This window comes from Odontesthes bonariensis, chromosome 7 (genome assembly GCF_027942865.1).
Source record: "Odontesthes bonariensis isolate fOdoBon6 chromosome 7, fOdoBon6.hap1, whole genome shotgun sequence".
Classification (NCBI taxonomy): domain Eukaryota; kingdom Metazoa; phylum Chordata; class Actinopteri; order Atheriniformes; family Atherinopsidae; genus Odontesthes; species Odontesthes bonariensis.
The window spans coordinates 33,382,463-33,620,010 of NC_134512.1; the positions used below are offsets into that span (position 1 = coordinate 33,382,463).

Sequence of the window (237,548 nt, forward strand, 5' to 3'; positions counted from 1 at the left end):
CTAATTTCTTTCAATGATTACATTTCAAATGTCACTGCTAAGTGTTCTGCGTTACGGCAGATTTCAGTGCTAGCAGCTGAAAAACGGATCATCATTCTTTAGTTTCTTTAACGTTTGTAGGACTTTGTTTCCCATCAACACTTCATGACTTCACCTCTTTCAGTCCTTGAACCTAAGCTGCCTCGTGTCGGCTGGCTCCACTTTGCAGAACCACAACAGCAAGTCATCACTTCTTCAGCGTTGGCGTATTTGAACAGTTTTTTAATGTTTTCAGCCGCTGCATGCACACCCTCCTGTTGTTGTTGGAATATTCACACACTTGTTTAGGTTTTTCTAATTGCTGAATCGCCTACATTCAGGTACTGAAGCCTGTACTTCTTGGGGCCTTTCTGGGTGAACACTTATTTCTTTTGAATTTGTTGCTCTGTGCACATAAGACCCAGTTCCCTGGTGGAAGATTAGGCTGTGGCTACCAAGATTATTCTTACACACATTTATAATTCTTTAAATACCAAACAAAGCTCACAACCACAAGGAGTGTCGCAATCAAAGAGTCGCATCGCCAAATTTCTGGAATTCGCTCGGTTGGACTGATGAGACGCTTGAGTCGTCAGTGAGGTCTTGAGGGAGCGTGCAGATAGTTGGACGGCTGACAAAAGTGCGTGTCGGTGTAAATACATACATGAAAAGCATAGACTATAAGCACAGATGAGAATTTCTAAGTCAAACCCTTTGAAATTAGGACTTTGCTGTAAAAACCTTTTTTGAAAGCTTTGATCGTGTCACATGATCTCCGTCAGCAGACGTAGTTTGCCCTGCTCTTGTTGATTTATCGTTTGTTATTGCTGCGAACGCCACAAATTAAATTCTGTTCGTCTCCGCTGATCTGGATGGACGCAGTAAACCTGAAACCAAAGCATGGAGTTCAACAAAGGGTGTAAGCGATAAAGCAGAGTTCTTTTAAAGTGGGTGAAATGACCCTTTAAGATGCCCCCCTGATGAATGCGTGAAGCGATGTGTAACTTGAGATGTGCGGCTGTGTTTTCTCCCTTTCATCCTCCTCATGATTAATGCAGAAATTTGTGCAAGAGTGATCAGGAAGCGGCGATTAAGCACAAGTATGCATGACCAGCATAACAGGAGGGGCAGCGTGCGTTTGCAAACACAGACACATTTTTCAATGTCAAGCTCTGCAGCCTTGAGGTTAGCAAACTGTTTTTCCATCCAAAAGCCACGCAGATGAACCCGATCGTGCGTACTGAAAAGATGTTAAGCCGAGGGGAGGAAATCGTCTCTCAGCCGAGGTGTGAAAAACGCCCAACTGCTCACACATACAAATGCTTTCAGACCTGTCAGTCACACTGAATGATGTCACACACAAATCCAGATTTTGCTGTTTATTTCAACACTAACACTCGTGTGATAATGTGCTGAGTGCGTTATGCTGCTGCCACAGTGCACGAGTTCTCCTGCCGTAGCCTTAGAATTAGTGATCTAGAGCCGTTTATCTAGAAAAAGCAGGCTGAAAGTCACAGACTGAGAAGCCCAAACCGTCCCTGATCAAGTGACATAAATGAGCTACACACAGTTCATTTGAGCATTTGGGTACAGCTAACTCCACAGGAACAGTATCTTCAGCTTCTTTTAGGTGTCACAAAGATTTTTCTCACAATTTACAGTTGGACAAAGTCAGACATGTAAGATTTGACATCACAACATCCTGACAAAATACACAGTAAATACTTTCACTGAAGGTATATTTTAAAATAATGAATGCTATCTGCTTCTATCTTGGTTTTTTTTGCCTCTTGTTTGTGCAGGTCTCAGAGGAGCCCGGTTCGACCAGGAAGCACAGCAAAAAACTTCTTTGCAGCAACTATTCTGAGGATAAAAAGTGAGCTGAGCCTTAAAATAGTTCCCCTTAATGTCACAGTGTTGGGAGATGCAGGGACTGCGGGGATACTAAATGGGTTGTTTCTCCCAAAAGCATCTCAAACTCCCATCTCACAGCCGTTTGCACTCACAGGAGGATCCACAAGTCCAGATACAAGGTCACTTTTTAGATTTATATCTGCGTGTAGCAGTTTCTGTTACACCTGTCTGCACTGGGAATGAAAAATATGCTACAAGGACCAAAGGAGCCCAAAAATACCCAGGTGTCCATAGTATGTTTGCATAAATTTGCTCATCAGACACGAAGCATAATCTGAGTCGTATTCTCTGGCGATGCAGGCTCGCATATCTACTCCTGTTTCATTAGACAATGGCATGTACCATCCCTCTGATATAGGAAGTTATTCCTTGGCCTAAGCCTCTATATAAGCACAAGGCTTTTCTTCTCTGTTCACGTTGATTACGGTTGAGTAAGAAGCTTTTCGCGGAAACAAAGTCCTTTTAGAGCAGCCCAACTCATGTTATAACAATAAGCCATACACAGATTTAAAGGGGCACTCCACCAGTTTCCTTCAGGAGAAGTTAATTTCATCCTGGGAAAATATCCATCAGAAAATCATCGCGCTTGTCTAATATTTATCTAACAAACCGTGACGTCTGCGATTTAAAAGCAGCGGGCAGTTAGGCGCCAGAAGCGTTCATTTCAAGACTTTATCTCGTAAGGTTGTAGCAAATGTGGTTTATGGATGTTGCTCCATGCTGGGGACTAAAAGTCAGGATATCTCAGCCTCTGGTGCTTCCATTTGTTTTCAACTCTTTCTCTTTTGTTTCTGGACTATATTCCCACATTGCCGGCCTAACCCTTAAAACAAGGGCCAGGCCAGAATTGAATTTGTTTTGACTTGATTATCTTTGTGGCCACACTTTAATCAAACTTCTCATGCCGCGACCCACCCCAGTGATCAAATAACTAAATGCACTTCATACAGTTATTTTCAGCTCTTTTTTTTCTTTTCTTGGCTTCTTCAGGACTCTATAAAGATCAGAATTGATTAAAACAGAGCACATATAACTGTGCTTGCTTGAAATGATCGTACATCACAGAAATGTGGTAATAATCTCACAAAGTTACGAGCCACAGCTTTAAACAATGCTAAAAGTCGCAGATAAACTGTGAAGACATAAAAGCTGCTGTGTGGGAGCTGCTTTACCTCCATTCAGCTCCAGAACATGTTGATATCGGTTACATTTTGTGACAGATGCCACAGATATTAAGTGATCTAACATCTATGTTTAGCATCCCAGATGAGGATCAGTGTTTCTACTCTTAATTTACAAAGTCTAAAGATTTATTTATCCAAAAACACTCAGGATACAAAGCGGCCTGTGGTCACCTCTAGTAGTTTTGACTTTAAATTTCAGTCCCGTTTGGTGGAAGCTGCTGTGAATGATCCCACTTTTTACGGTGCATTTATTTGAGATGGCTTCTACGTGTGTTTGTAGCTGACTTGTCTACTTATTTCATTTGCTGTGCATTAAGGTACTCAACACTTTAAAGACACCCTGCTGATTACGGCTATGAGGCCTACTTGCAGCGCTCTTTTCAAACACTTAGCCTTGCTTTTTAGATGCTTAGCCAGGTTCTCAGAGTATACAGACGAAAGCAAGCTGTTATCTGGGATCAAGTTTAGCTTTAAGCTAGTCTGAGGACTACAAATCATAAGTGGATTGTTATAATACTCTTCTAGGCTCCAAATAAGTGGTGCTTTGTTGACTTTCCTCATGGAGGTCAAAGGTCATCTATGGAGCAGCATTCACATGTCAAACCTCTATCTATGCATGCTGTCCTGTCTAGCTTATTGTGCAATGACTACTTGTAGGAATTATTGCTATAGAATCGCAGTGTTCATACCGAGGTGCATTTGGAGTTGGGAAGAACGTCTCCCACTCCTGCCAACACTGATTTCTCTGCCCTGAGCTTGTGGCGCTGAATTGCATAAAAGTCCAACATGCTTCCAAACCAAGCGAGTCTACACCAGCGACTCGCACACAGGTGGGTTGTCAGAGTCCTGGCTGTGCATGGAGCTCAGGCCCGTGTCCGAGTCCTCATCGTTCGTGTTACAGTCCTTCGACAGACCTCGAGCCTGCTCCACCCAACCACTGCTCTTCTCTGCTGACCCTGGATCAGCTTCGGCACCCGCTGCACCCAGCTCTCCCTTTGCATCGTCACTCAGTGTTTTGTTCACTTGCTCTATCTCCATGGTTTCGACTTTGGCCAGCAGGTCCAACAGTTCACTCTCTTTGGTTTCCCAAAGAGCCAGGCTAAGGTCCAAGTCGCCCCTGATGGCGTCCAGGTCTGTCTTCAGCCTCAGGCCGACGTACAGGCTGGTGTCCAGCTGGGTTTTGATCCGCTCCTCTTCCAGCACCAGCTCGTTCTCAGACAGATGCTCCACCTCTGGCTCCACAGCTGGAGACGCGGCCGCGGTGGGACACATCTCCTCCGCGGCACCGCCCGCGTCCTGCGCCGCCTCCGCTCCTCTCTCCTCTCGCCGCCTCTTCATCCACCTCCGGTTGAGCTCCTCCTGAATCTCCCCGGTGATGCTCTCCACCAGAGCCTCGCGCTCCGTCAGCTCCTCCTGCAGCTTCACCACCTCCTCGCAGCAGCGCGCGTATTCCTCGAACTGCGCGAGCGCCTCCGCCGTGCAGCGCGCGTCCTGGCGCTCCGCTTTCCGCTGGCACTCTGAGGGAACCTCCGCGGAGGAGTCCACCATGTAGGTGTCCTGCACGTAGTTCACCCCGTGTCTCTTAATGCGGTCGAAGTGCACTTTGGCCTCGTAGCGCTCGATCTCCCGGTCCAGCTCCTTGATCCTCTGGATCTGCTGGCGGATGGTGTGATCCTGAGAGATCACCAGGTGAACCAGCGTCTCCATCTTCTCCACCGAGCTTTTATCCTTAGAAACCGGCGTCTGCTCTTTCTTTTTGTTGATTTTATCCAGTTTCCTGAAGGCCTTCCGGACGATGCGCCGCTGCTTCTCCTGGGACAGGTTGGCTGCGGCGGCCGCGGCGGTCCAGCAGGTCCTGGCGGTGCCCTTGAGCAGCCCGCCCGGACCGCCGCTCTCCCGGCTCTGGACGACACGCGCCTCCGCGCTCCGAGGCCCGTTGTTGGGCAGCGAAGCTTCGTTCTTGACCAGGACGAAGCGGACGTTCTCCTGCTCGTCTCCCCAGGCGCTCCACAGCCGGAGGATTTTGGTCTTGTTGGGCAGAATCCTCTCGAAGCCTCTCCACTTCTCCACCACGCAGTAGGACTGAGGGGAACCGGACAGCATCGCTGCTGAGACGCCCTGCTGCAGGTTCTGGTCCTCCAGCAGGACTTTGACCACATCGGCGCAGGTGGTTCGCTTCGTGAGCCCAGAAACCAGTTTCTCCTCCCGGCAGACCCATACCGATAGTTTCCCCTCCTCCGGCTCCATATCTGGATCAACTGGATCAAGGGAAAAAAAAAGTTTCTTGAGTGATTCCTCACAGTTCCTCCAAAAAAAAAATAAAGAAGAGGGGGCAATATTCAAAACTCAAATGGACGGGGAGCAATGAAATAAAACAATTTTCCAAAAACAAAATTCTCTCCGGATCAGGATCGGGTTCCCCTTTAAATGCGCTCAGAAGTCCGACCAGATAACCGAGTTGCGTCTTAATTTTCTACCAAACTCGTCCTTGGAAAATGGCATCCTTGAATAGTTCCCCAGCGGTCTGTCTGCGGGCTGCCTGCCGGGACCTCACACCTCTCTGCCCGGCAGGTTGGTGTCAGCCCTCCGCTCTGCTCCAGAGAGGAGATGATGAGGAAAGCGTCCTTTGGTCGGGACAGGTTGCAGCTCTGGTGCTCAGGACGGAGAAGGAGGCTGCTGTGGCGGCGGGGACACGCCTCCCCTCCCGCCTGTCTCACAAACACCCTCCCCCCTCCTCCCACGCAGGGAAACCTGCGGCTGACACAATGAAAGTGTCTTTTCAGAAGGACGTGAAGTAAAAGTTTCCTCCTACAACTGATTCTCTGCAAGATTTGCAAAGGCCTTGTGAGCTTTTTAGGTGATAAGACGGAGATGACGTTTTATTCTTTTATAGAAATGGCACAAGATAAATGTGTCTGAAGGCTGTTTTTCTTGATCTGACACAAGTTTGACAATTACCGTAAGTGTGAAAGCTAGTTTTCAGCATTTTTAACTTAAACTTAGTTTAAATATAACATTTTCTCTAGTCTTTAACTTGGATACTTGTAGTTTTTCTCTAATTTTATGATATTTTAAAGAATATTTGCAAGTAAAAGTTATTTTTTAAAAATCACATTGAAATTAGCTCATTTTATTGTGACTATTTTGTGTTGTCGACTGCGTTTTTGCCTAATTTCAAGAGGAAGCAGCTCGTACAAGAATATCAGTAGGCCTATATCAGTAAAAGTATCGGTGTCTCATTGAAAGTTTTAACGGTTGAATTGAGCTGGGTTAATACAGAAACTTTGACATGTTTTATGATGTAATGTGTTTAAGAATTACGGCCTTAATGTAAAACATGAACTTTCTTAGTGGGCTAGTTTCAACTTTAAACTGCTGAATGTTTGATAGTAAAGCGTTGCACCACATAAAGACTTCAGTTGCTTATCTTTGCAGTTTTGAAGTTGCTTTGCTTTGTTTTTAAAGGCTCAGTGTTGTAATCGACAGACTTATTGGCTTGAAATGAGCAGCTTTGACTCGTTAACAGAGTTTTTGCAGAGTCCAGGTTAGAAGAACCCAGACTGAAGCAGAAACCCAGATGACGCTCCAACTCGGCAGTGGCGCACTGCAGTATGCGTTGTTGCACACTTTTATCTGTGTAATCTCCACTGGGCTGAATGTTTTAGAGCTCAGCTGGACTGAGCAGAAAGCAGAAAGAAATCCATCTATTACACCCTGCAGAGTCCTCACATAATGTCTGACCCCGTAAGCTGCTCGTTCAACTAGTTCAGCGCACAACATGGTCGCTGGAACTCCAGAGGCTTTTTTCTGCATTAAGAGTTTGCTGTGTGTGTGTGTGTGTGTGTGTGTGTTGTATATCAGCTGCAAGCCTTCATCCTCACCACACACTATCTGTGTGTTTGTGTGCTGGAACTTTTGTTCAGGCCACATTTGTTGGTAAAATAACTGCTTAGAAAACCATCTGGGAATGGGAGCGCACACACTAAGATGTGAGCCCGCATGTCAGACACAAACATTCAGTATTACTCTCACAAGCTGTGGTAATGTATTACAAACTCCAGATTTGGATTAAGAGGATTGTCCATGTCTGGGATGGGGGTAACGCCAATTGGTTTGTCTCATCTGTGATCTCATTTCCCGTGAAGTTTGTCTGACCTGCAGACTTATTGGCTGCCAGGTTTGGTTCTTTTGTTGTGGTATTTTTTTAAAAAAGAGGCTTGATTTCTTATAGATAACATCTGTAAACTGTTGGTTTACAACAAATTCTTCTGGTGGCAAGTGGTGAAGATGTCTTAATGATGTGAAATAATGCCAAATGGAGTTGTTGTTGTGGAGCTTTGACTTCTTTGGATCTGGCGCCTTCTGCTGTTGAAAGAGTAAACTGAAGGGACAGACGTGATCTTGATCTCGACCCATAAAATAAATGTAAAGACAGGAATTAGAAGGTAGGGTTTTTCCATCTGGTGGAATTCTGTTTTCGGGAATATACAGTTTCTGGTGAGCCGGCTCTGGCCCAGTAATGCAGGCCAGATATTCTCTTGGTGTCGGCGAATTGAATTGTGTCATTTTTCACAAGAATTAGGAAACATCTCTGCATTCAGACCAGCTAATGAACATGTGTGATAACTTGGATTTTGGCTTGCAAAGACCAGATTTAGTTTCAGCATCCAGAATCGGACCGCTGCAGCTGGCTAGGTGCCGTTCAGTGTGCAGCAGATGGACGAGAGTTGAGAAGTGATGGGGCCAGAACATTTTGGTGACGAGGTAACCGTTGGTTTATCCACCATTTTGATAAAAGGGAGTGTTTTGGTTTGTTTTAATCAAGGTCATCAAAAAATGTCACAAAGTGTCTACATCATCAGAAAAGTACATTTCAAACTTTGATGATGAAGACTTTTTATCGGGACCAGTTGTTCCCTGTTCCAAAATCTAATGAAACGTTATGGAGATAATTTTGATTTTTTTTTTTTTTTTCAGGGACCTGATGAAGACTGAACAAGGGGAGAGGATCTGGACAGAAAAGCTCCACACCTTTTCAAAGTTTGGAGATTTTGAATGCACCCAGAAATGCACGAGGTTGGTGAACACTGTCTTTATTATTCCATTTTTAAAAACAGCAATGCCACTTCATGTCAGATTTGATGCACAAATGTGTTTAGTTCTGTTGAATTTTCCCTGATCCTCTATGTGAAATTAGAACAGAGATACTTCTTCTGGGTTTCTGGTTGCTCTAAAAACAAAAGGTTTAAACTTTGTTTTGGATTAATGCAAAATCAAAACAATGCAATTCGTAGCTAAAGCTGTCAGAAACTCAAAGTCTTCCACCGTTACTGTTGTCATAGTTAAAAGCCTTTGCTCCTCGTGAGAAGAAAGAGCTGAAGCACAGCAGAGAGGGACGTCAGTTTACGTCTAACATGGCCTCCACTCATCTTGATTTTCATGACATCGCTGTAATCTTTTGAAACTGAGACAAATGCGAAGCGGTGCCTCGGATACGTCTGTCATCAATGGGCTAATTCTTAATGCCCCTACAGCACTCATCGGCTTAGATTCTCTTAAAACTGAGAATCCACTGTTTGATGTAACAATTCCAGGCAAATCAGTCGTCTTAGTGTATCAACTAAGACAAAAAGAGAGATCTCGACAAAGACGAGCAAGGACCTGCAGGCTGCATTGACTGAAATGTTAATGGTTAAACCCATGTTCGTGCTTCGTTCTGCTTTAAAGGGACATTTTGATGTTTTTTTAAATGGGCTTGTGTGAAGTTTCACAGAGTGCTCACCCCCCACTTAAAAACATGTGCCTTTAATACATTCAAGTTAAAAAGAATAAACATCAAACTGAGGTCGAGTCATTGAATTTAAGAAAGAAGAAAAAGCAAACGGCACAATTTAGAACTGACCATTTATTTAAACTGAATAGCATATGCGTACAAAGTCTCTACAAAGCTAGAAAATATCTAACATACTTTTAGCCATGAAGGGGGGAGGGGAGGGGTTTAAAAAGCAAAGATCAGACCCTGTGCAGTACCAATACACACACTTTACTAACTTCTTGATTTTTCTAAATGTACTCTCTTCTTCACAAAATAGGATAAACATTAGAATATCAAAGATATACACAACATCTGTAATAAACGTTATTGTCACTTTTATACAAAGCACCTTATCAAAACCCTCAGTGCGCGCACACAGATGTGCTGCAGGTGCACCGGAGCGAAAAGATTCAAGGCCATTTTGGAATTGATTACAGACAGGATCTCTGTGCCACATGTGGTCTGGAATAGAAGATAAATATCCACCGTACACGTACAAGACGACATTAAGCACACAGACGACTGAGAAACTCTACGCTTCACTGGACTCTGAAACCTTCAGGCACGGAGAATACACAGAGGATGCCTTTAGTGGGAGGACATTCCCCATCGATTATAACGCGTTGACATTTAACAGTAAGCTTTAGCGGTTGTAATGGTGAACTGACATTTTCACGAGGGGCTTTTTTTTCAGTCTGCCAACCAAGATGATAAGAGGTGTCCATGTTTCTTTTGCAGCAGCGTCCGGGCCCGCCTAGCTTGTACCACGTCACTTTTTCTCAGTATTTTGCGTCACATGATGACTGTCTTTGGTAAGCAGGTGGTAGACGGTGTCCAGACAGAGTTATTATTGCAATCTCAGCTCCTTTAAGGCCGTCTGTTAGGTTATCGCCTGCATGTTACGTGTCGACGCTCCGGCGTGAGCGCTGTCTGCAAACAAATTACTGCAGTGCGAGAGCAAACTCACGGCGGGTCTAAAGCTCATTTGGGTCAAAAGGTCAGGTCAACATATGATGGCAGCTGTCATCCAACGCAGGTAGTTTTCAACACAACGGTTTGACTTTCTGAAAATCAAGTCGTTCTGACTGAGAGCGTCACGTTTCAGGTCCGAGGTTCCTCGCGTTTCTGGATCTTCTGGACACCACAAAGCATCACAGCTGGTCACACCGGAAACAAAACCCTGTGAGTCAACGTCTGGTGTTCTTTCATTATAAACTGCAAGAAAAGCTCTTTCATTTACATCCATGTAACTGTTTCTAATGGTGACAGCGGTGGGGGGGAGTGTTGATGTCATCTGGATACCTCAGAAAATGTGCTCAGTTCAGTAAGCTGGGCTCTTCTAACTATGACACTGTTGTCCTCAGCTGCATTTTAAACCCAATAGTTTCAGGAATTAACATTTTCCTCTTTAGTAGAATGAGAAACTAAGACCACCGACATGTCTTAACATTAAAAATGTCTCAGTTGGAAACAGGAAAGGTAAACAAAACACAATTTAAAGTAAAAATCTGCCAATTGTGTTTGTAATAAACCATTAGTCCGGTCATTTTGAGTTCATTCATTGTGGAATTGTTTTATGAAACAAAGATTTCGTGCACTGTCGGTGGCTTTTTGTGTTGACATTTCTTTGTGGAAAAGGGCTTTTTTTTTCAATGGTTAATGAGAGCTCTGCAGACAGAGTAAAAAGTTAATAAATAAAATAAAACCATTAGAAACTCCACCATTGTACAGATTAAAGAAAGAGAACTTTTCTCTCTGCATGGGTGAAAAATGTAGGAGAGTCCAATTCTGTGTCTCAGTGCACAGTCTAAGGAAGATTGTAGGTTTTCCCTTAAAGTCTGGCAGTGTGAGCTGCACTTAAGGTATCGATGCTCTATTAGAAGAAGTCCAAAGAGTTGCATCTTATGAACGAGGCACCAGATGGCGTCAACCGTGCAAGCACGTGTGAGAACGTACGTATTATGGGGAATAAACGGCTTTTAAGGATTTTCTTTTGGTTCTGACAATCAACAGAAGACATTAAAAACAACCGTCTGATATGAATTTCGTAAAAAGCAGCTCAAGGACACTGAAAACTGAGAGACCAAAACTATGTGTTATTGATGCACACTAAAATGCCTTTATTTCTACACACCATGTACAACACCAAACCATCGGGACTTGAGTGAAACAAACAGAATAGAAATGTCCACTGCCGTTTCCAGCCAAAGGCACTTCATGCTGCCGAGCATGACACAGACAAAACCACCAGACGACACCTGCAACGGTACACTCCATCAACGGTTTTTGGTTTCTGATTCATAAACGACTTTCACGCGGACGTAATGTTACAGAACAGCAGGAGACTAAGTGTCCGCTGGAGTTAGAACTATCCCGACACTGAGGTGCTAAGGCTTCTGGTCAGGGCAATCGATCAAAACGTGAGTGTATGAACATTTCGGTGCCGTGTCGACACGTTAAGGCTCCGCTTTGCTGGTACAAATCCTTAACTAACCCAGGTGAATTTTGCTAAGTGAAACCACACTGAAATATTTAACCCGAGTGAAACGTTTCTCTCCATCGGACACCACGAATGATGTGTTTAGTGTTTAAAATTCACAGTGCTTTTTAAAGGACTCACAACAGTATGTTTAAAATTAGAATCCTTAGATCTCCATATTTCTAATCTTTTTTTATTTTTCCCCAGTGGAAGCCATTCACTCTTGTTAAATAAATACAGTAAGGCTTGTTTACACACAGGAATGGTGAACTGGTCGGGTAAAAATGAGTTAAATGTGTTAACTAGTCACCGCTGATGCCAACGCTACAGTAACACCAGCAGCCGTCGCCAAATCAAACCAGCTGAAATCTAAAGGATTGTAATTTCGTTTAAATCTAGATGATGAGTCACCTGTTGCTCAAAAAAGGTACCTGAATTTTTTTTCAATTATACTTTCTTATTAACATAAATTTCAGATAGTGATCGTGGAATTAAAATATAGTCTATATGCTACCATCAATAAACAATTTCCCAAAGTTTAAAGTTGTTGTTTTTTTTCTTCTTTTTAAAGAAAACATACATAGAAAAAGGTAAAAATTGGATTCTTTTCTTTGGGACAACCTCTTCTTTTGTGCAAGAACTCAACTCACACAATTTGCAGTGTCTATATGTACAAATCCACCTCTATAATTCTACTATATGATAATGCAGAAGTGTTATTTCCTCCAACAGCCACCTCATGTGGTCACTGATGATGCACAGGGTCTGACCTTCAGTGTGCTCCGCCGTAGTGGCTGATAACGCACACTTTTGTCACGGTGAGGGGTGAGAAAAACTTAGATTTTCTTTTCTTCTCTTCTCCCAGGGTGGATTTTCCCAAAAGCAAATGACAGAAATTTCCATCATCACAGCAGCAATAATTCAAATGTACTGAGAGAAAGAGAGAGAGAGACGGGGGAAGAAACCAATTAGCGGGAGACATGACATCTCCCGGTGATACCAGAGTCAGGATGTTCTTGGGAAAAGCACCCGGGTTGATTCTGATGGGTTTCCATGGCTGCACTGCCACTGTGCTTTTTACAGCTAATAAGCTACTGGTAGTCAGTCAGTGTGTAGTTAATATTTTGTGTTGAAACGCTCCTGTAGAGGAGGATTCACTGCCACATCTGGTGCTAATTAACAATTCTCCCATTATCATTGTTGTAATGTCTTTTTTTGTTTGTCCATGAGTAGCAGTGAAAATGCAGCCATTTTCCTTTCTTCAAGTCGTTCGGCTGACAGACAGACAGTTGTGTCGAATTCAGCTTTTTAGACATTTTTCCTCCAATGTCACCATTAAATCGCCAAGCAAAGGCCTTTTGTGTGTGTGTGCTATTCCTTGATGAGTCGATAGATGTGGTGCTGTGCTCCGTGCTCATTGTTGGAAACCTCGAACACGCACGCCATACACAGCAAGGTCTCCTGAGTGTCTCTGTTGCTCACCACCTGCACACAAAGCAACAGATTCTCAGGTTAAAGACACTTCAAACTGCTTTGATATAAATACACAGTAGCAACAATCCATTTTCACACGTTAGATTTGTAACAGTTATGAGTCACTTTTCCGTTACGGTTCCTCATGCCCACAGAGAAGTGCAGAGGTGTGACAGAGAGGCTCTCTCTGTCTGAGTTTCTTTGCCAGCTTTGTGAGTCGGAGGACTGCGGTCCAGTTGTAGGCCAATGTCAGAAAATGGGAATAGTTCGGATCTTCATATCACCAAGGAGCATTATGGGACAATCATGCTGAGGGATGGAAGAGAACAAGGTGTTGTAGTTCCATTTGTTGGAACTTCGCAGTCCTGTTCCAACACCCTGCCCAGATGTATGACAGTGGTTGGTTGGTCGAATGTCCAGCTGGGGTAAGGCTCTTGCATGGTTGCCGCGTCTGCTAGCACGAGCGGTGTTGATGACGTCACGATTTCGTGCCCGCCATGTATAGTGGCGCAAGTCGATGCGCCAGTAGTTGCAATTTTCTCCGTCATAGAGGTGGCGCTGCTACGTGAAGGTTACCGCTACTCTACAACCACGAAAGTGGAGAAGAAAACAATGACGCTGTCAAGAGCAGGAATACTGTAATTAATGATACTGCTGCAGTTTTCGGATCATTTTAAGTTTTTAATTCAGTTACTAGAGGTGAAGGTTTAAAGCCCCCGGCATCAACAGAGTCTCTGCCCTCTTCTTTGCCTTCACGTATCTGTCCCGTAGCTTCTTCCACACATTCTTACAGAACTTTCCCTCTTTCCCCAAAGTTCTGCCAATCTCTGTGCACCAGTTTTGGGAGTTTACGTGCTCCCTGTGCTGTTTCACTGCAGTTTCATACAGCTGTCTGTACAAACACACCTCCTCACTGAGCCGGTCTCACATTGGTCCATCCGGTTCGTTGTTCTCGGCGCAGCCAAGTTACAAAAATCGACTGGTGCACGACAACGCGCTGCGCCGTCTTTTCAAGGCAAGCGCCATGCCTGAAACGTCATTTTGACGTCACGGTCCGCCACCGCCGTGACAGACGCGGCAACCATGCTAGCGCCTTTAGCGTTGCTTTCAGGCAATATCATTTATGAACATCTTCTTACCCCCTGCTGCGTCCTGTGAGCCAAGTTCCAGCCTCATTTTGGCGTTGACGAAGGTAGTCCGGCTAGTTGGCTGGGGTCCCGAAAATAAAGCGTTTTGCTTCTCAAAACAATATGCGTTCAAAAGAGTAATACATTTGCATCACAAAATTGTTAGCCAGAAAAAGTCAGACCTCACAATCGTTTGGCGCTATTTCTCGTCAACACCAAAACGAGGCTGGAACTCGGCTCACAGGACGCAGCAGGGGGTAAGTCGATGTTCATAAATGATATTGCTAATATGGGATGTCATACAGCTTCATGTCAAAAGGCGAACTATCCCTTTAATCCAGGTTGCAGTGAGAGCCAGGATGGCAAGTGACAGGTGGTCGGCGTAAGCAGCGATGAAGTCTGCGTTGTTTCCTGCCGATTGGCAGTTTCACAAGTCCACACACAGGGGAGTGTGACAGAGTGAAGTGTGTTTTAGAGAGTGCAGGTCATTAAGGGTGCGGTGCTATTTGGTTGTGTAGATTCTACCTTCTATGCGAGCCGGAGAAAACAGGAATGGGATGCAGGCAGCTTTTACCAACAGGTGGTGAGGCCAGAGCGACAGGGTCCCGGGCTCCGGTCTCCCTGCTCGGTGGACATGCAGGTCTTTACCTCAAAGGGCTGAACACGAGTGCTGGCGCTCCAGGTCTAACCCTTACTTTATACCGCCCTCAATACTGGACGCGGCACTTCACACGTTGGCTGATTGCACTTGGCCGTGACCGCCCAATGAGGGTTGGCCAAGAAGACGTGGTTTCAGAGAAGGGAGTGAACACTCATTCAAAGACCCTCATTAGTCTGATTGATTTCTGTTGGCCCAAACGAGGCTAATACACAACGGGTTTCAGTCGATTCCTCAACGGCAGACATTGGCTGTGTTCGAAACCGCATACTACATACTACATACTTCCATTCTGCATACTCATACTCATCGATCAGACAGTATGCAGAGTGTTTACCCACAATGCATTTCGCTCCTGCCCGAGCCGAAATCAGCCGGCCTGAAGCGGATTTAACTTAAGCTCTAAACTCTGTAAACTTTAGCAACATTTGAAAATTTTTCAGGCCAGAAAGTAGTCGTTTAGATCCCCAACGTGTTGAAAACCTGACAAAATACCGGCTATTTACAATTTTGTTCCCACGAATTCGGCGCTACTAAAGCTAGCCGTAGTGAGCAACACACTTCCGGTTATTTTCACAAAATAAAATACCCGTTGCCTTTTATCATAAGGAAAGCCATTACGATACAATTGGTGCTTTTGTTTTGAAAACAGGAAGTGAACCTACCCTCGTTGTAGCTAGCTTGAAACAGGAAATGACGATCGGCGACGTAACGTTACGTTGCATCTTGGGTAGTTTCAGTATGAGTAGTAACCTCATGATGCATACCCAATATTTCGGCGAATCTAGTATGCATCCGGGAACTTCTCGCTTACTCAAATTCGCATACTAACTCAAAAAGTTAGTATGAGTAGTAGGAGAAGTATGCGGTTTCGAACACAGCCATTGAATTTAGCAAAAAAGTTTAGAAAAACGTTTAGAAAAACTTACACTAGCTGACACACAAGGCTCTCTCCTTGTTCCACATCACAATGCAAAGCACACAGTAGTTGTGTAAAACGATGTTAAAACTAACCAAGTAATGCTGGGTTTACTTGTACAGTAACAGTGTAGGTGTTGTACAATCTGTTTGTTTTGCATTAAAGATTCATATAAAGCCAACAAACTCACAGCAGTGTGTTTGTTTAAATAAAAAACTGAACGGGAGTAGTTCCAAATCTTCAAATATGATCAGACGGAGAGCAAAATCTTCAGCTCAAAATGTTTTCTCATTCATTTGGCAGAAAACAGGTGAAACACCACTCAGTGCTGGAGCTAATTACCCTCCGTAAAACCACGACACTTTGAGCTGACTTCACAGCTCAACCACACACACAGTAACTGATGCTCTCACCAGCAGAATAGTGAAGTTCTCCAGTACGCTGTTCATCATATATTTCTCAGGCAAGTGTTTCAGCTTGTGGATGAAGTTGATCATGTATTCACACATCGGAGAACGACTGATTCTGTAGACGAATCGCCCGTTCTCAAACCTCGCGTACTCCGTCTGCCAAAGAAGGAGAGAAAAGGAAGGTTACGAACTATAAAACAAACTAAATGTGTGACAGGAAACTGCACCACTTTCACACAACGGAGCTTTATAATTAAGTGCAGAATAGGACCACTGCTCAGCTTTCAGAGGCAAACACAGTCCTACAAGCTGTGCAAGATCACACATCCATCTTGTTAGGCTTCCAGCTATGAGTTTGTGTCCTTTACTGGCAGCTACTACGTCTTATAGAGTGACTCCTACATCATAGCAAATAAGATATCGGCTGTTTCCAAAGCTCACGCTGGGCTCTAAAAGTTAGAGCGTAGTACAGTTATTCCAAACACCAATCAACCATAAATGACTGTGTATCATTGCTTTTAGGGTTGGTCTGAGCTAATAGAGAACTAATTTAACAGCTCATCTCACTGAGAAAGTGTTGTTGCCCCGTCTTTAGTTTAACTTTCTTCTTGCTGTGGTGTTATGATGTTGGCTACATCAATCAGCCTATCACAGAACTAAAGTCTTTCTGTATTAGTTTAACTAAAATAACTGAAGTTAACAGCTGCCTACCCAGTTACTCCAAACCTCACTTGTTTAGAGAAGAATATGACAGTAAAATAACTTCCAGAACATGGGTTTAGTTTAATCCTTTGCTTGATTTTCTTTAAAATATCACAACTAGCACCATGAGACTCTGCATCCATCCATCCATCCATCCTCACCTCCACCTTCTCGACCACCTGCTTGCCGAAGGAGCAGACCTTGGTGGAGCAGGTGATGGTCATGTTCTCTGAGCTCTCGTACTGGCTGGTGACACCGTAGAAAGCCGCAGGGTCATCCTGCACGTTATAATTCAGGTCCGCCTGGAAACCACAGAGCAACATCATCAGTAGGAAAATATTAAAGATCAAGTCAGCCATCACAACCTGAAACATGAAAACTCATGTGGCGGTAAGGTTGACCAACACTGCCCTCTGCTGGCCACTCTGGCCACTACACCACTGATCCTCTTATGACTCAAGTGGAAAACAATCAAATAAAGCAGGAACAGAAGCTTCATTTCATCTAATAAGATGTCAAAAATAACCTGAAACTCAAAGGTTTCACTGTCACTTTTGAATTATTTCTTAATTTCTGCTCTATTTGATGTTTTTGTTCATTGTCTCAAAGATTTTCAGCTACACTCTTATAAATAAATTTTAAAAATCACATCTATTCTGAACTTAGATTAGATCATTTTTTTAGGTTCAAAACATGACTTGGAATACGTCTGAAATCCAAATCATTCCTATTCTTCCAAATAATACAGACATTTTGTCCAGTGTCTCTGCAACTACAGCTACAATATAACAGTGACTTTTTCTGGGGGTTTATCTGCACGTCACAACATGTTTAAGGTCATTTCTCATGGCTGTGAATGCTTGGAAATTGTTAGCATTTTCCTTACCAAAACGGGGACAAATAACTACATTTCTAAAGAAAATGTTTTGGTTGGGATTTGGATAAACAGTTTGTACAGACGATCTTTATCTGCAAAAAGCGAGCGGATACTGTTGTAATTTTGTATCACTGAAGCCGGAAAATGTTTAATCAGAGCAGACGGGACGTGCTGTACCTGGATTACAGGAGAAGTGGGAAAAGAAGGGTGTGTACTATTTGTAATGAGTTCTCTAAGGAGCGCCGTGTCTCTCAGGGCTGAGAACAAACACACAAAACACCATATGCTAAGCCACCCACATGTGCAACACCCACACCAAACTGGGCTCGATTAAAAGCAGCAGATTACCATAAACATGCCCCGTTCTGGTAGATCTGAGAGCGTTTGAATTACATTCAGAGGGGAGGCTCTCTACATGATGCACAAACACACTCTTTGTTGTTGTGCTGCGAGTGCACCTCATCACTTCTGCAATTACAGCTTACCGAAGCCACTTCAGTGCATGATTTCTACTGTCTGACAGTCACTTTTATCTTGACAAACTCCGCCCCCAAAGAGGGATTCTCCAATCATAGATAAGCACCTGTAACCAGGCGCATCGAGTCTGCCAGCTTTGGATTTCTCTGCTTGTTGGTGCAGTGCATGAGCAACAACAAAGTTTTGGAGGACTGTCTGTCTGTCACCTTTCCAAAATCAATTATCACTATGAAAACACACAAGGAAAGTATAAGAGATGCACAAGAGACTTTGCTTACAACTATAAGGTCGCTTCCAAAGGCAAGATGGTTCAGATTTGCTACAAATATAAACTTTTATGAAGTAAAAATGTCCACCGGGTGACTGACAACAGGCTACTATTTCTGAGACAACAGTTAGAATATCATTAGCTTCTTCACAAGACGGAAGAAGACAGGCGTAGTCATGCTGTGGGCTCCGTTTAAAGGGTTAAAGCTCATCTTTTCTCATGTGTCTATGCATGAAATCTGCACGGTATCTTTTAACTTATCTAGACTGTTGCTTGTTTTTAAATTCATTTAAATTATTTTATTTGTTTCTCTTTATATTCTTTTATGTATTTTTAATGCTTCTTCCACTCCCTGTTGCAATGCTTTTATTTTATGTAAAGCACTTTGAATTGTTTGTACATGAAATGTGCTATACAAATAAATTTGATTTGATCTTTTCCAGTCTAAATATTATGAGAGATACTCTTGTCCAATACTTAAGCGGAGTCAGAGTCTTACTTGCTGTAGAAATGACTCAGTTTGGAAAATCGGAGGAATTCTGACAGGGGAGCTAAGCTAAAAGCAACGTACAAGGGTGACAGGCAGGGGAATGTTTCAACAAACCTCTAAAGTTTCAGAATGATAGGAGCAAACGCTACGTTTGGATTTTTAACACCATGTCGCTTTGGACCGGGTCCACCGGTTAACACGCTGTGGGGAAAAAGCCTCGGCAAAGGAAGTAACTGATGCTAACGTAACGCTGTGTAGGGATCAACAATCAAGCATTCCTTCAAACCGCTGACATTTTTTAGATTTCGGTTGTTTTAGATTGCTAAATGAGGTAATTCCTCCCCGATTCACCCACTTTAAATACTGACTACTCAGAAATACTCCACCCATCAAAAATAATAAAGATAATCTTCAATGGCACCAAACGCTAAATGCAATTATTTCACCTTGTTTCATGACATGTTTAACCCAGAGAGCTGAGAAAAATCTCATGTTATGATATGGCTTTAATCACTTTAGCCTCAAACCAATCATCAGTTTTAGTTGTTTCAGTTTCAGTTGTTCACTCACTAAAAGTTAATCATTTGTTTTCCAGCTTGATATGTTGTAAATAAGTTATTTTAAGAGCAAAATTCTTAAAATGTTTTATGGAAATAGCCTCGAGCAGTTCTGAGGAAGAACAGTGAAGTATACACTTTGCTCACACACACACACACACACACACACACACACAAAAAGGTGGAAACCTGTGAGTCAAGAGGTGAGCAGGTGTTCAAACAAAGCGACTGAGCTTTCATCAACCCACCACCTCTACATCCCAGGTGGAAAGACAGAACGTACACACACACACACACACACACACACACCTGGAAGTGCAGACAAAGACGTGGCGCTGCGTGGAAAAATACAGGGAATACACGCCAGGTCCGTGCTTACTCTGCTTACTGATGACCAGAATTTCACCAAAAAAAACAAAACTTTGACAATTCTCTGATTAAACCTGTTAGAATGAAAGAAAACATGGAATGAGCTGGAGCACAGGCCAAGCCGCTGAAGCGTTTACGCACCCAGAACTTGATCAGGTAGAAAGCGTTTTGCGGGCCCTTGCTGAACAGCTCTTTGAGGCCGCCCTTCTTCTCCGGGAACTTGTCGTAGATTTGCCTGATGTCCACGCACTCCAGCAGCGGGTCGCTGTAGCTCGGGCTGCTCTGGCTGATGTGCACGAACAGGTGCTTGTTGTACTGACGGGAGGAGAGGAGGGGCAATCAGATGAAGGTGGAAAACATCTCAGCGGGTGGAATACAGCCCATTCCACACCGGAGGAGACGACATCAAACGTACACTCTGCTCTGTAGCTACAACACTGATCTGCTTTTGATAAATCAAAGACACTTTTTCACTCTTTAGTTTAGGAAAAGTCAGTTTCGGTAGATATCAGAAGTTAAAGCTTCCAAATGAAGTCTGATTACTTGGATAAGCTGGTGTGTGTTTAGGAATGAAGCAACCTAATTTATGTAAATACTGCCAGTATTAACATTTTTTGATGGGAAGGAAGTATACTCAGTGTGGTTGTTAGGTCTAAATAACACACACATACCCTGTACATCAACCCCTCCATGTCAAAAAGTGAATCTAATGAGAAAAAGCTTTAATCTGCAACACCACCAACAACCACTAGGTGCTTCTCCCACGAGTCGTTCCCGTGTCAGATACACTCCTGATCCGCGTGCTGGTTCAGATTAGCCCTTGAAGATGTGTATTTTTGACCAATCGTGTTCTTAACTGAAAGCCGAACTCCGGGCTTCAGGACAGGAGTTCACAAACCGATTAGTTGCCATGGTTGCATCTGCTTCTCATCTACAGTCGTGCATGTGCACGCTTTGTGTTTATGGAGGAAACACTAACAGTCTGCTAACTCGGGGATTAAAGTGTTTTCATTCATGATAGAAACGGAGGTGAAAATGATAGATTTATGCACTAATGGTTAATCGTTTAAATACAACTGTTTGTTAGAGTTATCTCCAACAAACTCTTGGTGAAGATCAGATTTAGTCAGAATGCGTTGTGCCTGATGCAAAACTGATGCAGATGAGGGAAATTAAGAGGCAAAATCCTCAGTCTGAATTTGTGCTTAAGGCTCAATCCCAGTTCTTTCCTACTTAGCGGCCATATTGCAATCCAAATGACCTCCACCAGTCTGGTTAAAGGAACAGTTCACTATTTAAAACCTTGAGTCCCAGTTCCAGCTTGTTTATCAAGAATAAGAAATGAGGAGACCATTTTCACAACAATAGCTCATTTCTATCCATTTTGGCTGTTTTCGCTGGTCCATCCTGCTGCTACAGACAGGGTTCCATTGGGCACTCTGTTCAATGTCCTTAAAACAATACTCATGTTAATTTTAAAGAAAAGGTCAACTCACCGGGTGGTTCGTGGTATTAAAAAGAAAATGTCGGCGCATTTTATGGTTTTCCATCCGTGTAATCCGTGTTCAGGAACTATTTTTCATGCTAAATCACGACGCACGTAAACATCCACTCTATATTTGAGTCTGAGGCTCTAGCCCTGGCGCAGTGATCTGACAGTGAAAGTGAAAGTGAAAAGTCTTCCAAACGGAATACAATTGGATTACAAAATGCTAAATAAAGCAAGAAATAACTTTTATTTCGCAACGCAATTTTTTTTGGGACACACAGGAACATCCACGAACCACCCGGTGAGTTGACCTTTTCTTTAAAATTAACATTAGTATTGTTTTAAGGACATTGAACAGAGTGCCCAATGGAACCCTGTCTGTAGCAGCAGGATGGACCAGCCAAAACAGCCAAAATGGATAGAAATGAGCTATTGTTGTGAAAATGGTCTCCTCATTTCTTATTCTTGATAAACAAGCTGGAACTGGGACTCAAGGTCTTAAATAGTGAACTGTTCCTTTAAAGGGTGCGATGACTTCTGTATCCCCAAAAGAAAACAGGCACATTACCTCTGCTAAACAGAGGAGGAGTGCCCACAGGAGGCTTTGGGATTGGGCCCTTATCTAGTCTCCTAATGCAGCAAGTTGGTGGTGAAAACTACACGACACAGACGCAGGAAATTAATCTGGAGCAGGACAGAAAAGCTGTTCTTATAGACTCAAGAGTCCTAATATTTTTTACAACAAATACAGGACTGGAACAGGTGGAAAAAAGAATGATTTACTGTATCTAACGATGACGACCTTTAAGGGCCGTTGTAGCTGTGGTGTAAATAATGCAGGACGTGTGGCGCTGTCTCACAGAACCACCTTCAAAGTCATTGTAGAAGATTTTTATGTACTGTCCAAACAGAAAGCAACAAGATGAATGCCAGCTGTCTGTGAGCCCAAGGTAGAAAAATGACAAGGAGTCCACAGTGCGACAGGATGACAGATAGAGCGAGCAGATGCAGAGATAGAGCTTTACAAAGGTTATTCATACGAGGAGACACACAAAGGACTTTAATGCTGTTCTGCACTGTGGGGTTATCTGTCATCTCTGTTTATGAGACAATAGGGAGTGCTTATTGTACACTGTGTGTGTGATGGTGTACTCACTGCCTCCTGCTCCCTCTGTGTCTCCAGAAAAGACGAAAACTCCACCAGTCGTAGTTTGGTGGTGCCGATGGAGCGACCCTGCCATGCCGGCTCTCTGTGTGTTTGGGCTGCAGCAGGAGGCTCGTAGGCTGGACAACACACACACACACACACACACACATTTATATAGATTTTAACCCAAATGACCACTGTCATCATGTACAATCATGCAGGGTAAGCACTAATACAAGCATTACATGTCAAATTTAAGCCATTACTGGAAAAAGCCAGACTGAAAAATCCTATTTAATTGTAAAAAAACCCAAAAAAAACATCTGTATTAGCATTTAGTATTAAGTTATTTTAACTAGCAGCGACCATCTTCCACACGGAAACCTCACAGGGACCTCAGTGGGGTGTTTAAAGTATATAAAAAGGATGTGTTGCCTTCTTAAAATCCAGACAATTAGCTTTTGTTGACCCCTCACTGTGGTGCGGTGCAGGTTATACCGATTATATCCATTTATTTCTCAGTTAGCAATGAGTCCAACCATTTCTAAATCTCCTCTCATGAGCCTCGTGTTCCACCAAGTGTTTCTGCGAAGGATGGCAACGCCATGTCCTGCCCACCTCTGCTTCTGATTGGCTTATAGTCGCAATAAAAAAACAATCATGAACCTACAGATAATCAGCCGTTCATGGACACAGTTTACAAAAGAGACCACAGGCCCACGAGTAGCAACATGGAAGGAAATGTGTTCCATTTTCATGAGAAATAAAGTGTAGTCACTCAAAATGTCACAACAGTACCGGCTAATAATGTTTGCTAAATCTGCACCTCCTCTGTGGCTAATCTCAGTTTCATCATCACTTTTCCTGCCAGAAATCAAGCTAAATTTCTACTGAACACAAAGCTGCAGTCTCTGCGTCCTTTCACCGGCTGCTTGAACATCTCCAGATGGACTTAAAGATTGTATTGCTTACTTTTAAAGATTTTAAATGGATCGGCATCGTCCTATTTATCACATCCACACCTCTGCAGGAGCACTGCAGCCAGCCTGCCAGTTGCTCTTACATGTTCCAGGATGATAACGCAGAGGTGATCGAGCTCTCGTTGTGACCGAATAGTTTACTTCTCCATAAACCTTCAAATCGCTCCTAAAGGCTTTCCTCTTCACTACAGCTTTCCACTCGAGTATGACAAATAAATGAATTACTCTGTGCGGTTGCTAGATTTTATTTTTCATTTATTCCTATTTTTTTATTGTGATTTTATATTTTGCGTCTTATTTGAGATGTAAATCTCAAACATTAAACAAATGTACTATATGCATGCCGTAGGCAGCCTTTAGCACTGTTAATGGTGCCTTTTAATGGTTTAATGGTGCCTTCTCTTTGTTGTGCATCTCCATCCCGTTTGAAAGCTATGGATGTGCACTTGGGGGAAGACATGAAGTTGAGACATCAGTGGAAGTACAGTAGTCACAGAACCGAATCAACGTGTCTGAATAATAGTTTTACACCAAAAGTTGCGCACGGGCACGCTCACTAAACAACATGATTAAATCCCTCCATATTGCCAGCAGTAGCGCGTTTGCTTTCAGCGCTCTGAAGACAACAATTTACTGGTCCAGTAACTACCACTGCCTCCCAGGGACCAGCCTGTAACTATGACAACATGAGGGGATGGCATGTATCCTGCAGGAGCACCATGTTGGACCACAGTTTCTGATAAGCTAAACTCTGGCAGTTTGTTTGTTTTTTTTTTAGCGGGAACATGGATGTCTGCCCCACGCAGCAGGACAAAGAGTGAGCTGCCGGCTTTTGAAGGTTTCAGAGGTAAATGTGCGATTCTGTCAGGAAAAAGCGAGCCGTTCTCACTCTGGTAGCCCCAAACGCAGCAAAATTGGCATAAAAAAATAATAAAAATCACTGGATGGTGAACAAATACTGATGTTATCAGGTGTTAAAGGGTGTTCCGACCGGTGTAAAAAGGGTTCACAGGAAGGAAACCATTCAAGAAGTCGGATCTATTCGGCATTTGACTGCTGGAATGATGCATTCAGTTCAGTTTGGAAGTTGGATAATGGAGCTGTTAAAGGGGAACTCCGGGGCATTTGAAGCGTGTTTCCATTGCTAGAGGTTGTCAAATAATGATAGTATGACACAGAGAGGTGCGTATCTGCGCTCCCTGTGTGGAGATCGCTCTGTTCGCTCAGCCTGTCATGCGAGGCTAATACGTGGTGGCTAAGGGGCAAGCGCTAACCCTTCCACGTAAAACAACAACTTGCACACTGCAGAAACGTCACACCACTTTATAACCCATCCGACAATAAAGTCACAAGCCTTACCATCAAAACCATATGCATGGTTCTCACATTACTGGCATGGGGACGTTACAAAACAACTTTATAAACAGCATGGCACTCACCGGCTGGTTGTAGGCTCGCGCATGTGAAAGCCCAGAAGAGTCGATGGAGAATAATCCCATATACAAAACAATTATCTTCTCTAGAAAAACTGCGTTCAAGTATTTAAAACATTACAACAATATTACTGGGCAAGTATTGTTGTAATGTTTTAAATACTTGAACGCAGTTTTTCTAGAGAAGATAATTGTTTTGTATATGGGATTATCGTCCATCGACTCTTTTGGGCTTTCACATGCGCGAGCCTACAACCAGCCGGTGAGTGACATGCTGTTTATAAAGTTGTTTTGTAACGTCCCCATGCCAGTAATGTGAGAACCATGCATATGGTTTTGATGGTAAGGCTTGTGACTTTATTGTCGGATGGTTTATAAAGCGGTGTGACGTTTCTGCAGTGTGCAAGTTGTTGTTTTACGTGGAAGGGTTAGCGCTTGCCCCTTAGCCACCACGTATTAGCCTCGCATGACAGGCTGAGCGAACAGCGCGATCTCCACACAGGGAGCGCAGATGTGCACCTCTCTGTGTCATACTATCATTATTTGACAACCTCTAGCAATGGAAACACGCTTCAAATGCCCCGGAGTTCCCCTTTAAAGACAGAAATTCCCAATTGAAATGGTGAGTTGAGCTATGGTTGTAGCTGGTCTAAACCTTTGAGTTGAACATTCGTCCTTGTAACGTTTTACTCGCCAAGGAGGGGAAACCAGTTACTGACTTGTAGTGTGTCTGACGTCACAAAGCTGCGGACTGTATGAGAAGATGTTGAAGACATTCTGCAGCTTCTAACTCTATCTCTTTGGGAGATAGCTGTACATGTAGGTATAGCTGTCTTAACTTCAACCCTGATTTTGTCGGATGTTGCTGCCACGAACATTTTAAGCGAGTCGCCACGTTTTCACAACTTCTGACGTTTAGCCGTCAGCTTTATCGGGAAGCCAGCTGCAAGAATATACACTTACACTTTACTGTTTTTACTAAACATATGGAACTTTGGCGCATGTACAGAGCATCTAAGTCCATCTGACTTTCGCTGAGCATATATATGCAGCAGTAAATCGAGTTACAACTGCATTAACTTGGCGTTTTAGTCCGATTTCAGATTATTTTGGTTGCTCTAACATGTCGTTTAAAAGTCCAGTTTTGATCAAAATATCAATAATTAGTTCTTTCGAGTGCCATCTAAACATGAAAATTCAATCTAATCGGCTAAATTTCTTCAGATTCAACACCAATTTCTTAAAGTATGTTCTAATTTCTGTTTAAATGTCATGTTTTAAAGGAAGATTCTGCAAGAACCGAGACAAACTTATTGGCCGTAGATAAGAAAAGTCACACTGACACAGTTTCTGTCTTTTTGACCTCTTCACAAGACAAAGGGTGAAGTGCAGGAGACCCAGGTGCCCCAACAGAGTCAAAAACCACCCTGTGGTGTGGAAGCAGCATAAATGGCAGGAGAAAGAAGCGCCAGTCCGCTTTTCAGAAAAAAGATAATTGTCCCGCAGCCCCTCTCACCTGAGATTGTGGTGGTCCCTGCTGTCTGCACAGAGTAGGCTTGCTGGGAGAACGGCTTGATGCTGAGAGAGAGCCAGAGAAACAGAAAGAAGACCATTACATACAGAAAAGGCTGAAAGAAGAGACTCACAGTGGGAGCAGTCTCACTGTGCCCACATTATACAAAAAGAATTCTGCTCTGCGTCTCGTATGAACAGAAGCAGGAGCTCAGAGGTCAAGAGCAGCTCCGAGTTCAGCGCGAGCCGCACAGTCCCATTTACTACCATCACCGTCATGCACGTGTTCCAGCAGCTGGCGGTGAAACACTGAGCCATGCGACACACACCGATGTAAGACAAGGAAACGGCGGGAGGCAGGGTCTAAGATCTACGTTTACTTCATTTTTAACTCTACAGGTGGTCTCTGTACAGCGGCAGCATGAGGACAAACAGCCTGGCTGTGAGTTTAACCGCAGTAACGGTTTCTCAATCATCAGCTGAGATAATCATGCATGTGCAGATTCAGCCTGTCGGAACATTTTAATGTTTATGACGGAGTCCTTCTGATGTTTGGCTCCTACAAAGAAAAAGATGCAACTGCTGTATCTTTAGGAAAAAACAGATACCGCAAATTCTGGACTATAAGCCGCTACTTTTTCCCAGGCTTTGAGCACCGCGGCTTATAATACGGTGCGGCTAATATGTGCTTTTTTTTCTTTTGTTTTCATGCCGCCAAAACCATTTTGCACCGTAACATTAGACCAATACAATTAAGGAATAGTTCAGTGGTCCAATGAAATTGTACGATAAATCAAACACACTTACACTACTAAATTATTGTAAATCGGTCATTTGTACTCACTCTCAACATGTAAACAAACAAAGAAATGCATATGATGCAGCTTTTAAATTGAAGGCGATCAATGACTTTTCCTGGTAGGCTACTAAAAAAAAAAGCATTTACACCACGTATTTGTGTGTCACCGATAGGTATTTAAGTTAAAACCAGCCGTGTTACAGGCACTGTTCGGAAAAAAAAAAGCATTTGCAGTTTCTATTTGTTTCTGTTACCATATGCATTTAATTAAAAGTTTAAAAATCCTCATGTGTAACATCTTTCTGTGTAAATATCTCATATTACTATGTGGCCACCCGTGGCTTATAATCCGGTGCGGCGTATACAAGTACAAAATGGATTTTCTTTTTAAAATGAGAGGGTGCGGCTTATATTCAGGTGCGCTCTATAGTCCGGGATTGACGGTTATTGAACCGACTCCACTTCTTCACCTGAAAGCACCAACGATGCCGAATGAAAAGCTTCTTTTTCAGAAGATGACGTCACAGATGCCGTTTGTTTGTTTGTTTGTTTGTCAGTGAGGATCACATCGATGGTTAAACTTCCCCTGCCTGGCTCTTATACAGAGTGCAGATACAGGTATTCACTTTTGGTTTACGATCATCTTCTTTCCATCCTTGACCAAAGTGCCCAATTCAAAACCAAGAAATTAAAACCAAGAAACGAAAATTTGGTGGAATACAAACAAATCTTGAGAAGCGCACGATCCCCTGAAGAATCAAATGTTAAAGCAACACTGGAGGAGTTTGTGACTCGTTTTTAAGTCTGTTCCTGTGATAAGCGCATGCAGAGTTGCTGCTATCGGTAAGTAATCATGGATTAGCTCTTGTGACTTTATTGTCGGATCGGTTATAAAGTGGTGTGACGTTTCTGCAGTGTGCAAGTTGTTGTTTTACATGGAAGGGTTAGCGCTTGCCCCTTAGCCACCACGTATTAGCCTCGCATGACATGCTGTGCGGACAGAGCGATCTTCACACAGGGAGCGCAGATGTGCACCTCTCTGTGTCCTACTATCATTATTTGACAACCTCTAGCAATGGAAACACGCTTCAAATGCCCCGGAGTTCCCCTTAAATAATCATTAAAAAAAAATGCTATCACGATCATTTCTCTCTCTGCTCTGATTAGGCTGTAAATCAGAGGAGACTGAAGCTGGTTGAACCTTCTTTATTTACTCCAGATATTGACCATAATGCCCTGGATCATGACTAAGCGAAACAACAGCAGCGTGTTCATCCCCAGTTATGTTGTTTATCGGAGATTAAAATCTCATTTATAACCTTATCGTTACTCCTTCACAGATGAAGCTCAGTTAGCTTTCTCACGTGAAACAGTTTGATCAGTTTGATGGAATTGTTGTTTCCCATGTGCTTTCTGTTGCACACGTATTGATTTCACACTGGAAAAAATCTAAATCTTACCAAGTATATTTTTCTCATTGAGTATCTCATTACACTTGATATAAGACACAACTGCCTAACAAGTACCATTTCAGCAAGATATACTGTAGGGACTTGTTTGAATACAATACATCTTGAATATCTTGTTAAGTGAAAAAGTCTTGAAAACATCTTGTTTTGAGTCATATTTCACATGAAACAAGCTATTTTTTTTCTCATTTGAAGAGGTTTTTAAGCTAATTTCAAGATCACTTTTATCTCAAAAGTCCTATATATCACATTTTATTTCAAGAAATCTTGACAAGCCGATTTTCACTAGTTCCATTGGCAGATTTTTTTTGCTTATTTTAAGCAAACACGTCTTGTATTTGTTGTTTTTTTTACTTATTTTTGGAGGGGCATTTTTTCCAGTGCACATTCACACATTCAGATCTTTCAACAATATGAATCAGAGAAATTAATATGAAGTCTCGTCAGGTCCTGGAACATCACACCACATTGTCTCTTGGCATTTTTCGATGGCTGCTTTGTGTCAGCCTCTAAAGCATGACGGCAGGTTCACGTGCTCACAACTGTGTGTGTGCACGGCCCATCATTTTATAACATCTTCTGTTCTGTTGCGCAGCCGTCATTTACTTATTTTTTTCTACTTTTGAGCAGCACAAAGCCGTTCTAAATACACATTTTAATTTATTTGTAGACCTCCGAGCAGCTGTTTCTACATACGTTAACTTCCTTATTGCTTCAGGAATAACTTCCTTCAAATGAAAACCGTCTCAACACCACTGTGAACAGCGACTGGGAGAATTTACCGGAAAGGGTTAAAGCCTTTTTACTGTGGATGAATGAAGCATGTTTGCTGTGTTTAAGACACAAAATAATAAATGTGAAATAATTTGTTTTTATTATATATTTTAAAGGAAAAGTGTGTAGAATGTAGTGACCTCTAGTGGCACATATTGCAAATTGCAGCCAATTGAATAACCGCAATTTAGCCAGTGTTTGGTTGGTCTAAGATAAAGACAAAAATTCTTATTTTTTCATGATTTCACACTAAAGAAAATATTCTTTTTATACGTACAGATGCCTAAAAATGATTGGTTGCTAGTTCAGAAGAATGAATTGAACAAGCAACTACCCACCGATCACAAATAAAGGCTGACATCAAAGCAGTGAGTCAGTCATGAGTGAGTAATTTGAGCATTTGACTCACTCTTCTGTGGTGGAGCTGGACTGTCCTCCAGGAATCATCCCCTGCCACAGCTGAAAACAGACATTAATACACCGACGTGAAAATGCAATCCATTAACGCAAAGCAATTCTTCTGGGCACGAGCACTTTGAACTGTGCAAATGTGGCCAGCAGATTCCACAACAAAACAGTTTGAGTAATTATTCGTGGAGAATAAATGCCTGCTGTCGAGGGCACGTGTGCGAGTTACCTGCGCGTTGCCGGGGAAGCTGGCTCGGACTATTCCAGGCAGCAGCTTGCTGTGGATGGCGGTGGCCGAGACGATCTGAGCCGAAGACATGGACGAGATGCTCTGCAGAGCTTTCTCCTTGGCACTCTGGTCCTGCACGTGAACGCTCAACATTAACCCCGTCATCATTACGGGTGCGCTTAACGCACGGCAGCGCGGTTACACATGAAATACAGCAGCTGTTTTGGGCAAAGGAATCTAAAATCCCAATAAAAACCAAGGCCACATCAAAGGTGTGCAGCAGAGCTGAATGTGGTTTGTACAACACGGTGAACATCAGCGGCTGGAGCTGCCTCGAGGCAAACAATTAAACCCTGCAGATTTATAGAGACATCAAATTTGTGGGCTCATTTATAGAATCTGAACAAAAGGCAACATGGAGCACAAAACAGTTGAAAGAAATAGAATTAGAGGGACTGTGATAGCTGGAGAATCACTAATTGGCAGCTTCACTCAAGTTAATTGGCACTGAGAGAAATCTCCCCTCCTGGGAGAGGTAATAACATTATAGGAGGTACTGAGAGGGGAATCATGCTGGATTTTCATATTAAATACCAGGAGCCATATGGGTTTGATAACATCATTGACCTGAACAAGCAGCCCATGTGTTTTACTTTAAGCTCCCATGTAATGTTCAAATCAAAAGAAAGAACATGCAGAATATTTAGTAAGATCTTACATCTTATTTTCTTTTTAAACAGTAGAAAAAATATGTTTTTAGCCCCTCAAATTGCATTTTTCAGATGCAGATCAATACATATTTCCAGCAGCACGAGGATAAAAGTTGGATCCCATAAACTTGAGTGGTTTAATATGTCTTCCTGCTTTATAGGAACCAATGAAGCGCAGTAGGAATTATAGACTGTATATTTAACACTGGACACATCATTTAGCCATATTACAATATTGCCACACTTGAGGATCTACTTCTTTTCTGTTTTATCTGGAACATGAAATATAATAACTTGGGATATTGAACCATTTATCAGACAAAAAGGAGGGGAAAAAAAACAAAAATGTTTTCTTGGATCGTAGAAACTGTTTTAAAAAATGTCTTTATGCATTTCTTAATTAAAAAGGTTTCCTTTTCCAAGGAAATCATTTTAAGCATTTTTACCATTTCAGTAATATGAACAATAACCAATTTACGTGAGATCTATACTGATAATCTTTGCTCTCGACTACAATTAGATACGTGTCATTTATTTTATGACGGCCAACATCAATTCAGAGTTCTGACTCGTCTTCTCGGAGAACAAGAGCTCCTTTGTTGCTTTACACAAAGTTAATTACAACCAACAGTGAGGAAGACAGAGAAAGTGAGACGCCAAAAGAGAGGACGAGACAAGGAGGGAAGGAGATTAATAGACTGGAAGGGTGGACAGAGAGTAAGGAGAAGGGAGGGAAGAGGGGAGGAACAAATGAATGAATGTATGCATAGAGGAGAAAGGCTAGAAGAAGAGGAGGGGGGGGGCTGTGGAAAACCTAAACAGGCCTAATTAGACACCTAGGATACTGCAGATACTGTGACAGGCATCCTTCCAGTCACAGCAAGGGACTAACACTGAATTCAGATTGTTCTCGTGCATTATGTGCCACCTGTGGGTGGTGCTTTTTCAGCCTGTTCTTCCGCTGCAGTCATGAGGTCTAATCTGCACTAATCAGCTGTGTTTGTTCCAAACAAACCCGGATTGTAAAACACGGCACTTCCTGCGCGCCGGTGGATTTTTCCACAGGAAATTAAATCGTGGAGCAGAAATGTTGTGGATTTCTACTGCTGCTTACCTTTAGTTTGGACTGGAACTCCCTGGATTTCCTTCTAGCCAAGACCTGGATATGACTGGATACCTGGAGAGGAGAAGGGGGGCGAGGAGGGGGGCGAGGAGAGGAGAGGAGAGGGTAAAAGGAAGGGGAGGGGGGGTTGGAGGATAGAGAAGAGAGGAGGAAGGACCAAACAGTGCGTTGCCATGGTTATGAAAGGATTGTTGCCATACTGGAAGTACACACAGACACACATACACTACTCCCCTGACAACAGTGAATAGACCATCTATGCACATCTTTTGAGAGAGCAAAAAAAACACCTGGGAACACAGGCCAAGAACTACACTTTACTACCATCTTATGTACCGTTTGAAAAAATCTAAACTGTTTTTACTTTTGTTATTTCCTTTTTTAATTTAGTGTGGTTGCTGAAGTAGCGGGAATAATGTCCCTACTAAAAGAAAAAAAATTGTTTAATTACGAGGCACCATTGTAAGCCATCGGGTTTGGTGCCTGTGTACACAAAGATTCACACGACAAACATTTCTACTTCCTGTTTTATTGCTGAAAGAGCAGTTTAAAGGGACATCAGTGGGTCAGAAGAGGCCTTTCAGTTCATTAGTGGCATGTTTCACACTTCAGGTTGTGCTGTATTAATGAGTGGTATGAAAAAAAGAAAAAGGTCTGAAAAATTAGGCCAATGCAGAGATGACTTAAACCTGCTGTATCGCTAATGGCCAGCAGGAGGCGCCTCTAAAGGCTGTACAGAAATGTATGGGGAAAGGACTCCAGTCCTGCATCTGTGAGCACAGTAAATCTTTTTTTTTTATATGAGTTTATGGTTTCAATCTATAGTTTCATGTCTTATCTAATAGACATGATAGATATATGATAAAAGAGCAGGGCTATATTTTGATTTAAAAAAGCCATGACTAAATAGGTCGTTTTCTGTGGCACAAAATACAAACTGAGGGCGGGAAGTGATTTCTTACTATGAAAGTACAATTTTTTAAACTTGCTGTAGTTTTAAAGAGGGGAATCCAAGCAAAACTACCCTCAAAACACTTGAAAACACTTGTCTATGGTCAGGAAAAGTAGAGTTACATAATGCGCTTGTATGCACTGAAACACTTATTTAGCTTAACTTTTTCCTGACTTTATAATATTCAAGCTGCTGCCATTTATTTTACTTTTATTGGAAATTATTGCACGAAATTGCTGAAAACAAAACGTTTTATGGAGGCAAGTGTGTCACTTCAGTTCAAAATATTCCTCTTCGTAACACGCAGATCGCGTCCGACTCATCCTGTGATGTTTTCTTGTCATCTTTCTCCTTTAACTCTCTACTTCCTCCCCTGCATCTGGCATCGACACCTTTATGAATCATGTGACAGTGAACAAGTTATCGGGGTTCATCATTTCAGTGGTTCGCATGTCAGATCCTCCACTCACTTCTAAGGCTACCTTTACACGGAAACGATCTGAAACCAAAACGCAAAAGTGGCGTTTCGTTTTCACTTTTAAATCTGCGTTTAGACGAGCGTTTTAGGGTGAAACTCTGCGTGCATACGGAAACGCAAAAGTGTGTGACGTTTCATTATCAATGCAGTAAACACGCCAGATGGCTCGGTGGCAACACTACCAAGACCAAGTCTTTCTACCACTCCATTCATGAAGTTATCCCACCACTGAGAAGTCCTCCCAGGTCTCACCCACAGCTGTCTACGTCGCCTGCTCCCTCTATCAACTTCAAGAATTTCGAGAACGTAGTTCATATTTTTGGTCTGTTCTTTACTACTCTCGCTCATCATTGCTGTTATCTGATGAAATGACTCTTGAACGTCAATTACCGCGCCTAAGGCGAGTTGAAAGTCCGCAGGGACGGACATGTTGATAGCCTACTGATGTGTTTCCCACGGTTTCCTGGCGCTTTATTATGCTTGTCACGTTATTTCTATGTGACGAGAAACGCAGTTTTGCGTTTTTCATCCTTTACACGGTGGCGCGACAGTGGAGCGTTTTCAAGAATTCCACTCTGGAGGGCGGTTTCACTTTTTTGCGTTTTCATGCCCCCAAAACACTGTTTCCATCTAAACGATATAATGCATCTGCAAAAAGGTTTTGCGTTTTTAACCCGTTTTCGTTTCCGTGTAAACGGCCCCTAAGTCCTAATTACAAAAGCCCAGGATGGTGCCAACAAAAATGTTGAACTGAATCCAGACAGTAATTCATCTCTGTCATACAGTCCACAGGTGTATCTGTACAAAAGTACATAAGAGTTAAGTCCATTGAATATGTGTTTTTCTTGATGTCATTAGCTAAATCCAACCCTTCAGAAAATAGATCCATACTTAAGTAGACTTTTATCCTTCTCCAGCTTCACCTTGTTGTCCAAATATGGTCACTTCCATCAACAGACAACCTGAGCTAATTTCCAGGATTCAAAGGGATTACCCAGAAACAACGGCTGACATCTTTGTGCTGATGTTCACTTATTCTATACAAATTTATTCTTCAGGAAGAAACTGACTTGTTGTATACTTACTCCAGAGGGCATTTCTTCAGCTTCTTGTGCTACAGTGAGGAACCTTGGAGTTTTTTTTTTTTTAACAGAATCTGTTCTTTGACTCGCATATAAAATAGGTTTCTTTCACCTCGTAATAAATATTGTTAAAATTAGGAACATCCCGTCTCAGAGGGATGCAGAAAAACTGCTCCATGCATTTGTTTCTTCCAGACTGGACTATGGTCACTCTTTGCTGTCGAGCTGCCAAAGAACTCTCTGAAAAGCCTCCAGCTGATCCAAAATGGTGCAGCCACAGTTCTGATGAGAACCAACAGCAGAGGCCATATTTTCCAGTTTTAGCTTCTCTTCATTGGCTCCCTGTTAGATTCAGAATAGAATTTAAGATTCTTCTCCTCACATACAAAGCTTCTAATGACCGAGCTCCATCATATCTTAAAGATCTAATAGTTGGATATTTTCCCAACAGAGCACTTTGCTCTCAGACTGCAGGTTTACTTGAGGTTCCCAGAGTTTCTGAAAGCAGAATGGGAGGCAGAGCCTTCAGTTATCAGGCCCCTCTCTGTGGAACCAGCTGGCAGTTTGGGAGGCAGAGCCTTCAGTTATCAGGCCCCTCTCTGTGGAACCAGCTGCCAGTTTGGCTTCAGGAAGCAGACACCCTCTCTCAGGCTTAAACTTTCCTTTTTGACAAAGGGATGGCTCAGATGACCCTGAAACATCCCATAGTTATGCTGCTATAAGCTTTGGCTGCTGGGGGAGCTCCCATGATGCACCTCTCCTCACTCTGCTCTCTTTACTCTCCACGTACACATGACATTATTGTTGAGCGTATGAAAAGAGGCAGCAGTGTCCTTCACTCAATCACAATGAAGAGTAAACTTATAAATTCAATCTTTTCACCGCTTCAGTTCGTGCTTTTTCCCTCATGGTGTGAGTGTAATGCAGTAAACTGGGATATACACACTGTGGACAGTGCGATTGGGTTTAAAACACTCCCATTATTACCTGTTTCCTTGTCCGCGTCTTGCCTGTTCGGAGTTTGATGTATCTGGCTATCAGTTCATTTCGACCTGCAAAGAAAAGACATGGGACACATTCAGCTGGGTTACGTGCACAGGTGAGTCGAGGCATGGTACAGCTTAAATTGGCCATTTCAGAGGACCACCATCCATCTTATTCAATATGCACAGGAGCAGAATCGAGTTATTTACTCACACTGTGAAATGTGTGAGAAAACGTTTGAGGCATTCTGCAGCTTCTAACTTTTTCTGTGGGAGATCATGACACATGCAAAGATGTGCTTACAAGTTATTTCAACAGATGCTGCTATAAAAATCAGGACTTTATGAGAGCAGAGCAACAGTCTGGAGGCTTTCCGAGCGAGTTGGCACGTTGCCTTAATGAGCTGATTTCTGACACAAAACAGAAACATATGTGAATGACTGCAGCTTTACTGGGAATTCAGCTGGATTAATATACACTGATAGTTCACTGCTTTCATAAGATGGGAAAAAAAAAAAACTGGTCAATTTGGGTCCAGTTGAGCATCTTTTTGCAGGAGTTATCTGGGAGGTTTCATTCCGGGGTTGGGAAGCTTGATTTTGTACGATTTCAGTCAGACTCACATGTTTACATGCGTTTTTAAAGTCTGGTTCTGGTCAGACCAACACAATAAATTCAGTTTTTTCTTGTGACATGTGAACATGCCAACTCGTGGAACACCTTTTTCCTCTGCAACACACACACACACACGTTAAACCACATTTTGATTTTATTTGCTTCTCGGGGACAATCGCAGGCAGACATCACATGACCCTGACAAACAACTTAGTGGCTGATTTAGAGCTGTTGACCCAGTGATCCTGTGACGTGCAGTTTCACATAGAAACGCTGTAATCACCGATACCCCTGTTGAGCCCTCCACACACACACACACACAAAATCACACACACGCCACGGCCCTGAATACACATGACCCAACAATGCAGGCATTCATGTGGACCGGCCGTCCCCTGATTAAAGGAACCAGCAGGCCAGCTGTACCCATGCTTGCGTGCGTGCACGCGCACGCTCACAATGCTGAATAATTCAGCCCATTCAATAGGGAGCACAGCAGACTCAGCATGACCTGGCTAGTATAGATTAGTGAGGGAGAGGGGGACACAGAGGGGAGAAAGAAAAAAAAAACAGCAGAAAACTACAACTTTAAATCCTGAAAACCTGCAACAGAACGATGTGTGTATGCATGTGCATATGTGTGTGTGAGTGTGAGAGCAGGTGTGTGTGTGTGTGTGTGTGTTTACACGTTACATTGCAGAGGTCTCCACAGCCTGGCCACATTACAGCTTTACGGTGACTGAAAGCTAAATACATCAGATAGATTTAGATAATCAGTGAAATGAGGTTATTTGACTGCTGCTGTATTTGCTAACAAGCTAATTTGGTCCTCAGTGGCTCGGTTTGGTTTGGTTTGGTTTGGTTTCTCTCTTGGCCCCTTTTTCTGTTGCAGCCGAGTGGAAAACCAAAGTCCGGCCAGCTGGCCAACCGATGGTCAAGATCTGCACAAAGCCAAACCTCTACACACTACCCAAATGGCTCGCAACAATAGCCCTAACTAACTAGCAGATGGTGTTTGTGCATGTGTGTGTGTGCATGTGTGTGTGAGAGAGTGTTCTGACCAGTCCCGCTGACACTGAGATAGGGAGCTTAGACTGATAAAATCTCCAGCTCCCCATGCAGGTGTTTTCCTTCTAGCAGTCAAAAGCTGTGACTGACGACAGCACGCACGCACGCACGCACACACACACACACACACACACACAGCGATGTATATACATGCATGAGTGCCAGCACGCACACACACTTCCACACACAAACAGAATGAGGCCTGGCTGCGGAGGCTGACATCTGACTCCAGAGGGGCCAGCTGGTCTTTCTAGGAGGCTTAACGGTGAATTATCATCCTTCACTAACCCTGCGGCACACATCCCTCGCTCTCACCCTCCCTTTTTCTCAAAAACTCTCCAACAAACATACACACACACACACACACACACACACACAACCACCCCTCCCTCCTTTCATCCACCCATCCTCTCTTCTGGCTGCCCCCTCCCCTCCCTCTGTCCCTCTTCTAGTGAATGGGCTTCCCTCCTGCTCCCTCCTTCTTCAGCCAGTGAAAGACTTCAAGGCCAAAGTCAGATGGTCATTAACCGTGACGAACAGAAGCAACCCTGGCTCTCTGTCTCCAGGCTGAGGCCCCTCTGTGTGCACGGCCGTCGCACTCAAAACAGAAATGACACGTTTGTAATGTGATTTTGGATCATTTACTGAAGGTTTGAGAATTTCGACAGAAGCTGAACGAAAAGCTCAAAACGATGTGAAAATTAAATCCATTTCAGATGACACATATGAAATAGCTCAATTAAAAAGAAACAAATCTACAGCTTCCTGTATTTATTGTTTAACATGTTCCTATGTTTTCTGTAAACGCCGCTGCAGCCGTGTTCGGTTGGTCCCGTCGCTCCGTTAGCAGAGTGATTAAGAGCTTCGGCTGCTTTATGGAACAGCTCAAAAGAGCCGTTTCAGAATAAGGTCAAAGCCTCACTGACCGCACTTACTGCAGTTGAGTGGTTTGTATTGTTGTGTACCCTGAGAGGACCCCGGTGACCACAGGGGCCAAACTCTGGCCCAGAGCCTGGATTTACCACCGGCCATGGAGGAGTGTGCTTGTTACAACAGCATTTTAAGTGCAGAGATTTGAGATCTCACTTCATCTTTCCAGGCAGGATTTCTGAAATTATCACAGCTACTGTTACAAGTTAATATGCTGTCGGGTTCCCTGCTGACAGTTAATGTCACCTGCACAGCACGACAGGTGGCAACATCACAGGTACAGACTAAAAAGCAGTACAGGAGAACAGCAGCTGCGTATCCCACCTGCTTTCAGGAAACTAAGAGGCAGACCCTGCCTGAATAAAATGTAATTGTTCAAGGTAAAGCTCTGATAACATTTTTAAATGATCACGGAGGTCCTAACACAATATGATGGACTATTATCCATGTGTTTTTACAATCTCCACCCTGATAAAAACACCATAAAACTGAAACCCGTATGCAACTTTAACCATTAACTATGATTAAAATAAGGCCCCAGTATGCCTTGTCTGCCTTAATATGTCCCTTAAGCTAAACAATATCCCGCCAACAGCTTCAGGAGTGGAGTATGACATGTTGGTCAGATCAGATACAGTTCAACAGTCATCAAAAGAAATAAATACATAACTAATCATATTGGCAGGCAGGCGTAAGGAAAAAAAATATTATCAATAAGGGCGTTGCATCTTTTACAGTTACAGTACAATAGTTCTTGAATATGTGCAAACATTAACAAAAATACAGCATGTTAGGCAAAAAAAGAGTTTAGGTATGACGACTTAAATTCCCCAACGTAGCCTGAACCCTCTCACTCTTACTTTTTCTTGTAAATTTCTCCCTGTTTCCCTTCCTTAAGAACGGCTTCCTGACAGCCACCCTTCCATGGAGCCCATTTCTGATGAGGCTTGGGCCAACAGCAGATGGATCAGCTGAAGGTCCAGATGCATCTCTCAGCTCCTGTGTCAGGTCTTTGCTGGATTTTTTCCTCTTTAAGGACGTCACTTTCAGATCCAGTTCATCTGCTGTAGATAGTTCTTTAGGCCTGACACTTCTTCTTTTGTCCTCCACTTGTCCAGTTTCCTCAAATGTTTTAAGGACACACTGCACACCATGCTGAGATATGCCAAGTTTTCAGCTAACAGCTCTTTGGGAATCACCTTGTTGCTGCAGAAATCCTGTTTTCTGTCTGTCGAACTGTGTGATCTTTGCTGTTTTTCACAGATGCAGCTAAAGAAACGGGAACAAATGATGTGTCTTGGTGAAAATGAGTGAAAGGGCGGCCAATGTCCAAACAAAAAAAAAAACTTTAGAAGACCTTCAAAAAGCCTGGAGAACTGTTGCCCAAGACCACTTTAAAAGACCACAAGAAAGTCTGAAAGCATATAAGAAAGCATATAAAGAAGTGAGAGGGGACTTTTTGACAATGCTGTAAATTACAGCCCAACTGGGAGAGATAACCACAGGTGATAATGGAGCTAAAGAAATAAAACATATCACCCATCAAAGTGAGGCACAGCAGGGGAAAGACACATGCTTTCTTGAGATGTGGTCGAGTCAAAAACGGAGCTTAAAGAGGAGCAAATGTGACACGAGACACGAGGAGACAGAAGCTGGTGTTTCAATCAGAAATCACAGAAAGAGCTGGTCTTCACCGACTTCCCGTGGTGGTCGGTGATGCTGTAATGAGTCGAGTTTGTAATATTTCTGGCACATTTTCAGTAAACAAACAAGTCTGTTCAGCTCTGATGACAGACATGAAGAAGCATCCCTAGTAAGACAGCATCATATTGTTCACTGATAGGAAACGTAAGCTTAGTTTACACAGTAGTCTGTCCCTGCCACCACCTACACGGCCTCTATTGGCATTGTAAATTTGTAGTTTCCTTCACAAACACCTACTTTAACGTGCCCTTAATCCTCAGCTTAAAAAGGTAGAAAAGGAAAATAAATGCTTATGTTCCATATTTGTCCAGCAGCTCTGTACATGATGTGTCTGTAGGGGACAAAGCCACCAGCCTTCACACTGTACCTTTGCCAGGGAAAATAGCGCTATTATTCACCTGTTTGCAATTTCCTCCTTTTATGCATGCACAATATCACAGCACTTTTAGTACATTTTCCTTCTTTTCTATTAAAATCCATTTCCTTGCGGCCCACGGGAGGTATTTTAGACCCTCGTAGGTCCCCTAACCTTCTGATATTTTTCTTCTTTGTGGGATTATTCACCCGCCACTCATTTTGCTTTAATGCAACACTCAAGAAAACCACAAAACCCCTGTTAATCATAGTGGGGCTTGCTTTGAACTGCAAAGAAATGAATGCTTTTCAAGTGACCTAAAGATTGTATGTATACACTTTGTAGCTCCTGTGCAAGCAGAAGAAAACGGTTTTAAAAAAAACAAACAGCACAGACTTCATGCTCTCAAGAGTCCAATGACACAGCATGCATGAACTGAAATATGAGCCTGTCCTCTTCTGTGGGAACCAGGAGCCAAAAATTAGAACAAACTGGAAGCTGTTTCGTGAGTCTGGTTTGCACAGATGTTCCAGGTAACGATTAAAACCCCCTCAGTCTGGAGGCCAAATGCTGCTCATCCCCTTTTTTTTTTGCCATTTACGCCCTCTCCTGCTCTGCCGCTGAAAACAGACACTGTCTAACTTGATTAGGTCACTATGATAAACGTGTCAACAACCTGGACTCAGAGTCAACATGATAAACAAACAGCGCTGATCATGCCACCAAGGCAGAGAACAGAGTGAGACTGATTGATTGAAGGCTGATCAATAACACGAAAGGAGCTTGAGCAGGAGTTTTAGTATCAGCGGGACTTGTGCATGTCAACATTTCAGGTCTCATTGCTCTAGACAGCCACATACGTCCGTTATGTTTTGATCTCAGGTTGTTTTTCCTGAAATCTTAATGCTAAAAGTGCACCATCACATTTGCTATTTCACTCAATACTCTGCTTGCGGTTTCCCGTTTTATTTTTCCAAATTCATTCGTAAACATTCTTAAATCTGCGTTAATGTGGCCCCAGTCGTCAATGAGGGGAAAAAAGAGGAGGAATTAAAGAAGAAGACACGCTAAGATCTGAAAATAAAAGCAAGCATGACAAGACTAAACCTAATACTTCAAAAGAAGAAGAAACAATTGGCATAAAGTGGTATTACATGTTTTGCTGAGGAGCATAAAGTGGGACGATGCGGCTCTAAACAGTCAGACAAATCATTAACCGGCTGATGGTTGAATCTATATTGTAAAATCAATTGAAGAGCTCATCGTTAAGGAAATCCAGCTGGGTAACTATTCTGAGGACGGTTTCGTTTCCCTTCTTCCGTCACCATAAACTCAGCAATGTAGCATTTAAATTCAAATTTAAAGTCAGTATTTTGTTCAACGCTGTAAATAACTTTAAGGGAATCCTTAACCGTAAGAGGAAGAACAAAACAAAACCTTAAATATACAAAATGTCAGAGTAAATTCAAAGTTTTGCATGGAAACAAGTTATGTGTGTTAGACAGTAGTGTTAAGACAAAAAGGCTGAGAACTGTGTTTTACCGAATTATAGATTTAGGCTATTAAACTGTAGCTGCACGGTAAACATTACAAATCCTGTGCCATGGATTTGTAATTTAAGACCTGCCTTGAAAATCCTGGGATTGAGTAAATAAGGTCAGCAAAAACCAGACCAGGAATAAAACTGGCCTACTAAGATGCATTAGGCTCAGACTAGAAGCTGGCAAGCTAACTATTCTTCCATCATCATGGAAATGCATCATTCCAGGGTGCCAGAACACGGGCTGTTCACTTAAACTGCAGGTGAATAATGAAAACACGGAAAGATGGATTGTTTTTGTGAAAGGTGAAGCTGAAATGTGGCACCGCCACAGACTTAAAGATAAAACCCCAGCAGCGCTTCGCAAAGGTTCGTGGAGCAGCACTTACTGACGGAACTGAAGTTTCAGGAGTAACGACGGGTGGTGGACGTTCTGTGATCTGGGAGTTCTGGATCACCCCCGACACCCGCCTTATTTTTCACTGGGAACTTTTAAAACTTTAACTGGCAATAGCTGTGATTAACAGATACACAGATGTACTTCTGTGACCGCCACACCTATTCTCTCCCCCGCTGGCAGCTAAGACATACCTCCCCCCTGAGAATGCAAGCTATTTTATATCCGCAGTGTGCGTTTGGGCTTTTACATCTAAGCAGTTTGTTTTTGGTTCAAATTAAATCTGCTTTGTTTGCCCCGTGTGCTTCACTTGCTCTGATCTGGGATCTGTAAATTGAGGCCAGCGCATCTCATGTTCCTGTGAGTTTGAGACCTTGTCCTATTTACTTGATGATTCTTCTTTGACTCGGTGGTTAATGTCGCATCTGCCTGTGATGTGACAAACCAGGAAGTAGTTTTATGTAATCTTTACTCAAATTTTTGGGGGAAACAAGACATTTTAAAGAGACGATAAAAAGGTGCCACAGTCAAATAGGGACAAAATTACCTCCTGTTTATTTTTAATGTGACCTTGATGCAACAAACAGATTAAAATAGCACTTATACTTGTGTATTTTTAATGCTCATTTTTATACTCAGTCACAAAGTTCGGCGTCGCATGCACACCACCACAGAGTGGCTAACTGGACCCTAGTGGACCTACACAAGCGAATGCTGAAACCATAAATTAGGTCTGGAATAACATTACATTTTTTTAATTAATCTGAATGTTGCTCTGAACTCAAATAGTTTACGGGACTCCAGTGTGCTGCAGATGCCTTCTGCAACATGACCGCTCCTCAGTACAAAGGACTTACAGTAACTGTATCATAGCCCTGACTCCATCAAAAGTTCCCCAAACCTCTGTCCTGAAACAACACACATAGATGCATATCTTTGCTATAAATCTTTGCAATCTTGTCAATGGCAAAGGTCTCACTCTAGCTAACTGTGCTGATTGGCTGGCAGTCAGATGACGGTAAACACCCAACATTTACTCGCTTATATGTTGCACTCCTGCTGCAACAAGCTAGCAGGTGAGTCTGTAGATTTGTTGTTGTAAAGAAAGACGGCCGCTTTGTTTAAAGCTGCCTCATTTTTGCTCGTTACTTTACTATTTATGGTGTAAATCTAAAATTAACTCCAAAATATCACGTTTCCCTTGCTAGTTTTCTCCATTTTTGTTGCAACTAAGCGAATACACAACATTAACTTATTTTACTGATGGCTGGTATGCATCTGGTTGAGCTAATACACACTACTTCTAACGGCCCGCTGACTCCTTTGATTTTGAAGCACCTATAGACTGTTATCTTTATATATGAACATGTTAAGAATATTTTCAGTTTCCCCACATTAAAATGTATCTTCGAACTTTGAGGAAGATGCAACGGCCCTAGATGCTTCCAGATCATTTCCCTAAGGAACCTTCCAAATTAAAACAAAACCATTAAATGAATTTAATTTGGCTTAATTGCTTCGTTGCCATTTTTAGTCCACTGAGCTGCAAAAACTAAAATAACACTGTTGTTCGTGGATTCTCTGGTTTCAGTTTGTCCCTTTAAGGAGCCTCTTTGTTGGTCTAAAGTCCAATCCTGCCCGTTGTTAAAACACAAATATAATTGTGTAAACATTGTAACGTGTTAAATCCATCAAGGTACAGACCTTACGGGGTATGAATCTGTTAAAAAAAAAAACAAAGATTTGAACAACTCACTTTTCATAAAGAAATCAGTGGAGTGCACTCGACAAACGGACAGAAAGCAAAGCAAAGAAAAAAGAGTGAAATGGAGTCGGAGGGGGGCGCAGCTGGTGGCAGCCAGAGGACCATCTGTTCATCACTCTATTAGTTCACACACACACAAATACGCGCCCTCCTCTGTCACGCTCACATACTCATTCACACACACATAATGCACCTACAGCCTGCTTCCACGTCCTCCGTTTTACAGCTCATCTTTCTTTCCTGTGTCTCTGACACTTGATGCGCAGCGAGACATCCCTCCATCACAGCCGTCTGTGTCGTTATTCACACCGTCTAACAGAAGCGCCTCAACAGCTCGGCCAATCGCAGGATGCGGTTAAACCGCCGCTCGGAGAGATTCAACGTTCCAGCACAGTGCCCGACGTGAACAACACGAACCGTTGGCGCTGGTCACAGTACAGGTACACCAACAAGTGCAACCAATATTCATCCGTCTGTAGGAAAAGTTAGAGCCCAGAGATCCGCATGAACTTCATCACACCTGTGTTAAAACACCTTTAAATGAGCTAATTGGGAAAAAAAATCTCTTAAGGAGGTATTTTATAATGTTTGGGGTCGCTTCTTTAACTATATGAAGGACAATGACTTGTCACATCTGATGGACGGGCCTAGAACGGAATAGCAACTTCTGCATGACTCAGTTCTTTCTTCCCCTGCCCCCCTTGGACTACACAATATGATAATATATCTTCTGTGGACTCATGATTATGTGCCTTCATAGAGGAGGCTCTCCGACCGCCATGTTAGTGTTTCAGTCTGTTGGTGCTGTTGTATGGACCAGGTATGTTGGTACACTTCTGCATTATTTTACACTCTTGTCCGTTGTTTTTTGTTCTTGTATGTCTTTTTTTTTTTTTTTTTTTTACAAAGAAAATTCAATAAAGATATTGTAAAAAAAAAAAAAAAAAAAAAAAAAAAAAAAAAAGAAGAAGAAGAGCTAATTGCTCATATATTTCACACTGAGTAAAGCTGGAGTCACTCACCATACATCTTTCCTTCATCTGAGAGTATAATCTTCCTCCTCCCACAGGGCGGATAGATGGCCAGAGCCTCCTGGAAGCTCTGCTCGATGTCCGGGCTCCAGACCCCCTCAGGGTCCCCGTCCATGGTCTTGTCCCCTCCTGAATCACTCAGTCTGTCCATGTCCTCCCCCGGACTCTCGCTGCCGCTCCAGCTACTGCGCTCCATGCTGGCAGCTAACGTTAACTAGCGGGTGTGAGTTCAGTGCTAGTGGCGGGGGTTGTGTTGGAAAAACTAATGCTGAGCTCAAGCTTTAATTCGTAATAATGGTTATAACTGTAGAAACTGAAGGCTAATGCTAACTTCGATAATGGTACCTCCACCAGAAATGGCAATCCAGCGCCACACAGCAGGAAGCCTGCAGAGAGGAAGACAAAAAGAAACGTTGTGTTGGTTCGTGTAGTCGTTTAACATCAGGGCAGCAACAAAACTAAACTTCAGAATACACGCGTTCTGATAAACTCTTTTGTGTAATTTTTGTGCTTTTCATCTCAGGCCCACTGTGCTCATTTTTTATTATTTAATGCCATATGTGTCAAAGTTATTTTTGCATTTCATAAAATGAGTTTTCTGCTGCGTCAGCACATTCTTCTGAAAGTTCGCAGTCGTTTTGGTTTGCAACGAGTCCGTGTTTTTCATCGTTTTAACCCTCAGTGTTGCTAAAAAGTTGTTTTGTGTCCTCTTGCAACATTTTCTAAACTTTTAGAGAAACTTCGGTTTAATTTTTGTGTTTCTCACCAGAGGGGAAACCACACATAACCCTTACATCGTTTCCAAAGTCCTGCAGCCGACACACACTGTAAAACTATAAGTAAAAACATTAAAGTTGATTCGCTGCATTACTTCAAAACAACAAGAAAAACTAAGAGACTTTTACTAAAACAACAGAACTCAGAGCATTTCATATCTTAAAATGATGAGCTTGTTCTTTTTTAATTTCAAACTTCCCTAAACCTGCTCTAAGTTTTATCTGAATATTGTCTCATTCCTCAAGATTTGAGGGGATAACAACCTGAATCCTTAAAGAACTGATCATGCAGCTGCTGTGATTTAAATTAACCCAGGATTAAAAAGAAAAGAAAGAAAAAGCCATTAATCTCTCTATGCTATGATTCATGCCGATATATAGAGTGTGAAATTCACTAAAAGATGTATTCCACTGCAGCTTTAAGTGCTGAGCAACATGTCTTAAGACTGTATCCAGGCTACTACGAGGAAATTATTGCTTCTTTTCAGGAAGGAAATTGCCTATTTTGTTAAACCGCTGCGGTACATCAAATCCACATGCACGTAAGTGGAGCAAGTGAGTGGGGGACAAACGGAGTCCAACTACACACCAGTAAAAGCAGATTTCAAGGGAGGGAAAAAAAAGAAACATAAAGAAAGGAACTGAAGGGGCTTGCCAGCTGCCTACAATTCTTCTAAAATCCCCCACGGCAAACAGCAGGGTTGGCGCAGTAACCGCTACACTCACACGTAACCATATGCACACACATGCACAGTGACACACACAATTACAGTGCCAGCCCCTTGGGCGAACACATGTCATTTTGTCTGGTCTTCTACTGTTCACACTTCCCATGCACTGTCCCCTGCCACAGCCTGAACAAGCCTGCAGTGTGAAATCTCCGTGTGTGTGTCAGCCGGGCTAATTTTAACACAATTACACTTGACAGTGCGCATGCATGCAAGTGAAGCATGCAAAGCAGCAGGGAACATTTTGGACACATTTTAACTTTATCTGTACACTTGAGCTCAGCTCAAGGCTTTTTTTTCTTTTTTTTTTTTCTAAACACCAGAGGGAAAACACTGCAAGTCGGCACGAAAACATCCGCTGGCCTGGACTCACAGGCATGAGTAATGAAGGGGATCTAGTAGCTTTTCCAGAGTTTGTCCTCTGCTGCTCTCTCCATGCTTATTCTATTCACCCTCATATCCGTTTCCTCTCAGGCTTCCCACCCTCGCCGTCTTCCATGCTTCCCTCCTGACCCTCTGCAGCATTTTTCCATTCAAACAAGGATTCATTCATCCAGCTGGCTGTATGGTTGAGCCACAGCAGCATTTGTTTCCTTTACAGAGTTTGTGTGCATTTGTCGAAATTCTTTTTTTTTTTTCCTGTGTGTGTGTTGAAGTCAAGTATCCCTCTTCACTCATCGCACACATTTTCTCATCTTACAAAAGATGAGAGTGACATCAAATTCTATGCCATCTATTCGTATGCGCCGTGTTCTCGACCTTTAACACTTAAGAGAAATAGAAAATATGCAGCTTCAATTCGTCTCTGGTGGCTCAAAGCAGGTTAAGACTTGACAGGTTTGTAGGGGCAAACAGTTCAACATTTTCATTGCAAACTTCACCAACTTTTGCAGTAGAGGCTTAAAGGGGTATTTATATTGTTTTTAAATATGATTTTCTTTCTTTTTAAGGGTTACAACTGACTGGATTTACATGTGGATGTCCACATGTTCGGACAACTACTTCTTCTACTGAATTACAACCACAAGCAGCACAGCTTATACCGCCACCCTGTGGTGAGACGGCACAGCCTGGAGTTTCCACTTTAAACCGATCAATAGACACACGTCTGATCCAAATGCAAAACGTTTTTTTTGCAGCTTTTAAAAGGATCCATTTATATTGGATTTACTAGTGAACGGAAATCTCACCACTGGCATTCGGACAAGAAATCTTAAGTTTTACCTCAGTGGGAACCTCAACTATTTGTTCATAAATAAACCTTCTTAGACTGATTCAGATCAGACTGTACAACTGAGAATAGATAATAATATATCCAATTTTATCCCATTTCTTTGTAGACTTTTGTGCTCGTCTCACAGCCAACTGTACAGACAGAGCAGCATTACTAGTTTAGTGAGGCGGCTTATTTTGCTGCCAAGTTAATTGGACTATGGTGCCTACCTCATTACAGATGAAAAGAAGCATTTCTCTTATGGAGGAATGGATTCAGGAAGCGGTAATATGTGAAAATGCTACGGCTTTCTGTGTGTATGCACTTGTTATCTCAATCGGTGATGATTTCAATCTGCATGAGCTCGACATTATGGAAAAAGGGAATATTAAAAGATAAAGTAATGTAACTGGGCTGTTATAAAATCACAATGAAACCATTATAAAGGAGTAGGAAGCTCATCTGTTATGTAATCAAGGATGGAAGATATTTCGTCCAAATGTGTTGATGGAGTAAACAAACAGAATTGTAAGTTGTATGGGTATAAATGTAAATTCATAGTGCTTTTGAACAGCTTTACTTAATGGTAACCCTACCAAATTAAGACGTTAGATTAAAGGAGCCATGGCATGAAATTTTCACTTTTTAAGGTTGTTTAACATTAATATGAGTTCCTCTAGCCTGCCTGCGGTCCCCCAGTGGCTAAAAATGACGATAGACCTAAACCATGCACTGGAAATTATTCTCCGCCTTTGGTAATGTGACAATGCAGATGGCCTGATCGGGAAAGCTGCCTCATATGACGTAGCGCCTCATATGACGTCGAGGTAATTTCCCCCCAGAGCCCATATATGGCTATGCCAAAACTGCCTTGCCCCCCCCCCACAGCTCTTTGGCCAGCTCATTGCTCTGTACATGGATGTAAAAAATCTGTTTAGAGCTCCTGCATCAGAACCTCTAAAGAGCCAGTGGATAGATTTGTTTTTTTTTCTGTGAAAGTGACGACAGAACCGAAGAGATTTGTGTATGTGTGCACCAAACATTTCACCGACGAATGTTTCCAGAACTTGGGCCAATACCGAGCTGGCCTTGCCAAACGTCTGAAAATTAACCCTGGATCAGTACCAACTCCCTTTGGCCCAACTACAGACCTCGGACAAGTAAGTAATTTAACGCTCTATAATTGTGTTGCTTTCCTGTATGTACAGTATAGCTACATAGCTTGTTACCAGTGTTGCCACTTAGCGACTTTTGGCCATCTCTGGCGACAAAAAAATAATCTAGCGACTTAGCGACTTTCGGGCTCAATCTGGCTGAATCTAGCGACAATTTAACTTGTTTTGTGAGTGAAAAATCAGTTGCCCCGCGACACCATACAAGCCGAGACAGAAACACTGCAGGAAGGCGGCAACCCGGCATACCGTCATTTCCTGTCAAAACGGCAGTTTCAAGCTAGCTACAACGAGGGTAGGTTCACTTCCTGTTTTCAAAACAAAAGCACCTTTTTATCATAATGGCTTTCCCTATGATAAAAGGCAACGGGTATTTTATTTTGTCAAAATAACCGGAAGTGCGTTGCTCACTGCGGCTAGCTTTAGTAGCGCCGAATTCGTCGGAACAAAATTGTAAATAGCCGGTATTTTGGCAGGTTTTTAACACATTGGGGATCTAAACGACTACTTTCTGGCCTGAAAAGTTTCAAATGTTGCTAAAGTTTACAGAGTTTAGAGCTGAAATCAGCTTCAGGCCGGCTGATTTCGGCTCGGGTAGGAGCGAAAATATATAATATGGGCGTGGTTACGTCACTTATGACGTCATGACGCAATCTAGCGACTTCTAGCGACTTTTCAGAGAGCCAATAGTGACTTCTTGTGATTTTTTTTTGGCAACACTGTTTGTTACCACAAGAAAGGGTTTGTATCGTTAGCTATGCAGCTAATAGCATCAACTGTGCTGTTGGAGGTGTTTGCATGCCCATGAGATGGTTAGCTCGCTCATTTTAGACCAAAACCCCCTACTTCAAGCTTCCTGAAGAACAATGAATCTGCAAATTCAGTGCATTTCATCAGGATAATGATTCATTCATGGTTCCAGAGTCAAAACGGTCAGTCTGTCTGTGTCGTTAGCTCTGCAGCTAATAGCTCAGTCACTGTCGCTGATGTAACAGTAAATAGGATGAGGTATGCGACTGGACACCTCATTTACTGTAACACCAGTGTTGTGTACTTATTTGTTGTTTTGATAGCCGTCCTGCTGTTGGTGTTATGGCGCGCACGATATCTGCCTTTCCCCTGATTGAAATGACTCGCGCTACGTGCATCTTTGCAAACCAGAGCAATCTTTGCCCCGCCTTTCTCCTCCTAATTTGCATTGAAAGCTGCAGACCCTAAACAGCTCATTCTGAGGATCCTAAGGAAAGCTCATTTTTGTGACTGGCTGTAATTCTGCACCAAGGCAGAATTTTGGGGGGAAAAAACTCAGATACAGTATAAGGGGACCACTAATGCCTATAAAAATAAATAAAAGCCTCCATTTATTTTCATGCCATGGCACCTTTAAAACCAAGGGGCCAACTGTATCAAAGCTGCAGTAAAATTTAGAAGAAGTTTGGCAGCAGCTGCTGGTGAAATATTATGAAGAGCTAGAAGAAGTGTTTTCCCTGTGTTTGGGCTCATTCTAAAATGTTATTAAAATTCAACAAAAGGACTTCAGTAGAGTCGCTGAGGTCTTTTTCATCAAGACCTTGACAGTAAAGTGAAGTTTGGATAATAACGTAGGTTTAAAAGCGTTCCTGCATTCAGCTCATCTTTTAAGGCGTCCTTCATAAAAAGATGAAGATACCAGCCTGTAGCTTAAGACACAAAGTCATACAAACGCAGTAACTTCCTTCTACAGTAAAATACAGACATTTTCAGACCAAGAACTACTCACAAAGCATTCAATATCTAAAGGCCCATTGCTGAAGTGCTGACAAAGGGCTTTATACTTCCATAACGACATTTCTACAAAAAAACACTCAAAAGCTCCTTTTAAAAATTGTCCAACAGTCTTCAAACATCAAACAGTCCTACACTGCATTTAGGGGTAATGAACCTTCAACAAAGGTCTCCGTCAATATTACTGCAAAGTTAAACGCGCACTTGCATAAAGTGGATCAGCTCAAACTTCTAAAGTTCAAAGGTTTAAATGGTTCAAACAAATTATGTTGTCAAATTATGTTGTCAAATTATGACAGCGAGTGGATTTCACTCCTCATAAATGTTCTTACAGAGAGATTACATATGAGAACCTTTAAAGCTACAGGTAGAGCGACCATGCTAACGTTAGCATGTTAGCACACAAGTTTTTTTTGAGAAAAGCCAAAGTCAAAATATCTGAAAGCTGAATAAAATACTATGTTTGATGTAAACTGGAGTCACACATTGGCCTGATAAACTTATTCATGGGCTTAAATGCCAGTAGTCAATATCATATAAACTGTGTCTCGATTCAGGGGCTGCATCTTTCAAAAGTAGAGGTCCACGAAGGCGTGTCTTTCAAAGGGCCAAGCCGAGCAATGGTGGCATCGACCTGGCATCTACAAGCGATTCTGCTCAGGTGAAAACAGCACCGCACGCAACGTAAAATAAGTTTGTACGTTATGATCGTTTCTTATTCAGATGAAATAGTGGAAATTAATCAAATTCACCCAAGTATTGTACTTAAGGACAAGCTTTACACATGGGACAGCTATGGTACTAATAAACACGAACAGCCGCCTGACGTCAGCCAAGAACAGTTGTAAGATCTTTAAAAAGTTCCGTGTCAGAGGAGCGAGTTGAAAAGGGTCTCTCGATGCAGTTCATAGTGTAATAAATCACTGATTTCGGCATGTCAGACATTCTGCCTTCGAACAACATACAACTGTTTTGTTTTCATTGAGATGGCTCAGGGGCCACTTCTGGCCCTCAGGTCATATTCAGCCTCTGTGCCGTTTACACCTTCGAAGCGTACGTGGCACAGCGCCACACATCATGCCGTTATCAACCAATTCATGTTTCCGGCCAATCAATAAATATGAATCCAATATTCATTGTCTTTTAGCTAAATTTTTTTGGTGGCAGCTACTGAGAAATAAAGCTATGTTGATTTCAGCCACCAAATGCCCCACTGTTTTTTCCCAGCAAGCTGCTAACTACGTCTGAAGAGTACAGTGGTGTTATAGTGCTCTTTTAATGGAACAGCTGTCTGCTTCTGAAAGACACTATGAAAGAGGAGGGAGTGGGCCTCAACAGTAAAGTTGGGAGCCAGACAGCAAAACAATGAGCTCGAACTCGCCGTTAAGCTCTGTGAAGCTGAGGAAAGTTGTAAATTCAGGTAATAACTCGTCAGGTTTGTCACAACAAACAACGCCTTTCACACTGCTAATCCCCCCCCCCCGCCCAGAGCAGTGGTGGGCTGAGCAGCAAATCTGACAAAGTGGCCTAACTGTATGACTGCGCTGCCAGCAGTACACCTTAATACACCGTCACTGGCCCAACAAGCCTTCCTCCACACACAACTTTCATCCCATTTGTCTCAATCGTGCCGACTCGTCTCGTTTCTTCTTCCTCCACATGCCCGCAACACAGAAACATTTCACAGCCCAATATTTTGAAAAACACCTCTAATGTCTAAATTGCACCCAGAGGACAAATAGATATATATTTCATGAAGTTGGGGACACTGGTGACCCTTCCCCCATTTTTAAAACTATAGATAAATAAAATGGACAACAACCCAACGCCAGAGCATACGAAGCCAATTAACATGCAGGTGCATCGATGGGCAGCACAATGCTGTCACCATGGAAACGTAAAACAGTCAAATGTGACAATGCCTCCAATCAATCAAAGGGCCGAGCTACAAGCAGACTCCAGTGGATTTTGACAAGCTTATGTCTACATTTTTTAATAAAAACGGTGACTTCTTATCAAACCCATATGCTTAACTGGTTAGATGTGAAAATCTGATCAATCCTATGCTACTGTGGAACTGAACAGCCTGAGCTAACATTGTACTTTCATATTCTATCAGAGGGAGGGAAAAAGAAGACCGGCCAAATAGATAAAACAGCATCATAGAATCAGCCATCAGCTGCCCTGATTACTAAAGAAACAGCATCAACAATTGAAAAACCATATAAACAATAAAAGAACAGTGAAAGCAATAAAATACAACAAAATCGAATAAGATAAAATAAGATAAAAGTGTCATCATACTACTGGGTATTAAAAGCATGATGTGGAAGTTTTAAAGAGTTAGTGAAATGTCTCAAAGTGCAGCGAATAGCAACCGTGGCCCATCTAATTTTATAAAGATCAGAGGAGAAGAGACGAGATGTTAACTACAGAGGAGATGTTAGTGTGAGAGGGGCCCAGCAGCAGATGGACGCTGGAGAAAGACATTAGTCACACAACAATCAACTGTGACTACTGGGCGACTCCTCTGCACCCTGGATCCCCCTCTGTGTGCCTCTCTGTCACCAGGCAGGCCCAGGCCACTCCAGCCAGGACAGCAGGCTCCATGGTGTCAGTGCCAGCCCTCGGGAGAACACACACAGGGCATGCAGCCACAATCCTGCAGCTGCCTTGCACTCTCATGTTCTCCCTCTGCCCCTTCTTTCTTACAGCACTTGTTTCCACCAGAAGCCAGCTCAATGCAAGCATGCATGGCTTGAATCCTCCATATGTTCGAAAGCAGGCCAGTTAGGTGGTAAAACCTGAGTGTGCCAGCACAGGGTCCCGCCGCCTTACAAATCGTGTTACCGCAGCCGAGGTCCCTCACCCACTCCAAAGCATCTGTTTGGCTGCTTCTTTTACTTTTAATACAAAAGGATTTTCTCGTAAACCTCAAGGCGAACGTTCCAATTTTCAGCGTTACTTCATGTTTTAATGTTGTCGGCCTTAAAGCACACGGACCTATTCAGGTCCAAGGTGATATTTCTTGTTTTCTGCTTTTACAATGAATTTATATTACACCAAGGACCGCATGGCACCGCATTCATGTTTTTACACGAGTGTAAATGCGACTCAAGCATTCAGTATCTGAACAGACGGGGGGTACTTCATTTATCTTGCCATGTTAACAGCCTCCACAGCAGACATTCACAAGGTGAGCTCATTCAAGAGCACCTCATGTTATTCAAGCAGTCAGAATGTATTTAAGTTTATGATTTCAGCCTGAGCTGATGTACTGCCTGTCCCTGAACGCCATGCTGGACTTTATAGGAACCGATCGAACAAAACGCAGTTATTTTGTCTCTTTTGAAATACATTTGTATAGTTCTGTTTTGAGTGAAATACAATCCATCCAATAGGGATATTCAGCAAAATAATAAAGCAGGATTTTGCACAATTAATACCCGTTTGACCCCATTTAAGAAAAATATGTCCCATTTGAGAGTGAAAACCTATAGATGTTACGATACAAAAATTTCCACTTAACTGAGAATCAGCCGCTTCTCAGGGTAGCGCTAAAGGTTGTAGTTTAATCAATGCATGCAAATCATTTAGAGGAAAGTTTCCAACGAGCGAAAACAAAATCACCTGTTTCTCCTCAAAAGACTTTAGTTTTTATTTTGATTTGATTGGTGCTCTTTTGTAGTGAATTAAGATTGAGGTTTGAATTGTTACCCCAAGAATCCAAATCAAGCCAACTTGTGTTCGAACAATCTAACATTTCACGTAGTTACAGTCGATTATCTGTCGAGTATGAGCTGCAGACGTATAGCTTGGTGCTGACATAAAAGAGATCTTTTCATATAACCGTTTCAAACCAAAATGACCAAGTATATTACGTACGTTAAGTATTAAACACAGGTGAGCTGCACCGATTCCAATTATTGCTCCCAGGATCAACCCTGCAGACGGCTATTGGCATTTCACTATCCTGCAGGCTGTGGATCACAACTTCTGAAGACTTCCTGGGAAAATGTGTATTTATTGTTTCTGGTCAGGACTTTGTGTCGAGCATGTGCAAAACAAATCAAGTTCACTCACTGACAACAAACTGCCAGGAACACAGTCGCTATCCAACCTCTTTCTGTAGATCCCAGCGCATTGGTTCAACAAGAAAAAGTCTCCGAGGGGCACCAAAGTTAGCAGCTCGTGCATCCAAAAGCGAGTCGAATCGGCCCGTAATAGCTCTGTGAGACTGTAAGCTGCCAGCTGTTACGCATGCCGATGAAGGATGAATATATATATATATATATATTTTCATCGGCACGTTGGTGCCTGCATGCACAGAGTTTTATCACTGAACGTGTGCTTTTTATAACTTAATTCGGGTCTGTGGTCATGCAGTTCAGAGCACAACACACTCCGGTGTCAGGTCACTACGGATTGGAGCTGGAGCAGATAAATACCTGCAGAATTTGATCTGGAAATGAATGCTTATTATATCAGCTAGATGTTAGTGGGGCCAAGTGAGGTCTGTTCGTCTCGTGTAACAGGTGCACTGTAGTGACACTAGTGGTCCAAAGTTTCACGTCTACAGTAAAAATGAACATTTTCAAAGCTTAAACTTTAAGGTTTTTCCTTATGAGAACATTTAAAGGCCAGACTGATCTAGAATCGGTGGAGGAGAGAGTAATGAACTATGCTTCAATACAAATTTGAGATATTTGTACTCATATTTGTACTTCCCTGGAGCATTACCGGAACCTTTTAATGCAACTTTCCAATTCTTCTGCACTACATTTCACAGGTAAACGTAGTTACGTCCCTTCCTTTATCCCACAGCTTCAGTTGCTTAACAAATCGAGATATTTCCAACATAACACATGAAACAAACAGTTGACAGAAAGAACCGTTTGGATTATCATTTGGAGCACAGAACTTCTGCAAATCAAACAAATGAGCAATCAAGAAAATAATCAGCAGCACCACATGGCCACAAAATGAAGTCCATCTAAACCAACTGCAACAGTATCTGAGCTTCGATTGTATTGAGTGGCATGAGAGCTAATTAAATACTGAGGATGAATATTTTCAGTGCAGGAATTTTATTTCAAAACGGACTATTTTTCAGACGTTTTATTGAAGTTGAGGATGTGAATACTTCCCGTCCACAACTGTCAGCTCTTTCAACTGACCGCAGCCAGCATTACAGCTTAAAGGGATAGTTCGCCTCTTTTGGCATGAAGCTGTATGACATCCCATATTAGCAATATCATTATGAACATTTTCTTACCCCCTGCTGCGTCCTGTGAGCCTCGTTTTGGCGTTGACGAAAGTAGTCCAGCTAGATGTCTGGGGCTACAAAAATAAATCGTTTTGCTTCTCAAAACAATATGCGTTCAACAGAGTAATACAATTGCAGCAGGGGGTAAGAAAATGTTCATGCACGATATTGCTAGTATGGGATGTCATACAGCTTCATGTCAAAAGAGGCGAACTATCCCTTTAAAATGAGAACCGTCACACATGCTGGCTTCAAAACTTTATGCAACATGTTTGGCCAGAGCTAAACGGAAGATTAGCTCTGCTTTGTGCACATTAGAGTCATTGAACTTCCTGCAGATGTGTCAGGTGGTCAACTAAACATGAGTTCCCGTGAGGACGCGCATCCTTGACTGCTTCTGAATGTGCTTTCAGCACATCCTCAGTACATTCCAGGCACATTCCCTTCTCTATGTGGCGGCTGCTACTTATGGACCACTCGCACATGATGGCATTTTGTGTGAAGTGAATTCAGGGCAAGGCTGTAAACAAAAGGTCAACGAGCAGGAAAAAGGCTGCTCCACAAACATCGGCCATGTGACAGCTTCCACCAGCTGTGGGCAAGTGCAGCACCGACACAATGTAGGGTAGCTGAAAGGTTTCAAGGAACTGCAGTACCAGTGACTGAAAAACAGTCAACAATCAGCAGCGTTTTTCCTTTGGATCACCCGTATGAACACTGCACCTCCGCAGAAACCAACATTTCAAACGTAGAAATGAATCAGCTCAGTTCTCCATCGCTCATTTTTATCCTGGCGCTGACGCACGTCTCTGCATTCACATTTCAGACTTCAGATGGACACAGTTTCAATGAATCCACCACTGATCAATTCATCTTACACAATGCAGAGGGGTGGTGGTGGGGTGGTGGGGGGCACCTTTATCAGAGTCATGAGTTGGTTGGATTAGTTCTGACCTGATTTCATGTTTAAACTCACAAAGCCTAATATTCAATAAGCCGAATGAAAAAGCATCAGTGAAAAGGAACCAGTAAAGCTTCTTTTATTCTTCCTCGGCGCTAATACACTCTTGAAAAAGACGGACAGAGACTTGCTTTATGAGCGGCGAAGAGTCTGCGATTCACAGCGTGCGCTCCTCATTATTTCACCATCTCTTCTCACGGCGGCATTAACATTTATGCACACACACAGTAATTGGTCACAGATTGGACGCTGATACAGTGAAGTGCTTATTTCCTCCTGGAAATGTGATGGTAAAAGGTTTAGCCAGCAGCTCTCCTCTCTGTCATTCTTCTTCTACTGTTTTTTTTTTTTTTTTTGCTGAGTCAGCCTGAGCCATTATCCGGCCTCTTCCTGGGGATTGGGAGGTTTGTTGTCACATGTACACTGTCACACACACACACACACACACACACACACACACACACACACACACACACACGGCAATATCCTCCACCAGTGGAAAGAGAGGCCTGGGGAGGTTACAGCAATACCAACACCATTTAATAAGTGTGAACACGGGAGCAATGTGCCGAGACAGACACCACGTGCGCTACGTGTGTGTGTCTGCATGTATGAATCTTATCCAACACCTTGCAAAGGAGCATTGTGCGGCTCCGTGAACATGAAAAAGAGTACAGTGACCTCCATCTCCCCATCTCTGTGCCACAATTACATCCTCCACAGCTAAAACAGGCTCCACTCTTCTACCCACTCCTCCAAACACACACGCACACAAAATGAATTAGCCCCTGAACTGTGTTTTCCATCTGTGGTCCATTAAAACTCGGGTACTGCTTTATTTAGACAGAAGCAGGTTAGGAGGCAGGGAGTTCAGCATCCCGTAAACATGTCGGCAGCTTATTTAAAGGAAGTAACTGCCTTCATCCTCATTGTCTGGTTATTTCTTACTACTTATTCTCTACATGTGAGCTTCGCCAGAGGCCAGAATCAAGCGAATCCCCTATTGTAAAGGAGTCTGAGGTCTTCCATAAATCAACAGAGGGATAATCAAACTAATAATTATTATTATAAGGATCAAAGTGGCTTCATTTCATTTTTCTTTTAAATATTTTTCAGTGATCTGTCCTGCTACATTTTAACTCCTCCCTTGAGGATTTATATGTATGATTGTTATCGCTTTGCCCATCATTTATCCAGATAATTCAGAATATTCAAGGTAAAATGTCCCCTTCCTGTGAAAAAGAGTTTAGTCAGCTGAATATCTGTAAGTAGTTACTGTTTTAAAGGTTAATTTACAAAGATTCTAAACAGCATTATTTATTCAATTATTAGAAGAAAAGACTTTGTTTTCACTCCATTAACTCACAGCTGGCTCTGAGCCGAGGTGGTTGAAATGCAGTTAAAATCATCATAACTCCCTGGATCTCAATTTATTTTCAGGCTGTTTGGTGTATTAAAAATGCTAAATGTGTGTTTATGATAAGCTATTTAGTTTAAAGTGAGGTTTTAACAAAAAATTCTAATCTTTTATTTAATTTAATCACTTTTTAAATCTTTTTTTCTTTAATTGCAGCCAACAAAAATGATACTGAATGCAGATTTTAGCCCAAAGTTTCATGTCTTACATGAAGGAATCTGGATAAAATCCACAATGTGAATATCAGAACCATCTAAACAGGTTCTATAAAGAATTGATCAGCGTTTTCTATTAAACTGCAACAATAACATATATTAACATATTGTTTAATGGCATCCTGCACTAGAATCAACTGTCGGATTCCTCAGAATAATTTCAGAAACTCAGCTGTTTGCTGGTAAATTCAACAAAAGTATTTAATGTTGCAGATTTTTAACTGAATACACAGGTGAAAAATTTAAAAGAAAAACTAAATTACCAGACTGATAATCACCCCTTTCTCTCACCATCAGTTTGTTTATCCTCTTGAAAAGTTTCTGTCAGTTTCACACCTTTAATATTTTCACTCTTCAGTTTTTTTAGTCCCTTATTACATCTTCCTATATTCCAGTTTTTAACTGCCACATTAAAACTACTGAGCATTCACAAGTGTAGCCAGTGAAATGTAAAAATGTTAAGATTAAGAGGCATAATGATTGTAAAGTAGCCTTTGCTTCCAGCTGGAATAACGGCCCAACTCTTAAGTGTCCCCCGTCACCAAGGAATTCTCTCGAAGCTCCGATATTCAATTCAATTCAGTTTATATCGTGCAAAATTACAAATGTCATCTCAAGACACTTAAATAATATAGTCCAACTCAAGCCAATTGGAGCTCAATCCATTGTAATTATAATCCAAACAAAATATTAGCTGAGGAACTAAAAATACTGAATTTTGTGACACAAAGATCCTTATTTCTCACCCTCGCCCTTACTTCCAAATCTGTAGTCATGCACAAAAGCAAGCTAGTGCTAAAAGACTGAATGGTAGAAATATCTATGTTACACTGTGTAAAAATGACTTTTTTTCCACAGACCCATTTTCAGAGAACAAGCCAATCAGCTCGGTGCTTCAGGCCCATCAAGGCTGCAGCCACAAAAAGTGCATTCAATTGATAAGAGCTCCATTTTATTAATGAAGAACAATTTAACTTTCAATATTCAAGATGAAAGCCTGTTATTTGATCTTTTAGGAGTTAAACAGTCTCACTGACTGATGGAAGATCAGGTTTCTTTTTCTTCGTTTCGCTTCCTGCTGCCATCCGCAGCTGCTAATAGCATCTCAGCTGCTCCAATGTCCAAAAGAAGCCCCGGGAAAGGTAAACGCTGCTTAAACGCTCAGGCAGAGTAAACTCGCCCGGTTTTAATGAAACAATTATTCATCCATCTTATTAATAATTGATCGGCCCTCGAACAGAGTGAAATATTTGAACAGCAGAACCGAGAAGAGTTAATGATCAGCGCCCGCCTGCACAACAGCAGGGAAACTTCTTTCCGCTGTGGGAGTAACGGCGAGCAGAGTCTGCTGCGTGTTTATCATGTCAAGTCCTCCAACCGGGAAAGTACACAAGAAGTAGTTGAAATCTAGACTTCCTGCTTGCTTCCTGCTGAGCTCAGGAAGCATGAGGGTTGATTCAGGCTTCCCGTGGAGGGTTAGTTTGTGTCATCCATTCATCTGCTTGGAGCCGAGGCCCCGAAAGGCTGAGATCATTTCCACGCTGAGGCGGAGTCACCTGGAAATGTTTCTGGTCCACAGTGAAGATTTTATTATTGGGTTACCAGCAAAGACGAAAGAAATAAACCCCAATCTCTTCCTTTCTTTTAAAGATTTATCTGACTTCTATGCTTAGCCCGTGACTCACCATCTCTCCCACATTATCATTATCATTATAAGGCTTTCTGTTAGTAAATGACCATATAAAAGACAACAATTTTACTTCCATTTTACATTAAAAGGCCCCACATAAGAAAGTAAAAGCTCCTCTCATGAACATTTCCATCCTCTTATTAAGCATTTTCTTTTCTTACATTCAAACTTTCTTCTATTGGCCTCCGTGGGATCTTAACCAATCCGATCTATTTCTTTAAAAGTTTGTTTGCCAAACACATTCTGTCAGTCAAATATAAAGAAGCTTAAACATTTACGTGTGTGAGACGAGAGATTTGATTGGAACTGATCCACAAACTGCAACGAGAGCTTATTTGGATGACTGAGAGAAACAAAGAGATGAGTTGATCGTGTAAAATCAGTGTTCAGTCTCGGGCTTCATCTTATACTGCTGCTCTGCAATGTTTACACACATCCACCGTGTGCACAGTATAATTTAGCGCGGCTTATAAAAAAGGGGCACATAATCTGCATCTCTTGTAGAGCCCAACAATCAGATGTAGCAGCGTCAGTAAATACGCTTTTCCATATATGTGTAATCCCACAGTTTGACTCTTTTCTTTACGATACTTTCAGCTCTGTGCAGAGACGAGCGATATCTTCATGATAAGCTGCTAGAATCTTAATAAAAACCTATTATTTTCCTGTATTGATAATATCCGACTGCAACCCGGTCTTTTACCAGGCAAAGTGATTATTTTACTGCGGGATGCACTCTGTTCAGATCTCATTTAACATTTTAAGAAACTTTAGATGTTCACAGTGGAGAGACGTAAAAGAACACAAGGCAGATCCTTCTGTTGTTGCCTTACATTGAGTTCTTGTCATCCAGAAAATATAAAATCATAGTTGTGCAGCTTATAAGGGATAACCAGTGCAGATGAGAATAAATTAAAACATACATTTTCACATTCTGCATTAGCATGAAAGATGAGAGAGGAGACGGGGAGCCTGAGCAGTCAGACAAGCCAGCACAGGATCGACTGGCCTCCTGCAGCCAGAAACCAGCTTCACCCCCAATCCCACCCCACCCAGGAGGATGCCTATTGTTCCCACCATCCTCTAAACAAAGCCTGGCCCCCCCACCACACCCTCCCTTTGCCCAATTTGCCCCCCGACAAACTCCCACTCAGCATTGTTGCTCTAACAAACCAGCTCCGCTCCCCAAATTTCATTACAAATGAGCCGGGACTCCCACCCCAGCCCAACACGCCCTCTTTTACAGTTTTCATCCAATTAACTGGATTTGTCCTCCTGTATCCTGCTGTATGCTGAAGAATGCAGGAAAATCCTGGAAAAACAGTCAGTCAAAAGCTCTTTCATCAGGATTAAACAGAAGCTGTTTTTAAGGAAGCGATCGTTTGCATCTTTAAAGCCAGAAGCAGCAGCTCAGAGCCAGGATTCACTGGGTCACCTGTTGATTCATCTGAACATTACACCGACTGCATCCACCACGCACAATCTGCGACAAATTCTGCCAAAAAATGTGCAGAACTTAGAAAAGAGTGGAGCATCGCAAGACTTCGCTTCATACCAGGAAGATTTCCCCTCCGAATCCCAGTCCCATGAAATTCTGTGTGCCGGATTTTGTCCTCCTGCCTCGAAAATGAGACGACAGATGAGGCAACAAGGAGGACGGCTGCGAGCTGCCCGGCGCTCCGAACTCCACCATATTGCTGCAGCATTGATGAAGACGATGAACACACACAAACACGAGCACATACACAGCGGTTGTGACTAAAGCACACAGAGGCCATATGGTGCGTCCTCATCCACCGACGCCTGTTGCTGCTGCAACAATAGGCCTGCCTGCCTGGCCTGGACAGCAAGAGGCAAACACACACACATAAATGTGTACACACACACACACACACACACACACCAAATGGTCGTTAGTCAGTCGGTCTGCGTTGCTTAGGCCCAGAACAAACGCCTGGATTTGCATTCTGCACCTCCCTTCGCCCTCCTCTTTCTTTCCGTAGCACACACACACACACACACACTTCCCCGGTCTCTACAGGTGCATGGAGCACTCAAAACAGATGTCAACGGACTGGAGAGGGAGAGGCATGGGGGGAGTGCGGGGGAGAGGGGAGGAAAGTGGAGGCAGTTTGCACAGAGTGACTGACAAAGCTTTGTACACTCAAAGGCCTAGACCCAGCAAAGACAATGACACACACACACACACACACACACACACACACACACACACACACACACACACACACACACACATCTCAATCCACTGTGACACTTCCAGGACGGCCTGACTTAACATTTTCAGAAACTTTGTGAATGGACACCACTTTTCCAATAGATTTTTAAAAATTCTAACTAATTTGTGGCACTTTTCCTGAGTGATGACAACAGCAGTCAGTCGCAGGAGCGGAGCGTCGCCATGTCTCATTTATTCAGCATTTTTAACTCCAGCAGTTACCAGACCAAAACCAACTCTGCAGACACCGATTTAAACGCATAAGCAGATTTAACAGAGATATTCTCTTTTGCTCTCCTTTACTGGCATTTAAAAGCAATAATACAATAAATCTGTTTTCAGATTGTTCTGTAACTGTGGAGCTCAAATCAGTTGATCGACAGACAATCAGCAACCAGGTTAGACAATCGATCAATCGAGTCATTTTTAATAGCAGAAATCCCTGTTTTACCTGGTTTCAGCAACTAATATATGGAAGTTTAATAACTTTGGATGGCTGGACTAAGAAAAGATGGATTATTCACTAGTTGTTTTAGCTTTTTTTTTGGAAGTAAATTAATTATCTGCAAAGATAATCTGCAGATTAAATTCCTAAAAAATAAATAAATAAATAAATAAGGTTAATTTTATGCCCCTCAACATTTTACACGGTCCACATCAAGTCACGAACAAAAACAAATGACTGTCTCATTTAGCCTGTAAAGCCCCTCCAAACAGAAGCTACTTTTCTCTGAGTTATAATCCTTTTATCCAACATACCTCCCAACATCTGAGGATTACTGTTACAGAATAAATGCATCTACTGTGTTTCATCCTACAGGCTGTAATTTTCTCCAATGATTACATTGTGGTTTGGCTTGCGTTACCACACAACTGAGGCTATAAAGGACAAGAGCAGTCCTTTAATCAATTTTTAAAAGGAAGTACAAAACACAACTATCAGCTCAAATATCGGCTGGTTTAAAAAGCTGTTGGGCTTCTCAGAAAGTCTCAAAATAGTGGCTGAAATCACCCGAAAGAAGCCAAATGACTCATTTAAAGCATTGTGTCAAAAAACTAAGCTGTCATCATCAGTGAAGACAGCTTCAGCCTACAAACATGAAACATGGAATTAAAGTGTGGAAGATGTCAGCGTCACCAGATCAGATAACTCCAATTGATAAGAATTAGTTTCAACTCCGGATTGAGTGTTTTCGGTCCTCCAGAGATGGAGGGAAGGAGAAAACGCGTTGACCAACCCGCCGGCTGCCTGTATGATCGCGCTCTCATTGAGCATATGATGCGCTCTGTCCACTGGGTAAACACTGGCTGTTATCAGCCTGTGGCCTGTTTCCCTGACTGGGGCCTGCCTGTGTAGGAAAAGAGAAAAACCCCGCCGATGCAACAAGTCCCCCATTCACTCCCAGCTTTGTTAAGCTGCCTCCCAGCGCCGCAGCGAAAATGTTTTCATGCTTTTCGCCCCACACGCTGCTCAATTTACGAACACGACACCGCAGGGCAAAAAAATCTCACATGTGTAATGTAATATAAGAGAGACGCAAGTGGGAGTAAACAAGGTTTGTTCTTTGGTATCGACAGCAAGGGGGATAAAACTGGAGTGAAAGCGACATCTCTCGCTGTGAGGCTCAACACGGCAAAGGATTAATCAGCTTGTTAGACTTGTTTAACATCTTTACGTTGTGTACGCGTGCGGATTTAGCTCGCGATGCTGCCAAAACTGTTTTAATTTTCGGCTTCAGTGATGACTTTAGGGTTTTAGAAACAAGCGAAACGTCCGGGGGCTTTCAGACGCGCAGGCTACAAGCTGAAGGAGGGAGGGAGGGGGGGGGGGACTCCTCTTCGGGAACTTACCTCGATCCAAACGCCTCTTTATGGATTAATTCCCACACTTTTCCACGGATCTGAGTCGCTACAACACCACGAAGCCCTCCGCGAACTCCACAGCCTCCTCTCGCTTTTGCTTTGATGAAGGATCGGGCGCGCGGAGTGCGTAAAACGCGCAGCGTCTCTCCAAGGATGCGAAATATGCGCGGAATGGGAGCAGGAATGAAATGAACGCAGCGGACTGAGTTGAACGGGGCGGGGTGAGGGACTGGCGTCACCCTGGATGAAACAGTGAGTGAGCGATGGGAGGATGGGTGGAAAAGAAAAAAGGAAAAGAAGGAGGACGAGGGGGAAGGGACCGGACTGTAAGGGCTGCGTTCAACAACAAAAGAAAACAGTGGAGCACCCAAACTCCATTCAGCGGAGGAGGAGGGTCGAGATAAAACACGGCCTGTTGTGCTTGGCTGACAACGGATCAGAAAAGGTGAAGCTCAAGAAAACACTCTTGACAGCAGCTTTGAACGAGTTCATTATAAAACTTTTTGGCACACTTTATACAAGAAAGAAAGGAAATACACACATTCAAAACACAACACATAAAACATTCAGCTTTCTTACAGGAAGTAGAATATAAGAAATAATTAACTACCCCATTCAGGACACCCAGAGGTTTTGATGCTACGTCCTTCCTTGTTGGCTGAGTTAATATAAAGGACATAATGGTAAAAATGTAAAGCACGACTTTAAAGAAGGTTAAAGATTCTCTACAACGTCACAGTTCAGCTAAGTGATTCAGTCTTTGTGACAATGTTTGCAAAAAAACATGATTCAAAATATAAACTTAATTCCCAGAAAGGTTTGGACAGTTTCTACAAAAAGAACTTTAAAATCTACATGTTTGATCATTTGTTTACAGACACAAGAACACGAGACATCATTTTCTGTCTTCACTGAACAACTTCATCGTGTTCAGAAATGATCGACAAATCTAAAATTCAGTGCTGCAGCACACGCGAGTAAAAAGTTGTGCAAGAGTCAAAGAAAGACAAAGGTTTGTTGAATAGATAAGAAACAACTTCTGGAAGATTCTGCTCCCAGGGGATCAACATGTGACAGGTGAGGGTGTCAGGATTGGGTGTAAAAGGAGATTTCACCACAGGTTTAGTCTGTCCAAGCAAGGATGGGTGGCTCATAACTGTCAAAGAATCAACAATAACTTAAAAAAACGGGAGAATTGGACAACAACAACCACAGACTGTTGAGCGGCTGAAATCTTGTGTTCAGCAAATATTCATCTGAAAAACTGTGACAGGCCCTGAATGATTAAAAGAGTGACTAAAAAGGAAGGAAGATGCAACACAATGTTTTTTTTAGATATGTTCTATCTAAATAGAATTAGTAAAGACACTCAAAAATCATTTGGTCTGTAAAAAAATGTTCAAATTCATTCACAAACCAAATCTAAAAGTTTTCATTGCCTTACAGAAAATGCACAAACGTACCTTAAAATAGAGTTTGTTGTTTAGTTGTTGGGTCTGCCTTACATTCAGCTTATTATGTAGCTCAATGAACCGGTTAATCGTCTGATTATTTGACATTGATAGGCATTACGCAACTCTTCTGCAGGAATAAACACCAATTATTTTCCAAGGCTGGTCAAACTGGTTTCTGAACATCTGCATTAAAAGACGTTTCAACAGAGCAGCAGCTGTGATTCATGCAGAATGGATTTATGTAGGCAAACAGAGACAATTCAGACACAGCAGTGTCGAATGTTCATCCAAGTTCATCCTTTTTGTGTTGCTTTTTACTAAATGTCAGGATTAATCAACTGTTGGCCAACCAGCCTTGTTAATGATTGACATTAGTTAACAATGGCCATTAAAACCTTTACTCCATTAATCCAACAACAAACAGCTGGTTTCATGTAAATTTGACTTTCAGTTGACTTATTATCACAGACAGAATGGGTGCAGTGTTTATGTAAACCAATCAGTCTAAATCATCATAACTTTAAATGAACAAACAATGAGATTAAGCTGTTTCAGCCCCCCCACTCAACACAGACCGCCCTGAAGCCCCCCCCCCCCCCGGGCTGCTCGGGACTCTTTAGGAACCACTTCCCTTCAAGCAAAAAAAAAAAAATAAAAATCTTTGTCTCTCAGATCTCTGAATGCAGCAGGCAGCCGCCTCGGCCTCATAAAGGAGTTGTTGTTTACTACTAAGCTCTGCTGATCTCAGGTTTCATCCCCTCAGGCTCTGCTGGACTGTCATCTCCCAGGAGGGAGGGGCTGTGACATACAACAAACACAGATACGCCAGAGTCACAGACCGGAACACCTACTGCAACCCGACACCGCAGCCGAGCCAGGCCGGCCAGCAGAAGCACATTCCACATGGCAGCGTGTCTGGGTTTGTGTACGGAAGGAAAATTCTCCCAGACGCATGCAAACATACCCACACACAGCTGATCCACATGTGGACTGTACAGCGTGCGTTTCTGTGACATCGCTGCGGAGGCATGTGTGTCTTATTCCCAGACTCTGAGCAATGCAAACGCAGAGAAGCGTTCAGCTCCGTGACCTTAAGGTCAACAAGCTGACCTCAGACCTGACCTCACCTGGTTCCCTGATGTTTTATTAACGCCGCCTGTGCCTGCGCTCTTACATCTTCCTCATGGTGGAGGCTTTGAAACAGGGACAGGAGTCCATCAGACTTTTATCTTTTCAGAAACCGATCATTTTATTTTATTTTAGAAATAATAGACTTTAAAATACTCCCATTAAATTTATAGACCACCGAACGGCTTTGTACTTAGTATAGTAAAGATTTGTTAGCATTCCTTATATCAACCGTTCTGTTATTAGCTATATTTTTAAATGCCTCCTCTTAGAGGAAAGTTTATCCATGTTTGTGAGTTTTTGTTACTCAAATTACCTGTTATAGTTATACCAATCCTACTGTTAGCTAAAATTACCAGATTTTTCTGTATCTGTATTTCTGTGTTTGATTTTTTGATGTTTTTATTTCTGTATTTCTGTACCTGATTGTTGTTTCTGTGTTGTAAAGCACTTTGGATCGCATTGTTGCTGAAAAGTGCTATATAAATAAATTTCACTTCACTTCACTAGAAACCGATCAAGTCGGTGATGGCCTGCTGAGATTTACACATGCACGTTAGAGTAGTACAACTAGTAAATCCAAACAGATTTCACAGACGCGCCCCTTGAAACTCTTGGAGGGGCTAAAAATAATTTTGCGGAGAGGAAGCGGTACTTTAGGCTTCACAGTTTAAAGCAGAACCTTCTAATCTGTGTATCCAGCCCAATCTGTCTGTAATTTGATATTTTGGTCTTCTCCCTGCTTGAAATGACAGAGTAGAAGAAGAAGAAAGACAGACTACACTATTTTAGTGTCAACTGGTGTGAAATATCTGCAAGAGCGACCTTGTGGGACTTGCCCAAATAAACAACATGTCAATTTATGTGTGTGTGTGTGATTAAGACAGCAAACTTCACTGATCACCCACTCCTGGATTATGAAGCCATTTGAGACACTTACACGCGAGTGGCATCTGGAACTGGAGTCTTAGCCGTAGCTCTCGTGAAAATATACAATCGCTTTCCAAAGAATTAACCCGAGAGAAAATAGATGAGTACCTGGTTTGGCCCTCTGAGATTTCAGCACTGAAAATCCTAACAGTGTGGAACCCTGTACCTGTTAAAGTGCCAACATGTTCTAGTTCTATGGTTCCACATTGTTCCATTTTGTCCTGAAAGTACGGAAAGATGCACAAGCTTGTGCCCTGAGGTCACAAGTGTGGCACAACACTGAAACAGTCAGTTCACACACGGGAGGGAAGGAAGGTGAAGAAACTGAGGGTTAAATCATTTCATTGTTCCATTAATGGCATCAAGCAAAACTACTGATTCCAGAGCAGAATAAACCATGAGGAGCACCGCGAAGGGAAGAGGTTTGAATCATAGACTGACTCTGAAGTGCTGGGACATAAAAAGAGCTGATGCAGGTTATTGTAGGAAAAGACAATCCAGAAGTCACAGGTGCAGGAAATAAAACGAGACAAGATGCACAAGGAAACAAGCCCTTCAAAATAAAACAGGAAGTAACTAAAGAAAACAGAGGACGAAAGAACATGCGAGGGCAGAACTTCCAAAACATGACAAAAGGCAAACCTGTAGCAAACAAAGTGGATGCAATCAGTGCAGCATTTAACATCAAAGATTATAAACTATTCAAGATGCTTTTTGCTGAAAAGAAATGAACATAAAAGCAGAAAGATTCATTTATTTTCTCCTTGTTGGGAGCCCCGTCATGCTTAAATAAGGTAATTTAGGACATTTTCCTTCAATACATCTGTAAATACTGCACGTTTAAACTGCTAAAAAGCCATTTAGAGGACATAACATTAAAAAAAAAATCAAAAACAAATCAAAAGGATCTTTTGTTGTGCCAAATTAAGCTACTGCTCAGCCTGTTTTAGGTGATTTTTAAAGGTGCAGTTTGTACAAACTGGTGATAATCGGTCATGTCTACTTGACTGGCACTAAAGCCATGTTCACGATGTTTTCATACAGATTAGAAATGTCCTTAAATCAGTGTAGAGGCCACCTAAAGACACTATAAGCTGTCGTCAGGGAGTGCTGTTGCCATGGGAGCGACTGCTTGATGTGCAACAATGCAGAAGTAGGTGGAACAGTCAAAGTAACATCGCCAAGAATGCAAGAACCCGGCGGTTCCCAGCGGTTCCCAGCGGTTCCCAGCAGAACATTGGATTGTCACAAAGTGATCAGTCTTATTCACCTCACCTGTCAGTGGTTTTGATGCCGGGGGTCGAACAGTTTGGAAATATCTCACGTAGCTGCAAAAAAGCTCAAATTCTACAACTTCAAGTTAAATTCACACAAAATAAGTCGAAATAACATAGAAAGTCAAAAATAATTTATGAAAAATTACTTGAATATATTTAATATATATTTGTATGAATGAAATAAACATTATATACACATATATATATGTGTGTGTGTGTGTGTGTGTGTGTGTGTGTAGAATCTGATCAAAACTAACAATAAAAGTAATAAAAAGCAGGTGTGGCAATCAGTGAAAGAAACCAGGTGTGACTCAAAGGCAGGAAGCAAAGTTAACCGCAACGAACAGAGGAAAGCAGGGGCTACAAAATAAAAACAGGAAGTGGAGTTTACCAGAATATTTAAGGAATAATATAATATAATATAAATAATAATAATAATAATAATATTTAAGGAAGTAAAGGTCAAATCTTATTTATATAGCACCTTTCAAAATAAAAATCAGAAAGTGATTCAAATCAAATCAAATAAAAATCAAATCAAATTTATTTGTACAGCACATTTCATGTACAAACAATTCAAAGTGCTTTACATAAAATAAAAGCATTGCTGCAGCAGGGAGTGGAAGAAGCACTGAAATACATAAAAGAATATAAAGAGAAACAAATAAAATAATTTAAATTCATTTAAAAACAAGCAACAGTCTGGATAAGTTCAAAGATATCGTGCAGATTTCATGCATAGACACATGAGAACAGAAATGTTTTTAACCTGGATTTAAAAATGTCTCCATTTGGTGAAAGTTTAATCTCCACTGGCAGTTTGTTCCACTTGTTGGCAGCATAACAGCTAAATGCTGCTTCTCCATGTTTAGTCTGGACTCTGGACTGGACCAGCTGACCTGAGTCCTTGGATCTAAGAGCTCTGCTGGGTTTATATTCTCTGAACATATCACAGATGCATTCTGGGCCTAAACCATTCTGGGATTTGTAAACCATCAGCAGACTTTTAAGATCTATTCTGTGACTGACTGGAAGCCAGAGTAAAGATTTTAAAACTGGTGTGATGTGTTCAGATCTCTTAGTCCGGGTTAAAACTCTAGCAGATTCACAATAAAATATATAAAAATATAACAACAAAAGTTCAAAAGGTTTTCAGCTGCTTTTTAAAAGAGATCTCAGGCTCAGAGGAGAGTGGGAGCCACTGTTGCAAAGGCTCTGTCACCTTTAGTTTTCAGCCGTGTTTTCAGACCCTGATCACAAAACTTTAAAGGATAACTGCGGTATTTTCAACATTAAGCCTCTTTTCTGAGTCGTCTGCAATGTTTTAGAACCCCCTTCACCGCTTTTTTGATGTTTACTGCTGTCTCCAGTATTTGCCTAATTTTGATTCATCTCAACCTGCTTCAGAACGGCAAGTCATGCGCATGTCCAAAAAGGTCCGTAAAAGCACCATAAACGTCCGTTTTCAAAATCATCAACTCACCGGAGTGGTTACTGGTGTGCACTGGTAATCCATATCAAATTTCGTTGCGAAAAGTTGCTTCTGTCGTGTTTTATTTGGAAGCTCGTTCATGCTCAAACTATTTTCTTAGTGGTGGCGGAGTAATATCAACGAACATCCAGTACAAAATGTCAAATAAAAAAAATACCTCCATGCTAGCGTCGCCAATCGAAATATTACTCCGCTCAACCACTGTTTCGAACACAGATGGGACAGTGGGGGTGGGGATTCCCAATGACGTAGCGGGGAGTGTGCGTCGGCTGTGTTGTCCGCACCGGAAACTAGACATGAGCAAACCAAGCCTTCCGTGTAGATTTACACAGTCATTTGCACTCGATGTGAAAGTACACCACTCACACAGTAATTAGAAGGTAAATCAAGTAAATTAATTCACGTTGGGCGAAATATTTCGATTGGCGACGCTAGCATGTATGTATTACGCGCAACCAAGCAGTGGTCAGTGCTGTGAGATTTGCACAATGCCTGGGTCGCCAGGAAAACGCTCCCACACACTTATTTATGTCTCGGGAATGCGGGGATACACTTAATTTGGCCTGGGGGTGGCGTATCCCTTTAATGTTGAAAATACCGCAGTTCCCCTTTAAGGACTGCTGGTGGGGACACATGGCTGCAAAAGTTCTCCCATGTCAGTCGGTGCTTCTCCATGTAGAGCTCTAAATGTTATAACCAACATTTTGAAATGTTCAAATGTTCGGGACAGATTTCACAGAGAATAATCTCGACCGTGTCCAGAGGTCTTGAGTGGTCAGAGAACTCCACAGTATGTGTTTTTCACAATTTCCTGATAATATAAAAGAGCTCCGGCTCCGGCCGTGTGTCCAGCTGGGCATCAGGTGCAGAACTCAAAAATCTGTTTACGGGCAGAAAAAAGTGGCACACCATCAAAGCAGTTAGTGCCTGGAGCTTCACATTTTATTTGTGTTTTCCTCAGAGCACATTGGGGAGTCATGTTACGGTTTTCCTTTGAGGGCCAGAGAATCAAGGGGAGGCTGGATATGCAGGGTTGATAATCCTCTTTTCATGTGTTTTGGAGATCTGGAACCATTTCATAAATGTATATGTTCCCTGCTGGATGCCACTCTGCACCCAGATCCAGAGCTTAGTTTACATTTTTTACATTAAGTTTTTTTTGTTTCCTCTGCTGTTTATGGTTTTCGTGGAAAGCGTTATCAGGGAGGGAGGGAATATCAAAGGCTCAGTGTGCCATTAACGCGAGTATAGAAAGCGATTTAAAAAGAAAAGAAGAGCTGAACTTAAGCCTTGATGCTTTGCTGTTCCAGCAGCGTGCCACTCTGAATGGATAATTAATTAGAAACAAATTCTTGAGTGGGAAGATTAAACCAGCGCTCACCTGATGGAATTCATTCTATTACACAAGATGAGCCTGGAACATGAAAATCCTGAAACACAGCAGCATTCAGCTGCTTTGTGACGACGTGCTCCTGCACTGCGCTGCAGCCTCCAGCTTTATTACTCCAACTCACCTGTGTCCCTCCACATGTAGTAACTATAACCTGGAGAGATTGTGTAAATTTATGTTTAACCTTCAGTAAATTAGCCTTCATAGACATGGGCTTCATAGCCTTCGTACACAAAGACCTATTCAAGCCGCTACATTCTCAATGTAGCTCTGGTAGCAAAATAATTCAATGAATGTCTGATGTAAATCGGTTATTTTCCTGTACGAATGCATTTGTTGCCCTTTAAATGTCTTATTTCCTCAGCAGTGAAACTTTCTGATTATCCAAAGCACTCAGAACATCGTCACTGGTTTAATGTACTTTATCAGTTTTTACTCTTACCTGCACCATTCACCAGAATGCAGACATCATACTTTATACATTCAAAAAGAGACAATTTTCCTCCTAATAGCAATATTTTTCTGTGTTTTTAGAATGACTGAAGTAGAAGAAATATTTCCCAGACGGTGATCATATCAAAGAGTCATTATTTGAGATGTGTTGAGGTGTAAACATGTTTCACCTCACCGATGCACCACTTTATCTCAACAAGAAAAATCAGCCTAATCGGCCCGAGAGTAACGATATAATGAAGACCTTTGAAATGACAAACTGGTCCGGCTGATTGCCTCATCGAGCTCTGCTCAGTCTGCAGGAACACAGCAGATGTACAGAATTCGAGCCTGCTGCTTGAGGTTTTCCCCCCACTGTAGCAGGAAATGATGAGCATGTTTATATGATACTCTGGGAATTAAAAACTAATGGTGTCAGTCTAACCAGAACTGAGCCTCTCAAAACCAGGCGAACACACCCAGATAATGTGGTTGGGGTTTGAAGCACTCCTGCATGTATGTACACTCAAATGAGCCAAAAGGAGCTCCGCACATGTTACAAAGTTCTATCTTTTTGCATCTTTTTGCAAAAGCAGTAAAAAATGTAAGTGTATATCATTTCAGCCAAACTCCCAATAAAGCTGCTCTCCTTTACGTTCTCTGACTGAAAATCAGCCCATTAAGACTTCGTGTAAACTCAAGGTCGCTTAAAGCATTTCCAGACTGTCGCTCTGCTCTAATAAAATCCTGATTTCAGCTGTACTCACATGTGCGAAAGTCTCCCCCAGAGGAAGTTAGAAGCAGCAGAACGTCCCGAACACGGTCCAAATTGTTAACTCAATTAAAGGATAAGACCGTTTTTTTGACATTGGGCCCTTGATTTCACATTATAACATGATGTTCTACTCACCCCTGCTTGTTGTTGGTCATTTGGAGCTGTTCCGAAGATTTTCGTGAGGCGTCTGGCTGCTCTCTTGAGATATTCGGCCATGAAACGGTTTCCTATGGGCAAGCTTATACAGGCACAAACTATGATGTTTATAATTTATTAACTACTGTACACTAGCACTGATAACGTGGAGGTGCGTCGCTTAATTAAAAAAATCCGGGTTACTAATTTTGAATTTTAGCCGAATGAATAAATAGGCAGCAGGTCTGTGGGCTGTCTGTGGCAGTAGCACCACGATGACGTCAGTAACACCCACTTTACGACAAAAATTCAAAATTACAGTAACCCGGATTTTTTTAATTAAGCGACGCACCTCCACGTTATCAGTGATAGTGTACAGTAATTAATAAATTATAAACAGCATAGTTTGTGCCTGTATAAACTTGCCCATAGGAAACCGTTTCATGGCCGAATATCTCAAGAGAGCAGCCAGACGCCTCGCGAATATCTTCGGAACAGCTCCAAATGACCAACAACAAGCAGGGGTGAGTAGAACATCATGCTATAATGTGAAATCAAGGGCCCAATGTCAAAAAAACGGTCTTATCCTTTAAGTGGTGAAGTTCAGCTTTAACCATAGCTTGACTGTGATAAACATAGTTTCTTCCTCGTGGTTTTCAGCTAAGAATGAACTGATGTAAGTTTGACAGAATAGGTTTTCTTTTCAAACTTACAGCCAGGATCCTGTTTCCCTAACCTGTCGAACTCGCCTCATTCTTAATTCTGTCTTGTCCACCTTTTCAGGCCACTCAGTCTGACCCTATTCTTTAGAACTCTCTTCTGCCCTGTCATTATCCCACCAGAAAGTATTTTGTGCAGCCCACCTCCTCCCATTTCTTCACTTTCTTCTGATGCCTGAGGAGCCTCATCAGAAGCTTCGGCCACCTCTTAACTAAATTTCAGAGGGGGGGTTATATTGTATCCCCTTTGTTCATTCTTGTCACCACCCCACTGAGATGATTTATCAGTTTAAATGCCAGGAAAATGGTTTTAAATCCTTCTTGCACATTAATAAATGTTGTTTCATCCTTTTAATTGATCTCTCCTTAATGAAATACTGTGTAGAGATATATTCTTATTCAAAAAAAGTATTTTTGGTGTTTTTATAGCCTTAATTTAAGTAATTTATATCCTAGGATCGTGCAGGGTGCTTTCTTGTGACTTGATGTTGCGCAGCCATGTTACTACAGTAGGCCAGAAGGGACAAATTGGAAGCCTTTTTCCTCTTTTTCAGAGCTACAGTAGTTTTTCTTAAATGCTTAGACATGCAATGGACATTAAACATGTATGAAAGTCACTAAGCTTCATGTAGAGGATGTGCTAAACATCAATAGAACAATTTAAGGCAATAAATATGAGCTTTGGACGTTGATATCAGGGTTTTTGGAAGCATGTTTTGGAAGATGTCTTAACCTTTTTGCAGAAATGTAAACTTTTAAACTAGAAAGGAAGTAAAAGAGAGTGAGCAGGCCTGGCTCATGGTTTACAAATGACAGGGTAGGCAGTTCTCTGCCTGGACCTTTAACATGCAGCTGAAACACTGAAGCGCTTTTTGATAACCACTATCACAGAAATGCCCAGTTTAAGTGCAGCGCTGTTGTTTTTAACTTGAAGATGCCACTTTAGGTGTCTTGTAAACAAATTGTACTCACAGTAAGGACAATGCACTGTGGGCACGATTATAGCACATTGCTGTGAGAATTTTGCCGATTGCTTCCGTTTAGTCTGCAGGGTTCGGTTTTAATCACCGCTACTTTATGAGGGCCGAGGTGACTGACTTGTTTGGAGTCCACTTTTTAACGTGAACACAAAACAGTTCCAATGAACCCTCAGTGAGATGTGCTGCAGAGGAAAATGGGAGCCCAACTGTGTCAGTGGAACACAGGGCTTCAGGTGCACCAAGCCTCCTCTTCTTTTGTGTTTTTGAACGCTCCATTTTATTGTAAAAGGGAGTAGGACGGGCTCCTTTTGAAATGTTGACATTTGGCATGCAGGCATGAAAGATAGCAGCTACAGGACTGGGCAGTGATCAGGCTGCTTCTCTTGTCTAAAGAGGCTCCGTGCACTTTTACTCGCCTGGTGCCTCCTGAGTAAGGAGCGTTGTTATCAATTTTACCCTTTTCTCTCAGTAAATGCGTGAGAAGTGGTCCATGGCAACGTTGAAATCAGGAACCAGATTGCACTCTACCACTCAGACTGTAGGAGAAACGTTCTGGGGATGAATAACTAAAAGCTCATGTTTCTGTAAAGCAAATCAAATCTGAAGCTTTTCTTTTTAGATTCCCCTGAAGAGGTGCAACTCAGCAACCTGAAAAAGTGGTGAAAACCAGTGGTAAGTTCACTCAAATCACAGTTATCACACAGGATGTGAAGCTGGTGGAACAACAAGGACCATGACCGAGTTGAGGCCTGTAAAATCCCACCTCAATCCTCTTCTGGTCAACATGACTGCTAAACTAACCTGCCCAATTCACGTATAAAGTAAATATATCCGATCATTTATATGAAAGGCCTTTGTAAAACCCTTGTGCAAAATGTTGCAGTTTTACAGGAAAAGCTAAAAAATTACTTCTTAATGGCATTTACTTGGCTACTTTACCACAGTTGCATATAAGGTAATTAGGGCTGGGCGAGTTCACTCGTTAGTTTTTTTAATGCCGATAAATATTTTATCACGCATTAAGGCAGGTTTTTTTAAATTTATTTATTTTTTAATGTCATTTTTTGGGGCTTTTGTGCCTTTAATGGATAGGAAAGTTCAGAGAGACAGGAAGCAGGGGGCAGAGAGAGGGGGAACAACATGCAGCACAGGGCCGTCCGATGCGGAATTTGAACCGGGACCAGCTGCAGCGAGGACTGTAGCCTCTGTACATGGGGCGCCTGCTCAACCCACTATGCCATGAACCACCCCTGTTTTATTATATGTTTTATTTTGTAAAAGTCTGTTGCTTACAGGCTTTTATTTTGTAAAAGTCTGTTGCTGTCTGCTGCGGAACCGGAAAAGAAAGTAATCGGCGGATCCACCAAACATGGAGAAGGGTACGGAACTTTTACTCGGCCATTTTCATTTTAAAGTTCTTCCAGACGGCGGAGTCGACAGAACCAAAGTCATCTGTAAACACTGCCTAGTTGAATTGTCTTCTCAGCGTAGTAGTTCCAGTCTAAAATATCACTTAAAGGCAAAACACACAACTGATAGCAGCAAGTCATTCAAGGAAACAGACAGTGGAGTGAGGGTTCTACATAAAAACTACATAAAAATGCTGATGTTAAAAGTGTGTTTGCACAACAAATGTTATGGCACTTTCATTCATATGGCAGCACATTTAAAATAAAACTAAATGCTCAAAGCTATACACTACTTTTGAATTCATTTTTGGATTTTGCGTACAAATGCGATTAATCGTAAAAATTAAAATTTTTAATCGTTGCCCAGCCCTAAAGGTAATATAAGTCACTTTTTCGACTGGATAGTGTCGTGGTAAGATTGCTGCCCTTCATGCGGGTGACTGGAGTTTGAATCCTGACCTCCTTCCCTGCATCAAAGGTTCTACCTCCAGTAGGGGTCCTTCGGCAAGACCCCCTTGTTATACCTGCCTACCTGGAATATGAGTGTAAGTTGCTTTGGATAAAAGCGTCTGCCCAATGCATAAAAAAACAAACAAACATAAGGAGATTGGGTTAGTCGTTAGTCATTAGTTACTAAGTCGAAATCGTTAGTTTAAGACCCATCCTGCACAATCATTTCATTTGAGCTGTCGCTTCCCTCCCTCTTCATGGCCAGATACATGCTACAGAATACATGCTTAGATATCTACAATAATCTGGTTTATCAGTGTTTACACATTTTTCTATGCATGCCTCACCATTTCCATCATGTCATGTGAAATCTGTCGTGTCAATAACAACAGCTTATGTCATCATCTCATGGTTTGCAATCATGTGACACTGCTATGTTTTGGAAAGAGTAGAAAAATGAGCATAAGATTTCTGGTGAGACTGGGATGAAGGAACACATGCCTGCGTCTGTCACTTTTATAACTGGTTTGTCATCGAGTTAAAACGGAGGTCAGATTCTCAAGGTAGCGCACGTAGACCAACGACTCTCGTGTTCAGGGAGGACTTAAAACTAAACTTCACGTGTCCTTTGACTAAATGATAAACATACAAATTACAATGTACAACTGTGGAATTGGAACAAAGTGCTCTGAATGCAGAGTGGTGGGTTTCAACAGGACAAAGTCTGTCAAACCTCAGACAGACGCATCCATGTTTGGTTGCTTTTTCCAGCAACTCTGTATTTTTTTAGCCAAAAATCAGCAAAACCTCATTTGCAATAACAGCTAAGATACTGTGACAATCAGCTCTGTGCCAAGAAATGATTACTTGGACGGACTCCTCTGTTTGGCTGGCATAAAAGGACTCTTCTTCTGGCAATAACTGAGGTGGTGAAACCTTCTCTGCACAGAAGGGAAGCTGAGATGCTCAGACCTGCACAGAAATGTGCTCACTGCTGTTGGGAAAATATTCCAGAAGCACACGATAACACAGTTTTTTGTTAGCTCGTTGATATCCTGTTCATGATCAAATTCAGGGCTAAACACATTTTTGCTCACTGGATTACAGTAAAACCGCTTCTTTTACAACAATATAGCTCATTTATTCTGACCCTCTTATGATACATAATTGCTCGTATCAAATTGTTTCATGTACAAAAACAAGCTTCTCTATCTGCTGGCCTTTATCGTGACATCCAAGAGCTCTTTCTGTAAGAGTACTTTACAACTAACTGCAGAGAGAGGATGCACACACACACTCATAATGGGATATACAGTACTGTTGTGCCTCATTTGATAATACCTCCTCCTCATGTCTCTGTTTCTGTGGATGCGTCTGTCTCTTCTCAAAACAACAATGTGAGATTGTCAAGCAGCTGTAGCCGAGACACTGAGGACCGAGTGTGAGCTTTGAAAAAGCAGCAGAAAAGAAAGACAGGTCAACACATTAACATACAACATCGACATGACTAATGAAGGCATCCTGCTCCGCTTTGTAACATTACCTCAGTGGAGTGCCAGCGAAGCATCGCTGGGCTATACGGCCAAACCTTTCATCTTATGCCACATAATATAATAATGTGATTCTTTATTGATCACCAAAAAGAACAGGCTTTTGGATCTCGTTTATTAAGAGGTCAAAGGTCAATCCCAGCGGATGCAGAGCTCCGAGTAATCAAGTAAACACTGATGCCACCGTCCATTTTCCTCCTTTCTCCGATTCTAGGGACCGCTAATAGCGACGTATCGAAGAGGCCGTGAAGTGCTAACCCAGAACTCACGAGGTGGTTATTCCAAATAAAGCTTTAAAGGAAAAATCTCGGGCCATACAGTCCCAAGTATACAGCTCTAAATTAATGGTAGGAAGGAATTAATTAATTAATTAGAAGATATGAAGAATCCAGTCTTAACAGCAGCAACCAGAAGCCTCAAAACAGCTGCAGAGGAAACTAAAACTGCTGGAATTAACAACTGAAAACCCGCTTTTTGTTACTATCAATTTCTACTCAAGTCTTCCCTTGAACGACCAAGGGGAGCGTCATCACGTTGCAGAATTTGCATTCCAACAAGGCAGAATGAGTAAAATTGAAAGTAAAAATGTACGAAAGCAAAGCATCCTACAATGATGCTTACAGAGAAACAGCCACACATGAGCAGAGTATCTGAAATAACTGCAGACCGAGTTAATGTCTCCATTACCACGGTGTCTTCCATCAGAGGAATGCGGTTGTGTGTCCATGTGACCCCAGACACGGATCGGCAATGTAACGATAATGTAATAACAATAATCTAAATAGGTAATAACTACAGTACAGCTGGTGAATTGTTCCCTGGGCAATGCAGCTGAGAGGAAATGATCATAACATGCTTTCAGATCCCCGAGGATCTGTTGAGACGGACATGAGAGCATCTGACACGGCGGTCGCCACTGGATACTGTCGCAGTAGACGGTACATTTAGCTTCGGGCGTTTAGTCGACACACAGATAAGGTACAAGTGCTTTTTAAAGAGCTTCATGAGGGGGAAATTTCCAGAAATCCAGATACTGAAACGCTTGGATAATAGGATGATTTCCAAAATCGTGTATGTTGTAAATGTAGTTAAACATAGAATCAAAGTAAAAGAAAACATGCTTCTTTTACAGTTGGCTGTAGTTTAACATTTACTGAGCTCGCTTTTCAGATATTTAGTGAAACTTCTCATCAGAAAGGTCATTTAACACACCCACCATCCACTTTACTGCCGGGAGAATTTGCAATTAAAGATAGAAGAAAGAAGTTTGATTCTACAAATACAAACTTGGGCTGTGAAAGATATCTAAAAGTCCCTAAAAAGTTCCTTTTAACATTTATTTACCAGACTTTGCTTTATCTGTATTTCAATTCTTCCCCGACAAAAGGAGCATTTCAGAAGCTGGTCGTGTGCATTTGGCTTCATGTGATATTTAGAGAGAAAATTCTTCTAAAATTTGTACGATTGAAAAACAAACCAAACATTACTCCTGTTTTTAGCTTCTTTGCACTGGTTCCCAGTACGTTTTGGAACAGATTTTAAGGTCTTTATATTGACTTTTAAAGCCCTTCGTAGCCTTATCTATCAGACCTTTTTTCAGTTAAATATGAGCCTGTATATAGATTGAGATCCTCTAACAGTGGACTTTTACTTGGAATGAGCTAAATGAGCTCTTTAAATCATCAACTTAAAACATAGAGCTGATTTTACCTACTTTTTCTGATTTTTTTTTTCTTTATTAATTGATCAGTAAACTGACTTAATTACATTTTATACTGTTGTTTTTGCTTGATTTTATTTAAATTTGTACTTTGTAACATTACTTCTATAAATAAAGTTTGTTATAGAAGTTATGTAGCGCAGCTGCATTAGTGTCCGAACTGCATCAGCAGCTGGTTTACCGTATCCTCTAAAGCAGGGATGTCCAAAGTCGGTCCTCGAGGGCTGCTGTCCTGCAGGTTTTAGATGCATCCCTGCTTCAGCACACCTGATTCAGATCAATGCATCATTAGCAGGCTTGTGCAGAACTTCCCAATCTTTTGAAGAGATCCATTTCATCTGAATCAGGCGTGTTGAAGCAGGGAAACATCTAAAACCTGCAGGACAGTGCATGAGTGTAAATCCCAAACGCAGACTCAGATAGATGCATGTTACACTTTTCAGCAACACACGCTTTGAGGAAACTACAGCAATGAACTGTCTTCATGAATTTTAAGCTGAGAAATGTTAAATTAAAACAGCTGAACCACGAGTGTGGCGAACTCTTCCCCGTCTTACCATCAGAAGACTCAGACTCTCTTTAAGTAAAGTCCCGTTACAGGTCTGGCTTCAAATCATTTGCAAATAATAGCATTCGGTTTTTAAAATTACATTTAACACAGTGCGTCAACTTTTATTTTGGGTGCAGAGCTGTACACTGAAGGCTTTCAAACCTTTCTCGGCAGAAAATTAAATTACAACCCGCACAATGCGATCGCTCTGAAATATGTTGCAGTCCAAAATCATTCTGCCTTTCATAATTTTAGGGACCGCACACACAAGAGACGCCAATTTAATTGAAAAAGCAACACGGAATCAAAAGCATCTCACTCCAAATGCCTGTGCTGCGTGCGGGGGAATCAGCAGAGAACATTATCAATAATACATCAACACACATGCAGCATTTACACACCCATTCCCCCCCTTCCGTTTCAAAGGCTATTGTGGAATGTGTGAGGAGAAATGAACCTTTTCATCCATTCAGTTAGTGTCCTATCTATTTCGGTCTATGCTGGGGTCAGCTCCAATTCAGAAAGCTTTTACACCACCTTTCCAACAGACCGTCTCAATTTGGTGAAAAGAAAATTGTTGTGGAGGTTCACTTGTCTTTCTGTGCTGACAAAATTGGGACCATTCTGACCCCAATTTTTGTATTGTTGTAAAAACATTCCTCTTTGCTTCACCTGAGGGGGGGGAGAAAGAAAAATGCAGCTGCATTCAGGTATGAACTATTTATTGAATGTAATGCATTAAAACATAAACGGATGCATTACAGGGAGCTCGAAATAGTCGAAAGTAGAACACAACATAGCTTAAATATCAATTTAACTGGTACCACCGTGAAATCTAACGTGTCTTAAAAAAATCTGATATATGTGAATGCATCAGGAAGAGCTGGTGTGGTTGATGCACCTATATTAAAAATAAAATTCAAGGAAAGCAGGTAAAGCTTTGGTCTAACATTTTAAGTGTTCCTCTACACCTGCAAAGGATATCCGGAGCATTAAGACAACTGGGACGTGTCCCAGTACAAAGTGTTAAGAACCGACGCTAACATGTTTAAATAAAAGCACTTACGCACTGAAATGATGAACCAGCTGGGAAATGAAGGAGGAGGCGTATCAAAATGTACAATAAATACAGTTAAACATTTTAGAGTTGATCTGAAATCTCTTGGTCATGATACCGAGCCGCAGAATTACCTCCACGACCGGAATAAACACCGACAGTGGCGGCGGAATCGTTTTCAGTTCAGTTACAGCAAAAAGTCAAACAAGAAATACGTATTTTTTTTTAAGAGTACAAAGAATACAGATCTGTGTGATTCATGCGTTCAGTTAAGAAAAGAAGAAGCTTCCTACGACAACCTGAAGGAAAAACAGATGGATGAGCTTCAGCGCGCGGACCCTCCTGCGACGCGTGGCGCTCAGTCCACGCTCCTGTACGTGGAGAAGAGGTTATACAGGACGCGCAGGGTTGATTTAAGGTCGCAGTTCACAATATCTACAGAGAAGAAGAAAAAAAGACTTATCATCAACTTATCTGCACAACAAAGTCCACTCAACAGCCTGCTTCCTGCCTCTCTGCACCACAAGCTAAACCTTTTCCTTCACTAAACAAAGCTCAGAGACTCCTGGGCTAAACTTTGGCTGTTGAAATGTGATTAAAGCAAATCCATTTGACTCACACCGAAAGAAATACTTTTAGAGACTTGTAGTTTATTCAACAACTCTGTTTGACCCTGACGTGAAGTTCTTTTCTTCTTTCTTCCAGTTCAAAATTGTTAAATTAGAGCTTTAACATTTTTTTTCTAAATCGCCTGGTGAGATCAAACTGAACCGAAAGGCTTTTGATTTAAAAGAAATGTATCGAGTGTGTTGAGGCTTATGGTTTTTATTGTCCCGTGCCTCCTTTAACTCTACCTTAAACAAAGGCTTAACCTTGTAACTTTAGAAAACCTGAGATCAAACACACACACACAGACACACACACATATATATAACACTGCATTGCTCCGGAAGAATGTTTTACATCATTTTGTTTCATGTTTCAGTCCCTGATAATACACATGTGCACAACACAAATATCCGCAGATAGAACACGAAGGAGAGGGATTTTTTATCTATTTATCCTAAAACGCATCATGTCAAGTTGAATCACCCCCAAAAAAACACAGGAGAACCAGTTTAAAACAAGCAGAAGGGGGTGTTTCTGCAGAGAAATACACCACCGCACGCTTTTAGTGGGTCATGAAGCACGACTGAGTTGTGTTTAAGAATATTTTCACAGCTGCATCACCTGATGGAACAATCTCGAATTATCACCTTCCAGTTGAATGTTTTGGCAAACTTTTCACAGTAATATAGTTGATATTGTTATAGAATTGATAGCATGGGATGGACTGTGAACATGGCGCGACTTTGTTCCGTAACATCTTGGTTAGTTTGAGGTTTGTGACGTGGAAACCCTACACACCTGGACTAATTACGTGTGTCCCATTCATTAGCGTCCGGCTATTTTGGCACATTGACTTTAGTGTTTTACCTGTTATACGTTTGACTGAAGAAAGAACTATCGGATCTGCCAATTTGCACATTTAATGTGCAAACTGGCAGATGTTGGTGTTGTGCGATTAATCAAGAGGTTCCGTACCGTGGGAACAAAATCCTGAAATGTTTGTGTTTATATTAGGGCTGGGAAACTATTACAATTGTTAATCTAATTAATCACGATTAATCGCATTTGTACGCAAAATCCAAAAATGAATTCAAAAGTAGTGTATAGCTTTTAGCATTTAGTTTTATTTTAAATGTGCTGCCATATGAATGAAAGTGCCATAACATTTGTTGTGCAAACACACTTTTAACATCAGCATCTTTCTGTAGTTTTTATGTAGAAGCCTCGCTCCACTGTCTGTTTCCTTGAATGACTTGCTGCTATCAGTTGTGTGTTTTGCCTTTAAGTGATATTTTAGACTGGAACTACTACGCTGAGAAGACAATTCAACAAGTTTTTTTTAAAATTTATTTTGAAATACGTGCTTTTATGTTGAAACAAGTAAAACAGGAAGTAGCGCCGGTTAGCTCTGTGAGCTTCACACAGAGGCCGAGGAGCACCTGTAGCGGTGATGTTACCTGCTAGTTTATTTTTATTTTATTAGTCCATGCTTCATGGTGTTTGCTGTAACTGTGTGAATGTGATGCATTCAACAGACTTTTACAATAATAGAACCTGCGTTGATGCGCGATAAAATATTTATCGGCGTTAAATAATTAACAAGTTAACGCGATAATAACGAGTTAACTCGCCCAGCCCTAGTTTATATATCTTTAATGCAGTTTTCACGGTGCTGTAACAATATAAGGGAATAAAGTTGCTGATCAAAGGCATTCTGCTACCTGGTGGATTTTATTCCAAGAAACTTTACACATCAGTCGAGACTCTCAGCCGTTTTAGTCCAAGGGCTGCTACATACACATAACATCACTGTATGATGACCTTTAACCTGCATATAAAATGTCATCACATTCTTTATAATTTCCAAGTAAAGGTCGTTTTTCTGGTGTCAACCGAAAACCTTTGCCCTAATATTCATCAATTAGCGAGGCTCAAAAATGATGAGACACGAGCAACGTTGCTCCAGGTCTGAAAGGGCAACAGACGAGTCTGCTGCATGCAGTCTGAGCACCTCACTGCTGCTGTCGGAAACAAGGTCGACGACACGAGCTGGAGGACGACCACGTGGTCATATCTCACTGTGAACAAGTCCTTTGACCGATTTCTAATGTGAAAACGCCGATGAATGAAGCTTAAGAAACTTATTGTTACATTCATAGGCGACAGTATGGATTAAAGATGCAGAGCTCGAATGTGATAAATGCACATCCTACCCTCTGGTCGGGGCTTTGGCCGCTCCAGACCTCCGTCCTGCATCAGTTCAAAGGAGAACGACACGTTGTGAACCTGCAGACACAAAACGAAGCCATTACATACATACATCGACCCTTTAAGCTCTCATATGTACGAATCACACAACTCCCACACAGCGCTGAGCTGAGAAGAGAACATACATTCCAGGTGGATTCATCTGTGCAACCACGGCTTCATGTGTCGGCAAACAGCGCAGCTCTGTTGAGCCTTCAGCAGCTGCACAAACACTCTGCACCCTCATCTATCATAAGGACAGATGTCACCGGCATCACGCAAAGAAAGGGATGCTCTCACTTAAAGCCAGCTGATTCGTGTCATTAGAGGCCAATGAGTAACATGTGATTATCAAATATTTATTACAGCTCACATGGGACAAACCGAGTTTGGACGTGCAGGCGAACGACGGCAGCGAACAGAACTGCCGTTTATTCAAACCACGGCACTAGAATTTTCTTCCTTTAGACTTTTTGAAGGTTTTGTCTTTCAGTTCTACAGAGCTGACTTCTGAGGGAAAAAAAATACTGTAAGTGAGGAGGGAAACCAATCGGAGAGAAGAGATCGAGTAGGAGAAAGATGTTTTTCTAGTCTCTGCCCATTGTATATACACGTGTGTGTGTGTGTGTGCTCACGCTGCTGTGAAGTACTAAAAGCTTTGCCCAACAAGGGCTTATTGTGTGAAAAGCGTGACCTTAGCCCATCAAATACAAAAAAAAAAAAAAAAAGAGGAAGAATCTGAAGAAGAGATCTACTGAGCAGAAGCAGGAGTGCTTTTTAGATGCCTTGAGCTACTTTTCTCAGCCCACCCCCGGTGTATCGCTGATAGGTCTCTAGGCCCTCAAACCCCCCCAACACACACACACACACATAGAGAGAAAGAGCTGAGCCCCTAAGCCACTCCAGTGTTTCCCTGTGCAATAGGAGATTACAGATGCTGTGGGGCTGGTGCCTGTTCTTCCGGGCCAGGAGTGTGTTAGTGTGTGTGTGTGCGCGCGCGTTTGTGAGCAGTTGTGTACATTGTAGCACTGATGCCCATTTTGCTTCGCAGCTTGGCAGGGGCCGCTGGCCAAAACCCAAACAAAAGGCTACTGTGGTGTCTCCGCAGATTGCCTGTTCAGAATACCGTAGTACCACAGAGGCCAATAGAGGAGAGGTGGGCGGCTCTGTGCTGAAAGGAAAACGGACAACATTTGTCAAGCCATCGAGTGGAGAATCTTGGCTCCAAAGTGCACAGGTCTGCTCAGAAATGGAGTATTGATTTAGGAGTGTTCCTTAAACTGTGGGCGAGGACCAAAGATGAGTCACAACCACGTTTTCCGTGGATCTAAAAAATAAATAAAAATAAAAAATGGGTTAATCAATGTGCTGGAGCGCATTCGAGGTTTATGCACCTGCTAATCCAAAAATATGGAAGGAAGAAGGTTGCATTTGTGTATTGTGAGTTTTCGTATGAATTGATTTTATTATGCAAAACACTTTGCGCTGCTTTTGTATAAAAAGTGCTCCATAAATAAAGTTTGATTCATTTTGGTCAGTTCGGGCTGATGTCTTGAATCAATATCAAAAGTCATCATGGATCCTTTACTGATGAAATAGATGTCGGAATTAGCTAAATAAAGTACAAAATAACAGAACGGTGTTGATTTAATGAGAAAAAGCTGAATTTATTCATCGATGTCATGGCAGCAACACTAAAACTGGAAGAAAATAAGAATGAAGATTAAATGTGTTACATCTTCTGCAGATAACAAAACAAAGCAGAGCGCAGACAGAACAACAACACTGAGGCTTGTACTGAGGAGAGACCTGTTCAAGGTGCTGCACACCATCTACCACCACTTCTGCACAGTTGGCCTAAAGTGTAGTATGAATGGGACGATTATTTTTCATGTCACAGGCAGCATAATTAAGCACAGTTACAGGTGCACAAGGCTTCGACTCCACTTGCACGTTAAATGAAACTGTGGCATATTTTCTGGATCATCAAAAGTCAGTGTGAGGATAAAGTGCTTAAAACACTCTTACTGTGCACCCACTGCTGCATGAATGAGCGCTTGTGCTTTTTTTTTTTTAAATGGAATTATAGGAAATTAAAGAATTATATTATCTGAAATTTTCACAGAGAAGTGATTCATGACATTCGTCACGGACTCATTCGCCCTCTGATGTGAGACCTGCCGGACCCTGGATCTGTCACCGCGCAATGCAACGATTGTCACTACACTTGCTCACAAAGAGCAACAATAACTCCCACTGCAGATATGAATACGCTTTGACAGGAAATAAAGTCCAATCCGACACGTGCTTATCATCATGTGTGATGGACGTCTATAATTCAGCCCTAAAGACGTCTTATTTTGGAAGAACGGATACACAAATTGTTTGATTGTCACACGCGGTTGCACTGTTATTCCAACATACAGGACCTGTCGGATCACACCCTTGTATAAATAATGAAAAAAGGGGAGTGGCTTAGCTCTCTGCAGGTGACAGAAGAGGGGCAGGGCTCCAAGGAAAAAAGGCTGGGAGACTCTGCTGAAGGAAAATCTTAGTGACTGCTCTGGAGAGTAGTGAGAAGCTACAGACTAAACCTTTACAACAGACGGGAGCAGCAGCTAAATTAGCATTTTATTGTCATGGCGATTCACCAAACTGTGTCCGACACAAACTAAAGGTCATCACATATCTGGAAAACGCATGACTGAACTAATATGCTGTGTCAGCAGCCCTGTGCTTTACTTAAATAGCGACCTGAGAATATTTCTGCCTACATTTTGATACCTTTTTAACGCTAACATTACAGCGCCTGTCCTCCATCAGGAAGGCAGCGAGAAGCCACACAGGAATGTTTCCCCGACAGGAAACGCTTTTCAGAGCTGGAAAAATAATCCCACTTTACCTTCTGGTCAAAAATCTCTGGTGTGAGAAAGAAGTTGTAGAGTGGCACGAAGTATCCCTCCAGCAGCCCCATCAGCAACACCAGATAAACCCCATCTGCAAACTGAAGAGCAGCACGATCAGAAACACTCTGAGGAGCTGAACACCCGATGCCTGAAAGGGTTACAGGAGATAAATCCTGTTTCAGCTGGCTGTGAGACTTACCTGTGTGTCCAATTCAGACACCTCTAAGTTGAGCTTGTTCAGGTGTTTGTTCACAAATGTGATCAACGTCTGGAAAACAACAAAGAAGTGTCAGATATAGAAGCTGTTCACACAAAGATCTGCACAAGTTGATGGCCTCACAGCGGACTGCCTGAGTCTTTCAGCAGGAAAGATGGAGAGGAGTTCAGGGTTGAGGATTTTACCGTCTCTGACTCACAGAGGCAGTTCAGACAATCAAAACAAAAAGTAACAGGCAGATCTTTAGGCTCTCAGGCCGCTCTGCATACAAGGATCTCATGAGTCAGTGTGGAAATCAATAAATGGACTTAATATGGACTGAGTTTGGGTGGAAAACCATTCTCTGGTCTCCTTTTTGGAAATCATAGAAGCACACAGTTCAGACACCACATGAAGCTCCACAAACTCCAACAGCTCGGCTCTACAAATGAAACCGGGTACTAAACTGACCTGCCTGCAGTCCGGACCTTTTACCCACTTTAAATCATCATAAAACGAAGAAACAAGAAGAAAAGCTAAAGTCACAGCTAAAATCACGCAGAAATGTGGAAAGATTTTGCTTTGGACAACTCCTCAGCTCCCAAACACTTAGTTTGTCCATAAATGGTAAACATGCCCCTCTCCCAACATCCCAAACTCAAATCAGTGCATATTTATGATTAAAAATGAAACATTTCTCTGTTCCCACACCATCCAAGTTTATCAGTGGCTACAAACACATTAAAAATGTCTATATTTGCATTTTTGATTACCATTTAGACTAAAACCTGAAGTACAGGTTGAGGTAAAAATTTAATTTCCTATGCTGGTATGAAAGTTCCCACTTCTTCATGACGGTGTTAGACATGGTCGATGAACCCGTGACACCACGTTTTAAACTCGGTACTGTACCTTTTTGACAACATTCAGCTTATCTGGAGCGTGGTCAAACAGGGTGTCGAAAGCGTCGCGCTCTGTGGAAAGTAAACACAGAAAGTCTTTAAATAAGAAAAAACGTGCACTTCATCATGAAAACCTTGGTTCGATAATTCCTCTTTTTGATGAAAACGTACCGTGTCGACCGGAGAAAGCCCTGAAGAAAACAAAAAGAGGAAGAAAATGTGTCAGATACAGAAATCAGAGACAGTTTCTGCTTATTAACAGTTTCCCATTTGAATAGTCACAGAAAACAAGAGAAAATAAAAGACGTTTCCAGTTCAATCGCAGAGGAATGCAGAGAATGGAGCCGGGTCTCATTGTTAATGATTTGATTAACAATAGACGCATGCACACCTTGAGTATTCAAATACCGAGGTTTCATCAGTGGGATGGTCACAGCGACCACATACTACAGCTCAATGCAATAATCTCAACAGGGCCACAGTGCTGCAGGGTATTAAAACAATGACTGAATACTCTCTGAACACGCAGGTTTTCTATGGGAATGGAGGGCCTCTCGTCTGTTATCACAGTGTTAGCACTTCGGAGGATGTTGTTGGAAAGGGTCAGGTGGTTCTGGAGGGTAGAAATCGCTGCAGCACCAGCGTCCAAGTGGAAGAGATATCGCAGTGGACAGGCCAGCAAGAAATGGCAGGCGCACACACACACAAAAGCACGCGTTCACGGTGTAATCTCTGATGGCAAACGCAGGCAGGTCTGGGCACCGATCCTGGCCGTGTGGTAATAGCCGCATTTCCACTGTGACCATGCGAGTGTGTGTGAGCCTCTGTGAGCGTTATTAGCAGTCTACCAGTCTACCATGACAAAGTGTGTGTGTTGGCCTGGTGTTATCTCCCCCGTTGCGGCTGTCAGGCTGCAGGACTGCCTCACAGGGGGACAAAAAAGTGCGTCTGCGATTTAAATGGTCTAATTCTTCAGCTAAGGGTGCCATCACACCGACTGCACGGATACAATGGTCGTCTCTTCACCGGCGCACAATATTAGGATAAAACTAAACTGTGAAAGGATGAACACCAAGCTTCAAAACTCTTTGAGATCAAGATCAAATTGTGTTTGCCTGTTGCAACAAATATCAGAAAAGGCAGAGACCAGTACTCAGTCAGCTTCACAGCAGTGTGTTAAACATCCCTGATCTCTTTACACTCTCAGAGAATAAAGTACAGAATTGTACCTTTAGGGGTTCAATGGCTTGTCACTGGGGCAGTACCCTCAGAAGGAACAGTTTTGTACCTTTGTGGTTTGTACCTTACAGAGACCAATCTTGTACCTCTGGTGGTAGTTTTGTACCCTTATACTGAAGTAGCCTAACACCACGTCCTGACTGAAAGCGAGCGAAACTGACGTGAAACAACGACGGAATTTGGTGAGGGTGTCCTCATATGCAGCGTGACGATTTTGTCACGAGTGATTCTATTGGTTCACTTGAAACACCGAGTTCTCTGGCTCCCTTGGGTTCAGATCTTTGTGGTACGGGTGTTTGGGGTCATAAACCATCGGGTGCTGTTCCAAGGTAAAGATCAGCTTCTCCTCGTCCATTATTCCCTGAGTGCTGCTGACCTGTTGCTAACTAGCTTGTCAACAGGAAGCAGCGTGTTCCTTTCAACCAATAAGCGTTTAGGGGCGGGACGGCGCCGCCAAATAGAGACAGCACAAGCGATTTTATAAGGGGTCGGCGTCATCGCTGGACGGAGCGACATCGCTCGCGGCAAGTCAGGACAGGCTGGTTGAAAAGTACGCATTCTAATCACTTTTTAAATCGCTCGCTTTCAGTCAGGATGAGGTGTAACACAGACTGTCTGTACCCCAGCATGTAGAAAAAAAAAGGTATATATATATATCTTTTGGACCCTCAAAAAAGGTACATATAGGTACCTTTAGATCCAATAATTAACCCTACGGGGTACGTTAGTATAGATCGTACCTCAGGGCACAAAAAGGACTCGTACTGTACCCCTATTTCTGAGAGTGTATCTTAGTTCCTCCACAACTGCTTTGTTCAGACGTTTAACATCACTCCGACTTCTTCTGCTGAACGATGCTCAATGCTACATCGTGTTAGGTGTTGGCAGACATTCCTCCAAATCCCAGGGTTGCTGTGGCGACAGCCGGGAAACATCTTAAATGCAGAAACTGACATATTTCGTGTGGTAGGCACTTCGTTTTGGTCTCTGTGACAGTGAGCGTGCAAACCTGCGATGATGCCGAGGTAAAAGCCTCTACTGAGGTCTCAAAGGAACAGATGAGCAGATAATGTGGCTTTCAGGCTGACTGCACTAATTTCTTTTAATCTGTTTGCAACTGAATAACCCTCATGGTGCTGTGGAAATCTGCCCACATCGGGCCCAGTCTCACACACACACACACACACACCACTTTAACCTGTCACATTAACTGACAGAAACACACAGCAGTTAAGGGTTAATCGTATAATCAGCCATTGGGAGGAATCAGCTTTTGCTTTAGATGCGCGTCGCCGGTGAAACAAACAAAGAAAGGTGTGCTCTACGAGTGAGGAGAAGTAAAAACACTGGCACGGCTTAAGCAGTGTTATCAGAGGTCATACCTTCAGTCATATTACACCTGTACTGCAGCAGCTCCATTTAAACTCTGCATCATTTATAAATGCCATCAACCACCTCGCCACCTCTGGATCTCTCTGAGCTCCTCAGCACCAACACACCCAGCTGTGCTGTTAGGTCGTCCTCCTCCGTCCAACTCCCCCTCTCACCTGCTCGCTTGTCCATCCTGGGAGGCATCCTCCCTCCCGGGAGCCTGCAGCCCCCCCCGGCGTAAAACATTTAGATTCTTTCACCCCCAAAAACTCCCCTTTTCAGACAGGCATATTCTCCTTAAAGGGATAGTTCGCCTCTTTGGACATGAAGCTGTATGACATCCCATATCAGCAACATCATTTATGAACATCGACTTACCCCGTGATGCGTCCTGTGAGCCGAGTTCCAGCCTCATTTTGGCGTTGACAACGGTAGTCCGGCTAGTTTGCTAGGGTCCCTAATATAAAGTGTCTTGCTTTTTAAAACAATATGCGTTCAAAAGAGTAATACATTTGCATCACAAAATCGTCCCTCCAGAAAAAGTCAGATGTCAAAAGTCAAATGTATTACTCTTTTGAACGCATATTGTTTTGAGAAGCAAGACGCTTTATTTTCGGGACCCTAGCAAACTAGCCGGACTACCTTCGTCAACGCCAAAACGAGGCGGACCTCTTTTCATGTCAAAAGAGGCGAACTATCCCTTTAATCCTGGGACTGAACTGACCTCACTGTTGCATTTTATTGTCGTTTTATTATGTTTTCTTTTTACTATTTTGACGGTTTTGTGTTGCACATTATTGAGTCTTGACCTCGAGTGTCCCGAAAGGCTCCCATAAATAAAATGTATTACTGTCAGGAGGACATCATCGCTTACCTTTCTATAGTTGCACACAGGCTTATTCAAAACTTAAAACTAAAGCTCCGTTGCTCGTTTGCGCGGCCGCCTCCAGTAAATCTGCTCCAAGGCCTAAGAAACGTGCAGAATCCCTGCATATCCACATGCATAGTTCTGCTTTTAGGCATCTTCTCGCTATCATTTTGCTCTTGAGGCCGTCAGCTTTCTGTTCTTTGAGAATTTTCGCCGATCCAGTTCTTGCAAAATTCAACAAACTTTATCATAGATTCTGACTCTGTAGCCAAGATGAATCAGTAAACTTCATAGAGATACTCGTGGTAACCAGACTGGGTGCTTTTATGCGTCTCTTTGGCTTCTTTGTGGCGCCATCAGTCGTGATCCTGAGCACATCGTGTGTTGTGTGGTGTAAGAATGAGTCACACAGTGGAGGGTACTCACTCCGTGTTGCCAGTGATTTCCTCTTGAATCTGCCTGGACTGAAGGATGCCCTCTCTTTTCTGAAAGACATAAAGGGAGGACACAGCGCTCATGTTGTGCAGCTGAATACGACCGCACAATAAAGAACAAGGTGGCGACTAATGAGGGGATAAAAACTCAAGGCTGGAAACCACATAAAAGCTAAAGTTTCAAAAAAAGAAGGCGACACTTGAAATCAAATTCATTTTCCACCCACCTGGACGACCACGATTTGAATGGAGACGTGGTCTGGCAATCTGATTGGTGCTCTGAAGTGTTGTGACAGCGCCACCAGCAGGTGAAGGATGGCAACAATGCTCTTAGCATGAACCGCTGATATGAGAAGAAAAAATGCATCTTAAAATACAACCGCAAGCAGGTAAATTCCTGTTACATTATAACAGTTATTTAGATCACAAACTGTCTCAGTCAGCATTAAAAGGGCTCCGGAATAACTTCTCCCATTCGTAGCACCGGTGCTCCAAACAAAACGTCAACTTTTTCACAGCTTTTCCTTCCTGAATACATTACTGACAAATAAAACAGAACAATTTCCTTCAGCTGAATCTCTTTCTTTAGAATAAAACATGAACTGTCGGCTAAATCGTGAGTTCATTATCAAAGCAGTTATGATGGTGAAGTCGAAACTGAAGTCACATTCAGTTTAATTCTGTTCAGAAGATAAACGACACCCATGAACGTGAGTGGCAGCTCTTCTTTTATAAGCTGTGCTGAATGTGGCTGGCAGGGGTGTCGCACTTCCATCTGTCTACGCTCCTCATCTTTGTCTTATGAACAGCGCAGAAGTGTTGGGTCACTGTTGGCCTCTCCTTTCCACACTGAGACCATCTGCTCAGAACATAGGCCGCCTAATGTGAGGTTACAAACCGCAGAGATTTGACCCAACCGAGGGGAGCCCACAAGTTTGCATCATGCTTTGTTTGTGCTCGCCGTTGTCACCCTCGTGCATGACGTAGTTCCTCTATTTCGACACCACAATAGCTGGAGCTCAGGGCGCTTTTGTTTTGTCTTGGCTGGTCGTGAGACCCTCGGTTTTTTTGTAAGCTGCACAGAGCGAAGGGCATCAAAAACTCCTTAAAAGTGAAACCGAGAAGTTATAACTGTGCAGTTCTGAATATTATTCCTGCTGTGCGCCTTCCTCTAAAACTTTCCTGAGGTGTTGGGGCCTCATTAGGGGTCTCAGTAGCGACCCCTACTGTTTAGGAAGAAACCTGCAGTGAGTCCATAGCACCCGAAGCGTTGGTATGAATCCTGAGGTAGGATTCCCACAGACGCCATGCTGTCACGCTCAACAGGGGGCGGGGCCTGATGCCTTCAACTGTAGCGACAGTCAGTTACGATATCTGACACCCAATTAGTTTGAATGGTTGCTGCCTCTCTGCTGTCGCTTGAAAGAGTTCAATTCTTCCGGCAAAGCGAAGCAGTGACCCTAGAATTCAAATCGGAAACATGAGGCGTGTCGTAAATGTGTGCCGCAATCTGAGCTGTGTTGGTGCTGTTGCTTCAGCTGTGGTCAAAGTGGACAAACCTGCTTTTAGTGAGGTGAAACTAAGTGTTGAGTAATAAGATTAAGATCAGATTTATTGTCATGAAACACATGGAATTTTGTCCTCTGACACACAGGGTCACCCACTCATAAGCCGCATTCGGACAGAGCAGTTCTAAGAACGCCGTTCTAAGAACGGTCCTCCTTGAATTTCGGTCTAATAACTGTCCTCCAGGGGAACTGTTTCAGTTTGCATTCGCACATGAGTCGGGACCTGACAGAGACTGATGCGACGCAACCGTCTGCGACAGTGATGTGTTACTTTAGCGCCACATTCAACAACAAAACAAAACCCGCAAAAAGTAAGGAGAGAAGAAAAAAAACACTTTAGCTAACATGGAGAGCGGGGAGGCCACCGTGTTCATGGTCTGCATGACGGTGATAATAATCATGGACGATCACATCAGGCGTCTAACATCGAGGCTGGAAGAGCTCACAGAGAGAGTCAGGATCAAAAGAGCTGCAGACAAAGGAGACAACTTTTAAGTTTAACTTATTAAACACGCGCAGGTTGTGTCCGTGTCGTATGAGGAAACATTTCAGCCTGACAACATGACAAGGGGCGGAGCTACCGACCACCAAAAACCTCCGTCAGATGTGTTGCTATGGAACCCAGAACAGGCCCAGCTGAGGAGAAGGAGCTAAAATGGTTCCAGGAACTGAGGGCGATGGTCCCGAGTTCCTTAGAAGGTTATAGGAACTGCAAAAGGTTCCTACAGTGTGAATGCGGCTATTGAGCCTGGGGCGGTGGGCAGCCATTCACGGTGCCTTACTCAAGGGCTGTCAGTTTCCCTGATCTTTGAGTGGTGAGAGTGGGAATAGAATGACCAATCCTCCGGTTATTGCACGACCCACTCTAACCACCTTAATAAAGACTGTTCAGTGCAGCCGCTGTCTGAACTTTTCACCTGTGCTTCTGTGCTATCAATGGTAGTTGGCACTTGGATCTCTTTGTTAGGTAATTGGTAGCTGTACGCCCTTCCTGGCTCTGGCTGGCTTGAGCCAACATGCAACCTATCAGTATTCGATCATAGAGCGATCACCGGAGGACTGCATTTCTGTCCCTCAGCAGAGGCTGAGAGCACCTACGACTGACACCTTAGAGCAGGCACAACGCCCAGCACGCTTTCTACAAGTCCTGATTCAGCTCTTCGGCTCTTTAAGCTCTGCAGAGACGGACTGATGAAGACTCTTTCATTTGAATCAGGTGAGCAGGAGCAGGGAAACATGGAAAACACACGGGGCAGCGCGCCTCGAGGACAAGTGTTGGACAACACTGCCTCAGAGGTATAAAGTGGTCCTATGTGGGAATCCAGCCTGATGGCGCTGTGCTGACGTCATAAGCTAAACTGCAGCTTTAGCTCTCTAATCTCGCTCATACAAGACACACATAGACGAACATGGTTACAGCCTGGAGACCTGCTATGTTGGCTGTTTATAGGCAATCCACCCCTGCTGCGTTCATGCACAGTCGAGGACTGCATTGGGACTGGGACCACACGTGTCCCGTAGGGCCCAACACGATTTTAACATGCAACACCGGCTTCAGTGTCACTAGCTTTAACCACAATGATGGAGTCAACAAATCAAGTTGACATGAAGTTTAAAGCAGACAGCTCAAATCTGCGCAGGTTTCTCTGTTGCAAACATGTTTAACACATTAAATAGAAGACAGAAGAAATAGAAAAAAAAATTAAATAAGTAGAACTAGCATGTAAGCAGGATTTGAAGGAGGCAGAATTAAGAAACACTCCCAGGGCTCTGTATTCTGTTCTAGTGATTTAGCCAATCTTTTCTTAATGTCTAATCTTTTTTATATCTCCAAGACACGACCATCTACAAGCAACGTGCATCTCAACATTTTTTTTAAAATCCTTTGTATTCTTTTAATGAACTGACATTGGGATGCCAAATAACAATAAAAATATTTCCTCAAATATTTTTATCTTTAAAGGAATTTACAATTAAGGGCTTTACATGGCAAGGACGCCCTGCTTCAACAGTAAATACAAACAAGAGATAACAAAAGTTGCCTTGAAATGATATTAAAAAAAAAAAAAAAACACAACACCACAAAAATACAAGCTTCAGCCGGTAAAACGGACAGAAAACTCTGCAGTGAGGTGAGCCGTGAAGAGCCTGTTCAGTCAGACGCACCGAGTCACATGTCATTACTCATCCAAACAGAGAGGATTTACAAAAACAAAGCAATCAGGATCAATTAAGAGCCTGAAGTCTTTGATTGCGCCCTGTGGTAATGGAGCGTCGCAGAAAGATGCTAAGAGCCGTCATAAAAGCTCAGATCCTCACTGCACACGAGGATCCCAATAGGTCATACCAGGGATGAGGGTATTTCTCTGGCATCTGGAGGCGGGATGAAAGTCCGGGCAAACAAAAGTGAATTGATTAAGAGAAAGGCTTCAAATAAAAGGACAGCAAAATCAATTACATTCCATGTTATCGACTGTGCTCTTTAGCATTTTTGGGGACATCTTGCTCCAATAGCTTTTCAAGGACGAAGCTCCCATCGGAGGAACATTTAAGAATGTCAGATTATTTGGTCTGAAAGAAATTAATTTGATCTGGCCTTTGTGTGGGTCACTTCACTCACTAAATCAATTCTGTTTCTCTGTGTGTGCGCCATCTATTTTCATGGCTTCCTCATACAGTAAATCTGCTCTTTATTCATCCTCCCACCCCCCCGGCTCATGTTATGTTAGCTAATGTATGCAATTATTTTCAGCACTTCTTGTTTTTAAACACTCTTATCCATCAAGCAACGTCACCGGACAGGAAGCCCGACAACCTCGACATACTGTAAGACGACAACAGAACTATCTTTAAGTTATGAGAGAAAACAGGAAGTCACTGAAGTCACTGAAGTCACTGACATGGAGTCAGTCTGAAGAAGAAACTCAGAGACGGTTTCAATTTCAAGGGAAAGTTATTGGATGACACGACTGGTCAAGCACCCTGTTAAACTACATGATGTCATACAAAGGGGGACACACACACCCCAATTATCATTATTAGAACCTTTCAGTAAGATCAAAGACCGTTTGGAAGCAGCATCAGCACAGATGCACCAAACTGAACTCAGATATGTGGCAAAAGCCTCAAGAAAATGTTTAAAAGACATTTATTTAAAAGAAATCAATGATAAAAAACTGTCCATGCTTCTGCCTCTAAGTCCCATAAGAATGTAATGAATTCATCTCGTGAGGTCACCTTCTTTAAATTTGAAGTGATTGTGAAATTCATTTCATGCACAGGCAGCAGCGTAGTTAAATGCCCTTTTCCCCCCAGTTCAGCGTGGGCTCTGGAAACAGACGACAGGAATAAATCCTGATCTCCAAGAGAAGCACTTCCTGAGTTCCCCCCCCCCTTTTAAATGTTGGTCTGCAAATAAGGAGGAAGCAGACCAAGAATAGCTTTGGAGATTGGAACATACCAATGACTAATTGTAGAGAAATCGGACAGCGAAACACGAGCATACAACACGCAGTGGTGGGTTAGAGATTAAGAGTTCATTAGAACCCTCAGAGCTCCATGATAGACTAATCTAATGCATTTAATACATGTGAACAGCATCATCATAATCCAGCACAGGCATGAAGTAGCTTTTTTTAGTCTTAAATGCCAGACACAACTTGTTTCTGAAGTAAAAACCTAACTTCATCCCAAGTTTTTGTTCCAGTTGCTGGAAACGAGGCATAAAAGATAAAAGGATCATCTATTACAATTTGTAAATATTTGTAACGAGATATAGACTAAATAACAGAGCCCCGAAAAGTAGCTTTAAAGGCTAAAAAAGGATTCAGCATCACAGATGTGAACGTTAACCGCGCCCCAACGCATCATAACGGATGCTCACTGTTCAACTTCTTCCTCCTCCTGCAGATGCAGATCTATTGAAACACGGCTCTTCATACAGGAACTACAGTAAGAACAGTGCGTTTTAATTGGCCGATGAGCCTGTGCATTGTATTTGTTTACCTACTGGGAGGCCTGATTTTAACAGAAAATTCTCCAGATTCTCTGAAACCATTTGTCCTCAAAGCATTTCATGGAACAGTGAACCGTCTCCACCTTCAAGTCTTCATTATCTGTCTTTATTTCACCAATACTTTAAGACAATTGAATGAATGAATGAACGAACTATTGCCCTGTTTTTTCAGAGCTGCCGTGTTGTTGTTGTTACTGGGAGCTATCAGGGGGGCTTATAGGAAGCGTTCTACACACGCGTCTAGTGGGATTACGTCATCGCCGCGCGCCGCTGCAGCACAGCGGTCGGCTAAATTCACACAAAGTTTGCTACTGCTAGTTTTGTGCAACAGAATATTTATCAGATTTTGTAGCTGAACGTATTTTATGCCAGAAATAAGCTCCAGGTTTAAAAAAAACTAACTTTCTCTTTAAGCTTTTACAGTTAATATGTAGTTTTTGCTCTATTTATGGGTTTAAGTGATCTGCAAATCCTTTTACTTTTACCTGCATAAAGGCGACTGATAAATTGATTCATTATTTTTTATCTTTATTTCTTTCTTTACGCAGTAATTATGTTGCACCTGGTGGCAAAAGGAAAAGGAAGTGCGCTGGGACCTTGACAATAATTAATGTTATTCACCATGTCAGATAAAAGAGAGATGAAGCCGTCAATGTCAAGAGAGCTCTTCATTTGCCTTCTTCACAACCTGAACCTCACAGCTCAATAGAGAAAGCGAATTATTCCACTAAAGAGACAAGAACGTTCAAACATAAACACTTCACGCAGAAAGGAGACAATGAAGGTCAGGCTAAGAGTGCGATGCTTCATCATTGAGAACAGACCTTTCTAAATTTACTTTCTGGTAAATAAAAGAAATCATAAGTAATAAAGAATAGCAACAAGGAGAACTGAACTAAAGGAAAGTCTATGTGGATATGATGTCTGGTAGCTGATCTCATGGAGAAGTTAAGAAGCACAAGAACCAGAGTGACTATTTCTATAGGAGACAGAAATTGTTTTAGCTGCTAAATTTGATCAGTTTGGACAAAAACTGTCATAATTTTACAGATCAGAACAGAGTTATCATCACTAGCAGCTCAAACTAACTTCATTTCACTCCCAATGAGCATCCCCGTATGAGAAAGGGATCATTTTGGGGTTTAAGTGTGTAAAGTGCTTTAAAAGTGTTCACATATAACTTAAAAGAAAGACTCCAGTCCTGTGCATTGCTTCAGGAAATTCAAACGTATGCACGCTCATTAGCCCTCGTTCTCCAACCTTGTTAAGTGTATACAAGACCAAAACTGGATGCTCACTGCACACAGACTGGGTTATTATGAGTGTATCATCAGAGTAGTTCCTTACAGTCGACATTCCAGCGAATGTTCCGGGTGGAGAGTTTCAGCGAGTCGTTGATGCGCTCCAAAACAGTCTGCAGCTTCTGTTTCTGGGCGATCTCCGACTGGGTCACCTCGGCCACGTTCAGTTTCTCACCCTCCAGCTTTTCTAAGAACACACACGAACGCGAGGACAGACAGCGATGAGTTTACAGCCACTGTGGATGAGTTTTCTGTGCTAGTTTTATGCTCATTAAAAAGAGGCACACAGCACAAGAGATATTGAAAATGTTAAAAGCTCATCTTCATCTGCTGTTCCTGGGCAGAACAGAGGTTTTTTTTTCAGAAAGAAACAGAAAATAGAACAGCTCATGAGCAACACAAAGAACAATAACACTGACATCCAATCAACCATCATCAGTCCTGAGAGAGCGGATACTTCTCTGGTTAAAAGCATACGACCCAACGCTCTCCATATGCCCCACACATGTCCAAATACAGCTTTAACTACATTACAATGATAAGAATGAGTTTTTTTTTATCCAACAGTTGCATTAATGATCAGATCACAGATCAGAGTGTAATACAGTAAGAAAAATGTAAAAACTTCCTGCATGTGTGCATGATATTTAACATGTTGAACATCCTGCATCCTTAGCCCTTCTACAATTATATCAGTTTCCTCTAATACATGCTTACATTTTTTTTTACTAATTCAGTTTCAAACGTTAATGAGTCACCCTATCTATATCTGCATGCATCTGAAGATTCGTTTGTGGATAAATAACTTGGTAAATCATGAACAGAAATGGTCAAAACTGACCTAAAACTTTACTTAAATAAAGCTCAAATTGGGAAATCTGGGAGCACAAACTCTATAGAGTACATAAACATCACATATACATAAAATAACCCCCATCATCCTCTCATTAACTAACTTATCAACTAACCTATTAGTGCTGAATTTCCCCAAAGTCAGCCTCAGCCATGCCAGATTAAGTCACAATGAAGATAAAAAGATGCTAATTTCTGTGATAATCTGAGTTTTGATGAGGAGAATTGCCTCCTGGGACTAGATTGCAGCCATTCACCATTGCTGTGCTGTTGGGTTCTTACTCTTCTCGAGGACAGATTCCAAAGATTTAGTCTTTTAATAATATGGTCCAAAAGATGGGGAAAAACTACGGGACGCTAGGTTTAATATCCTGACAATTAAAGGGATTTTCCTGATTTGTTAAACTAAAATAATACAATGATGCTGCGAAATGTCAGCGGGTTCAACCCCTTACCAAATAGTTTCTGCAGAACTTGTCCGTCGTACAGATCTTCAGCCAGATCCTTCACAATAATCCTCTCCCCCACCAGAACATCATTTATCCAGTCGATCAACACCTGCGCAGAAGAATATGAAAAAGAACAGAACAGTCTCAACAACTTTGGAGGGAATCCTTGAGCCTGACATCTACAAGGTGACAAATGTCATCTCAGGTCACTTCCAAGACGCAGTCCAATTAGATTAGAACTCCATTCAACCATAATCCAATTAAATCAAATCCAAATTAGTTCAACTCAACACAAAAACAGTTGCCAACAGACGTCTGACAAACAAAACATCTGTTCTGAGCATGAACATGTGTATTTCTTGTTAGTCGGGATGTATTTCATTAGATTTATCATCAATCGACCGCTTTGTCCGCCCTCTCAGCTGTGATTATAAACCTGAACAGCAGCAACTTTACCAACAGATTCAAGCAAATTAAAGACAACACAAAACAACAGCCGCTCAGTTAATACCAGCTAACAGCAGCAACGAAGCTAAATCTGCATCTGTCTGTTATCCAGCTGTTGCTCTGAGCTCTGTCCAGCAGTCTAATCCGATCTGATCTTTATTGTTGCTCACACAGTTCATCTCTTCTTCCTCACTTCCTCTGATCACGTTGTCTCGGGTCTCCTCACTGCATCCGTCACAGTGTTTTCTCTCTTTTATCCATTATGGCAAAATTGTGTTGTTATCTAAGCTGCCGACGTGCTATTGTGAAGCAAAATGCTGCGAACTGCTGTGTCTCAGCTCCCGGGCGCTCCAGTGCAATATCAGACCCAGGAATGTGCACGTTAAGGGGTTAGAGTGCTTCAAAACGAGTCAGAAGCACGTAGGTTCACCACTTTATCTAGTGTTGCTTTCTCAACTCAACTCAACTTTATTTATAAAGCCCTTTAAAACACCCGTGGCTGAAACAAAGTGCTGTACATGAGTAACAACACGAAATATAAGGCATAAAACATAAGAACAATGTAAAAACAATAAACAATAACAATAAAAACAATAACAGAAACAGAGTGTCATTCTGGGTTAAAAGCCAGGGAATAAAAATGGGTTTTAAAAATGGGCAGTGATAAATTTTCAGAGATAATTTTTTTTTTTTTTACATTTATTTTTCATTGTGGCCAAAGGATTCTCACATCATCACCTCTCCATCTCCCCTTTCCTTCCCTCCCACATGAGCTGTACATCACCAATACAGAAGAAGAAAACAAAAATGTTTCCATTATGGTGAGAGAGTCCTTGGTAGTTTGTTATATCAGAAACAATTTTCTATTATGGCCATAAATTTGAAACATTTCAGCATTCTTATTCTTATAACTAGAACAATTTAAACATGGGGATTCTACACTTTTATCAAGAGTGAAAGTAAACATACAAAAGTACACAGTACAAAATAAAGATATTGATCAGCAAAAATCTGATCTTATGCGTTTAACATAACCAGTCCATTTAGACCACATCCTAAAGGATTGACTGCTGTCTCAATCCTGCTCCACCAACACTCACTCAAAAACTCTTTTGTTCCTCTGGCCATCAGGCTGTACAACAGCTCTCAGGGATGGCACTTCTGAATTTCACTGGTCACTTTATAGGTTTAAACTGTTTTTTAAATTCTTAGATTGTTTTTAAAGTGTTTATAATTGTATAAACATTCTTATTGCTTTATTATATCTGCTACTGGATGCTTGAATTTTCTTCGGGATCAATAAAGTATCTATCCATCTATCTATAAAAATTCTCAGTTTGTAGTTTAAGAGAGTAGGAGAGTTTTTCCACAGCATATATATCCCGAGTCACATCTAACCATTCGATGTGGCTTTAACCACCTTCTTGAAATAGCCTTTTTGCTTGCAGCCAAAAATATAAGCAGCACTTTTTTTTATCTCTATGTCCCATCTGTCAAAAGTAATATTCCCTAAATACAAAGTGTCAAATCTATAGGGTATGTTAACCCCAAAGACAGCTTCTAGGTGACAGTGTATTTCTCTCCAGTATACAGTTAAGACTGGGCAACCCCAAAAGATGCGGAAGTGATTGGCCTCGCTTTTTCCACAAGCTGTGTTTGGTATCAGTGTTCGTTGTTGCAAAGGCATAATGAAAATACTTGACAAGTTTTTCCAACTATTTTCTGGCCATATATTAGAGCATGTTGTCTGCCACTGTAATATGCATAAACCTTTCCACTCATCTGAAGACCAGTGAGAGACCACATTCTTCAGAGATGAATTAAAGTTAAAAGAATTCACACCTTCATGAGCTCCTGCAGTTTACGGTCGTTTTTGGAGTTGGGGTCCACCATGGTGCGCACCTCATTCTCCTCTGGAAAAATAGAAGTTAACATCCCAAAAATGAGTGAGTAACAGTAGCAAAATCCCCACCTAACCTGTGCAACATCTAAACTCATTACTTTATCTGCCTACGTGTGACAGGGAGTGTAGCTGGTTACCTAGCATGGTGTCCTCCGGGTCCAGCTCATAGTGTGAAGGACTGAGTGGAAGGTTGATGGCATTTATGCCCTCCTCCTGAAGCTCAGAAACTACAAGAAACAGGTTAAAAAAGAATATATTAGAACAATCAAAGTCAACCATGATAAGAATTTTGTGCATGTTAGGAGGACAAACGTGGACATTTCTGCTATTTCTCATCAGCAATTCCCACAAGAAGAATCAAAATGAAAACCTAATTGGATTTGTTGTGCGCAGAAACGACAGAAAAAGAGTAACAGACTGTGTTTGAAATGCTGGAACGAGTGAATATTTGGATTCATTATCTGAAAGGCCAGAAGCAGAACTAAATCACAAGCAATGAAACACAAAAATGATCAATAAAAAGGAAATCAACCATGTGCAAAAGTACACAGAACAAGGCGGCATGACGTCCTTCTGCCAATCGGGAAGATCACCGCTGCATTCAGGCCGGATCAGTCGATACAAACTAGTAGTTTGGACAACTCCCTAAATGTTCGCTTGATTCCACAAACAACCATTAGCAGCCCTCCACTGAGAGCCATTTGACGTCAGACAAACAGAGCGGTGCTGCTTCCTGCTTCTCAGCGGGCTTTACAGAAGCCCAGCGTGTCTTTCTCCTCAGAGTGTCAGATACCTGAGGAGGCTGCCGATCCGTGTACGGGGAGCATGAAGTGAACATCCTGTGCATTTCTCTGTCTTCACTGGGAAGACATCCTCTTAATCAACACCATCTACGAGTGCCTGCATGTGCAACATATGTCTGCATGAGCACACATCACATCACACAGAGAAGTACGAGAATATTCCTGCAGAGTGATGCGTGCCTCACCCACTTCATTTCTGCAAATTACCAGCCACTTAGCCGGCAACACGACCACACTCGATGAGCAGATACTATATCTATCGATGCCAAAGTACAACAAGTACTTGTTTGGAATTCTATCTAGGCATGCATTAACTGGCACGCACTGAGCAAAATAATTCAGCTTGTTGAAGTCATTTTGTTTGAGTTTGGCAGACGAAACATGACGGATCCATAAAAAATAAGCAACGGTAAGAATGAGCACTTACAGTCAATAATACAACTTATATGAAAACTACTGTAAATAACTCGGATTATTGACTGTAACTGCTAAACAATGACTCCCCAAACATATAAACCCCATTTCCAGATACGGTGCATGTCTCTTTAAGTAAAACAAAATTCAAATCTGTCATTTATTTGTTTGTTTGAATCTTTATTTAGACGTTTTCACTGAACAAGTTTTGAATTTAATACAGCGACATACTCAAAAGTTTGTAGAGAGGCAAAGAAATAGAATACAAGGATGGAAAAAAAAAAAGAGAGGAAAATATACAAGTCAGAGGGTTTTTGGAAGATTCTCCAATCAGCAGATTACCTGGTGACAGGTGAGGGTGTTTTAGGGTGGCCGACATGCGCAAAGGGCAGAACAAATCCAACAGTAAAACGCTGCAAGTTCACTCAAAACAACGGAAGTTCGCCAGGCCACGAGGGGGGTCTCGACCTTTGGGATAGGGGGTCAACTATGGGAGATCGGAGGAGTAACGAAGGAGAAGAAAATCATGACTCAGTGGGGTCACATGGCACTGAAAGGATCAGATTATTGGCTAAATTACAATAAGAATGAGTTGCTCCTTATTTGGGCGAGGGTAATTATCCTTGGATATATGGCGGTGAATGATTCGAATCATAGGCACAAAGCGTGTCATACCCCGGTATGATAGGTGGCGCTGTACCCATTTCAACGATTGCTAATAGAGCCACTTCCTGTTGACCTCTTCACCACCACCAACAACACCAAACTCAGGCATTCGAGAAAGATGGCGAATGAAGAGCCAGATGAAGCTACGTCCCTCTACATTTGGTCTGTGATGAGCTGCTTGTTGCACAAACGCGATGCACAACGGAGCATTCTCCATCGCGTTGTTTGTTTCTTTCCGACGGCGACAACAGTAATATCGTCTCTTCCGATTACCGACCCCGGTAAAAAAATCTTGAGCATGCGCAGAACGCAAAGTCTAATTCACCACGTGCTTCAGCGTCTACAAACAGGTTTAATTTGACTTTATCTCGGGGTCGCGGGTAATCCGATCCCATTCAATTTCTGGTCCGATTAAGGTGTCTACATGTACTTAATAACTCAGTCTTATTGTAATTGAGCCAATAATCCGATCCTTTCAGTGCCATGTAACCCCACTGACTTTCTTCTCCTTTGTTACTATGGTCGATCTCCCACAGTCGATCCCCTATTGGAGAGGGCCTAACCCACACACCCCTCGTGGCCAGGCGAACTTCCGTTGTGTTTTTTCTCTCTTGCAGTCATTTTACTGTTGGATTTTTTTGCCGTTTGCACGTGTCGGCCACCGTACAGGACTGGGTATAAAAGGAGCATCCACCAAAGGTTTAGTGTTTCCAACGAGGTTGGGTCATATTTCACCACTTTGTGCCCAACTTTGTCAGAGAATCATGGCCCAGCTCAAAAGGTACTTTAATCCTTTAACATCTACAGAGCAGAATATTGTGAAAAGATTCAGAGAATCAAGCGAAATAAAAATTGTTAGTAAAATAATAAATAAATACAGTTTTGCTCCAGGACATACATACATACATTTTGTTTTTTAGACCACAGGGAAGTATTAATTCCTCCGCTATTGTGTGCGGCTTTTTACACTGATTCACTCGGTAGGCAACTTTATATGATGCGAGTTGAGAAGCTTTAGTAAAATGACTGTTTACCACGGCAGTTCACGAGTTTTTGTCAACTGGCTTGTCTTCTTCGCGCTTTAAGACAGACAACACACCGCGGTCTCTCCTCATTACCCACCGTTGTGCAGGTGAAGCCAAAGGCAAGACACGTGTCATCATATCTTCTTTTCTTTGCCATAGATGGAAATTGCTTTGGAAGCACATTGGGGAGCCCCATCAAAAACGTGTCCATGTTATGCTAGCAGTGTCATTTATTGATTGATTGATTCATTCATTCATTCATGTGTCAGATGAGGTTAAAGTCTCATTTTATTGGTGCAGGTCGGATCCGTCTGTCCAATACCTCAATGGGCGTTCGCTGAAAATAAGACTTTCTCGTACTGTCTTTAAATGATATCAATCATTTATACATATATAAATCATAATAAACCAGCGTGCTGCTGCAGAAGTTCTCCTTGTTGGTGCCATTTTTGGTTCATCACATTTGGATCAGGTCTATAATACAGTATATATATATATATGTATGTATATATATTATATTATCTAATATTATTTGTGCTCTGGTCCTCTTCTGCTGAGGACTGAAACAAACATAATTAAAAAATATAAGTAAATCAATAAAGAAAATAGATTAATTGAGACACTACACCGAGTTAAGTGAATACAGCTAGAAATTGATGCAGAATTATTGATTTATTTCAAACTCTGTAGATTAACTATTGCATATTATAGTAATGTTTTGCTATACTTTAGTAGCTCAAAGCTGATCAATGCCGCCTCTGCTTAGAAAACAAATGTATAACCATTAGGTTTGGTTTGATTTCGTTACCTAAGCCAAATACATGCATAAAAAGGGAAACTGCTCCACGAAGTGGGTCTTTTCCCAGCTAATCAGATTACCGCTTCGGTGTCCGACTCTAAAAAAAAAAGTTCCTATTTGCTGATCCAAGGTGTAATTTTTTTTAAATTTAATGAGTTTAAGAAGCACAACTGAAACAAAGAAAACGGGTTGAAAAATCATCTGGAGATTCTGTCAGAGTTCATCTGCCTTTCAAAAACTTCTGAGGAGGACTGGCTTTCTGTGTGCCCAATTATTGGTGGCTCTGACAATAAACAACTTCTAGCAACACCGTTCTTATCAATCTCACACCCTCTTGCCATATGAAAACATAACACACTTTGGGTGATTATATGATCGACTATAAGTGTGAACAAATGTGAACAAAAACCCACCCAGCGGCTAGAACTTCACAGGCTCACATGGTGATGTAGTTGCAGTACAGTGACACCATACCAATTAGCACAGTCGGATACTACTGTAACTATCACTTGTGCTATTTAAGGTTGAACCAGCATGCGGAGGAAGTTCGGTAGATTCATATGCGATCTGAATGTGAGATATCCACAGCTTTAACCATATCACCAGCTTCTACGTCACACTCGTCTATACGCGTTTATCTAGTCTTGAAAAGCCCCTTTTCTTCACTTTTCTTAAACGCAAAGTGCATGTGTCGTGCAGATTTAATTTAAGAACAGACTGGAGGGGATTAAAAGGCGTCCTGAGTGCCCTCACAACACATCACTCCTCCCCCTTCAGTCAATCATAAAACGAGGATACGTGGCCGTACACTTGATTGAATAACAATAGAAAGCCACATGAATCCCGTACGGTGCCACACGAGGAAAGATTAGAAGCAGATGTAGTGTCCTACCTGGAGGGCAGAGCGCTCCACAGCCCATGTCTGTCTGTCTCCGTCCCCCAGTGTCGAGCATCCTCTCCTGGCTAGCAGGACCAGCTTTCTCCCCTCCAGTTCATCTTCCACAGGCTGATCTCTAAACAGCCTCTAATTTCAAACCTGACCCCAGGACTACTTTTCTAAATGAGCTCTATTTTCAGAGATGATATGGATTATATTTAAGTGCTGTATGTACTGTTTGCGTTAAATTCACTGTGCACAGTTCGTTTCTGCTCTAAAACCTCCTGACCTTCTCTCTTTTCATACCCGCTCATCCCCATCTTATAGCTTCTCCCGTCTTTCTCATCCTCTACCTCCCATCTAACCCTTTTTCCTTTTCATCCGGTCATTACTGCCTCGCCTCGCCTCCCCACGCGCAGCCACTGCCATAAACGTGGCATGGACTCAAATTTATTCAATGACACAAGAGTGGCCAGCCCACGTTTTCCATCAAATCATTGGGACGCTCTGCACACATCCTGCACACCTACGTGTGTGTGTGTGTAATGAGCACGAGCGAGCTGGACTATAATGTGATTGCACGCATGTCTTACGGAAAAAGGCTTCATAAAATGGGGCTCAGCTGTGCAACAGTATCCTGACTGATGCAAAGTAATCATCCAGCTGAAAGAGACCTTTCTCATTCCATGATAAAACCTGGCCTTCAGCTGTGAATGTCATCTGAATCCTGTTGTATATTCAAAGCAACCGCTCGCTGCAATAACTGAGCGGAGCATTACAAAAGAGGCCGTCGGAATATTCTTATTTATGGGATATTCTTCGCAGTTAAGGTCCAACACAGCAAGGTTTATGAATGAGCACAAATGGAGGTGAGGAAAAGTGCACGTCCATGAGCACAACAGTGAATCACGATGAACTACAGGGCTGCAGTTTTCTATATGAACCCTGATGGTTCTCTACAGCAAGAAACAAGCGCCAACATTAAAGCAATTCGAGCAACTCATCGTAAACAAAGCCGACGAGTCGTACGAGTCTTCGGCTTCTTCTGTGAAAAATTAGTCTTAAAAAGAGACAAAGAATCGAATCATACCAACGCAGCACGGCTACTCCATTTAAAAGAAAGTATCAAATTGAAGATTTGATATAATCTGATGGTTTCTTACGCATTTTAGAAATAACTAAAATACTGAATTGGATTTAAATCATTTGGACTTTAATATGCTCAATTTGAACTGAGCTTGTTTTGGACAAAGGTCCTGAAAGTCATACCATCACGGTTATGATCCGCCTCCAGCAGGATGCTGGTTAAATGTTTTAAATGTAAACATCTTATCCTGCTTTTAGAAAGCCAACCTTTGGATATGAAGCAGTATTAATCTCGACTTTTTTTTTTTTTTTTAAAGAGTTTTAAACTTAAAGACCAGATAAACCGTCTCATCTTCTTCATGTTCACCTCATACAATTTAAAAGGTAATGTTACTTTTTTTCCTTTACTAAAAGTCACAGAAATGTGCAATGCTAAAACATAATCATAACCTTTTTATCTGCAGTTTTGCATATGAAAGAATACGATTAAAACCGTCTTACCCGCCTCAAAAATAAACCGGCAACACGTCAATTCAATGAAATTCACTATGGCAACCGGCCTTCAAGCTACTCTTGCTTTAATGATAAAGCAGTAAAAATCTTATTAATTATTTGCTTTGTTCCTGGCTTTGGCTGCACAACTTGTGTTGCATCTAACTGGAAATATATATGGCTCTAGTCAAAGGTTTGGACACACTAACCAACTCGTTGTCAAGGAGACAAGTCCAGACTTTTGACCGGTGCTGTCCATTTAAATTCCTTCTTATTGGTTTAGGATTATAGTTTGTTTCCCTTGTGAAAAATATGTTTGTTATTGGTGATCTAGAGTCATCATCCATCTATTTTCTATATCCAAGCTGGAGCCAATCCCATTGGGCGAGAGGCGAGGTGTACACCTTGGACAGGTCGTCAGTCCATCACAGGGCCACACAGAGACACGCTAAACCCACACTTCTGCTTTTACATGGAAGACCAGACATATTATCGCCATAAAAACAAACGCATAAGGAGACGATGAAGAAAACAGTGGAGTAATCAGTGGGTGTTAAGAAATAGAGGATCATACTTATTACCTAATCCAAGAACAAGCAACAGCATGTGAATCAACCTCATCAAGGAAGCAAAAACATAAAGAGGCAACGTCAGAAAGCTCTAACAAACATTAGCTTGGCTTTTCCTCGAAGGAAATCACCAACGAAGAACAAATGTCTTCAGACTGGCGTCAAAGCTGGTTCTCTTCCCCTCAGCTGGTAATTTAGCCTGCAGATATAGATGCAATTAAATGGTAGATAGTGGGTGGGTATTTAATGTGGTTACTATCTCCAACCATATTGTCAGCAGTTGATACGCATTGTTCCTTTAATGCCCCTGGGTAAGGTCATGTGCTCCAAAAGATACCAATAACATCCAATCTGAAAACCTTATCAAGAAGCACCACATCAGAAAACCTGGAGACCTAAAAGGCAATAAATGCAGGATACTAATAGTAAGGTTTCTGGCACATGATCAAAATCTGAATAAGGATCAAAACTGGGATGCTACTGCGCATGTAAACACACTCATTATGAACCGTTTCTATCTAGGGGCTAAGCTCCCCAACGGTATCAAATGTATGTGCGGATGTGTCTGTAAAAACTGTTAAAAGAAAATTAAATGAGCTCCCAAAGGTTGGAGACTAAAAGGAGCTGTGCACGAAATCTCAAATTTGATCAATTTTTCCTCATGTTAAGGTCATTTAAAGCAGTGTATTTAGTTCAACCTCTGGCAGTGTGTGCGTGTTCTTTCCAAGAAACAGTAAATAAACACAAACACATGTGAGCCATGATCTCACTGGCACCAAACATTCATACCAGCGCAGGTTGGAGAGATGAACTCAAACAGACTTAAATCTCTTCTAACTAATCTTGGTGTGCATTTCCTTTTTATTTGGGTTACAAATGCATTCTCAAACACATTTGATATTTGAGATATTTCATTACACCACCCTGCACCGCATAGAGGGTGCCTGCAGGGAGGGTGATGGTGGTGTACTCAAGCCTGCTGTGGGAGTGTGACGGGCCCGTGTTTACGCATACCTCATTCCTCACTTTTTACAGTAATGGTGGATTCAATACCTTACATGGATATAGACGAAGCCCGCGGTTATGACAACACATACAAGACACTACACGTTGTAGCTTCAGGTCCTACTTTTCCGCTGAATTAAAAGTCATAAAGTGCTCAATGTGGTGGCTCTCTCTCTAACTTTAACTGCGTAGTTGTGATAAGTTTGTGGGCGTTTAAAACCTGAGCCTGAGCAGTTTAAAAGTGGGAAAAAGTGTTCAAAACTCAAATGACTTCCCTAAAAGATGTTGTAAAATAAGCCGAATAACTCCCAGCTCGTTGTTTGTGTTAGATGTTTACCTTCTTTAGCTTTTTTCCTTCTAGCCAAAGTACCACCAAGTTTTCCCAGAAAAGAGTCATCTTTCTTGCGGGAGGACGGAGATTTGGGCGTCGGAGATTTCGGGGAGGACGGAGACTTCTGAGGCGAAGAAGCCATCGTTGAGAGAGTAATTTAATCCGGGACAGTTGACGCAAAACTGTCCGAGTTGACGTGGAAATTAAAGTTGATTAAGAAGTTAGAAGAAAAAAAAAAATCAGCGTCCACTCCCTAAAGCGGAAACGGAATTCCAGACATTTTCTCCCGAGGTTGGCTGGAGTCTGAAGCCCCTCCTCTGTGGAGGAGGTCCGGGAGCGGGCGGGCGGGAGGGAGGCTGCTGACCGCGGGAACAGAGTGGGAGCTCCACGGATCAACAGCTGCTGGATGAGGGTTAAGAAGGGGGACACAATAAGAAGAAATCAATTATTAACGACTTTTGGGATGGTTTCTGGATAGCCTACTAAACGTTTAATAGGAACGCCACTATAAAATTAGACTCTTCCTTTATTTTTCATCCGCGTTTGTCAGCTTTCAGATTTTACGCATTTGTGATCAAATTGGCCAAAATCTTACCTGAAATCCACTATTCCACTACAGCCATTTTATTTATTTATTTTAGCATTTATGTGACTGTGTCCTTCATTCATTTTGATTGTTTTTAATATCTTAAACTTTAATTCCCATTAATATTGTTCCTTTATTCCCTGTTTTTTGTTTCTTGTCTTTGATCCATGTTGTTTCCTTATCTTTTACTTGTTTGAATCACAGTTTTTAAAAGACACATCTGTGGCTCATTTACTAACCCTCCACTTCATGTCAAAAATGTATGTTGAATTTTCACTGGACCAGTTTAAAATTTTGCTGAACATTGATGACACCTAAAGCCTAGATGTAGAATGAATGGCTATGAATCATTTTCTAATCTAAAAAGGAAGAACTAGCTTTTTTTATTCATATTTTGCTTCTAGTTTTAATTTTCTTACAAAAAACAAAAACATTTCGACCGGCATTAATCTAGCTCCAAAGCTGAAAAAGTAGATTTTTTAATGACAGGTTATATTAACTTCAAATAGTATTTTAAAGCTCTTTTTTAACCAAATGTTTGGTATGGTAAAGTACAACTACATAATACAGAAAGATGTCATTTACTCCATTATCTGATTAATATCTTAAAATAACAAACATCAACAAGTGGTTTAGATATAACATTCATTGTCATCTTTTTGACTGTGCAGACAAAAATTAAACCGAGGAAGCTTCATAGAGTAGAATTGATGGTTTGCTGTTGGATTGACTTAGGTTTATAGATGTAATGAAATGCCCAATGAGTGTATAACACGGACACAAAGAACCGTAAAGGAAACATAATAGTAACACATAATTGAATAAAACCACAGAATACAATATTAATGCCAGTGAAGATTTTAAAAAACCATGCTGCCTTTTTATTAAATGAGAGTAATAAAACATCAAGTAACTTCAAGATATGACTCATTAATTCTGCAGAAAATTCAGATTCTGCTGCAAGAAAATGAAAGTAGAGAAGAAATGCTTTTTTCATAATTCTTAGTTTTCCCTTTTAGACAGTTTGTGCTCTTTCATTGACTGTAAAGCCCCCAGAAACAACAATTCAGTTTAGTTTTAGTACTTAAGATTGAACAAAACCTTTAGAAAATTCACTAAATATGTGAAGAGCTACTGTTTTACACCAGTGAAATGCAGTAAGAAGCTTTACTAAGCTCAGACTAATAAGTTGGGCTCATGTTACAGTAACACCTACCCAAAAACAACATGACAACAATATTCAAAGATGTAAATACATTTTTATTAAAGATTATTTTCTATTTCAAAGACTCAAAGCAGCATAAAACATCGAGAATCAAAACACACAACTTGAATACATATTTCTAGTCATGAAAAACAACTTTCTATGAGATTTATGTTTTTTTTGTTGGTTTCTTTTTAATTCACATCATAAACAAGGATGACACTTAAAGCCCAGGACGGGGAGAGGAAATGAGCAGTGCCGTGACTCGTCCTGGGACTAAAACATATGTAAACACATCATTCATCTTCTCATGAGGGAAACAAGCCTTCACATAGACTCGAAGCCCTTTACAGTGTGTTAAAGCCATTGAAACGGAAAGATTAGAGTTTAAGAGGCAGTGGCAACAAAAGGCTAAACCCACACTGAAGTGGAAAGAGGAGAAAATGATTCAAATTTCAGGCCGGGCACATATCCAGTCACTGTAGACTGCGGCTGTGGCATGTGATTGGGGCCAGATTCACGACATGCCTGAATGTTTCAGCTTGTGCAGCATCAGTTTTCTGCCCTGAGTTTCATTCTTACAGGTTACGGGAGTAAAAGGTCTCAGCCTCTCTACTATCCCTCTTGTTTTAGTGTGTGAGTGCAAATACAACTCAACTCTATTTACAGTGTTCAGGACCAAGTGAACAAGTATCAAATACACACAAGAAATTACAGTCACACACAAGACTGCATACAAAGAGAACAACGGTGGTTAAAATAGCACTAAAAGTGTTGAGTCGTGTCATGTGCACTCAAGCAAAGCTATACAGTAATAAACGGGTCCAGTATTGAGGATGGAAACCACCGAAAGTAGTCACTTATTCGTCAGTCAGTTTGGTTTATAAGGAGTGCAAAGAATTGACAAGGCAGCCGGTCACATTAAGCGTCTTGTACGTCCAGTTTCAAGTCAGTGTCCATCTATGAGAAATCCTAAAGCTCAAATAACCTTAATGGCAGAGGTGTTCATTAGCTCAAGCTCCATTTCTGTTCTCCTTTAGTCTTCAAACTCATCTTACCAGTGCAGACGGGACTCTTCTTTGGGGTGAATGAATTGCTTAAACTTTCAGTAAATTTCCATACATATCACATTCTTCAGATTTGCAGCTTTAATCAGCCAAATGCAAACTAGATCGTACAAATTCATCCTCCTCCGAGGTCCTCAGCATCCAGCCCTCACCTCGGCTTCTTCTCCGCCCCATCTGTCATTCTCCTGAGCCCAGTGGAACTCGTAGCCCTTCGACAACACGAGGCTCTCCAAATCCTTGTCCTCAGCCCGCTCCTTCAGCCTCTGCTCCTCCAGTATATAGACCAGCATGTCCCGCTTCTCCACCGTCTTCATGATCTCCTCCAGGATCCCCTGCTCCTCCTGGAGCTCAGTGGCGCTTTTATTTGTATCTGGCATGAAAGAGGACATAAATAAGTGTATGCTCATTGCATCTAATCATAATTCTGCTTATTGGAGGGTCTTACCCTCTACCGCCATTCGGTGTCGCAGGTCTTGCTGCAGCCGGCTCTGGGTGTCCTCCAGCTCGAGCTCCTGGGCACTAAGATGGAACAGAAAATGGTGTGACCTCTACTGGTGTGAAATGGGAATTGCAATTAACATAATTTGAGTTTCGCCCATCCCCATAAGATGGAATACAGTCACTCACAAGATCATGAGTTCAGATTCATAGCGCGCCAATCGGTTCTTTTCCAGAACAAGTTTGAACCAGGACTGATACAGCTGGGCCTCATCACTGTCCTCCAACTGAGGCGAGTCTGGGAGGAGAGGAGTGAAACAAAGCAAGGAAGGAAGGCGAGAGGGAGAGAGACACCCAAGTCATACTCAGGGACTCTGAGTGACAGGATTTACCATTCACTAGTACACAAACAAAGCCCAGTACTGTACAAAGATGAAGCAACAATGAAGTCTCTGTGTCTATTCTGAGAGCAGCCATTAACTGCTTACAGAAGCTTTTAACCAGACCGGGATTACAAGGCAATGTTTTCTCTAAATGCTCTGAGAAATATGGGGAATGCAGTTTAACAACAGGAGAAAAGAAAGACTGAAGCTTTCACTTGAATTCCACTGAGCTGCATCGAGGTGCCGTGGCTCAGACTTCTGTCATTAAAAGAAACAGCTTTGTTAGTCACTGGCCTAAATATGTGCATGCACTGTTGAGTACCTGTTTCTCCTCTTATAATCTTTTCTATCGCCACTCCTCTCTCTTCTATATCACGCTGTTTCTCTCCGACTTCCTCCAGTTGTCTCTGGATCACCTGCACAGAGGAAACACGTCACGATATGACACATGTAAAATAGACTCGCCGTGAGATTCATCACAGAGGAAATCTGTCTCTGAAATCTCTGCTTTCACTTCTAACCCACTAATGAAAGCTTTTCTTTTTATGAAGCATCCTTGGAATTCAATTCGGAGAGTTGAAAAGGCCCCATTTCTTTTGGTACTATCAATTATTCAGTAACCCAAAAACAGTCTCAGTTTGGTTTTCAAATGTAATTTGTCAACACTACAAACAAGATTCCCACTGACGTTGAAGGGATTATGATGGAAATCATCCCTCCAGCATTAAACATTCGATAAATATGGGGTTCACATTTTTCATGCCAATCAGTGAATTCTCTTGCTCTTCTTTATGACTTGCAACAGAAAATAGTTCTGATTTTAGCTCAAGCCGAGCAGTGCTTAGTGCTCAAGTGAATTTCCAAACGCTTTGACAGAGCAATAAAAGAACCACACATTCATTTATTCTTATTTCTTGCACTAGAGCCCTCACTGTTCCCTCTAAGTTTGAATATCAGTTTTAAAGTGGGGAATCTTAGTCATCATTAACCTTTTTTTAATTTAAAAAGCACAGTCTGCATGCGTTTTAGACTATGGACTGTATAGACCAATGCAGACTGATAGAAGTAGTTTGCCTTGTGATGCAGCAGAGAGCTCTCAACTATCAACTTGAACCAACGCATGCCCTCAGATAAATAAGCTAATGTTATGTTTGCTACTTTGCTTTGAAAATGGAGGAAACTAGCCAGCAAAGCCATCCAAATTGGACAATTAAGACATCAAAATGACCAGAGAAGTGGTGTTCAGAAGCATTCTGGATTAAATACCACAAAGAAGCCATTTGCTTAACAAAGCTTTAAAAAACTTTAAACAAAGCAACTGTCAAACAGTAAATCTCCAGACTCACCAACGAACTCGCCGCGCATGTGAGGCAGCAGAGGCACCACAGATTAAAGAGTCTATGCAGCATCGGGTGTTATGTGTCATTTGACTGCCTGCTGTTCAGTACAGTCAGCTACAGCAGGCTCTTTGCTCATATAATGTAATTTATGTAAAGATGCAGCCAGCCTGTTTTCTGAATGCTTTTATAGAGGCCTTTTAAGCTCATGATGGAGCCGATAGAAAATAGAAAATTTCAAATCAAACAGCTGCATGACAACAAACAGGAAATCATCGGGGCAAGACTAAAAGATTAGAAACTTGCTTTAACCACAGTGGGATGGACACTGATGAGCTCACATGCTTATAGGTCATGGTACTTTAGACTCGTGGGAAAGTGACAGTTGTGTCCTGTTTATAAAGAGCTGAGAGGAAACCCTACAGCTGTTCCAGCAGATTGCTAGAGTTTGTGAGCACAGGGAAAGGTGGGATTTAAATTCAAACACTTTGAAAGACTCATGTGGTTCTTTCAAATTGTTTGAACTTGAATTCTGGAAAAAGTGACAGTCCTCGTATGCACAGGGTCACTGCTGAGCTATAGGTCTGCTGGGTGTTGGACAAACAGAGAAGAACCGTAGTCAAGTGAAGAAATATCAGTTCCTCTACTATAGATGGTGTAATGCTACCGGGATGCAACACGCGACTCCTGCTCAGAATGAGCAACAAATGCACCTCGTCAACCTTTCAGCAGCATAACAAACAGCTGCACAACAGAACTGTGAAGAACTGTTTACATCAGAGATACTCATTGCTCGGCTCCTCAAGCTGTAATTGGTGGCTCGCACTCGCATAGTAGCTTATAACAATATGGTAATATTGTATATTAAGTTTGCGTTTTTGTAGTATCATGTATTTTTATTATAAGTATTAATTAAGGCTTAATAGTGTTTCCTAAAGGGGGCTCTGTTAAACCTGGCAACGCAGCCCGCTTAAACCACCGTCACACTTGACCGCAGTGCACGCTAGCTCCTTTAGCCAGCGCGACATGCAGGCACAATGAATCGGTTTTTAATTAAAAAAGGGCAAAAACCAGCACAAAAACCATGCTCATCTTGAATGTCTCACTATGATTACAACAACAAACTACAAATACAACATGAAGAAAGTCAAGGACATGCATGCCAGCTTCCGCTCATCCCAGTATTAAGGAAAATGTGGTCTTAATTGAAAATGTATTGGCTGTGTTGGTTTTTTTTTTGTGGGATGTTTTATATGTAGAAATGCATAAGGAGATCATTTGCAAAAGGGGATTTTTAGTATGTTGTCGTAAAAGTGGCTCTTCCCTTGATTTTGCTCTGCCAATGTGGCTCTTTTGTGAAAAAAATAGTGAGTATCACTGGTTTGCAGGGTAAGGTGCGCATATCGGTGAGAGCTGCAGCTTTATTTTCCTTTCTGCTGATCTGTGTGCTGCTTTCCCATTGTGCATGTTCAGATACAAGTGATACAGCGATTTTCAAAGTGTCGCATGCATCCCCCAACTTGAATTCCCTGCTGTGAAATGCTTGTGCAAACAGCAACTGCGGAGAAAGACCGGACCAAACTGTGCACACATTTTTCTGAACATCTTCAGAGCTCGTGTGAAATTGGCGACAGTGTGTCGAGGCCATCTTCGGCTACTTGGAACAAGAATTTCTATCAAAAACAACAAAAATGTAGCACCTGAGCCCTGTGCAGCCTCTTCAGCTGTTCTCGTTTATTCTGCTGGGGGACCATCTTTTCCTGCTTCTTCTTTAGTCTCCCTGAATACTGCTGGAACAAGAAGAACAGAACATGTCAGACATACAACCTCAATGCAATTTGATGCCAGTCGGTGTGTAGAAAGAGTCCACACGAACCTGGTGATTAGATGTCAGAGTCTCACTTTCATCAGCACTTGAGGACGTCGCCTCCAGATTCTGCTGACTGGAGGCTGCAAATAAAATGATTAAAAAGAGAGATCAGCCGAGAAAAGTTTGTATGAAAGGACAGAGCTGTAGTTTTCATGAGCAACATGGATTCATTTATAGACTGAGTCAACGTATAAAACCACAATGATATTAAAAACTGTGATGGAAAAGACTTTTACATTTTTATACATTAAAGACGGATATTTGGCCTGTATGAATTTTCCCTTAAATCCACAACACCTGTGGCTCTCACTCTAAAAGCTGAGGTCCCTTAAGGTGCCCTTAAAACAAAATTCCTGAATATTGGTAAAGAGAACTCAGACAAACAAATGAGACGTGACATTTTATATCCAGTCATTACAGACTACAAACAGGGGAAAGATTTATGAAAGTCAGAATTTCACTACATATTTTTGTTGAAGTGCATCAGTCCCTAAAGCCCTCCCTCGTCAAACAAAAGCACTGGTTGGTTATAAAGGCCACAGCCAAGCCTCACATCTGATGGTGATCAAAAATAAATAAATCACACTCCACTACGAGGGTAAATAAGTGAATAATACATTTTTAAAATCAGAGTAGCTGATCATGGAACTGCTGAACATTAGAGGAGGGGCTACTTAGATGCTTTACTTTCCAGGTGAGATCATCATTGGATTCATCATCTGAATATAGACTTTGATAAGTACCTCTGCCTTCAATTATCAGTTTTGTATAAACGTTGCATGAGTGTTTTTGTATTTTTGACTAGACTGTAAATACATTGCTTTTAAAGCCTTTTCTACTATATTGAAGAAAGGAAAACAATATCCCATATGTGAAACATGGTGGTGGTGGTATCATGGTATGGGTCTGTTTTATTACAGCTTGGCCAGAACGTCATAATTGGATCAACGAATTCTGAATTATACCAGAAAACTCTAAAGATGGCCTTCACCCTTCGTTAAAGAACCTGCAGTGAGACGTTTATGTGAGGAAACCCACCTACATCCCAGTGTTGAAGTTGTTCTATCCTGAGATATGGGGTAAAGTTCCTCCATGCTAAAGCATTCTTGCAACCAATTCATGCAACTTCAAAGGATTACAAGGCAAAAACCTCAGAGGCCACTTCACCAACCTTTGTTTCTGAGGTTGGAGAGGATTGTTCTGATTTCCTTTTGGTCCTCGTGGTCCTTCCCTTCACTGTCAGACAGCTGCCTCTTCCTCAGCTTCAGGGATGAAAACAAGTCAACCCTTTTGCGGGAACGCGACGCGATGCCATCAGAGAACCCTCCCTCGGAGTCTCGCTGGCTCTTCAGGGACACCTGCTGCAGCAAGGAGGGAAGGTCGCGGCCCTCCCCCCATGGATCTGCCTCTATAGACGCCCACTGGGGATCCCACATGCTGGCCCTCCTTTCCTCTACGGTAGACTTTGGTGCTACGGGTTTGAACAGTGAGCTAAAGCTAAACGCCCCTTCAGACATGGGCCTCTGTTTGCGGCAGCCATCGTGTTTGGGCCTCCTGGGTAATTAAGACAAAACATGACATTTAGAGACAACTATTTTGCCATCAGCTGCTGAACTATGAAGAAAGTATGTGATACAAACATTATGACTGCAGTTTTGGAGCTGCTGGAGTGACTGCTCCCATTAAAAGTCCTCCTGAAGGCATTGGCTATAACCTGGAAGGCTGAGGTTTGGCTCTGGGATGCTGTTCCATTCTGGCTCGAGTGCATCTGAGGCTTATCTGCTTCTGTTTGTACCTGATAAAAGATCAGAGGGAAAGGAAAAACGCAGTCAACGCAATGTGGTATTAATTCCTCTCATCTCCCTCACGTTAATGCGTTTGGATCGCTGCAGTGTTTCGTCAATGAAAAGAGTAGAGAAGACAAAGAGGAGAGAAATCTCATATACCCACGCTCAATCTTCACTTTACTGACTTGATAAATTCACAAAGACTCCCCCCTGGTCTGTATGCTGGTATGTGTTTGTGGTGGTGCCAGTTTCTTCTGATTTAATCCTCACCTCCAAGTTCAGAAGCTTCTCACTTCCCACTGAAGGATTCTGGGTATCTGCTGATGTTTTGGAGCTGCCTTTGGAGTCCTGAGAAAACCAGAATACATTCAAATAGACAAAAAAGTATCTGTACATATAAGAAAATCTATAACAGGTCAATAAACTGCACAACAACCTACTAAAAAGGGAACTCTCTATGCAATATGCACTCTTTCACAGCTTAAAGAAAGCAATCTGGATTCCAACATCTCCACTATGTTTTCGGTAATGCAGCTCAGTAGTTTTTGCCATTTATGTTACCCAAAAACAGACAGAAGGCAGTGATTACATGTGACATACAGAGTGTTTTCCAGCAGAAGCAATTTCCTCAAAGTCAGCTTCAGGAACAGTCTCCACTCCCTCCTCGTCCAGTGGCAAGCGTCTCTGGAAGTGCTTGATTATGATCAGAGGGAAGGCTGCACACAAACACAACAGGAAGCACGTTTTATCGGAAATACTGCAAATGCTCAGGCTGTTCTTTTGTCCTTCATCAGTTACAGAAGTTTTAACTGAACACTTTTTGTCTCGGTGTGTTAAACATTAGGCTCAGCGTGTAAATGTGAAACACAAATCACTCAGCCGAAGAAGACTCAGAATAGGACAAAAGGGCATCAGAGGGCTGCAGAAAGAAAATGTTGGTGTGATAAATACAAACGAAAACTGAAGAAATAAAAGCAGACAGGCAAACAAGAAGTGACAAAGTCAGAAGTGATAAATTCATCTCTCAGCTCCTGTGTCAGGTCTTTGCTGGATTTTTTCCTCTTTCTTAAGGACATCACTTTCAGATCCTGTTCATCTGCTGTAGATAGTTCTTTAGGCCTGACACTTCTTCTTTTGTCCTCCACTTGTCCAGTTTCCTCAAATGTTTTAAGGACACACTGCACACCATGCTGAGATAAGCCAAGTTTTCAGCTAACAGCTCTTTGGGAATCACCTTGTTGCTGCAGAAATCCTGTTTTCTGTCTGTCAGACTGTGTTATCTTTGCTGTTTTTCATAGATGCAGCTAAAGAAATGGGAACAAATGATGCGTCTCTGTGACAGGCTGCTGGTAACAAAGTGCCTGAAGATACAATTTAAAATCTGTTGCTTTGCCAAGTTGTTTGTTACAGACACAACACTGGTCCCCCCTCCTGAGTTTGGTGCCTTTTCTATGCTTGAATAATTCCTAGGTGTTTGTCATTTGGCTTAACAAACAAAAACAACACATACCTCTGAAAAATGCTCAGGTACATTAGGACTGAAAAAGCAGCCAAAGTCCAAAGAAAAACTTTGACAGACCTTCAGAAAGGCTGCTTTAAAAGATTACAAGGAAAGACTGCTTGGAAGAGAAATGTAAAGAAATGAGGGCTGGATCAGGACTTTTGCACAGTGCTGTAAGTAAATATTGATCCCTGAAAATTCCACTTTTGTACACATTTTTCTTGACAACTTGACGACTTTCACCTGCTACATTTTAACGCCTGTTCTTTCTATGTCTTACATTCACAAACAAAGGCTTGTTACTTCAGTTTTTATATATTTGAAGTGATTTATCGATAATCTTAATTATGAATTATTGTGAGCCTTCCCAGCCGGATCGAGATCAATTTCAACCTGCGTGCATGGGCCGCATCCATCAGCACACAACTGTACTGCCATGAGCAGAGTTTTTCTGTGTTATTCCTCATATTTGACCTTATTTCAATGAACAGTTTGAAGCTGTTGACTGTTTAAAAGTCATTCTTGGTAAATGTGTTGAGTCCTTATCATTTTCAGTAAATTACGTAATTACATGTGATGTTCTTAAAAAAAAAAAAAAAACAACAACATAATTATGTCATTTTCAGATAGCTTTGCATTTTCTTAGCTGGTGGAATGGTAAAAGCACATTTCAGAGGTTGTACCTTTCCACTTTTGCTTGAGTAAATCATTTGAATATGTACTTCTACTTGAGTAAAACTGCATGTTTTATTGGAACCTCTGCTGCAGCCACTGTGTAGAAGTAACCAAAAAAAACAATAGAAAACAGAAATGAAGAAATTAAGTTCGGTTGAAGCTAAATAGCAAAAAAAATGAAAGCCATCAAAGTTGAGCAACATCAACATCTAGTGTCGTATACGTCACATGACACCACAGCAACGTAATGCACAAGCTGACTACACACAGCACACGTTTATGAAAATACATGTGAGAATATAGTGTTATACTGGGCACCAGAAGGTTCTTACATCTATGTTTTTATCCCTGAAGAGGTGCAATCAGAACGGAATCGGAGCCATATTACAATCACTCTACAGCCTGACAACAAGCCCGAGCACACAGCCAGAGGTTAAGAACAAGAGAAGCAAACAGAACCGTGCAGAATAGACAGAGTTCAGCATACAAAACCAATCTCCCAGAACTCTCTGCATGAAAATGTGCTTGTGAAGCGGTTAGTAAAGACACAGCACAGGCCAGGCACAGGCAGGACAAGCAGGGAAGACACGTTAAAAATCTGAGACACTCACTTGCCCGGATCTTCCGTTTCCATCGATTTTTATTTTTTGTGTTACATTGATCTGCGGAGAACAGAGTTAATGAGACAGGCCGGCTTAATATTGTGGGAGAGTGTTGAACAGCATGTTCACCATCTATCCATTTATTATACATCTATTTATTCTGTATCCCAGATTTCTACACACATACAACACGGTTTACAATTGAGTTGGATGGTGTGTAAAATGTAAAATTAAAGGCCGAGTTTAACTGGAAATAAGCATCATAAAGAATGTGAAAACTGAAAATAATCATCGTTTTCTTCTTCTTCTTCATTTTGAATTGGATGCCAGAAGCAACATCAACAACAGCTGCATCAAAAGGAAACCAAAACACTGTTTCTGTAGGAACACGGAGAAATGTTTCATCAAGGTGAAAGACTGTGTGGGCAAAGGAATATGGAGAATTTCTAAAGAAGACCTACAGCAAATTTATAAAATAATCTCAAACGAAGCTTTGGACACAATTAGTTGCTGCGTCCACAAATGCAGGTTAAAGCTCTTCCAAACAAAGACAAATATAAATAAATAAATATAAATAAGAACCCAAATGATTTGGTCTTCTTTCAAGTGGTACTTCAGAGACATGGAAAACCGTCCCGTGGACCGATGAATGGAAATCATAAAAAGTAACTATAAAAAGATGGTTGTACTGTTTATGTTGTTCCTTTTTACGTGGATCCACATCACAAACTGCAGCATTACAGCAACGAGCGTCGCTGGGATCACTTTCAGAGCAACTTGACGAACAATAAAACTCTGACAGCCAATTAAAAAACAGCCAGGATCACATTCTCTCTCTGTGGTGCTTCACACTCTGATATCATCCATATTCAGTTATGTTTATTCTTTATGACCAACATGTAACAAATTATGTTAAACCTCTGCTAACAGAGTAGGGGATTCTCTTTCTTCTGCATACAAGTCACACACTTCTGGTTTCCTCTTTACTGGCCATGCTGGGTAGAGTTTGTCTGTGCATGCATGGCATCACCATTTACAGAACACAGTCGCTCATTAGTGTGGATGCTCACGTTATCGTTTCCGTTCTGGGTTTGGACGACCCGTTACAGACGTGTTCCTGTCCCGACTGTCATTGATTTTTGTCAAATGCAGGGTCGGGATTGGTTGCGGAGGGTTCGGGTCAGAGGCAGTAAAGTAATTACAACAGTTCCATCTCAGTTTACGTCGCTCCGGTATGAGCAGAAGTGTGTTTGGACAGACCGCTAAGTCCAGGAAATCTCCACTGCACAGATAAAATAAACATTTTGCTAAGTGTGGGGGAAAAAGCTATTATATGTCAGCCTCACCCTCATTTCCCACATATAATCGAGGGGAAGGACTCCAACACAAACAATGCGGCAGAGTCACTAGTTAAAGTTCAGCCAGTTTAAGATTCTCCCTCTGGGAATATCATGTTTTCAAGTAATAACTGGGGTTGGAAACTCATTTCAGCAGCACTCGATCGGTTAATACCTTAAAGGAAAACAAAGGAAACGCCAATTCTGGGTTGCACCACACTGAGCACTGAAGGAGCTGAACTGACCTTTGGTACTGGGCTGGCTTTGGCCTTGGGTCACGGCGTCGTCTTCCTTTGTTGGTCTGACAAGGCAGGAAGCATTCAGAGCATCGACGGCCATCTCTGTGTCCTCGAGATCTCTGTTCTGACCTTTATCACGCTGCTCTGCCTGCAAGCCAGATGCCCCATCTGTAGAAAAAAAAAAAAAAAAACAGTGTGTGGGCATTACAGTCTGACTCATCTTGAACTGATGTCATTCTAGGTTTCGGGAATATTAACACAGACATATTTCATGCACGTCGTCTCAACAGAAAGCTACAACGGGTCAGCAAATTCTCTATAAAGTTGCTCCTCTACAACTGATGTTTAAGTATAAACACATCCCAGGTACTTCAAAATTAAGCTATACACATTCTATACAACAAAATTAACCCAGTACCTGGTTCAGAATATGACACATGCTGGTTAAGCAACTGTAAAAAGAACTATACACCGTCTATCTTCAGAGCCATGCTGATCTTCATTCACATACAAACACCAACAAATCACATGTTCATGTGTACTCACAGAGTAACGAAGCCAAAAATATACAGAATCTTTCCAGAGCTGATTCCACTTGATCACAGCAAAGAAATGAAAATATGTTGGCATCACTTGTGGCATCAGATTCAACTTTTCCCTAAATGTGCTCACTGTCGGTGTTTAATTTACAGGACATTTAAGAGAAATGAGACACCAAACACAGAGGAAAGGACAGAGAAGACCCGCGAGCAGAGCCCATGAGGAAGCTGGAAGAAAGAACCGAGGAGATTCACTTCAATTCTGTTCAGGTTGGCTGGACTCTCGGACTGTTTCTCAGGAGCTGAACAGTATTCAGTCATCGTTAGGCTTTTGCACAAGGCCCGTTCTCCCTTTTCTGCCAATATATTTAAACAAAGCTTCTCTCTTTATTATTTAGCTGCACTTAAAGCCACGAAATACAAGGCAAGCCGTGTAACTGCTTAGAATTGGCTTAAGATTGAACTTCTCCAGATCCGATATTACAAAGAAAGTGTTAATTGTTAACAAAAGCTGTGATCCAGAAGAGGATTCGTGGGGGTGATGTTAGGTCAACTTAGCATTGAGGTGGCTTTTGACAAGTTTTTGGAAATGTTCAAACTAAATTATGAAAAATACCCCACATGCAAATTGTCAGATTATTTTTTCCAAGCGTTTTAAAAATTATTTTTAAAAAAAGACGTGATTCAACTGATTGGCAACAAACGACAACGCAGATAAATTATGTAATCAAACTGATTTATTTCTGAATATATTTACAGCTTCTAAATATCATAAATTAAGCATTTTTACAGAGTTAATCAATGAGGAAAACAAAGAAGGCTCAAAAGCTGCATTGAGAATTAATATAAACACAACTAAAAAAAAAACATAAACAGTACAGCCAACACAATGTATCTGTGCAAAAAAAAAAAAAAAAAAAAAAAAAAAAAGCTGCTATTGGGCTGCTTATCTCCTGAACAAAGACTAGGAGGTACATGAGAGAGATCTGGAGAGGGGCGCAGAGGTGGGGAGGCCTCCTGAAACAGAGGGAACCACAGACAGACCACAGACACGTGGACACAGGTTACTGTCAAAAGGGGCCTGAGGGGGGGGATGCTGTTGCTGCCGATACATCAGAGAAAGCAAATAAATTCAGGGCCCGCCGAGATGGCTGGATATTCGGTGTTAAAGAGGTTAGGGACCAGCACAGCACAACATGAGTTAGAGAGGTTAACACTGAAGCAAAAACAATGGAAAGATTGTGTTAAAAATTAACTAAAAAAGGTGCCATGTGTGCATCGATGCTTTATCGACTTCCTCTGCATTAAACTTTAAGCTGTTTGTGCAATCTCACAAACTTAACCATTTACTGTCGACAAAACCCGGGAGGAGACCTGACCCAGTAATGATCTAAAACATCCGGCAAATAAGCCTTTTCTGTCCATCCAAAGCCTGATTAACTGCATGTTTAGCTCTTAGCTCATCAGTCATTCTCCAAACTGAGAGCACTCTGACAGCTGCCCATTGCAGGTAAGGTGCTAACTGCTTAGAAGTATGTTACCCAACCCCACTAGTTAAAAAAAAAGCAAAAAAAATATAAAATATCCCAATAAATCTACATGCTAGCAGTAAGAATGTTTACATGCTAATCAGGACGAAAGACGAAGACTATCAGACGCTGGTGGAAGTGTCCCAACTTTTGCAAGAATTTCTCAATGAACCAAAGTTTTAGGTTCAAATACAAAGTTTGACCAGATAGTGATGCTATTTAAATCAGAAAATCACCTGGGGAGGACCAAGCCTGACACAAAATTTACAGCAATTCAATAGCTGTGGGGATGTTTCTCGAAAAAGGGCGAAGGTTAACGTCAAGGTGGAGCAACAGGAAAGATTTAAGTAGTCAAACGTCGCCACTAACCTTCCCCCGAATAAAAGGGGGAATCACCCAAAGTGATGAACAAACTGTTTTCCTGATAAACACACAGCTAGCATGACCAAAAAAAACAAAGCTAGATTTCAGCCTTTTCCTTGTTTAGTCTCATAGAGTTACACAGTAATGGTGGCTACCTCCTGGAACCGTTGAGAAGCACAGCATTCTATTCACCAACACACAGTGCTACACATAACACCTTTAATCTCTACAGCATGCCACACAGTGGCACGTGCTGGTTTGTGATTGGTTAATCGGGGTTAGGTTAAAAAATAGAAATAAAAATAAAAAAGGCAGGCGGAGCTATAAAGGCAGCCAATGCAAAAGCAACACAACAAGATCTTTATGACCAAAGCTGGCCAATCGTCACCTTCCTCGCTGGCAGGAATCAGCCAATCAGAGGGTGCAGCATTGGAAACTTGAAACAGACTGAACAAAATGAAGTGAACGAGACAGAAGAAGTAAAAGAAATAAGATGTGAGTAGAAGAGGGAAAATGGAAGACTGAAAGAAACTGTACGAATAATAATTATAGGAAAGACGTGACAAAAAAAAAAAAAAAAAAAAATGTAACCAAACAGCGCTGAATTCAATTTAGCCAACAGAATACATCACTGAATGGATTACAGATTACAAAAGAAATACTTTAAAAGAAAAAAACAAAACAAAACAACGCAAACTATGTTTTAACGGAGTCAAAAAGAATAAACAGTCTTCTCAGATTTTGCTTTCATTGGTGTGGAATGACTCTAGATAAAGCTCGCTGTTGGCATTAAAACAAAAGGCTTCGAGCATTTTTTTTTAATATTCTGAATAAATTTCACAAAATAAAAACCAGAAATAACGAGCCTTCAATACACAAGGTCACATGACCTGTAACAGCATACATGAAGTTTATACTGAAACTTATAATAATAGAGAATAAAATACACTGTTTTGGCATTTCCATTGCACATCTGTGTCGTGCAGCAGGCAGGTCAGTGTAACATCTCACATCATCATCACTGACATCATTTTAGTTCACCGTGAAGAAACCACACAGTCCACATGGCTTTAAGGTTAGAGTCAGAGCGTGTTCCAGGGCACTTTGCAGCAACAAAACAGAACTTTTCGTGCATTTCGAATCCGACTGGAGTGCAAAACTGGGAGGCTGTAACATTTTTGTGATAATCCACCATAAATGGAGCGCCAAGACCTCAACGCTGAACTGTGTGTGTGTTCAACGTCTGAGGTCACAGCAGCCTGGAACAAGCCTGTGTGGGTCAGACATTAATTCAGAAACACCAGGACAATCTGAAAGTGAGAAAACAAGGTACCAGGCAGCTGCTCGTACCCGGCAGCGTCAGGAAGGGCTCGATAAACTGCACGTTCACCGTACCTATGCGATAGTGCGCTTAACCTCGACTTTTAGAACGAGCTTTCGGGTGGAAATAAAAGGCAAAACTAAGCGATTCAAGTCCATAAGCTATTAAAGCTGCTTCATTGAATACTTTTTGTTTTAATAATACTAAAACAGAAAAAACAAACACGTAGAATATAGGAAGTGCAGTTATTATTTGGCGTCAAAACTTATAATGAACACCTAATTAACCCTTTTTGGGCAGTTCAAGAGAAAAAAAAAAAAAAAAAAAAAAACCAATTTGGATGCCCATGAGGCCACTTGGCCCAAACTAGCACCTTGTCAGTCCCCTTCCTATGAGTGCTGGTGGCCGAGGGTCTGCAGCGGGGCCAGCTGGGTTTCCTGGTACATCTGTCCCAGCACCTCATGCATCATGCAGAGCAGAGGACAGCCCAGGCTCAGCAGCTCAAACAGGAACATATAGTCATGTGAGTAGCTCCAGACGTGGGACCCCACAGCTGCGACACACTCGCACACACTTCCAAACAGCCGTCCTGGCAACACACACACAGCCCGACTGGCACGCCTCGGCCAGCTCAGGCCTCGCCTAAGCAAGGAAACCAGGGTACCTGGGGACTGCATCTGGATGCTGCCTGTGGTGGCGCAGATCCCGACGTCCAGCGCTGAGGTTCTGACACGGCTTTGGTCGTCCTACAAAAACCAGGATAAAGAGAAAAAAAGAGAAAAAAAGAGAAAGAAAATGACAAATAATCTTTTTTAAGCTCTACAGATAGGGGCAGACATTCATGATGGCTGACAGGTGATAATCAGCCATTTTAGTGAAAAATACATCCTGCTTTTAACAACTAGTGGAGATTAAACTTTCACCAAATGGAGACATTTTTAAATCCAGATTAAAAACATTTCTGTTCTCATGTGTCTATGCATGAAATCTGCACGATATCTTTTAACTTATCTGGACTGTCGCTTGTTTTTAAATTCATTTAAATGATTTTATTTGTTTCTCTTTATGTTCTTTTATACATTTTTAATGCTTATTCCACTCCCTGCTGCAATGCTTTTATTTTATGTAAAGCACTTTGAATTGTTTGTATATGAAATGTGCTATACAAATAAATTTGATTTGAACTGCAGAGCCATAAGAGACACTTAATTCTCACAAATACACCGATAATATGTCGTATTTTTAAAGACAACACATTGAATTCTACTAAAGCAATCCCCCAGAATCATGTCTTACCACCCACTAAAGTGTATTTCTCCACAGAACCACAGCCCTCTGCTCGTTTCTTTCTTTATCGCTGCGTTCAAGATGTTTTTGGCTGCAACCTTTGGGTCGATGATGTGTCAATATCAGCCAACATTACATTTTTTTTGCAATTAGTACAACTTATGGTCTCATTCCTCCTGCCCGTTGTCTGCATCGACAATCGGAATTATTTTTGTCCGATTTATGCAAATGTCCGTGTGCAGGTCCCGAGCAATGATTGGGTAAAACTACAAGAGCTCACAGAGGATTGGCTATGGGGGAAAAGCTCTGGGATGATGACAGCGACTCACTCATCTCACTCCCCTCCCAAGCAGCCACACCGTTTGTCACACAACTTTAGACACTCAGGAGTTGGAGTTTGTAGGGGTGGGCTCCCGTGTGACTTTCATTCATTTTCTCCTGTTTTGTTAGACCAGGGAGGAAAGTGATTCTCTTCTCTTTTGCTCTGCTTTGTTGAGGTCATTTTCCTCGCCGATGTAGATAGTTTTGTTTGTCGTTTTGGCCTTGGCCCATCCTGAAGCTCATCTTTTAACTCCAAGAAGACAAACCTTCATGTTTTTTCTCTGGTTGGCAGTTATATTTTGGTGTGTGGAGTAATTAAGGATTTTTATCTGGATACCTTTATGGCCTCTCCCACAAGTTAGAACAAGTTATGATATCCCAGTGTCTTACAGTGCCTGAAAAGCAGAATTTAAGCAAACTGTTTGTGAAGTGCTGATTGACAAGGGTGTGTTACCCTCAACTTCTACTGTAAATGTGTTTTAATGTTTTCTATGTGTGTAGGTTTTGTTCTGCAACTAAATACTCTTTATTTTCCAATATTTGTCATTTTTCTGTCAAAACTTTGTCATTAGTCTTCACAAGTCGGTCGGTGCCTGGCAGGCAGTACTGAGGGAGAGACTGTATAAGACTGACAGCAGAATTTCTTACCAGTCTCCTCCTGAACCGGCCCAGGTGAGAGCCGTTTTGGCGCTGGGCATAATGCATCTTACAGTAGAATTTTGCTGTGAGGGACACACAAAAATCACACATTCAGTCAGCTGAAGCCAACACATTTCAAAGTAGGAATTATATCTCTTGAACAAAAAATAAGGGCTAAAAAAGGTCCGAGTGGACAAAGGTTTCTAACTGTTTTTGCAGATTAAAGACCAAAGGCTCCCCTCCTGAAGGACTTCCAGAGTTATAATCAAAGGATCAATAGTTACGGTGAAATCAAACGTACCCTCCTGTGAGTCAAATGTGTGTCCTCCCAGGCGGAGGGTGCAGTTACAGACGTCACAACGGAAACACTCCCGATGGAAGAAGTAGCCCTCAGCACTGAGCCTCTCCATCACGTACACCCGCTTGGTGCAGAAGTGGCAGATGTCACTGCCGCCGAGCCCAGCAGGGAGTTCCCTCCGGGCCACACACTGAGGGGAAGAAGACCAGGAGAGAGTTACAGATCTCATATAAAGCTTTCCTGGCTCGTTTTAAGGGCCATTTACCTCCAGAAGAACCCTGAGAAAAGAACAAACAAACAGCAAAAACACACAGAACACATCTGGCTGATGTGTGAACACAAAGCTGGATTTTGAGCGCAGGAACCTTTTCCACAGACTGCCATCTTTAAGGGCTCTTTTGTCCACATCTTTAATTTCCAACACAGGAACCAGGAGCCAAACACAGAACTTTGGGGGAAAAAAACATTAGTTTCTGAGTGCTTCAAAGCAGTTATACTCAAAGCCACAATTATTAAACAGCCAAAACTTCGTAGAAAACTGTTAAATTAACACTGTTTCAATTAGTACAACTGACGAGCGCATTGGCCGTGGTTAGCCAGCGCGCCACAACCCCATTTATGCATTCTGCCCTTTAAAGCAGATGTCAGAGGAAATAAAGACGACCCAGAGTCAAAATGATCTTTAAGCTCCCTAAATAAAACGCTGTGGCATTTACATTGATGTATTTTTTGGTTAAAATGTGCTTAAATTTTCAAAATCTGTCAAAATCATTTAAAATGTAGACAAAAATCATTTCCAGTTACTGAATCAAATTTATTTTTAACTACCAGTAAAAGAGCAAAAATAATTCCTCCTGAAATGTTCATCAAGCTCACTTTGTACATAAACCTTACTTCTGGAAATGTGAAATGCCCAGTTTAATTTCCTTCAGATTTGTCCGGTTACATCACTGATGCTCTGCAAGGAGCTTCTCGTTTTTAATAACCGCGCTTTGCATCAAACCATGAAACATCAAACATTTACCCAAGTTGTTTTTGTGAAACTCAAAAGGAACGTGGAAAACAAAAGAACAATGTCGTCACAAGATGGTTTACATGAAATTAAAAACCAGCATCCACTATGAAACAACACTGGTCTCCCAGATTTGCACCGCCGGCATCCCTCAGAGCTTCGAATGCATGTACGTTTGTTGATTAAAGGTTTTTCTTGTGCACACAAAGATCCCCTAAGACATAAACATTAAAAACGCAGCTCTGGTTTCAAAAAGCCAAAAATGGCGTTTATCTCTGGAAACAGGGCTGGAGCGTAGAGCCAAGTATGATACATGTACACTGCAAAGTGTTAGCAGTAATGTTATACACACACACTACTAAGATACAGCCAGTGCTCTTAATGTCTTTCCTGTTCGTCTGCAGTGTGGAGCCACACCACCTCTCAGCCACAGAGCTGAAACCTGACAAGTCCAACAGCCCATAGTCAAACCTGGGTTAAACACACGCCACGTTACACACAGCAAACTTCTTAGAAAGTATGCTGGTAGTTTCACACACAAGCCGCGTTACGGTTTGGGGTTAGAAGCTCTCTTAAGCCTCCACATGCGTCTTACCGGCGCCGCTTTGGGCCTGTGGTCCGTCTCGTAGAGGATGGCCAGCATCTGAGCTTTAGCATCTATGGCTGACGATACCTTTCCAACTGTACGCTAACGTTAATGTCAGGTGCAAAAGAAAAAGAAGAGGAAGGAGTTGGGAAATCACAGAAATAAGACAGATGGTGAAGAAGAAAATTCAGTTGAACCGGGGTATTGTCTTGTACCTCTTTACTGTAACTAGGAGCTCCAGTGGGACAACTCTCAGAGCGAACAACTGATTTGGGGGCCGTTCTTCTCGGGCTTTCAGAATCCCTGCTCTCTGGGCTCTGAATAAACACCAGAATGAATATCGCTCGTATGACGAGTCACAGTTTATAGGTGATCATTTTACTGATTTTACTGTAGTTAGATGGCGTTTTAAGGCTGGAACATGTTAAATCAGAGGCGACCTTTTTCATACATCAGCTTACAAATCAAACAGATGAATCTGGATGCTTTCAATTTGCACAATCTGTACTTTTGTGTACAGATGTGTGTGTGTGTGTGTGTGTATATATATATATATATATATTTTCACACATACACACTAAGAGATCCCAGAAAGGCCTGCTACAAAGCTGTTTATTTTGTGTGAATTTAGACTAATTTACAAGCTGAAAAACCGACCAATAAAGCCATTCTGCTCCCATAACACATACAGGAAATGCTCGCCTATAACTGGTTAAATTCAGTTAAATGAGAAGCAAAGATATCCCCGCATATAATCACAGGTCAGCGCAGAGCTATGGTTTAATAACACTAAACTCAAATGGCTTCTCGGTGTGTTGCAACGTAACCTTACTTAAGAACAGGTTAGACCTTTAGCTTTAATACTGATTTATTGACATTGATGTCATGTTTATCTAAATTTGTCTGCAAGCAAGCACTGATGTAATCAATGCTCATGCTGTGTCCAGTCTGAATGGCCCAAGTTTGATTTAACATTTCATCTTTATTCTGAATTAAACTTAGATCTCACTTACTTTGTTGTTCTGAGTTTGGTTTACAGTTTATTAATCGGTTTAGTGCGTCGACCACAAACTGAAGGTGTAAATTGTGCAGGACTCAAACTTGATTGCAAGTCATGAGCTACAAAAACATTAAACTTTTTCGATCTCCTACATTTTTAGACAACCAGTTTCATAATGAATGATTACAAACAGAACGGATTTTTAAATGATTGAAAAATGCAGATGCCTGTTACCTGGTTGTGACCATTTTTAATGAATTCTCTATCATCAAATGCCCCCCGAGCAGATTTGTGGACCCTTTCTTTCTCATTTTCCACATTTCTCCAGGAACTCTCATTTATCCTCTCAAGATCACAGTTAGTGGGGATCTTCAGACTCTCATGCACTAAAATGGGAGACGTTTCGCAGCTGGACGAGGAGAATTGTTCCGTTTTTTTCTTTTCAGAGTCAGCGTAAGACAGTGGAGTGGAAGAGCGAATCTTTGGTTTGTTTTCATCTCCGGGAGAGTGGGGGGGAGCAGAGGAGAAACCGGACTGGACTGCGGGGTCAGAGACGGGGTGGACCACGGGGTAGGAGCTTTTAGATAAAGACAAAGGAGGAGCAGGAGGAGGTGGAGAAGAAGAGGTAGAAAAGTCCACCTAAAGAGGAGGAGCCAGACAAATGTTAGAGGATGAAATCGAATCTTAAATCAAAGGCTTTGTGACTCAACAAAAAAGGTGTGAAAAGGGTCCAAACTTATCAAAAAAGCTGCACAGTATATAAGACATAATAATCCTTTTTAAGCTCTACAGGTTAGATATGCTAAACCATCTATTGTAGGAATTTATCCACTGCAGGATGAGTTAAGAGCCAATAAAACTCCTCCTTGGTGCAGTATTAAGTGATGAATAAAACAATCTAAAGCATCTGCAGTACAATTGCACAGGACTGTAAAGGAGAGACTCGTCTTTTCTGTATTTTTTAGATAGTTAACTGTTAAATATAAAAAATCTGAGATTTTCCTGAGTGCAGCTGGTGAGAGTTAATAAGATAAATAAATTTACACATTATAGCTGTTAAAGAACATGCATCACTGTTGTAAAGCTCTGAAGGTTATAAGAAGCTTATTGCCTTTTCCTCTTCACTGAATATTTAATCTCCCATCAGGTCAAAACTATCAGATATATAATGATATTATTCAGAGACACAAACAAACCTAAATGTGAAGATTCGTCCTGTAATGAGCAAAATATTTGATAAATGTAGACCCACTTCTCTTCCAGTTCAGGCGTCATTTTTCCCAAAATTAAATTAAACGCATAAACAAGTCGGTTAATTATGATTTCTGGATTAGCACGCTATCCACACTTCAAACTCTTTCTGCATAAAAAGCAGAAACAGCTAATTCAAACACAGCCAATTTCATTAGCAAATAAACCTCCAAGATGATGAAATATCAGAAGGCTCATTTCTATGCAACTGAAGGTGTCAAACAAAAGCAAAACGCATCACAAATTAGGGCCGAGCAACTGACTTCTTTAGTCGTTACGAGTGATATTCTCTCTTTATCAACACACCCATCAGCCCCTGATTTTAAAAAGCAGTTATCATCATCATGCAGCAGCAACATTCACAGCGATACGTTTAAGTCCGTAACTGCAGAGATACACAACCTGCGACACAGAGAGAGCAGCAGACGGTTTGTTGGACCCATGAAACATGGAGGAGAGGTGCACAGCTCTCTCCTGTATACTCTTCTTTGCAAACTCTCTAGATGACAACCTCTGGTTTTTACTCTAAAGGGAAAGCGGGAAGTGGTTAAAGTTGGAGAAAACGTGATGAGAACTGTGATGAAACGATGTTCAGGAGTGGGATGAGATTCACCTGCTGCACAGACTCCTCTGACCTCTCAGAAGACTGATCAGGAGAGGTGCATTCTGGGTGATAACGTTCAGCGACACTAGGGCTGAGAGAGCGGGGAGAACTTAATGGGCTCTTAGAGCAGGAGGGTGATGGAGAGCGACAGGGGAAGCTGGTTTTCTGAGCAAAAGCACTGGGATTCTCCAGTAACTGAAGGTAAACAGAAGGCTGGAAACCAGAGGAGGAGCAAGAGGAAACAACAAAGTATGAGTTTACAGAATTTACACAGATACTCCACATTTTATGTGCTGCTTATTTTTCAAGATTAAAAACAGAGGAACTACTCTAACAGATAAGAATACCTGCCACTTGGGGCGAGGAGGAGGCAGACGAGGAAGAGAGCGGGTGTCTTTGGGTTTGGCAAAACGGGGGTTTTCCCTCTCTTCCTCATCCTCCTCATCCGAGAGAGGAGGTGGGGTGGCGGAAGGGGAAACAGGAGGAGAAAAGGAGGGACTGGATGGGTCCCCAGACTGTTGCAAGGGTGGGATGATAAAAGAAGGGAAAGGAAAGGAAATATCTTCATTTTCTAGAATAAGGAACCCTGTAACTGATCATCTAAGAAATTATAAGTAAAAAGAAAATGCATTATCACAAAGAAGAGGGTCAGATTATTTCCCCTTGGTCAAAAAAAAAAAAAAAAAAAAATGTATTAATTAAAACATCAACACAGCAACAAAGCTCCATCTCAATGACCAGCTACTGCACTATTCAAGTGGTCCGGTTTTCACCTTGGTGCGGATCTTCACCGTCGAGGAATTCTCCTCGAATTTGGCCAGCAGTTGAGTCGCCATGGAGCGGACCTTGTTGGCACGCAGCTCCCCGTCTTCACCAGCAGGAGGCGCACTGTGGCAGGACAACTGTGGAGAATTCAGGACACAGACAGGATTACACAGGGCCCGAATGGTGGTTTAAACCCATAAACTGTCACCACAGAACCAAGGGTGCCTTATATTTTCATCGGAATGATGATACAGACTGAAACGCACTTCTTTCAACTTTATTTGTGTTTTCAGAAGAAAAATTAAAGGAGTTTTGATTTGACGCGGAACCTACCTCTGAGAGGTAACTGCTGCCCTTCCTCCGTCTCTTGTTGACAGAGTCGTCTTCCAGCTTCTTGTCGTCCTGTGAAAGTGGATGTAACAACACAAATCCAATCACACAGACTTTAGACTGATGCTATTAGCTGATTGCATCAAGATGTGAAGAATCTCTCTGATCACGGTGCAGACTAACAACTGGGATCGATGATTCAAATGAAAAACAGTGTTTTACAAATAAAGCCTTGATTTATGTTTGCTTTAGTTCATCTAATCTAAAGCCAAAATGTCAACGAGCGAACAGTGTTCGTGATGAATGGAGCATGGACTAAACTTTGATTAAAAGAATGCCACAGACACAGAAGAGAGGAGAAAAGAAAAGTCGACTGTGTTGTACTTTACCCTGGGTGTCCTTTTTCGGGGCTGAGGCGGGTTCTGCAGTTTGTGGTTGGTTTTAGATGGATATTCCTCAGCATTTTCATCTGCTTCTTTGGAAACTAGAAGATTTAAGCATACAAATAGCAAAAATAAAGATTAAGTATTCAGTTTTAGGAAATTCAATTAAGTCGGTTTGATTTCACGAGACATGGGAAGACTCATCCAGAATGAAATCCCCATTAATTAGATTTCTCAGTTTTTAATGTGACAAAACAACAATTAATAACATCAGATTTTATGTTTAGGGGCTTTTTTTTTTTTAAAGCTCTGAAAAGATTTTACTCAGATCAGATTTGCAGAATTATGCTACTCCAGAAATGTGAAGTTTGAACTATTTTGCTGTTGCATTGCCATTATTAACAGTAACAGATATCTCATCATCACTTCTACAATTCACTTATTAAAGAAATTAGTCAACAATGTTGTACAAATACTTGATATTTATGTGTTGGAGTGGAGTCGAGCAGCTCACTGCGGCCTATAAAACCAGTTCCTGTGAACAGAGCTGTTGTATTATTTCTGTGGTATGTTACAGATATTTAATTATTTATTTAATTATCGCGGGGGGGGGGGGGGCTGTCATTGGGTGAGAGGCGGGGTACACACCCTGGAGATGTCGCCAGTCCATCACAGGGTCACACAGAGACAAACAACCATCCACGCCAACACTCGCTTTCAGGGTCAATTTAGAGTCGCCAATTAACCTAACCTGCTTGTTTTTGGTCGGTGGGAGGAACCCACGCATACATATACAAAGTAAAAGGCCTTGTTAACTGAAAATTAAACGGTGATGGTGAAATTTGGTGCCTGTCTTCTTCAAGTGGAAGCCTAAAATGGAAGTCCTGAGTCCTCCACAGTGAGACAATGAGTTATCATCCACTACAACATAAGCAGGGCTCATCCTTGAAACAAAAGTTGAAAAATTATTAGAAATTCATCAAAACCACAAATGCAGCTTCTTGAAATAACCATAGGCTATTATAGTAGTGCAAAATCCCCACAGTGTTCCCTCGTTACTGCATAAATATAATCAAACCCCCCAACCTGAAAGGTCCATGAGCAGATTCCCACCAAAAGAGACTGAAATTGGGTCATTTTCCTAACATTTCAGAGGTGTGGATGGTTGGGTGCGAGCTCTCCTTGGCACATTAGCATACAAAGCACTGCTTTGAGAAGAGGCTGAGGCGGCAGCTTGCAGTGGTGGTGTAACCACTGATGAAGGCCTCTGCAGCTACGCAGAGAGACTGGATACGTTTCCACACACATAGCACGCATACCAGTCAGGTCTCTGGCAGCGACTAACCTGACCGCAGTTGTGCAACAAGCAACTTTAGCTCATGTCGCAGATCCAGGCTCTATAATTTCACAGAACCTCCGCCGAGTTTGACAGAATTTAAAAATAAAACGAGAATGTGTCCACAGCAGCAACACGCAGCGTCCGTTGTCTCATTACACAGAAAAACTCCAAACAGAGAGTTTAAATTGTTAGGCAGGGCATCTCACATGTTTGGTGGTTAACAGCACATCTCCTTCTGTTTGTTCCGTACAACAAGATTAATTTCTCATATGCTGGATCGACTTTAGAAAATAATCATTTCCTCATGTCAGACGGGTTGGGAAGTCAGAGGGGCGTTGCCTCTCTTAACTCTGTGGAAATTTATGAGACGGTTTGCAGTGCAATCCATCTAAGTTCAGTAAGTTTGGCTTCAGGGATTAAATGAAAACATGCCCTGATATTCAAAAATAAGTTGATTTAATTGCCTCTGGCAAACTTGGTTGTTTATTCAGTAATAATACGTAGATTAACCTTCTAAAAACACAATGCTGCTCATGGTTTCTACCACTAAGAAACAATCGAATACAGATAAGAAAGCAAACACCTTTGCTAAATACATAGCCTAATAAAACTGAAGTGATAAGTAGAGAATGAGAAGTTTTATTGAGAGTCTGTGAGTCTAAAACAGTTAGGACTCTGACCATTGTTGTTTCTGGGCGAGTTCCTGAAGGCCTCGTAGAACTTGGACAGGTAGAGGACCATCAGCAGCTTGTCCGGTTCTGCTTCCGCAGCCATCTCCTTTCCTGTCGTCACCGGCTGGATGCCGAACTCCCGCTCAGCCACGTCAAACGCCAGCTGGTTGTTCGCCGCCACATCCTCCTCATTCAGAGAGTCAAAGTCACTGAAATCGAAAGAAGAACAGTGTGATGATGGGATGTGTGAAAAAGTTTCTTGGCACGTCCTCTGTATTCTCTGCACTGCCAGAATAAGACTCTTAAAGACTCTGAGGTCAGATGGACGGGGAGGAACAGGACAGACGAAGAGGGGATCTAAAGACATTTTCCCTTTAATCTTTTTTCAACTTAAGTTAACTGCACTGACACGAGCACCTCCTTATGTGGGATGTTGACAACAACAAGGTCAGACAGGGAGATGCACACAGCTGCAAAGAAGAGAGAGAAAACTCCTACATTGTGAACCGGTGACGGAAACTAGACTCGGCCTTGCTGGTCTAATGTGGGCTGGTTATGCACGTGTGTGGCAGACAAGGAAGTATAGCAATTAATCAATTAAAAGAGGGAAAAAAGAAAGTCTGCTAGTAAAGAAATTAATGCAATTTGATGAAGTTGATTTAGATTTATTAGGAGATCAGAGGCAGAAGCTCATTATTGCCAATTTCTGAATTTTATTAGTAAGACTGCACAAAAACTAACAACTGAGGAGAGTTCTGAAACTACTGAAATTCGGTGAAGAACTGTCCATCAAAGCCTGGAAGGATAGTGGTGAGCTATAATCTTTGCGGAGGGAATATTGTTGGGGCGAAAGTCTTGATTCATTCAGATCCTTTAATTTAACAACTGTGAAAGTAAGAGAATTTTAAAATGTGAGGACAACTCAAGGTATTGGGACTAAAGAAGAAGAAAAGCACTCATCAGTGAGGCGAATCGGGACGAAATGAGATTCCGTTCGCCCGGGAGCAAAAAGATCAGATTTTAGAGCAGACGATAAAAGGTCATGTGGTTTCTGATGAATCCAAATCTATTTAATTTCCAAAGTGATGAGCATACTCGAGTAAGAATCGTATCGGCCTCATGTCTACTATACAACACTGAGGGCAGAATCCATCGGGCTCAAACTGTGGGTCAGGGTGCATGAGACCACAGAGACCAGACCTCAACCCCATTAAGAATCTTCAGGAGGTCCAACTCTTTTGTACAGTTAGAGTTTGTACAGTTACTGCATGTGTTTTTATGTTGGATTGAGTATTTATCTCCAGGTTATTCTATACATCTTTTGCATCCATCTGCACAGAGATGTGCTACTAGCTTATTTTTTTGCATAAGGTATGATGTAATTTTGTACCTTTGTCTCTGAAAAATAATAAACTAACTAAAAACAATAACTAAACTAAACGTCAGCATGTTAACATGAACACTTACAACACATTAAGTTTGTTTGCATGCATGAATTATATAGATATATACACTGCTAATATTTAGGATGCTAACAGCTTTGCAGCAGAGAGGATTTATGAATTAAGGGAAATTCAGGCACGACAGGAGACTTCAGAGAATCCCCAAACAATTAAGATCTCTACTAAAAGGTACAAACTTTAGTCAATAATAGTTTAAATGTTGGACCGACAGAGCCACACTGCTATGATGTCATCATCTCCCATTTAAAAACTGATAAGTATAGAATCGTAGCTCGTTGCTATGACAGGAACTGAGATGACATGAGTGCATTAGTCTACAAAATCCCTGAAGAGATAATGTCATTCCAAGTTATCAGTGTGGCATTTAGATTGGTTTTCTCAGTTGTGTGTTTGCAGTCAGTAAGCAACAGACCAAACAAACGTAGGTCAAACGTGTTTAGGAGCGAGAGCTAACGCCACAATCACTCGGATGGAGCGTCTGCAAAGTGACCGCTCGACTTCAAAGTTGATTATCACTCAAGAAAATCAATTAATCTGCTCCAGAGAAGAGTCAAAGTGAGAGATGTTAGCAAAAACAGAACATTTTCACAGTACTGCAGTGCCTTTCGGCAGGGTGCAGGTTCAGCTTGAGCAGCAGGGGTTTAAGGCGCTTGTTTAAGAATCACTTGGTTTACAGAAGAAGAACATTTCTGGGCTCACGGCTGTCTGTTTTCCTACCATTTCCAAAGATGAGTTTTTAAAGTTACACCTGAGTAACCATAAACATTTCCCGCTTTTATAGAATAGAATAGAAGTACTTTATTCATCCCAGCTGGGAAATTACTTTGCAGTTGCAGCATACAGACAAGGTTATAAATAAAATGAAATAGAATATAAAAATGCTATAAAATGTAAAAATGCCATAAAATATAAATGCAACTTAAAAGCAGTACTAGCAGAGATTAAGTTTGGAATGTATATAAATATGTAGATATGTATATGTAAAATATGTACAGCAAAATGTGCAACAAATGCAGTTGTGCGAAATTGAAATGACCATAATTTGTGCGTGTTCTTACATGAGCTCGGGCCTCTGGCGGTGGACGAGGGCGCAGAGGGCCAGGCCGTTCCTCCAGGAAGACGCGAGGTTGGTAACTTCCACTCCTCTGTACCCCTGAGTTTGCTTCTGACACCAGGTCAGCAGCCGGCCAGGACGCACCTCCGACTCTGCAGAAGAGGAAGCGCATGTCAGAGAGGCCCAGGCATGATGGACACACAGCATCAAAGGAAGGACCTTTTTCATGCCAGAAAGGATATAATCCTCCCCCTTAACTCCTCCCAGAGTGCTACATTTTTCTCAAGACTGGAAAGTTTCTGAAGTGGAGTTAAAACTGTTGGTTCTTTAAAAAATGTGATCCACTTCCCAGGGCTGACCCAGACCAACACTGGCAGCAGAGCACAGATTCAGCCAAGGGCATAAAGTGACCCACTTAGAAATTCTCCAGATCTTGCACACTTTGATGTGCCTCAAATTGCGTAACATGGTTTCCTTCACACATCGGGATTTATCTGCAAGGTCAGACCTCTGGGAGTCGGCGGTTGCGTTACACAAAGCTTGTTTTGATGTCTCGTGGGAAAAAAAAGATGCAAGTATGATCTAATTAAAAAGACCTCTGGTGACAATTGCCCATCAGAAAGTTTAAACATGACTGCTTTCAGGTAAAGTAGTTCATAAGTGTGAGTGGAAAATAGTCTTTTTTGGTGTCTTGTTTTATTTTATGGCCCATTAACATGAGGTTTAGTTACACATTACCCTAATTTCCAGGAGCAAGACACATCTAATAATAGCATAATGAATAAGAAAAGTAGATAAATAAAATAGAATGAATAATGAATGATTTAAAAAACAGTTTTCTACATGTTCAGCACTAGAAAACAACAAGAATTTAGCAAACAGATGCTCTTCTCAGGAGTCAAAGGAGACAAATACAGAATAGCTCTCCAAATAACTCCAAATAAGCTCTTATGCTGCTTTCAGTGTGTAAATAAGCCAACTGTTGTGTACCGTCACCAGGACTACTTCATTACCTTCAGACTAAAGAATGAGAACCTTCAGCTGGACCAGCTGAGATAACACTTATCAGTACAAGCCCCCCCCCCAGTGCTGTTTTTAAACCGGTATGATACGAGCATATCGGGTCGCACGTGACTCAGAGGCATCGTGTCTGACCTGCATACGAGCGCAATGTAATCCAGCTTTATTGTTCGGCTGGTTAAGCGCTCGCTGTGATGTCAGTCTTCTTTCTTGGTGAACTCCATTAGCAGCCGGGTCAGATTTATTAAAGTGAGTTAAGTTACGGCTGTCTTTGTGGAAGCTCTCACATCTCAGTGATGAATCATTGGATGATCAGATAACAAGCCCCATGTTGTCACCGTCACTAATTTGTCTAATGATATTTGTCTGCTTTTTATAGCAGCATGAGCACCCTGCAGATGTAAAGTAATCTCATGGCTGAGTGCGGAGCTGATATATATATATATATATAAATAAAAAACCTGGATGTTTCCAATGGTTACAGCATAATAGAATAATTTAGAAGGGTTTTTATGACTGGAGGGGAGTTTGGGGAAACATTCACCTCTCCTGGACAGGTTGACTGATCTTCGCTTTGGCCCTCCTTTTCCCACCTGACCCAAGTCCTGCTGACCATCAATGAACAGGTGACGCACCTGAGGGGACAAAAATAAGAGGAATTAATTAATTAAAAAAGGCTTTTTGAGAGCTTCTCAATCCAAATGAACAGCCGTTCTTAAAGATCCTTCCAGCCGAAGGATGAAGGGAGACCACACCTTTTTTCACATCTCTTCTTGGCAATAACATCACCAAAATTTCATAGTTAAAGCCAATTTGTACTCAGATTTGTTCTAACCACATGAGTGGATGGATTGGCCAGTTAAACATGAGTAAATTTAAATTGACGAGCTTCCCGGTTAGTTTGATTTGTAGCCGAGGCAGCCTGTAGCACAATCCTCTGTCACATTTTCCATTTTTGCCTTTTTTTGTAACCAACTACTGACACCTAGAAGAGTGGGATTCAGAAGAATTGCAGTTTACATAAATATCCTGGCAGCAACATTTGAGAACTGAACGAAAAAAATGACAAAAACAGAAAGAAAAAAGCCCGACCCTGTTCAGTGGTGGTGCTGGCAAATGTTTGCATGCTTCGTATCAGGATAAATATCTTCAGCTCAAACGTTTGCATGCTGGAACACAGTTTGCAGAGCTACTTTAACCCTCACAGTGGGAGAGGAGATCTGATCTCACAACACACTGACTGCAGTCATACTTCTTCAAAACTAGTCCGTGCTTGCAGGTAAACACGACAGAGGAATTTGGTTCTTTTTTCCAAATACAATTTGACAACATTTATGCGCAATAACTGGTGAAATTACCCTTTTACATGGTGCTTTAAAGGGATTTAGAGGAGACAATATTTTAATTTACAGTTGATGTTATAAAAGGTGACCCACGCTTTCTTTGGTCTGAAGCTACGATGTGTTCTGATGCACGTTGCTGAGAGCTGGACTGACCTGATGTGGGCGCACGCAGCTGGAGTTCAGGTTGGGGTAGCGGGTAGAAGGGTCAATACTGTACTGTTGAAAGTTTTTACTGATGTTCTCTGTGGTGGTCTGAGGCAGCAGACGGTAAAGGCTCTCCCTGAGGAAGATAAAACAAAGATCCAAGTGAGATTTTAGTTAAACTCAGTGGGGTCACATGGCACTGAAAGGATCAGATTATTGGCTAAATTACAATAAGACTGAGTTGTTCCTTATTTGAGCGAGGGTAATTATCCTTGGATATATGGCGGTTAATAAATCGTAACAGAGGCACAAAGCATGTCATGTCAATGATAGGTGGCGCTGTACCCATTCCAACTATTGCTAATAGAACCACTTCCTGTTGACCTCTTCACCACCAACAACAACAAACTCAGGTATTCGAGAAAATGGCAAACAAAGAGCAAGATGAAGCTACGCCCCTCTACATTTGGTCTGTGATGAGCTGCTTGTTGTACAAACGCGATGCACAACGGAGCATTCTTCATCACGGTGTTTGTTTCTTTCCGACGGTGGCGACAACAGTAATATCGTCTCTTCCGACTTCCGGTTCACGACCCCGGGAAAAAATCTTGAGCATGCGCAGAACACAAAGTCTAATTCACTACGTGCTTCAGCGTCTACAAGCAGGTTTATTTTGACTTTCAATCGAGTTATCTCGGGTCTTAATCCGATCCAATTTCTTGTCAGATTAAGGTGTCTACATGAACTGAATAACTCAGTCTTATTGCAATTTAGCCAATAATCTGATCCTTTCAGTGCCATGTAACCCCACTGAGTGACTGCACGGCATCCACCTGATAAGGACAAGTGGAGAGTTGGGGAATTACATCTTAATTTACTGTGCAGGACACCTCAGCTCAGCACGACTGTGTTTGTAGTCTTTAAACTGTTAGATTTCTTCATGAGGTATCAAACAAACACAGAAGAATTATCAGAAGTACGAACATATGTAAGAGCAGGAAGAAGGGTCCAGTAGCGGTCACACAAGGCTAAAATTTACATGACAGCCAATTATATGAAAACAGATACATGCATCCATAATTTTGTTGCATTTTGAGCCTTACGGGCAAACACATCTTTTGTTTTTGTTCATTGTAAGTCGCCCAAACATTAGAAATGTTTGAACTTCCAAAGGTCAGCATGTGACCAAACTCCTTAAAAGCTTTCATCAGGAGATGTACACATGCCGTAGGAATCTGCTCCATAGTTGCTTTGGACTGTTCAACAAACAAGGTACGTTTTTGTCTGAATTAAAAATTAATTACAGAACATGTATAAGACTGCTCCAATCTTGGATTACAGGAAGAGCAGCAGAAACACACACACCTTTCTGCCAGTATCTCCAGGGGGCTCTTTCCCTGCGACCAGCTCCTCACCATCCAAGCAGTGTCGAAGGCGGCCAGAAAACCCCGAGCACAACCTGTTCCCATCGGCCAGAAGGGCTGAAAGCGCAGAACATGCCGTCAGCCTCAACGCACTGTGAACCGAAGACACATCAACAACTCAGGCCGTCATACCTCGAGCAGACTGTCTCCCACCAGCGCCACCAGTAACTGGCGTCCATGCTTCTCCCTGATCAAGGCGGCGTTCTCCGACGCGTACATGCTGGTGAAGTCAAACATGGCTACGTCTGGCTGGCCGTAGTGGTTGATGGCGTAGTCCAGCGATGGCAGCTCGTAGTTTGTGCCAAAGTCAGCAGCCTCACGAGCGTAGGAGAGCAACGCTTCCTGGTTGACGTTGTCAGCACTCAGTAGTCTCTCTGTTTCCATGTAGTCCTGTATTCAAAAGAAGGGTCGGGGTTAGATGAAGCAAAGCAAGAACATTAATATGCTGGAACCAAATATTTAAGAACACACAAATCTAAAGTATGAGCTTTCTGTAGTATGTCATTAGCCTGTTTAATATGTTTGGGTACTACCAACACTAAATACTTTGAGTTAAATTCCCTCTTCCTCTAAGCTGCGCATTCAAAGACAAAACAGAGAAGAAAACCGTCTTAATTGAACTATTTTTTAACCTACAAAAGCATGCAAAGTTCAGGACAGGTCAGCATGTCAGCCAGTAGGCCACAATGTGACGGTAACTGTGCTGAACGATCAGTCTTAACATGTCTGATGTTCCCACGAGTGATACAATCTTCCTCAGACTCATCCAGGATTCGTCATCCCTTCATCTTTGTCAAAAACAAAAACTTCCCGAGAACCAGCACTCAGGGCACTTTAGGCAAAATAATAATGGCAATGGTTCAGAAACAAGTTCCATAAAAGAAATGGAGTTATGTCTCACTGTGTGAGGGTCTGGAAACAGATTTCAGGTGGGTTTTAAACAATACTGAGTGTTTACAACAGTTTTTAATGACCTAAGAACCAAGGATTCGTTTCAGCCTTGGTGGGACTGTTTAGATGACAAACAATGGATTCATTGAAACCTTAATGATAGCAAAGCTGAGATCGTTTCATTTGGACAACTCTTCTTTGTAGAAGAGTCTGAGCATTTTCTTGGGCCTTTGACTTCATATAATCAATCATATGTGGGAAAAAACAACATCTTGATCAATTCAGATAGACGATGTGGGTATAGATGAGTGGTTTCTTCAGTCTGCAGCTGGTACAATATGCAGCCAAGCGTCTTTTAACTGGAACAAAAATTGGCTTCTTGTTTGTCACAGGATTGATTTTCATGCTTAGTTTTTACGTCTCTTGATGCTCTGGCTCTGCCCTAACTTCATAATTACCCTCCAGCTGAGACGCTGTGCTTGTACATGCACAAGTGGAGCAGATGGTGTCCTACATAAGAACTGCTGTTATATGGGACACCATATAACTGGTGTTTTGAATGCGTTTTAGAAATAAAACTGGTACCGACGTGATGAGTGCACCATGAGGCCTCGGACGTTTTGACCACATGTGTGCAGGCTGTGATCCAGCTGACGCAGGGAGAAATCACTCAGCAGCAACGGGCAATGTAAGCTGAGATGGAGACCACTGAGGGCAGGGCAGGGTTTCAACAACTGTGTGCATGTGTGGACGCTTATAGAACATGATGGGGAGAGTGAAATGAGGACTTGGTCTCTCTTTTAGGGGTAGAAAGGCAGACAACATCCCGGAATTCTTTGTTCTTCATGGTTAGGTTCAAGACTTTAAAAGTCAACGTTAAACAAAGAGAAGTTATGGTTAGATTTAGGGTGAGTCTAACTATTCAATGCAAGTTGAGTCATTGTTCACATGCATTTCTTTCTTTTTTTTTTAAACATATTTATTGGTTATTCATGTTAATATAACAACATCCAACAATTTAAACATCCAAAACATATGGCAGAAAAGAAAATAAGAATTAAATGATTAAAAAAGATACAATAAACTGCAGTAATTAGACAGCAAATTACTGTGCAATGAATATGAAATAATTAAAATAAAAAATAAACGCATATAAATAAAAATAATAATAAATTTAAAAAAAAATACAGCTTGCACTCCCAACAACCAATTAAATAATTATCTCATTCTCCCTCCCTCAACAGTTCCAGAAATATCCTCCAAATGTCAAAAAATTCAGAAGCCCTCTTTCTAATAATATAGGTCAGTTTCTCAAGAGCCAAACTTGATGTTAAGTTATTTAACCAGTGGGTAAAAGAGGGGCAACCAACATTCTTCCAGCATAATGCAATACAGCGTTTGGCCTGCAATAAACAAAGGTCAACCATTTTTCTTTCCTTACAAGATGAAGTACAGTCATCTGGATAAATGCCTAAAATACATACCTTAGGATAAAGGTATAGGGGAAGTGTTCACATGGGTTTCTGTGTGGGTGAGACAACCCCACACGGTGCATCTTGCACAACTTGTGGGTTTGTATTTTCAGAAAATTGGCGTGTGAAGATTAAAAGCAGTCTTTCTAATATGATTTAGTCTCATTTCTACCGTCTAATCTCTGCTACATATGGGAGTGTGTGTTTCTGTGGGTGTGTGTGAGATATTTTAGAAAGGTGTGAGAGAGCAAGCCTTTAATTAGAGCCCCCGTTTATCATCATCATCATCCTCCATGGTGACCCATCGCTCACTGCTCTGGCAACCACTTAGACTCTCTGCTCTGGGATCCAGCTTTAAATACTGCGTGTGCATTTCTGGCCCGTCAGTGCATGTTTCAGTCCTAATTTTGTCAAGAAAACCCATTACATAACTTACCAGTTGGAGCAACTTTCCTAAAAAATAAAAAAAAGATTTGAAAATAACTTATAAATGCAGTCTTACACAATAACCTGCATGTGTGTGTAGTTCCACAGCTATAGGGTATAGAGTGTGACCTGTTACGATAATAAACAGCTGTTGTCTTCCTTGTTGTCCTACTACTTTACTGAGAACAGTAATTACAAATAAAAAACAGTCTGTAACCATTTAGTCACCGATTAAGTATCTGATTAAGTCACCAAAGCAGCAAGTAACAAATCTGAACTTACATTTATGATGACCCCTTTGTCCAGCAGACTCTGCTTTTTTGCCGTCATCACAAAGTAGTGGGTGTTGTCTTTGTAGTAAACAATGTTCTCCAAGTCAATTCCTGAAAGCATGACCGTATTCTTTAAACAGGAACCTTACTTTTAAAAACACTGGTACACAAGTTAGTCAGACTGAAATAAAAAAATAAAAAAAAACTGAATCAGTTTTTACTAGGGATGCAGCAATACCACTTTTTTTCAAACCGATACGATACTGATACTTTGATCTGAGTACCTGCCGATACTTCTACCACAAAAAAAATGCAATGAATTGGAAGACAGGTTTTGGTCTCACTAGCCTAACCATACTGTTCCTGATTAGCTCGACATCTCCCCTAGCTGCCAATCTAAGAGAAATACAACAAAAATGACAAGCCTCTGACCTCTGACCATGCAATAAATTGGTATCGGTTCATGGTATCGGTTAACTTTAACGAGTATATTAGAATAGTATCAGCCCGATACCAGTATCTGTGCCTCCCTAGATTTTACTCTTGCATCTGTACATTTTATTGAGCTCAGACTGGCCAAGAGGTAACAGAAGAAGAAGTTGGTAGCAAAAGAGACTTCAAAGAAAGGATAACATCAATCTCTTTTGTAATATGTCGGCCTAGATTCTCATTGGCCCAGGTCATGGAAATCCTAAGAGCTTGAATAAGGGCGACTGAACTTCTTTTTATTGATTCTTGAAGTCATTTCACCTGCATTTCAACCTTCGGGCAGCACGGTGGTGTGCAGCTCCTAAACATGCATGTTAGGAGCCCCGGGGAAGGAAAACCTCAGAGAAACAAACCAGGGTAGGGGATGCTCTTCAGCCTTTGCTGACAAGTCGCTTAAGAGACAGAAAACCAACAACGAAGACTGTTTGACCTCACAGTCAAACAGCTTCTTCTGTTCTAAAACCTACTGGACCAACTGGTTTTAGAACTGAAGAAGCCTTTCGGCTTTGAGGTGAAACGTCTTCAAGAACCAAGGGAAAGAAGTCAAGTTGCCCTTATTCAAGCTCCTGTGATCTCATTGTAAAATAATAATGATAAAGCGTAAAAGCACATACAAAATGCACGAAGCTGCAAAGATGTTCAACTGCGTGCTAACTTTTTCTGCTCTTTTTTCCCCACCAGCTAAATTGTTCGTGAGTCGTTTTGGTCCATGAGGTAAAAGGTTAACTCGTTAACCTCATAGAGCAGTAGTCTAATTGGCCCAGCTGAGCTCTAACCATAGCTCGATTTAACTGGACGGATAACGAACGATAGAACGTTCATCACCATGTCTCACCTGTATCCTCTTTGAGTTCCAGAAAGAATTTCTGGTTGAAGATGAAGGCCACGCCACTGATTTCTTCCACTTTGGCTTCTGCCGTCGTGTTCCTGTTGACAAAGTTGGCCGTTATAGCAATGGCCAGCTTCCCTCGAAACTCCTTGCGACTGAAACCTGCCGAGAGAGGAAAAGAAATGTAACAAGTAATCCACACAAAAGAAACCTACAAGTTTGGTTTTCAAGCAACATAATCATGACTATCCAAACAAATAAAGCTGCTGAACTGTACAGCAGGAGTTCACAAAAGCTTCACAGCATTGATTAAAACAAATAGGAGTTGGCAATTTAGGGAGTATGTTTACCAAAGCAATAATCAGTCAGTTTATGGTGGAACTAAGATATGTAATAGCATGCAAACACGAACACACAGGAAGAAAACTTCCAACATCAGTCCTGCATTGGACAGAGAGCTTAAAAATCCCTTTAAACACATAATATACATCACACACAACAGACTCCATACACACAATAGACTCCATACACACAATTAAGCTTGCAGTTGAAACCACGTCAACAGGAAATGCTTTAGTGAATGGAAAGAGCTTTGACCGCATGATTAATGTCCTGTTAATGTGGGTCAGTGAGAAAACTTTCCTCAGGTCTCACTTTGAACCAGCTGCCAACATTTGGTCTATTTCTCACCATCCAACGTGCTTCTGCGCCCGTCGGCTCCAATCACCACGTCGAAGTCAAAGTCAGAAACAGGATGGCCGGACGGCCGGATCTCTGCTCGCCACCCAGGACCTGAGGAACACCACCAATCAAACGGGTTATGTGAGGAGAGAGAGGGAACGTCGGCAGGAAGGTAAGAGGACAGATTTGTGGGTTATACCCTGGAAACGGCGCAGGCTTCTCTGTTAAAGTGCGGATGTAAAAGAGTAACCGTTTCATCTCTCTGACCACATTAGGTCTATGTGCCCTTCTGGGCTGCAAGTCTGCAAATAGTTTTGTCGTGTTCTCTGGAGAGCTGCGGGGAAAATGTCCCCATGGGATTTGTTTTCTTTTCAGGACACATTACATATTCCAGGATGCTTAGAAAAGCCACCTCCGAGCTCAACTAAAATATAACTAAGACAGAGTCCATAAATAGCTTTTGTCCACCCTCCAGGAACATTTCTGATGATTTCAGCATGTGTTACATACATCAAACCTTCCATATATAGAGATATGCAGGCGAGTCCCTGTGTGTCACTGCCAGTCATGATCCTTTCACATGCAGACACCGTATATTCAGGAGGAATAAATATTCACCAGCCACTAAACTAAACTCCTGCCCTGAAACTGATTCTGGTCTTTAAAGAGGTGAGAACCAGATAAAAATACACAGCATGGAAGAAGTTCTTCGTCACAGGGACAGACTTACTGTCATCGGTCTGCTCCTCTGGTGGCTCCAGGAGCTTTGAGAACTCCACATTGACGTGGATCTCCACTCCCAGGATCAGGCTCACTTTCAGCAGCATCAGCTGCAGCTGGCGGATACCTAGAGTCAGCACATGTGCACATGCTGTAAACTCCAATATAAACAAGACATAAAAGCAAGGATGGAGCACATCTGCACAGGCATAAATATACATCTCAAATGAGAAAATTACACTGCTATATGGGCCTTATTTTAATCCAAATAAGACGACACTAAACAACCTGAATCTGTGCACAAGCAGCAGAGATGCAACACTGAATTCAAACATCAGGATTCTCAAGAAGAACAAGTTGCAGAGTACGAGTGGATGGCAGGGCTGTAATAGCACTGCCACTCATACAAAGCTAGAACATCAGATTGGTGCAACCAAACATTATTAAAAATGTCATAGAACAGCTGATTTTAGTAAATAAGAAACAAAAGATGCTTCCTTATTTATGCAATGTGTAAGCAAGCTGGATTTCAACTTGTACACAATAAAGTGGCCCCAGGGAAACCCTGGCGAAAGCCTTTGAAACAGCAACAAGGTCCCTCAGATATACTATGCTACATTTTAAAGAAATTTAAATTGAAAGAATTTGAACAAACCTTCATCATTCCTAATATGTCAAATATTAGAGATTTGTTCAAATCTTTGGTCTCTGAGATATTCAGTTCAATTACAAAGTACCAATTCTTTATACAAGTTATGTCAGAGAGCGTTACAAAGAAAATAAACAAGTTTAAATTCAAGTAAATGCAGCCAAATTCAATCCAACTATAATCCAATTCAATAAAGTCCTGTGCAATGTGACAGTATTTAGAAAGATGGCAATTCACAAACAGCTGTTTAACTAAGGAAACAAACACATAGCATCAATTTAGTCTACTGGCTTATCCTTTGGGGTTGATGCCCTGAATAAATGGGGAGTAGGTCGTTATCTGGCAAGCTAGAAAATTCTGTTGTAAGAGTCTACTTTAAAGGGGAATCCTGAGCTGAAGAAGTTTAAGATGCCCAAACGATACCAAACGGCAAGTGTAAAAAAAAAAAAAAAAAAAAAAAAAAAAGAATGAAATAGTGACTGAAGTAATGTCTAAATAGTACAATAGTTGGGCGTCTCCTAGATGAAAGGATGTCCTGTGTGTCCCATTAGTGTCCAAGCATCAATAATCAGCTGATATATTTCACACTGCAACAGTTTCATGAATTGCCATGGCTCAGCAGCTCCTATTTTCAGGAAGGAAGGCAGGGCCGCACATACAGAGCAGAAGTTACAGTGAGATACAGTTACAGTTATGACAGCTACACTCAGCAGAGCTCATCTTTATGGACACTTATATAAATACACCACACCGTTACCAAAAGCTTTCGAGTGCCAATGGAAACATCCCACCAGGGAGGTGCAGTCAACACAGCCACCACCATGACACATGAAATACAGAGAAATGTCACGAAAGACACCTTTAGTGAAGACGACTTTGGCTTTGAGAGTAAACAGCGGCAAACACGTAAAGTAGGCCCTATTTTTACTTTCAGTTTGGCTCCGGGTTACTTTGCATGCTTTCTCTTGGATCAGAAAGTAAAGACCTAATTTATTGATGAGACCTATAAAGAGAGTACTGAAGAAATAAAACGGATTTCCACTCACTTATGTGGTCGATGGCGCCTGCGCAGAACTTGCCGTAGAACTTCTTGGCCCCGAGACCCCTAAGGTCATGAATGGTGTAGGGCCAGAGGTGGAGCACGTTGTTCCTGGAGAAAGTGTCTCTCTTCTCAATCACCACCACTTTGCAGCCCAGCAGGGCCAACTCGATGGCTGTCCGCAGACCACAAGGACCCCCACCGATGATCAGACACTGGGAAAGGTTAAAGAAACCAAAGCAAGGATAAGAAGGAAGGAAGAAAGAAGAACAACATAGTTCAAGCACGTTTTCTGGGAGTCATACAGGACTGCAATCAGACAAGATTACAGAATATGTTGCAGTCAAATGTAAGGATTGCAATAAGTGAATTGTTAAATTGAATTAATTGAATAAATTAATTATTTGTGAGAAGCCAGAAAGCTTTAGTTGTCCTGATGTAGATCATTGTTCAGATTTTACTTCAACACAAAAATCAATCCAATGAACCCACAGCATCCAAACTTTCCAGCACAAAGCTGGCAACAAGCATGTGAATGTGGTGGAGCGCTAAGAGAGACTCGAACATTTTCATGAGGAATTGATGAAGACCAAAACAGAAGGAAACCTGATGATTACAGATGAGGAATGGGAGAAGCGATCCAAGTTAACAGCATGTTCAAAACTGTGGAGGTTTTCCTGGAAGAATCCTCACCGTAGGGCTGTAGCGATCCACTAATGTCACGATACGACGCACTAATGTCACGATACGACACACTAATGTCACGATGCGACACACTAATGTCACGATGCGACACACTAATGTCACGATACGACACACTAATGTCACGATACGACGCACTAATGTCACGATACGACACACTAATGTCACGATACGACGCACTAATGTCACGATACGACACACTAATGCCACGATACGACACACTAATGTCACGGTACGACGCACTAATGCCACAATATGACACACTGTCACGATACGATGCACTAATGTCACGATACGACGCACTGTCACGATACGACACACTAATGCCACGATACGACACACTAATGTCACGATACGACACACTAATGTCACGATACGACGCACTAATGTCACGGTACGACACACTAATGTCACGATGCAACACTAATGTCACAATACGATACAATCAAGTCATTTAGTGAAAAGATTTTAAAGGGACAGTGTCATTTTGGTGAAATCTTGTGAGTGTGCCACTGACACTCATATTAGAGCTGTGGTGAAAGCAAGTTTCTTCCAGTTAAGGCAGTTAGCAAAAATAAAACCTTTTCTCCAGAGACAGCACCTTGAAGCAGTAATTCACGCCTTTGTGACCACACGGCTAGATTACTGCAATGCACTGTATACGGGGGTTAGTGGGTCCTCCATTGCACGTCTCCAACTTGTACAAAACGCAGCTGCACGTTTTTTAACTGGCACAAGAAAGTTTGAGCACATTTCACCGATTTTAGCCTCACTCCACAGGCTACCTGTCCATTTTAGAATTTCTTTTAAAATTCTATTATTTGCTTTTGAATCCCTAAATGGTCTTGCCCCAGTGTACCTCTCTGAACTTCTGCACCCCTACACACCCAGCGCCCAAATTATGGAATGAACTGCCACTGCACATTAGACAGGCCTCCTTACCGTCTCATTTTAAAACTCTTCTGAAAATGCACCTCTTTTCCTTGGCTTTTAATACCAAGTAGGCTGTTGATTTTATGTACACAGATATTTTATTTGGGGTGGGGTTGACAGTCTATTTATTTATTATGTTTTATTTGGAAACCTTTGTATTTAAACTGTGCTTTATAAATAAAGTGGATAGGATTTATCGAACTGAAAACATTAATTACGCAATATTTAGCTCTGACTGGACAGATGGAGTCTACAGCTTGCAAGTGCTGGACAAAGTGAATAAAAGATGTGGTGAGAAAATCAGTTTCATTTATTGAAACTAGCTTCCAAACCTTTGAAAAGTAAATAAAGTTCAGTATTACAATGAACAATGGAGTTAAAAAGTGCAGCAAATGCCCTGTTCTGAACAGATTCTTTGACAACTTTTTTAGCTTGACGAAAGAAAAAGAAAAAAAAAAAAAAAAAATAGTATAGAAAATATTGATATATATATCGAAGCATCGATGAAATTGCTCAGCCCTACTTCACAGGTTTTTCATCATCACAAAACAAAAGAGCTTTTAAGACTCAGGACTCAAATGGGGTTGTCAGAGTCGAATCATGGCCTTATTGTGACCTTTTACTTTCTGAGAGGAGGATCCCAGATCGAACCCCGACTTGGGCCTTTCTGTGTGGAGTTTGCACGTGTGGGCTCTGTACGGATACTCCAGCTTCCTCCCAACATTCAAAAACATTCGTAAGGCTAATTGGTGCCTAAATTGACGCTGGGAGTGAGTGTTTGCTGTTCGTCTCTGTTGGCCCTCTGATGGACTGGTGACATTGTTCTCTCCTGGAAACTTCAGAAAAGGAGGTGTTGAACCAATTCTCCATGACTCATGTTTGAAAATGACACGAGTTTGTTAATGAAATCCCAATTTCTTAGTAACAAGCGGCTCAAAACTCTGGGTCTTCCTTTAACGGTGCATAAATCACTCACTTTTCCAACATCTGAGAGAAGCTCTCAACACCAAACTGGGACGTCAGCTGCGGCAGACCCACCGCATCTTATTTCAACTGGCATGCACTTACTGGCTATCCAAATCTCATACTCCAGTTTAAAATCAAAAAGATCCCAGCACAGGGAAACTGTGGGGAAACCTGCTTTGTTTCAGTAATGTAGAAATTATAACTTTAAAAACAGTCAGTATGCACATTGTTGGTCACAGAGAAGCACTTTACCCTTTTATCAAATAGTCAGTTACAGTATTAAACCTTCTTTTATTTCATCCCCCATTTCTTTTAAATTAGGAATAATTTCCCAAAGACTGAGTTTGAATTTAATTACGATGCATCCTGTTCAAACACAAGAAGATGGTGTACATTTCATAGCATCAGTGTGGATTAGGGTCACATCTTACAGTGGGTGTCTCTTCCTGTTCCTCCAATAAAAGGAGAATGAGTCAAGAGAAAAGCAACAGAGAAGCATCGAATTTGTGAAAAAAAATATTAATCCGAGTCTGAAAGGTCCTCTGTGATTAGAGTGAACGTTTAATTTCCAGGTCAGCACAAAGTTATATGGGACATCAGCCGGTTTGGGAATATATCCTTTAACAGTTTAGAGTATAAACCTTTGTGGAGTATGATTTGAGCCATCTTCCTTGTAAAAGAAGTGAACAGAGAGACATAAGTCATGAGTTCTCAGCCCTTCTGCTCTCATTTAGATTGCAGATATAGTTTTGGAAAACAAAGCACCCACCCAGCTTCAGCTCCCTCCATCTTTCTCCAAATAGCAGTTTCTCTCGGAAAAAAATGTCTGGAATAATAGTTGCGGTGTTATTTTTGGCCAACCCTCAGCCCAACCCTTCTGTGTTAATCTCCCCTCTGCAAGTCTCTGGCCCACTTCCCCCTCCAGGATGTCTTATCTTTCCCTTCAGATGTGAAGGCTCTCTGTCACCAGGCCGAAAGTGCTGCTTCAAATGTGCAACGTACAGGGTCAGACAACAGCACAGGACATAAAATACCAAACATGACATGCCTCATGTGTCACATGAAATGCATATCTGAGCTTCCACACCGCGTCTGGGCCTCAGCGTAAACTTACACACAGTCCCTGCTCGAGTTTCCTCTACAACAGCTTACACTAGCTGATCCATACATTATACCAACTAAATCCTCAAGTTACAGCCACTAAAACCACTTAATCGTGCTGCTGAATTAATTTGGTCTAATTAGTTATTTGAATATAATACAGACTAAACTAAATTCATATGTAGAATAAATTGTTCAAAGTACTCTGGCTGCACATGTTGGTCCCTTTCAGTCACACGTTCCCTCCGGTAGCCTTCACTGCTGTGGTCTCCTACCTTAAACCAAAGCCGTTTTGTGCTTAACTGATTATTTCACACGTGCAAATTAAATCATGCCGGTCACAAAACACTAAAACTCAGAAATTCTGTAGTTTGTCCTTTTCAATTTTTACAGTTTGAAGCCAAGTTTTATCTCAATGTTGCTGTTCGACAGCCAGCCTACAGACAACAAGAGCTGTGTTGTGCTACTGTTAATCCTGTTTAGTCACATGAACAGCTTCTCTTTTTTTTTTTTAGCTGGACGTGCAATGCATTCGTCACAGAACTAGCGGAACTTTGTTATTTCTGACAGTGGATCATTTTTAAATACTGCTGTAAGGAAATGCACAAAAAGAAAACATCCACTGTGTGTGTTGACCCATTTAAACTCAACAGAAATTTGTGGTAAAAATCGCTTCGTTTGGATGGAATAGAGGAAGAAATCATCCATTTTTCTTGCCCACCAGTTTTCTGTCATCCTCACTGAATGAGGTACTCCAGAAAGGAGAATGATCAATCACAAAGACGTGAATAAACCAACCTAAACAGCTTGTTAAACGCTCATCGTTAAGCCTTTCTCCCTTTGATAACGCATCAATCATTCATCAAACAGAGAGACGCAGAACGAGTTGACAGGAAGAAGTTAATGGGATAATAACAGCAGAAGCTTGTTAACTAGCAGGACAGCAGTAATCATTCAAATCTGACACGAAGACCTTAATAAATATAACAAAAAACACATCTCCAACACCATTTAGGAGCAGTAAACTGCCAACATCACTAGTTTTGTGTTTCATTCGGTGGGCCTTTCTTACCCTTGTGCCTTGGCAGATTTTATTCTGCTTGTAGACCTTCTGCTCCACCCGTTTGTCCAGTTTGGTCCACAACGCTTTGACCTTCCAGGAGCTGACAGCAGCCTTCAGAGAGTTGTAAAAGTCGCTGTAGTCCAGAGGATCCAGCTCCAGCTGTCTGCAGAGGATGCTGAAGGCCTGCAGAGTCCCTTTACAGGTGGACGCCTGGAAAAAGTTCTCAAAGAGCTGACTGGCCTGAGCCGTACGCTCGTCCTCCGTCTCACCCATCTGCTCTGATGGTAACCGGAGTCCTCAAAAACTCACTCTCCTCTTCCACTTTTGCCTCTTTTTGTCTCCTTTCACACACTCAGTGCTGCTTCTAAAAGGAAAACACAAAAATAAGATGCTTAGATAACAACGGCAACTGTTAAAAATACAGACTCGATTCCTACAGTTTTACACAGGTTACTGTACTGTGTAACCTGTTAATGTCATTTGCAAAAACAAAATGTGCATTAACATCTCCTGGTGGACTAATTTTATATTTTACAGATATAACAACCAATCAGTGAGCAGGTTTACTTTTCCAGACACAAAAATTCTATGTTTATTTTCTAAATAAATTGTTGCGTCGTCTTATTTTTCCACCAACACAGATCAACAACCTCACACAAAGTGTTTCAAATTAATGTTTTCAACCTGAAAGGGTATCTTTCTTTCTAGCTTCAGCAAATAATAGGTGAAATATCCTCATTTTGGCATGTTTAGCCATTCAATTTATACTTTAAATTAATAAAACGCTACAAATCCCTTTGCTAAGTCTTCGCAGTTTTGCAACAGCATCGAGGAACAGCCTTACAGGGTCTGAAGTATAATTATAAGCTTAATTGTGTGCTAAACATGGGGCTGAGCAGACCTATTAAAACTTTGTGTCAGATGTTGAATTTTAAAAGCAAAAAAACACACCGACAATAAGCCACCAAAGGAGCAACATGCTGCTTCATATACAGCAATACTGTGATGTCATGCATTCTGTTTGCTGCAACCAAACATTTCTTTAACGGCCCAAAGTGCGAGACAACAACAAACCTGCAGAATTCAAACAGTCACAATTAATCTGCACGTGTTTTCCTCTGGAAGCAAACATTCTCCTCCTGCAGCTCCACTGAATGCCTGGCAGGATTATGAGTGAGTGTGCACTTGAAGGGGCTCAGCTGAGCAGTCATGGGAGAAGCTCAAACGCTGTGGGGCTGCAGGAAAACACTTTCACAGTCACACGGCCCGGTTTGCACACCAGCTGCGACTTGTTGAGGCACAAAAACGGAAAAGAAACACCCGTGAAACACAGAAGACTCCCACTGCAGACTTCAGCTTTGTCTCTCCACTGAACAAAGACTTTTCAGACTCTATTTGACCTACTATCAGCAGTACATCCCCTCCCCGTTCCGCCATGAGAACTTTCCGAGTTCCTAGTTATTTCCTGGTTCCTTGGGAAATCTCATCTTACCAAGACAGCCAAGTCTGTATGAAGTAAAGTCCACTTACAGTTTGTTATTTTTGATGTCCACTGCAAAGTTCACATCTATCTGTTACTGAAGCAAAAGTCAAAAGCACCTAAGAGCATTAAGATTCATAAAACCATATATTAAAGGGCTAAAAAGGGCTGTTCAATTTCAGCGACCTTTTCCATTCAGACAATCCAAAACTAGCAATCAGTTACCCGTCAGAAGAAAACAGTTAGACTCAGAAACATTGCCACAGTTATATAAAAAGTTGCTGCTATTGGCATTTAAAAACTTAAAAAGGGATCAGGTTCATTAATAATAGCCGATGTTTGCTGTCCCTCAGACTTTGACAGTGCAGCTAAGACCGTGCTCGTCTTCCACAGAAAGCCTGTTAAACCTCAAATAAATAACTTAAAAGGCTGATAAAAAGAACGCAAAACAAAGGCACTGACAGTAAATGAATTGGGCCTGCTGGTCAAACAAATCCTACGTTTTTAGTTGACCAACAAATACATTGTGCAAATATCCGTCTACAATTTCAACTTCCTTTCAAAGATCATATCAATGTCCGTCCATCCATCCGTCCATCCATCCATCCATCCAGCCAGCCATCCATTTCTGCTTATACGAGTTGGGTCACGGAGGCTAACCCAGACATCCCTCTCCAGCTCCTTCTGGGGGATCCCGAGGTTGTTCCCAGGCCAGATGGGATATATAATCCCTCCAGCAAGTTCTGGGTCTGCCAGTCTTTTCCAGTCTGAATATAATGCTTTACCTTAAATTAAGTACTAACTTCATGTTACACCCCAAAAAACAGACACCAGCTTCAAAGTGAAGCCAAGAATTTCCCAGATAACATCTCCATAAGAGCCGAGTATCAGATTCCCATCACTGGAAGCCTCTCTGCATTATTCTCACTGTTACAGTCATGGAAACAGCTGTCCTGTGGGAGCTGTGAGAGGGATTCGGTTTCTCTCCCACACGCACACAAAGATAAGGCCCTGCATGTCCATTTACTTAAACACATACAACTCACACATAGTGTTCCATGAGCCTGAAACTAAATCATCTGAAACCTTGTCGTCATGCACACTATGTAAGTTTACGTCATGGCAAGGGACAGTGTGTGCTGCAGGTCGAGTTTCCTCCACTGAGTGTTGGTCACACATCCCACAGCCCCACAGAAACGCACGCTTTCCCTTTAAATCCTCGAGTGGCCCAGAGGGGCTCTCGGGTCTCTGCTTCATAACACTTTGGCAGCTCACGGTAGCCTCTCAGATACTATTACCTTCTCCGCAAACGCACACATGGACACCCTCAGAGCTTTCATGTTGTTTCAAGCCCTGCCCAGATAAAATGTTTCCAAAAGCTTTGCACCTTGCCTTCCAGAAGGAGGACTAAAAAGCTGCATTATCTCATCTTGGAGCCAACAGAAAACTTCATGAATTAACTTGTTTTGCCATCTGACTGCCCTCATCCTGTTTTATTAGTCTCATAGGAAACCATGAGAAGCAACCGACATCCTGATATGAGCTCCTGCTTGTGTTTGGCTCTGAAAAACACTTAATATTATGGTATATTACTACACTGGTAGTTTACCAGTGATGAGTGAGGAAAATACAGTAATGTGTGCATTGAGAGATAAAAGAAGGTTATGGGAAAAGATGGCAACCTTGGGATCTGTACTATTCATTTAAACACATCTGGCAGGATGCATTCTGGGAGTCTGAATACAGGAAGTGGTTAAACCGGTTATCTCTTTGCACATTTACTAATGGGTCACGATATCTTCACTTGTATCTGCATTTCACGGTAACTGTGAGACCAACAACATATTTCCTTCGAGGGCTTTTCAGACTTTTTAAAAAGAGTTTTTCATTCTTGCATCTTAAAACTTAAGACTCTGAAAACTGCACTGCTTTCAAACCAGCATGCTCACACAACAGCTTAAACTAAAACGCACCAGTTGGTATGATTGCTTCATCTCCGGTTGTGGCTCCAAAATGGCGGTCCTGTTGGGAGAAAGGCTCAAAGCCTGCCCAAGTCCTGGCATATGAATCCATCCACTGCCCCAAAGTGTAACAAGTCTGTCTGATTTTAGGAGAGTTCAAAGATACAAAGACTGGTTCCAGACATTTGAATTTGCATACATGGTCACTGCCCTGATAAATGCAACACCGGCACGAAAGAACAAATCCAAATCAAAACGGTGAAAAACATCCGTAAAACATTCTGTTGGAGTCATTATCTGTGTACAGCTTCTGCATGTTGATTCTCATTTAAGCATTTTTTTTTTAAATGTCCATTTCCTGGAACAAATTTCCATTTAAAAAAAAAATCTGGTTTTGGTCAGACTAAAACAAACTGTTAGAAGGTGAAGCGCATCAGAAACTGTGGTCTGGATAGACAAACGCATATCTTCTTGTTGTAGTTCACAAGGTTGTTCACTGGGAATTAATAATAATAATTACTGTATATATTTAAAATTGTATGTGCACAGTCCTCAGGATATAAACCACGCTACTACTGGCGAAGGACTCAATCGCTTTAGAAGCTGCACCCGTGTTTAAAAAAGGAACCTACAAACCTGACTTTTTGCATGGAAAGGTCACCAGTTTCATTCAGCTCATTCACAAGGAAACAGCATTGCCATTTTGCATTTCCAGAATCCACGGACATGCATCATCTAATCGTTTTGCAGCCAAACGAGCCCATCGTCTCTACCACAAAGTGGTGATACCATTTTTGGCATCCAGGAAACTAATTTTGTCGGCTCCTGGCAGTAATGTTACAATTAGAACCTCCTCACCAAACCAAGCCATCATCTGAGGTAACTATTTGCATCACAGCGGGCGATAAATTCACAACTACTTCACTTCAGTCACAGGAATAATTTACATCGTTATGCAACTTGCACAGATGGTCATTTATTATAAAAGAGTTCCAGGTACTTACAAGGAAGTGGCCATACTTACATCACCTCCTATGACAGACACGTTCCTGATGTGTCATCACTCATCTTTCAAGAAAAGCTGGTATGGTATCTTAGTAATCTTACTGACAAGCTACATCAGCTGTGGCTGAGGTGAAACAGATCTGCCAAGACCCCAAATCCTGGATGCAAAGTCTCCAGGAACTCAAAGCAAATTTCATAAAACAATTAAAAGTAGGGTAGGAGATCCTGGATTTTGAGTCCAGCGAAGCTGCATTTTGAAAATCCACAGGTCAAAAGTCCCGACCCTTTTCTTCACTTTCCCCCCGAAGCCACGCCTCTAGAGTCCATGAACGAGCACGAACGCGCACGAGCGCTGTTCTGACAGCAAGCATCGATCGTTGCCGTATTTAGTATATGCTAACTATACGTTTAATAATGCTAGGTGCTAGCCAAGCTGGCTCTAGTTTAGCTTCCTGCCAAGCTTCGTTCACGGAGCAGGGTACACGCACAGGGGGAAGGTGGAGCAGATTGCAGTTTGATAGACGGCATCAGAATTCAATCATTGTTAACCGTCAGGTCCGTTCAGTACGATTGGATAGTGTTTTTCCTAGATTGTTCGTTCTAGAGGCCACTAAAACTTTTCATATTCGTGTCAAAACATTTAATTAATTGGTTGCAATGGGGGTGTGAAGAGTATTTCAAGCAATATGTAAAAAAATGCTCCAGAAAAAGAACCCCTACCCCACCTTTAAGTCATGCAGGAAGTCAAAAATCACAACATCAGCTTGTTAAAAGTTGCTTTGGGTAAAACCAGCTGGAGCACTGAGGTGACAAACGGAGGAGGAGAAATGGGGTCCTGGACCACAAACAATGAGACGCTTCATTCATACAGACACCACAGAATTATCTCGTTTTTACTAGCTGGCAAGGCCACGGCGTGACCTGTGACACCTCTCACTTTTCACTCAGCACAACACTGTAGACGACACACAGTGCGTTCAACTGTGTGCGAGAAACCGTCGTCTGTAATAAGCCTCTTACATGACTCCCACAATGTAGTTCAGGGCATTAGGTTGTTTCTTGACCCACAAATTAAACGTAATCTGTTAAAGCCACGCTGAATTAACCATAAATCCGACGCTGTCCGAGTTTGGTCAGATTTCAGGCTCAAGAAACATTTCAAACGAGAAAATCCTCTCTGCGAATGTATAATTTCTTCGTTGCATTCTCACACTTTGTGCTGCTTTCATCAGCGCACCGACAGCTGTGACCGTGTCCGCGAGCTGACCGCAGACCAAATCCTTCTGTGATCACACACAGAAGAGAGCACTGCTGCTTCCTGTTATCAGATTTATTTGATCACCTACGCTAATAAAGGGGCCATTGTCTGCCACGATCATGTTGTGAAATCAGTAACTGCTGGTTAACATTTAATCTTAACGGGCTGAATGTCTGCCATCTTTTTAGACTTGTGCTGTCTGATAACAGAAACTGTAAAGTATAGGGATGCATCGATACCACATTTTTTAAAACCGAGTAGCCTACAAGTACTTACCTTTTAGTACTTTCCGATGCCGAGTACCGTTACAAGTACTAATCAAGGCCATTACGGTTCTTACAGTTAAACACGTTTTATTTTCTTTAGGCATATTCGACCCAAATACAGCTGCACTTTGTGCATTTTAGTCATAAAACTACTCTTAGTGCAACATATTGTTTTAACTAGGGCTGGGCAACGATTAAAATGTTTAATCTAATTTATCACATGATTTCCCTGATTAATCACGATTAATTGCATTTGTATGCAAAATTCAAAAATGGATTCAAAAGTAGCGTATAGCTTTTAGCATTTAGTTTTATTTGAAATGTGCTGCCATATGAATGAAAGTGCCATAACATTTGTTGTGCAAACACACTTTTAACATCAGCATCTTTCTGTAGTTTTTATGTAGAAGCCTCGCTCCACTGTCTGTTTCCTTGAATGACTTGCTGCTATTAGTTGTGTGTTATGCCTTTAAGTGATATTTTAGACTGGAACTACTACGCTGAGAAGACAATTCAACTTGGCAGTGTTTACAGATGACTTTGGTTCTGTCGACTCCGCCGTCTGGAAGAACTTTAAAATGAAAATGGCCGAGGAAAAGTTCCGTACCCTTCTCCATGTTTGGTGGATCCGCCGATTACTTTCTTTTCATGTTCTGCAGCAGACAGCAGCAGACTTTTACAATAATAAAATAAATAATAAAACAGGGGTGGTCTGTGGCGTAGTGGGTTGAGCAGGCGCCCCATGTACAAGAGGCTATAGTCCTCGCTGCAGCTGGCCCCGGTTTGAGTCCCGCATCGGATGGCCCTGTGCTGCATGTCGTTCCCCCTCTCTCTGCCCCCTGCTTCCCATCTCTCTGAACTTTCCATTAAAGGCACAAAAGCCCCCCCAATTTTTTTTTTTTAATTTGAATTAAAAACAAATAAATAAATTTAAATATAAATAAATACATTTTAAAAAAACCTGTGTTAATGCGCGATAAAATATTTATCGCCTTTAAATAACTAACGAGTTAAGCGATAACAACGAGTTAACTCGCACAGCCCTAGTTTTAACATTTTAACTTTCACAAACAGATTGCAGGAAAATTAAGCTCCCGTCACACCGATATCGGTTCTGTAGTATCGGAACACTTTACTGAAAACTGAATACTGAGTACACAGACATGGCATCAGTACCGATCCCGGTATCGGTGCATCCATAGTAAATTATGTAAATCAAAACAGCTTCATTAGGAATTTAACACTCAACTTTGATTAAAATAATTCATTTTTATAAAAAAAAAAAAAAACAACAACAGATATGCTGTTTATCAGCATTCAGTATACAGAACAGACACTCATTAAGGCCCTCTGACACAGGTTAAAGGATCTTATCTATAGGTTAATCACTTGCAAGACAGCTGAACTCAATTGTGTAAAGTCAGCGGCCTGTGGATGAGTTCATGTCTGAAAGAAGGTTCAAAGCTGAGTCAACAAGTTCCTGCCCAGACAGCCTGGGTGTCAAGGAAGAGGAAAAGCACAGAGAGAGGTTGCAGATGCTGGGAGTGTTCTGTTCAGAGGGGAGCGTTGCAGATGCTTTACTTATGAAATTCAAGGAATTCAAACATGACCACAGAGAGAAAAGGACTTGGCGAGGAGGCGTGCTGCTCCAACAGCACGGACTCACTCTGAAATCAGGAAATATGAACAGCTGGAATGTCAAAAAAGCCGAAGTGTAGATGTGTCGTCTTTTCAGAAAAACATCAGAGAAAAGTCAGCCGCAACCAGCAAACTGCTCACACAACAGTGCAGCAACAACAAGTCAACATTTTCATCTTATGAAAGCTTAAATTGACGGTCGCAGCCTTCAAAGGGAACATAAAAACCCTTTCAGTGATAAAGACAACACGTTGTGAAGGTAAGATTTATAGGGCTGCTGTACTACACTGAAGCAGTTTTATGTAATGTTTTCATAATAAACAGATGGATGGTTAACGTTATGCTATACAAATACAGGAAATTCAACCCTCACGCTGAACTCTGATTCCGTGGCCCTCGACTCTCCAGAAATGAAGCTTTCAGGGTAATTTCACAAGGAGACAAATGTTCTTTTTCTTCTTTTTTCCCCCCCCCATCCGTCTGTATTTGCACACAGATCATTGTTTGGATTACTGCTGTAACAACAGACTGGATCCATCCAATACAATAAGAGCAAAGGGATCCAACAAACACAGATCAGTGACCCAAAACAAAGATGATATTTGATAAGAAAAAGTCAATGTCATCCAACAGCAGACAGTTCAACTTCTTGCAAAGTTTCAAGCATGACAACTGGCTGTTTGGTTGATGACAATCGGTGCTGCATTTAGCACACCTAACGACAGTTTCCACAGCTTCTTTTCATTTTACAATTAATACACTCGGCGTAGCTTCATATTTCATGCTCATGTTGCTGAAAAATGGATCTTTTGCCACAATTTGACCAGTTTTCAAGTAATGTTTGTTTTTTTACCCTCAATAAAGTTCTTTTGAACGAAGTAAAGGAAGGTTAAAAGCCTTTCCGGAGGGGAAACTTTTGAGTGAATATCTTTAAAGCACATCAGACTGGCCCCACAGCTGAAAGCGACACACCCATACTTACAGATAAGGGGCTCCAAGAGGGGCAACACTCCTATCATCTGCATCTGCATTTCCCTCTGAGGCAGAACACAGTGAAGCATGAACAAAAAAGGCAAACCAGTACGAGTGTCTGTTATGGTGAGGAAAAGTAAGCCTGTGAGTTTGATTTAGCCGACTGTTCGCAGGAGTTTTCCTGTGAATAACTGCCTTCGCTTTTTAATTTCGGGGAAATTTTCAGCAACCTCCGACACCCCCCAAAAAAAAAAAAAAAAAAAAATCTAAATTAGCTCATCCTTGACATTTATAGTCACCTCGAAGTATTCCAAAGATTTCTTTCACATGAATGAGAGACGCATAAAACACACAGAGGTGCAGGCAAACAAGCCTAAAACACAACATCTGCAGGTACCGCTGTCAAGACCCGTTTGAACTAAAACTGGGTCGACATTCAGCACACGGCTACATTTTTCAGCACATCAGCGACTGTCAAACAGCCGAGCTTCGTGGAGTTGTTCATGTCCAACACAAACAAGGAAACCCTGAGTAAATGACACAAGAGTCAAAACCTCTCTGAACATCTTCTGTTGAGATCATGTCTTAGAAAACGTGCTTTTACAGAACATTTCAGAGCTTTCACTGAAGTGAAACTGTCCAATCTTTTATGCATCTTTGAAGTTTAAATCATTTGTGCGTGACACTGAAAGCCAAACAGCAGATCATCTCCAAAGTATTTCAAAAGGACTTTTTTTTTTTTTGTTACTGTTGATTTGCTCCAAATTGTACAACACAGTAAAGAGGGAGAAGAGGAATGAGATGTGAGATGATGCTCAGAGCATTAGTTTTGTAATTAAACACAGGCAGAATATATGGTTAAGAGAAATCCAGACTGCAGAGTAGTGCACTCTGGGATTACTGAGCATGCATACTTTATCAGTCACAAATGTAGAGGAAGTTTGAGTTCTCCACCCAAATGAAACCTGCAGTCTTTGTGGAGAGTTTTATTATTTTGTACTTAAACTAAATGAAAGTAAACTGAAGAGAGTTCCCCCAAAAAAAGAAATCCAACAGCCTTAAAAGTATGTTTTGTGCCGTTTATCCATGTTAGAGATCAGTGGAACAAAAAGTCCTAATTTTTCCTTTACCAACGTCATTCATCTAGTTCCTGAAACATTTCCTCTTGACTGCATCATTTAACACCATATAGCAAGAATTTGAAGCAGACACCAGAACAACAGACCCTTTTGTACAACTGAACTCGCTCGGCCTAACTGAGGAATCAAAGCTCCGCGGGCTCATAACCAATGAAAACAACACCGGGCACGAAGATGCGTCAACGAGGCTATAAAGGAACAGCTGAGTTTCACTGCAGAACTTCCCCGAGGCTAAAGTACAGTCATGTTCCATTTCCACTCCACAGATCTGAAGTCAGACAACTGCTCATAAAAGTGTCAATAACAAAGACTGAGGTATATGCAGCTGTAAGTTGGTGACTGAAGCCTGAAATGTTGTAAGAATGGGATCTCCAGGCGTGCTCTTATGTAACGAAGCTACATTTCATGGTTCGCCACAACCCATTTAAAAAAAAAAAAAAAAAAAAAAAAAAAAAGCATTCTTAAAGTTATATAGCTTTTAAAAATGACTTAAACCCAGAGCATTGTCTGAGATACTCCACAGAAATGTTGACAATCACTCACACTTTTACCTCTTTAAACACAACAACAACCATATGTCAGCTTAAACCTTCGTTTCTTTTGTCTTCCATATGAAGCTCTGCCGGATCAAACCATCACATCTGGCCTTACGGGGGTATACAAGCTGCATCTAACCTCTAAAGTTTGCTGGCCTCTTACAGTCAAAACGCACTTCATCAGAAGGAGGAAGGAGGAAACAAGGAGAAGTATTTGCATCAAGTCAGATTCATCAGATGTACATACCAAAGGGTAGTAGGAACCTCCAGATAGCCAAAATTCAAATGCATGAAAATGACTCTGAAGTCACACACAGTGAGAAAAAAAAAGCAAAGCTGACTGAGTGGAGATGGGCTTATCCGTCACAATCCAGCAGTTAATCAAACATGAGTCAAAGTTTGCCCCAAAACTGATGAAAACCGCAAATATCCATTTACTCGTTCCGTTTGTGGATTCTTTAGTCATTTTCTGCATCAATCTCTCCCTTAAAACTGATCTTTTCTTGCAAGAGAAACCCAAAACTCTATGAAAACCCATAACGGCTTGTACATACCATGAAGTGAAGACCAACAGTGCCTCCAAGATCTCCGAATGAGGATCAGACTTCACTTAAGTACACAGGGCGCGAGATAACAGTGATAACGTTTCCTTTTAGGCGTTCATCACGTCACACAGGGGCCATTTCTTTGCACAGAGTTCGACTAATAAGGACATTGAGTTGATTATCGTCTTAAGTTCAAAGGTTGTACCGACACACAGGGGAGCATCCCACCTACGACGGTATAAGGTAAGGTTTGGCAACAAGGCTTTAACTGGCAATGCTGTCATCAGTAGTGTCACTACATGCTTTGTGAAGATTAATAACCAAAGAGGGCTGGAGATAAAACACTAAAGACTATAAAAACTAATCATGGAGCTCCTTTATTCTTTGGAAAAATGTCGTCCTTCAGCTGAGAGGCACCCGATTCAGCTGAATAACGCTGGAAGATATGCAGAGAGCACCGCTTTATAAAGGTCTTCATTGTATCAACAAGGATCTACACAAATGTTTTTCAGAGCAGCTGAGAATCGAGTGATTTCATTTCCCTACTGGCCATCTACTGAGGATTTGATACCTTCTTACGCCGCATGCGGGCCGACTCGTGATCCGATCTGTTGCGGTTTCTTATGCCCTGTACAATCATGGATGTACTGGCACTGATATTAGTCTTAATCTGATCCTTAAAAGATCTCCACAATAATCGCTCCTCAGTGTGAAATCTTTCACGGTTGGTTGCTGCTTGTTGTTTTTTTTCCCCCTAAATGTTTTATCTCATGCACAAATATACATATCAGGACATAATAATAAGTGGAAAACATTCAGGACAGCTGTTAATCTTCCCAGGAGTGGAAGTCCCAGCAAGGTCACCCCAAGGTCAGAAACCCAAGAGCTACATCTCAGACTCTGCAGGCCTCAGTTAGCATGTTAAAGGTTAAAGTTCATGACAGCACAGTTAGAAAAAGACTGAACAAGTATGGCTTGTGTGGAAGGGCTGCAGGAGAAAGCCTCTTCTCTCTAAAAAGAACATGGCAGCACAGCTTAGGTTTGCAAAGCTGCATCTGAACAAACCACAAGACTTCTGGAACAATGTCCTTTGGACAGAGCAGACCAAAGTGGAGATGTTTGCTCATAATGCACAGCAGCACGTTTGGAGGAAACCAAACACAGCATATCAGCACAAACACCTCACACCAGCTGTCAAGCACGGTGGTGGAGGGCTGATGATCTGGGCTGGTTCTGCAGCCACAGGACCTGGGCACCTCGCAGCCACTGAGTCCACCATGAACTCCTCTGGATACCAAAGTGTTCTAGAGTCAGATGTGAGGCTGTCTGTCCGACAGCTAAAGCTGGGCTGAAACTGGCTCATCAGCAGGACAAAGATCCCAAACACAGCAGCAAAAGAGGATTTATTCAGATTTATTTTATATTACGTACCAATATGTAAAACTTTAATGATAAACAAAGATGCTAAATGTTCGTCTAAAGCTTAGACTCATGATTTAGCTGAAAATAGATGTTAGATGATAACATTCAGTCAGTATGATAAACTTTTAATTATCATCAGTGTTTCTTTTCTCTGCCCAACTCTGTGCCCGTTCATCTTAATCTATGACACAAGAAGTTCATGTTGAAACTTCTCTGGACCAAATATGATGTTATGGTTTAGTCAAGTCTCACTCTGCCCCTCCGACAACAGATTACCGCTTCCTGGCTTAAATGCCATATGTTTGGTTGTGCTGGGCGAGGTTGTAATTGGTTCGTGTGAGCCTTGAAATCAAACCCTTAATCCTCACAGTTTTAACACTGCACACTGTAGGGGTTTGGGGTTGGATTACGCCTACAACTTGCCAGCAGTTGTGACATGAAAGACCACAGAATGTGTGCACATTGCATGGCAACTAGATGCAAAAATTAAAGTTTATGGAGCTCTGGAATGAAGCAACAAGTGCTCTGCTGCAAATCCAAACTTACACAGATCTAGTTGATGGGGTAATATCTTGCCACTTCAACCATTGGTACTTATGCCACAGCTCTACGATGCAAAAGACTGTCTAGACTTTGTTGGTTTAGATTAAATTTAATACCCCAACTTATGGAGCTGGATGTTTTGTCCATGTGTCCTGGAGAGGTATAGGATTTTATAGGATAAAGAGAATTAGACCCCTGGGCTGGCAGCCTGCAGTTTACGACAAGGCGATGGTTTAGGGCAGCAAACTGAACGTCTAGAGCACAGACGAAGTAAAACGCACTCTAAAGTACTCTAAAGTAGGGTGCTAATGCAAGATGCATCAGTTGCCAATACAACCGCTTGATCATGGCAGTTATCAGACTTCAAAACTAAGTGCCAAGAAAAGGTAAAGTGTGGTTGTTAAAAGTTTAACTCAAAGGCTACAGTTGAGATCTCTAAAAACAAAAGGGCATCAAAGTAGAGCAAAAACCTCAAATCTGCATTTTGAAGTCACATCAGTGTGGTACATTCAAAACTCACAGTCCTGACAGGCTGACCAAAAATCTGATTTCAGAGCAGTGTTACGAGACATCTTCCACAGTCATTTCATACGATGATAATGGGGGAAAATAAATACTGCTTTATGCTGGTTTGAGTCCATCATCTGCAATTTTGTACGATTTGCATCGTTATAAACGACATTATCTGGTTAAGAAAGTCCTAAACTGTATGCTAGTCTTCAAGTCCGGTCAAATAGACAAAATCAAAAAGACAAATCAAGTGAAACGGCTCAAAAATATCAGCGTATCCAAGTGGCAGCCATGATTAGAGCTAATCAAATTCTCCAAATTTCAGGAAAGGAGCTTCAATGAGTCCTTTATAATCTAATTTAACGGGACACAGCGGGCCATCCTTTATGTCAGGAAGATAATTCAATCCCATGATTCCTCGTCGTTGCAACTTTTAAAGCGACCTTGGATTATTTTCATACATTCATGTAAAGAAAAGGAAGTGTGACCGGTACAGGTGAGCAGCTTGTGAAAACCTCTTCAACTTTTGAAATGAAGCTCTCTTTGGCATTAACGGAAGAGATGATTCTCTTTTAACTCCATATGAACACCGTTCCTTGTCGTTTGCTTCTCTTCTGGCCAGACGAGCAGCATTACTGATGGAAGGATGCTGCCCCGCCCACCCATACTCAATGGCTGGGGGACACATTATGTCCTGTCTGAGCCCGGAGAAGATCCGCTACTCAATCCATTATTCATACAAAAAGTTTTTGAATGTGTGGGGACCTTTCCTCGAACACTTTCGGGGTCTTTCTTCACAATAAGGTCTCATTTTCACAATCCTATCTGCTCTCACATGCCATGTAAATCTTATTCACCTCGATAACTAATTACAGATAAATTCTTTATTCTCAATTTATCCCTGCTCACCCCATTACTTCCAGCTAAGATGTGTTAATCAGCTCTAGTGTGCTAGTGTCCCGATGTATATATGCATGTATATGTATATATTCCCTATCCTTGTGTATTTATGTGTACAAGAATGTATGAATGTGACTAGGTATGTATATATGATTTCATTATATGGGGAATAAGGGCTCGACAGGGTGGAAGGGGTTTTGAGTTCATATTGTCTTTCCACTGTTAATATTGTTTACAAATGAACTGATGTATTATGTTTAAAACAAAAAAAACAATTAAAAAAAAAACAGATGAGAAAAATAAATAAATAAATAAACTTTTGAAATTAAACCAGATTTTATGTCCTAACTTACCAAGATAGTCATCCTCCCTGAAACTTTGTGACAGCAGCACACTGGTTCAAGTATCTCAAGTGCTTTTTATGGAATACCGTCAGAACAGCCTCAGACCTACATCACAGCTTGGCGTAAACGCGGTTGGGTTGTCGCTGCAGAGTGGTCGTCTGTTCCTTATTTATTTCTCCTGTCCCTTTTCCTCAAACAGAAGGTCAAACAGAAGTTTTGGGGGGTTTTTTATGATTATTTTGGCCAAACACTAAATATAAAGTTTGAGTCACTGCAGAACTTAAACCAGAAACCTCGGGTCCCAGCCTTTGTCAAGTCCTCTGACACACTGGAACTCAACTTGGCCTTTCTCATCTGACAGCAGCCCGTCTGGTCAGCCAGTGACAGTGACGCTCCGCTCCCTGGTGTATTTTTGTCTTCCCCCTCTGAGCCGACATATGCAGAGACACCCCCTTATAAGTCAAACGCTCATTCCAGGAAGTGACAGCTTGTGCAATAGCTTTTTTTTTTTTTTTTTCGTTGCCCCTCAGGCATCATGGTACAGATAAGTAGGAAAATCATGGTCTCAGATTAACATCTCAAGGGTCGGCTGCAGAGCAGTAGGATAAGAAGATGAAAGACACCAAAAATTCCACAGGCAACTGTCGTATAATTCAGGGTGGCTATGAATTAGGCCACATACCTGGAAAGGAGTGGCGCCACTGAAACATCAACAGAAGGAAAAAGCAGATAAACACGGAGGCAATAAGCAAACCTACAAGTCACTAAAGTGTTGATTTGTTTTTTTTTTTAAATTCAGACAGAAAAACAAGCTTGAAATCTAAAAAGCTGCTCAATAACTACTGTAAGCTTTAAACAACTGCAGGCTTCAGACAAAGCGTTCCCATCTGCTCCGCTTATCAGAACTCTGTGGTTCAAGTAAACTCAGTCAGATTTTAAAGGTATTTTTTTGTGTCCCAGTGTGCAAGTAAAGGACAAACTGTGTGCAATAAAAAAAAAAACCTCAGAAGGATCCCCTAAAATTCAAAACTTCCCTAAACTCTGCTGCTCTGTTGTGAGTTTCCTGTTTATCACACTAAAGGAGCCCTTGTAGACCGAGTATGAAATACAGACTCATTATCTTGTGTCAAGAGCTCGGCTTTAATCACAATACAACTGATGGCCATTAGGTGCTTAACAACATATCTAGCTCAAAAGGTGAAATACTAAATTCATACACTCCATTACAGATGATCGTCAGGCAGCGTCTCACATGCTTCAAACAAGAGCGGCTGCTCATTGCACGTAAAAGGAGAGCGCTAGTTAGAAGCCTTTCCTATTGCTAGGAATTTAGAATATCAGGATCTCTGCATTTCTAATTTTCTGTTTAAAAAGTACAACATTAATTCTATTTGTTTTATCAATAAAAAGTATTAGTAAGATCCATTCTCAGTAGATTGTTTGAAAGTTTCAGGCAATCACACAAAGAAATCCTGTAAGAAAAAAGCATCGGTAATCATTTTATTATTCCACCGCAGCCCTTTGAATTGCAATTTAATTCAACTGTGAGGTGCCAAGATATTGCCTTCCCTAATAAATTGTAGGTATGACCACATTTGTGTACCACCAGCGATGGTGGTAAAAACAGCAACAAGCCTTTCTCTCTGCCATCACCCTCATTTAAAACCATCATTTAATAAGGATTTATTCAATTCCTGGACCTGTGACCCTTTAGCCCTTTATGCTAACCAAGCTGCTTCAGACCAACACTTTCTTTCAGGAACTTTAAGCAATTTGCAGCAGTTGCTCTTCATAATGCTCATTTATCTTATAACCATAATCCACCCACACGAATGCGCAGATTGCCATCCGTGTTCGTTTTCTGCTTCGGACCAACAACTGCAGCCTAGACCACACATTAAGTTTGGATGCACGTCTATGTCTAATGAAGACTAATCCATTATTTCACTGCAGTGATAATGGAGGGGAAGCCATCGTGCGGCTGAAACATTAGTCCATAACAGCTGGGGGTTTTAAGATGAGCCTTTGCCGCCTGACTGGATTTCAGGTCTCGGAGAACATGGAGCCGCCTGCGACACACAAGAATCAACTGAAGGAAATAACACAAGAGGACTAACTGCGGAAAGAGTCAAATCAAGAGAAAAGGGATTTGTAAGCTCCGAGTCAAACAATTTATCAAGAGTCTAAGATGCTAAACCTACATTTTAAGTCTTTTCTCCCATCGATGGTTGTTGATAACACAGTCTGACACAGAAAACAGGATTTCTGCAGCAACAAGGTGATTCCCAAAGAGCTGTTAGCTGAAAACTTGGCATATCTCAGCATGGTGTGCAGTGTGTCCTTAAAACATTTGAGGAAACTGGACAAGTGGAGGACAGAAGAAGTGTCAGGCCTAAAGAACTATCTACAGCAGATGAACAGGATCTGAAAGTGATGTCCTTAAGAAAGAGGAAAACATCCAGCAAAGACCTGACACAGGAGCTGAGAGATGCATCTGGACCTTCAGCTGATCCATCTGCTGTTGGCCCAAGCCTCATCAGAAATGGGCTCCATGGAAGGGTGGCTGTCAAGAAGCCGTTCTTAAGGAAGGGAAACAGGGAGAAAAGGCTGAGCTGTGCCAAAGGACACAAGAAGTGGGCTGAAAATCAGTGGCAGCAGGTCTGATGGAGGGATGAATCCTCCCCAGAGCCCGGAGCTCAACATTACTGAAGCAGTGTGGGATCATGTTGGCAGAGAACGGAACAAAAGGCAGCCCACATCCAAAGAAGAGCTTTGGGATGTCCTTCAAGAAGCCTGGAGAACTATTCCTGAAGACTCCTTAAAGAAAGGACAGAAAGCTCGTCTGAGAGGGTTCAGGCTGTGCTGGAGGAGAAAGGAGCTCAGAGCAGATACTGACTTTCAGGCTCATTAGAATAATATAAACTCCGTCTTTGCCTTTTATTCTGTATTAACATACATGTGTAAACACGTTTATAAATTGCTGCACCCATTTTCCTGGCTAATATATTAAGAATTGAGGGGTGACTCAAAACCTTTCAACATTTAAAGTACTGAGCAAAAACGTATTGTCTGCCAATAAAGTGCATCGTTTGTTAAAATCTTTTGTTCTGTTTTCTTGGACATTTGTGTCAGGTTTAAAGGTTTAAAGTTTAATTAGTCTAATAAAATAAGGTTGAATTGGAGGTTTAACCAAATTAAGCTTTACTTCCACTTACATTTTGGAGGATCATTACAGATATTTTTGGTCGCATAAAGCAGGAAAAAGAGCACATCTTGATTAATGTTTCATCTAAGAATATGAATAACGTATCTTTACATCTGTCTAACCACCCGAGGCTGCTTTTGTTTGCAGCCTGCCCGCTTCACCTGTTGCGCATTAACAATAAGATGCAGCAAATTATGAATAATTCAGTGCCGCGACCAAACACCACATACGAATAAAGAAAAGTGTGACTCTCCTGACATGGTACATTTCAAAGTTAGATTCATTAAACGCGTTCAGAGGTGCACTCACGCTCAAAGTGCGGCTGTCAGCTTCTCACGCCGCAGAGTCCATTCGGGCAAAAAGCCGCAGTCCTGGTTCTTAACGGTGTAAGACTCTCCTCCGTGGCCGGTTAACACAGTTTCCCACAGCGGTGCTCTCTCAGAGACCTGCTGCTCCCCTGACAGCCGCTGAGTGTCTGCCAAGTGCGCCGACTCCAGTGTTGAAGACTTTTGCGTCAAGTGGCGCCACAGCGTGAGAACTCTTCTTCCGGTTACCTGTTTCTCGAATAAAAGTTTCCAGTTTTATTCTGTTTTTAGAGAAGTCTTTCCTCTGATTAAGCTATTTATTTTAATGAGCTGGGTACAAGTCTGCAGGTACCTGCAAATACTCAAGTGGATGAAAAAAAACATTAATAAAAAAAAACAGTTAAATAATATCTTAATTCTAAACTGAGCATGGACATAGACATAAACTCCATTTGCCTGGAGAAATGTTCATTCAGTGAGACTGAAATCATTCTGATAAGATGTTTCAAACCTAAGTGTCTACATGCTGCGAATCCTTTCAGAATCCGAATCAGAAGCTGGTTTGTCACTCAGTATGTTTATACAAACAAAGAATTTGTTTTGGTACCAAGGTGCAGGATTTCACTTCTAAATATAAAAGCAAAATGATAAATGCAAGATAAAAAGTGTACATGGGACATTTTTATTCCGACTGGACTCTTAATCTAATTAAAAGTGCTCCATGTAAACACAGCCAGTGTCACTGATCATTTTAGCAGCAATTTTATAACAGATGAAATAACTTCAATCTTTCAGGAAAATACAAGAAACCTTTAGCAAAAGCTCCTGGTTCATCTGTTGATAACACCAAATAAACTATGTTTAACACATACCAGAGGTTATTAAAGGTGTTTTTTTTTTGTTTTTTTTTGCTGATTGAAAGGGAACAGACCTCATGGGTGATCAGTTAATCAGCCATTTTTGGAATTGATCAGTTATACTGAAAGGCTACAGCACCAATACTAATGTTCTTCCACTTTTTACTGTCGTTTACAGTGATTACAACCATCAAATTTGGCAGGGAAAGACAAAGTCTGATCCAGAAAATGAATGTAACTGAAATAGTGTAGCTTTGTCAGAATCAATTCGAAGGTATCTGTGTAACTCTTTGCAAATAACACTTTGCTACTTGTTCCAAAAAGACTGAGATCATAGTAAAGCATTCATCCTCTTCATTCTGTCATTTCAACATTAAACACATCAAAGACGATACTATGTTGTATCCCACTTTATCAGGGCTAACGTTTGAGACTTTGAGATCAGATTGGCCTCGTGTTCTGTGCTGCTTTGTGCGTTTCTGATCACCTTCTTGCATCTGATGGAGAAATTTAAAAAGGCTGGTGTTTTCAGCACCTTCCCAGATATCCAACAGGATGCTTCAGCATGACAAGCAGGTTTTTCTCAGCCAGGTTTTAGTCACAGAGGAAACCAACAGCAAAACATGAAATGCTTTCTTTTCGTTCTCACATGCATGACTTCACGTCAAGTTACCGAGTCAAAATTATGCAGCACATGCATTCACACACAAAGACCATGTTGGAAATACGTCTGTCTTCATGATTCAATTTTCTCAAGTCCAACTTTCCATCCTGCAGCGTCCTCCCTGAGATGTTTGGTCGGGCTCTGCCCTCTGGTGGTGCAGCGTTGCTACAACATCCTGAAGGTCCACGGCATCAGTTTAACCCAAAGAGGCCAGACTCTTGCAGAAATACACCGTGGAACTGCTTTGGGATACAACTGAGAGTTATCAGGTTTATTTGTAATATACTGGGTCTCTTGTATTTGTAAGTGTTCATTTCTACATGGATAATGAACTTCATTACGATTTGCTTGTGTTTTGGGGAAGCTAAAAGCTTTTTTTGTCACCTTGGGGAAAGAAAATAGCAAGATTTTAGATTTCAAAAACCTGCTTGTGTTCTTGTAAACCTGCAGAAAGAAGTAAAGTTACTCCTAGAGATGAAGAAAGAGTCAGCCAGTCAGTGAAAAAAAAAAAGACTTTCACACATTCTGGTAGTTTTTGTTTGATGGTGATAAAAGTGATGATGATTTTTCAGTTAAAAATGTGGACTGTCTTTCTTTGCTTCGTCTTCATGTTTTCTGATGAGCTTTTTTCTGTGAAAACACTGATTCTGAAGCGTCTCTCATTTCCAGTTTGGATGCTGTGCTGCTTGAATTATTTCTGCGAGTAACTCCGGCAATTCTTCTCATCTATTATGATGTGTAACCACGGCAACAGGATGGTTGTTTGAAGCAACCGACTGAGCAATGCAAAACCCACGTAATAGCCTGGAACGAGTATGGAAGTTTTTATGTGCCATCAGAGTTAGAATACGAATTTCTAATACTGAATTATTACAGCATCAAAATCAGACTTTGAACCAACAGTGTAAAAAAAATTCTAAAAACAAAAAATTAGTGGTGCCAAGGCACCACCGTGAGATAGCTTGGCACCCCCTGGCTCAGCACATTTTTAAAATATTATATTATGCAAAAACACATTTTTTTTTTGCTCAAGGATGCATTATTTTAGTGACCATTTTATTTATTTTCTAGCATTTGTTTTTGTTTTAACTCTTTACTCCCAAAATAAATGTTGAGTTATCTTCAATATTTGTCTCAGGCTCTCTGTTATCCCTGTCAAGCCACAGTCTTTTGAAATGAAGAGGTCAAAATTGAATGTTGTAGGGGAAAATACTACTCAAAGCAAAACTAATACGGCTCCAAAATTTATAAATGTACTAGTTCGCCTCAATTAGTGAGAAATAATGTGCCTCTGTGAGCACTAAAGACCAGATCCTAAAATCGCCCCTGCTGCGGTGGACCATGCAGTCCTCCTGTCACATCTAAGTAATTATGTTGGCATCCACAGCACTGTATTGAAGTGGTTTGCGTCTTACTTGTCCAGTACAACCTTATCTGTGATGGTTGGTGACCTTTCCTCTTCCGGTGCTCCTGTGGAGTCCCTCAAGGATCTATTCTTGGCCCTATCCTCTTCTCATTGTACATGCTACCACTTGTGTCAATCATAGCCAGACGCAACCTTTCTTTCCACTGTTATGCAGACGATTTACAAATTTATCTACCATTGAAGCCAAATAGTAACAGTGCACAATGTTCTTTGTTTAATTGTATTGCTGATATTAAGCAGTGGTTGGCCCAAAATTTTCTTCATTTAAATGATGACAAAACTGAATGCATTGTGTTTGGGGACACTGTGACGCCTGGCTTTGGCACCTTGTCTTCAAAGCTTAGTTCAACCGTCAGAAATCTGGGAGAGACCTTTGACCTTTGATCTGAGGTTGGACAAACAAATTAACAATGTTGTCAGGACTATTTTTTTCCAGTTGCGTCCCCTGGTCAAAGTTAAAATGTTTTTAAAGGGATAGTTCGCCTCTTTTGACATGAAGCTGTATGACATCCCATCCATCCATCCATTATCTATACCACTGAATCCGTCGATTGGGTCGCGGGTGGGCTGGAGCCTATCCCAGCAGTCAATGGGCGAGAGGCGGGGTACACCCTGGACAGGCCGCCAGTCCATCACAGGGCCACATAGAGACATACAAGACAAACAACCATGCATGCTCACACTCACTCCTAAGGACAATTTAGAGATGCCAATCAACCTAACATGCATGATTTTTTGGACAGTGGGAGGAAGCCGGAGTACCCGGAGAGAACCCACGCATACACGGGCAGAACATGCAAACTCCACACAGAAAGGCCCCAGCTGGGTGTTGAACCTGGAACCTTCTTGCTGTGAGGCGACGATGCTAACCACCACACCACCGTGCAGCCCTGTATGACATCCCATATTAGTATTATCATTTATGAACATTGACAAAGTCAGACCTCACATCGCTTGGCGCTATTTTTGCCTCCCTTGATATCAATGCGTTCAGCCACCTAGCGATAGCCGCGCCTGTTACGATGTTTGATGCTCGGTCTGCACTCCGGTCTGCACAGTTTACACAGCAGGCAGTGATACGAAGGTAGAGAGAAATAGCGCCAAGCGATTGTGAGGTCTGACTTTTTCTGGCTAACGATTTTGTGATGCAATTGTATTACTCTTTTGAACGCATATTGTTTTGAGAAGCAAGACGCTTTATTTTCGGGACCCTAGCAAACTAGCCGGACTACCTTCATCAACGCCAAAAACGAGGCTGGAACTCGGTTCACAGGACGCAGCGGGGGGTAAGAAAATGTTCATAAATAATATTGCTAATATAGGATGTCATACAGCTTCATGTCAAAAGAGGCGAACTATCCCTTTAAGTCGTCATGACCTTGAGAAAGCCATCCATGACCTAAAAAGTTCAAGGTCAGACTATTGCAATGCACTTTATGTGGGCGTCTCCCAGTCTTCTCTCAGTCGCCTTCAGCTGGTGCAGAACGCTGCTGCCCGACTTTTAACCAACACCAACAGACGTGTGCACATCACTCCTGTTCTTAACTCCCTCCATTGGCTTCCTGTTCTTTATAGAACTGATTTTAAACTTTTAATGTTTGTTTTTAAAGCTCTTAACGGGCTCGCCCATCGTATTTATCTGAGCTTTTAACAGTCCTGGTAGAGCTCTGAGGTCAACAGATCAGTTTCTGCTGGAAGTGCCCAGGTAAAACCTACTTATTTAGGATGGCTTTTAATACCCAGTAGTATGATGACACTTTTATCTTATTTGATTTTGTTGTATTTTATTGCTTTCACTGTTCTTTTATTGTTTTTATTCGTTTTTACATATTCCTCTCTTTATTTATTACCTGCACTTTGGTACATCGTAATGATTGTTTGTAAAGGGCTGTATAAATAAAACACATTTACATTTTTGCAGATAGCTTTAAAATGATCTCTCTAGGACAGCGATGTCCACATCCGGTCATCGAAGGTCGCTGTCCTGCAGAACTTAACAATCTATTAAACACATCTATTTCATCTGAAGCAGGGAAACATCGAAAGGCTACAGGACAGCGGCACACGACGACCGCAGGGACAACCCTGCTCTTGGATAACCCAAAAAAATGACATGAAAAGGCCTGATTTTCTCATCATGAATAACAACACGGACTTCATAAGTGCACAGTGGTGAACCAGATCAAATTTATTCAAATATTGAATTCCCACCATGTTGGTGCTGCTGGAGACTCTTAACTTAAAGCGATCAAAGCCGTATCATCCAAATACTTCCGAATACATTGACTTGGTGTGTCTGTACGATAATCATTAGTGTAAAGAGTAAAAAGCACAGCTGATCTCACACAGCTCCAACATAAATCACAATGGCTGAAGTCAGAGTTTTGTTCACCTTTACAAATTTAACTCTTTTTTTTTTAGATCAGAAACAAACCAGTTGAACAAATAAATATTTAATACCTGCTGAATGTTTTTTCACCCCAAAATGTCTCCTTGTATCATTTAAAAGACATCTTAAAGTATAATTATTCACATTAAGTATGATTCCCTTCACTTGTGTATACTCTAATATGGACATGAGGAAATAACTCAAGTTAGTCTCTGACTGTTTAAGATGATTCAAATGAAATATTCCAAGAGATGTTTTAATTGTTCATTTATCTTTTTTACTTATTTGATGCAAAAATGTAGTTGAACTCAAATGAAAAGCAGTGAATAAAAAGTTTTCATAAATTCTGAGAGAAAATAAAAGGCAAAAATCGAATACATTTTTACTGATTTAAAAAAAATGTTTAAGTTGTTTTGTATTTACATTGTTGTATCATTCATTTGTAATTTATAGTAACAGATAAAACTGCTTCTTTGTTGGATGGAAATGTTTTTATTAATGGTAGCAATGCAAGTAACATCCAATTGGAGACAGAAAGAAATGCAGAATTGGCTTCTTCTTCTCTCCGGAGGTTGGATTTCATCACATTATCTAAATAATCCAGGGGATGATGGAGGTGCTCCAAAGCAGAAGAAAAACATCACTGTGTCGGGATATTTCTTGACAAGAGCATTTACGTGTTTTTTGATGTTGGACACAATTATTTGGTCAATCAGGGGTGCATCTAAACTCATGAAAATCAGCACAGTGTCTGGACCGTGCCACATTTTACATAGGTCCTTGAAAATGGCCTTCTCCAGGATTGCAATTTGGTTTTTGTCGATATTCGGAACGTCTCCCTCAACATCAGCCCAAAGCTTCTCGAACAGCCGGTCATATACGGCATCAAAAACCTCTGAAGGCAAGTAGCTGTTCACTGAGTGCTCAACCAGCTTTAAAATGATTCTATAAATAAGTCGCTGTAAAGCTTCTTTTAACGCTTCCTCCAACGATTTGTTTTTTTCACAGCTGTCCTGTGATCCAGTGGTAGCCGCTGTCAGCTGGTCCTGAGTGTTTGGGTCCACAGTCGCATCAGTTTGTGTGGACTCTGGAGGTTTGAATAAATGAATAAAGGCCTTGGTTGCAGAAAACAACCTTTTGATGATGCCAGGTTTCTTGGTGGGTTTCAGGAGGTGTTCTTTGAAACAGCAGACAAGGCTGTTGTCAACGACTGGTTCTCCAAGCTTCATCAAAGGCAGCACAGAGTCCGCCGAACAGTTCCATTTTTTGCAAGTACTTTTAAAAATGGTCTTAATCATTATTTCTGATCCCTCCGGGTTTATAGCAAAATGTTGCCCTTTAATCTCAGTCCAGATCTTGAAAAAAAGTCGCTCACAGATGGCATCAAAGTGTGATGGAGGACATCTCAGGCTTGAGTTGTCACTGGCCTTCATGATAAGGGATCCAACGAGAACAATTAGGTATGTTCTTTCACGTTCTTCAGATAGGGGGGCACCGACTGAATCTGCGGCCTCAGGCTTTACGCCCTCGACAGCAGTGACCTCTGATGACTCCTGCTGCTGAGGAAATAATTCCTCGGCATTAGAATCCTCTGCAATAAAAGCCTCCACAAGTGTTATTTCATCACTGAGATCCACTGGTGTAATTGTTTCTTGAACAGAGTCCTCCACGGGTGTGACTTTGGCCATTCTTTGTAAAAAGAAGCCTTTGATCCCGCTTCCCAGTCCTTTGTTTTGTGGTTTTGGACGAGGAGCAGGAGAAGCTCCATCTTCCAAATTCTCTTTTCCTGATTCTTCGATTGTAATAGGAGCTGGCTCATGTTTTTTCATTTCCTCACCAGCTCCTGGTGACTGAAGTGAACAGCTCTGAGTTGGTTCCTCAGTCGCTGCCACTTCAGTGTTAATCTTTTTGGTGTTTTTAATATTACAAATCCTGCAGATGAGATCTGTAATCATTTGCGATGCTTTCAATGCTAAACCTCTGCAACAGCCAGATTTACTATGTCCACGGTGTCCATCCTCTATGTTCTGTAAATTTGATCTCTCCGTCACCTCTTTGATCAGTAAATTGTTAAATTCTTCTGAGCTTTCAAAGTAGACTTCCTGTGATACACCCAGAACCTCTGCAAAGGTTTTGGGCACCGTGTCACCAACAGTGGCCTCCACATCTGCAGAAGTAATATTTTTCTTTTTTGATGTTGTTCTAATCGACTCCACAATAAGGTCAATTACGGCATTCAAAATTTCTGCCAGAAATTTGATGGTGTGTTTGTCGGGATCGCCCATTGTCAGACACGCCAGTTGGTCTTGTGTCATTGTGTTGAGAAATGACTCAATCAATGGTCGAACCGTGATGGCGGTCTCCATCTGTGAACTGCTTCCATTCATGGTGATTGTTGAAAGTAGTTACGGTTAATAAACTTTTACTAGTTGTGCTTTGGGAAAAATAAACGTTTGTCCCTCACGAACTCGGAATGTTTCTGTGTCCAAGGAAACAGAATTTAGAACGACAGAGCCTGTATTTACTCGAGCGGGTGTCAGAGAAACGGAACGAACGAAGTTTAGCCACGCCCAAAAAATGCGACAGCAACTGTTGAGGGTAAAAAAAGATAAGGATTAAAAACAGTTGTATTTATATTTTAGTGTGTTTTAAAACTGGACTAAGCAGCTATTATTGTATTTAGTAGTTGCCATTTCAGTGCAGTAATCATATCAGTCAGTAGAGGGCGCAAATCGCTGAGGAGGAATTTAAATCCTCTGATCAGAACTGCAGAATAAATGCTGCGGCGGAGCTGAAACGTTCCCAACGTCTTTTTTTCCCCCCTCAGATGGGTTATATTCGTCAAAATCCTCAGGATTTACCTTGCGTGAATCATAAATCATAAATTCTGTAATATATTTTTAAAAAGAATCGTAATTTTGCCTGTTGCTAGGTTGAGAAAGAGGTCAATCTTATCATTTGTGAATGTGTGACCACACAGAAGGTATTCCATGAGCCGTTAGTTCATCAGTTATCACAAATCTGGTTTTTATATACGTATTTTTTCCCCTTAAAAGTGATTTAGTAAAGGAAGCAGGAGGTTACAATAGCCCAATAAGAATGTAGCTAATATGTTATTGATGACCAAAAACAACATTTTGGCCATTCATATTGGGTATTTGACCATGTTTCAGTCCTTAATCTGTTTACATTTAACATTTATCATTTCTGTGTTCTCTGGATATGTTGAGAATAAGGTTTACATGATAGTAGAGTTAAATCTTGATACTGCTTTCAATACCACGGAGGGGGAAATGACACATTAAGAGGTTTAGTTTTTCAGGTTAGCACTGAACTTCCAACTAATAGAAGGAGTGCCATTTAAATCCACTTTAATGCAACAGTAAGTTGCTTTTTGAGCAGACACGGGTATATTCCCGCTACTTCCTGGTTTTTATAAGATACTGATGATTAAAATGTTTCTCTAGTGTGCATGTTTCTAAAATACTGTCCTGCTAAGATAAGGACCCACCAGGGGAGCATGTGACTGCATGAGGACCAAACTCTGTGAACTCATTGTTGACTTTTGGAGAAGTGACCAGATAATTGATAAATCGAATGAAACCTCATTAATCCCCAAAGGGAAATTACATTATTGCACTATAAACAATCTGTTATTTATGTCCTCAGTCCTTGATCTTTCAAACTCGATTAATAATTCAGGATGAAACAAGAAACAGATTTATTGATATTAAATTAAATTCCAAATCAAATAAATAAGACTAAACGTGACATCAAAGTGGCTTCACATTGGCTACATTAATCTATTAGGCATTTAATGGCTCACACAAGCTATGATGCTGACCAGCAGGGGGCCATACTGCTCTACTGAAGAATACTTTAGTACTTAAAACTGGCAGGTTTTGGCAAAGCAAACATTCCCAACAGCACCTTTTTCTCTTTTTACCTAAAAACACGGTCGGTGTTGGTGAACCTCTGTCACATCTTTTTATATATGTGGTTTCACAGCTTTCCTCAGTATTTAAAAAGATATTTATTTCATTTGTCTGTCACTTTCAATGGTAAACAGACTGTACTGATACTGAGTTTTAGTCTGAATTAAAGCAGAACTTGGTGGCCTGCATGAGAGGCACTACAAATAATCAGAAGAACAGATTGAACGTTCGTTTAAGTTGCCATGTTTTGCTCAAGTTCCCTCATTAATTTGTGGTTGAAGTCTTGAATCACACTTAAATTATCCCAATTTGAGGAAGTGACGTGAGCAAAACTGTGCACAAACTGTTCAGTCACAGCTGATTGATGTGAAAGACCCAAACGGAGAGAGTTGAAGATAAAAGAAGACAAAAACTAATGATGAATTTAACGAAATAAGGCACAGCAAAGTCAGAAGTGTAGAAACTAGGAGAGAGACTGGGAGAAATTGTCCTATTTCTTTGCATTTTCCTACATAACTCATGCAACACTTGAAATACACTGGTCTTCTTTTAATATGATATATGTCAATCAATAAGAAGAAGTCAGTGGTATTGAGTTTAATTTACATCGGAGTGTAAACATCACCTCCAACTTTTGTTGCAGGCAGTTGTGAAACTCAAAATAATGTCATTTTAGTCCAATGTATCTCAAATAAATGCAAATCTTTTTTAAAAAAATGTATGTTTCTATTGTTTCTATTTCAATTCTCACTGTTGTTGCTATTATAGCAACTGTTTTAAACCCGGAGGTGACTCATTAAGATCAAGGATCTTTTAACAGAGGGTCTTTTGCTATAAATGTAGAAGCTATTCTGGTGGGTAATGTAAGGTTTGAGTCGGTATGAGTCTTTAACCGAACTCTAATGAAGCCATACAAATATAACAAGAACAAAATGAGATATTTGGGGATACAGGGATGATATATATCCGGACAGGGCGGATGAGCTAATGAGAAATAAGAAACAGGTGGTGTTTGACAGGACCGAGAGGTGACAGCAGTCCTCATGTCTCACTGAAATACGCTGAAAGATAAAAGGGATATATATATACATACATATATATATATACATATATACATATATATATATACATATATACATATATATATATATATATATATAAAAACAAATAACATCTGCAAACCTTCAATTCAGCTGCCAACTAGCTGTCTTCCTGTCCCGGAGCTCCCGATGATTAAATTTTGTATTTAACATCACATCTGGTGCTCATCTGGCTGCTTTTGATCTCTTTTAACACGTGGTTTACTGTTTTAAATGTCTAAAAAACAACCGACCGGTTGATTTGGACATTTTACTCACCAAATGCCATTTTGTACCTTTTCCACGGCATTAAACCTGATGCTCTCCACACCCACGACCACTCCTCCTCAGACTTTCCACATAAACCGGCCCCAGCTGCGCGCACTGCGTGCGTCACACACGGTTCTGCTCGGACCATCAGCAGCGTCTGGCTGGAGGGAGACGAGGAAAGATGTCCGGTATCATGCTGCTGTCGGGGCTCTGCGGGTTGTGTTTGCTGTGGGTGACCGGCGGAACGGCGCGGAGCGGGGCAGCGATCCTGCGGGACACCTTGGACCGCGGCCCGGCCAGTCTGAACGATATGTTCCGGGAGGTGGAGGAGTTGATGGAGGACACTCAGCACATCCTGGACGAGGCGGTGGACCAGGTCTGCGTCACGTTTTATTCATTCACGAAGGGCAGTGTTGTAGTAAATGTACTGAAAAGTTTTATTTTTTAGATCTTATAAAACACACAAATATACATGCGTAGGTCTTGAGCTACACCTCAGTTCTTTAGATTTTGCTTCCTATGAGCCAGACTTTCATGTCATTTTCTTTAACTTGGTCTTGAGCAATAGTTCTCCAGACTCTCTGACATTCATCCAAAGTTTTTATTTGGGCATGGCTGCCTTTTCAGTAAATTTCAGTGCAGACCTTTTACCTGACCATTTTCAGAGGAATGTGTTTTGCAGCAACAAGGTGATTTCCCCAAAGAGCTGTTAGCTGAAAACTTGGCATATCTCAGCATGGTGTGCAGACGTCTCCTTGCTACTTAACACTGATATCTGAATTGTCAACTAAAAAAAGGCACCTAACCTTCGGTACGCACCAATGTTGGGTCTACATAAAACAGACAACCTTGCAAAGAACCCATTTTAAACTGTATCACAAGCAGCTTGTTGCAAAGACGCGTTTATTTTAACAGTCTGACGGACAGAAAACAGGATTTCTGCAGCAACAAGGTGATTCCCAAAGAGCTGTTAGCTGAAAACTTGGCATATCTCAGCATGGTGTGCAGTGTGTCCTTAAAACATTTGAGGAAACTGGACAAGTGGAGGACAAAAGAAGAAGTGTCAGGCCTAAAGAACTATCTACAGCAGATGAACAGGATCTGAAAGTGATGTCCTTAAGAAAGAGGAAAAAATCCAGCAAAGACCTGACACAGGAGCTGAGAGATGCATCTGGACCTTCAGCTGATCCATCTGCTGTTGGCCCAAGCCTCATCAGAAATGGGCTCCATGGAAGGGTGGCTGTCAGGAAGCCGTTCTTAAGGAAGGGAAACAGGGAGAAAAGGCTGAGCTGGGCCAAAGGACACAAGAAGTGGGCTGAAAATCAGTGGCAGCAGGTCTGATGGAGGGATGAATCCTCCCCAGAGCCCGGAGCTCAACATTACTGAAGCAGTGTGGGATCATGTTGGCAGAGAACGGAACAAAAGGCAGCCCACATCCAAAGAAGAGCTTTGGGATGTCCTTCAAGAAGCCTGGAGAACTATTCCTGAAGACTCCTTAAAGAAAGGACAGAAAGCTCGTCTGAGAGGGTTCAGGCTGTGCTGGAGGAGAAAGGAGCTCAGAGCAGATGTTCACTTTAAAGCTCTTTAGAATAATATAAACCTAACTGTGTTTCCTTTCATGTTTAGACTTGTTTCAGTGAATTACCTCTTTTTTTTTATTTATTTATTTTTTATTTCATGGCAATATATACAGAAATGTGTGCTGGCTAAAGGCTTTTACACAGGACTGTATCACATTAAGTTCACGTTTGATTGTTTTGGTGCTCAGATTGCTGCCAAGCTGAGGAGGGTGTTGCAACACTACACATAGTTTCCATGTCTGCTTTAAAGCGGGTTCACATCCTGTAGAGTACCATTAATAGGCCTGTTATTCATCACAACAGTGGCTCAAAATGTCCAGCCAGATCAAATAAAAACTAACCCCTGAGGCTTAAGCCCACTCAGCTTAGTTTCTGAAGCGGACGAGCCTCTTGGAAGAATTCAGTACCTTCAGGCCTGTTATTTGACTCTTATTGAAAGAGGTCTCATAAGTCTGAGGCCTGTCCGTGTCTCTTTTTTTGATCATTTGTGAATTAAAGAAAGAATTTACCTTCGTGTCATCCAAGAAATGGAGAAAACGTGTAATTCAGACGGCACAAGCTGTCCATGCTGTTGGCCAGCTAAGGATTTATATTCTTTCCTTTTCATTTGCAGCTCAGATGGTAATTTGGATCAGATTTACATGTATATGCTCACAATAAATCCCACAGATGACAACGGAGAATGAGAAATTCTCATCGGCGTCGCTGGATCTGCGTCCCAACTACCACAATGAGACGAGGACGATGACGAACAGCAGAGACGGAGTCAGGACTCAGGTCCTGGATAGAACCGACAAGGTGGGCGCTCACACAAATGCTTTAGTGGGTTCAGGGTTGGGCTGCGAGGCTGTAATGTTCCCATCAGGAACACGGGCTTTTTAACAATGGCCGTGCTTTCTAACAGTTCTATTTAGCTGTGCATATGACACCTGAAAGTATTTTATCTGCACTCTTCACTTTTAAATTAATTAATTAATGATTATTTTTAATGGGTTTTTATTTATTTTTTAATTTTATTATTATTGTTATATTATTAATTTTTATTATTTTTATTTCTTTTTAATGCCTTCTTGTGGTAGCTGTGAAGCACTTTGAATTGCCTTGTGTATGAATTGTGCTCTATAAATAAAATTGCCTTGCCTTTCCCTTATTATCATCTTTTTGTTGTTGTTTGTAGGAAACCAACAACAGAACAGGGGAGTCTCATCTTTCACACGTCCATATGGAGGTCTCTGGACACTGGAACAGTGTGAATCACGTGAGTCCTTCGCCTTTCCCGTTTGTCTGTGAATAATTCTAGAACAACGGCACCAATTGTCTGAGAGGCAGGTTCACGGAAAAGGCAAAAACTTTACCGTCATCAAAGAGGTAAAAATAAAAAGCAAACCTCTGTGTTTTTAATCTGCTCTTCTGGCATGGAGCTGTACCCGGGGATTTGGCAGCAGAACATGTTGTCTGGGTCCCACCGTGCGGAGTCTCCATTTTGCTTTTTGGGCTGCAACACAAAGTCAAACCTACTTTTTCAGATGGTGCCGATGCAAATATCTTAATAGTTTTAGAGCACCCAAATATTTCAGCTTTAGAAACACTCAAAACAGACGGAGAGGTGAGGTTCCCTTTAAAACTGTGGCTGCATCTTTTTATTTATTTACTTTAACAAAGCGGGAGCTCGTGCAGGAAGGAGTCCTACTATATACTTTTCATAGTTTTCATTAACAGGAGGCCAGCTCAGACTGTTTTGCCATTTTCCTTTTCAACTGTGGTTTTGATCTCATGCTTTCCTGGCAGCTGTACAGATGGTGGTTATGTTAATGGAGCTTGCTGCTGGAAAAAAATGCCAGTGAGGCAAAAAAAAAAGGCCTGAAAGCCAGAATGGATTACAGAAGCTCCCCTCTTCTTCTAAAGTCACTCGCATATTATTTCCTCCTGAACACGCAGCCAGAGGAAAGGTATTTATTGGCTTAACGATAGAGAAATGACAGAGTGGAGACCAGAGTTTGAAATGTCGAGGCTTCTGAGATTTCAACTTTCCAGTCGGTTTGTGTTTTATTCTTTTGGAGGATGTTCATTCAGCATTTTTATTTTTGTAATTCAATAACTCAACATTCTGGCTTTAGAAAGAATATTTGAAGAAACCAACGGAATCGCCCTGTAATTTGCTTTTATTACAGACAAATACCTGCAGAAGTGTAAATATGTAAATTGGTCTCCAGAAAAGAGCGCTTGCAGAGCTAAATGAGCTGTAACACCTGACCCAATGACCCTTTGGGAGAGCTGTCAGTGGAAACAATGGAAAGCACAAACAAACTGGGAAGGTTGTAAAAGGGAAAACGTACAAGTCAGAGTGTCGGGACAGAAAACTCAAAGCAATATGTCTGAAGATATAAAATGACGCCTAAAGAGAAGAAAACAAGGTCACAGTGGGCTGAAGAGAAGCAGCTATGGACTGTGGGATTCAGTCTGCTTTGGACAAAGAGATGATGCTGGAACTTTGAAACATAGAAAGATGACTGGCTAAAGAAAACGAGCACATTTCCACCATCATTGATGATCTGAGGTTGATGGCAGCCATTACCTCTGCAGTAAATGCACAGGTGGACATTAAAATTCTTATTCCATCTGTCAAAAGGAGGTTTGGTGATGCTGAGCTCATTTTTCAGGATGATGATGACGATACATCTTTTTACAGAGCAAAGAGCGTTCAAACTTTTCTTCAGGAAGGACATCAACTCTGTAACATGACCACGAACAGTCCGGATCTCAGTCAGAGTTAAACATTCGTGGAGGATATTGAAAACGATGACGAGGCTCCATCCTGCAAAGCTGATAAACCGTTTTACCGTTGGGGAAGTCCTCAAAGAATCCAAGCTGTTATCAAACCCAGAAGAGGTGCAAACAAGTCCTGTTATAGTGTTCATGGTTAAAGTTTTTCTTCCTCTATTTACCTGAAAATGTCTTCAGCTGTTCATTCAAGTAGTTTTGTGTGTATTTTATAAAAATAAAACACCTGAACATCCTTAAAGTTAGTTGATTCTGTCATCTTTGCCAGGCGGTTAACTTGCACACATCTTTGAGGCTTCAGAGCTGCTGAGTGTGGACAGGTGCATGAAGGTTAGCTCCACATCAACAGTCCTGGAATCTCTTTCCTATCAAAGACGATAAAGTTAACTGGTTTATGTAAATCTAACGTTTTAACACTCGGTTTAAGATCAATATGAAGTATTCTGTATGATTAAAACACTAAAGTATTAACAGAACTTGGACGAATGAAGTGGGCTTTATTCGATGTTTTGGACAGTATTTAGTTTCCAAGCACATGTGCCAATAAAGTGGTGAAAATACCAATTTCAGTGTTTCTAAGAAGGATTTCCACAAAACTATGATGTATCAGCCAAGCCAGCATTAAGGCTCAGCTCACTTTAGACTTCAGAGAACTCTGATTTTGTTAGTCGGTGTAGATTCTCAGTCATCCAGGTCATGTTAATCCTAGCATGAATAAGCTTATTCAAGCTCTTAGGATCTGATTTTGTTGGAATTTTTGCTTCTTTTTTTCCCCCTGTCTATTTGAGATGAAAATGACCTTTTTATAAGTATAAAACTTGAGATTTGTCCTTGAACAGAGGGTAGTCTTTTGGTAATATGTCCTCGTGTGGGGATCGTTAGTTTATTTTAATGAGAAACGTCTCAAGAGGTTAGCAAAGGAGTGGCACTCTGTAGAACTGTTTTGTTTTGGTCCGTCAGAGGCCAAAAATGGAGGCCTTTGCACTGTACTTGTTCATAAACTAGCGTCCAGTTGATTTACTCTTGTTGAATGAGCATCCATTTTGAATGAGAGTAACCAGCAAATGCCAGTATTATTTAGATGGCTCCATGCTGCCCTCATCTGGATTTAACTGGGAGCACAACTTTATGATTGTACTGTTCCACCTACGGCTTCAGAGCCAAAACCATGGAGACGAAAACTAGCAATGTAGCTAAAACTGGGTCACCAGAGGAAATATGAGACGCATTCTCAGCCCTCCAAAGGGAAATGACAATAAATGAGTGTAACAACTTTCGATCGAGGCCTAAATTGTTGCCTTAAATATCTCAGATACATGTATTTTTTTTTTTTTTTGGGGGGGGGGTGTTTTGCTTGGAAGGTTCCTAACTGATGATATTCTCTAAATGTGAATGAAAGGAGAATCTGTGCCTCCTTAGTCTCCTTAAAGAAACACTGGCCCATTCTTTAATCCTTATTTTTCATTAGGCAGAGTACTTATTTAGCTTTTTGTAGAATATTTAACAGCTTTAGTTTTTATTTCTACAGACCAACATCATAGTTTGGTGTAAATGGGGTTAGCTTTTAGAAAGTCTTCACCAATCTTTCCCTAAATTCACGATGCTTTGCCAACTTTTAAGGAAACGCGGTGATGACGAGCAGAAAGGAGGAGTACTTTGTTTTTTTACTCGGCTTTACTCCTGATGTGAAGGAAAGATTAAGGAAATAAAGAAGGAATTCTGAACGAACAAAACCTAAACTGAAAGGTGGACATGATAAAACTCTTTCTGTAAATAATTTGGGGGGGAAATGTTTCCACAGAGGTAGAAGTTGCTCCTGGGACTTATAGCAGCTGTGCTCATCTGGAATTAATTAAGATATGTGCCGGGTACTGAGCTTTTTTGTTTTGATACCCTCAACCTTTCCTGGCCGACTCTGCAGGAAAGAAAAACTTTACACATGCACGTTGACAACGTTAAAGAGAGGATCAAATTAAAGATGCTGTGAATACTGTTTCATTTATTCATTTTTTTTTTTGTTTGTTTGTTTGTTTTTTTTTTTTAGATATATTTGCTTATTGATTCCTAAGTCTTTCAAAGGTTTTAGAGCATTAACCAGGAACTGGAGTTATCAGATGTATGACTGAGTGCAAAACATTTGCAGAGAGCCTGCAGGCGTGAGGACGGAAACAGTCGAGGAGCAGATCCTCATCTGTCCTGACTTGTTCTGTGCAAGTATGTGTTCGTGGGTGTAGCCACTCTGTTTACTGTGTGTGTCAACACGAGACACACACTTTCACGGTGGGTAGAATCTCTCCAAAGATCCCACCAGAGAACTGATATGTCTGTTAGCGGATAAGCAGCTTACACTTGTATATCATGATGCAAAAGGATAACCGTGAGCTACTCTGACACAGCCTCAGCCCGCCTTAATGACACGTCTTGTTTAAAGTACTTGGCTCTGTTTATTTAGCTGATTTTTCCCTGAGATGAAGAGACTGGGGGGGGTGGCTGATACTGTTTTTGACACACAGGGAAAGACTTGAGCTAAATGTAACTGCTTATTTATGATGCAGGCTAAATGTACATTTAAAACCATTAATTTCCTTTAAAGTTTGCATCATAATGTGTTGATTTCAAGCTTCATTATGATTAAGTTGAGCATCATGATTAAAAATGCTCATTTCTCTAGCCTTGGATGTCATCAGAATTACCACGGTTACGTGGTCATGTGACCAGCCTGTCTTATCAAACTTATGCAGTTATAAGAAGTTTAGATCCACCTGAAGGGTTGGAAATCAAGTGTAGAGTACAGAAGGAAAGAGGAGCCGAGAGACCCAGCCCTTCTGTTTTATTCAGATGTCACTGATGTTATCCATCACAGTTTCCATGGAGACGGGCCAGCTGGCAGTAACTCATCTAACACATCATGTGGGGGTGCAATGGAGTCGTGTACAACTGTCAAATGTAATTGTATTTAGCCGAGTGCTTAATGATGGTTTGACACATTAGATTATTATAGAAGGATGCATTTTTTTTTTTTTTTTTTGTGATAATCTGTCGATGTACATTTTAACTCGATCTACTTAATTATGTTCCAGAGATGGCGTGTAACTGTTATCTCTCAACCCACAGGAGTGCATGGTGGACGAGGACTGTGGGGACCTGAAATATTGCCTGTATGAGATTGAGAACTCCAAATGTCTCCCCTGCATACCCACAGATATGGTGAGGGTTCATCAGTTCCCCTCATGCTGTACTAATCAACATGTTTTGTTCACTGGAGGTGACAAACCCGCAGATGATTATCACAAGACTTAAGGGTCGTCCAAGAAGGCTACAGGAAGCAGTTTTTTATTTCATTTATTTATTTTTTTTATCTTTAAAGCTTAAACTCACTGCATGCTACCTGCTCAGCTTCATTTGCTCTATGTTCAGCGACTGGACATGAACATGAAACACTTATAAGCTCACTGCTATATAAGTCACGTGAAAAAGAAAGTAAACTCTATTTCAGATCTCAGGTTTTGTGCATCAGGACATAGTAAACATGATAACATCTGCACGATGTCGCTGTAGATTGCGTCGGCTTTGTCTTGTGCAGGTGATGCATGCACCATTGTGATTGAACTCGGTTGTATTGCTTGTATTTGCATCACTCTCCTGAGTCTGGGAATCAGCTTTGCCTTAAAAGAACGGATTTCCTCCTGAATTGTTCGCAGCAGCTCTTTAAAGTGAACCATACCTCTCGTTTCTTATATCGATCATGTTACAAAGAGTTTCAGAAAATGATAAATACGAGGAACTACTGTAAGTCTACGAGTAAAAGCTTAATTTCTCTTGATCTTTAGGGACACGGTAATCTGTCAGCGCGATATGTTAAACTAATTTAGCTTTTGTTTGTACAAAGCAAAGGGGCTGCGAAATGACCTGTAACATTAAATGATGCAAAGCTACAGACTGGAAGAAGGATTCAGCAAACGGGTGTGTGCTTTACGTGGTTGTTTGCTTATCTGTGTGCCTCCATCCACACAGCCCTGCTCTAAAGATGAGGAGTGTTGCTCAGATCAGCTGTGTGTGTGGGGCCAGTGTACAGTCAACGCCACCAAAGCGACAGAGGGGACTATCTGTCAGGGTCAGAGCGACTGCAGGTCAGACCTCTGCTGCGCCTTTCAGCGAGGTGAGTTTCATCCTGGAAATAACAGGATATAATATTTAAAATGCAGTCTCACACCAGAAAGGCTACTTTAGTCCACAAAGCAGTTTGACAATAAATAAACAAATGAATAAAAGCAGAATGCAGTGATTTACAATTCTTAGAAACTAATATTATTTTCAGAGTATAGCACAGAAAGTGTCAAATGTTGAAAGAGACGCATATGTTTTTAGTCTTGACACCTTTTTAACAACTTCTGGGAACTGAGGAGACAGCTGCTGGACCTTTGGGAGACGAATGTTGTCCCATTCCTGTCTGATAGAGGATTTTAGCTCGGCTGGTCCGGGTCGTCTTTGTTGAATTTTAAATGTTTGCAGCTTATAAAAGGTCTGGACTGCAGGCAGGCCGGTCCAGCACCCGAACTCTTCTACTATGAGAAGCCGTGCTGTTGGAATAGATGCAGGATGTGGTTTAACATTGCTGAAATATGCAAGGCCTTGCCTGAAAAAGAAGTCACCTGGATGGGAGCACATGTTGCTCTAAAACCTGTTTATACCATTCAGCATTGATGGAGCCTTTCCAGATGTGGAAGTTGCCAGTTCTGTAGGCACTAATGCACCCCCCCCAACCATCAGAGATGCAGACTTTTGAACTGATAACAAGCTGAATGATCCTTCTCCTTTTTAGTCTGGAAGATACTGCGTCCATGATTTCCAAAAGTTTCAAACTTGGACTCATTTTAACTCAGTTTTCCACTTTGACTCAGTCAATTTTAAATGAGCTTTGGACAAGAGAAGGCAGCAATGTGTCTGGATCGTATTCACATGTGGCTTCATCTCTGCATGATAGAGCTTTAACCTCCATTTGTGGATGAACCGTGTTCACAGACGATGATTTCTGGTAGTCCGAAAATCAATAATGGATTTTGTCAGGGTTAAAATGATTATGAGGATTCGGTATGTTGAAACTTTTCAAGCGCTTTTATTCAATTCAAATCAAATTTATTTGTATAGCACATTTCATGTACAAAACAATTCAAAGTGCTTTACATAAAATAAAAGCATTGCAACAGGGAGTGGAAGAAGCATTAAAAATATATAAAATAATATAAAGAGAAACAAATAAAATCATGTAAATGAATTTTAAAAACAAGCAACAGTCCAGATAAGTTCAAAGATATCGTGCATAGACTTCGGATTTCATACATAGACACATGAGAAAATAAATGTCTTTAACCTGGATTTAAAAATGTCTCCATTTGGTGAAAGTTTAATCTCCACTGGCAGTTTGTTCCACTTGTTTGCAGCATAACAGCTAAATGCTGCTTCTCCATGTTTAGTCTGGACTCTGGACTGGACCAGCTGACCTGAGTCCTTGGATCTAAGAGCTCTGCTGGGTTTATATTCTCTGAACAGATCACAGATGCATTTTGGGCCTAAACCGTTCTGGGATTTGTAAACCATCAGCAGGCTTTTAAAATCTATTCTGTGACTGACTGAAAGCCAGTGTAAAGATCTTAAAGCTGCTGTGATGTGTTCAGATCTCTTAGTCCGGGTTAAAACTCCAGCAGCAGCGTTCTGGATGAGCTGCAGATGTTTAATGCTCTTTATGGGAAGTCCAATTAAAAGAGCATTACAGTGATGGAGTCTACTGGAGATGAATGCATGGATGAGTTTCTCCTGGTCTTTTTGGGAGAGGAAAACTTTAATTCTGTTTTTTCTGAGATGGTATTGTTTATTGTTGTTAACAAGGAACATACAACTCGGCAAAGCTCAAAATGATGCTCGGAGGACAGTCCTCTGAGGCAGCTTCTCATAAAAAGAACACAGGAGTTGCTTCAGCAATATTTCACCTGTTGAAGCTGCTTCTTACTGATCCAAAAAACTGCCGTGGGAACAAGTTAAGCTCTGAGATAACAACATTTGTCACATTCCTTATAGCTTGTAAGCACTCATGAGAATGATAACAAAATTCTAACTGGGACTCGACATTCTAGATTATGAAACCAACACATGCGATATGCTAAAATAATAATGTTCCCAATAGATGTCCATGATCTTCAGGCCCTCAGACAGCAGTGTTTTAGATTCTGAGCTCAGGAACGGTGTTTCTTTAAAATCTCAAAGAAAGGCTGATTGTTTCCATGTTATTATGATATCGCACCGATCGTCTATGGTTGGAGCATCTGGTTTGATCCAAGTCTTTGTAATTACTTTCCTAGCTGCAAAGCTCAATATCCCAAACAAGGATTTTGTTTGTTTTCAACTCTCCAGAGAGTGGGGGCTTTTGGACAGGCCCAAAAAAAATTTTTAAAAAACGATCAGTTACCTGAGCCACAGTTTCCCCTGCAGCTAAAAGAGATGAGTGATTCCTGGACCGGAGAGATAAAGAATCAACACAGACTCTTCCAGCCAGATGTTCATCAAGAGGTGGAATTTGTGAAATATCCACTGTTCCTCTGAAAGGTGTTAAATTCCTTCTAAAAACATCTATGGTTTTAAAATGTAAAGAAAAGCCTGAGAGGCAAAAACCTCAAGACGTGGGCAAGTGGATCAAACTTTCTGCATGAACATAGAACCCTAAAAGTTAACAAGATGTGTGTTGTACGTGTTTTTTTTTTTTTGTTTTTTTTTTTTGTCGCACAGGAGGCTAGAATCGGGTAACGATGGCATGAAGTTGGACTAAAACGTGGTCAAAAGCCCGCTGATCCGAATCCATCACCCCTCTAGCCTCCAAATGTGGGCTTGTTTGCTGCTTGAGGACCAAGTTTGTGCACGAATACAAAGTGTTTGCTCTGAAATATTGAAATAATAAACATCTATTTCTTGAAGAGTAAAACCGTAACATCATATTTAAGTCTGATTTTATTTTATTCCATGTTTTTTTTTCTATCTAATTGACCTAAACTAACATGTTGAAACTGTGTATTTAGATCAAATATTCTACTTTTCAAACCCACAATCTGAGCATATAATATAGTCTGTGTAAAGCCTCTCTGATTTTGATTCAAATGAATAAATTATTGTGTAAAATGTTCATTATTCCGCTTGTGGATGGTTCTAATGGCTTAAAGCTGTCCTCCAAAGACGTCAATATAAAACTGCTCTGTTTCTATACTAGTTTTAGTGTTTGGCATTAGCTCCTGAGCAGAGGGGTGATTGCAAATTAAGATATTTTCGGACTTTCTTCATATTTGTGTCTGCTGCTTCCACCAGAGCTTTTGTTTCCGGTATGCAACCCCAAACCAGAGAAGGGGGAGTCCTGTCTGAGCCACCCCAACCTACTGATGGACATGCTGGCCTGGGACCAGGAGGGTCCTCGCGATCACTGCCCATGTGCCGACAACCTTAAGTGCCAACCTCACGGGTGAGGACAAACGAGTTGCACGTTCACAGCCATTATCAGAAAGCCTGTTTGTTATAAACTGACATTTTTCTTGCAGCCGCGGATCCGTGTGCGGAGCGTAGGACTCGAGGTGGAGGGCGTGAGGGAGCCATCTTAAAGACGACCAAAGAACAATCCACATGCTGATCGACGGTTTCAAATACAGGATGACGCTTCAGGAAACCACTTTCACTCAGTGTATTATTTATGCCTTACTACGAGTGTGTATTATACAACGTTAAAGAAATAAAAGACTTAGTTTTGATTGAGAACCTGTTATGCTCTGTTTTTGGTACTGACCGAGTCCGTGTGGACACAGAAAGCTGAACACTAGAGGGCAAACTTTTATTTATTGTCTGGAAGTATCACAAAACTACTCAACTAAACACCCGCACAAAATATTCATGATGAGGCTGATGTCACATGACCCTATGTGGAGGGATAGAGATCCGTTATGCAAAAAAACCCAAAAAAATGTAATAAATAAGGAGGTCTGTAATTGGCATGTTAAGAGTTTGAATTCATCTTCTGTGAGATGAATGAGAAAAGGTAACGTTTGACAAGCAAAACTCTGAGTGTCGCATGGAGACATTTTTTTTGTGTGAATGAAGTTTGAATTTATTTACATATTTAGAGCTAGAAACGGCAACTGTTATCTCGCTGTGGATAGAGCCACAAGCAGCTGAAACTCCAGCCCTGTTTGCTTCCTGTTTTTCAGTGGAGAAAAGGCCCATTTCACAGGGTTTTTTTTGGCATGTAGACCACTCAAAGAAAAGACAACACATTAAATGTAGACGAATTGGAACCATTCTTCAGATTGTAAAAGCTCTTAAAAACACAGTTTGTAATGCATTACACCTTTTTATAATTGTGAAAAGGTATTAAAAAAAAGGGGCAATTTCACAGCTTTTTTTTGGCATCTAAACCAGGTCTTGTTCAAAACTAGAACCTCAGTTGTAAAACTGGACTGGGTTATTTTACAGAGGATAGAGATTGTTTAAAGTAAGTTACTTAGTTGGCTTACTTTTTTTGGTATACAAACCACCATAAACAAGGTCAAGTTTGACAAAACACAATGGTTAGACTTGACTAAATTATTCCACAGATATGGTGCTCCAGGAGCCAAACAAACGCAGTTAAATGCCCCCCCTTTACATTTTTGCAAATACAATAAAGGTTTCACAAGGCATAATTTGTGTTTTAAAAGAGTATTAACCATCTAAAGCAGAGGTCTTCAACAGGGGGTCCGCGGAGGTACTGCAGGGGATCGCAAAATCTTTGGTTGATTAGACGATTTAAAAAAAATAAAAAATTGTCTCACAAATTGTGTGCAAACGTGTGCCATCCACAGATACTTTGAGGATTCATTGTCCCATCTACATGCATGTTTAAAGTTAAAATCTGTGGATTATTTGAATAGCTCAGTGTTGTATGCAAGATGTTTGTTTATAAATGGCAGTGGCACGGCCACCCTGTACCTTGCACATGTTTAAAATAAAAACATGAATATATTAACCTGTGTATTATTTGAATAGCTTAGTATTGAATGTACAATAACAGAGTAGCTATGTTTATACACGGCACTAGGCCCCGTTAAATATAAAACACAATTGTATGCCATATGAATAGTAGGGGGGTCCCTGCTCCAACTCTCCATCAGTTTGGGGGTCCCTGGCCTGAAAAACGTTGAAGACCCCTGATCTAAAGCGTAATTCTGTCCAGAATGGACCAATCTAAGTATTGTGGTTTTGTATATGGGTCTTGTCTGAGGTGGGCTACATGCCAAAAAGCAATGAAATGACCCTGTCTTCATTGTTGAATTAGAAGCCATTTTAAGTCTCGTTTTTAGGTGCATCGCTTAAAACTTCCTAAAACTGCGCAGGTTTGGCGCTAAATTTGTTGATAGTGTTTGGGAGATAGATGTGTAGACAGTAAACCACCGACTGAGTGAAACAGGAAGGAGTGACGCCTCTTCGTTTTCTTCCTATCTGTGGTGGAGACCGCTGCCCGTTGACGTCACACGGCAGTTAATTTATTCTCCTGGCTTCCTGCTGAGCCTCCACTCTGTCTCTAATAGCGGTGCACACGCTGCCACTCCGCCCTTCCTCTACGAACCCGACACTCCCAAGTTTTCCAGCCGGGGGTAAACCGTCGACATTTCGGGTACGTACGCACTTTTTATATCGCCTCCGCGGGCCGCTTTGTACCCGCGGCTGGGGACGCTTTACGACCGGTTTTCAAAGCGCCAACTGCCGGCGCCACAGGCTGCTCAACGTGTAGGAAGAGATGCGCCAGAAGGAGGGAGGGGTGGCTAAAATATTACGCTGCTTTCGGAAATACGCAGATATGCGGACCAAGTTAGACTTTCTTACTTGTCAGACAGTTCTGTCTGCAGCTTTTACGGTGTTAAACGGTAATGGCAGTTCTCGGTGGGGATTTTTTTCCCACCCTTTTCTGTTGTCCAGTTTTGACCATTAAACGAGGAAGATGGAGCCGCTCTGCTTTAATTTGTGGCCAGGTTTAGCGGAGGTGCATCGCTTTTTAATTTCACCCCCTCGGGCTCTGCGGTAATCTCATTACGGAGCCAAATATTAGTCGGTGTGGGTTTAAGCGGCGCCCACTGTGAAAGCGGACGGTCGCTGTAATGATGTTAGGCAGCTGTGTGTAATGAGAATCACGGGATCCAGCCACCATCAGTCTTGTTTTCTGTCTGGTTTTTCTTCTGTTCTCCTATTTGTTCTCTACTTGCTTAAATCGAAAATCTAACTTTTAAACGATTTTCAGTCAAGTTGTATATTAAGAAGCTAATGCTGGAATCATTTTTAATATCCAGCTGTCCTAAGATTTGGTAGTTCTTATGTTCAGTGCTGGGTGGAGGTCTTGATCCACCCCTTATTTCTTTATATTTTGCCAAACTTCATTCTTTTAAAGCAGGCTTGATCAGTAGTCCTCCAGGCTTTCTGAATGTCTCCCAAAGTTGTTGTTTTTTTATTGGGCATTGGATGCTTTTTCGCTTATCTTCAGACGTCTCCTTGCTACTTAACACTGATATCTGAATTGTCAACAATAAAAAGGCACCTAACCTTCGGTCCGCACCAATGTTGGGTCTACATAAAACAGACAACCTTGCAAAGAACCCATTTTAAACTGTATCACAAGCAGCTTGTTGCAAAGACGTGTTTATTTTAACAGTGTGACAGACAGAAAACAGGATTTCTGCAGCAACAAGGTGATTCCCAAAGAGCTGTTAGCTGAAAACTTGGCATATCTCAGCATGGTGTGCAGTGTGTCCTTAAAACATTTGAGGAAACTGGACAAGTGGAGGACAAAAGAAGAAGTGTCAGGCCTAAAGAACTATCTACAGCAGATGAACAGGATCTGAAAGTGATGTCCTTAAGAAAGAGGAAAAAATCCAGCAAAGACCTGACACAGGAGCTGAGAGATGCATCTGGACCTTCAGCTGATCCATCTGCTGTTGGCCCAAGCCTCATCAGAAATGGGCTCCATGGAAGGGTGGCTGTCAGGAAGCCGTTCTTAAGGAAGGGAAACAGGGAGGAAAGGCTGAGCTGTGCCAAAGGACACAAGAAGTGGGCTGAAAATCAGTGGCAGCAGGTCTGATGGAGGGATGAATCCTCCCCAGAGCCCAGAGCTCAACATTACTGAAGCAGGGTGGGATCATGTTGGCAGAGAACGGAACAAAAGGCAGCCCACATCCAAAGAAGAGCTTTGGGATGTCCTTCAAGAAGCCTGGAGAACTATTCCTGAAGACTCCTTAAAGAAAGGACAGAAAGCTCGTCTGAGAGGGTTCAGGCTGTGCTGGAGGAGAAAGGAGCTCAGAGCAGTTATTGTTGTTAAAATGATATAAACCTAACCGTTTCCTTTTATGTTTGCACATGTTTTAATAAGTCAATCCAGTTATTTCCCGTTTGTTAAGCAAAATATACAGAAAATGAGGGCTTGCTCAAGCCCTTCACACGGCCGCCCTGTTACAGCGAGGCGGGCACGCTTTGTGCATTTACCGGCTCCTGCTGATGTCGTGACCTCCCTCATGAGGGTGGTTTGAACTGTAATGCAAGTCGGCACGAGCCACGTGGAAAGATGTAATGCTGTCAGACCAAAGATGGGCAGGAAGTCGACATCACGGCCTGTTACACACGCATGAGGCGTGTCCTAATTGTTGCTGAAACATCCGCCGCTATAGCTGAGCATTTTATGTGTCATCGCTTGTATTGGAAGCAAGAGAGGAGGGGAAACACGCTTTTGTTTTGTTTGATGCAAGATTGCACTTTAGTCAGACATGAATCGCTCCTCAGGGACTATTTGTCTATTCACCTACTTGCTGCAACTTAATGCAACTCAGCCACAGGTGCCCACTTTAGGCATTATAATGCATAACATCAATTATTCAGCGTGAAGCATCAGGGTTCAAACTTCAAGCTATTGTAGCTCTTTCACAGACACTTGATCATAAACCACGGCAGGTCCTGGCTTAAGATCACTGAGCTTATGCAGATAAGATTTGAGCTTTTGTTCAGTCGTGGCGGCTCACCTTTCAAGGAAAAGGGTTCTCTGTTTGGGGATATACTGAAGAAAAGCTTCTCTTAAAGGTCGAGTTCTGCCCCAGATCTGCACTGTTTGCAATGACGTGTGAGAGAACTCCACCCAGCTCGTGTCTGTTTTCTCACATATGGGAACTCGCAATTTATAGACGGGCCAGCACGGGGAAATATGAGCCCCGTTATGCTCCTGCCGACGTTTTGGTCACCTCCGGCTGTATAAAGAACCTCAACTCGTGTCCTTTTAAGGTGACACTTGGAGCTCATTTCATGATGTTGCACAGAATTTCTTAAAAGTTGTTATTAGTTGAGGGAACTGGTTAAGGTCTGCGCGGCATTGTAAGAGTTTTTACAAGAGTTTGCTTCTTTGTTACTGCTTTTACGTCCACCAGGCGACACAGTGATTTAAATGGATTTTAAAAGAAGTTAAAACTAAGTTTGTGACTCTCAGGATAACAAACAAACTGAGACGGGTCGACTGAGGCTTGGTAAACGAAATATCGCAAAGTATGAAGCTGTAGAGCGTTTATCTAGTACAAAGTGGTTGAAAGAGGCCAAATATTCCTCTGTGACTTTACATTGAAAAAGAGAGATCTGTCCAAAGTTATTTGTTAATCTTTAACCTATGAAAGTCCGTTATTTTAAGTCTCTTCGTGCGAGTTATTTGAATGTTTTTGTGGTCATTCTGAGGTTTGTTGTAGGTTGTTCCTCTGTTTTTTTTTTTTTTTAATAGTTTTATGGTCGCCTTGTTTATCTTGGTGGTTGTTGTTTCTTTGCTATCATTTTGTGTTTTAACTGCAGTAGTTCTGCACACCTTTTTAGCAGTTTAGTCTCTTGATGCTTCTTTAGTGGATCTTTTGACTCTTTATGTATTTGTGGCTGATTTTTGTGCTGTTTGTTTGTGATTTTGTATCTTGAAGAAGGCTCCAGTGTTTAGTTTTATGTTAAAATGTTAATAACACTGAATGAAAATGGGAAAAGCACTGCGAGTTCAGGGTATATGAAACTGTTCCAGGCTCCTGTTCCGGCAGTACTGGTCATAAAAAACTGCATTTTCTTTTTTATCCAAGACGCCTGTCATGAGCAGTCCCTGATTCTGAAAACTGTCTGCAGCTGAGTGTGGGTTCACTATGAGAATAATGTAGTTCAGTTTGAGCTCTCGGGCAGCGTCACTGAATGACCTACACATGATACTTTGGTTGGCGTTTGCCAGGAGGCGTGTAGGACTGAAACAGAGGAAGGTTCTGTGGTGCCAAAGCTATCGTTTTGACCATTATGCTGAACTGTTTAGTCTACAGTGAGCATTGAGCACAAGCAGAACTGAATCCTCTGCTCATGAAGAACTTTTGATCACAAAGAGGAACATGTCATCACTGAGATGGAGACTACAAGGGAAGTGCCACCTTTTTAGCAAGAGCAGATGTCAAAGAAAATGTCCATTAAGTCCAGAATAAGAACTCCCGGGTTTGTGTATGTTTGGGAATGAGAAGTAACTCTGCCCAGATGTGGTAAAGTTTTAAGTGGACGTATTGCCACAGAGTCGAGGCCGTTTGTGCCGCATGATGAATTATAGAAGTCTACTTGAGAAAATGTATATTTAAGAGGGTTGTTTAGGAAGCAAGTTCAACATGTTTATGCTGCCTTTGTGTCCGCTGATTCTGGAAACCGTTAAGCCCAATCAGAAGTGATCGGTATCAAAAACGGTGGGTGTCGGCTTTCTCCTTCAGACCTTGTTCAGGCTCCTGAGAAAGGGAGAGTTGGACGTATCAGGCCGCCTACTTCAGTCAAGAGTAGGGGTGTGCAAAATAATCATCATGACGATGCATCGCGATTCTAATTTTCGCGATCTACTGCATCGATTCTTGATGCCAAGTATCGATTTATTTTTTTGGGGGGGGGGGGCTTTTTATGCCTTTAATGACAGGACACATGCAATTGATGCATTTTGCTGCAAGGGATGTTTTTTTTTTTTGTTTGTTTTTTTTACAAAGCCTATGCACTTTTTTTTTTTTTTTTTTTGTCTGTACTGATCATCCCTATTTTGTTATTTTAAGTTCTATAAATCCTATGCACTTTTTGTGATGAGTGTGTCCAGTAATGGTAATATTTGTGTCCAGTAATATTTGTTTTAATGGCAATGCCTCCAAAAGTTGTTTAAATAAATACAGTTATGAATTGATTTGCTTTGAGTAATGTATCAATTGAAGACACTATCCAGATCATACGCAGCCAGTCAGCCACTGGTAATGGCTGTATTTTTTATTTTTTTTAAGTATGTTCAGTGAAAATATCGCAATGCATCGCAATAATTCAAGTATCGTGATAGTATCGCATCGTGGCATGTGATTCGAATCGAATCGTGACTTCTTTGCCAATACCCACCCCTAGTCAAGAGTAAACCCAAATTAACAAGCAATGCTGGCAATAATGATGTATTGGGGAGTTTTTATAGGCTATTTTGTCACTGCAGCCATTCTCAGTGCCTGAAGTTTTATTTCTGACATCAGATTTTACACCATACTTTGGTTATTGGCCAAATCGCTGTCATATGATTTGTGTCTGTGGTGAATGCCGACAGCTCATTCTAATATCTTGTGTTCCAATAGATCAGCAGTATGAAATGGACTCTGATGCAAACCAGTCCTAGCATAGCAACAAAAAATGCCCCCGTCGCTCGGCCGGTGACTGGAATTGATCAAGCAAAGACCTCTCACACGCAGTGACGCACCAACACACACACTTGCATGCAAGGAAGTCGTTGTGAAAGTTTTTACACTGTCGACTAAAATATTCATCTTTGCAAAGGAAGATTACGTGATGGCTCGCGTTGAATCCGACTTGCATCAGCAGTCCTGAACCCGTTTTTCAGATGGCCACACTAAAGTCTGCATCTAGGTCAGACGTTTAATAGTTTTAAACATTTAACGTCATTTAATCCTTTAGTTTTCAAAGAACGCTGCATACGGTTCGACTCGAGTGATATTTGCATTAAATATGCGCATCAAAGAGCAACATCTGTATGTTAAACCATGAAAAAGAAACCTCAGGTCTTATTTTGATCGTGTTAAGCACATGTTGACTAAAGGATTATCTTGTAAATCATTTTTCTTACTCCATAAGCCATCTGTTCCTTCCCGTTGACGGTCACATCCATCACCCCACCCCCCCACCTACTCAGAGACTGTAAGTGCACCAAGCGCCCACTCGTCTTGATGCTTATTGTTGCCCCGTTAGCCCTCCTTCCTGCTCAGTGAGGCCTCGGTGCCATTTTTAAAAATTTTAAACCACCTCGCACTTGACTGCAGTGCACGCTAGCTCCTTTAGCCAGCGCGAGATGCAGGCACAATGCATGGTTTTTAATTAAAAAAGGGCAAAAACCAGCACAAAAACCTAACGAAAATCAGCATGAAGACGCCAGAGAGGGGACGAGCAGGCAAACGTCGGGTGAACCGTGAGATGCACGCGCAATGGATCGTTTTTTAATTAAAAAAAAAAAAAATACAAATACAACATGAAGAATGTCAAGGACATGCACGCCAGCTTCCGCTCATCCCAGTATTAAGGCAAATATGGTCTTAATTGAAAATGTTTTTTTTTTTTTTTTTTTTGTGGGATGTTTTATATGTAGAAATGCATATTTGCAAAAGGGGACTTAGGTGCCATTTATACTAATCTGTTTCTATATCGTTTCTATCACGGATGCACTGTCCATTTACATTAAAATACTGGAATACGACTTCATAGGTGGAAGGATTCAAAGACGCCGGAGCCCACGTAAGCATTCGCATACGATGCTGATTTTAGCAGTTGTAAACGGTGAAAAACGAGGATCCGCTGATTCGCTAGGCTGGTATCGTTGGTCATGTGACTTGAGTGCTGGGAAACTGTGCGCATGTATTCTGTGTGTGTTCAAGCTACTGGATCCTTAAATTTCCCTCAGGATTAATAAAGTATCTATCTCTATCTCTATCTCTATCTCTATCTCTATCTCGCTCTCGCTCTTGCTCGCTCTGGGTAAAAGTCTGCATTTGCAGCGACATCACCCCAGTGTTTCACTGACAGGAGTGAAACCGAAAGCGGCTCAACGACCGCTCATCACCGCGGCATTTAAGCAGCCCCTTCCTTCACAATCCGACCGGGCTAAAAAGCGATCACAAACGCTATCGGTGTGTTTATAGGTGCAGACATGAGGCCATATTCAGTTGTGCAAAATAAGGGCTTTAAACACATGCTGAACGTGCTCGAGCCACGTTACGACATCCCGTCGCACACCCACTTCAGCGAAAAGATTGTGCCAGATCTTTATGAGCAGGAGAAGAAAAAAGTTGTGGTTTAATGGTCATTGGTCCATGTTTAAAGGAAGGAGATATGCCTTTTTATGTTGCACTTTAAGTTGTTTTTCTTTGATTATGTTGAAAAGAAGATGTTAATTGTGCACTTTAAGTTGATTTTATATATTTCAATTTAATAATTTAAAAGTGTTGATAAACAAAAAGACAAAACATGTTTATTTGTCTTTTTTTTTTTTTCTTTTGCTGATCCGAAAAATGATCCGATCCGTGAGTTTTTTTTGATCCGTTAACTTGCACCCCTACCAGCCACTGCAGCAACGCAAGCCGTACATGTAGCGCCGCTTTTGGGTTAGACCGGGAAACAGTTGCTCATGCTCCAGATGCAAGGGCGATCATGTGATGTGATGGCTGATTAGTCATGTGACTAGCGAATCAGCCGATCCCCGTTTCAGAGTAAACAGTTAGGCTTTTATTGAGAGGACAACAACTTTGTGTGTAAATGTAAATAGTTTGCAAGACGCCGACACGAAGAAATGGTGAAATGAATTTGCCGCCCCTTTCACACTGCCGAATAACCCGCGTTTTATTCGCGAATTTAGCGTGTCCGCTGTTGCGTTCACACTGCCGACCCGGGCTGCCGCGTCGACTCGTCTTTCGACCCGCGTCGGACCCTAGTCTTTTGGCCGAGTTTGGTGTGAACGCAATCGACGCGGGTCGGACGTGACATGACGTGAGGAGTTTAAAAGACAGAATGGACAGCTGATTCAGAACAACAGCGACAGGTGAGGACAAGTTTTACTCTGTTTTAGCCTACATCAAGTTCGAGACATTTTTTAATATGGCCAACTGGGGAGACAAGGAGGTCCGCGAGCTCCTCAGCCCCCGAGCAGAGGACGTTATTTACCGCCACATTTCGGGGACTATAGTGCTCATGTATTCTCCGCATATGTTCTTGGGCGGCATCCCACGTTGTAACCATCCACACCCCGTAAAATAACATCTCCATGAACTGCATATACAATTGCAAAAACGAGTCCTCAAGGTGTATTTAACCCTACCTCCGACGCATGGCTTGTGCCTACGTCATTGTACACGCCCAGCATTTTATGTGTTTCGTGTGACGCTCTGCCACTAGGCAACGCCCCCTGAACTCGGCTTCAGGCGACACAGGTCACCAACACGCCAAGCGTTCACATTGCTCGACGCGGGTCGAAGGTGCAATTTGGACCCGCTAAGGTAGCGGGTCTCAGTGTGAAAGGGGCGAATGTAAACAGAGCCTAAGTATGTTGACGTAAAAGTGGCTCTTCCCTTGACTTTGCTCTGACAATGTGGCTCTTGTGAAAAAAAAAAAAAATAGAGAGTATCACTGGGCTAGATTAAGATGATTAAGATGGTTCTACCCATTTACATGTGAAGATTTACCAAGCTCTGTTTTAAAAGCACTCGATTAGATTTTAATTATACAGATCATAGTCGAGACAAATTGGAGATGGTGGAAGGAGCTTAACTGTAAACCGGTTATCTACCTCTAACCAAAGTCTGTACATGCGATAGTATGGTACGACTCAGAGGGCTGACCCTGTTTACCTTCTCGTTATTTTCCAAATCTCCAAGGTTGACAGATATGAGAATAAGAATGTAAGTGCACTAAGCTGTGACCTGAGAGACACAGATCATCTGCTGTGTAAATTTGCTAATGAGCCATGACCACTCATTAATAAAACTTCCTTTCCACAGAGGATTTCATTCATTAAGCTCATGTCGTTCCACATTGGGCATCCCGCAAGGGCCCTTCTTCCCTCTTTTGTGTTATTTGAATATGATTTTTTTTTTTTTTTTTTTTTGGTGTAAGGGGTTTCTTCTTTTTTTTATTTTTTTTATTTTTTTTTTTGCCTGAGGGTATTTTAGGTTATAAAGTTGGAAAATTAATCAGCAAACACGATCCACTTTCACGTTCACAGTGTCCTCCTTTTTATTCTTGTCAGTCAGACATTCAGCACGGCAGTTGAAGAAGTGTGTGGCCGGTATGAGAGCTTCCATCTTTACTGATGAAGGTGCGCTGTATATTTGTTAGAAAACTATCATGAGATTATACTAAAAGAAAAGACGTAGTTATGTGTGCAAGATTCAGGGCCACTGTGTGCTGGGGGAGGCATCGTCCTATCTTCTGTATGAACTTTGATCTACTGAACACAGAAGTCTTATATGGCATTATATTAAAGGCCTACAGAAAGCTGACACTACACCCAATACATAATGATAATACATACACAGAGGAACAATAATGATCATTGGACTCTACACCAAAACATTTCATAAACGCATGAAATTTGCGATTTTGAATTTGCCGCTAGGAAACCTTCCTGGAATTCCAGACTGGGGGCGGAGCTTCCGTGTGACGTCACAAGTGCCATGGTTTTTCCTGGCTGCCTCAGTGTTGCCAATTTAGCTAGATTTAGCGACTTTTGGCCATCTCTGGCGACAAAAAAAAATAATCTAGCGACTTTCGGGCTCAATCTGGCTGAATCTAGCAACAATTCAACTTGTTTTGTGAGTGACAAATCAGTTGCCCCGCGACACCATACAAGCCGAGACAGAAGCACTGCAGGACGGTGGCAACCCGGCATTTCCTGTCAAAACCGCAGTTTCAAGCTAGCTACAACGAGGGTAGGTTCACTTCCTGTTTTCAAAACAACAGCACGTAATGGCTTTCCCTATGATAAAAGGCAACGGGTATTTTATTTTGTCAAAATAACCGGAAGTGCGTTGCTCACTGCGGCTAGCTTTAGCAGCGCCGAATTTGTCGGAACAAAATGGTAAACAGCCGGTATTTTGTCAGTTTTTCAACACGTTGGGGATCTAAACGACTACTTTCTCACCTGAAAAGTTTCAAATGTTGCGGGGACAGAGGAAGCAGAGAGACCTGCGGTCGGAACTTGTGTCTGTGTCTCCCTGTCCACCTGCCTCCTCTCTGGTGAAATCAGCCGGAGCCATCCCGCCGTGTTCAGCTCCCTGCGGTGCGGACACTCAGGGGGAATCCACCTGGCGGAGAGCGGACACACCGCGGGATGGTTGCCCTGAAATCAGCCGGCAGAGCGATCATCAAGAGCCCCGACGTGGCCATGATCGCTCTGCCGGCTGATTTCCACTCTCCACCTGGCGGAGAGTGTGTTCGCTCTCCGCCAGGTGGATTCCTGTCAAACCGCGGGTCTCTCTGCTTCCTCTGTTCCTGGTGGTGTGAGCTGCTGCTGCTGAGGGCAACACACGCACTTCGTACATCTACTCGCAATAAAAACTGCACTGAACCCAACGTTTTATATTTCCAAGCGACGTCCCGCGGCACACATCGAAATTTGCCGTGAAGCTGTCCAGGTCTGGCAAACTGCTGGCTTCGCTGCTAGAACTACTGGGGGTTGTTCCAGCAGCTGGCACTCGTGACGTCACGCACCTGTCGTTCCAGTTTGCCAAATTCGAGTCAAATGTGGTGATAGTTTATTGGGCCTAATCAGGACTATCCAGGGGCCTAAAATTATTTTAAAATCATAAAAAAAATTCCATGGTATATAAGGAATCGATCTGCTATTTCAGTTTTGTGCAAAAAAATCACCTTTCTGTAGGCCTTTAACTGCACTGTACTCATCTAACAAAGCTCGTGATGGGAGGGAACTACAGGAATGTCTCATAACCGTGTGTAGTCAATGATTTTGTAGCAGAAAGAATACTTTTTTTATTTATTTATTTTTTTAGCCTTTATTTAACCAGGTCGGTCCCGTTGAGATACAATGACCTATTTTTTCAAGGGAAGTTTTGCCACGACAGCAGCCTGAGAAACATTAAAGTTCCAACAATTTAAAAAAAAAAAAAAAAAAAAAAAAAAAAAAACACGCAAGGCCTTATTGGCCTTTAGCCCACAATATGGTGCTTAAATGGAGATGAACTGTATTTGTTCAAATACATCCGTCTAGAAACGGGAAGTTCTCCCTTTTTAGGTTTTTAGAAACTGATGGCTGATGAAAGTGCAACGCTCCGACTGATGGTTTAAACGCTTTTTATTACATACATTTTCTGTCAAACGCCCAAGACCACCGTGAACACTGAAATACAACAAGATACACGGTGGAAAATATACATTAGTGAAATATCAAATATTAATGCTCTGAAAAAACATAAATTACACACATACAAACAAGAATATTTCTTTCAATTGTCCACACCGTGTGCCTTTCCAACCAGAAGGTTAGGAGTTGCTAGAAGTCCATATTACAGTCCTTTTTCCTTCCTTTTTCCTTTTCATATGCCGCTTGCACAACCGACTGAGCATGAAAATGAACTCACCTGTTTCTATCAAGTGTTATCACGTGACAGCCGACGTAGTCAAGTGACGTTACCAATTAAACAATTTTCAAAAGGTATGCACATAATAATCAAAAATATTAAATGGATATTACAAGAAAAAATAAATAAATTCACAAAAAAATGCTTGTTTTCAGCGTTCGCTACAGTCGGTGTTTTGCTTTTTCAGTTCAAACTAATTTTCATTTTAGTTCTTAAAGGAAGTAGAAAAAAAGCACTTTTTCCAACAGAAAAATCAATGCCTGTGTAATTAAAATGCAATCATCTTGTCATTTTTTTTGCATCGCTAATGAAATGGATTGAAACAGTTTGTAGCTGTGGCTGCTGGGTTCACACCGTTCTGTTATCTCTTAGCTTTGTGCTGAGGTACAACCAAACGGGTGGATTATTTAGCAGATTTCCCTGAGCTGAGAGTCAGACTCCAGTTGATGTGATCAGTGTCAGATATTGATTGATAGATTTCTATTTTCGAACATGTATAAAAAAGAAATAGTACGTAACGGTGCTTAAATACAAAAAGAGAAATTAAAAATAATAATAATACAATCACATAAAGTGCTAATGCATAACAAAACACCACACATTGTTTGAAAAAGGAATGGGAAGAAGTACAATACTTTTTTTTATTTCCCACCCTACAATACACATATATATATATAATCACAAAAATAAATATATACTACACAAATATCCTTATAAATGTGTGTGTGTGTGTGTGTGTGTGTATATATATATATATATATATATATAACTATCCCCATAGATAAATACCATATACTAATTAAATTACAATATAACATTTAACCCTATTCTATTCATATATTTAACCCTCATCGTCCTCCGTTAACATACTTCCTCTTCCATGTACTTGTTTAAAAATATTTTTTTAGGATACCTTAGTGTTGCGTTAAAGAGAGCATTGGCGTGACGCTGTCTGCTCTGGCTTTACGCTCACTTTGTAGCACAGCCCTCTGCCCCTGGTGTTTACTTCCTACCATGGAACACACTGATTCATCAGTGGTTCATTTTACTGTATGAAAAGGCTGCACGGGAGTCATTTCATTTTCATAAAGTCACCTGAGTGTACTGATTGCTGTGCCACTACAAACTGAGTATGCTGGGTTTGAGTTTCATGCAGTTCATTTGATTTGGTCACATGACCAATGCACAATGCTAGATGCAAAAATAAATTTTGTGCGCACTTCTGTTTGTCATCTGCATTTGTGCTCATTGGCTGGCTTATTGGCCATTTCTCCTGCCTAACATGGAGTAAACCGACCATACGAACCCGGAGAGATTAATGCTTTTAAGCATTGGAGACAAAGCTGGACATATTCTAACGACGACTCTGATTACTATGCAGTGAAAAGCAAAAAAGGTCTTCTGTACCCCCTCTGTGCATTCACGAGCTGCCTTCACTTGGAGTTCAGCTTGGCTGTTGTGTCAGCAGAGCTCGGACATTTGCACAGCTGGAGTTGGCCACTTGGCGCTTGATGCGATGCAGGAGACGAGTCATCTGCAGGGTTGGCCAGAGTCTGAGGGGGATCCACAGAGAGCTGTTCCCCGATTCGATCCACAGGAGTCACAAAGCCCACGCAGCCATAGTAGAGCTGTTGCCATAGCAGCAAAAACTACTCTATTAATGTCCCCCTTTTCACTAATAAATGATGTATTTTGGATGTTTTAATAGTCTGGCGTGCAGGAACAGAAGCAGTCCGGGTGCAGAATTCACTGGCAGCATTTTGAAGTTTTTCCATTTTTGGCTTCGAGCTGATGTTGACACAACGCTTTCAACATTCAACGCTGTTCAAATGCTGTCAGGTTGGTTAGAAATGCACTTATGAGAGCGCATGGCTCAGTGTGAAACGTATACCTGAGTTTAAGTGCCCAGTTTCCATGTGGTGTGCTGACTATGCAAAGCAGAGTAACTGGTTTAACTGTAGCTACACGAGCAGCGACGCTGTCAAAACTGAGGCAAGTCTGAGCTCAGAAACACTGGTCACGGCTTCCTGTAGGCAGTCTTGTGTTTTCTGAATGACTAGCTAACATGGTTATAGTCACACTAAAAATCTTCATGGAAAGAATAAACCTTTTGTACAGAGCAACAAGATGATACCAGACGTCTTTGAAAGAAATCTTTTGAAATCCCGCCAATGCAACCCGAGTCTTTCAGTGAGACCCATATGACTCCATTCACCAGCACACGGATAGGAAAGGATAGCATTTATCTGCCTTGTTTCTCATCTACTGTTTAGCATATTGTCTTTCTGCAGATACACTTTACGTAGCACATTAAGACATTTAAAAGAAAAAAAAAACAGTTTGCTTCTTAAAAACCAGAAAGTGTTGGATGTTAAGGAAGCTTATTGCACAGAAACTAAAAAATGCTTCATCTTGTTGCAGAGAAAGCCGGTCTCACATGACCTGAGGCATCTCGATGCTTCGAATCAAAGGAGTAAAGTATTTAAATGTAGTGCTTTAAAGACGAGTAGACAGAGTTTGAAATGCATCTCAGGACACACTTGAAACCTGTTCGGTAGTTTTGCTCCCAGTGTAGCGAGCTCTGCCTTCTTGGTGTTAATGAGGGCTGTGCGAAGGCTCCATCACTGTAATCCAGCCTGCTTTTTCTCCGACTTGTATGGGCGTAAATCCTCAAATTCATGGTGTGTGTTTTTTTTAAGAAGCCTTTGTGTTGATCTTAATAGCCGCTTTCGGACAGAGTAGTTATAGGAACGTAGTTATCAGAACTGTCCTACTCGAATTTCGTTCTGATAACTGTCCTTCTGTTTTAGTCTGCATTCGCACATGAGTCGGGACTGATGCGGCGCGCACAGCCGTCTGCGTCAGTGACGTGTTAGCCGTTTAGCGCTACATTCAAAAACAAAACAAAACAAAGTAAGGAGAGAAGAAAAAACAGCAACAAAGAAGCTAAAATGGAGAGCGGGGAGGCCACCGTGTTCATGGTCTGCATGATGGTGATATTAATCATGGACGATCGCATCAGGCGTCTAATATTGAGGCTGGAAAAGCACACAGTCAGGAGACGATACTTTTTCATTTCATGAAGGAAGAAAGGAGAGCAGAGTGCTGCAGACAAATGAGACCAGTGTAAGTTTAACTTATTAAACACCCGCAGGTTGTGTCTGTGTGGTATGATGAAACATTTCAGCCATGACAGCATGACATGGGGCGTAGCTACCGACCACCACACACCTCCGTCATATTCGTTCTATAGAACCATGAAAAGACCCGACCTCGGAGAAGGAGCTAAATAGTTATAGGATCTGAGGGAGATAGCCCCGAGTTCCTGTATGTCCGAACACGGGAGAAAACGGCCCCGCGGATTAAAAGGTTATTAGAACTGCCAAAGGTTCCTACAGTCCGAAAGCGGCTAATGACTGTTAACATTTAGAACCAGAAAGATTTCTGGCTTGATTTGTGTAGAATTTAGCGTTATGGATTCAGAAATTAGTGCTGAACTAGAATCTTATTGGTCTTCGGTGTAGTGTTGGAAATTCTGGCATGTCCTTTCATTTATACATCCATACGCTTTCAGAAAAATCAGAGTAAACCTTATGCCCGTTGCTGTTTCTGGCTGCCCGTGCACCTGCGAGTCTTTGTGTCCTCTCATGCACTGTGTGTCTGCTTGAATGGTTATTACACAAATTAAGTGAGACATCAATAATCGGGACTCTGAGTAATCGGTCTTTATTTCCCCTGATGCTGGTCAGACCATAAGTGGCACCTTTGATGCCAGAGAAAACTGATGCTTTGTTTGGATGAATGGAAGTAAGTCCTGCATGTATTTGTGTTTCCACACTTCGTCCATCTTTGTGTCCTCATCTGCGAACCAGACAAACGAATGAGCAATCCCATCTTTGTGGTTTTTCCAAAGTCCTTTTATTGACCACTTGAAGCACGAAGAGTTCAGGTCACATCTTCAATTGATTCATGAGCAAAACAAACCAGATTATTATCAGAAATTTAGAGTTAACTCCCCGTCACAGAGCATAAATTACCCGTCTGACTGTAGGCCTCCAGATTGTGCCGTTAAAATTTTCATTTGTGCTGCTTTGGTTTCTGAGATATTAAAGATTATTTTTTAGGTCATCCAAAGGTCACCATCACTTTTTTAGTGCTCCGTTTGTGCCGTTAAAACTGGCGTTTGTGCTGCTTTCGTCTCTGAGATGTTATGATTTATAATTTGAGCCAACGGCTAGCTTAGCAGAACCGGATATGAAATTGACCAACCTATGCACAGTCTTTCTTTTTACACAGTATTTTTGGACCGAGCGCAAACAAACCAAGAGAAAAATCTTCTCCAAAATCCTGAAACCACCTTCTTAGAAGGTCGAACGGCGGTGTCAGCCGAGGACACTGGCTGAATGGATGTTCCAGGGTCTCAGCCTGGGAACAGAACAAACATTCCTCCCCTACCTCAGGATCAGTATGCGCCCTGTGTCTGTTCGTCACAGTCTTCATGACACAAGCTTGCTTATGGTCCAAACGCAGAAGAAGTCTAAATGGAAGTTGGTGTTTGAGGAGGTGGAAATAAATCCAATATTTTAATCTTTCAATCCAGATTACAGATTTCAGCAGGATGGTTTTGGCTTTTACGTTGTTTGGACAACTGCTGTAATATGTTTTATTCACACCACAACCAGTGAGTTAATGATCTGATGAGTTATCTTCTGAATAGGCCGTTATCAGCCGAACAAGTTTGTGCGGTGTTAAAACCAACAAAACCTGTTTGATGAGGTCCTGTTATCAATTCACTCAACAGCAGCGATGAAATATTCCCACATAGTTATTTTGTGATAGTCGTATGACTCAAATATTTGTCTGGCTCTGAATTAACAATTTAAAGATCTTAGGAAATTATCCTGGGTCTTTATATGAAAGTAGTGTTCAACCAATCTTAAGCCTCCAGTTTGAGTTGAATACAGATGTTAAAGCCCGCAAAAACGGTCGTGAAACTTAACTTATCTCAGCAACAATATTTAATCATGACTTATTTAAGATTTAAAAGTTGTAAAAAACTTCATTATTGATGCCAATATATTTTGTTATATATATGTTATATTTTATTTTCAGTGCCAGCTGAAAGCAGACAGAATTCTCCTATAAGAAAGCATAGAAACTCTTCATGCTTCACATGGTCAAAACTGACTGAGGAACTAGTTTTAGGACATTATTTAACAAGGACTGACTTGAGTATTTCCTGCTTTTCCTGATGCATTTGAGTTCCTTTAATGAGTGCAGTTGATAAAGATCCCTCCACTTCACCTTGAGCAGTCCTTAAAGTACTGAAGCTTCCCTTTCCTACGTGGCGTTGTTGATTTTTATCTGCATTTTACTCTGGTTTTATTACCCTTAAAGTCTTAAAGTTTGTGTGTTTTTTATGTGTGTGCAGGTGGAGTGTCACTGAAACGGGACTGCAGACATCATGGTGAACATCCCGGAATACTATGCAGGGAAAAATGTGCTGATCTCTGGCGCCACAGGCTTCATGGGCAAGGTGGGGTAGTGATTTAATTTAAAAGTAAATAGAACATGACCCAACTCAAGTCTATGAGCCACTGCTTAGATTTCTGTCAGGCGGATGCCTCCAACATGAGATGGAGGTAAAATGGAGTTTTAGGAGTGTCATTACTGTAGCTTACCATCCAGTTAAACAACATTAGCATAAAAATATTCAGATGTCACCTTAAACTGAAGAAAACCAGAGCTGAAGATCTAAGTTTGGTTTTACAACAGACACAAAGTGGCGAATCTTTCACCCTAATCCCTGATGGGGGACATTTTTGTCCACTTTGGGTGTACTTTCTCCTCTAATTTCACACTGGAAATCGTGATGCGCATCATATTTGGTCCAGTTGTGGAGTTTTGACTATTTTTTTTCAAATTTCAAACACACATCATATACAATGCAATTTTTCATTGTGTAGAAAAAAAACTCCTTAATTTCTGAAAAGGGACATTTTTGTCCCCTTCTAAAATGATCCCCAAAATACCATATGTTAATATTTTTTTCCCACTTTTTTTTCATAAATCTTTCTTCCACTTCAGTTCTGATCATAACCACCAAGTTTTCAATTATTTAAAAAAAAAAATAACCCTTTAATTACCAGTGTATATGAGGTAAACACCAATTTCTGTTAAAACACACACAAAAACTGCTATATTTTCAATATACGCAATGCAAAGTGAAATATTCTATGGGGGATTATTAGGTCTGGGATATGTCATTGATGAGCTACAACATCAGTTTTTACAGCTTTTTAGTTTTTCTGCAATGGCAGATTACAGAAACGGCTCCCATAGACATCCATTATAATGAATACAGCATTAGATTATGGCACACAGGTTTTCGGTGCTCATCCTCGCTAAATGGCAAAAAAATTAAAAATCCCTAAAAATCAATGTTGTTGCTGATCATTGACATATCCCAGACCATAATTATCCCCGCTCAACAATTCCACTTTGCATTCTATATATTGAAAATCAAGCAGTTTTTGTTTTTTTGTTTTGTTTGTTTTTTACAGAAATTGGTGTTTACATCATATAAATCAGTATTTAAAGGGTTACATTTTTGAAAATAATTGAAAACTTGGTAGTTATGATCAGAACTGAAGTGGAATAAAAGATCTATGGAAAAAAGTGGAAAAAAAATTAACATATGAGGTTTTTAAAAATACAAAGACAAAAATGGCCCTTTTCAGAAATTAAGTTGTTTTAAATCAAGTATGAGGGTTAATATTGCAGCAGCCATGGTTTGTTTATTTATTTAGTTTGGATGCTACAGAGGAAGAAGCATTACATTATATCCTTGTACTTGGTCTTAAGTAAGAAAATTGTTATATACTCTGCTTGTTTGTGATTGCAGGTGCTGCTGGAGAAGCTGCTGAGGTCCTGCCCCGAGGTCAGAGCCATCTATGTGATGGTCAGGTCAAAAGCCGGGCAGAGCCCCAAGGCCCGAATTGCAGATATGATTAATTCCAAGGTGAGAGGATGGTGCTATCTGCTGTGTGAAAGCATGTGAACTTAAAACTGGTTCCGCCTCGCAGCTTTGAATGTGCACCTCCCTCGAAGGAGCAACAAGTGAGGTCAGGTCTTCATGGGTTTAACAGCGATGTTTTTATGAATCTGCCTCTGTGCACCACCACGATGGATGTGAATTGAAGTGGAGACTTTCAGCTTTATTTAAAGGGGTATAACAAAAATATCAACTTAACCATTCGGCAATTGGAGCCATTTTTGATCAGTCGCTTTATTTTCAGACTCAAAGGTTTCTCATGTTTAATCCAGAGGATGATGGGTCTGTTTCGATTCCAGATGTCAAATGTGCATTTGGAAGCTGTTCATGAGAAAGTTTGATCCTAAGATCTGCCGATGCAAGTGAACGAGATTATGATTAGATGGGGGAACAAACGCCCTTCAGCTTCACACAAAACAATCCGGATTCATTCAGCAACGCCAAAAATGCCTTGAAGAACAACTAAAGCGAATGTTTGCAGTGAAGAAAAACCTCTTCACAACATCCAGCCAAGATCTGTTGAGGAAGTAGGCACAGGGTCCAAAAGTAAAGCCCACAAAGGATCAGATGTGGGTAAATTTAGGGTCTGTTGGATGAAGGAGAGTCACCAGCAGTGCTGTATTTCTGAGACTAATACAGCCTTCCCTGACCAACATGCCCACCACGACTGTCAATCAAACCAAAGTAGCTCACTACTATATCTCAACAATGTCTGTAATTGTCAGGACAAGTAGAACACAAGTTAAAGTGGTGGTTATGTATTTGTAATTTCCCTTTAAAATGACGCTAAAGGCTAATTTATATTCCAACAACAAGTATTGAAGCTACTTTGTAAAATAATGGGGAAAAAATGCTGTTTTATGGTCAATAAATCCTCTGCAACTGGTTGATGAGCAAAAAAGTAAATTTTGAACTTGATGAGCTCTTCATTAGCCACAAGAAATGCCTTAAGTGCTTTTATGTTTGCATTTACATCCATCTACGGAAACTTTAAGTAAATGAAGCTCTAAAACTGAAACTTTATTGACACACAAGTCATTCTGTTATTTGCTTGTTTGCTTATTTGCTTATTTGTTTTCTCTTCGGTAAACAGTGGCAATAACAAATTATCAAAATGGATCATGGAGGGGCTAAATCTGTTTTTAGGGTTTAATCTGAATGATCAGGATTATTAATACCAGGGTACTAGAGTTCACTTTATTTATCTTTAATGGGATTAACTATCATGTATGGCTGCTTTATTCATAAATGTGCAGATTTGTTTTAAATATGATAGTTTTACTGTTATTACTTGGTGTTTATTACCCATTTAAAACCCCAAAGCAGCACTAGAGGTTTAATTGTGCAAATAAAAGTTTAAAAACTGAGCTATAATCATGTTTACCCTCGGCTGGTGCGACAGGCTGCTGATGTGAGGCGACTCTGAGGTGGATTTATACCTTTTTATTGCCGTTTTTCATGTCCTAAAGTCGTGGTATATTTTTCTTCTCAGTTGTTTGAAAGATTGCAAGCTGAGCAGCCAGGCTTCGCAGAGAAGATCATAGCAGTGAACAGTGACCTCACACAGCCTGAGCTGAATCTGAGCAAAGGGGATCAGAGCATCCTGGCCGAAAACATTCACATGGTCTTCCACTGCGCCGCCACCATCCGCTTTAACGAGCCGCTCAAGTAAGTGATTTTTCTCTATTTTCTTCAGTTTTCTCCCCCTGAAAATATAATTGTAACCACTTTCTGCTGTGTGCACCAGAGCTGGTGATGGTCTGAGCTGTTATTCATTACAATAAATGATCCCCGGGCAGGACGGTGTGTGTATAATTTTACGGGTCTTTTTTGGTTTGGCTCTGAAAGCGCAGTGTTGACAGATTGTGCCCAATGTTTGCAGTACACAGAGATGCATAACACCTGGCAAGCCTTCCATTTCTTCCTGCTGAACTGAAGATGCAGCTTTGACAAATTACTGCAGATTAAGCTCTGCTTGCAGCCTGAAAGAGAAGTTTTGTTCCCAGCGTGAGAAAAGAAAAGAAAAGGTTTCTTTTCGAAGCTTTGCTGCAAAGTTCCTGCAGTTTCACATCGAATTAAATGCATTCAAATCGCTGACAACTTAACTTTTTTATGTGTGAACGTCCTCGCAAAATGTGTAGTTCGAGTTTTTAGCAAATTTGGCTTATTTTTAAGAAGAGAAAAATACATTTAGATCAGTTAAGTGCAGTTTGGACATGTTTAGCTTCCACAATACCTCCTAAAATCCACATTAAAAAATTGAAATTCAGAGATTTTTCTATAGATTTTTGTGTTTCTTGTATAATTATTGGTTATCATTTAATTCTAATGTTATTATACTGTATAATTATACTAATATAATACATATCATTACTCTTAACTTTTATATCATCTCTAATTACTTTTATTTCAATGTTCTTTTAATAATTGCATATCCAAAATATTGGTTTGCAGTGTAAATGTAAATTAAAAGCAGCATTTTATTCACATGAGAACATGGAAAACGCATCAAATGTTGAAAGTTCAGACCTTTTACTATTTTATGGAAAATATGAGCTGATCTCGAGTTTGATGGCAGCAACACGTATCAAAAAAGTTGGGACTAGTCCAAAATGCCCACTGTAGCATCCCCTCTTCTTTTAACAACATCTGTACACATCTGGGAACTGAGGGGACCAGCTGTTGGACCTAAGGGAGAGGAATGTGGTCCCATTCTCATCTGAAAGCGGATTCTAGCTGGGTCTTTGTTGCATTTTAAATATGGGTGAAACACTGACTATGAAGCCATGCTGGTTAAACATTGTCTTGCTGAAATATTCAAGGCATCATCTGGATGGGAGCAGATGTTGCTCTGAAACCTGTAGATACCTTCCAGAATTGATGGAGCCTTTCCAGATGTGCAAGTTGCCAGTTCTATACGAATGCTCCCGCATACCGTCTTTAACCTGAGAGCTGACAACCAGCCAGATCCCAGGTTCCTCTTCTCTTTAGTCTGGAGGACGCTGCATTCATGATTTTTAACCCTTTGGATTGTTGATGATGGAATATTCAAAGTTTACATTGAGGAACATTATTCTGAAGTTGCTCCAAAGGTTGTTGATGCAGTGTTTTGCGGACTGTTGAACCTCCGGCAATCTTTACCCCTGAGAGACTCTGCGTCTCTCAGGTGCTCTTCTTAGATCCATTCATGTAACTGACCTGTTGCCAGTTAACCCAGTAAGCTGCCTAAATAACCCAATAAGCTGCCTAATTAACCAAATAAGCTGCGTAAATAACCCAACTACCGGCCTAAATAACCCAGTAAGCTGCCTAAATAACCCAGTAAGCTGCCTAAATAACCCAGTAAGCTGCCTAAATAACCCAATAAGCTGCTAATTAACCCAACTACCGGCCTAAATAACCCAGTAAGCTGCCTAAATAACCCAGTAAGCTGCCTAAATAACCCAACTACCAGCCTAAATAACCCAGTAAGCTGCCTAAATAACCCAGTAAGCTGCCTAAATAACCCAGTAAGCTGCCTAAATAACCCAGTAAGCTGCCTAAATAACCCAATAAGCTGCCTAAATAACCAAATAAACTGCCTAAATAACCTAATAAGCTGCTAATTAACCCAACTACCTGCCTAATTAACCCAATAAGCTGTTCCATTACTTTTCCGGCCTTTAGTTGATCCCAGCTTTGTTAAAATCAAATTCAAGATGAGCTCATATTTTTCACCAAACAGTGAAATGTCTCACTTTTCACACTTTGTTTCTTCACTCGTCAGTCACTTACGGAGTGCTTTGAATGACATTTGAATAGTTTGAAAGTTTCTGTAACCTTTTGAGTTTGATTCTTGTTCATTCGTGCAGCTCATCAGTTACAGTGTTGGTTTCCTCTGTACAATCGGGGTCAAATCTGGCGTCCTTGCAGCTGCCAGATGTTGTTCCAGACTAGGCTTTGACACGTGTTCCCCCGTCATTTTTAATAAACTTGACATAACCTAATTAGCAGTGAGCTTTAGTAGGTCAGGTTTTCCACTGATGAGATGAAGACTGCTATAGCAGCACTTTCTCCAGCCATTATGTTGCAGATCAGTAGGCGTTTTCTCACTTTTTTTTTTTTTTAGCTCCACTAACATTTAGGTCAGTTGATTTCATCCACTGAATTAGCTTTCCTGTCTTCCTTCCCCCTCTCAGAGATGCAATGCAGCTGAATGTCCTGGCCACCCAGAAGATGCTGGCGCTGGCGCACCGGATGAAGCACCTGGAGGTCTTTCTTCACATCTCCACAGCCTACGCCCACTGTGACAGAGAGGTCATTGAAGAAGTAGTCTACCCTCCACCCGTAGACTACCGCAAACTCATCGATACTCTGGAGTAAGTTGAACCGTTTCCAAACTGTTTCAGCTTTTTCTTTATGTACACAGAAGACCAGATGAACTTTACATCGCAGTATAGCGACACAGGATTACGCTTGAGCATTTGAAACAGTATTTCTTCAGATTGCTATGAGCGTTAAAAGCCAGAAGTAAGATATAAAGATTAATGTCAGTGATTCCCCTGAGCATGCCAGCTTTGCCCTGATTGTATGATAAGCAGCTGCTCGGTACCTCTAATGCCGCTGGGTTTGAGTTAGATTAGTGAAGCATTAGAAATCTGTAGCGTGAGATTAGTGCAACGATTCTGAGGGATTCTATGTATGGTTGCATGAAACCTTTCAGAGAACTTCATATGAGTCTGTGCAGCAAAACAGGAAGCAGAGTTTAATATGTAGAGTGGAGATTGACCCGCTGACTTGCTCTCGAGGCTTCTGGTTTGTATGTATTGGTTAAACAGTGAAACTGAATTTTAATGTCTCACAGGTGTATTTTTCCATATGTCCCACCCTTAGATTTAGGCTTGGTGTGCAGGTTTTATGTTAAAGGTCGTACAGATTGATGCGTTTTACACAAACTGTGGGTCATACCTCGAGCCGCTCCTTTAGCTTTGTTTCAAACGTGCTTCATCAAGACGTTCATGGTTTCTGATATTTGTCTGTGTTCTTTCCAAATCTTTAAAAAGAAAATGGACTTTGCTACATCTTTAGATAATCATATATGTAATATTTAAGCCACAGGTTGTATAACCTTTTTATGAGCTTAGCTTCAGTTACCTATAAGCTAAGAGGCAGAAACACTGACCATGTTGACAAATGGGAGCATATCATCTGCCCAAAAACACAGCATTGTTTCACACAGTTGACCAGGATGAGCAAAATGTAACTAATAAAAGGCAAACTGGGTATTTTTTTGCGTTCCAGCTGGATGGATGACGATCTGGTGACGGCACTCACTCCCAAGCTGATTGGGGAGCGTCCCAACACCTACACCTACACCAAAGCTTTGGCCGAGTATCTGGTGCTGCAGGAGGCCGGCGACATCAACGTAGCCATCGTCAGACCCTCCATAGTTGGAGCCAGCTGGAACGATCCTTTCCCTGTGAGTAATACAGGCTGTCAGTGTTGCACTGCTTGTTCATGATGATCATTTTAAGTTGGAATTCATTTAGATTTTGGTTACTGTTTTAAAATGTCATTTCGGATATGCACCGATCAGCCACAGTATAGCTGATCAACGTTATTCACCTCAGCTGTCACCTGTCTTTTGATGTCGTGACTGACCAGTGCAAAACTTCTTAAGATACGGTGATGCTCAAAAGGTGACGTTGCGCTCAAGTTGTCAGCATAAGAGGCTGAAAAACAGGGCTACAAAGTCCCTATTTACTTAACGGGTAGCTAACAAGTGGAAATGTTTTCTGCACCACATGAAAAAGGCACGAGGGTCAGAACAGATCTGTCGTGGCCATTCCTCAGGACCCAAATTTAGATCTCAATCTCCAAACTTTTTGGCTCTCCACACACAGGCGCACTGTGCAGCTGAGCAGCGAACGTGATAATAGCTGCAGTAGGAATTTGTGGGATCTGGAGTGAAGAAAAGATGCTTGGCTTTGCACCAGGCTAGTCTCTGGAAAGTTCCTCAGCTCCTGAACATCTTTCTGAAAGACACACATTCATCTTTTAGACTCAGAATTAATGGTTAATAGCTATAGTTAAGACTTATAGTTGATTTATGATGGTTTCTTTTGTGATTTATCAAAGAATTTGGTCAATCGGTTATTTGTTTCAGATATTATACTCTGTATTTCAGGGCTGGATCGACAACTTCAATGGACCTAGTGGAATATTCATCGCCGTAAGTACAGAGAGAAACGCTGTTATTGGTTGTGGTGAAAGTTTGTTGTTTGTATAGTCTTTTGCGAGGGTTTGAGGTTCTGTCTGGTCACAAATAAATCAATAAATGAGCATGAAGGGTTGAAAAATGTTGGAATGCAGCTGCCTCATTGGGCCACAGCTTGAAATGAATGAACACCTGTAGCTGGCAGCTGTTGAAGTGACAGATTTACAGACTTCCCCGAGCACTCCGACACCTTTACCAGGCGGTCAAAGCTCCACTTGAGAATACAGATCTTTTTGTTGATCTCATTTTGTTTTCATGTCTCATTGTACAACACGTTAGATCCCACAATCCTTTGGGTCACAGTTTTGCCTGGCCTGTTTTTAGGCTTTTGTTTTCATTCAAACTTCATTCATAATCTTTCTCCCTGCTCCTGTGCAGGCTGGTAAGGGAATCCTGCGTACGATGAGAGCGTCCAACGATGCTGTGGCTGACCTGGTGCCAGTAGATGTGGTCATCAACGCCACGCTGGCTGCAGCCTGGTACTCTGGATCCCAGACGCGTAACAGGTTGGAGGACCCACCCACATGCATGTTCTGATCAACTCGTATCGAGATCTTGTGTCTTTAAAGCTCTGAAATATCCCATCTCCCTCGCAGGCTGAAAAACCTCATGGTTTACAACTGCACAACAGGTGGAATCAACCCGTTTCGTTGGGGAGAAGTCGGTATGACATTTTAAATCTCGTCTGAACACAGCCTGTATAAAAGCCCCCACAATGAAAGCTTAAAGCTGTGGCCTCTAATGACATACCCTGATTGTAATCTGATCCACTGCCTGCCACACCTGCACCTGCTTTTGTTCTGATTGCTTCAGAGCAGAAGAATTGAGTTTTAACTACAAGTTGTATGTTATTTTTGCATTTTTACAACCACAATCACGGCCCCCTTTTTTTTTTTTTTTGGGATTAATCATTATTTGAATGCCTTTTCACAATGCTGTGATTGGGAGTAAATCTCTGGCTGCTAACTGCAAGTCCAATGATTTCTGCCTACCTTATGTGTCCTGAGGTTAAAAGATTAGGACAAGCTAAAATTGTACTTAAGTCACTTCATGAAACCTCTAAAGTTCAGCCATCCTTAAAGCTTTTAAAGAGCTCTGGCTGTTCAACAGTTGATATAAACGCACATCAACCAGCGTAAACGCTGATCCAATTGGAAAGCTGGTTATTCTAATTGGAGCACTCGAAAAGAAACTGGAATACGGTTGCATGTAAATGTCTAATTCAAATTTCCAAACCTTTCCTGCTGGTAAAGCCTTTAGTGGCTGAGATGTGGGGGTGGGGTGGGGGGATAAGACACAGTTATGCTCGGAGTCAGAAACCTGCATGCTATAATGATAATTAAGCTCCATTTCTGCTGCTATCATAAAACTCCAGAGTCAAGTTAAGTGCAATAAACAGTATTTGTTTTATAGGAAAAAAAAAGAAGAAAACTCTCCATTAAATACTCCACAATGATGTCGAAGTAAAATTGTAAGTTTTTTGAGGCAGCTGTTTACTTGCTAAAAGAGAGTCCGGTTGTCTTCAATCATAGCAGCTCCTGAAGAACTTTTACAGATCAGTTATCAGAACTGGAGAGTTTTTCTTGACTGAAAGAGGAGAGCAAACGTCAGTGAAGGCTTTTCTATGTGGGGAAGTTGTGCTCTGTGCCTGGCTTGCTGTGGCAGGAGTTGGGTGTAACCTATTGGTTCCACTTTGTTTATCAGGCTGGTTGAAGCTTGCCCGTAGATAGATAGATCTGGCAAGCATGTCCTCAAAGTGCTTCCTCTTTTCCAAGCAGTTTCCCACAATAATTTCTGTTATTACTGCTTCTCAACCAACGATCTGATGTGGATAGTGTGGGAATCTCATTAAAGGACCCCATTTTGAATTAAGAAGCAAAGCATACAGCCTTTTAACTTAAAAGATAAGGTTTCTTATTACATTTTTTTTCTTTTTCTTCGGCAACTGTAGTAGACAAAAAGTTGGCCCAAATACTTTTCGCCTTTTATGACTTGTTTACATTTTATCCAGTAGTTCTGTGTTAAAATGGGTCATAATGTGGGTTGAATCGGCATAAAGCTTTGTTACAGTTTTGCCTTTTTCTCCAACAGCTGTGGACTAAATCCAGAATGTATATAAAGTCTTGAAACTACTCATTTATCCCCTGTGTTGAACAACCTTTTCTTCTTAGAGTACCATGTAATATCCACATTCAAGAGGAATCCCCTTGAGCAGGCCTTCCGTCGGCCCAATGTTAATCTCACATCCAATCACCTAATCAATCAGTACTGGATCGCTGTGAGCCACAAGGCTCCGGCCTTCCTCTATGATCTGTACCTCAGGCTGATTGGACGAGAGCCCAGGTAACCTCATCGTCGCCAACTCGGACGTGCCGTACCTGTGCTGCTAATGGCGAAAGCCCCCTCACACTTGTACATCTCTGCTGCTTTATCCTTTCACTTTTCTTGTAGTGTAGCTGGCTAACACCGTAGCTGTTAATGTGTTTAAAATATGCTTGTGTGCGGTTTTGTTTGACTTGAAGAATGCATAACCCAGCGCTCCCCTGAACTGAACGGGATCAGTGATGGGTTCTGCACTCTTTACATTTTTGCTACTCTTGTTTTATTTTCAGCTGGGTTTCCAAAACATTAGCGCTACGTTCACCTCAGTCCTGCTCAGAAATGGACAGAGGTGGATTTAAGTCGGCAGATGTCGGGCCTTGACAGTTCTCTGCTAGCTGCTGCGTTATCCCAACGGTGACGACTGAATCTAGTGTCACACGATGGTGCTAATGACGAGCTAGCAGAGGCTGAGCCGTTGCACAGGGCCTGCGCTTTGGTTTTATATCGATAAGAGCAGGAACACACGTTCCTCTTCATCTCATCCTCTCTGTCCTCCTTGTCCCATCATTTATGTATCTCTCCCCTACAGAGTACTGTATAAACATGACCTTCAAGACCAATCCCTTAGAGCAGGCCTTCAGAAGGCCCAATGTCAATCTGCGGTCCAACCCTTTTACTAATCGGTACTGGACCACTGTCAGCCACACGCTGCCCGCCTTGCTCTATGACGGCTATCTCATGCTGATGGGCCGCAAGCCCCGGTAAGGTTGCAACTGCCCCACCCCCTCCTCCTGCCACAGCCCCCACCTTTCCCTCATGTTCCCACAACCCCACCCTCCCACCCTGTGTGCTTTTTCTGGGATTGTGGAAACGAGGATGGGTCCAGGGCAGAAGAAGTGTCTTGCAGTGTCTTGGCTTGACCCTCATGGCATCATCTGGACTTTGTGACATGACATTTGATTTTTTACGCAAGCATGTTTTAAAGATTTTATTCAAAGAAGATGACTCCAGTCACTTTTTTGTGAACATGACATTCCTGATCCCTCACTTTTTCTCTCTTAATAAAGGGAAATCAGTGGGCACCACGGGACTTCTTGGCCAATCCCAAAATTTCTGCTCAGTTGGAGGCATTTTGCGTCCCACTGAAAGCAACGCCACTGCATGTTTCCGCATTATTATGCTGGCGGTATTTCAGACAGCAGATGTTTCTAGCCCAGTTCAATGCAAAGTCTTTCTCATTCACAATTCCCGTCACCCAGATTTCATTCGCACGGTTCTGCTGTCTGAAATGAGCTTGGCTTACAGTAGTGCCTCACTTACTCTGTAGTGGTGTGGTTTGAATCTATTTTGTTTTTTTCACCACTCGCATATAACTCTCCCTCCCTTTCCTGAGCTGCCAACGAAGCATGTTTGTCTCATCTTTTTTTTTAATCATTCCCCTTGGCTGAAAGAATCTGACTCCTCTCAATCTGCCTCTGTTAGTGTAAATATTTTAAATCTCACAGATCCAACGTTGGATTGAGGCTGTTGATTCCTGTGTAGTTCAGAAGCTGCTTGAATGACGGACTCAGATTCTTTAAGCCTCACAATAGTGTGTATTACTGTTTTCTTACATGCTCACACGAACTACATCTACACCTTAACTGATGATCAAACTCCCAGCCATGGCAAAACTAACACAAATGGAGAGTGTTACCTGGATTTACTTGTTACCAGGAGGACGATAGTGTTGATTAAGCTCATCGTATTAAATGTGTGTTCACTCTTGTTTATATAAGAGTGGAACAATGTTTTAGCTTATAGCATTTTGGTCATAGGTCAATTTGTAAGTATATTTGTAAGTCTGTCCGTCCTCCCGGCATATACTCTAATTAAATCCAGTTAGTCTTTGTTGATTTGTATCCATCACTGCCCACAGAGCAGAAATCACATGCCTGACTTTACACAGTGCTATGAAAGTTTGAAATCCTTTTATTTGCAGCTTTTCTAATGACTTAAATCAAAGGCAGACCTGGCAGAATTATTATACGCGCACTTGCCGCTCATGTCTTGTGACCCAGTAGGAATGGGTGGTGGTGCATTTCACCGCTGAGACCCCCAACGTCTGATAATTTTCCTTGTTTGTTCTCATTTTGCTGTGTTTGGAACACATCTGGGTGCCACCTTTTGGATAAAGGTGAGCAGACCTCATCCAATAACAGCGTGCAGATGGGAGGACTACGAATAGTTGAAATTGCAGCGTCTTCCCTGATCTCGCTGTAAATAGGCGTTCCTTTTGTAAAGCAGGGATTTACTCATCAAATCCAGTGAAGCGCGCTTTCCCGTAGGGGTGTGTTGAAGTGTGTGGATGTGCAGAACGTGACGGCCCTGAAACAAAGGATAAATGATCCTCCGATTCTTTCGAGCTGCTTTGTTCTACAACTTGCTGCACTTTTGTGTGAAGCAGCTGTAGCTCAGAAGGAAGATGACGTCCCAGCTTCCTCTGACCACATGTTGAATTGTCCCTGGGCAACACTTTGCCTCCGACGCATCCATCCGTGTGTGAATGTGTGTGATAGAGCCGGGGGTGGGTGGGATAAGTGTGGATAAGTGTGTTTATCGTGGTGGCGTTGCGTATCCCGTGGGTGAAGTACACAGCCAAGTGTGTTTATTACGCCCACGATGGAGCCTGTCGCTCACGTGAATGTGACATTAAAAAGCAAAGATGTGTGTATTTAGATGTAGAATTGTAATTATTTAATTATATAAGCACCATAATATATAAACATTTCATTTCAAAAGTGCTTTGAGTGGTCAACCAGACGAGAAATGCACAGTGTGGATGTAGTTTTATTTATTTAGCATTTAAAACCAACTCTGACTTGCTGTTGAGTTGGAGTGGAGCGGCTCAGTCTGTCTTTGTAAAGTCATTTTAAAGTTTAAAAAAAAAAAAAGTTAAAAATTGTGTACAAATATAAAGCCGTAGCATTTTCCTGAAATGCTTAATAATGATGAGAAACAAAATGATGAATTTGTTTGAAAGCAAACTCATAGCACTGTTTTGCTCATATTGTGACCTTAAAATAATCAAAATCTTCTTAGTTAAATTCTGAAGTCAAGCCCATGGCACAATCTAACGTGTCCATTGAAATATGTGCATCCATTTGTTAGTCAAATATTAAACGGAGAGTGAATTTGACTCTGCTCTCTGTTATAAAGTTAAGTTTCTTTTCGATAGTCTTAACTTCTGCCGCTGCTCCCAACACCCTGACACGATGTTCCACTATCCCCCTCATTTCACCGCCTCTTTATCCCACCGTTTCCCCATTCTATCACTGAGCCATTCCATTACTGTCTGTGTCTCATTCTTCTTCAGCAGCTTTGCTTCTTCCCCTCCTGGCACTTACATATTGTTCGTTACAGGATGATGAAGACGATCTCTCGCCTCCACAAAGCCATGATGGTCTTGGAGTATTTCACCAGTCACTCCTGGATGTGGAACACAGACAACGTGGCCATGCTGCTGGCCCAGATGAGTCCTGAGGATAAGAAGGTATAAAGGACGCTGTTTTAAACATGGATCTGTATTGTGCTTCAGTTACACTTTGTCCCTTTGTTGCCCGTGTCAGCCTCGCGTCACACGGCAGATGAATCTACAGCTCGCTGTGTTAATGTCTGATAGTAGGCTGCTGGCAGCCGAGTGAGTCATTCATTCACCTCTGACGTCAGACTGTAATGAACAGAGAGATTGTTCAGGATAACTGTCTGGAGGAATTTGCATTTCTTAAAGACATGCTGGTCAACTCAAGTGTCAGATTCGGGGACTGAAGGTCTCTGAAAGTCGGTTGCTGTCGCCGAAACTGCTCAGTGACAGAGACGACTGTTAAATCGAATCAAATGGGAACTGATGCCGTTTGTTCTTATTCCCGCAGGTGTTTAACTTTGATGTGCGTCAACTGCACTGGGCGGAGTACATGGAAAATTACTGTATGGGCACCAAGAAATACGTCCTCAACGAAGAGCTGTCGGGGCTGCCTGCTGCACGCAAACACCTCAACAAGTAAGAAAACCACGAAAAATGGAGTGCTTCCACATCTGTATCTGCTGGCAGAATCGAGGTCAGAGCGCTCCTTTACAGCATCACTTAAGTTCAATTTGTTTCATCTCAAGAACGGCATCATCTCGAGGTCTGCCAGTAGAACATTTCCTGTCATGAACGATAAAAATAAATTATCCTGAAACAAGAAGAAGCTTCCTCTTCACTGCACAACAACAATAGCCAAATTTTATGAATATGGTTTCTAAAATAACCTGTAACCTTGAATAAATGGAGACCGATGTGCACAATCAAACTGAAAAACTCATTGGGGGTTATCTGAAAATCTGACCAATCACAGCCAACACAGTTGAGGACCTGCAGACACACAAAGAACTAAATACGTAGTCAAATGTGACCAAAAGCAGCAAGGACAATATTGTCTGATTAAATCTACAGGGTTAGGGTTAGGGTCAGGGTTAGGTTTTTTTACGTGAACAGTAGACTTTAAATGATTTCTCTTTCTGTTCATGTACAGCAGGCCAAAGCACTGCCTGAAGTTCCCGTTTTAATTTGAGAGTTTACCAAAGAATGCTGGAGGATTCCCAAGATATTTGTTCATTAACAGACACTCCACAATGAGTCACTTTAGTATGTGGCAAGTCTGTCGTGGCTGGATTGGAATTGGGCTCCGAAGATGTGGGACAGGACGGGTAAAACTTCCCAATGTCCAAAGCTCATGGCCACATTCGCACTAACCTTCTTAAAGAAAAGCGAAGAACTGTGACCTCGTAAAGAATGTGGAGTAACTTGAATTTAATGGAACACCTTCAGGGTATTTTAAGAAGAACCAACGAAACCGCTTCCAGCAAAAATATATAAGTTCCTTAAACTATTTAAAGATTAGCGTCTCTGTAATGAAACGTTTACTTTTAAGGGAGATGCTTTATTTTTCTTATATTTCCAATATTCTCCTGTTTTTCTTTTAACTGACATTTATCTAATATTTCAAACAAACCTTAAACAACAACAAATATAATAAAAGATTCTAAAAAAAAAAACTGAAGATAAAAACTAACCTACAAGAAGGGGAAGGAGGACACAGTATAAACTAGAGCTGTCTCAAACGATTAATCTAGAGATTATTTTTTCAATTAGTCGACTAATCTAACGACTAATTTTACAATTAATCTAACGATTGAGGCTCAACTTAAAAAATGATTTATGTAATTTAAATTGTCAACTTGTAATGCGTGTTTACTACTTGGAACTGGTTGCTACTAGATCGTGGAATTTCGACAGTCAACAGGTAGACTAGAACTACATAATGGCAGAGTATAAAATCCACCGTCCGGTGTTAGCAAATAGATAACACAGAAGAAACATGTCGGGACTGGTAGCGCTAACAGCTTTAAACTAGGCAAACACGGGACCTGTTCTACTCGTAATTAAAAGACGTAAATTTGACGCCAGGAATATAATTAGACAACAACTCAACAGTCTAACGTAGCGTTTATTCAGAGAGGATCTTTGGTTTAGCCAACTGCTACTGCTTGATAAATTAACATCTGACGGAGATGTGTGGTGGTCGGTAGCTACGCCCCATGTCATGCATCCCAACTCATACCTGAAATATTATGAATATTACTGCTCATACTAACATATTAATACTTTACATTTTCACTAGTTTGCCAGAATCGATCTTCTGTGAGTCATGAATCGTTTGTGGCATAGAGCTGAAGTGTACTCGGCTTTAACAAGCTGCATTCGGACAGATTTTCATTTATCTCGGTCACTACGTAGAAGATGAATCTCTAAAGCATTGCTTGGATGTTGCACTTTGCTTTATCCTTCTCTTAATCACGCATATATTTTACAATAGTCTATTTTAATCCTTTCAAACGGTTCGGATTGATGCGAGTAAACGGAGCTCGGGTCAATCTTCTTTGCACACAGGAAGGGAAACGAGGGAGATAATTTAGGTTGAAAATGCTTCCTGAGCTGATTTAAGTCCATGATTTCTTTCTCCAGGCTGAGGAACATCCGCTACACCTTCAACACCGTCCTGGTGGTGCTCATTTGGCGCGTCTTCATCGCTCGATCCCAGATGGCCCGAAACATCTGGTACTTCGTGGTGAGCCTCTGCTTCAAATTCCTCTCGTACTTCAGAGCTTCTTCCACCATGAGATAATGTGGCCGGGACAGCAGCGGCGGTGGGCGGATGAAGAAGTGAAGACAAACGCTGGCTGCGGATGATGAGAGGCGCCTGTGCTCACAGTGCTGGTTTTTATCCCCCAACACTCGAGGAATGAAATGAAAACACCATGAACACACACACACACACACACAAAAACAAGTTACTGGACGAGCCTGGAGTCCGCGGCGGTGTTGGATCTCGCATCTCTCGCCTGATCTCCGGCACTTTGTGAAATACAGGTTATATCTCACAACACACATCACTCGGACTAACCGCGCTTGAGCTAATTCTAGAGAAAACGCACATCATGGCCTCATTCGGTTCACCTCCGGTCGGTCCGGTCCTCCTGGTGGCGGCTTCCCCTCTGCGCACCTTCCGCCTCCTCTGGCAAACCTATGCATCAGATAATGCTCTGCTCCAGAAGTCTCAAGCTCACTTTTGACTTCATTCTTTTAGGTTTTCTGTGTTTAAGCGTTAAAAAAAAAAAAACAAGCACTCAGACTGCGTTTTTTTTTTCTTTGCTTTCATCTGACAGCAGCATAAGACTAAAGCCATTTCAACCAAGACGGCTGCACTGGCAGCCTTTTTGTAAAGGTTTAAGTGGGAAGGAGCTTGCTTGTGCTGAATCGTGCCCCACCAGGAGTCCTCACTGGCCTTCTCTCCCCTCTTCCTGCTCGACAAAAAGAAACTTTAAACAGTAATGCACTCCTGTAAGTCCTCAGACTGCAGCGGCCAGGTCCCTTCTTACAACCAAGCACAACACGGATTGTAATGGCTTTACTGAGTGCCTATAAACAAATTATTATTGCATCAGCAGACCTTGCAAAAGCTACTTCTTCTTCAGGTTTCTTTTTGTGTTTCGAAGTCATTTGTGACCATCGACGCTGACGGTTCAGCAGAGAAACGGTTCCGGGTCATATTTTGAGTGTTTCTCCGCGACTTATCGTTTTAAATGGAGGTGATGGCTCCTGTTCTTTGTTTCTTTTTAAGTTCCACTACTTTTTAAGGAGCACCAACTCGAGCCCCCCGGTCTTTGTTACTGTATCAGTCTTCTGTTACAAGGTCGTGCATGTTTGTGCAACTTTTACAGGTTATGGTCTGTTCCGTGGTTCGGATCATTTATCATCCGTACAGGTTTGTAAGACCTGCACCTGAATGGTTCTGTCTTGTATCTTTTTTTGTTTGTTTGTTTGCCTGTTACAGAATTTAGATTTTTATAAGAATTAACCCTAAATGCCATATAATGTCTCATTGGGCACATCCAGGGTTTGCCTTCCCCATTGATTGAGCCTGTTAGCTTAAAGAAGCGAGCTGTATCTGCTTGTTGGTCTTTGGTTTGCTGCATGCGTCTTCTCCAGGTGACTTAGTAACTTCAAACGCCTACATGTTCACCCCGTCTGTGTTCCGGTGTTGTTGTGGAGTGGGATTTTTCACAGGATGAGTCATTGTACATAACATTGTGTGCCGAGTGGACGTATCCACCCTGAATTGTGCCTGAACTTTTCTCAATATATTCTAATGTGAAAGAGAGCAATCAGATGTGTGTTTTCTAATTGTTTTGTAATTATGTCAGCTCTGTTTAGGTAGAACTCAAAAGATAACAGATGTATTTTTCTGCAGATGTCATTGCGTTGCTAGTTTACAGAAGAGGAGCTCACTGAACCGGCTTTAGCTGCTGTAAATACAGAGGAAATAGAAAGAGTAAATACAGATATTTATCTTTAAGGTTCAGAGCTAAAATTAACTTGTGTGCAGATCCACTTTTTTCCTTCTGAGTGACTGTAAAAGAACATCTTTGCGTAGTCGGGTTATTCTTCAGACTGAGAAACGATGAATTAACAAAGCTATTATCGCCTGTGATTTTAATAGGTTATTAGCCGGCTGAGTGATTAAACTGCTGTCGTGTCATTTCCATTTTATAGTACGAGTGAGCAGTTCCATTTTGTGATTGTGAAAGGCAGCTGTCGTACAGATCTTGAACGTGATGGGGGGGTGGGAATGGCAACTGTATGTCCACTTATTTTCCTTATTGTGGTTTTTATTCACTTCTGATATCAGAAATCTTCACTTTACTGAATCACTTTTTTTTGCTCATTGTTACACATTTTTTACGTAATTTCCCATGAAAACAACCCCCAGATGTGACTCTACTCTTTTGCCTGCAGTTATGTGTGATTTGAAAATGAAGACTAGCTTCTCATCTCCTCCTTCATCTGTGAGGCAGATTATCTGTGGCTCTGAGGCGGACACTCGCAGTAAAAGTCGTGAGCTCAACAGCTCCACAAACTGCTGAATTTGTGTTTGCAAGGTCGATTCCACTTGGTGGTAATTTTTTTTCTCTGGAAGCAGCCATTGTTTCAGTGAGGTGTGTGTGTGTGTGTGTGTGTGTGTGTGTGTGTGTGTGTGTGTGTGTGTGTGACGTAAAAACCATATCTGATCATTTGTGATCGCACCGATTGCTTCGTTGTACAATCTGGAATTGGCTAATTTTTTACCTCATCATGCAAAGGATGGACAAAACAAAGAGGTCAAGTTGATATTTGTGTCCCCTTTAACCTGAGCTGTGTAAAGTTCCTGCTTCCTGCGACATATCCACATCACTGGGGTAGAAGCTCGGCCAAAGAAGTGAAAAAGTGCAGCTTTCAAAATGTCAAAATACCAACTTTCAGTCCAATCCCAGCATGTGAGAACCTGGTCCAAGTGTTCATTTGTGAACACATGAATCCTCGTCTGCTGATCCCAGTTGACATCAAGCCACTGGGACACGGAGACGCGTGCTTCACCTTTCTGTTACAGGCTTTTAAAACTCATGGGTTTTCTCTTTATTCATTTCTTGTTGTTCTGTTTTGTTGTTTCACGGAAGCTTCTCACCATTTAGAAAGTCAGATTTTCGCTGAGATGCAGTAGAAATGTTTCCTGCTTTTCTCTTGCCTGTTACAGATTTGATGGCCGGTGTGTTGATCTGTTACATCACAGTGGGAGTGGTGTTTTTTTTTAATTTCTCCAACTTTATTCCTCACAGATTAAGCTAACTTTCCTCTTTAAATGGTCAACAAAGTATGGGTCCATATGCTTAAGCTGCACTAGAGTGTTTACTGCAATCAGACACTGTTGATGTCCTCTTTCTGTTTTAATCTGTCGTTTCCGAGCTAACTCCCGTTCCACAGCTCCTACTTTGAGCAGCGTAATAAGCACCGGCCACAGTGTGCAGTGTTCAATGTGAAACTCCAAAAGAATAAATCAATGGGTGCCTTTGTTTTTGTAAACCAAAAAGAGAGAATAAACTGCTTAATCCTCCTCCTGATCCAGTGTTTTCATTTTGTCTGTCGCTGAGAAAAAGGTTTGCTCGCCATCTGAGTCGCGACCAGAGTGACGGCGAGATTGATGCTGAAACGAATGAACCATTAGTCTCGGTGTGTCCAACTGACCTGTTTCCTGTGGAGCATAAACACATCCGTCCTCCACTTCCAGCACTCTATCTGGAAGCCAGATTAAAGGGGCATATTAAACGGCTCCATTAAGATTTAATGCTGCCCTCCAGGATTAAACCGAATGCCTTGAACGGAAAAAAGGATCGGCCTGTCCTCGTTTTCAATGTGCAGAAACTTCTGGAAGGGATTTCTAGTGATGCCCCATCGTGGTAATGTTTGACTCGTGCGTGGAATTTCAGATCTGTTATCATATGCAACACTTTGTCTGCAGTACATTTAGTTCTGAGGTGAGCAATAAATGCGGGGTCGTCCGTTTGCTTGTTTGTGGTCGCTGAGCAAAGTGCACGTACAGAGTCGCTTTGCTCACTGCAAAACAAGAAAAAAAAGTACAAAAATTAGGTGTATTTTGCTTAAAAATGGCAAAATTATCTGCCAATGGAACAAGAAAATGTGGCTTGTCAAGATTTTTCAAAACAAGTAAATATATCTAATCTCAAATACCTTAGAATTAGTGTATTTTAACTAATAACAAGTACATTTTTCTTGATTCTAATTAAATACACGTGGCCTATTTTCTCAATATATTGAAAAATATTCTTGAATTAAGTAAACAATACTCTAGCATTATCTTGACATAGTGGTATGCACTAGGCCTTATATTTCTTGAAACCAGCTTTGAAACTGTTGATATTCTAGCTTCAAGCATGTGCTTACTCAAAACGGGTCATAACATCTCAGTAACAAGCTGTAATATCTTATTTAGATAATTAAGGACAGAAACACTTCAAACAAGTGAAACAGTCTAACATAAAAACTGCTTACTAAGAAGAACTATCTTATCGGACAAAAAATAAGCACATATCCCTTTGATCCAAGATATTTCTTTTTACTTAGATTTCACTTTTTGCAGTGCTCAGTCACACAAAGGTGTTTCCAGAGGTAAGTTGAAACTTTATTGTCGTGTAGAGACACGAAATTACTCCTCCGTATTTAACCCATCCATGTTGGCACCTGTTGATGAATGTCACACACTCGTGGAGACGGATGCCATGTACACTGGAGCGGCCATTCACATCTGCCGGGGGAGCAGATGTTTGGTAGGGGTTTGCTCCAGGGCACCTCGGCTGTGGCAAGGAGGTGGACTGCCACCCCACCAGCTGTCAGTTCACCACTGCCGGAATCGAACCATCAACCTTCAGGTTATAGGATCACCCACTCTTACCACTGAGGCCGCCCAACAGGTAGGATGATGTAATCCAATCATATACTCAGGATTAGGAGTCTATTAGGATTCGTTGAGATTAAAACTGAACTCTGTTTGCGCGTTTAAGACTTTATTGTCTTAAATTGTGTTTTCAATTTATGAAACGGCAAAGTTTCATTTCTGCTCAAGTTACTGTTTGAGTTGGTGTCACACTTTAACACATTTAAGGATAAATGTTTCCGTGAGGAAGCAGCCCAGATTTACAAGATGCATGTATATATATTTTAGATATGACTTATTGATTTAAAGCAACATGTTTGAAAGTGAAAATAAATGTTCTAATCAGCACCACGAATAAACACGATGCCCTGATACGACACTTTAAATGAGTTTAATCTTATATTATTTGCACAAAATTGGTTCAGACTGAAAACCCCCACAGATCTTATTAGTCTGATATTGATTTTAATGAGGATATGATATCAAACAGGCCAAAATAAAGCTGGCGCAGCAGTGAGTGGGAGGCGTGTGTGCTGTTTAAGCCTCTAGTTTTGGTTGGTAAAGATTTTTAAAAAAAG

The 237,548-nt window shown here is 41.5% G+C and overlaps 6 protein-coding genes across 16 annotated transcripts; 2 read left to right on the forward strand and 4 right to left on the reverse strand.

Annotated features, from left to right (window-relative positions):
- Positions 1-1,382: 1,382 nt before the first annotated feature.
- Positions 1,383-5,768, reverse strand: rassf10a (Ras association domain family member 10a). The gene has a single exon (XM_075470608.1). It carries the CDS (start codon positions 5,361-5,363, stop codon positions 3,924-3,926), a length of 1,440 nt encoding a protein of 479 aa, XP_075326723.1. The 5' UTR covers positions 5,364-5,768; the 3' UTR covers positions 1,383-3,923.
- A 3,251-nt stretch (positions 5,769-9,019) lies between these two features.
- tead1a (TEA domain family member 1a) lies at positions 9,020-64,219 on the reverse strand. Of its 2 annotated transcripts, none has more exons than XM_075470609.1 (12): positions 64,001-64,219; positions 44,703-45,097; positions 35,310-35,374; positions 31,802-31,864; positions 29,978-30,109; positions 29,750-29,799; positions 26,303-26,364; positions 22,383-22,510; positions 19,879-20,052; positions 16,861-17,001; positions 16,001-16,153; positions 9,020-12,895 (listed from the first exon to the last, which is right to left on the reverse strand). In XM_075470609.1, exons 2-12 carry the CDS (start codon positions 44,905-44,907, stop codon positions 12,782-12,784), a joined length of 1,287 nt encoding a protein of 428 aa, XP_075326724.1. In that variant the 5' UTR covers positions 44,908-45,097; positions 64,001-64,219; the 3' UTR covers positions 9,020-12,781. The 2 variants fall into 2 exon arrangements, with proteins under 2 accessions (XP_075326724.1, XP_075326725.1); XM_075470610.1 differs by lacking the exon at positions 64,001-64,219 and adding an exon at positions 61,469-61,679.
- Positions 64,220-81,108: 16,889 nt separating this feature from the next.
- Positions 81,109-111,140, reverse strand: parvaa (parvin, alpha a). 2 transcript variants are annotated; one of them, XM_075470611.1, is made up of 13 exons: positions 110,841-111,140; positions 102,905-102,994; positions 102,707-102,777; positions 100,424-100,526; positions 99,163-99,303; positions 92,460-92,575; positions 92,225-92,283; positions 88,492-88,511; positions 88,331-88,392; positions 87,422-87,490; positions 87,219-87,320; positions 84,283-84,355; positions 81,109-81,895 (listed from the first exon to the last, which is right to left on the reverse strand). In XM_075470611.1, the coding sequence occupies exons 1-13, from the start codon at positions 110,974-110,976 to the stop codon at positions 81,819-81,821; spliced, it is 1,119 nt and encodes a 372-aa protein (XP_075326726.1). In that variant the 5' UTR covers positions 110,977-111,140; the 3' UTR covers positions 81,109-81,818. The 2 variants fall into 2 exon arrangements, with proteins under 2 accessions (XP_075326726.1, XP_075326727.1); XM_075470612.1 differs by lacking the exon at positions 110,841-111,140 and adding an exon at positions 107,367-107,736.
- Positions 111,141-112,409: 1,269 nt separating this feature from the next.
- mical2b (microtubule associated monooxygenase, calponin and LIM domain containing 2b) lies at positions 112,410-175,006 on the reverse strand. 8 transcript variants are annotated; one of them, XM_075470617.1, is made up of 37 exons: positions 174,813-175,006; positions 156,789-157,143; positions 152,022-152,229; positions 150,337-150,453; positions 149,616-149,717; positions 148,932-149,087; positions 147,618-147,718; positions 144,679-144,936; positions 144,488-144,603; positions 143,132-143,258; positions 142,180-142,270; positions 140,620-140,767; positions 138,108-138,307; positions 136,095-136,189; positions 135,709-135,777; positions 135,384-135,512; positions 134,958-135,125; positions 134,620-134,823; positions 134,409-134,531; positions 132,990-133,394; positions 131,971-132,072; positions 131,765-131,857; positions 130,161-130,347; positions 129,869-129,942; positions 128,277-128,358; positions 123,867-124,028; positions 122,294-122,344; positions 120,107-120,222; positions 119,777-119,854; positions 119,360-119,514; positions 118,891-119,273; positions 117,726-117,799; positions 117,550-117,636; positions 114,835-114,928; positions 114,319-114,427; positions 114,137-114,210; positions 112,410-114,061 (listed from the first exon to the last, which is right to left on the reverse strand). In XM_075470617.1, exons 2-37 carry the CDS (start codon positions 157,050-157,052, stop codon positions 113,826-113,828), a joined length of 5,238 nt encoding a protein of 1,745 aa, XP_075326732.1. In that variant the 5' UTR covers positions 157,053-157,143; positions 174,813-175,006; the 3' UTR covers positions 112,410-113,825. The 8 variants fall into 8 exon arrangements, with proteins under 8 accessions (XP_075326732.1, XP_075326728.1, XP_075326729.1 ...); XM_075470613.1 differs by having other exon boundaries at positions 117,550-117,639; XM_075470614.1 differs by lacking the exon at positions 174,813-175,006 and adding an exon at positions 171,308-171,484 and having other exon boundaries at positions 117,550-117,639.
- A 10,510-nt stretch (positions 175,007-185,516) lies between these two features.
- dkk3b (dickkopf WNT signaling pathway inhibitor 3b) lies at positions 185,517-197,580 on the forward strand. Its single transcript, XM_075470622.1, has 7 exons — positions 185,517-185,804; positions 187,678-187,806; positions 188,186-188,266; positions 192,904-192,996; positions 193,804-193,948; positions 197,140-197,290; positions 197,367-197,580. Exons 1-7 carry the CDS (start codon positions 185,610-185,612, stop codon positions 197,389-197,391), a joined length of 819 nt encoding a protein of 272 aa, XP_075326737.1. The 5' UTR covers positions 185,517-185,609; the 3' UTR covers positions 197,392-197,580.
- Positions 197,581-199,363: 1,783 nt separating this feature from the next.
- On the forward strand, positions 199,364-235,632 carry far1 (fatty acyl CoA reductase 1). 2 transcript variants are annotated; one of them, XM_075470623.1, is made up of 13 exons: positions 199,364-199,471; positions 215,923-216,027; positions 217,396-217,512; positions 219,038-219,213; positions 221,724-221,903; positions 222,826-223,003; positions 223,712-223,756; positions 224,180-224,307; positions 224,398-224,465; positions 225,973-226,144; positions 229,526-229,655; positions 230,035-230,162; positions 232,170-235,632. In XM_075470623.1, exons 2-13 carry the CDS (start codon positions 215,956-215,958, stop codon positions 232,327-232,329), a joined length of 1,554 nt encoding a protein of 517 aa, XP_075326738.1. In that variant the 5' UTR covers positions 199,364-199,471; positions 215,923-215,955; the 3' UTR covers positions 232,330-235,632. The 2 variants fall into 2 exon arrangements, with proteins under 2 accessions (XP_075326738.1, XP_075326739.1); XM_075470624.1 differs by lacking the exon at positions 225,973-226,144 and adding an exon at positions 226,713-226,884.
- The last annotated feature ends 1,916 nt before the right edge of the window (positions 235,633-237,548 follow it).

Excerpts from the sequence above, each read along its gene's own strand:
- rassf10a (XM_075470608.1), bottom strand. The coding sequence starts at position 5,363 with ATGGAGCCGGAGGAGGGGAAACTATCGGTATGGGTCTGCCGGGAGGAG.
- tead1a (XM_075470609.1), bottom strand. The coding sequence starts at position 44,907 with ATGGAGCGCAGTAGCTGGAGCGGCAGCGAGAGTCCGGGGGAGGACATG. Across the intron at positions 31,865-35,309 it reads AGACGCGGACAAGGAAACAG|GTATCCAGTCATATCCAGGT; the intron begins GTAATAATGGGA and ends TCTCCTCTCCAG. Across the intron at positions 16,154-16,860 it reads AGGTGGTCGAGAAGGTGGAG|ACGGAGTACGCGAGGTTTGA; the intron begins GTGAGGATGGAT and ends CTTCTTTGGCAG.
- parvaa (XM_075470611.1), bottom strand. The coding sequence starts at position 110,976 with ATGGCTTCTTCGCCTCAGAAGTCTCCGTCCTCCCCGAAATCTCCGACG. Across the intron at positions 102,778-102,904 it reads CCCGGAGGACACCATGCTAG|AGGAGAATGAGGTGCGCACC; the intron begins GTAACCAGCTAC and ends CTATTTTTCCAG. Across the intron at positions 87,491-88,330 it reads AGCTGAATGTTGTCAAAAAG|ACGTTGATCACATTTGTGAA; the intron begins GTACAGTACCGA and ends GTTGTTTTCCAG.
- mical2b (XM_075470613.1), bottom strand. The coding sequence starts at position 157,052 with ATGGGTGAGACGGAGGACGAGCGTACGGCTCAGGCCAGTCAGCTCTTT. Across the intron at positions 114,929-117,549 it reads AGAGGCTGCACAGGGCTCAG|GTGATCCAGAGACAACTGGA; the intron begins GTGCTACATTTT and ends TCCTCTGTGCAG. Across the intron at positions 114,428-114,834 it reads GATTATAAGAGGAGAAACAG|ACTCGCCTCAGTTGGAGGAC; the intron begins GTACTCAACAGT and ends CTCTCCTCCCAG.
- dkk3b (XM_075470622.1), top strand. The coding sequence starts at position 185,610 with ATGTCCGGTATCATGCTGCTGTCGGGGCTCTGCGGGTTGTGTTTGCTG. Across the intron at positions 185,805-187,677 it reads TGGACGAGGCGGTGGACCAG|ATGACAACGGAGAATGAGAA; the intron begins GTCTGCGTCACG and ends TAAATCCCACAG. Across the intron at positions 192,997-193,803 it reads CCTGCATACCCACAGATATG|CCCTGCTCTAAAGATGAGGA; the intron begins GTGAGGGTTCAT and ends CCATCCACACAG.
- far1 (XM_075470623.1), top strand. The coding sequence starts at position 215,956 with ATGGTGAACATCCCGGAATACTATGCAGGGAAAAATGTGCTGATCTCT. Across the intron at positions 221,904-222,825 it reads AAACTCATCGATACTCTGGA|CTGGATGGATGACGATCTGG; the intron begins GTAAGTTGAACC and ends TTTGCGTTCCAG. Across the intron at positions 230,163-232,169 it reads GCACGCAAACACCTCAACAA|GCTGAGGAACATCCGCTACA; the intron begins GTAAGAAAACCA and ends TTCTTTCTCCAG.